The sequence below is a fragment of the Schistocerca nitens genome, chromosome 2 (genome assembly GCF_023898315.1).
Source record: "Schistocerca nitens isolate TAMUIC-IGC-003100 chromosome 2, iqSchNite1.1, whole genome shotgun sequence".
NCBI classification, from domain to species: domain Eukaryota; kingdom Metazoa; phylum Arthropoda; class Insecta; order Orthoptera; family Acrididae; genus Schistocerca; species Schistocerca nitens.
Genome location: NC_064615.1, coordinates 272,108,270 through 272,396,627, shown reverse-complemented (window position 1 = coordinate 272,396,627; position 288,358 = coordinate 272,108,270). Strand labels below are relative to the sequence as shown.

Below are 288,358 nucleotides of genomic sequence, written 5' to 3'. Positions count from 1 at the left end.
AAACATTTTGTCGTAACATAGTACTAGCTTTCCAGTACCATCCTCATAGAAGGTAACCATCTTCCATTTCTCCCAAGCTGATCAGCAGCTTGTTGTCCACGCAAAAATTCTGTCATGTTCATTTGCACGAAGAGATGAAAATCAGAGAGCGCCAAGTCTGTGTTGTATGGTGGTTGAACGAACACTTCCCATAGAAAACGCTGTAGGATCGTTTTCGTTGCCCTGCAGTGTATGGCTGAGAAATGTCACGAAGAAGGAAATGCATGACAGTCACTGTATGTGGGCTGCGTGATATCAGGCGAAATATCTCAGCAGTCACCTCAGACTTGGCAGGGGACGCTATTTTTTTGGTATCTTTATGTCCTCACTGTGCGCTCATAACTGCTAAGTGCGATGTGACGCGACATACAGGTATACTAGAGACACTGCACGGCATATCTATGTAAAGCTTCACTGAATTTTCATGGTGGGTGTAATTTCACAATCAATCGGAGGCTGAAACAAGTAGCCCTAGTACTAGACGAAAAGCTATCAGGATTCACAAACAGCGCAGCACAACTTTTGTTTTAATAGAAATAACAGATGACCTGGAACTTGCTGTGAGTAGAAAAGAGGCGCTACTATCCTCTTCTTAGACTTCAGAAAAGCCTCTGATACTGTCGACTTCGACATTTTACTTGCAGAACGCCTTTTTTTGTTATTGTTGCTGCAAGTCACCTCGGCGGACAATAATATTTTGGGTAAACATTCCCCCTCTCTTGCCCTACCCGTTTCGAATGTAGCCACTGATGACGACTAACCAATAGCAGTAGCAGGCATTTCAACCAATAACCCTTCTCCAGCATGTGTGTGAAATAGAGCCTTTCTATCCAATGACGATGGACCGCCAATGGTATCCACAGGAGATGAGCTACCAACGCCCCTTCTTCTGCATCAGAGCGGGAATATTAGCCTATGATTATGGCCCACCAATGGTAGCCATTCGAATTTTAACCAATACTATGACTTCTCCAGCACGTACGCCAGAAAACTCCCCCTTTATAAGCGGACGCGACACTCGTCTCAGACAGTGTTCTAGCAGTAGTGGACACCAAAAATCCTGAAGAGGATCCCAGCAGAGGGGCCGAAATGTGGAAGATTTTAGAAGAAACATGACGCGGCCTAATAACCCAGAAGATTTTAACTTCAGTGACAACGGCCAAAAAAAATGTTCAAATGTGTGTGAAATCTTATGGGACTTAACTGCTAAGGTCATCAGTCCCTTAGCTTACACACAACCTAAATTATCCTAAGGACAAACACACACATCCATGCCCGAGGGAGGACTCGAACCTCCGCCGGGGTCAGCCGCACAGTCCATGACTGCAGCGCCTTAGACCGCTCGGCTAATCCCGCGCGGCACGGCCACGAAAGCCTGCAGACTTACATACATTGATATTGTTGTTGTGGTCTTCAATCGGAAGACTACCTGTCCTGTGCAAGCCTCGTCGTCTCTGAATACTTATTAAAACCTACATTCTTCTAGCTCTGCTGCTGTATTCATCTCTTGGCCTCCCCTTTCGCGCACCTCCCCCCAACATTAAATTGGTGATCCGTTGATGTCTCAAAAAGTGTCCTGTGAAGCAATCCCTTCGTGTAGTCAGGTTGTGCCACAAATATGTTGTCTCCCGAATTGTATCCAGTACCTCCTCATTAGTCACATGATGTACACATCCAATCTTCAGTATTCTTCTGTAGCATCATATTTCAAAAGTTTCTATTCTCTTCTTGTCTAAACTGTTTATGCTTCATGTTTCACTTCCATACATGGCTACACGCAAAACAAATACCTTCAGAAAAGACTTCCTAACACTTAAGTCCATATTCTCTTCCTCAGACACGCCTTTCTTGCCATTGCCAGTCTACATTTCACATACTCTCAGCTTCGACCATCAGTTATTTTGCTGCAAAAATATCAAAACTCATCGCCTGCTGTAAGTGTCTCCTTTTCAAACCTAACTCCCTCAGCATCATCTGATTTGATTCGATTACATTGCATTATCCTTATTTCTCTTTCTCTCTTTTTTAATTGCCGAACTTGTTGTTTTTGTATTTTGACAGAAATGTCATCAAGGAGTGTGACTGAATGAAATTCAAAATCTTTATTTGACACCACAAACGGTCGTCATGCCACAGTATTAAAACAATGAAATTTTTAAAGTGTTACATACCCAGTTTCAGCTTTGAAAATGACAACTCTGAGCGTTGAAACTAGTTAAGTAACCTTTCAAAAAAATTCATTGTTTTAGCGTTGTGGCTTGACGGCCGTTTGTGGTGGCTAGTAAACAATGTAAACTTGTTGTTGTTGTTATTGTGGTCCTCAGTCAGTAGACTGGTTTGATGCAAGTATCCACGCTTCTATATCCTGTGCAAGCTCTTCAGTTTAGAAGGCAACATTTCTCGTCAAGTGCAGTGCACAGGTTTCGCCATCAGTGCCTCATGTCCGACACCATAACGTCACAATGGGGGCAGATAGTATCAGGTGTCCCACAGGGTTTCTTTTCATGTCAATGACGAGTCATCAGTCTTCTCCTACTGTTAGTACCACAGGTATGCTAATGACCTCCAGTTATACCTAAATGCAAAATCAATCAAGTTGAAGACAGCTATCGAGCATTTCAATAATGATACGGATGAACTGTCGAAATAGGTACAGAATGTAGGGTTAAAGCTCAACCCTTCCAAAACCCAAGCGGTCCTAGTTTCTCATTCTAGGTTCCTCTGCCGGAAATACCAGGCATCCCTTATGTCTTTCATCCTAAATGAGGCACAAATATCAACTTCTCTCCCTCAGCAAAGAACTTAGGAGCACTAATAATGAGAAGGTAAATTGGGCTGAGCACGTAGCTGTAATGTGTAAGAAGGCATCAGCATTTCTCCGTGCCCTACAGAAGTATAAAAAACTCTCCAGTTTCCACCTCAGAATAAATTTATACAAGCATGATGTATACTTCCAATGGTTGATTACAACGATATTATCCTGCAGGGTCTTGCTCAAGATAGTTCACGATGCCTGGAACTGGTGATGAACGCCTACGTTCGATATATTTGTGTTGTTCTACTTTTTGGTCATATTTCGCCATCTTACTGGTTTGTTGGCAGAAGAGCCAACACCGTGTTGCTAGAGGAGGCCGAAATGCACGCGTTTAAGCTCACGCAGACTGGCGTGAGGTCTGGAACAAGGTAAAGTAGTTGAATCTACTAAATAAAGTACGGAGTTGCTTGAATACTTAACTTTAATCCATAATTGGTGTACATCGCTCTTGACGGTACTCTAATAACAATCTCAATATAAACTGGTAATGGCGCCTTGCTAGGTCGTAGCAAATGACATAGCTGAAGGCTATGCTAACTATCGTCTCGGCAAATGAGAGCGTATTTGTCATTGATCCATCGCTAGCAAAGTCTGCTGTACAACTGGGGCGAGTGCTAGGAAGTCTCTCTAGACCTGCCGTGTGGCGGCGCTCGGTCTGCAATCACTGACAGTGGCGACACGCGGGTCCGACGTATACTACCGGACCGCGGCCGATTTAAAGACTACCACCTAGCAAGTGTGGTGTCTGGCGGTGACACCACACTTACACTTACAAAGGTGACCGTACACCCCGTCTTCTCTACCGTCTTATTAACGTAAACCGTCCCCCATATATCTCTTCGACCTTAACACTTGTGCCTGAACAAGATGGCACAAACATCCGTTCCGATCAGAGCCATATTCTTTCTGCCCACTCCATCGCTCAGCCGCTTCCTCAAATTCTTTTCATTGTCAGGAGCCAAACGCTGGAATGACCTCCCTCATTATATCAGATAAGGGACTAACATCTCCAGCTGCGAAAGCCAGTTACTGACAAACCTACTGAAGTAACAATTACGTCTACCTTTGTCCCTGCACCCACTCGTAACCCAATTACTTCCTTCTGTCCAACCAGATCTTCCCCATTTCCCAATACCCTTAGATGGTGCAGTCTACCAAAATTACTCTCCATCAGAACTCGTTCTGTCAGAAAATATCACTACATTTTGTATCTGCCGCTAACACCACTAACACTGTTATTATTATTATTATTATTATTATTATTATTATTAATGCAGCAGCAGCAGCTGTAGTAGCAGTAGTAGTAGTAGTAGTAGTAAAAGTAATAGCATTGCTAGTATTAAGTTCATTAGTTCTTAGTATTATCCATTCATATTGTCTGTACATAAATTAAAATCATTATTAATTCTATATTACTATCATTGGTCATATTGAAATTATTATTATTTCTTAGGCAACTATAATGTGAAAAATACTGAACCTGTCAAATTCGATGAAAGACAGGACTTAGAGGCCCTAATCTTATCTGGTTAAATCCGTACATAGTATAGAAATTGAGGTTGGGCGCCTTGCCACGGTTCGCGCACCTCCCCCCGTCGGAGGTTCGAGTCCTCCCTCGGGCATGGGTGTGTGGGTGTTGTCCTTAGCGTAAGTTAGTTTAAGTTAGATTAAGTAGTGTGTAGGCCTAGGGATCGATGACCTCGGCGGTTTGGTCCCATAGCCATTTACCACCACATACCATTATAGAAATTGATGTATGCGTGCGTGTATATATATTCCTAAGCCGCTGGATCAATTTCAACCAAACTTTTTACATAGCTCCCTTATTGTCAGGCACCAATTGCTGTGGGGTTAAGTGTCACCTACCTAACACAGTTCAGGAGATATGACGTCATAAATACTGAGCTGCGTGAAAAACTGCCTCATTGTGCATGACGTTTAAATTTATAACTTCTGTGCCACTAACTCTACTCGCAATACATTTTGCAGACATTATGCCACTGAATGTACATACAATATTGAATCATTGTACGACACGTAGTTCAAGAGATATGACGTCAAACGCTGAGATGAATGAAAAAATGTCACATCATGCACGAAGCCTTAAAACATTTCTTCTTAATTACTAAGACACACCAACAGCCGAGTCAACTTTAGGAAATCCCTGACACCTAACAGCGCTTTTGACAGCTCTCAACTATGAAGCGTAAACTGCTGTGCAAAAACATTAGCCCTCTATAGGGCTAGGAAGAAGCAGTCCATAGAAATGTTTAAAAAATCGCCCAATAGGCTTGCGAAACGACTGCGCTCAGCGTACAGAAACGGTTTCATAATTTCAAGCACGTTTTCACGAATATATGTAAATGAAATTCTCCGATATTACTCTACAAACACAGTAATTTTTTAGTTTAGCTTCCAACAGAAAAATGGCAAAGTGAATACTACGGCAATACCGGGTTTATCAGTCAATAAACAAATAAACGTAAAATATTTTTCCTTTTACAGTGATTATTCTGTGAGCTACATGGTGTTTCTTTGACCAGTATATGAAACCCCGTGACATAAATATGTAGCAAAGCAACAACTTCTGCATCTACGCCTGCAACGCTTTTGCTCCTATCTGGCGTTCTCGAATAAAATATTTTTTTTTTTAACGGCAGTGGGACGCAGTACACGGATAAGTATTTAATGCTTATGGCTAATCTGTGTCAAATGGGTTCCCGTGCAGCCTCGCATTCTTTTCCTGAAAATATTGTTAATCGAAAACACCTGAGAATATTTCTAAATAAGTCTGATGAAAGGCTGATTTCAGATTACAGTAGTGAACAGACACCTGAATTAAACTTCACTTAATTATCTATCACTCTCAGGCATATGTATATAGTGCAGCGAATCGTAAGACCAGTCGGACTTAACCGAGTGACTCAAGTTAAATTCTGTCAAACCCTTCAAAGACACTGAAGCACCGACTAATGTAAGTCCCAACTGCTTTTAGCATATGGAGCTACACCCCTTCAAAAGTTAAAGTATCGCGAATTGCTCATCACGCACCAAACACCAGGTCCCTCCAAAAGTTCATGTTCTGAATTTAGAAATCCTGACTAGAAATGCTTTATCAACGTGGCTAAGCTGCCACCTAAACCGACACAGTACCTCAGACAAACGCTTATCGTACTATAGTCCTTCACCACATTCGAGTCTCGGAATTTATACCCTTTACCCCCAGCATGGGTCTCCAACTACCACTGTCCAGATTCACCAGACTCAAAAAGTACATACTCTTGAATAACACATGATATTTAAAAAAATATGATATGCGTGTTTAATTTCTAAACAAATCGACTCTAAACACTGCATATCTAGTTTAAATGCTCTGTGAGTTACCGTGATTTGTAGCATTTGTACAGCTAAGACTGTGTGAATAGTGAAAATACGTCTTAATTTAATGCTGACACATAAGTAGCGCATCTTCCCTACGGAAAAAATCCCTCTCTTCCCATTTATGGACTCAGAATGGATGCAACTCTTCTGGTTCTCGCGTAACTGATGATATTAATAACACGCATTTAGCGTGATCTTACTTTGTTCCTTATTTTACATAAAGCAAAGACATTTATATTCATTGTAATAACTGTGCATTCATAATAGCGCATTCTGTTTTGTGTAACATTCTGTTAATTGCGTAGCTTCAAAAACGTAATTAAATTTGGTAGTTAGTGACGGGTCCCTCCTCACCCAAGTAAACATATTGTCTCAGAACAATCTGAGTAGTACCGTGGTGTAGTTGTTATTATAGTAAACTGTTGCATGGAGAGTCGTGAGTTCAAAGCTCACCTGGACTGTACAATTTTAATTTCTATTTTCGGTTCGAGTACATTCTAGAAGTACCCACAAATGTCAAGAACCATTATACTGGAATGTTCTGTAGCTGTATATTGCTGTATGTGATCTGGCCGGAGGCAGTTCGCTCCGCGCTCTTGTATGTGCTAGTGCTGCATAAACCTTCGTTAAGTGAATTTAGTGTTTGTCATTCATCTAATTACACCTTTGTCTGTAAGTGGAGTTATTTGTAGATAACTCTCACCAACATCTGTCTGTTGACACTTCGCCGACGGTTACATCAGTTTTATTAACAGAGTTAAATAATTTCAAAGCGTGATGCTGAAAAATAGTCTTTAATTAACAATAGTTTCTGGAACTACTTGTGGTGTTAGGGACCTCTGCAAACCCGTAATTCCATTTTACCATTATCCTTAATTTGACGTTTTGTGCTCACGCATAACAATATGTCGCCAGGCAAGTGTTTCACCTAATTACATTACGCGACATGAGTAACAACTAAACTCTGCGAACAACTATGGAGTGCATGGTATAGGGTACTTCCCACTGTGCACATAGCAAGGTTTCTTCCTCTGGAACACGAGAAGAAAGACTGCTTGAAAACCTCTGTGCGACTCAGAGTAGTCTGATTTCGATCTCTTTGTCTCAACAGAATTGATTCCTTGGGGGCTGTTTAATACATCTACATTCATCACTTTCCAAGTATACTTCCGCACGATAAATATCGTTTATCTACAAGTGACTGCTGGTTCAGACTTTTGAGTATTATCGTTCATCTCTCTCGTGAGTCTCGAAATTACGGATAATTTAACAGTGCAACACAGTGTTCATCCATCCACTTCCCAGAAGAAGTGCTCAACAAGAATTTAGAAATGTCATTTCAAAATCTTCTGGAAGAATGATGCGGTACCAATGCCACAGCACCATTAACATCATCACCCGCCATTGAATACGAGATTGCTGACACACTCCTGAGAGGTGGCGGTCGACTCACGTTACGGTTCTAATCACGTTATGGTGCGACTGAACTCGTATTGAAGAGGACGATGTTTCAAATCACCTTCTGGCAACCCGGCTTTTGTTTTCCAGTGATTTCCCAAAGTCGCATTGCCGGGATGTTCCTCTGAAGGGGCACCGCCCATTGAAAACTTACTTTTCGCTTTTTAATACCCATTGTGGTAGGAAAACTGAACTGAAAGAACTTCTGTTAAGTATCTAACGTGTTTAAAATAAATTCTAGTGGGGCAGGCTGAAGGGAATGATAAACATCTGCGTTCACCTCCAGTCCAATTTCCTTCCATGCTGCCTTAGAAATTAGAATGAACTATTAAATCTCGGCGCAGTTGTTAATAGTTGAAAATGGTGAACGGAAACAATTTTAATTGTTAAGTGCCGGAAGGTCGCTTGGAGGAGACTAGCGGTTTGCTTCAGCATCAGTGAGCGGAGATTCGCCTGTGTCACAAATAATCTTTATTTCGTAAGACGTGATCAACTAGACAAAACACGTGATCAGCTAAACCAAGATCACAAACAATGAATGATTACCAAAACGCTACAAGGCAAAGTATGGTCCCCCCAACACAATGGCTCTTCGCGATAGTTAGTTTCTCATACAATCCGAGAGGGTAAAAGCTCGTTAGATCTTAAAATTCCAATCGTCGCAAGGCTTACAACTTTGCATCCCTCTGTCTCTTTCACCACTGGCCGTCTTCGCCGTCCCTATAACTGCTCTCGTTCGCAGGTAGAGGGGGGGGGGGGGTGGAGAGGTATCCGGTGTAAGTGAAACACTCCAATCATTGGCCGCGCAAGGCTATGCATTTTTCTGTCCCTTTTCCGTCCTGCATTTTTATCTCATGTCCAGATCTGGCTCTCTCTGTTGAGTGATAGGGAGAACTTTTCGTTGGAGTTTAAACACGCCTGTGGTTCAGTCACCTCCCTCACGCAAGCACCTCTCTGTCACGTGTGAAGTAACACACTCTTTAAAGTGATGGGGAGAAACTTACGTTAAAGATTACTATCTTCCTCACACAAGGTATGCCTCTGTCGCACTCAAAGGAACGTGTTCTTCCGAGCTGGAACAGGTTTTGTTACCAGTCAAGAAACCCAAATTAACTACTCACCCGTCCTGGATATTCCCTTCCCCTACCACGATGATTGGTTATGTCCAACTAGGCACCCAATCTCCCAACTACTGTCGCACATAGAATAAGGAATGAGGGAACTTAAATGAATTAAAATTCTTAATTCGGTCCGTCTTCCTTCCAGCAGGCCATAGATCAGATTTTTCAAGGTAATTTTAGCACGTCAAACTCTATACGGCGCCACCAACATGACGGACTGTGGACAAATTTCATCAATATTTAAACGACAGGCACCAACTTCTTAACTGATCCGAGTTTTTGCTTCGTCTTCGTCATCGGGGTAGGGGGGATGTTACACTATAATTTTCATCCCTTTTTTTACTAATCCTAGTGGTGGAAGGAAGATTCGCGGTCAGTATTTTCATTGCCCCAGACTAATGGATTAAATTTCAAACCTCTCCGCAGTTTCCTAGAGTGAGCTCGTGTGACAGTTGTGACATGATGGTGATGATTTTTCTGTCAGATGGGATTATTAAGCTCAACAGTCTCCTTGGTGTTATTGTAGAGGAAGAGATTTTGTGCCAAATCGAGTATCACCCTCTCGTTCATTATTACATGACACTATACACGCACTACACTGAAGGGGTAGTACCTAAGACACAACTTTCACAGAGTGCTAGGAAAACGGCCACTGTGCGCTGGCAAAGAAAAACTTTTCCCTTTTTGTGGCTCAGTCTACCTCTTGGGGTCTCCCAGCCAACAATAATGCACCACTCCTTCCTTTAACATCATGGAGTACACTCCTGAAAGTCTGCGTCTTTCAAAATGTTGGACGCCTTAGTTAACTGCACGTGGTGTTTTTTGGTACATGTGCAGAAGGAGATGAGCATCAGAAAATTGAGACGGATGGCCTCTGACTCTTGATCAGCTTTTGATAGTGTCATTTCGCTTGTGTTGGACAGTGCGTGATCTGCGTGAACGCCAAGGCGACGATGCAGACATCGCCATGTGGGCACCGGGTGGTGTGCCGCAAGTGCTTCGTCAAGACCATCCAGATGGCGGTCTCGCAGCGCCTGCTGCCGCTGCGCTGCGTCATCTGCAGGGCCAAGATCCTGCGCCTCAAGCAGAGCGGCGGTGGTGGCGGGGGCGGCGCCGGCTCGCTGCACCACCATCACCACCACCACCCGCACCACCCCCATCAGCAGCCGCAGCAGCAGCACCCCGCGGCCTACGGCGCCGGCCTGCCCTGGGGCGTCATGCCCAGCTCCGCGTCACAGTACTCCGTCGGCAGCTCCGTGCCCAACTCCGAGTCGCTCTACTCCATGACATCGGGCTCGTCTTCCCTCTCAGGTGAGTGGTCGTTCTGCCCTCTCCCGTACTCTTCTGACTGCTTCTGCAAGGCCCCAGTCAGGAGAAAAATTATGTAGTCCCAGTCCTGTCTTATAAGCTGGGCGCCAGACCACTGGAAATACAGGATACGAGGGAAATCGGAAAGTAACGCACAATAATTTTTTTTCTCATTTGGAATTGCAGCTGGCATGTTGAAATTTCACGAAGATATGCAGATGATAAGCGGGTATTCATTGGACAAATATATTATACTAGAACTGACATGTGATTAGATTTTCACACAAATTGGGTGCATAGATCCTGAGAAATCAGTACCCAGAACAACCACCTCTGGCCGTAATAGCGGCCTTGAGTCAAACAGAGCTTGGATGGCGTGTACAGGTACAGCTGCCCATGCAGCTTCAACACGATACCACAGTTCATCAAGAGTAGTGACTGGCGTATTGTGACGAGCCAGTTGCTCGGCCACCATTGACCAGACGTTTTCAATTGGTGAGAGATCTAGAGAGGGCAGCAGTCGAACATGTTCTGTATCCAGAAAGGCCCGTACAGGACCTGAAACATGCGGTCGTGCTTTATCCTGCTGAGATGTAGGGTTTCGCAGGGATCGAATGAAGGGTAGAGCCACAGGTCGTAACACATCTGAAATGTAAGGTCCACTGTTCAAAGCGCCGTCAATGCGAACAATAGGTGAGCGAGACGTGTAACCAAAGGCACCGCATACCATCACGCCGGGTGATACGCCAGTATGGCGATGACGAATACACGATTCCAATGTGCGTTCATCGCGATGTCGCCAAAAACGGATGCGACCATCATGATGCTGTAAACAGAACCTGGATTCATCCGAAAAAATGACGTTTTGCCATTCGTGCACCCAGGTTCGTCGTTGAATACACCATCACAGGCGCTCCTGTCTGTGATGCAGCGTCAAGGGTAACCGCAGCCACGGTCTCCAAGCTGATAGTCCATGCTGCTGCAAACGTCGTCGAACTGTTCGTGCAGATGGTTGTTGTCTTGCAAACGTCCCCATCTGTTGACTCAGGGATCGAGACGTGGCTGCACGATCCGTTACAGCCATGTGGATAAGATGCCTGTCATCTCGACTGCTAGTGATACGAGGCCGTTGGGATCCAGCACGGCGTTCCGTATTACCGTCCCGAACCCACCGATTCCATATTCTGCTAACAGTCATTGGATCTCGACCAACGCGAGCAGCAATGTCGCGATACGATAAACCGCAATCGCGATAGGCTACAATCCGACCTTTATCAAAGTCGGAAACGCGATGGTAAGCATTTCTCCTCCTTACACGAGGCATCACAACAACGTTTCACCAGGCAACGCCGGTCAACTGCTGTTTGTGTATGAGAAATCGGTTGGAAACTTTCCTCGTGTCAGCACGTTGTAGGTGTCGCCACCGGCGCCAATCTTGTGTGAATGCTCTGAAAAGCTTATCATTTGCATATCACAGCATATTCGTCCTGTCGGTTAAATTTCGCGTCTGTAGCACGTCATCTTCGTGGTGTAGCAATTTTAATGGCCAGTAGTTTAGTACGACGTTTGCGCTACAGGGAGTATTTTGTTTTCACGTACAGCTCTACTGAAAGAAACTTTAGCTGTCAGGGTGCACATGTTAGTGTCGTCAAATTCTGAAGATCAGCGAGGTGTAGTTCGATATTTTTCGGCCAAAGGGTATAAACCAAGTGCAATTCACAGGTCATGCGTGGCGTGTATAGAGACGACTGTATGGAGTGTAGTAGTGTCCAGGTGGTGTGCATTCTTCCAAGTCGGCAGTGTTAATATTACCAATTTGTTGTGAATTAATGGCGAGAGACAAGGGGACTCACAGAAATCAAGCACTCCTATGGTGAGAGACAAGAGGACTTACCGAAATCAATCACTTTAAAGGCTTTGGTGTGAGCTAGAACGTCGACTTCGCTCCAGACCCTAGCGTTCAACTGAAACTACCTTCTCTTGTTTCGGTTTTTGAGGAAGAAAGGACTGCCATTCCTCGAAACATTTAAATATCTCACTGAAAGGGTCCCCAGAACAACCGGTCGGTGTGGCCGTGCGGTTACAGGCGCTTCAGTCTGGAACCGCGTGATCGCTACGGTCGCAGGTTCGAATCCTGCCTCGGGCATGGATGTGTGTGATGTCCTTAGGTTAGTTAGGTTTAAGTAGTTCTAAGTTCTAGGGGACTGATCACCACAGATGTTAAGTCCCATAGTGCTCAGAGCCATTTCACCCTCCCCGGAACAGTTCAATACATCTTAAAAGCGAAGGGTGGTCGTATCCGGCATGATTGTCCACTAATAGGTGTCCAGATGCTTCTGACCAGATAGTGTCTATTATTCTTGTAACAGTTATGTGTACAGATATAATATGAGACAGTTAGTTGACTTGCGTGATCTAACACATACAAATTTCCTCTAACAGTGAAGTATTTAATGAATCATTTTATTTCACGAAATTCTGCTGTAATACATTCAGGAAAATCCTGACCACTTATCCGAACTGAGGTGTTGGCGTAGCCACGTCAGCCGGACGCGTGAAGTCACACTCAAACGAGAATTCCTAGTGCAGTATCATGAAACTAATAAGTAAACTGCCAACGCCACGATCCCAGAATCAGTACAAGCAAGAATCTGTCAAATATATACATATTTTAATTCAAGAGAGAAGCAAAATCCAATAATACGTGCTACCAATACCAAGTAAAATAATGATTAGGTAGAATCCAGTAGAGATAACAAATTTATATGAAAATCTGTGATATTGAGTAAAAAATTTCCTCACAAATTTTCTCATTGTTTATCCGCTTTGCCCTTCCAGTTTATTGTGCTGAATGTAAGGTTACTGATACATCATCATAATCAGAATCATCATCAGCCATACATGGTTGAACGCCTCCTCTACATCTAACTTTTAGTAGTCAAAACTGATAACACAAACTTAGCAAAAATTACCCGTTTAAGACACACTGGAATTTTCGTTTGAAAATTCCATTTATTTTATACAAAGAATGCGAGACACTTTTACCCTAGTCATCAAATCGTTAGATAAGTTCAGTATTAAGTTGCTGCAGTTTTCTTTTTATGTGTAAATTATATTTTACAGTAGTTTTGTGTAACAGATTTTCTAGTCTGCTTCAATTTTTCTCAAAGAAGTTCATCTATTCATTGTTGAAGTTTACCTGTAGTAGAAGCAGACAATAGAACGTCTTCATCAAAACGAAATTAATACACGTATGTTCCATTATCACGTAATTCTTCTTCATTTTCCCAGGTTAAGGATCTGAATCTTACTGAGCACAATTTCAGTGATACGGAATCTTCTTCACTCTCCTCTTTGTGTTCAGAATTTCACTGCAGTCGTATGACTAATGTAAGCTGTAGAATTGAAGTACGAGTATCTTCAATATATTAACATAGCTCAAATCAATATTCCTTTAAATTAAGGACTGTCGGTATAGACTGTTTTCATATTCAATCAAAAACTTTCTCTGAGAATCCCAGACGATATGTAATTCATACGCATTGCTCCATTCTGCTATTTCTAAAGCCAACTTTTTTCGTTACCTGATCAAAACTGAAAGCCTTTTCTTTGTTCTTGATAGTACTTGTAGTGAATACCTTGTACATTACGAAGAGGACGCTGATAACTCTATAGACTTCATGTCTTGTTTTTGTTGCTTTTGTGTAAAGTAGTCTGATTACAGCAATGTTTCGCTTTTGGGTAACTGTTCTCCTTCATAGATGTTTTGTAAGTAATAAATTTTTTATTTTATTCAAACAAAAACCAAACAAACATCTCTTGAGGTTCAAGGCACTTAACTGACGAAGAGGCAGGTATGACGTGACATCTACTACGAAGTCATTCGAAACGGAGCACCATGTTAGTTTGGACATGTAGGGGAGAGAAGGAAATCGACCATCTCCTTTCAAAGGCACCATTCGATCAATTGCCTTAGGAGTTATATCAAAACTTAAAGAAACTGTATTTGTCGGCCAATAATAGCTCTTCTGTTGATAAAAACGAGGCCTCTTAGTAGAGAACCAATTTAATATATTTAATCTTCGAATACCTCTTGGTAAATTTGTTGCAAATTCCCTTTGCAAAATATAAAATCGTTTGCAAAAATTCATTAATACATTTTGTAAAAATTAATCACTCAACTGTGCTATATGGTTTTGTAGTTAATTTTGTGGAGAAGATAAGCTTTATGTAGCTAACTAGTTGATTAGGGCAGTTACATCACAACTAGTTGACTATTTTTTTTTTCTGTTTATGGTAGTTGGAGGTAATGAATGGATGTTCAGCAAAAGATACAAAAAGCATGTAAAAATTGAGAGGAATGCTTTCGTAATCTAAATAGGATTTCCAGCCTGAAGATCCTGCTCTATCTGAAACGAAAGTCTGCAGTGTTCACTACCAGTTTTGCCTTAGAGAGTGAGAAATGGAATTTTAACGCAGAAACCACTTAGAAACTCATCATTGTTAATCGTAGATGATGTACATATGGTGTGTTTTTCGGCAGGTGTGTCTTCCGTGAGCTCTGCGACGACGAGTAGCGCAGGCAGCAGCGGCAGTGGCGGCGGAGGCCTGGGGAAGACCGGCAAGGCGGGGGCGGCGGGGGCGGCGGGGGCAGTGGCGGCGGCGGCGCGCGTGGGGCTCGGCTTCCCGCGGCAGCCCACCGGATCCTTGCGGCGCTCGCAGGCGCACTCCATGAAGGTTAGTAACGGCTAGTCCACCCACCGTATGTACGCTGTAGTACAGCCTATCTTTAGTATGTACGATGATGAGGTCACTGTGGGTAGCCCATTCAGTGTGTGGTAGAGATTCGTGTGGCCAGTGCATCTCCTGTATATACAAAGTGTATATAACTCTGGCTGGTCCATCCCCTGTATGTATGATGATGGATGAGAGGGATAAACCTCTGCTCCTCACACCCAATTGTCACAGATATCGATAAATTGTTTTCGCAATTTTGATACAGGAATTCGCAGTAATGTAAGTCAAGTGTCTACTTCATTGGCATAATAGTTACTGTATTCCTATTGGCGATTTTCCGTCTTCTTTAAATTTGAAGTAATTTGTTGTCTGTACCGTTAACTAGTTTTCAAGCCACTGGAGGCTCATCGTCAGATGGAAGTGTAGTCATGGATGGAGGTGTGGTATGGCAAATTCTTGTGGTTATGTACATTTTGCAGATCGTACACACATGCATACGCGGTATTTAGTTTGTCTACCGTGAGTGAATGTGAAACCAATGACTTGAAAACTAGCTAATGGTGCAGAATGAATCGTATCAAAAATTCAGAACAGTGACTGGTTATGCCCAAATAAATATCCAATTTCAATCGCAGTCGCCGTTCACCATCCACAATGGATACAGCAATAGTTTCCTGTTTTGGCCGGTTCATACACATAAGAAAGATAGATTCCTCCTAAACATAGCAGATGATTTTAATAAACCAGAAACTGAGTTTTGGACATCAACAACATACAACTGTTTTTCTCACTAACAAAAAGATACGTAAATACGGTAAACTAGAGGTAAAGAGGCCTAAGTCCATTTTCTGCAATTTGTAATTGCGATGCACTGCTTCGTTTTTGGAAGAAGAGCAACAGTCCTGCTCCAGCCCACGACTAATTCATGCAGTGTTGAAAGGACGCTTGTTCATTAACTATTCCGTGGTTGATAGGACACATATGTCCCACTAACGAAATATGAAGTTTCGGGCGTTGGAACTTCTATATCTCAGTATCTATCTAGTACTAGCATATAGTGAAATACCATGGACTATGCGGTTGATGCCTAGAAGGCTGTGAGCGAACAAATGGGGCAGTGTGTATTTATAGTGTATGTGTTTCACGAAAATCATATTAGATCACCATCTTCTCTATTCCGATAACGTCTGAAGTAACTAATGGTGTGTTCTTACACATTATAGACATTATTTTGAAACGTTACTACACACCTTAGTGTTTCTACTGACCTGAATGTAATTTGTATGTAGTGCGACATACGTGCCCCAGAAAACATCATAGAACGTAGAGAACACTGATGTGTGATATGTCAAAGCCAACTTCAAATGTTATGTTGAAAACTTGTGTACGACATTTCACGTTTTTCATTGTCAGGAGAATAGATGTGTTTTGGTACTGATTTGTTATACTTTTTTCCATAATCTCCATCCTTATAAAATCATTCCAAAATGAAATATTTAACTCTGAAATCCGAGGTGCTCTGCTCCCATGCAACCCACTTCGCCGATTTTCAAAAGTGGTCGGCTTAAAATATTTTTTATAGTGAAAGTGTATTTTTATCACAGAGGAAGACAGTTTTTGACCTTTTATTTTTCAAATATGTGCTAAATAAATTTTAACCATGTTCATGGTTAAACACCGCCTATACAGACCACAGGCTGGAACATAGCTGCTAACGATGCAACGGCTCTCTTTCTTCTTATGTTTTTCTTTGCTTGTAGGTTCAGTGACCATTCTTATACAAGGCAGTTAGTTCAGAAAAAAATTAGTAATGATTTCTTTTCGTAACTGTAATATAAAATTTATTCAAGCTATTTTTGCTGATATATTTATACGAGTTGCTCATTTCCAAAACATCTTTTACCCATTTTTTGTGGAAACTGAGTTATTGTTACCATAGCATTCATCAATTTTTTTTTCATCATATTAAATTATGGTTTTCGTTCAAAACGTCCTTCAAACCATTACAATTTAATAATAAAATCCTGAAATATGCCTATTTAGTTTCAGAATGTCCCTTATACAATCCAACATGACCGACTCATCTACCGTTAATTTTTGTAACAAAATGACCTATATCCTTTGCCTTTTTCTAAGCAGGTTGTCAGCTTTTTCAAAAGTGACTCTTACACACACCATTTTAAGGAATAGGGTATTTTTCCAGTGAAACTTGTTGTGGTAGACCTGGCGGTCGGCTGAAACTAAGTTTTGTTTCCTGTTGACGATAGGCTATGATTTTTGTTTATTGTGAAATTGGTGCTTGTTTTGTGTGTTCACCATGGCGTTTTTGCTAGTTTTGGTGTCAAAATTCTTACCAGTAATTGAAATTAGGCTGTTTCTAGGTGTTCTTCTGCGTTTAAAGTGATCTTCTTGTTTCGAAAGAGTACTGTACAGGCAGTGCTATAGGCCTACAAATTGATAAACTTTGTGGTTAACCAATGGAGGAACTACAGCCTCAAATTACTGAGCAACAGGTTAGCCAGAAGAACAAAGGAAGAAACGTATAAAGTATCCAGATAAATGGAAAAAGACAATAGAGAATTGGAAGCTCTAAACGTCAAAGACTTTGCCAAGACTAAGACTGCCTTCAATCTATCAAGTTTTTAAGTGTAATCAACTTACGATGCAAGATGTTCGTACGTTTCATGGAGGCTTTTCTTCTTCTAAGAATAAAATTGCTCAGGATAACTATATGCTTAAATATGCTGTGAGTGAAACACCTAACCGGAGGAAAACTAATGAAGATGAACGGAAACAATTCACTGAATACTGGAATCGCTATCTAATCTCACATAGGTACCAAATCTGGAAACACTTCTTTGGTTCGGTTAAGTAAGAAATCCTTTTGTGGCATACTTGTGTTAGTGAGAAAAGAGCTCAGCGAGTTTGTAAGAGACATTTCCACTCCAGAAATCTAGCTGTAGAGAATAGAGGAGGAGACCATAAGTCTAAGCTGTTTGAGGCTGAAAGGCATTCCGTAAATTCATTCATAGAGAACCTCTGCCCACTTGAAAATCATTATTGCAGAAACACCAGAATTACAAGACAGTATTTTTGGGCCATCTTTCAATAAGTAAGTTTCACAAGGCTTGCAATTCAAGAGTAGAAAGTGATCTTCAAGTTCCATATTCATATTGTCCGCCCCCGGTGAGTGCTCAGCGCGACAGAATGTCAATCCTAAGGGCCCAGGATCGATTCCCGGCTGGGTCGGAGATTTTCTCCGCTCAGGGACTGGGTATTGTGTTGTCCTAATCATCATCATTTCATCCCCATCGACGCGCAAGTCGCGGAAGTGGCATAAGATCGTAAGACTTGCACCTGGCGAACGGTCTACCCTACGGGAGGCCCTAGTCACACGACACTTTATATTCATATTTTTATGAAATGTTTGTCAAAGATTATAACTTAAGCTTTGGCTCTCCTGCTGCGGACAAGTGTTCCAAATGCATCCAGGTCAGTTGAAATTAGACTTGAAATTAGACAGCAAGGACGCATCAGTTGAAACTGATTTCAATCTCCACAAAAAGAGGGCAGAAGCGTTCTTTAATTTACTGAAAACTGAAAATGAAATCACCCTATCCTTTGGCTGCCAAAAGAATTTGGTTTTACCTAAAATCCCTGACCAGGCAGCCTGCTGTAGTCGACAGTTTTATTTATTTAACTATACTATCTGCCAAGGTACATCTTAAGATAATCAGACAAAAGACAGTGTTTTTATATATCACTGGACAGAATCGGACTTCAAAAAAGGTTCGAATGAAATTGCTTCAGCAATTTTTCATTGGCTACAAAATACTTGCTTGGAAGGCTTTTTGCGGATGGTTGTGGAGAAAAAAAACCGGAACAGTTAAATGATGATTACGCTTCAATACTGGTTGGTAATGAAGCGCCGCCAAATATTAAAGACATTGTTTTAGTATTCCCAGTACCAGGTCATTGGTATAAGCCACCTGATCGTGTATTTGGCAGAACTGAGAAAGAAATTCAAAATTATGAGACTATTATTAAGCCTGAGAAATACATTGAAATCTTTAAGGAATGTGGAAGGAACTGTTTTCAGTATGACTGAGAGCGGAAATATTTTTGACTGGAAGAAGGTATGTGAAAATTATCAAAAGAAGGCTGGAAACGGCGTTTTGAATTTTCAACTGCTGAAAGATTTATTGTAACACCAGGCAATATGTCAACCTGTGAAGTACTTGTTGCAGGTGAACCCTGGTATAACACCAATCTCGGAAAGGCGAAAAAAGTACTCAAACCTGGATTTAAAGTTCAAAACTTTGAACTACCGTTAGATCTACCTGGAGTAACAGTAAAAAAGCTGAAAGTGTAAGATGTCAACAAGCTTTTGACTCTTCACTTTGGGAAAACAGTACAGAATAGACCTGAATAACAATCTGATGATGAAAACACCGGTGGACACATGGACGATGAAAATGGCTTTTAATTACTTCACAGCAATTAATAGGACAAATCCAGATTTAAATAAGTAAATGACTACCCTTAAGTCACTTTAAAATTATGGTTTCTATAATGTGTGTAGGTTTAATGTAATGCTATTTTTTAATATCTACCTGGTAAATGTATGTTTCTATCTGTGTCCCTAACTGAATCAGAAATTATTTCAGCTGTTTTAAAAATACCTACAGACATGGTTTCCACAAAAAATTATATACATTTTCTAAACAAACGCTGTTTATAATTTTCTCCTATTTTCTTTTTCAACTGGCTCTTATCCAAAGTTTTTATTTTCAAAATGTCTCTTCTCCATATTTTGGTTCTAAAACGTCCCTTATCCAAGAGTTTTTATTTATAACGAAATTTTGAAATAAGTTATTTTTATGCTGTTTTTTTAATAATAAAAATAGATAATTAAAAAACATGTGGAAAAATTTCAACTTCATAGATACAACAGAAATTGGTAAGTAGGTTTTTTACTAATTACCGAAATTTATGCCGATTGGATGAAGGACATTTTGGAACTAAGCGACTCATATGTCACCTTTTGATACCTCTTCCAGTCAGTACAGAATAACAACTAACAATAATTATTGCTAAAAAACAAAACAGCGTCTGCACAGCATCGTAGAGCTTATCCATTCAATATCTTTGGCCTGCACAGCAGATGTGACAGAGGTCAGCCTGGGTTACACATGCTCAGCTGTGGCGCTGGCTCCCCTCACATGAAATAAAAAGTAAAAAAATAAAAAAAGCAAGAACCAAATTCTTGCGAAAGAAAACATTAAATATATTACACAACAGACCAAGAAACTGAGTGTAATCAAATTAGACATTAATTGCGTGCAGGAGTGGCTGGAGTAAGAAGACTAGTGGCAACAATTTTCTGACATTATACTGTGCCTCGCAAGAAAAAAGGGAAACTCCTGCACAATTTATTTATGCGTTTGGTACAGCAAGTAAATATCGGGTCATCATGTCCTCTCTTACATCTAAGCAGACAGTCTTAACGAGCCAACATTTCAATTTGTATGGTTCACGAGCAATGTATAATCATCATAATGATAATAATGCTTCTGACAATAAATACAGAAATGAATACATGCCATTTAAGAAATGTTGGTCTTATTAACACTGTCCCAAACAATTTCTTTTTTATGTTCTCATTGAATTGTTAGTATCATCTAATAGATATTCATCGCATCAGTGCAAATGGAATCAGTCTGTAGAAGTTGACATTTCACACGAATAGTGAGAAGTAACTGGGTAAGGTTAGAAATGTCAGAAATTCATAAATGATGTTCCAAATGTGTTCCAATTGCTTCTTTTTGTTTTAAACCCAAAAAAAGTGAAGAACCCCAAAGACATGTTTGGATGACAATGTAATGTCGTAAACGTATAAAACTTCGGCGGTTATGTAAATGATAAGAGGAGTAATCCTCTGTCATAAGAAGAACAGCCACCAGAGCGTACTAGTGTTTTTTCTGTTTAGTGTCGTTGCCAGGCTTAGTATGGTATGGTATATAAGGGGTGTGAACAGCGTCAGATGTTCAGTGGTCACGGAGAAGGGCACGAAGATGCCGCATACTCGTGTAAGACATGGTTATCAGTACATGACAGAGTTTGAAAAGGGACGCGTTTTGGGTCTCAATTTGGTCAGCTTCTCTAATCGTGTAATATTCCATTTCTGGGGCATTTGAGTGTCACAGTGGCCAGTGTTGGACTGTCAACGTGAGAACAGGGATACTCGACGCCAAGGTTCTCCTGCAATATTCTGTGTCATTCCGTGCCACGGGTCAGATAGTAGAAGCAGAACTAGGAAATTATCGTCCCACGCATAGGTTGCCGTCAACACTACAACACAAACGGCTGCAGTTGGAGTGATGTCGTGGCCTGGAAGCACTGACCACTGGTGTCACACTGATTGCTAATGAATCGTGGTTATGCACTATCCCGGATGACCATTGGCAGTGAGTGACCTATGGATAGGACCCAACACCCGAAAGTTCTGGAGAAGCATAATGGTGTTGCTCCTAAAGACATGGTGCAAGAAGCATTCAAGTTCACGGCTGGTGGTAATTTTGGGAATGACAGCACAATGGTCTGCCATGAACATCCTGTGACGTTATCGTTTAGCTCCGTACGATAGTATCGTGATGCCATTTCGAACAGGACAACGTTGATCCACACCTGGCCCTTGCCTCTAAGAACTGTCTGTCTGATCCTGAGGTACTGCCGAGGCCAGCAGGGTCCCCAGATGCGTACTCTGTAGAACTTACACTGAAAAGGCAAAGAAACTGGTACACCTGCCTAATATCGTGTAGGGCCCCCTCGAGCACGTAGAAGTGCCACAAAACGACGTGACATGGAGTCGAATAATGTCTGAAGTGGAGGCGGAGGGAACTGATATCATGGATCCTGCAGGGATATCCAGAAATCCGTAAGACTCCGAGGGGCTGGAGATCTCGTCACAACAGCACGTCGCAAGGCATCCCAGACGTCTGGGGAGTCTGGTGGCCAGCCGCAGTTTTTGAACTCAGAAGAGTCTTCCTGGAGCCACTCTGTAGCAATTCCGAATGTGTGGGATGTCACATCGTCCTACTGGAATAGCCCAATCCGTCAATGGACGTGAATGGATGCAGGTAAACAGACAGGACACTTATGTACGTGTCACCTGTCAGAATCGTATCTACACGTATCAGGGGTCCCATATCATTCCAACCGTACAAGTCCCGCACCATTACAGAGCGTCCACCAGCTTGAACATTCCCCTGCTGACTTGCAGGGTCCATGGATTCATGAAGTTGTTTGCATACCCGTATACGTCATAGCGCTCGATACAATCTGAAACGAGACTCGTCCGACCAGGCAACATGCTTCCAATCATCAACAGTGTAATGTCCGTGTTGACGGGCCCACATGTGACGTATAGCTTTGTGGCGTACAGTCATCAACGGTACACAACTGGGCCTTCAGCACCGAAAGTCCATATCGATGATGTTTCGTTGAACGCTTCGCATACTGACACTTGCTGAAGGCCCTGCATTGAAATCTACAGCAATTTGCGGAAGGGTTGCACTTCTGTCACGTTGTACGATTCTCTTCAGTCGTCGTTGGTCCCGTTCTTGCAGGATCTTTTTGCGGCAGCAGCTATGTCGGAGATTTGATGTTTTACCGAATTCCTGATATTCACGGTACACTCTTGAAATGGTCGAACGGGAAAATCGGCACTTCATCTATGCCTCGGAGATGCTGTGTCCCATCGCTCGTGCGCCATGACACAACGTTGATACTCATTTAAATCTTGATAACCTGCTATTGTAGCAGCAGTGACCGATCTAACAACAGCGCCAGACACTTGTTGTCTTACGCAGGCGTTGCCGATTGCAGCGCCACATTCTCCCTCTTTACATATCTCTGTTTTTGAATGCGCGTGGCTATACCAGTTTCTTTGGCGCTTCAGTGTATGTGGGACCACCTGGGACGTCAACCACGCTCCAGTGCCAGTATCCAATATACTGAGTACGAGTTCCAACAGTTGCGGTTCAGCTTGCCTCAGGGGATGATTCAAGCGAATCACTGGATGCATGCAAGCCAGAACGAGCGCAACTTCATACATAGAAATGGGCTCATGTTGCTTAGGACTTTTTGAAGTTGCTTCCATTTTGTGAACAATGCACTAACATCACATACTGTCTCAAGTCGTGAAGTTTCATTTTTTTCCCTCCTCTCCTTCTGGGTGCTTCAATTTCTTTTATTCATTTATTTATTTATTTTGTGAGGCAGTGTGCATCTTTGTAGAACGCAACTGTGACTGACTACAGCCACTTCTCATCATTTTACAGGTGTTGTTGTTGTTGTGGTCTTCAGTCCTGAGACTGGTTTGATGCAGCTCTCCGTGACACACTATCCTGTACAAGCTTCTTCATCTCCCAGTACTTACTGCAACATACATCCTTCTGAATCTGCTTAGTGTATTCATCTCTTGGTCTCCCTCTATGATTTTTACCCTCCACGCTGCCCTCCAATGCTAAATTTGTGATCCCTTGATGCCTCAGAACCTGGCCTACCAACCGATCCCTTCTTCTTGAAAAGTTGTGCCACAAACTCCTCTTCTCCCCAATTCTATTCAATACCTCCTCATTAGTTACGTGATCTACCCATCTAATCTTAAGCATTTTTCTGTAGCACCACATTTCGAAAGCTTCTATTCTCTTCTTGTCCAAACTATTTATCGTCCACGTTTCACTTCCATAAATGGCTACACTACATACAAATACTTTCAGAAACGACTTCCTGACACTTAAATCTATACTCCATGATAACAAATTCCTCTTCTTCAGAAACGCTTTCCTTGGCATTGCCAGTCTACATTTTATATCCTCTCTACTTCGACCATCATCAGTTATTTTGCTCCCCAAATAGCAAAACTCATTTACTACTATAAGTGTCTCATTTCCTAATCTAATTCCCTCGGCATCACCCGATTTAATTCGACTACATTCCATTATCCTCGTTTTGCTTTTGCTGATGTTCATCTTATATCCTCCTTTCAAGACACTGTCCATTCCGTTCAACTGCTCTTCCAAGTCCTTCGCTGTCTCTGACAGAATTACAATGTCATCGCGCGAACCTCAAAGTTTTTGTTTCTTCGCCATGGATTTTAATACCTACTCCCAATTTTTCTTTTGTTTCCTTTACTGCTTGCACAATATACAGATTGAATAACATCGGGGAGAGGCTACAACCCTGTCTCACTCCCTTCCCAAGCACTGCTTCCCTTTCATGTCCCTCGACTCTTATAATTGCCATCTAATTTCTGTACAAATTGTAAATAGCCTTTCGCTCCCTGGCTCTCAGCACTATGGGACTCAACTGCTGTGGTTATCAGTCCCCTAGAACTTAGAACTACTTAAACCTAACTAACCTAAGGACATCACACACATCCATGCCCGAGGCAGGATTCGAACCTGCGACCGTAGCAGTCGCACGGTTCCGGACTGCGCGCCTAGAACCGCGAGACCACCGCGGCCGGCCTTTCGCTCCCTGTATTTTACCCCTGCCACTTGAAAGAGAGTATTCCGGTCAACATTGTCAAAAGCTTTCTCTAAGTCTACAAATGCTAGAAACGTAGGTTTGCCTTTCCTTAATCGTTCTTCTAAGATAAGGCGTAAGGTCAGTATTGCCTCACGTGTACCAACATTTCTACGGAATCCAAACTGATCTTCCCCGATGTCGACTTCTACCAGTTTTTCCATTCGTCTGTAAAGAATTCGCGTTAGTATTTTGCAGCTGTGGCTAATGAAACTGATAGTTCGGTAATTTTCACATCTGTCAGCTCCTGCTTTGTTTGGGATCGGAATTACTAAAATGGCTCTGAGCACTATGCGACTTAAATTCTGAGGTCATCAGTCGCCTAGAACTTAGAACTAATTAAACCTAACTAACCTAAGTTCATCACACACATCCATGCCCGAGGCAGGATTCGAACCTGCGACCGTAGCGGTCGCTCGGCTCCAGACTGTAGCGCCTAGAACCGCACGGTCACTCCTGCCGGCCAGGAATTACTATATTCTTCTTGAAGTCTGAGGGTATTTCACCTGTCTCATACATCTTGCTCACCAGATGGTAGAGTTTTGTCGTGACTGGCTCTCCCAAGGCCGTCAGTAGTTCTAATGGAAGGTTGTCTACTCCCGGGGCCTTGTTTCGACTCGTGCAAGAAGTAACCAGTGTATTGTACTGACTGCCCCTTGTGTGTTCCAGCTGCGACTGCAGGATTACAAAGAGCCCGCGGCGCGCCCGGTCCGTGAGCCCGAGCACCGCCTGCCGCCCATCAAGGAGTTCCAGCGGGAGTTCCGCGCCTGCAAGGAGCGCACCGCCTCCTCCTCCTCAACCAGGATACGGTCAGTACAGCCCTCCACCACGCCCACACAAACCTGGTTACGCTCAGTACAGCTCTCCACCACACCCACACACAGCTGGTTACGGTCGGCACAGGCACTGCTCACTCACACCACAGAATGATAGTCAGTACACACACACACCTTAGGCCGGTATTACACTATCATGTTTCTTTGACAAAGAAATGTGACCAAAAATTCGTCAAATTTCTTTGACAAAGATATTTGACATGGCGCTAAAAAGGAGTATTTCACTGTCATCATATGTTTCGTCAGAGTTCAAGATGGCGCACAACAACAACTTGTTAGTATGGTGCATCTGGAAGAGAAGCGGCGAAAACAAAACGAAACATATTTGGGTGAAACTATGGGTTTTACGTCCATATAATAAAAGCATTCAGCAAAATTTTTTTCACGCGACGTCGAGTTTTACATAAATTACTTACGAATGGATGAGAGTGCTTTTCAGTATTTGCTCAGTAAAGTGGCTCCTCGTATTACAAAACAGAATGCTCAGTTCAGAAATGCTATATGTGGGCAAGACAGGCTCACCATTACACTGCTATTTCTTGCTACAGGAGAGAGCTATTCTAGCTTACAATACAGCTTTCCAGTAGCACAGAGCACGTTAACCAAAATAATTCAAGAAACGTGTGAAGTGATTTATAAAACAATAAAGGACGAATATCTGAAAGTAAATGAAATGGTTCAAATGGCTCCGAGCACTATGGGACTTAACATCTGAGGTCATCAGTCCCCTAGAACTTAGAACTACTTAAACCTAACTAACCTAAGGACATCACACACATCCATGCCCGAGGCAGGATTCGAACCTGCGACCGTAGCGGTCCTGCGGTTCCAGACTGAAGCGCCTAGAACCGCTTGGCCACACCGGCCGGCGAAAGTAAATGAATATTTAGTACACACAATACGGGTAATAAGAACTACTTTCATTTTTCGATAATTTAATTAATAGAGCTAGTGTTCCAACAACTATGAACTTAATAAAAAGAACGAAACAGATTAAGCACTTTTTAACTAGTGCCGGCCGGTGTGGCCGTGCGGTTCTAGGCATTTCAGTCTGGAACCGCGTGACCGCTACGGTCGCAGGTTCGAATCCTGCCTCGGGCATGGATGTGTGTGATGTCCTTAGGTTAGTTAGGTTTAACTAGTTCTAAATTCTAGGGGACTGATGACCTCAGAAGTTAAGTCCCATAGTGCTCAGAGCCATTTGAACCATTTTTTAACTAGTGACATGCAGAGTTCAGAAACAGACGAAGTAGAATAGATAGCTATTATTTCTTCATTTTAGAGCGTTTCCTTCTCTTCTATTCCGGCTTGCTGAAAAGCTGCTTGGATGAAACTTCCTGGCAGATTACAATCTATGTGCCGGACCGAGACTCGAACTCGGGATCTTTGCCTTTCGCGGGCAAGTGCTGTACCATATTTTTTTCGATTTTTTTCGATATAGTTCGTTGCGTTTGGTCTGGGCGGACGTCACAAGACGGTTCAAGTTGATCATTGATTCCTTGACTCAGTTTTTTTTTTCTTTTTTTTATTTTATTAGAGTGGGCACGCAGCCCTCTGACCGGACATGCTGACCCACCGTCCCGGCAAAATGCGTGCCTTGACCGGGACTCAATCTGAGCTACACAAGCATGACTCATGACCTGTTTTCACAGCTTTAATTTCGGAAATATCTCGTCTCCTACCCTCCAAACTTCACAGAAGCTCTCCTTCTGACCACACAGAGCTAGCGCTCCTGGAAGAAAAGATATTGCGGAAACATGGCTTAGCCACAGCTTGGGGGATGTTTCCAGAATTAAATTTTCACTCTGTAGCGGAGTGTGCACAAGATATGAAAACTCCTGGCAGCTGTGAGGACAGGTCGTGACTCCTGCTTGGGTAGCTCAGATGGTAGAACACTTGTCTGCAAAAGGCAAAAGTCCCTATTTCTAGTCTCCGTCCCGCACACAGTTTTAATCTGCCAGGAAGTTTCATATCCGCGCACTCTCCGGTGCAGAGTGAAAATTTCGTTCTGGAAGCTGCCTGGGTGTTTCCAGATGTAGAAATAGATGGCTGTGGTTGTGATTGTGGATTGGAAGGCGCCTCCAGAATATTCCACAAGTCCGTACAGTCAGGATGTAAAATGGTTCAAATGGTTCTGAGCACTATGGGACTTAACTGCTGAGGTCATCAGTCCCCTAGAGCTCAGAACTACTTAAGCCTAACTAACTTAAGGACAACACACACATACATGCCCGAGGCAGGATTCCAACCTGCGACCGTAGCGGTTGCGCGGTTCCAGACTGTAGCGCGTAGAACCGCTCGGCTACTCCAGCCGGCGTCAGGATGTACTATCGTTATTACTTTGACTAGAATTCCCAGTGATGAAGTGAAATTTATTATTATAGCTTTACAATGGGATAGTAAGACATAGTCCTTACTCCTACTATAACTGAATACGGTCAACTTAAACGTTCATCATCCCTTCTACCACAGAGCAGTCAACGTCCGAATTCCACATTTCCTCTTCGATTAAATCATTCTGGGTGTTGGGCTACGTCATTACGAAACACTAAAACAATTGTACCATCGACGTTCCAATCACGTTCCAGAGACCGCTACAAAGACTGTCGAAACCTAAGTGGTATAGTTCTTTACTGTTCTGCAATGACGCGGCTCAACACCCAGAATAATTTTGTAATCTTCGTGTCCTCTTTTGTGTCAGTACTAACACTCTTTACTTTTCCTCTTGCAGGGTGTATTCAGTACACACACTATTTACTCGTTCTGCAACAAAGTGCAATCCGGACACACTGTCCTCACTCAATCTATTCCTAGATAAAAGAAAAAACTGTTCTCACTAAGAATACTAAAGAATAAAGTGTGTATGCACACCTGTTATTCCCTCATAAGAAACTGCTGTCAGAATATACACTCCTGACGACTTATATGCACAACACGGTGCAGTTAAAACCCGTTCTCCTACTTCTTCCTACCAAGCTCCATATGAACACTCCTTACTTCTCCTGCTCTAGGCTGCATTTGAAGTAGGTACTCCTTAGACAACGGGATACAATCACAATCCACATTCCTCACTTCTCCCATACCAGGATAGTCATGAGTTAAATTACTTACTCCCTTTAAAACAGAATACAGGTATTTCGTTACTTCTCCTACACAAGTCAGTCCTTGCGATGCACAATGCTTACTCCTCTTACTCTACGACAGAGTCAGTTCATGTACCCTTTATTCCTTCTACAACATTATGCCGTTAGACCACGCAATCCTAGCACATCCTACTCTAGGATACGCGAGGAAAAATAATCCTTACTCCTCATATTCCAAGCTAAGTCTTCATGCTCACTCCTTATTCCTTTTGCAACAGGCTACAGTCAAAACACATACAAGTTACATCTCTTACTCAAGCATATTTTTAGTATGTATATTATTTATTCCTACTTTAGCACGATGTAGACAGTGCTATGGGCTTGATGAATTCTCCTTTCTCTTTATGGATCAGGATTCCGTCACGACACACACATCTTAGTCCTATTACGCTAGAATACATCAGAAATAAACACACTTTATTCTTCGTAAACCAGGCTATGTCCATGATATTTTCTCCTTTCAGTTTCTACACCAGGATGCGGTCAGGACATTCACTCTTAGCTCTCCTGTTCCAGGATGGAGCCAGATGCACCATATTCCTCCTACACAGGGTACCCCATACGTTATTTCTCCTATTACAGGCTACAGTCGTGTTTCGCACTACTTACTCCTCCTACCTGACAATAAGACACATTGTTAGTACTTTCCATACCCGAATACGGTACGACACACAGCCCTTTGGTCATCTGTGCCAGGATATGTTACAGATGCTCATACTTTACTGCTGCTAACCTAGGATACAATCAGACAGACACACACTTCTTAACCCTGTTTATCCAGAGTACCGACAGGATGCTCGCTCCTTAAGTCTCCTATTCCAGGATTAGTTCAGATAGCACATTCAGTGCACCTCCGATATGCGACTGTAACCAGTACGCACCCACTTTACTACTCGTTATTTCTCTGCAGCTTGTGGAAGGAACTAGGTAGGTGGAGAAAGGATGCCATATCTTCGATGTACTCTTTCTATGAAAAAAATGTTAAAAAAAACATTGGAACATTGTGTTCCATCATTCTCCGTCTAGTAAATAATATATCAACAGCAGTTTTCTGTAACAGAAGTAATTATTTCATTAGTAAAGATCCACTTAATGTGATAACAATGACCAGTATACACAATACGTATTGCACTTGTTGCGAGGGCGTGCTCAAAAGTAATGCCTTGGTTGGTGGGTTGGTTGGTTGATTTTGGGGAGGGGGACCAAACTGCGTTGTCATCTGTCCCTTCGGATTAGGGAAGCGTGGGGAAGGAAGTTTGCCATGTACTTTCAAAGGAACCACGCCGGCATTTGCCTGAAGCGGTTTAGGGAAATCAGGGAAATCCTAAACCAGGATAGCCGGACGCGGGTCTGAACCATCGTCCTCCCGAAAAGTAATGCCTCCGAATTCTTATGTGAAAATTCTTAAAGATTTTTAAATAAAACAACCTTATTGACATTGTACATCTTTATTCTTCATGTTTACATACTTGAAGACCTTTGCCTCTAGAGAGTTCCGAATTGTAGCGTGAAGCTTGGCAGTGTGTAACGTAACTATGACGGTGCATCAGAATGAGTGCGCTGTAATCGAACTTCGAATCAGAAGAGTTAGTCCACACACAGAGCACCCTCTCCTTCAGCATGTCAATGCTAGACCGCACACGAGGGCTGCGATATCTGCAACAATCCTACGTTTTGGGTTCAGTGTCATCGATCAAGTTCCATAAAGCCTCGACTTGACCCCATCCGATTTTTATCTGTTTCCAAAACTTAAAGAGCATCTTCTAGTACTTCACTTTGATAGTGATCAAGCGGTGCAAGTAGAGGTGAGGTTGTAGCTCCGCCATCAAAGACAAATACTCTACAGTGACATATCAACACACTAGTCTGTCGTTAGGAGAAATGTGTTCGTCGCCAGGGTGAGTACGTTGAGAAATAAATATGTACGCAAGAAGAATAAAGATGCAGAATGTTGCGTTTCTTGTTTTATTTAAAAAGGTTCAAGTATTTTCACAACAAAATTTTGAGACATTGCTTTTCAGCACGCCTTCGTACATTATGCATGCGCTGTTCAAAATGGCTCTGAGCACTATGCGACTTAAATTCTGAGGTCATCAGTCGCCTATAACTTAGAACTAATTAAACCTAACTAACCTAAGGACATCACACACATCCATGCCCGAGGCAGGATTCGAACCTGCGACCGTAGCGGTCGCTCGGGTTCCAGACTGTAGCGCCTAGAACCGCACGGCCACTCCGGCCGCGTGCGCTGTCATTTGCTATTGATTTTCTGCAGTCCTGTAACAGCAACTGATACGCTACTCAAAGAAAATTATATTGCTGTCCTATACAGCAGAGATATTTTATTTATTTATTTCTGTAGCCGAAGAACAGTGTGTCTCTGGACATAAATTCTTACTTAACTCATTACTTTGGCACTACGTTCTACACATTCCCCAGTTCTGAAGCAGAAATTTCGTGACACAGTATCCAAAGTACTATTTTAAATATGGATCAGTACTCTACAAACCACTGTATAGTGCGTGGCAGAGCCTGACATTCCACTTGCGTTCGGAGGGTGGGAGGAATTACTATTTAAATGCCTCTGTGCACACTGTAATTAGTGTAATCTCGTCTTCGAGGTCACTACGGAGGCAGATGGCTCTACAATATTCCTAGATCCTTCACCTAACGAAGGACAGCTCGCAGCCGTCTTCAAGCGACGGCCAATCCGGGTTTTACAGCATTAACTTGACTCTCTTCCATGGCTCAGACAAACGTGTGACAATCGGTTCTGCCCTTCAATGCATACGTTCAACAATCCCGTGTTATTCCTACACTACTGGCAATTAAAATTTCTACACCAAGAAGAAATTCAGATGATAAGCGGGTATTAATTGGAAAAATATATTATACAAGAACTGACATGTGATTACATTTTCAAGCAATTTGGGTGCATAGATCCTGAGAAATCAGTACCCAGAACAACCACATCTGGCCGAAATAACGGCCTTGATACACCTGGGCATTGAGTCAAACAGAGCTTGGGTGGCATGTACAGGTACACCTGCTCATGCAGCTTCAACATGATACCACAGTTCATCAAGAGTAGTGACTGGTGTATTGTGACGAGCCAGTTGCTCGGCCACCATTGACCAGACGTTTTCAGTTGGTGAGAGATCTGGAGAATGTGCAGGCCAGGGCAGCAGTCGAACATTTTCTATATCCAGAAAGGCCCGTACAGGACTTGCAACATGCGGTCGTGCATTATCCTGCTGAAATGTAGGGTTTCGCAGGGATCGAATGAAGGGTTGAGCCACGGGTCGTAACACATCTGAAATGTAACGTTCACTGTTCAAAGTGCCGTCAATGCGACAAGAGATGACCGGGACGTGTAACCAATGGCACCCTATACCATCACGCCTGGTGATACGCCAATATGGCGATGACGAATACACGCTTCCAATGTGCGTTCACCGCGATGTCGCCAAACACGAATGCGACCATCATGATGCTGTAAAAAGAACCTGGATACCGGGTGACACGCCAATATGGTGATGACGAATACACGCATCCAATGTGCGTTCACCGCGATGTCACCAAACACGGATGCGACCGTCATGATGCTATAAACAGAACCTGGATTCATCCGAAAAAAACGACGTTTTGCCATTCGTGCTCTTAAGTACGTCGTTTAATACACCATCGCAGGCGCTCCTGTCTGTGATGCAGCGTCAAGGGTAACCGCAGCAATGGTCTCCGAGCTAATAGTACATGCTGCTGCAAACGTCGTCGAATTGTTCGTGCAGATGGTTGTTGTCTTGCAAACGTCCCCTTCTGTTGACTCAGGGATCGAGACGTGGCTGCACGATCCGTTACAGCCATGCGGATAAGATGCCTGTCATCTCGACTGCTAGTGATACGAGGCCGTTGGGATTCAGCAAGGCGTTCCGTATTACCCTCCTGAACCCACCGATTCCATATTCTGCTAACGGTCATTGGATATCGACCAACGCGAGCAGCAATGTCGCAATACGATAAACCGAAATCGGGATAGGCTACAATCCGAACTTTATCAAAGTCGGAAACGTGATGGTAAGCATTTGTCCTCCTTACACGAGGCATCACAACAACGTTTCACCAGGTAACGCCGGTCAACTGCTGTTTGTGTATGAGAAATCGGTTGGAAACTTTCCTCATGTCAGCACTTTGTAGGTGTCGCCACCGGCGCCAACCTCGTGTGAATGCTCTGAAAAGCAAATCATTTGCATATCACAGCATCTTCTTCCTGTCGGTTAAATTTCGCGTCTGTAGCACATCTTCGTGATGTAGCAATTTTAATGGCCAGTAGTGTATTTGGTACTGGTCTCACAAACTTGAGCAAATTTTGGATTGGGCAACTGCACAGTTTCGAAGCAGTTTCCTTTCTAGGCTAACCGCATTATAATAGTATCCTGCCAATGAACCTGAGACAGTTATTTGCTTGACCTATGACTATGCGGCGACTATTTCTTAAGGGCTCCATGATTAATATATTCATAGTGGATCGACCACCAGCCCCTATAAGCTAATGATCAATGTATTTGGAATGGGTTGACAGTCGGACGGCGAACAGTCCGACGGTTTAAAGGCAGGCAGTGGAGGCGTGAGGAAGAGTGCGTGTATTTCGAGATGGATGGGGACAGTGCGTTGTGTTAGGGCTGCTTAGGATAGCGTCCGCAAGAAGCGAGGAAGGTATACGAGTAGAACTGCTGTGCGTGTGGTACTAGTATTTTTGTTTGGTTATGAATGAGAATGTTTCAAAGTGTGTCCTAGTGACCAACTGATATGTTAGTTTCCTGTTTAAAATGAATGGCCTAAATAGTGTAAACAATATTTTAACTACTGGCAGTTAAAAAACGTACTTTTCAGAAAAAGTTGGAACTAAAAAGGTCAGGACCGCCAAGACCCGATGTAAACATTGTACAGACTCAAAATGCGTGCAAAGGCAAAAACAGTTTTACCAGAAACCTACACTTTATCTGAACCTGCGGACTGGCTGGGCGGATGTGAAATAAGAAATGTTTTCTTCTGTTACATGCATCTGATAATGAATGCTGCGGAACGTGCTTGGACCACAGATGGGGTAACGGACATTCAACACTTAGCTGACAAAGTTAAAAACCATGAATTGAGTGAACTACACATAAACAATTGCATCGAGTTTGCTATGCTTGGCGAAGTCGATGTAATATGTCAACTGGATACAGATTACAGAACGGGGATTAAGAAGATTAATGAAGATGTTTCTAAGACTCGTTACTTCCTTAGCAAGTTTATCGACTGTGTAAAGTTCTGTCGAAGGGGACATGATGAAATGGATACTTTAGAGAATCCTGGTATTTTTCGAGGTTTTGTCAGTCTGATGGCAGAACCTGAGTCCACGTGAAGGAACATATTAAAAAAAAAAACAATAATAGTATATTTTTGGGGCTCCCAAAAATAAATCAGAACGATCTGCTGGACTCTATATGTTGTTTGCTGTCAATTGATTTCTCAAGTAATATCGCAAACGGATAACGTGGCAATTGAAGTTGAAACGACAGACTGTGCAATCTTGTGTCAACTCGTATTTATTGTTCAGTATGAATTGTAAGTGGAAGTATTTGAGAGATTCATAAATTTCATAACGGCCAAAGACCATACAGTTGCGGGAATAAATGGTGAAGACTTCATTGAACTTAAAAAGCTAAAGATCGGCTTCAGTTATTAGCGTCAGGCACAGTGGGGTGCGGGAAAGAGTGAAAGCAGTATATGAAAGAGCAAATTTTTTACAGTGTTACGCCCACCAACTCAGTCACATAGTAGCGCACAACACAACACAGCAATTTACAGAGATTCTCTATTTTGCTCTCAAAGTCAGTGAAAAGAACTGCCGTACTGCATAATGTTGTGAAGAAACGTATTCCAAGAAACGCTGACACAATACGGAATTTCAAAACGCGATATGTGAATACTGCACTTAGGTATAAGATAAAAACAGTTGACTGCCTTGGAATCTTTGAGGATGATTATAGCAAAGATTATCCAACAACCAGGAAAGCAACTGGACTTCGGAAACTTCCCAACAACGACCAAGATTTTCTCTCTCGGTTTGAGATTTTCAGTAAGGTCCTGCCTCACCGAAACGTTTTGTTTAATCAGCTGCAACGTAGAGATGTTGATAGTGTGAAAGCTTTTAAGAACGTCTCTGATTTCAAGTCAGGGATTCAACTGACGAGAAAGTCTCTTGATTTCTATTATCATTGGGCAAAGGGAATGGAAATGTAGAGATCGCCGGCCCAAAACGTTTCAGTTTTGTAGACTCACGTAAAACTGTTGCAAAGAAAGTGTGTGACCTTGTTATAGCTAACACTAAAGAGCTTTTCGCACTTAGCAATCACTTGTCAGCAGCTATATTTTTCCAGCCCAGTTTGTTTTCAAAACACTAGCCGTTATTCCCTGGCAAAGAATTTCAGACTATAGTTAAATTATTTGACTTGAATGAAAATGAATTGCGGCAGGAATTGATCGTCGTATTGAGTAGAAATGATTTACAAACTGCAAGTTGAGCTTTAGCATTTATGAATTGTACATAAGAGAATAATTTAGAAACTGTTTCACTGTAATCAGTGAAACTTCTTCGAATTATTTGTATAATACCAATGTCAACAGTGGAAAGCGAGAGGTGTTTCTCCACAATGAAAAGAATAGACTTTCAGTAGAAACGAAGTGAAAGAAGAGAGACTGAGTGTATTAGCTATGTGATCTAGAGAAAAAAAACACTTCTGAATGTGCATAATTTCAATGAGTTTGTAATTCACCACATTGCTGAAGGAAAGAAGATGAGAGTCGACTTCGTCTACAAACCTAATAATTTAGGTAAGAACGTCGTTTGAATTTTATTCCATAAACTACTGCCTTGCCTGCAGAAATTATTAAAAACCATATACTTTTGCACAGATTTTTATATTTTAATATCAACAAATTGTGCTAGGTGTAAAGGTTTACAGTAGGTCACTTGCTAATACACTGCTATATTTTCGCGTTCAAGAAATGTTCTGAAGAGGAAAATGTTCCACCCGTCCGTTTCAACAGACCTGCCTCCCCTCTTAGTTTACGGCACACAAGTTGCCACTGGACTAACGCTTCGTAATCGTTCTATTTCGGATCCCCACAAATTGTTACTCTCAGGTATTTATATGGGTTGAGTAAAAAAATTGTGACTCATTGATACTGTACACGTTAATTGCGTGAAGTGCACGACTTATAGCAAGTTGCCATCCTTCATACCACTATGGAACCTTAACAAGATCTGCAGAGCTTCGTGCTGTTTTATGTCAACATTTATTCATTATAGATAGCTGCAGCATAGTGTACATGACTTCCAGCGGAATGTGGGTAGGATGCTGCAGGGGGATATGAAATACTCCTATGGGAGTCAGAAATACAATCAATGTTTGAGTTATATCGAGTACCACTTTCATGAGCAACATAGATGAGTGACAAATTTAAAAAGATATTCCAAGAACAGCGACTTTTCCAGGGTGAATGCGGAAAGACAGGGGTGAAGAAAGACAATCTGAGGCCTTCTACGCTGTAGCCGAACTAAAACACAAGAGAGAACAACGGCTGGTGGCCTAAACCACCTGTCCTAGAGCAAAGACAAGACAGGATGAGCAAGGTGGCCCAAGCTACCTGCTCTTTCCCAGAGGCAAATTACAGGAGAACGACATTCTCAAGCATTTCTCTTTAGGGAGACCGTGGCGGTAGTCATACGACCTCCTGATTGGTTACTGTATGAATGCGAGGTTATTCTGTGTCTTCGTTACAGTCTCTATACTGCACTTGCACTTCAGTGGTCACAGAACAGAAAAATCTTAACAAGAAACGTACACTGCCTGACAAGGTGAAGCATCCAGAAGACATGGCCAGGTGCCAGTCTAAATTTCGTATATCACACGCCACCGGGACCACCAGAGTGCGTTAGTATTGTCTGTGTATAGTGTTGTTATTAGGCATGGTAGGGGTTATGAGGGCCGTGAACTGCACCGAATGTTGAATGATCACGGTGAAGAACACGGAGAAATTGTGTACTCGACTGAGACAGAGTTATCAGCACCTGCCAGAGTTTGAAAGAGGGCCTCATTGTGTTTCTCCATGTGTGCGGCTAGTCTAATTGCAAAATTTCTACATTTGTGGAGCACTCTGATGCCACAATGGCCCAGTCTGGGACTGCAAGCGAACATGAGGACAGGCATCAAGGTTCCAACCGACAGCCTGATTAGGGAAAGTAATTTCACGTAAATATACGGCTAACATAGTAATCTAACAAACAACAGATACTCCAGGTAGGAATATCAACAATGTAGAAAAAGACAGATTGCCACTTACGGTAAAGAAGACACGTTAAGTTGCAGACGGGCACAATTAAAAGTTTTCGGCCACAGCGTTCGTCAGCAAAAGTGAAACACATACCATTCATACACACAAGCGAGCACACCTCACGCACACATGACCGCCAACTCCAGCATCTCGGGCCGGAATGCCTGTCTGCAACTTAAAGTGTCTCCTTGAGGGTAAGTAGTAATCTGTCTTTTCTTAAATTGTTAAAGTAATCTAATAATTGTTTTAAACTTTACTTGAAATTGAAATTTGTTTTTTAAATCGGCCATGGAAACAACAGCACACTCATCTACTGGTAAAGTAGCTAACCATTCCGCAGCTCGTGGTCTAGTGGCTAGAGTAGCTGGCTTTGGATCGCGGGGTCACGGGTTCGATTCCCGTCCGGGTTGGGAATTTTCCCTGTCTGGGGAGTGGGTATTTGTGTTGTCCTCATCATATCATCATCATCATTCGTGAAAGTGGCTAGTTTGGGCTGTGTAAAGATTGGGTAGCAGATGACACAGTTGAGCGACCCACAAGCCAAACATCATCAAACAACACAGATAAAAGTTTTAAATGTATTGGTAACAAACTATCTCCCGCTAACCTACACTGCCTGTTTTAAAGTGTGGAAGATAATGGTCATTACGAAGTACTACTTAGTAAGAGAGAAGCACTGATATAATTGATATGAGGTGGCTGTAATATTTCACTATTGAAAAATAGTGATATTGAAACGGTTGCCAGTTCGTTATTTTAACCAAAATGAACACTATTGATTTTCATGGGAACCATGTAAGCTTTTGTGTTATACAGAGCATGTGGAATGTATGGGAACCCTGAATCTGTTACAGTTGTTTCCAGTTATGACGTTAACTGTACAAAGGTTTCTAGAATAACTTCTGAACTTTTCACTGTCAAGTTTACTAAACTACTAGCTCACCATAAGATGGGGGACCTAAGCAGCCTGTTCTGTTTATTGACTTCGTTTTGAGTTAACACTTTAACAAGGTACCGTAATTATGCACACGCAAACATAAATACATGAAAAAAGCATTATTACAAGCCTGTATACTAAATAAGAATTATGTGGGCTTTTGAACTGTTATGGCCTGTACTTGGTTTTTGTAATCAGATTCCTATTTTATTGCTTTTAGTATTGAGCAAATCTTTAATAAGATTTAAAAATGGTTATTGCAGTGAAGCCTTTTTCCTTGCACTCATTCTTTTGAAATACTTTAACTATTCACTTTAGTGACTACGTGGAACATTTCATACAGATCACTAAATACTTGAGAAAATTCTTACTCCACGAACGTTAATAAACGGAACAGTAATGATTCTGCCCCCTCCCCCCCCCCCCCCATGAACCATGGACCTTCCCATTGGTGGGGAGGCTTGTGTGCCTCAACGATACAGATAGCCGTACCGTAGGTGAACCACAACGGAGGGGTATCTGTTGAGAGGCCAGACAAACGTGTGGTTCCTGAAGAGGGACAGTAGCCTTTTCAGTAGTTGCAGGGGCAACAGTCTGGATGATTGACTGATCTGGCCATGTAACACTAAGCAAAATGGCCTTGCTGTTCTGGTACTGCGAACGGCTGAAAGTAAGGGGAAACTACAGCCGCAATTTTTCCCAGGGCATGCAGCTTTACTGTATGGTTAAATGATGATGGCGTCCTCTTGGGTAAAATATTCCGGAGGTAAAATAGTCCCCCATTCGGATCTACGGGTGGGGACTTCTCAGGAGGACGTTGTTATCAGGAGAAAGAAAACTGGCGTTCTACGGATCGGAGCGTGGAATATCAGGTCCCTTAATCGGGCAGGTAGGTTAGAAAATTCAAAAAGGGAAATGGATAGGTTACAGTTAGATGTAGTGGGAATTAGTGAAGTTCGGTGGCAGGAGCAACAAGACTTTTGGTCAGGTGAATACAGGGATATAAATACAAAATCAAATAGGGGTAATGCAGGAGTAGGTTTAATAATGAATAAAAAAATAGGAGTGCGGGTTAGCTACTACAAACAGCATAGTGAACGCATTATTGTGGCCAAGGTTGACACGAAGCCAACGCCTACTACAGTAGTACAAGTTTATATGCCAACTAGCTCTGCAGATGACGAACAAATTGATAAAATGTATGATGAGATAAAAGAAATTATTCAGGTAGTGAGGGATACGAAAATTAAATAGTCATGGGTGACTGGAATTCGAGAGTAGGAAAAGGGAGAGAAGGAAACATAGTAGGTGAATATGGATTGGGGCTAAGAAATGAAAAAGGAAGCCGCCTGGTAGAATTTTGCACAGAGCATAACTTAATCATAGCTAACACTTGGTTCAAGAATCATGAAAGACGGTTGTATACCCTGGAGATACTAAAAGGTATCAGATATATTGTATAATGGTAAGACAGAGATTTAGGAACCAGGTTTTAAATTGCAAGACATTTCCAGAGGCAGATGTGGACTCTGACCACAATCTATTGGTTATGAACCGTAGATTAAAACTGAAGAAACTGCAAAAAGGTGGGAATTTAAGGAGATGGGACCTGGATAAACTGAAAGAACCAGAGGTTGTACAGAGTTTCAGGGAGAGCATAAGGGAACAATTGACAGGAATGGGGGAAGGAAATACAGTAGAAGAAGAATGGGTAGCTTTGAGGGATAAAGTAGTGAAGGCAGCAGAGGATGAAGTAGGTAAAAAGACGAGGGCTAGTAGAAATCCTTGGGTAACAGAAGAAATTTTGAATTCAATTGATGAAAGGAGAAAATATAAAAATTCAGTAAATGAAGCAGGCAAAAAGAAATACAAATGTCTCAAAAATGATATCGACAGGAAGTGCAAAATGTCTAAGCAGGGATGGCTAGAGGACAAATGTAAGGATGTAGAGGCTTATCTTACTAGGGGTAAGATAGATACTGCATACAGGTAAATTAAAGAGACCTTTGGAGATAAGAGAACCAGTTGTATGAATTCAAGAGCTTTGATGGAAACCCAGTTCTAAGCAAAGAAGGGAAAGCAGAAAGGTGGAAGGAGTATATAGAGGGTCTATACAAGGGCAATGTACTGGAGGACAATATTATGGAAATGGAAGAGGATGTAGATGAAGACGAAATGGGAGATATGATACTGCGTGAAGAGTTTGACAGAGAACTGAAAGATCTGAGTCGAAAGAAGGCCCCGGGAGTAGACAACATTCCATTAGAACTACTGACGGCCTTGGGAGAGCCAGACATGACTCAACTCTACCATATAGTGAGCAAGATGTATGAGACAGGGGAAATACCCTCAGCCTTCAAGAAGAATATAATAATTCCAATCCCAAAGAAAGCAGGTGTTGACAGATCTGAAAATTACCGAACTATCAGTTCAATAAGTCACAGCTGCAAAATACTAACGCGAATTCTTTACAGACGAATGGAAAAACTGGTAGAAGCCGACCTCGGGGAAGATCAGTTTGGAGTCTGTTGAAATGTTGGACCACGTGAGGCAATACTCACGACTTATCTTAGATTAAGTTTAAGGGAAGGCAAACCTACGTTTCTAGCATTTGTAGACTTAGAGAAAGCCTTTGACAATGTTGACTGGAATACCATCTTTCAAATTCTAAAAGTGGCAGGGGTAAAATACAGGGAGCGAAAGGCTATTTACAATTTGTGCAGAAATCAGATGGCAATTATAAGAGTCGAGGTGTATGACAGAGAAGCAGTGGTTGCGAAGGGAGTGATGTTATTCAATCTGTATATTGAGCAAGCAATAAAGGAAACAAAAGAAAAGTTCGGAGTAGGTATTGAAATCTATGGAGAAAAATTTAAAAACTTTGAGGTTCGCGGAAGACGTAATTCCGTCAGAGACAGCAAAGGACTTGGAAGAGCAGTTGAACGGAATGGACAGTGTCTTGAAAGGTGGATATAAGATGAACATCAACAAAAGCAAAACGAGGATAATAGAATGTAGTCGAATTAAGTCGGGTGATGCTGAGGGAATAAGATTAGGAAATGAGACACTTAAAGTAGTAATGGAGTTTTGCTATTTGGGGAGCAGAATAACTCATGATGGTCGAGGTAGAGAGGATATAAAATGTAGACTGGTAATGGCAAGGAAAGCATCTCTGAAGAGAGAAATTGAACATCGAATATAGATTTAAGTGGAAGGAAGTCGTTTCTGGAAGTACTTGTATGGTGTGTAGCCATGTATGGAAGTGAAACGTGGACGATAAATAGTTTAGACAAGAACAGAATAGAAGCTTTCGAAATGTGGTGCTACAGAAGAATTCTGATGATTAGATGGGTAGATCACATAACTAATGAGGAGGTATTGAATAGAATTGGGGAGGAGAGGAGCTTGTGGCACAACTTGACTAGAAGAAGGGATCGGTTGGTAGGACATGTTCTGAGACATCGAGGGATCGCCAATTTAGTATTGGAGGGCAGCGTAGAGGGTAAAAATCGTAGAGGGAGACCAAGAGTTGAATACACTAAGAAGATTCAGAAGGATGTAGGCTGCAGTTGGTACTCGGAGATGAAGAAGCTTGCACAGGATAGAGTAGCATGGAGAGCTGCATCAAACCAGTCTCAGGACTGAAGACCACAACAACAACAATGATTCTGCAGTTCATTAGAATGGATAACACTCGGAATACTTGCGCACTAGGAATACGAACCTGTTCAGGTAAATGATTAATGAGAGATCGATGTTCTTGACACGAAATTATGAATGGTACAGTTATTATTTAAATATTCAACAAATTATTTGTCCATGCAATGGCTATTGTGAGCTTTTGCAGGCAACGAATAAGGATGTCGGGGTATGACCATGGCTCTTAATCTGAAATTCTCTATAAATTATGGCCTTGGCGCCGGAATTTCACGATTCGGTGCAAACCAATAAATACCATGACATAATAACCAATATCCATCCACGTCCAAGGCATAATTAATCTTCTCTAGCTACAGTTCCTGCATCATTAAGGACTCAGGCCATTATCTTGCTGGATGCTCGACACTGATTCTCTCTGCCACAAAGACCTCTTGCGCTGCTTTGCGCCAAACCATCTTTTACACTCCTGCTTAAAGCTTTCCATAGTGGAGATACTTACCTCCATCTTTTAAGTTTCATACAATCCTACGCTCCCTATGCGCGGAGCATTTATACATAAAAGACTCTAACACATATGCATTACGAAAGAATATAGTTTTAATTATACATTCACACATTAATTCCTGTAAAATAATTTTATGGAAATAAGAATAATTACTCCCAGAAGTGTTGAGCCAAAGAACATTATAACACAAATATTATAGTATTCGTAGGAAACATCAAATTTACATACAAGAGATGCAATGGATATTGTATGTAAGTGTTACTAACTACCCTGGAGAACCATCGTCAGCAAATATGACAGCAACCTGAGGAGGGCTAATATTTTTTTTCAATATTCTGGGGAGACACACGATTGTAGCTCCTGCCATTATGATGTGCGGAGCAATCGGATATGACTTCAGATCACGGCTGGTGGTGTGGGAGGACGTTACATCATGGGCATCCTGCGTCCTCTTGTATTACCTTTCATGTGATAAAATCGACGAGACATTCTGAAACAAGACAATTCTCGTCCACACGCGGCTTGTGCCTCTGTGAAATGTCATCCTGTCAGTTTGTTAGTTACATGATCCATGGATCATTTTGCACAATAGATCTTAGTGATGTGGAATGAGTTATTTTCCATTCATATAGCAAATTTGTACATATGTTTACATTCTGGACATTTCTAAGGCTTTTTTTACAAAAAGAAAAAAAGATATGCAGATTGAGTTAGTAATTCCTTGTAATTACTTCCTACCACCCTTTTATATATTTCAGTAATAGAAATTCTTCTGCAGAACAGGAGTTCTCAGTTCATTATCAAATTTTTCTTTTCTGTCTGTGAGACATTTCATATCACTGGATAAGTGATGAGAAATTTTTGTTGCAGCATTGTCCACCCCATTTTGTGCTAAAGACAGCCTTAATGTGGAGTGATGAATGTCATTTTTCCTTCTGGTACTGCATTTATGTACGTCACTGTTTCTTTTGAACGGCAGTGGACTACTTACAACGACCTTCACAGGTAGTGAAGTAGTAGTCAGAATGCCCAAGTCCTTAAACAGATGTCTACAAGATGATCATGAGTGAGCACCACATATTATTCATACAGCACGTTTTTATGTAGTGAAGACTTTATTTCTTTAATGATTCGTATAAAACATTATTCTATATAACATTATTGAATGAAAATATGCAAAATATGTCAGCTTACTGATTTGCCTCTTCCCAAGATTTGCAATTATTCTCAGTACAAATGTGGGTGAACTAAGTTCTTTTAGGAGTTAAAAATGTGTTTCTTCCAATTTGATTTCTCATCAGCATGGACTCCTACGAATTTTGAAGTTTTGACCCTATTTTCCCCACCTTGTGTTACACTTATCATTGGTATAGTACCTCTAGATGTGCAGAACTGAATTTGTTGTGTGTTTGTAGAATCGAGGGTGAAACCATTCGCAGTAAATCAGTCAATGATACATTTAAGAACTTTGTTTACCATTTCTTCCATTTATGCATGTATGCTTTGATTAATTACCCTATACGTGATTTCTCCCCCATCAGAATTATACCCCAGGACTAAGTACAATTTTCTGCATTTTATTGGTGAGTTATACCATTATCTATTGGCTGGCGATACCATTGGTTCCACAAAACATCAATTTGTCTATGAGTATATTGTGATTCACACAGTCAAAGGAATTAGAGAGATGGCAGAAAATACCAACTGGTGCCATGTTGTTATATAATGTTTGTAAAATCAGGTGAGTGAACATGTAAATGGCATTCTCAGTAGAGCAACCCTCCTGAAAAACAAACTGTGATTTGCTAATGATACTATTGTTGCTAAGGTGAGATACTATTCCACAATACATCACCTTCTCCAACATTTTCAAGTGTGAATTTAGCAGTGAAACGGGTCGGTAGTTACTGACATCTCTGTTATTACCTCTCTTAAAGAAGTGCTTGGTAGTTACTGAGATCTCTCCTATCATTTTTCTTAAAGAGATGTTTAACAACTGCATAATTGAGTCTCTTTGGAAAAACGCTTAGAGTTAGTGATACGTTATATATTTCTTATAAGACTTGGCTCATTATGTGGGAAAAAATCTTTAGTACTGTAGTGAAAACACCGTCAAAACCAGATGAGCTTTTATCTTTGAGAGGATGTGTAATTTTCTTAATTTTAGAAGTAGAAGTTGGTGATACATTCAAATGACTGAATTTTATGAAAGTTACATTTTCAACATACTGCTGTGATTTTGCTCTTGAACTGCTTGTCCCTATGTTATTACTATATTTAAGAAATGATTATTAAATACATTTGTTATCTGTGATTCATCATTTGAAGTCCCTTCATTTAGTTCAGTAATGATGTTATCCTATTATACAGCTGGTTGTCCTGTCTGTTGTTTCACTACAGTCTGCATTGCCTTAAGTCTATTGTCTAAGTGCTAATTTTTGAGATTATGTGCATGTTCCTTGATTTTTAATAACCTGATGATATTATTTGATAATACAATACTGAGGAACTCCCAAGGCCAGCAAGGTTTTCAGATCTGCCACAGAGAGAATATCTGTGGTACCAGCTCGGACATCCGCTGCATTCCAGTGGCAGTATCCATGATATCAAGGAGCAGTTACCAACAGTTATAGCCAGATTGCCGCACACTACTTTATGACGCCCTTCAAATCAGTGCATGCATCCTGGCCAGCGGGCTGCTATGTTATACTGAGAAGTGGGCTCATACACTAAGTTCTTTGTAAATTTGAATCTGTATTGTAATACCTGTAATAACATCACATACTCACTCAACAGGTACAGGAGGAAACCTTAATGATTGCTGCAGTGGGACATACCCTCTGCCATGTACTTCACGGTGCTTTCCGGAGTATAGATTATGATGTTGATTTAGATTTAAGTGCTACAAACGTCGTTGCCACTGGTAGTAATGCATGCGATTCTGTGCTAGGAAAATACTTTTCAGTCGCAATTTGAACTAATGTAAAGATGATGTGGAAACCACAACTCAGAAAAAAATCCTGAATATGTTCCAGAACGCAAGTGGCTCCGCTAATGTTATTGTTAAGCCTAAAAATGTGAAAAATTATTTAAATAAGTAAGCAATGTTAAGTGTTGCCAACAGTTAAAGTAAGCTCCCCACCAGTTTCAAGTGCAAAAACCACCAGAAAACCATTAACAAAATGCTCCTACAATCATTATCGCTAAAATTTCCACTAAATTTTTTATTATTATGAAAGAAAAGACAAGTACATTAGTAATTAGTTTCCTTTATTATTAAGTAGTAAAATATTCACAATCATTAAATGAACATACAATAAATAAATTAGCAAGTCAAGGTCAGGAACATTCAAAAAGTTCTATAACAACAACAACTGATTATATAAACGAATTCGTCTTCTTCACATGAATCATTTTTGTCTGCATCATCATCATCATCATCGATTTCAGATTGGTATGATTCTTTGGTACCGATTTGTTTTACAACATATAATGGAATTTCATATTCTTTGCAGCATTTTCCTTCCATTCTCAACTCACAGCATATTCTTAATATAGCAGTTAAAGATTTAACCTCATTCTATTCCTCTGTTTGGTTTTTATTAATTTATACTGCTAAATAATCTCTCAACTCTGGCATTGGATTGAGGCAGTATTAAGAGAATAATCGCACAAGTCGCTAATTCCTCAAATCTGGATTCCCCCTGAGCATGCTTGAAATGCAATAGTTTATTCCAAAATGTTTTGTATCTTTGGTCTTGTTCCAGTTCAACAAATGAATTTGTTGCCATTGATCATCCGCTCTTGCTATAAATTCTACACTTTTATTGAACTGATCCATTATATCAATTAGATTTTCTTTGTTGTGATTAAGTGCTTGTTCGACACATATTCTGTAAGTTTTTTGATAAACGTCAAATTTTCAAGTAACCTGTTTTTTATTTCTTCATTCAGACTTAATATAAATGTTATGCACCGATTACGCAACATTTCTTCGTCTTCCCATGGTAATCCTTTTCCTCTCATTTCAAGCAATTGCTTTTAAAAGCGGCATCCCAGATAACATATTCGATCGAAGAAATCACGAATATTTTGAGTAAAAATATTAACTTCATTTGCAGGTAACGCAACTTTGTTGACAAGACTATCTATCAGGTCGGTCAAAGAGTTTGGTGTGATCTACATCTTTCGACTTGAACATTTTATTGACTCTGTTTATTTCATTAACATTGGATATCAAAATGAAATATATGCATAATTAATCTAGTTCGCATACATAGCGTGCAATAACTCTGCCACATGAAACCTTTCGAGCACTTTACCTACAGAAAAACCTGCTTTTAGCTCTGAGCATTGCTTGTACATTCTTCACACCACAGATTCTATTGATAACCACCTTTTCTGGCACGCTCGAACTATTTTTAACGGTTTCTGTCCATCGTTGATGGTTTTGTATAGCTCCTTATAAAGAGATTGTCTGGAAGTGGAGAGACTAAACCAATCATACACTCCTGGAAATGGAAAAAAGAACACATTGACACCGGTGTGTCAGACCCACCATACTTGCTCCGGACACTGCGAGAGGGCTGTACGAGCAATGATCACACGCACGGCACAGCGGACACACCAGGAACCGCGGTGTTGGCCGTCGAATGGCGCTAGCTGCGCAGCATTTGTGCACCGCCGCCGTCAGTGTCAGCCAGTTTGCCGTGGCATACGGAGCTCCATCGCAGTCTTTAACACTGGTAGCATGCCGCGACAGCGTGGACGTGAACCGTATGTGCAGTTGACGGACTTTGAGCGAGGGCATATAGTGGGCATGCGGGAGGCCGGGTGGACGTATCGCCGAATTGCTCAACACGTGGGGCGTGAGGTCTCCACAGTACATCGATGTTGTCGCCAGTGGTCGGCGGAAGGTGCACGTGCCCGTCGACCTGGGAACCTGGGACCGGACCGCAGCGACGCACGGATGCACGCCAAGACCGTAGGGTCCTACGCAGTGCCGTAGGGGACCGCACCGCCACTTCCCAGCAAATTAGGGACACTGTTGCTCCTGGGGTATCGGCGAGGACCATTCGCAACCGTCTCCATGAAGCTGGGCTACGGTCCCGCACACCGTTAGGCCGTCTTCCGCTCACGCCCCAACATCGTGCAGCCCGCCTCCAGTGGTGTCGCGACAGGCGTGAATGGAGGGACGAATGGAGACGTGTCGTCTTCAGCGATGAGAGTCGCTTCTGCCTTGGTGCCAATGATGGTCGTATGCGTGTTTGGCGCCGTGCAGGTGAGCGCCACAATCAGGACTGCATACGACCGAGGCACACAGGGCCAACACCCGGCATCATGGTGTGGGGAGCGATCTCCTACACTGGCCGTACACCACTGGTGATCGTCGAGGGGACACTGAATAGTGCACGGTACATCCAAACCGTCATCGAACCCATCGTTCTACCATTCCTAGACCGGCAAGGGAACTTGCTGTTCCAACAGGACAATGCACGTCCGCATGTATCCCGTGCCACCCAACGTGCTCTAGAAGGTGTAAGTCAACTACCCTGGCCAGCAAGATCTCCGGATCTGTCCCCCATTGAGCATGTTTGGGACTGGATGAAGCGTCGTCTCACGCGGTCTGCACGTCCAGCACGAACGCTGGTCCAACTGAGGCGCCAGGTGGAAATGGCATGGCAAGCCGTTCCACAGGACTACATCCAGCATCTCTACGATCGTCTCCATGGGAGAATAGCAGCCTGCATTGCTGCGAAAGGTGGATATACACTGTACTAGTGCCGACATTGTGCATGCTCTGTTGCCTGTGTCTATGTGCCTGTGGTTCTGTCAGTGTGATCATGTGATGTATCTGACCCCAGGAATGTGTCAATAAAGTTTCCCCTTCCTGGGACAATGAATTCACGGTGTTCTTATTTCAATTTCCAGGAGTGTATGTCTCTTTAATTAAAAACTCCAAATTACTCGGTAAAAATTCTTCTGCAGCAGCTGAACCAGCCAGTTGCAAAGAATGGCACAAGCAACATACTAAAATCAGGTGTGGTACCTCTTCTTTCAATTTCGTAAATACTCCACTATTTATTCCAACCACGACAGAGGCATTATGTATACCAGTGCTCATTAAATTTTCAAGTTGCAAATTGAATCTTTGAAGTGTCTTCTTTATAGCAGAGACTATAGCTTCAGTATTACACTCGTGCAGTTCAGCACAGTAAAGGTATGTAGATATTTTTTTTGGTGTAATTTGTTGTAATAAACTATAATCAATCCCAAGTATTTACGTCCAGCAATATCAGTGGATTCATCAATTAATAAGCTAAATGGTTGATCTTTGCAATCTTGTTTTAGAACATCAGTGAAATGCGGTGCTAACACGCTTTTTATAAGTGAAGTGCACTTATTTTGGTGCAGCTGAACTTTTTGAATATCTTTGTCATGACTGTCTTAATATCTCTCCCAAATGGTCGACTTCACATTACTAATAAGCATGGTTGTGAATAATGCAAGTCTTGCTTCTTTCTGTTTTCATTCCCAATGGGCTGTGATATAAAAACAATTTTAGGCTGCATAGTTACAATGTCCAACAATTTACTTAGCCAAATAGTGGTTGAAGATGTAAAACCGAGCAATGAATGACAACCAGTTTTAAAAAAAGGTTGCTTACCTTTTTATTTTGTACATACTTCTGTGACATCCCATGAGAGGATCTTCATAGTGACTCCTTAAAACTGTACACAAAATTTGCACTTCACTACCTGCCCATACTACTTTCAATAATTTGAAGACAATCTTGGGGGTCTTGAAGCCAAGAATCCTGAAACTTATGCATATATTGTAGTTTCTGTATAGTTGTACACGTATGTAGTCGTGAAATAATACCACACACTGAGAATCACGATTGTATATTGCACACCACGAACGACGACAGTAGAGTTACGTTTTCTTCGCATCTGATGTGTGCACCCTGCATGAGCCAACAAGCGCTCAGTGGCTATTCGCAGCTCGTGAAATGAACTATAGCTAGGTGCTACTAAATGATGTCCATTCTGCAGGGAATCCTGCATGTAGTCTGTCGAGTGTGATGGTTTGTTTGATGTCACATTGTAATGAATGATTGTGGTCTTCACAGTAGAAGTTAAATACTCCTGAAATCAAATGAAGTAGAAATAACATATTTCGAAACATATAAATAGCTTAGTGGCCGAGAGATCGCATTTTCAGTATCTGTAACTGAATTCTATTAAATTACTATAAAATCCACCAGTGTCTAGAAGCTATATGTCGCCACTAAAGGGGGGTAGAAACCACCAGTTTTAGTGGAAAATCCTCTGAGTTGGCAACACTATGTTAAATGATGTCCCTTACCAGAGTTTGCGTTAGTTTACATGACAGAGTGAAGATAGAAATATTTACGGCCATCTTGATCACTGTTGAGTAAGATGTTTGCTAAAATGAATTTTTATGTTGTATTGAATCAAAGATTAATTTTTGAACCTGTTATATTTTGTTATTGCAAACTGTAAAAAACTCAAATAACTAGGACCTTTTAAATTGGTTTTCCTTAGAGATTTCGCTATAATGTTTCGTTAATTTATCCAGCAAGTAAAGAATGGTAAGTCAATGCTAACTCCCATTAAGTGCACTCAGTTTGCAAGTAAACAACGTTAAGTACCCACTGACGAATATTTAAGAATAAAATGTCACGTAAAATTTACCATTTTAAAAATATGCTGTTACTCTAAACGAATTTGAAAACTTTTACCTGAATAAAAACTCACATTGCATGTACTTGAAATATTTTAATTATGAGGTATTATTGAAACATTACTGTACAATTTCTGAAAACAACCAACTCATCCTTCATCGTTAGCAGCCAAAGACATCAGTTAAGGAGACACAGGAACTACTCACCAAATCAAGAAATCAGTAATTTGCTTGAGATTGGCCGCAGTATATATGTAGATGTAAATGTAGAAATGGCCAGCTTATATATATCTGTAATTATGTTTAAACTCTAACTTGTGGTACTTCACCAACAGCCCTCTTGCACAGTGGCTGAAAATATATATAGATATAGAAGTGAAACAAAGAAGAGATTATCTTTAAATACTTTTACACAGATAGCGTGTATCCTGTGCACTCACATATACAAGGTTATGTCATATTCTTTATTGTATACAGATCCAATTACATAATTATTATTTCAGTTGGTTCTGAAAGGTTTGTTAATTCAGTCACTAATTCCACTTCCATTCATTCTATTTCCAGATGCGCACAAAAAATTGTCACTCAGTTGGAGACTACACCTGTGAATAGAACCTCAAAGTCTAGTTATTTCCGTTCACCTCTGAAACCTGCAAATAAGGAGGACAAAAGGAGAAGTGAAAAGTGGAAAGATGAAAGGAAAAAAGAAGACCGAAAAGACAATGAAGAAAATTTGGAAAACAAGAAGAAGGAAGAAAAGATGAATAAGAAGGCAGAGAAGAAAGAAGCAAAGCTGGAGAAGAAAGCAGATAAGAAAGAGGAGAAAAAAGAAGCTAAAGCTGAGAAGAAGGAAAAGACAGAAAAGAAAGAAAATAAAAAGGAAGCTAAGGCTGAAGCAAAGGAAAGCAAGAAGGCAGCAAAGGCAGAAAAGAAGAAAGAAAAATCCAAGGCAGAGAAAAAAGAAAAAGATTAGTTACAAAATAGATTAAAGAAAGACTTTTGAATTTTAGAGATAGATATTCGAGTGAGTAATTTACTTGTATATGAATTTTTACATCTAGTTTTATTTTTAATGACTAATGCTCATATGTATTGAAAAACCTCCTTATCAGTCTAAATCCCATAGACGAAACAGCATCAGGAAAGATTTACTTCAATATAAGGTCATTTTATAATAGTCAGGAAACAATTTTATCAGAAGTTTTGCACAAGTGAAGACTAAAATTTCAATAATTAGTGTTTAAAAATTGATTTCTCCCATTTATAACAGAAATTAGAAATTTTTTGATTTATATTGTCCCTGAAATCATATAACTGTGCCGTTCAGTCATCTATAAGATGTTATTTATCAAGTATTTTACTTCCCATAGTCTTTTTTATGTGATTCACAAGTTAAAAACGGAGCCAACTAAGGAATACAAGAACAATTTTGCTGCAGAAGAAAAAATGATTATGATGCATATCATTACGTCTCTCTTTCTACTGAATGTAGGTACATACTAGAAATGTTTAGGTATTATTCGTTGTTAATGTAACACATAATGTAAAGTAAATTGGATTCAGATTTATAACAGTTGAATGCAGATATTCTAAAATGAAAGTGACGGCCTCTTCATATAAAGAAAGTGAGATACGTTACAGAAGTAGAAAACAATTAAACAAGGAAAACAACAGAGAAACAACAGTTTTTTGTAGAAAGCTCTAAGACATCTAAGTTAGAGAAATGGTAATGAGAGAGCGAGTGAGAAAGAGAGAAAGAGAGAGAGAGAGAGAGAGTGTAGATACGTATGTGTGTGTGTGTGTGTGTGTGTGTGTGTGTGTGTGTGTGTGTGTGGGTGGGTGGGTGGGTGTGTGTGTCTGTGTCTGTGTCTGTGTCTGTGTGTGTGTCTGTGTCTGTGTGCATGTGTGTGTGTGTGTGTGTGTGTGTTTGAGAGAGTGTGTTTTTCTCTCTATATGACTATAGGGATTCATTCGCAATTTATAGCTTTGCAATCAACCTCTTTTTATCCTGTGAGACATATGGTTACCATGATAGACCCCAAACTAATATATATGTGGTGTTGTTTATATCCATCTTTAGTACTGGATTTTGAATGAAGAACATATCTGTTATGATGCTGGAAGCAGTTATTTGTGAACTTATGATGCTACAGTTGTGTTAATATACAGTGTAATTATAGTACCTGGCCTACTAAATGATGTAAACTATGGGAAGGAAAGTTGCAAATACTTTAGGCATTGTTCTTAATTAATGTTTTATTATTTTTATTTTTGTGTATTCCTTGTACAGATGAAGTTGTGTGATTTTTTCCTATTTCCAAACTTTTCTAAAATCTTCCATCACAAGGCAGTAGCGCTTTCATCCTCAGTAATTGCACAAGCAATTGTAATACTGTTTTCACTGTTTCGTTTATTCTCTCTCATTTTACTTTCTCATGATGTATCAAGTGTTATCTTCGAAATTAAGATTCTTTCATCTGCCAGCATATTTCTTCAGCTGATTTCTTCTTAATATTTCGAAACTGGACACAAAAATTCAAGTTACAATCAACACAATATTAGATATGTGGAAGGGCTGCATCTGCATATTTAATTCATTTGGTGCTTACACCATATTCAGTTGTCTAGCAGCATTTACATTCAATCATTTCACTTTTCTCCCCTCTAACTCCAGTTTCTCTTCCATCTGTATAAGCAACTATCTGCATCATGTGCTGAAACGTCTTTTTCTCGTTTTCACTCTATAATAGAGGATTCTAATTATGTCTGCTTAATTTATACCTCCATTTTTTTCCTTAGCTTATTACTTCTGTTCATCCTCCAATAGTTCCTTTGCTTAATTATCTTCATCTTAAATTGTACATTTCTGTAGCTATTTATTTTTCAGAAGTTTTATGTTCACCCTCTTTCATCAGATAATAAGTTAAAACAAAATGTGATGTGTCAGGTATTCAGTTTATCTACATGTGTTGCTTTCTTTTTCTACACGTGTATTTGTATCCTGCTGGCCACTTTATGGTGTGTGGTGGAGGTTACTACAGGTAGCTCTGCTATGTCTCACTCCTCCTTTTCCAGTCAGAAATTATTATTGCAATGGTTGTCATCCTGTAGATCGATATCTATATCCCAGTTTGTAGGTAATGTTTCTTCCTATTTACTAAATTACCATGAGATATCTGTTCATCATCGTCAACCTTCTCTTCCTCTCATCAGTCTCACTTAGTTTTCATATATCTATGGAACCAGCGATTTTAAAATTGAGCTGTTAACCACTTTAACTTATATTGGATGTAACAATACTGCATCATAACGGTATCATATATGGAAAAACGTGTTCCTATAGTTCATCAGAAAATTTCTTTTGTTAACAGTCGATGCCATTTGTCAAGTAAATCTGAATAATTACGAATAAAATAACTGACAAAGCAGGTAAATTCTCTCAGTAAATATTTCAGTCATTTCTTAATAAGTAAATACGATTTTTTATGTTTAGGTGGAATTTGTGATAGTAAAATGAACTATGGGATGTTTTGACAATGGATAAAAGAGAGTGAAATAATATTATTCTTCATGAGTATAATGTCATCCATACTGAGCTAATCATCACATATGTTCCTGAAGTAACATTCATGTGCAGTGTGGATGACATCATCATTATCATCAATAGTAGCAAGTACTACATGTAAAGTACTTAGCTACAATGAAGTGTTGTTTCGTCTATGGGACTTCACACATTTTGTTTCAGTTCTTTAACAGAAATATCAACCTACACTACAAACGTTTTGACACACAGGTGATCCACTTCAGACACACTAGTGGTTTGCACGCCTTCTGCAGTTCTGTGTCAGCACCAATAAAAGAGATAACTTAAAATTTTGTATGACAGGTTATTACATGTCAAATATGTTTCATGATATTGCCTTTTTTAGTCTTATATGATTTTCTGACCTGTTTGCTTCATTTTTTAAGTATCACAGGTACTATGGTGTTCACAGCAGAAATAAATAAATTATACTTAATATTTCTGCAATCCATAGAACTGTAAAGTTTGTGTGCCTGGAATGGATTAATAAGTGGAAAGCATGTGACATAAGTGTCTCATTTATTTGTTATTGTTGTATTTCGATTAAAAGAATTAGTTGAAGCTGTACTATAACTTAAATAGTTTTTATAGAGGAGATTTCCTTAAAATAACGAAAAGAACAGTATTTCTCTGACACACTGAAAAATGTTTCCAGATATCCAGTGTTGGTGCTTCAAGCAAAGGGTATCTAAAACTGTGATATTGAAATACAATAAGCAAGCTTGTCTCCTGTAGTACAGGTGGAAACCACTTTATGTTTAATGATTAAAACTTAATAATGCAGTAATCACTCTATACAGTCATGAGTAATTGGTAGAGTAATTAATTTGCAGGAAAGATAAGGCTTAAAAAAAGAAAGCTATTTTTGAAAAGAAGGCTTATTTTAATAGCCAGCGTTTTTTTAAATAATAGCTCCCTGTAGAAAATTTTAATGTATTTTTACAATCATGATTTGTGTATTATTTCCATATGAAATGCACGTTATCATAGTGTTTCAAAGTCATGACCAAATGCTGTCTGCATTGATTTATTGATAACTAAAGACATTTATTCTGAGAATAGGCCTACTCAATTTCACTGTGCGTTGTCCACATTTCATCTACACAACAAGAATTCTGTGGCTCATCAACTAAACTGCTTCAAATTCTAATGTTGAAACTCCAGCAAAGCCTACCCATGAATTCTCAGCTCACTTCACCAATTAATGTCAGCTACTCATGATTACCATTATTCCAATTTTCGATAAACAAACCAACTTGTGTTTAAAATGCTACAATGTGGAGATCTTGTTAGATAAATAAGAAATCACTCATATTTTGACACTGATGTATGAGAGCCATCTGAAGAATGTACCATGCTTCTTACCTGCAAGAGTTACGAAGTTTTACTGAAACTCTTGATTTCGCAAACTTAAAAAAGGTGTTGTAGTACAAAGAAAGTTTTAGAAATGTTAGTGAAATGAGATAATGCTGTAACATGTTATTTGTAAGTAAAATATAATGTGCTATTTGGTATTATGTGAATAGTGGTAATAAGTATTCCATGTATCAAACCTATATCTGTGATTTGAAGAGGAAAAAGAACCAAACATACGAAACAGGTCTGTGCATTGATGAAGGTTTACTATAGTTGCTGACACGAAAATAGGCGGGTGAAGGTCATTCCATCTCTGTACAGTCTGGTAGGGGTTCATAAAATTTTCAGGTTCCCATCTAATAACACTAACAAAGATATGGAAAACAACTTGATAAAATGCTCCAATTGATGTACTTATAAACGACGAAACTTACTTGGTTATTCCAACAAACAATAAAAACTATCTCACGTTACAATTCTGATAAAACATTACTTTTTACTTCAACCAGGAAAAACATCATAATGCCTCGTGAAATCAAGTTGAAAAAATTAAGAATCTTACTGAAGGTTGCTTTTTACCGACAGTAGTTAAGAAATATACAAAAGATATAAAATATGTCGTAAAAACATAATATAAAGTTTTTGTCATATGTTGGTTAAATTGTCGCTGACTGACTTACATTCGTGATACCCAAGGAAAAACATACAGCGAGATAGATTCTCCAAAAACACAGAAAATATTTTTGGAAGCACAAAAGGCGTGCTACTATATTAGCCATAACTGATGTTTAATTTTCTTCAGTTTTGCCCATGCACATGCTTTAGATAATGTGGTACATATGCTTTGTTAGGTTTCATAAATACGCAAAGCACTTCCAGTCATGACAAGATCCAGCACTCAAAGCATAAAAAAAGAGAGAAAAATTTCGAAGGCACAGGCAATGCAGTCAGGTGAAATATGAATGTGAATAAATTCGAAACAAGTTTCTAGGAATATCCGCAGAACCGAAAATTTTATTTTAAATGATAATTGTCATATGTAAGCAAATGTTGGGTTAAGCGCCAAAAGTCTGATTTGGAGATAATCAACAAAATGTGTGTAGCCGTTGTACAAAAGCAGTACAAAAGTTGGGGATCGCAAGATAGGCACAAACATTATACAGGTGTCACGTCATATATGTGTTTTTATGGTAGCTAGTAGGTTTAAGAACAAAATTGTACAAAATTTTAAGAAAATGAAACTTCCTATATTCAATGACTTTAACATAGTCAACGATACAAGTGTCATCATATACACTTTCTCTCATTTGACAATGATCTCATGAAACTACTTATTCTGCTCTTTTACAAATGGATCCATTTTAGCTAAATCCCCTCTCTTTTCTTCAGCCAGTTGGGATTAAGAAAGTAGTGTTTCCAGCTGCACATCAGAAGGCTTCAGCCTCCTTTTTCTTGACCTGCTCAACTGGATTGATATCTTACCAAACGTATAGTACACGTATCCATTCAGCAGTCTCATCAAACATGATTTCGAAGTCCGTGAAATTCATATTTTTCAGCAGCTGACTTAAGGTAGTAAAACTCTTTTTCTAGCGTAACCAGCGATGAAATCTTTCGGAATTACACACACAATTAGCCTCTTTGGTTTCTCAATGCATGTAAAATGCATGTAAAATCACCATAAACTCCTGTTCATGTTTGTGCAAAGTAAACCTTTGCTGTTAGGTAAGTAAATGGTCCCATGCAAGTAGTTAACTGTAATCTCATAATAAGAACGATCATTGTTGTCGAAACGAAAGTCGTTCCTGTAATAAATTAAAGGCATTAAAATACTTTAACATTACTTACATTGATTCCAAGGTGAATAATAAACTTTAAAACGACAGTCAAGGTCTACCTGGTGCTTGGGAGCCTCTTTAGGTGAACCACAATATTACCTTTTCGATCATATTCCTTTCCTTCACTGCACAGTTCCTTCCTATCACTTTATGCACTAACTTCTCCTCTCTTCCTCCATTTTGGTGCAGTTTTCGTTTCCATTTTGCAATATTCTGTATTATTTAGATGTAAGTATTTCAGCATTGCCCTTTTCTGCAAACAAAGCACAGACCTACTTCATTTGTCAGCAGTTCAGACAAGTGCAAGCGAAGACATTAACAAAGAGCTGGTGCATGACACTTTATTTGAACATCGATGTTGGTCTTTGACATGAGTGTCATCTTTAGACCACTGTAAACACTGTTTCCCACTGTTCTCGCGCTTGTTTCAGAATATATGTTATTGGTCTTAGCTTTTACAGCGGAATTTCACCAGTAACTCAAATTTTCCTTCCATGGCGCTTGACCCGCTATTTACTTACATGCCACAATTACTGACCAGTAGGCTAACTTCCAACACTTGTGATAGGTTTGTCACATATCTAATGGGAACACTCATTCGCACTGTGCCCGCCTTAACTAAAGTAAAAATAAAAATTTAAATCAAATAAGCTCTTTACATAGCCTTGACTTGCCTAAACTAGAATACACTCTGGTTGTGTGCCTACAGGTTCTCTGTCGCTTGTTTCGGACAGATGTACAGTAATAAGTCACCCTATACTGTCTCTTAGGTCTTGGCCAAATAATCAACTTCTACATGTCTTATGCACATCACCCAGTCCTGCCAAGTAACTTTTCCAGAACATCAAGTGTTACTTGCTCCACATCAGCAAGTTTAAAAGCAGACACTTCTCGTTATCCTAGGCCCATATCAGTTCAATAGGAGTACATTGGCAGTGATGAAGCGCCATATGTATAACTTGGTGTTCCATTTAGTTTTCCAGTTGACTAATTAAATATTGAATAATGCAACACACCTTCAAATGATGTGATTCAAATACAAATTTAAAATAGAAACACTATATTATTGTTTGTATTAAGTTAAAATGTGATGGAATATGTCTTTTGGGAAGGAAAGGACTAACAAATATCATTCAAACTGTCAAATATGGATTATAACAGACGAAAACACCAAAACAGAAAGAAATATCAAACCTTTTGAATCTTTGTCTTTCATACATATTTAATTCATTATGCAAAGTAAGAATTAAACATGAAGAAGATGTTTGTAGCTCAGACACAACGGAGGGGAAATGATATTTGGGTATTAAGAGCCAAAAATGTCAACAAATATAGAAATGGCATCTGAGGTTTTAATCTGAAATGTTTCACCCAGCTATCTGAAGTGTAATGAGAAGTGTCAAAACTGTGAAAATTCTAACAGGTTGTCATCACAGTTCTGATGAGAAGAAAGCACAACAAACCATGGAAGAAATTGTAAAGAATGCAAATAGTAGAGACAGAAAGAGGTAGGAATGAGATAAGCTATGTGGAGCTGAACAAGGAAGTAATGAAATTTAAAACACAGAGGAAAGAAGAGTCCTGACAGTGGAGTAATAAGAGGTGCAGCATATTCTATAAAATAAAATTTAATGATTTTTGAATAGTTTGTAGAGTGCTCTTACTTTAATGTCATACTTCAGTTTTCTACTCTTCTCAAGTTTTCCTGTCGGTATGGGCTCTCATTTATTGAAGGGTTATTGACTGCCTTGCTTCCTCTTTCCACATTTCTAAGGTTTCTGTTCATGTGTTTACAAAAATTCTTGCTTTCAAAAGAGCTTTAGATTAACTGCTTATCTTAAAATGAATCTATTTTGGAAAGAATAATTTACACAGCAAATTCTTCATAAACAAGTGTTCATGAAGCTGTCAGAGTACTGCAAAATCATTACACAACATCTCCTACAAAAATAGAAAACGTTTGTTTCTAAAATAATCAACATTATATTCTGTGGTTAATTTGAGTAGTCTGATTGTGTACTGTCACAAAAAAAACTGTTAGATTATGGTTTTATCATTCACATTCCCTTTGTCTATACACAGCCTGAATCAGTTATATTATCATCAAAGCAGTATAACTTAATTATATGATTCTATACAAGGGCGGAAGTTATAGGAGTATCAATCTTCGCATTGCATGCAAATGTGAAACAGTTACATGAGCGATAGCAAAGGTGTTTCCCTCCACATTATTAACAGTATTAAAAGTCGTCTCATTCATGAATTGTAGTTGAGATTTAGTCATGAATTAAACCTGTGGCCTAAACTGCAAATAATTCAGAGGTTTTAATTGTCAGATTTACACCTTGCAAAATAAATTCTGTTCCCATTCAGAATAAAATATGCTACATTTAAATAGCACATGCCATTGATGCGTTTTTTGTGCCTCAATTATTATTCATTTAATTTTTATTGTAAAATGTGGATCTTTCCAAGGAACATTATTCTGTCAAACTTTCATGTCATTTTAAAGGAATTTATTCACTAAAAGGAGCAATACTTAATGAAATTTCCTTTTATCATCTATTATTCATTCATTAAGAAATTCAGGGATGTATTGACTGTCATCAGTCTTTATGATGTTAAATGAAGAGATGTTCGAAATTGTACTTAATATTTGCAGCAGAAGGAAGTTCATATAGTTTGTTATTTAAAACATATTCAACATTCTAGTAGTTTCTTTTTGTGGTAGGACTTCGTATTCATGGCCACAGTATTCTTTCTAACATCAATAAATATCTTAGACAGTAGTGTTCATTGAGATAGTTGTAAACACATAACGTCCAGCTAATAATATAGTTGACTTTAGCCTTTAACATGTTGGCAATAATTTGTCTAAAGTAATGAACACTTACAAATTATAAATTTTCAAAATAACTTCACAGTATTTGAAACTTCTTTTTTAATCGTAAATTAGAAAGTAAACTAAACTGGTATAAAATTAAATGTAATTACATTACATTTTGTTAGACACGTAATGTATGTTTGTTGAATGTGTGTAAAGAGATGCACAGTTAGTTGTAGTGACTGTGCAAAGTGAAATATCCTAAATTTATTTTTGACAATAAAAATTTTACCTTTAATTCCATAAATATTACTCAGCATTAATTTGTATTCACCATCAATAATGTTTGCTGATGCAAATGACTATGTAGATTCTTCACTTTATTTGCATTTTGTTTGATTAAAGTACTACCATTAGTAAAATCTATACTTTTTTAAATTGACTTTCACTCTTTGATTTGTAATGTACCATAACAGAAAAAAGCAAACCAATAAAAATGAGTGTGGGCAGTAATTTTACACAAAAAACATAGTATATCACTTGGAAGCAGCTAAATTACTTATCATACTAATTGATGTGTCGCACTATCACAGGTTTTCAGGCTTTCCTTTTTTGATAAACGCTTACTGAATAACATTCGATCACATGAATTGCCATTTGCTGTAACCACTACTTGCTTAAAACCTCTTGCCCTTAAATATTAATGCCAGTGGCATCACAAAACTTTTCCTCCTAAAAGGAGAGGTACCTTCTTTAAGATTACACATGTATTAGCTTTATTTATCGACTCGAATTTCAGTGTATTGTACTGACTCCCTTACATCAAAGAATGTATGTACAGCCACTGCGACAACTTTGACCTTACTGGTAGGCATAGACCATGAATAAGTGGCTGACTGGTTTATTTGCCATACAAATAGTGAAGGATAAAAAGTATTCAGTCCTACATCATATGCAAAACTTGGTGATGTATTTGATCTGCCTTCTTACAGATAATCATTTCCAGTCCTTCCATCAGACAATATATATTATATAAGAAAACTGTGAATACTTACTGAATGTTGAGTAAGAGTGGTTTTGTGACCTATACACAGTTGTTGCATGTGGTTTATTTGGTTGTTTCATTTAAAAAGTATGACATGATTGCACATGCAGATATATATCCTTACTCAATCTTTTTAAAGTGCCTTTAAGAAAAGGAAAACATAGATCTGTCAGTGATGGTAAACTGTGATGGAACAATAATATTACGGTATACTGAGAAAATTCAGGCCTGGAATTGGCTTGTCAGAAACATATACATTAACAGTTCAGTGTTAACTACTTTCTTCTTTACAAGACAATAAGTGAATGCTGGTTTGATATGCCACTTCTGTTTGAATATGTGTTGCAGTTAAAGGAAAAATAGCATATGAAGTACACATGAAATAACATGTGAAGTACAGTTCACTGAAAATGATGTGTTGTAAAATGGAGTTTCCAAAAATTGATATATCTTGTTTGTCATATCATAGGGCAAAAGTATAATTGCTTCTGTAACACTCACCTTTTTTACTTCACTTGAATGTAAACCAAATTTTGTTTATTCTCTAGACAAAAACAAGTGCAAATCTCTACCTTTTGATTGACTTCACCATGTCACAGAAATTCTATATTGAGGAAAACTGTGATACTGCAGTTGACAACAGTCTTCATACAGAGTGTAGTGTTAACTAAACATTTAACTTGCTTTTACGTGATTGGTAACAAACAAAAAGAAAATTATGCGAGAGCTGCACACAGTACATTGAATGTTTCATGCCCTGGCATGTATGGTAAGGTGAATAGCTGACCTCTTTTAAGTATCTTATATTCATAAGCCAATGAGTGTTAATTCCTAGTAGCATACTATTATTCTAAGCTCTCTTTGTACCAATAATTGATTTTCATATTTCTCTTTTTTCCAGTCTTGTACACACATTTCAAAATGATCTTGTATTTCATTAGTGTTTTTTAAGTGTACACTGAAAAATTTATTTTCAAAATATAACCTGTTGCTCATTTTCAAAGTAGCTCTAACTTTAAATTTATGTTTTTTGGCCTAATACTGTCAATACCTTGTGCAACTGAGGCCTTAGAGTTAAAGATAGTTCCACAGTGCGATGTTTAAAGAGAAAAGAATATACAATACTTCATACATATTAGTCAATTTTCTGTGTGATCTTGACAGCAGCATTCTGTTCATAATTCAACAGATATACTCTGACTAATTCTAAATCATATTGCATTGATCTGTAAAACCACAACAGTTTCTGTGTTTCTCCTACATTGCTAGAACCAAGCAGCATTGATAACACAATGATTCAAAATCACAGCTTCTTTCCTTTACACTTATCTTCACTTTCAACCATTTATCATGTGATTTGTGATGTCCACTTTGAGTTTATAAAAGCAGTGTTTCCTAACGAGTTGGCAACTTTCTTATAAGTTCATTATTAGATGTAACCAACTTTTGTCACTCTCATTTGATGAAGTCAGATGAATTGTTGGGCACTACAATAATGATTTCTCTTCTCTCAGTAAGAATTGGAATTCAACTCATGTAAAACAGAAGCAAGTGATAACATTTATTGCACTAGAGTAGTTTTGCCTTATAGAGAAGTTCCTGAAACATAAAGTATAAGAACATGGGAAACCGATATGAAAACTGAAATAAAACTTGCTGAACACTGAAGTTTTGGCATTTTATAAATATTTTAGGCAGTGTGAGACAAAAAATAGATACTGAATATAAAAGATGAGAAATAGCATAGGTAAAGCAAAATACCATTATTTCCAAACTGTGTGTGAAGTATTGCTTATATCTGCTTTATTCTTCTGATCAAGCATAGACTGACACATTGTTACAAAAGAATATTTGGCTATTTCACATAATGTGTGTGTTAGTCCTCTGCAACCTTCCACGTTTAGGTCGCAAACTTCCATAAGCATTCTCACACAAAGACACTTGTAAAATCTATGATTTATGTTCGCTATTAATCAAATCTTCACAAGATTTCTATCAAATCAAAGAAAATGTCGTTTGCCATGTTACAAGAATATAGCCCATCGTAATTCTGCCACTTAATGATGGATGCCAAATCAGATTTGCACTGTATGTCTCTTCATACATGTAAGACTTTATGAATTTTTAACCAACGAAATTTCCTTGCAATGTAAATTATAAAGGACGATAAATAAAGTTGAGATAAAAACTGTCAAAACTCGGAAAACGTTTATCAATTATAAAAGCTGTTTGCTCTAATCCTCTACATTCAGAAAGACATTTCTTGCTGCTAAATTTGTTTGATTAGCGCTACATCAAGTATACCTTCTTTAAGATGAACTTCATTTAATTTATTAAAAACAGAAATACTTCTTTTAAGCAGATGTTTGCTAAATCCTTTGTAGAGCAAAGTAACCTCAACAGACACCCCCATCATGGTGCTTTCCGAATGTATATGCACTTTTAAAACGTTTTGAAGTCTAGAAAGCCTGTCAGGCAAGCTCATTACTAGATGTGAGGTGTACAGAACAGAAAATTTGTCATTAATTGTTTTTACCCTTAACCTATTGACAATAATTTACAAATTGTCAGTAAACATTAACTATAATCTTTTTGTAGTTATAAAGTGCCAATATTTCCCACTTCATCATGTGTTTATGTATTATTCATGGTTTCATTTTTAAAGTAAAAACTACCCTAACCCTTTTAATATGGTCTTACATTTACTTAACAGCATGCTTATGATATTTTCTTGTTACTGCTACTTTCATTTGACATCTATATTTTGTAAATACATAGATAGTGCAGCTAAAAACTTGAGACCCTTGGAGGAGCATGTTAACAGTGAACAAGATATTTTCCTCAACTATGAGGATGTTAACTGTTGTAGACCTATGGACAACTGTCTGAAAGATTTCTTCATGAATGACATTTTCTTTAATTCAGTAGTTTTTGTTATATTATGTTCCCAGTAGTCATAGAATTTTATTTTAATTTTTGTATAACATTTTCTGCCAACTAATTCACCATCTCAATATTTTTCCACTCCAGCTCGCCACTCTATCTCTCTCTCTCTCTCTCTCTCTGTCTGTGTGTGTGTGTGTGTGTGTGTGTGTGTGTGTGTGTGTGTGTGTGTGTGTGTGTGTGTCTTGTTCACTTCTCACTCCCCTCTCTTCCTCCTCCTCACTCTCCTTCTTCTACTTTTTCTGATGTCTTTCATTCATATAGTTGATAATTATTTTCAGTTCCTCTGGCTGATTAATATGTGAGCTTCCCCTTTTTGTGAATGATTGGTTTATCTTTCTACATGAACCGAGAATTTTTCCTTGCTCTCTTCACAGACACATATGGACATCATAGTTTTCCACAAATTCTGCTTTGAAGGTGGCCTGTAACTGTGGCACAATAAGTTCTAATTCTAAATTAGGGGATTGAAGTAGCTACTACAAATATTAACTTCTCATCAGCATGTATGATCAAAAAATTTCCATTTCTTAGTGTAGTGTGTACACCTTATTTTCCTGGTTTCAAATCTGTTACCTCCATGATGTTGTCAATTATAATAAACAAGTACACTATACCCCATGTGTTGTCTTTTATATCTTTAGTACGTAAGTGTTAAACAAGAAATTTGTTTAGCATTTCCTTTTCATTATCTCAATCATAAAGAAAGTACCATAATAAATAATGTGTTTTGGATGCAAACTCATAGATATAAAATAGAGTTTTCTTCAGTAACTGCATAGAGTGATCTACCATTTTAAGATGATAACTACTGGGTTATTGCTGAATTGTATTGAAAGTAGTTTGGTAATTCTGTTACAAGCTAAACTGGACAGAACTTTTAAGAAAGTCCTAAAGTCTATTTCAGGTGATAGGGAAAAGCAATAAAAATGTAATGGGCAAGAGATTAAGGGAAATTATAATTAAGAAAATAGCCTTCAAAAATTGGGGTATGTATTATTTCATTACATACAGGAACTTAGTTTTTCCTGAGACACCCAGTGGTATTTCAGAGCATACAGCTGTTTAGTTCTTTTTAGGTTCACTCTGCTACCTAATTTGAGCCAACAGTTATTAGTATAGTTTCACGAGTATGCCTCTGTCATAAAAAGATATTTTTAAGTGGCATTGTAGAAAGGTCGTCATCAAAAATTTTATTCACTAATATTTGGCAAAACATATATATAAGATGAACGTGAGAGACTTTAAACCATCTATCCTCTTGCTTAACTCTATTGCATAGAGCTAAGAGTAACTTTTTCTTCATAACATTCATACCTCTTTACACACATCCTTTTCTCTCTTCTCACTTTCTGCTATAGAACACAGACACTAGTTGTTAGAAGCTTACAATTATTGGATCCATGTCAGCTGTTGCTTTTTATTTGTTTTTCTTTTCATGTAAATATAACATTTATTTTGTAAATTCAGTAAATCTACTCTTCTTTTTCTTTTTTTACTTCCCAGTTACATATGTTTGGTGCACTTGCAGATGAAATGTGAAAATATGCAGTTTGGCATATTATTAGCTTTGGTTTCACATAACATTATACTAGTTTTTTACTAGTGAGGCAATTTTGAATATTTGAATTATGAATCAGAGTTGCTGCTGTTGTGGAATTTAGAGTAAGAAGAAAATATCAGTAGTGTAGGTCATGCGTACAAACCCTGACGTGAGTAACTCAGTATGATTTAGGTATGGTCAGATCTGTAAGGAATAGCTTGAGATGGTATCCCATGTTTTATTAAATCAAGTTCTAGGCTGATTTCCATCAGTTCATGTTCAGAAGATTATTGCAGTATTGATAATTTATGAAGTGCTGTATTTTTTGAAGTAGTAATGATTTTAGTAGATTTCCAACTGTGCAGGTATGCAATCCCTAGTGTGCCAAAATAGAATAAAATTGTGGATATAAGCAGGGCCTTCCATACATCATGGCTGGCTGTTTGTTTTAAACTAGATTTTATTTTTCGCTTATCCATAATTTTTATGTCTGAAATTTTAGCGATGTTCCCATAATGTATTAGGTATTTTTTCCCTGTCTTTGGTTTAAAATATGATGGAATGTTAAAGTAATAAAGTATGATACATAGAATAAACCTGTATTTTATTATCAAATAGATATTTTCTTTCATCTTATCAATTTTAAGCCTCAGTAGCAAAATCGATTCTTACAATAACTGTCACACAGCGGCCTACAAAAATTAGCTATAGCCATGTTTGTATACACATTTCAGAAAACCTTATCATCCCAATATACGTAACATTCACATAAGTTTTTTCCAATTTACATATGAATTCTCACACATTCAGTATCTATTTACATCCTTTTGATATATCTCTAAATGGTTTCTTTATTTACTCTTTTCGCATTGAATGTATTTTCCTTGTTAATATTTTGTTTTCCTTTACAGAAGTCTTTTGAATTATCAGTCTACCTCTTTGCTTATCTAATTTCTCTTCAGCTATTTCATAACTATGAGCTTTCCAGTTTCTGTAACTCTTATCTATTTTGCTACATCGATGTGTGACCATAGTGCATCACAACTGCACCTCAGTGCTTCTTCTAATATTCCTCATAACCAAAGGCGAACATTCACTTACATTTAATTCAATAAAACAGAGAATAATAGAAATTTTAACAATAATTTCATAAGGCATTTGCCAGATTTCGGAAATGATCGTATTTCTGCTGTGGGAGTTGCACTAGAGTCAAAAATTAAAACTGAGTTAAATGATTCTTAGAAGTAAAAAAAAAAGTCGTGTAACTGTTTCCTCCCGTTGGGTAGACCGTTCGCTCAGAAGTTAATTTCTGCATTAACTTTAACTTTCATGGATGCACATCCATTTCACCATGAGAAAAACAAATTCTTTGCTCTCAAAAAAAAAACATCATGGTCCTTATTTCCCTACAATTTTCTGATCAACACAAAGAGGAATACACTGTATAAGTGTGTGGGATCTGTAACAGGCAAGACTAACAGGGACAGAGAGTGTATACATAGCAATGAGAGCTGTGTGTTCTTAGGCTTGTCTCACTGGGGAGAGAGTATAAGAGATGTGTAAAAACATCTCAAAGAATGCGCCGGAATAAACCCGATAAAAATCTCCAGAAAATGTCACGAACAAGCTTACAGGTAGAAACTACGATTATTGTTCGATCTCCTTCATATCCACTCTGTAGAGACCATAAACATAAAGTTAGACTAATAAAATACCTACATAGAGGCGAACTTAAAAATCCAAAATATGGTATGATTAAAAGTGACCTCTGTCACACCTTTTAAGCGCACAACTTAGAATATAAATAAATGTAGTTGTAGATGTACTTGGGAGAGAGTAATTTTCTCTAAGACATATTAGGTCTACAACTTTGCTTCCGCCGTTTTGCAGTAGACGGCATTAGCGGCAAGTGGGGTTCGGGTGGTTGGTCACAGGTGTAATACAATAAGCAAAGGCATCTGTAAACATAATGCCATAAAAATATTACACGATTTATGATTGCATCATAAGGTCATTCTCGATAAAGTACGTCAACTTACGTAACCCATTTCTCGCCATTTGCGGGAAGTTTCAATTTTCTGCTTTAATATGAACAAATCTGCGGCTGTAGCTCTTAAAATGCTGAAAAGACCAATGATGAGGGAACTATTAGTGGAAGAACATGCAGAGAATGTTTTCAAAGCCTTAAGGACGGTGATTTTGATGTCGAAGACCGGCATGGCGGTGGAAGACAGAACGTTTTCGTAGCTACTGAAACAGGCGAAGACAGTCACAGGACATCATTATCGAAAGGAATCGATGCGTTCGAGCCCAGCACAGACACAGAAACGGCCACAATACTGCGATAGACACGTAAAGGTAATTTTGCAGCAGGACAGTGCTCGACGCCCTTTCGCAAAACCCGTCGAAATACACATGGAAACGTTGAAACGAGAAGTCCTATCCCTCCCACTGTATTCTCCATACGTCGATCTCTCTCTCCGAATACCACCTTTTTTGATCAATGGCATACAGTCTGGCTCACCAGCACTTCCGATCATATGAACAAGTGCAAAATTGAATCGATTCATGGATCCCCACAAAGGACGCCCAGTTCTTCTGCCACGGGATTCGTATGCTATCTGAAATATGGGAGACTGTAGTGGCCAGCGATGTATGACGTCTACATTTACATCTACAGATTGTAAATAGGAACGTCGCTCAGTGCACGAGTGGTTACACAAACTTCAAAATGAATTCTTTTGTGGAGCAATTCACACACACTGTAAATGCTGATGACCTGGCACTGAAATTGGTGATGATACTTAGTTACTTACTTACTTACATCCTCTTCCAGGATTCGGCTGTTTCCTGCCTTCTCTTCACGTGTCGACCAACGCCTCTTCTTCTGGTAGAGGGATATCTAAGGGCAAGCTTCAGAATTCAATTGACCTCCATTCTAAAAATGTGGTTGCCATTCAACTACACTGTGTTTAAGTTGTGAGGTATTCTTTCATTGGGATTTTTGTCCTTTAGGGTGTACCCTTCCACTGACCTGAGGAACTATATTTCAGACGATTGCATTTTCTTCCGATAATTTGTTTTATTCACTCATTTTTCGGTTCCATGTATCAATCTTGGCACAGCTATAACCTTCCAGAATTTAAGTTGAATCTGTTATCTTACGCTTCTATGCTGGCCGAATTGTTCCTCACACATAGTGAGATCGATGAAGCTTTTTCTTCACTTCGTCGTCATTCTTGAGATATGAATCACAACCAACGCACATAAAACTTGATACTTGTCCTACTGGTTCACCGTCAATTATTGTCTTGCCTCTAACTACCAATTTTCATTGTCTTGCCATAACTATTGTTTTTGTCCTGGATATCTGAACATCATTACTTTTATAAAAGATATTTATCACATGTAATCATTTCCGAAAATTATCTTCTTCGTCCTGTAGAAAAGCATAGTATTTACAAGCGCCAGTCAAAAGGAGACGAGAAGATGAAAAAAAAGTATGTAAATTATTTATTTTATTTCAGAAGTAATCAGCATAACTGTTAACGTATTTATCCACTGTGAAATTGTCAATGCCACCATAGAAAGATGTTTGTGGCTGCTACAGAACAATGATTGTACCTGAGCGTGCATCTCTTCATGTGAAGGAAATCGACGGCCATGAATATCTTACTTCAAGGCTCCAAAAATAGGGAAATGACATGAGGAGTGTGTGTGTGTACTGCTGTGCGTTGCGCACTGTGTCCCAGAAAGTCAATGAGCAGCAGGTTGATGGACGGCATCATTCTGCTGCAGGATATTACCCGCCCGCATGTTGCCAAGGTTGTTTCGCCTATGCTGCAGATGTTTCGCTGGAAAGCCCTTACACATCCTCCATACAGTCCCGATATGTCTCCAGATTTCCATATTTTTGGAGCCCTGAAGAAGGAAATTTGTGGCCGTCCATTTGTTCCAGACAAAGAGACGCACACCTGGATACATTCATGATTTTGTACGAAACCGCATACATTTTTCTATAAAGGCACTGCCCGTTTTGGTTTACAGTCGGATAAATGTATTAACAGCTACGGCGATTACTTTTTAAATAATAAACATTGTACTTACTTTCTTCCATCTGTGGCATTTTCATTTGACTGCCCCTTATATGCACATACTGTTACACCTTTTTGGTGGTATTTCTACCTACAGTAAATGTTGTTTTTATCTAGATGTGTACAGTAAATAAAATTTCAAAAATATTCATTTCACTGTCCCTCCATGAACATGTGACTATGAGCCACATGAAAATGATTAGGCAATAACGAAGATCGTTTCATACTACGAAAAACTGGACTGACGGATTCGTTTCTCTACACTTTTATATTTGTGGACACGTAAATCGGGGACAAGAGAATCAATGTTCACAAACTCATAATTTTATTCAATATTTCTAGAAATGTAAGGAATCTAATCTGCGAAAAGTAGATGAGATGGCTGTCAATCAGTTGTGAGATACCTCATCTCCAGTTTGTCTGCTTTAAATTCAGTTATCCAGTGTCAGTTAAATTCAGTTATCCAGTGTCAGTTAGACCGTCAGCGAGAGCGCATCGCTAGCTCCTGCTACTACTAAGGCGAGTACACCGTTTGCTTCTTACATATTTTACAAACAGCAGCGACTTATTTTCAGTTATCTGTGTAATTACTAGTTTATTTTTGTAATTTCTTGCGTGTTCGAGTGCTTACTAGGTAGAACCTTTTATTTCAATAACAGTGTAGTGTACAGTACCGCCATTGCTATCGACCGTTGTATCGACTCTCGTATCGTGCAGGCTTGTATGTTTGGTTAGAGCAGCTCAGTCAGTGTCAGTTAGACCGTCAGCGAGAGCGCATCGCTAGCTCCTGCTACTACTAAGGCGAGTACACCGTTTGCTTCTTACATATTTTACAAACAGCAGCGACTTATTTTCAGTTATCTGTGTAATTACTAGTTTATTTTTGTAATTTCTTGCGTGTTCGAGTGCTTACTAGGTAGAACCTTTTATTTCAATAACAGTGTAGTGTACAGTACCGCCATTGCTATCGACCGTTGTATCGACTCTCGTATCGTGCAGGCTTGTATGTTTGGTTAGAGCAGCTCAGTCAGTGTCAGTTAGACCGTCAGCGAGAGCGCATCGCTAGCTCCTGCTACTACTAAGGCGAGTACACCGTTTGCTTCTTACATATTTTACAAACAGCAGCGACTTACTTTCAGTTATCTGTGTAATTACTAGTTTATTTTTGTAATTTCTTGCGTGTTCGAGTGCTTACTAGGTAGAACCTTTTATTTCAATAACAGTGTTTTTGTACTTATTTGCTGCGCTTAGCTTTTAAATAGTTTTTCTGGGAAAACCTAGCGTAGTTTTCGCGTCTCGTATTTCAGTGAGTGTTTCTTGATTATCAGAGTAGCTCATCAGAAGATTATCTTGGGAATTTGTCACCGTATAGAGTAGGGTAAACATAGTCATGTGTAGGGACTGTGGTTGTTGTGAGCGGACGCAAGGAGAATTGGCCACTCTTCGGGGACAGGTGGAGGCTTTGTCTGTTAGGCTCAACGAGCTCGAGGCGCAGGCGTCGGCTCGTAGTGGCGTTGGGGCAACTGTGGTGAGACCTATGCCTACTTCGGTGGCCTTGGAATCACATGGAACCCCTGATGTCGCTGCGTCTTCCGGCAGTGAGCATCTTACCGGTCAGCCATCACTCCAGGGTGAATGGCGGACAGTGGTGGGCTCGCGCGTGCCTGGCCGAAAGGCGAAGGTGGGATCTGGCCGCGTGGCGGCTGCCTTACCCCTTTCCAACAGGTACGGGGTGCTTCCTAGTGGTGATGACATCGTTTCCGAGCCACCACAGGATGCCTCGCCTGTTGGGCCAGTGGCCGATTCTCCGGCAAGGTCCCGACAGTCACAGAGGGCGGGCCTATTAGTTATAGGGAGCTCCAACGTTAGGCGGGTTATGGAGCCCCTCAGGAAAATAGCGGGTAGGTCGGGGAAGAATGCCAGTGTGCACTCGGTGTGCTTGCCGGGGGGTCTCGTCCGTAATGTGGAGGAGGCCCTTCCGGCAGCTATTGAACGCACTGGGTGTGACCGGCTGCAGATAGTAGCACATGTCGGAACGAATGACGCCTGCCGCTTGGGTTCTGAGGCCATCCTTGGTTCCTTCCGGCGGCTGGCTGATTTGGTGAAGACAACCAGCATCGCACGCGGAGTGCAAGCTGAGCTTAATATCTGCAGCATAGTGCCCAGAGTCGATCGCGGTCCTCTGGTTTGGAGCCGTGTGGAGGGTCTAAACCAGAGGCTCAGACGACTCTGCGACTATAATGGTTGCAAATTCATCGACCTCCGTTATTGGGTGGAGAACTGTAGGGCCCCCCTAGACAGGTCAGGCGTGCACTACACACCGGAAGCAGCTACTAGGGTAGCAGAGTACGTGTGGCGTGCACACGGGGGTTTTTTAGGTTAGAGGGACCCCCCCTTGGGCGAAACGATAAAATACCTAACGGCTTACCAGAGAGAACATTATCATCGTTGATAAAGAACGTCCGTCCTCAGAGACCAAAAACAGGAAAAGTTAACGTAATATTGGTAAACTGCAGGAGTATCCAGGGCAAGGTTCCTGAATTAGTATCTCTTATTGAAGGAAATAGTGCGCATATAGTATTAGGAACGGAAAGTTGGTTAAAACCGGAAGTGAACAGTAACGAAATCCTAGACACAGAATGGAATATATACCGCAAGGATAGGATAAACGCCAATGGTGGAGGAGTATTTATAGCAGTAAAGAATTCAATAATATCCAGTGAAGTTATTAGCGAATGCGAATGTGAAATAATCTGGGTTAAGTTAAGTATCAAAGGTGGGTCAGATATGATAGTCGGATGCTTCTATAGGCCACCTGCATCAGCAACCGTAGTAGTTGAGCGCCTCAGAGAGAACCTGCAGAACGTCGTGAAGAAGTTTCGTGATCATACTATTGTAATAGGGGGAGACTTCAATCTACCAGGTATAGAATGGGATAGTCACACAATCAGAACTGGAGCCAGGGACAGAGACTCTTGTGACATTATCCTGACTGCCTTGTCCGAGAATTACTTCGAGCAGATAGTTAGAGAACCAACTCGTGAAGCTAACGTTTTAGACCTCATAGCAACAAATAGACCGGAACTTTTCGACTCCGTGAATGTAGAAGAGGGTATCAGTGATCATAAGTCAGTGGTTGCATCAATGACTACAAGTGTAATAAGAAATGCCAAGAAAGGAAGGAAAATCTATTTGCTTAACAAGAGTGATAGGGCACAAATCGCAGAATATCTGAGTGACCACCATCAAACGTTCATTTCTGAGGAAGAGGATGTGGAACAAAAATGGAAAAAATTCAGAAACATCGTCCAGTACGCCTTAGATAAGTTCGTACCGACTAAGGTCCAAAGCGAGGGGAAAGATCCACCGTGGTATAACAATCATGTACGAAAGGTACTACGGAAACAAAGAAAGCTTCACCATAGGTTTAAGAGTAGTCGAATCATAGCTGATAAGGAAAAGCTGAACGAAGCGAAAAAGAGCGTAAAGAGAGCAATGAGAGAAGCATTCAACGAATTCGAACATAAAACATTGGCAAACAATCTAAACAAGAACCCTAAAAAGTTTTGGTCATATGTAAAATCGGTAAGCGGATCTAAATCCCCTATTCAGTCACTCGTTGACCACGATGGCACCGAAACAGAGGACGACCGAAGAAAGGCAGAAATACTGAATTCAGTGTTCCGAAACTGTTTCACTGCGGAAAATCGTAACACGGTCCCTGACTTCAGCCGTCGCACGGACGCCCAAATGGAAAATATTGAAATAAACGATATCGGAATTGAAAAACAACTGCTATCACTTAGTAGCGGAAAAGCATCCGGACCAGACGAGATACCCTTAAGATTCTACAGTGATTATGCTAAAGAACTTGCCCCCTTTCTATCAGCAATTTATCGTAGATCTCTGGAAGAACGTAAAGTACCTAGCGACTGGAAGAAAGCACAGGTCGTTCCCATTTTCAAGAAGGGTCATAAATCAGATGCGAATAATTATAGGCCTATTTCACTTACGTCAATCTGTTGTAGAATAATGGAACATGTTTTGTGTTCTCGTATTATGACGTTCTTAGATAATACAAATCTCCTTCATCATAACCAACATGGATTCCGCAAACAGAGATCATGTGAAACCCAGCTCGCCCTATTTGCCCAAGAAATTCACAGTGCCGTAGACACTGGCGAGCAGATTGATGCCGTATTCCTGGACTTCAGGAAGGCATTTGATACGGTTCCGCACTTACGTTTAGTGAAAAAAATACGTGCTTACGGAATATCGGACCAGGTTTGTGATTGGATTCAGGATTTCCTAGAAGAAAGAACACAACATGTCATTCTTAACGGTTCAAAATCTGCAGATGTAGAGGTAATTTCGGGAGTACCGCAAGGAAGCGTGATAGGACCTTTATTGTTTACAATATACATAAATGACTTAGTTGACAACATCGGTAGCTCCGTGAGGCTATTTGCAGATGACACGGTTGTCTACAAGAAAGTAGCAACATCAGAAGACTCGTACGTACTCCAGGAAGACCTGCAGAGGATTAATGAATGGTGCGACAGCTGGCAGCTTTCCCTAAACGTAGATAAATGTAATATAATGCGCATACATAGGGGCAGAAATCCATTCCAGTACGATTATGCCATAGGTGGTAAATCATTGGAAGCGGTAACGACCGTAAAATACTTAGGAGTTACTATCCGGAGCGATCTGAAGTGGAATGATCACATAAAACAAATAGTGGGAAAAGCAGGCGCCAGGTTGAGATTCATAGGAAGAATTCTAAGAAAATGTGACTCATCGACGAAAGAAGTAGCTTACAAAACGCTTGTTCGTCCGATTCTTGAGTATTGCTCATCAGTATGGGACCCTTACCAGGTTGGATTAATAGAAGAGATAGACATGATCCAGCGAAAAGCAGCGCGATTCGTCATGGGGACATTTAGTCAGCGCGAGAGCGTTACGGAGATGCTGAACAAGCTCCAGTGGCGGACACTTCAAGAAAGGCGTTACGCAATACGGAGAGGTTTATTATCGAAATTACGAGAGAGCACATTCCGGGAAGAGATGGGCAACATATTACTACCGCCCACATATATCTCGCGTAATGATCACAACGAAAAGATCCGAGAAATTAGAGCAAATACGGAGACTTACAAGCAGTCGTTCTTCCCACGCACAATTCGTGAATGGAACAGGGAAGGGGGGATCAGATAGTGGTACAATAAGTACCCTCCGCCACACACCGTAAGGTGGCTCGCGGAGTATAGATGTAGATGTAGATAGATACGTAAATCTTTGGTATACATCTACTGTCATATGTTAATACTTGCTGATATAGTTGTAAGTCACATTCCATACATTTGAACGTTGATCTGTAATAAGTTTCGATCCACTGCAAAAGAAACAAATGGCTTTGAATCTCTCATAGTTTTAAATAGTGTAGGTAATGAACGAGGACATGGTGCATTCTGGTCACTTGAAGAACTATTTCTTTCCCTTGTCTGAAGTCTGACGCTTCAGCACGCGCGACACACGGCAGTACTAGTTGTTGCTGTGGACGGCGTTCAGTATCTGCTGATGGAGACAGAACTGTTGGCCCCCTCACTGGAGAAGCTGGCCGAGGCGGACACAGCGGCATGCTCCTTGACTGGTGGGGCCACAGCTGCTGTAGCGGTGGTGGTGGTGGTGGTGGTGGACGAGGACCGGCCCTGCGAGCTCCTGGCCGCCATCTTGTCAAGGTAGCAAGTGTCTGCAGGCAGCCACGACTGGAAGGTAGCCCACCACTTGGCGCGCAGCTGTGGTTCCCCGAGCACGAAGAACAGGAACAACACCAGCCTGCAGGCAAGGCGCGGTATCACGTCAGTACCGCACAAAAGAGTGTACCATGTACTACACCAAGTGTCTTTTACACGAGCAGAGCCATGCCGACGGTATGGCAAAATATTCCAGAGCACAGACACAGAGGGGGTGTAAATAACAATAAAACAAAGAGAGACAGCAACTGCGACATAATCGCGTGTACAAACAGTGATCAAATATTGTAAAATGATTTTTTATTCCAGTTGATATCATCAGTTCCTTTCCTTTCTCCTCACAGCAGTGAATTCTGCTTGGTGTCCGTTCGGACACGGCTGAAGGAGGAGATGCCACACATTCGTATACTGAAGAGCCAAATAAACTGGTACACCTGCATAATCTTGTGTAGGGCACCCGTGAGCACGGAGAAGTGCTGCAACACGATGTGGCGTCGACTCGACTAAAGTCTGAAGTAGTGTTGGAGGGAATGGCCACCATGAATCCTGCAGGGCTGTCCAAAAATCCGAAAGAGTACGAAGTGGTGAAGATCTCTTCCGAACAGCACGTTGCAAGGCATACAAGATATGCTCAATAATGTTCATGTCTGGGGAGTCTGGTGGCCAGCGGAAGTGTTTAAACTCGGAAGAGTCTTCCTGCAGCCCCTCGGTAGCAATTCTGGACGTTGTGCTACTGGAACTGCTCAATCCGTCGAAATGCGCAATGGACATGAATGGATGTAGGTGTCATCTGTCAGAGTCGTATCTAGACATTTCAGAGGTTCCATATCACTCCAACTGCACACGCCCCATACATAACAGAGCCACCAGCTTGAACAGTTCCCTGCTGACATGAAGAGTCCATGGATTCATGAGGTCTCCATACGCGTACACGTCCACCCGCTCGATACAATTTGAAACGACACTCGTCTGACCAGGCAACATGTTTCCAGTCATCAACAGTCCAATGTCACTGTTGATGGGCCCACGTGAGGCGTAAAGCTTGGTGTCATGCAGTCATCAGCCTTGGCACCGAAAGCCCACATCGATGATGTTTCATTGAATGGTTCACACGCTGAGACTTGTTGATGGCCCAGCACTGAAATCTGCAATTTGCGGAAGGGTTGCACTTCTGTAACCTTGAACGATTCTCTTTAGTCATCTTTGGTCTCATTCTTGCAGGATCTTTTTCCGGGTGGAGATGTGATGTTTTACCGGATTCCTGATAGTCACGGTACACTCGTGAAATAGTCGTACGGGGAAAGCCCCAGTTCATTGCTACCTCGGAGATGCTGTGTCCCATCGCTCGTGCACTGACTGCTAACACCACGTTCAAACTCACTTAAATCTTGATGACCTGCCATTGCAGGAGCAGTAACCGATCCCACAACTGCGACAGATACGTGTTTTATATAGGCGTTGCCGACCACAGCGCCGTCTTCTGCCTGTTTACATATCTCTGTATTTGAATACCCATGTAAACCATTTTCTTTGGCACTTAAGTGTATAACTACTGTACTTGTAGCAAATTACAATGTGACAGTTGTGTCTGTTCATAGTTACGGAATGAGGGAAAGGCTTCGTCTCCGAGTCAGAAGACAGGAACACAACGGGTAGGAGAACCCACATTCATCATTCTGGTAACCGTTAAACTGTCTCTCTTTAAAATGCTTTTTTATTCCAGTCTCTGATCACAAATGAATTCTTTAAACGATGACCGGTTTCAGTCTGTAATGACCATCTTCAGATCTAAAATATATAAATATATACATCTAGTGAGCAGTGTGTCTTTTAACATAAAACAGCAATATGTATCATAATATACTGTCATACACCAGGGAAATGTACAGATAAAATATGGTATAACGTACCTTTTTTACACCATGTCCTGAAGTGATACAGCCATAATGGCATCGTCAAAACATATAAATAAAATCAGCATAGCATCGTCAGATAGATTTAAAATATGGTGTAGAACAGGCCACATAGTACACATAGTGATTATTGCCAACTAGCTACTGAGGTACAGTAGCATCCAGAAATCTGTTTGCCTACAGCCTTCCTAGATGTCGCTACTGTGGGCTTGCTTATATGCAATCATCATTTACGCAAAAACATAATCTGATAAAAGCACATTAGATAAAATGCATGTAGCAGACTTATTAAAATTGATGACTATCATAGAAACCAATTGTGATACATTAAAAGATGAATGCAGTTACCCATGTAAAATTATTAAAAGACTCTGTGATGGTGTGGAGCGTGTATCTCAAGATACGACTCTGACAGGTGACACGTACGGAAGCATCCTGTCTGATCACCTACAAAAATGGTTCAAATGGGTATAAGCACTATGGGACTTAACATCTGAGGTCATCAGTCCCCTAGACTTAGAACTACTTAAACCTAACTAACCTAAGGACGTTCATGCCCGAGGCAGGATTCGAACCTGCGACCGTAGCAGCAGCGCAGTTCCGGACTGAAGCACCTAGAACCGCTCGGTCACAGCGGCCGGCGATCACCTACATCCATTCGTGTCCATTGTGCATTTCGACGGATTGAGCAATTCCAGTAGCACAATGTGACACCTCACACGCCCAGAATTGCTACAAAGGGGCTCCAGGAACACTCTTCCGAATTTAAACACTTCCGCTGGCCACCAGACTCTCCAGACAGGAACATTATTGAACATATCTTGGATGCCTTGCAACGTGCTGTTCGGAAGAGATCTCCACCACTTCGTACTCTTTCGGACCTATGGAGAGCCCAGCAGGATTCATGGTGTCGCTTCCCTTCAACACTACTTCAGACTTGAGTCGAGTCCACGCCACATCGCGTTGCGACACTTCTCCCTGCTGACTGGGCCCTACACGAGATTAGGCAAGTGTACCAGTTTCTTTGCCTCTTCAGTGTACGAATGCGTGGTATCCACTCCTTCAGTCGTGTCCGAACGGACACCACGCAGAATTCACAGCTGTGAGGAGAAAGAAAAGGAAAGGAAAAGAAAGGAAAGGAAAGGAAAGGAAAGGAAAGGAAAGGAAAGGAAAGGAAAGGAAAGGGAAGGAAAGGAAAAGAAAGGGGAAAGGAAAGTAACTGACGATGGTTCAAAAGGCTCTGAGCACTATGGGACTGAACTTCTGAGGACATCAGTCCCTTGGACTTAGAACTACTTAAACATAACTAACCTAAGGACATCACACACATCCATGCCCGAGGCAGTATTAGGAACTGATGATATCAATGCAGCAAAACTTGGTGCGGAATCAACAGCGAAGAGTGAAAATACGTGCTGGACCAGGACTGGGAAATGTGATGCCCTGCTTACTAAGCAGTTGTATTAACCACTGCTCCACATGGACACAGTGTTTATCGCAAGTGTGTGGACTACCTCGACATGCTCCCCAGTCAACTCATATTCCCACTTAGCGCCACCTATTCACAATCTCTGTCCATTTCCTCCATGCTCGCTAATTTTAGATTGCCGCTGGAGGCCGAATGTAGATGTGCATGCACACTGAATGTTGTTTATTCATTGCCCATCAAGAGGAATCAGTTAGATGAATGTGTGGTGTCTGGTTTCACGTAACTGATTCGCATCGATGGGCTATGAATCCTCAACCTTCAGTGCAGGTGGACATTTACGAGTACGTTCGACCTCCAGCGGAAATCTAAAAATAGCGAGCGTGGAGGACATTGACAGGGGCTGCAGATAGGTGGCACTGCTGCCGTACCAGACTTTATAGCAATAGACATACAAACATTAAAAAAATGCACACTTGTCGCCTTCACAGGTCACTCAGGTTCAACATTGGATTTCTTTCTGCTACTTTACTGCTGCATTGCAGGACCTCAAATGTCGGCGAGCGGATACTAAAGTAAATATGCTATTTTTCTGAAGGCTCCCGATTTCCACAGTGTGAGAGCTGGAGTAAGACGCTATGGTAAAAGAAGGAAGCAAAAAGATGAAGTTGATATGTAATTATTTGTCTCTCAGTTAGTGCATTTACTGTTAGGAACTTTCGGTTGATACGATCTGCTGCGTAAATAAAAAGAACTCATGACTAAGTCTTCTGCGGCCAGTAATAATATTAGAGAATGTAGCCATAATTAATTTTCACTTTGCAGCGGAGTGTGCTGATATGAAACTTCCTGGCAGATTAAAACTGTCTGCCGAACCGAGAGTCGAACTCTGGACCTTTGCCTTTCAATGGCAAGTGCTCATTCTTGGGGATGTCTACAGAACGAATTTTTCTCTCTTCAGCTTAATTATTACAACAATCGCCCTCGAAATGCAAAGAGCCCGAGTTCGATTCTCGGTCTGACACATAGTTTTAGTCTGCCAGGAAGTTTAATATAACAGGAGATAGTCGTTGTCCTGATAGACAGCTATACTCTGTTCGTCCATATTAAAATTTCCTATAAACAAAAGTACGCCTCAAGATCACTGCATAACTGTACGCTCTGCCTTTCGTCGTCGGCTGCATTCCTCAAGCATCTGGCGTCGTAATACCACTGCGAGTGGGTCTTAACTCTGCGTTAACTATTCTGTCGTCACTCTAATATGAAAGGAACTCTAACATATACGAATACATCGAAAGTCTTATTATTCTCTGCTAATCACTTTGCTAAATGTTTAACTCAGGTAAGGTTGGTTGGTTGGTTGTTTTGGGGAAGGAGACCAGACAGCGTGGTCATCGGTCTCATCGGATTAGGGAAGGAAGTCGGCCGTGCCCTTTGAAAGGAACCATCCCGGCATTTTCCTGGAGCGATGTCGTCCTCCCGAATGCGAGTCCAGTGTCTAACCACTGCGTCACCTCTAACTCAGGTAAGAATTACATAAAACCTCACTGGTCAATCGGTTTCGCTGCGCTTCTCATTTATTAAACCTGTTGTTGTTGTAGTCTTCAGTCCTGAGACTGGTTTGATGCAGCTCTCCATGCTACCCTATCCTGTGCAAGCTTCTTCATCTCCCTGTACCTACTGCAGCCTACATCCTTCTGAATCTGCTAAGTGTATTCATCTCTTGGTCTCCCTCTACGATTTTTACCCTCCACGCTGCCCCTCAATGCTAAATTTGTGATCCCTTGATGCCTCAGAACATGTCCTACCAACCGGTCCCATCTTCTTGTCAAGTTGTGCCACAAACTCATCTTTTCCCCAATTCTATTCAATGCCTCCTCATTAGTTATGTGATCTACCCATCTAATCTTCAGCATTCTTCTATAGCACCACATTTCGAAAGCTTCTATTCTCTTCTTCTTTATCGTCCATGTTTCACTTCCATACATGGCTACACTCCATACAAATACTTTCAGAAACGACTTCCTGACACTTAAATCTATACTCAATGTTAACAAATTTCTCTTCTTCAGAAACGCTTTCCTTGCCATTGCCAGTCTACATTTTATATCATCTCTACTTCGACCATCATCAGTTATTTTGCTCCCCAAATATCAAAATTCCTTTACTACTTTAAGTGTCTCATTACCTAATCTAATCCCCGCAGCATCACCCGACTTAATTCGACTACATTCCATAATCCTCGTTTTGCTTTTGTTGAAGTTCATCTTATATCCTCCTTTCAAGACACTGTCCATTCCGTTCAACTGCTCTTCCAAGTCCTTTGCTGTCTCTGACAGAATTACAAAATCATCGGTGAATCTCAAAGTTGTTATTTCTTCTCCATGGATTTTAATACCTACTCCGAATTTTTCTTTTGTTTCCTTTACTGCTTGCTCAATATACAGATTGAATAACATCGGGGAGAGGCTACTCCCTTCGCAACCACTGCTTCTCTGTCATACACCTCGATTCTTATAATTGCCATCTGCTTTCTGTACAAATTGTAAATAGCCTTTCGCTCCCTGTATTTTACCCCTGCCACTTTTAGAATTTGAAAGATGGTATTCCAGTCAACATTGTCAAAGGCTTTCTCTAAGTCTACAAATGCTACAAACGTAGGTTTGCCTTTCCTTAATCTTAATCTAAGATAAGTCGTGAGTATTGCCTCACGTGGTCCAACATTTCTACAGACTCCAAACTGATCTTCCCCGAGGTCGGCTTCTACCAGTTTTTCCATTCGTCTGTAAGGAATTCGCGTTAGTATTTTGCAGCTGTGACTTATTAAACTGATAGTTCGGTAATTTTCAGATCTGTCAACACCTACTTTCTTTGGGATTGGAATTATTATATTCTTCTTGAAGGCTGAGGGTATTTCCCCTGTCTCATACATCTTGCTCACTATATGGTAGAGTTGAGTCATGTCTGGCTCTCCCAAGGCCGTCAGTAGTTCTAATGGAATGTTGTCTACTCCCGGGGCCTTGTTTCGACTCAGATCTTTCAGTGCTCTGTCAAACTCTTCACGCAGTATCATATCTCCCATTTCGTCTTCATCTACATCCTCTTCCATTTCCATAATATTGTCCTCCAGTACATTGCACTTGTATAGACCCTCTATATACTCCTTCCACCTTTCTGCTTTCCCTTCTTTGCTTAGAACTGGGTTTCCATCAAAGCTCTTGAATGCATACAACTGGTTCTCTTATCTCCAAAGGTCTCTTTAATTTACCTGTATGCAGTATCTATCTTACCCCTAGTGAGATATGCCTCTACATCCTTACATTTGTCCTCTAGTCATCCCTGCTTAGACATTTTGCACTTCCTGTCGATCTCATTTTTGAAACGGTTGTATTTCTTTTTGCCTGCTTCATTTACTGAATTTTTATATTTTCTCCTTTCATCAATTGAATTCAAAATTTCTTCTGTTACCCAAGGATTTCTACTATCCCTCGTCTTTTTACCTACTTGATCCTCTGCTGCCTTCACTACTTTATCCCTCAGAGCTACCCATTCTTCTTCTATTGTATTTCTTTCCCCATTCTTGTCAATTGTTCCCTTATGCTCTCCCTGAAACTCTGTACAACCTCTGGTTCTTTCAGTTTATCCAGGTCCCATCTCCTTACATTCCCACCTTTCTGCAGTTTCTTCAGTTTTAATCTACAGTTCATGACCAATAGAGTGTGGTCAGAGTCCACATCTGCCCCTGGAAATGTCTTACAATTTAAAACCTGGTTCCTAAATCTCTGTCTTACCATTATATAATCTATCTGATACCTTTTACTATCTCCAGGATTCTTCCAGGTGTACAATCTTCTTTTATGATTCTTGAACCAAGTGTTAGCTATGATTAAGTTATGCTCTGTGCAATATTCTACCAGACGGCTTCCTCTTTCATTTGTTACCCCCAATCCATATTCACCTACTATGTTTCCTTCTCTCCCTTTCCCTACTCTCGAATTCCAGTCACCCATGACTATTAAATTTTCGTCTCCCTTCACTACCTGAATAATTTCTTTTATCTCATCATACATTTCTTTAATTTCTTCATCATCTGCAGAGCTAGTTGGCATATAAACTTGTACTACTGTAGTAGGCGTTGGCTTCGTGTCTATCTTGGCCACAATAATGCGTTCACTATGCTGTTTGTAGTAGTTTACCCGCAATCCTATTTTTTTATTCATTATTAAACCTACTCCTGCATTACCCCTATTTGATTTTGTATTTATAACCCTGTATTCACCTGACCTAAAGTCTTGTTCCTCCTGCCACCGAACTTCACAAATTCCTACTGTTAAACCTATTTTCAAAAATTAATCGAAACTTTTTAAACATGCGATAGCTTTTCGGTGGGGGAGGGAGGCGAGGGGAGGAAGCGCAGTTTTGGCGTGTCTGCAAGGGCGCAGGGTCTTCTCGGTACTGTTGTGAACGTGGGCGAATTTCTTGTTTCAGTCGTCTCCGTGCAGGCAGCGAGTCTACTGCAGCTCCGCTGGAGAACCATTCAGGCACTGAGACTCACTTGCCACGAGTGGCCATTTGTTTCTTCGTGTGACACCGCCAAAATCACGTGTCTGCATAGAGGCGTCTGGTGGGCAATTTGGCGTCAGTACATACACTGAAGGTCGGTTCACAATAGGGGTCGAGAGAATGCTACAAACCCGAAAGGAACGTCACCGTCAAATGGTGGTGTGTTCACTCTCGATGAAATGTGAATATAATTTCACTTCCTTTGTCCAGTACTGAATGCTATGGGGTCGCCTGTTTCAAAAATTTGAGACCATAGTAACAGAATTACGGTCGTCACAATGACACTAGAGTTCATTAATGACCTAAGCAAAGTTTATAATTGGGGTCTTGCATTAGGTCATGTGGTAAATCATCCAAATTACTAAGTAGTGAAAGAATAAGCAAAGTGTCACCCAAACGTTTCACAACATCAACATATGATTGGTTGAGAAGACATATATTTCACCTTTTTACGTCCATTATTTTGTTCTGTTTTCTATTTAAATTCCAAAGGACGTTAATATTTACAGCACGCCAGCAACAGAGAACACACAAGGCCCACAAGATGAAGAAATCATAAAAAGTAAGAAAACATGGCACACCTAACATTTGACAACAAACATAATAGGCAACATCATGAGAAAAGAATGTAAACACGTAGCGTGCAAAACAACCAACACACCAAAGAAAAGATTAAAAATACCCAACACCACCATAGATAAATTCAAGAAAGCAGGCATACACCAGCTAAGGTGTAAAGACTGTGATTCTATGTGCATTGGACAGACGTGTATAAATTTCAGGATTAAGCACTCAGAATATGTACAGCAATGAAAAGTGACTGCTCTTTTGTGAACGCTTTGCCTTGCAGCGCTACGCCGTGCAGTTCCGTCGCCGCGTAGAGCGTTCTGTGTCATACGATTTCATGTAAACAACACTGAATCGCCAAAGAAACTTCTATAGACATAAATATTTAAATACAGAGGTATGTAAACGGACGGAATATGGCGCTGCGGTCGGCAACGCCTATATAAGACAAGTATCTGTCGCAGTTGTTAGGTCGGTTACTGGTGCTATAATGGCAACTGATCAAGATTTAAGTGAGTCTGAACGTGGAGTAACAGTTGGCGAACGAGCGATGGGACACTGCATCTCTGAGATAGCGATGAAGTGGGGATTTTCCCGTACGACCACATCAGGAATCCGGTAAAACATCAAATATCCGATATCACTGCTCCCGGAGAAAGGTCCTGCAAAAACAGGACCAACGACGACTGAAGAGAATCGTTCAAGTTTACAGAAGTGCAAACCTTCCGCAAATTGCAGCAGATTTCAATGCTGGGCCATCAACAAGCTTCAGCGTACGAACCATTTAGCGAAACATCATCGATATGAGCTTTCGGAGCCGAAGGCCCACTTATGTAACCTTGATGAAGGCACGGTACAAAGGTTTACGGCCCGCCTGGGCCTGTCACACCGACATTGGACTGTTGATGAATGGAAAGATGTTGCCTGGTCGGACGAGACTCGTCTCAAATTGTATGGAATGGATGGACGTGTACGGGTATGGAGATAACCTCAGGAACCCATGGACCCTGCATATCAGTGGGGGACTGTTCAAGCTAGTGGAGGCTCTGTAATGGTGTGGGGCGTGTGCAGCTGCAGTAATATGGGACTCCTGATACCTCTAGATACGACTCTGACAGGTGACACGTACATAAGCATCCTGCCTGATCACTTGCATCCATTCATGTCCATTGTTCATTATAACATACTTGGGCAATTCCAGCAGGACAATGAGACACAGCCCACGTCCAGAACTGCTACAGAATTGCTCCAGGAAGACTCTTCTGAGTTGAAACACCTCCGCTGGCAACCACACTCTCCAGACGTGAGCATTAATGAGCAATTCTGGGATCGCTTGCAACGTGCTGTTCAGAAGAGATCTCCACCTGCTCTCACTCTTACGAATTTACGGACAGCCCTGCAGGATTCACGGTGTCAATTCCTTCCAGCACTACTTCAGACTTTAGTCGAGTCCACACCACGTCGTGTTGCGGCATTTCTCCGTGCTCACGGAGATTAGGCAGGTGTACCAGTTTGTTTGGCTCTTCAGTGTGTATTTGGTTGCGTCGCGCCGCGCTGCTCTTCTATAGTGCAGTTCCTCTCAGTCTGAGTTAATCTTTAGGGCTGAGCCGCAATACCGAAGGCCCGGTATAACAACATTAGGGAACAACCTTGCACCTTGTGACGTAGTTGCGTAGATAGAGAGTGGGGACTCTCCAGCTCGTTCTTCACTTTACCGACGGAGTGTATGTACGTGGTGCAGTGGGCCGCCTGTGTCGGTAAGCATACTCACCCGTGCGGCGTGGCGGTGATGCAGAAGAGGTAGGCGAGCCACAAGGTTCTAGCGGGAGGTCCGAGCGCCCACGGCACGCCCAGCAGGAAGAACAGCATCACCGCCGTCATCAGCCGGCGCCGCAGCATCGACGGCCCGTGTCTGCGCACACACCCGTACACGTGAGAGCTTCACATGACCTACAGCCACTGGACTTACACATAGCTGCATAGCACTTCGTCAACAGTCCATTAGCCTCAGCAAAACGTAAACGACATGGACGTTGTGAAAATTAAAAGCTCTCCTGGTGTAGAGATTGTTCCGTGAAAAATTTGGAAATCTGTGGTAAGTTCCTATGGGACCAGATTGCTGAGGTCATCGGTCACTAGACTTACACACTACTTAATCTAAATAAACTAACTTACGCTATGGTCAGTACACACGTCCATGCCCGAGGGAGGACTCAAACGTCCGGTGAAAGGAGCCGCGCGAACCGTGGCAACGCCCAAAGACCGCGCGTCTAGATTGTTCCGTGAAATTTTGAGTGAACTGCAGGATGTCTGTATCTGGCTGCACGATATTTTTTCGCACAGTCTTATTGCCATCTTCAGGTGTACGAGATGTGTTGAAAAAAAAAGTACTGTCTCAGCTTCATTGCTTCTTGTACTACATTTTAAGCACTGTCCCCTTCAAAACAGTCCCCTCGTAACGAGTCATCCTCCTCTACCATTACCTTTTTATAGAAATAACCGATACCATGTCTACTATCGATTCTTGCATAGGCTGAAATTATCTCAGCTGTTTCACTAAAAGAATTCATACGATTTTGTATACAATATATTATATTTCAGGCTAAAATGGATAAAAAGAAATTAACGTGTTACAATCGATATGCACTCAGTTAAAATTACTCTTCTTTTGAAAATATTTGAAATTACGAAAATATCTGGTATATTTAAAATCCATGTTATTAATTACACAATCTAACGGAAATTATTAAAGTCATTTCTAGATTAATTCATAAAATGATGATGAATTTCGTCGATGATTCATCTTTTTTTGTAAACTCTTTTGCTTTGTAAACTCTATGAAACTGTGAGTACCGCAGAATGTAAGTACTAATGGGCGATGGAAACGCACATATTTTCCTAAACTTGTCAACAACAATGTAATTTGTGATTTGATAGAAGTGAAATTTGTTAAGTCGGTCTGATTTAGAAGAATGGGATAAAATAAAATTCAAGAATAATAAAGACAAATCTTCAACAGTTATTTAGTCATCAAGAACCTAAGAAATCGAAATTTCAGCTGCAAGAATATACCCCTAGACAAGACTTTGAGCCACCGACAACAACAACGAGATAATGAAGATAAGTAAAAAGTTATTATTTTGTGTATCTTAGATCTCTCGAAGCTTTTGGAAATAGTGAAGATACTAAGACAGTGACTTTAATAGTGATGTGTGGGCGGGTAAGATTACACCGTCTACTGGCAATACACCGTTCCCACCGTTTCTTCCAGTTTTGGAACGCCTCCTTGAACACATTTTGTGGGATGGCGCGCAGGTTTCTCGTCACATTGTCCTGTATCTCCTCTGTTGTTTGGAAACGACGTCCTTTCAACTTGTTTTTCAGTTTGGAAAACAGGAAAAAAGTCTGCCGGAGCTGGGTCTGGAAAATAAGGGGCACAACGGGAATGTGGTGTTTTGCTAGACAGCTGCAGACAAGGAGCGACGCGTGAGCTGGCGCATTGTCATGATGCAACATCCAACTACGGTTTTCCCATAATTGACGCCTCTTCCTGCTCACAGCATTCCTCATGCGCACTAGGATTCCCTGGTAGACATCCTTGTTTAACATCTGGCCACGAGGCACAAATTCGTGATGGATAACGCCTTTGTAGTCAAAAGACGCAACCAAGATCACCTCGATCTTTGAGCGACTAATGCGTGCTTTTTTTGCACGAGGTGACCTTTCGCCCACCCACTGCGACGAATGCCTCTTCGTTTCAGCATCATAGCCGTACACGCAGTAACGATGCTCTTAAGAAAGTTTTCACTGTCATCAACAGCGGCATGCAGTTCCTCTCACATTTCAGCACGGGTTTCTTTCTGATCTTCAGTCAGCAAATGTGGTAAGAATTTTGCGCTGAGACGAAGCACCTCAAGTTTTTCGCTCAAAATATGATGGCATGATCCTACACCGATGCTCATGTCCTCAGCAATTTTCCGAACAATTAAACGACGATTTCCGCGAATCACACCACGAACGCTATCCCCATGGATTTCCAGACTTGGAATAGTCACAGACCGACATTCTGCTCTGCTGAAAATGTTTAAACCACTCTTAGAACTACGTGCGACACATACACTACTCTTCGTATGCTTGGCTAAGCATTTGAAAAGTCTCTGTGAAAGCTTTGCCAAGTTTGTAGCAGAATTTCACACACACATGTTGTTCTTCGAGCTCCTTCGTTGCAATAATCCGACGAGCAGGCTGTACGCGTGCTTACTTCAGTGACTGTGGTTCCAAGCGATACGAGGCAAATCTCAGTTTGTTGGCTAATAAAGGTACGTCGTCCAAGACGCGACGCACACTAGCGACTGCGACGGGTCGCTACGTGACGTCAGAAGTTGGCTGCTGGCGCATGCGCAGTTCGAGTTTGGGATGCGACGCGCGACTGTTGCGGCACCAGTGTTGCGACGGAAGTCGGACGACACAAAGACGTACGGCTGCCAGAAATATGTTGAGCCAGTCAAGGAAAACTGAAATGAGCCACCCACAGGATGTGATGCGCTGTGAGCTGTCCTCGCAACATCCTTGCCTTTACGATTTGAAGAACCCTAAATATAGGGACACTTTGTTCAGAGACAGAATTTGGGAAGAAATTGGTGCACAGTTGAAACTGGCAGGTGAGTGAAATATATATTATTTTCCCATTAATGCAAATTTTTCAATCCTGTTATGAAAATCATTATAATCCATGCAGATGTAGAATTAGAATGATAAAAATGAACTTGCAGGTCAATTTTCGCATTACTCTTTTTTTTACGATAAAAATTGAAAACGGCAAGTACATTACAAAATGAAAAATCTAAAGTACAACGAGAAAGTTACATTTTACAATACCTTTACTTTGAAAGTAAACGGTAGATTGGTGTCTTGATATGAAACTAATTTGAACGTTTTTCCGCTCTATTGAAAAGCGTAAATTTTTGACATTTGTTGGTTTTGTTAGGACGTCTGCTTCTACTTAGATATCCTCGTCCAGGTTCAGAAGAAAATACTAGAGGTGAGTAATTTATCCTCTTCCCAAGAATGAGAAGAAAATATATTGAAGGCAGCATGTCTTTACTTTTAAGAAACCTACATTTCGTGGCATTTTAAATGAAATTGTCAAGAGCATATGGAGAAATATTAGTAACTCATACCGGAGAAATATATGACATAAAATGGTTTCATTAGGTGCAAATGTGTCAGCGAAACAAAACAAATGCATTCTCTATCGTGTGATGACCACATGATTCACGTTGCGCGTCGACAGAACTGGCCGCTGGTCGCGACGCTCCCGGAGATATATGAGCCCAAATCAAGGAAACGGAGATCGATATCATTCTGATCTCAACTTTAAAAATAATTTCGATATGTTAGCTTCTTTTCATCGGCAACGATGTATGACCTAACGTGAACCATACGCAAAGTAGCCAGCGACAACATTTTTCACTGTACACAATTCAAATTTTATGCAGTAGGTTACTTGTAAATTAAGTACCGCAATAACTGTGACGAATATCGGAAAAATATACGCCTTATTATCAAGCAGTGATGTGAAACTATAAGATACGCAAACATCAATTTTTTGTACCTTTTACTTTCCTCACAATCGATAGAGAAGTAATATACAGCGAAAAAACGCGCAAAACCGGAAGAGAAACTTTTCAATTTTTTAAAGTAGAAGGAGAATCTGTATCGAAAAACTAACTCTGGGAGCCGATGTAACTTTGGTCCATTAACATACAGTACTTTTTTACAACAAGAAAATCGGAATTCTTATTTTTCTTATGTATTTGAATCCGCCGCCGACCAGAGCTTGGGAAACAGCGACGACTCCTGTCGTGTTGCGGCCTTGTCGCCGTCTGCCAGGGTGGGAAAAGAGGAGGGGCAGCGTCGTAGTCGCAGCCAACTGTCGCGTCTTGGACAACGTAGCTTAAACCCACCGCTAGGTGCCCTCAGTAGCCGCAGCGCGCTCTATCTGCTGGTTGGCGCACTATTTCAAACGTTCGGTTTCTGTTCGAACACACCTCGTACACTGTCGAAAATAAACTGAGCTTCCTTATTGAAAACCCCGCCGGCCTGTGCGTGATACAGTCAGCTGTCACTGCTCGAGCGCATACACTTCCACTGCAGGTCTATGGGCTACTCCGAGTCCGCTTCGTGGTGAAAAATCGCCCCATCGATGGTAGATCGATTGTCTTCACACAATAAAATCGCAGAAAGACGCCGTCTGCTACGCAGCGAACCCAGTTACTCTAGTGCAGGATTTCGTGCAGTAACTGATGTGGGCTTCGGACAGTCTTCTTTCTACTAATCTTCTCTACGTATATAGCCTGCATTCCGTTGTTCGCTTCTTTCTGTATATTCAGGCTAATCTCAGAAGTTACTGCCGTGATTTTGAACCCCTAGAGGGGGTTCCGTACCTCATGCGGTAAAAACGGACTTTTTTGACCGTCTATCTATCTCTCTGTCTGTCCGAATGTTCAAAACCCTTATTCTCAGGAATTGGTACACATATAGAGCTGAAATTTATACCTAGACATTAAGGTCTAGGTCAGTGCAATCAAAAGATACTGCCATTTATGTGACATATTACGATATTCGGAAACTCACTCATTAGAACCTACACGGTACTTCCTGTTGACCTAGAATCATGAAATTTGGCAAGAAGCAAGGCTTTACAGTAAAATCAAAATAAATAATCCTAAAATTTTTAATTATATCAGACGGAAAAAATCCTCATTTGTCGTCAGACTGTCTGTCTCTCCGTTTGTTAAGACACGATTTCCTCAGGAATGGGTAGACGTATCAAACTGAAATTTATGTCACATACTAATGTCTATGCTCCTTTGGCTACATAATAAGCGTTTGCTTATGCAAGCAAAGGATACTGCCATTTAAGTCACATATTTTGATACTCGCAAGCTCCCTCATTAAAACTGATAGGGTACGTCCCCTTGACGTAGAATCATGAAATTTGGCAAGAAGAAAACTTCGACAGTGCAACTAAAGGAAAAAAATTAGAAAATTGCTAATTTACAATTATATCACGTGAAAAACATATTTCTTTTGTCGTTTGTTATTTAGCTTTAAACTTGGAATTAAAACATTTACGAAAGGCTTGGAATCCCTGGGACTGATCTCTTGCCAGTATCAATGTCGATAACAGACAAAAATCGTCGAGATTCTTGATTCCCAGATTGGATGAGCTATTTATATATACAATTAAGTTTGTACAGAATCCTCAGTGTGTACGTCCAATTCGTCCTGACCAATTTTTAAGAATAAGTAGGCCAGTTTAAGAGGGAGGTTTGTGTATATAAATTAGAAACATATCGTGCAGACTGCATGAACTACATGATCAGTTAATCAACGGCTGTCGTAAAAAGGATGCCATTGCCATCTAGCGGTAGACAGCAGAACTACGTGGACCCACAGGTCGGCTTGGCGCGATACAGCCAAGGCCAAACAGCACCTGCGAGCGCCTCATTTTGTTTGACGTACCAACAACAATTTCTGGCGCAGTGCCGTCAGTTTGGACGCGACTTAAAATATTCAGGTCTTATTATTTTGTCCATTTGAAATTGCTACATTTCATTCGCTGTAAGGAATAACCTGAAATGTACAAACCGAAAACTACCAGCATTCCACAGAAATGTTGGTGGGTTGGTAGTATCTTAAAGAAATACAAGTGAGGGTACTATCCTCTTCACACCTTAAAAATAGAGAAGATTTAGACTTTTACAGTAGGTTGAGGGAGAATTTAGAAAAAAGGCAACAATTCCAGACAGTCAGTTCCTGCTTCTCTCAGATTTGCAACCGCCATTCGCAACTACAGTTCCGTGTACATTCTTTTATCAACAGGCAGCGATTTACTTAACATCGAAGTGTCGTCAGCAGTCGTTTGAAAAAAATCTGCATAGCGAAAAAACACGTGAACCCAAAGTCTGTGATTTTTAATTTGTTATGAAAAAATTAAAAACTTTTTCGAAAAGCTACCTCAGCAAGGGTTGCAGCAGCACAGAAGATGACAGCATTTACATTTCTGCTTCCCTTGACTCAAACTCAGATGTGGACACGATACTTAGCGAGGCAGGGCGAATAAGTCTAGCGCAAAGGTTCTGCAACAGAGAATTGCGGCAGTGTGCGTGAACAATGAATCAGTGCATACTATGATTTACAAGTGGAACGCTGTCACAGACTACGCATCTATATATGGTACGTTTTTTTCTGTTTCACTTCCTCTTATTTTTGGCCCTTCGGCATGACCCACTCAGACAGCCTCCAATACACAGTACGCTACAAATTCAAAGGCATAACAAACCACGCACACATATACTCTTGATTCCCATAGAATATTTACAATGGCTGTGAACGTATTAATTAAACCGTGATGTTCTCCCAGCATCGCCACAAGATGTCACTCGACACCCCAGTTAACTATGACAGGTTGCTCCTAAGAAGTTTCCTGGGGTGCGCTGCTTAGATCGTTTCACTTATGTGAAACTGATGATATTCACTTCTCTGAATTTTATGCGTTACTGCACGAAGAGGCCCGTAAGGAGAACTCGGCCAGCCATGGATTCCTAGTGGTATCCGTGCGAAGCTGGGGCGGATAGATAGTTCATTGAAAATTTAGTCCCAGAAGTTTGAATTATGGCCGAATTTTTGCTTCATTGTATTTCATCGAACTACCCGTAGAAATACAGCGTTCTGCGACAGTGGATATGCTGGCTTGGAAGAGGCGAGTATGCCGCTGGTGTTCAAAATGGTTCAAATGGCTCTGAGCACTATGGGAGTTAACAGCTGTGGTCATCAGTCCCATAGAACTTAGAACTACTTAAACCTAACTAACCTAAGGACACCACACGCATCCATGCCCGAGGCAGGATTCGAACCTCCGACCTAGCAGTCGCGCGGTTCCGGACTGCGCGCCTAGAACCGCTGGTGTTCTACGATGCGCTCCTGAATATTTCGATTCTTTTTCCCCACATATGATTTGTACTCGCACGAAACCTTAAAAATATCTGCCTTGCGGAGCACTAAATGGTCCCCACCGATCCCAAAGAAGCAGAGATTTTCGATTGTACACGGAAATCAATTTAACATTATGCTATCGAGGAAACATTTGCAACATGTGGCCTATAAGCTGTCGCGTTGATAGCCTCGTCATCTTCCTTATTATGCAATTTGTACTTTTATAGCACTCTCTGTATCTGCCGAGACGTACACTCATTGTTTAGGAACACAGTTTGTAGGTGTTCAAGTTCCTTTTTCTGGTTATAGGCATCTGAGGCGGTATGGGGTCGGTGGATCAAGGTCTTCAGAACGTTCATTGTTTGGGATGGGTTGGGTTGTTTGGGGAAGAGACCAAACAGCGAGGTCATCGGTCTCATCGGATTAGGAAAGGACAGGAAGGAAGTCGGCCGTGCCATTTCACAGGAACCATCCCTACATTTGCCTGGAGCGATTTAGGAAAATCACGGAAAACCTAATCACGGTGGCCGGACGCGGGATTGAACCGATGTCTTCCCGAATGCGAGTCCAGTATGCTAACCACTGCGCCACCTCGCTCGGTCGTCCATTGTTTCTGCCGAATGATGGCAACCTGTAACCTGGAAGTACAGGTCAGTCTGAATGAACTTTGGACATGCCGAATGTCATTGCGTTCAAGCCTGTCATCACATCGAATGCAGGGTGACAACTGGATACGCTACGCGTTCGCTATTGGGGCCTTAAATAGGGGAACACAGTGTATTTTCGAAAGTACAGCTGATAATGGCCAGAAGAATCTCCGTTGAAATATCGCCTGACATTTCATGGAACGGCACGAACGGTATAACCTGCGTGGCCAAGTATCCCGAGTTAGGTGTGATTGTCCGATTTTCCTGTAGAAAACCCGACTCACGAGAAAACTTGTCAGGATACGTAAAAATTCCAGTCACAAAGATAATACGTCACTTAATATAGTTTGCTCATTGTGCTAGCATTAAATTCGACTTGTGAAGGCTGCTCAAATAAAAAAAACTTTTAGTCTACAGGGAGGTAATGGCAACAAAAATGGATTCTACTAGCATTCAGTAGCGAGTCAGAAGTCGACCAAAACAATTTCTTGTTGTTACTTTGCATTTTATAGTTCGCGAAACATTTCTACAAATGGACTTGTCGCCAGATAGTGGAATTAATAAACTGCCAGTGCTGAAAAAAAGAAACATTAAATTAAAAACCATAACTAAGAATGGCTTAATAATCATAAATATGATTATAATGGTCACGTTTTGGTACGTCTCAAGCGGTGAAAATGAAGTAAAAAACACGAAAGTTATGCATCACACAGAAGCTCCGTTCACTGGTGGGCCCCGAAAAAGCAAATGGAAGTAAGTTCTTTTTTACGACTCATGGAAAAATAAAGCAAGAAAAAATGATGGCTATGAAAGCATCGTTTGTGTTTCATGCAGGTAGTCATAGTCCAATCACAGTCACAGCAGAAGTCACAGCAGTTTATCCTATTGATTCAAAAATGCGATGCATGATATTCATACGGATGCACAACTCCGACGAAAATGATTTCGCCAGTGGTATGTCCGTCTCAAAAGCAGCTGAACGACTGTGTATCATTGTGTTTCTTTGATGCCGCCAAAGAAAGTTTGATTAAAACTTTTTTCGCTCATGTCGTACCAACAGTTTAACGATTTAAAATAATGAAACACTAATGGTAGGACATATATTTGAATTTTAGACTAGTATGTTTTAATTCTAGCTTCAGAGATGCCTATTCCGAAAAACTCTGGACTTTATTACATTTAGAAGTATCAGGCTCGTAAAAGATCCCGACTTTGTTGAGAAAAACAACCAAATCCCTGATGAGTGGCACAAGTTTTGTAGCAGACGTCAACTGGCAGAAATCGTTTACCATCAGAGTGAGAAACACGGAGAAAGCATTTTCTCTTCGAGCGCCCGGTCAGTCGAGGACGACTGTCTATCTGCCCTAATTAACACTTATACTGTGATCCTTGACCACGTGTCTGCAGCCATCCGCAACCTATCCAGTAGTGTAGCCAAGACGAGATATTTTTTATCGGGTGATTTGCGTCACCATGATCCGGTGGCAGCCTATAGCCGGAAATTTTCATTTGTGAGGAGTAAAAAAAAAAGGAAAAAAATCGTATTCCAGACGGAAAATTGCAACAGAAGTGAAAATTATTTGTGTCTCATGTCATATTTTATATTCTGTTTTGATAGAGTTTGTTTAAATTATCTGGTTGGAACAAAATACAGTTCGAAACTGGAAAGTGTTAAACAATGAGGCAGCAATCCAATACGTGTGTCAGACCCTGTGGAGATGTTCATCATATAACAGGTATTAATTTATTAAACTTTAATTCCATTCGTAGACACATTGTGTCATTTAATAAAGACTGCTGACTGGAAGATGCTATGAAAGTATACATCTTCGCATCACATCCCAAATAAACACTACAGGTAATGAATCAGAGGACAAGGCAAGCCAGTCAAGCATCTCTGCATTCCTCAACGCATTTGCTGTTTGAACTGCAGTGTGGGGCCTTGTATTACGCTGCTGGAATAAGCCATTCAGTAGCCTGATCATGAAGGGCACGAAAGCCATGTTGAACAATCTTACCATGCACTGACGAAAATTTGGTGTCCCTTCAACAAAACCAAATCACTCCAATTGTCAAGTGTAAAAGCTCCCCGCAACCATGAGGCTTAAATGTCAGTTTGATGGTGAATGGTCAATGTGTTCACGATATAACAGTTTCACATTCCATCTGCGTATGAAACTTTGATCGGTTTTACTATAGGAGAATCATACACACTGCTTAGAAGCACTCCCAACCAGTTCTTAACAGACAATTGTTTTTATAGCATGTAACAGCTCATAGCTGCAGGACTGTGATGTTACAGCAATGATTAAAAATGTTGAGTAATTAAAGAAGTACTTAACTTTATGCTTATAACAGCCTTACTGTATAAAATTATATATACTTCTGTGGAGTAAGTATGTAAATCTCAATTAAATTTTACTTGATAATCTACGGCAAAAGACTAATGCTTTCTGTAACATATGTACCTGTACTGAAACAAAACACATTTCTCTGTCTTACAAACAGACAATTATAATTTTGTGTATGACGTAATATTGGATAGTCTGAGTAAAGTTGCAACATTTCCTTTATAACTTTGTACAGGAAAATGGACAAAATCATTATAAATGTTATGCCACAGAGTAGAAAAACGGGAAGAAATTAAAATTTTTCTTAAGGTCGCACTAGCGCAGTTACAGGCGACACCAAGCAGAGGTGGTGACATAGCTACGCTACAGAAAGAAACAATTAACACTGTAAGTCAGTCGTGGATGTGAACACACGTTGGTATATCGGCACCAATTGCCTGGCACAAGTTACACATTCAGTGGAACGCCCACTGAGAGAGACTGAGATATATTCATTAGCTCTTGTAATGTGGAGCAACAAGCGATACCTTAGCTGCAATAACACCTATCAGTGATGTGACAGTGCAGTTAACAGCCTGTAACAAATGGTTACACAAACACAGCGCAATGAGGATTGCTGACCATCAGTGAAGAAGTATTCCGTGGTTTCAGAATACCTTCTCAGTTTTTTGGATACAAATAAGTTATGTATAAAAAGAGGTAATTGTTTTTTTATTCTTGTGACAAATGTGAGATGTGGCACTTAGAAAATCTGCCATTTCCACTCTTCAGTTATTCAATGAGTGCAAAAGCTCTTGATGTCAAACATCAGAGTCCTATTTCAGAAACTACTGTTGACAGACAATATACCCAAAAAGTGTCCATACTGGACAAATAAAAGTTAAAGTTCAGACAGTGGTTTTAATGCTTGAGGTATTCTAAACAGTCTCCCTCCCGCCACCCTCCCCTCCACCCCAATCAACTCACCCACATCAAATTTGAGACCAATGTACAGAACACTAATACAACCATCTGAAACTGTCAGAAATGTCCTTTTTTGGAAGGTTCTTCATACTACATGTCACATTCTTCAGTACTGGCAAATCATTAGAGGCTCATTTTTCACTTTTTCGTTGTGTGGTAGATTCATACTGATAACACCAAGTCTCATGCCTCACGATGATTTTTTTCCAGACCACAACTTACTTGTTTTTTATTTCAAGCAAGGAAGTGTTCTTGCATCATTCTTTGGTTTTGGAGTCGAGGTGCGTGGGAAAAACTGTAACACTTTTCTCTTCTTCAAAACATTCTAGAGAATGTCTTGTACATTTGATTTAAAGATATTCAGTTTGTTCGTCCATTGCTATTTGTGACACGACAGTACTGACACACTACGAACTCGTGTCCACTACTTAATGTTGCTTGCTCGCAACTGATTGGTCGAATGCAAACCTGTTGTTTACTGTTGTTAGTGCAAAGTTGCCACCATAGTTGCTACATGGACATTGCTTATATGCTAGGAATAAAATCAATCTCGGGACTTTTTGAATGGATAGTATATATGTGAACATGGTTGAGCGTCACCAGCATACCTGGAGGCAGCAGCAACCGATTTTGCCCGCCCAAAGGGGAAGAGAACGACGAAGAGCAGCCAGAAGAAGGCTGTGGCGCTGGCGAGGCAGCAGAGCGTGGAGGGCACCAGAACGGCCGTATAGAAGGCGGCGCCCTGAGGGAAGCAGAGCGCTCCAGCCGCAGAGTCCTCGCGCAGCTGGTAGCCCTCCGGCCCAAGTGCAGCCAGCGCCCCCAGCACCGGCACCAGCGGCATCAGCCATGCTGTCAGCGCACACACCAGCACCGTGTGAGGGTAAGCCTGCACAAAGGTCTAAGAGTTAACTTACCTCAGGGCTGTATACTGGGTCCTAAATTATTCGAATTATGTTTCTGTATTTCTGAAAGAGAGGTAAGCAGTTACTGCCACACTGACAGTGCACACGCTAGCATAATGTCGGAGTATGCCTACATAAAGGGGACAAGTTATATTACCATTATCTCATCGAAAAGTAACCTAGTTAGCTTTTCTATGTTTATAGGCGCTTGTCTCCATTCATGATGGACTTCAGAATCGTCACTCCACAGTATCATCATCGTAATGGCACATCCCCATTGATAAAGTGGAGATGGTACTGTTGTACTGCGTAGAGATACATTAATCAATATAAAGAATCCAGAAGGCCTTATGAAATGCAGAACTGAGCACTAGATGTTATGAGAGGCGTACACGCCAGTGTGAAAGTAGAAGGGCAGTAACGGCAGAATGCGTCGGTCATGAGAGCTCAGTGATTTCGAACGTGGCCAAGTCATTGGGTGCCATCTGAGTAACACACCTATGAGGGAAATTTCAACCCTTCTAAAGCTGCTGAACCCAACTGTTGGTGATGCATTTCTGAAGCGGAAACGCGAGGGAACAACCGCAGCTAAACCAAGACAAGCCACACCTCACGTACTGATGGACAGGGACGGTCGAGCATTATGGAGGGTAGCTGAAGAAAATACACTACCGGCCATTAAAATTCCTACACCAAGAAGAAATGCAGATGATAAACGGGTATTCATTGGACAAATAATTAATACTAGAACTGACATGTGGATTACATTTTCACACAATGTGGGTGCATAGATACTGAGAAATCAGTACCCAGAACAACCACCTCTGGCCGTAATAACGGCCTTGATACGCCTGAGCATTGAGTCAAACAGAGCTTGGATGGCGTGTACAGGTACAGCTGCCTAAGCAGCTTCAACACGATACCACAGTTCATCAAGAGTAGTGACTGGCGTATTGTGACGAGCCAGTTGCTCGGTCACCATTGACCAGACGTTTTCAATTGGTGAGAGATCTGGAGAATGTGCTGGCCAGGGCAGCAGTCGAACATTTTATGTATCCTGAAAGGCCCGTACAGGACCCGCAACATGCGGTCGTGCATTATCCTGCTGAGATGTAGGGTTTCGCAGGAATCGAATGAAGGGTAGAGCCACGGGTCGTAACACATCTGAAATGTAACGTCCACTGTTCAAAGTGCCGTCAATGCGAACAATAGGTGAGCGAGACGTGTAACAAATGGCACCCCATACCATCACGCCGGGTGATACCCCAGTATGGCGATGACGAATACACGCTTCCAATGTGCGTTCACCGTGATGTCGACAAACACGGATGCGACCATCATGATGCTGTAAACAGAACCTGGATTCATCCGAAAAAATGACGTTTTGCCATTCGTGCACCCAGGTTCGTCGTTGTATACATCATCGCATGCGCTCCTGTCTGTGATGCAGCGTCAAGGGTAGCCGCAGCTATGATCTCCGAGCTGAAAGTCCATGCGCCTGCTAAAGTCGTCGAACTGTTCGTGCAGTTGGTTGTTGTCTTGCAAACGTCCCGCTCTGTTGACTCGACTGCTCGTGATCTCGACTGCTAGTGATACGAGGCCGTTGGGATCCAGCACGGCGTTCCGTATTACCCTCCTGAACCCACCGATTCCATATTCTACTAACTGTCATTGGATCTCGACCGACGCGAGCAGCAATGTCGCGATACGATAAACCGCAATCGCGATAGGCTACAATCCGACCTTTATCAAAGTCGGAAACATGATGGTACGCATTACTCCTCCTCACACGAGGCATCACAACAACGTTTCACCAGGCAACACAGGTCAACTGCTGTTTATGTATGAGAAATCGGTTGAAACGTTCCTCATGTCAGCACGTTGTAGGTGTCGCCCCCGGCGCCAACCTTGTGTGCATGCTCTGAAAAGCTAATCATTTGCATATGACAGCATCTTCTTCATGTCGGTTAAATTTCGCGTCTGTAGCACGTCATCTTCGCTGTGTAGCAATTTTAATGGCCAGTAGTGTATGAAATCAGCCGAAGGAATAATTCGTGAGTTCTTAAGCGGGACCAACAGTCGAGCTAGCACAATGACTGTACAGTAAACGAGCAGCTACTCATACGTCGCATTTTTCTTAGCCAATGATGAGAAACACTTGAGATGCTGTAAAAAGTGACGCTGCTACAGTGTACGATGTGAGCCAGGCGATCATAGGTAAGACTGTGTGACCTCCCCCTTACTAATCGGCCTACCCTGCTTGCGATATAAAATATGACCGTGGATCGCGTGTATACCTAATGCAATTTTCCTAATTGGATAAGGTTATCTTTTCCAAAAAAGTAATACCGATAAGTAGGGGGAAAGTGTACAACTGGTCTTTCTGATAGAAAAGTCTACTAAAAATAAAAAAGTAATTAAACCGAACAGGGCTACAATTTGGAAAAATGAAAGTTATTTTGTGCATTCACTCACGAACAACACTGGACAGAAAAGGGGTACCATTGATCATGAATCCAAAAGTTACACTAATAAACGAAAAGGAAATAATTACGGTCGCCAGCCCACTAGGGCAATTCACATCCAAAATCCTGTACAAGATGATCGGAAAAAAAACATTTATTATTAAACACTGACGTGCCAACTGAAGGTGAGTATGTAATGTTAAAGAAAACTGAGACGTCTCTTTTACGTTAAGTTTGTCATTAATTTTGAAAAGGGCAATCGAGTTATGATTTGAAAATATCCACTTAAACTGTAATTAGTACTGAACTTCGTTACGCGAACAATGACTTTCAGAGACCTCAACATAATGTCATCAAAAAAATTTAGAGAAAGGCAAGCACTTTTTACTTTGCAGTTACTTAATTTTCAAATTGGATTTCACATTATTGTCTGAACAACTGAGCCTTTTTTACTGACTTGGACAGAATTAAATACTAGAATACGTACCAAACCAAACAGCCACGTGCACCAAGCTACACTCCTGGAAATGGAAAAAAGAACACATTGACACCGGTGTGTCAGACCCACCATACTTGCTCCGGACACTGCGAGAGGGCTGTACAAGCAATGATCACACGCACGGCACAGCGGACACACCAGGAACCGCGCTGTTGGCCGTCGAATGGCGCTAGCTGCGCAGCATTTGTGCACCGCCGCCGTCAGTGTCAGCCAGTTTGCCGTGGCATACGGAGCTCCATCGCAGTCTTTAACACTGGTAGCATGCCGCGACAGCGTGGACGTGAACCGTATGTGCAGTTGACGGACTTTGAGCGAGGGCGTATAGTGGGCATGCGGGAGGCCGGGTGGACGTACCGCCGAATTGCTCAACACGTGGGGCGTGAGGTCTCCACAGTACATCGATGTTGTCGCCAGTGGTCGGCGGAAGGTGCACGTGCCCGTCGACCTGGGACCGGACCGCAGCGACGCACGGATGCACGCCAAGACCGTAGGATCCTACGCAGTGCCGTAGGGGACTGCACCGCCACTTCCCAGCAAATTAGGGACACTGTTGCTCCTGGGGTATCGGCGAGGACCATTCGCAACCGTCTCCATGAAGCTGGGCTACGGTCCCGCACACCGTTAGGCCGTCTTCCGCTCACGCCCCAACATCGTGCAGCCCGCCTCCAGTGGTGTCGCGACAGGCGTGAATGGAGGGACGAATGGAGACGTGTCGTCTTCAGCGATGAGAGTCGCTTCTGCCTTGGTGCCAATGATGGTCGTATGCGTGTTTGGCGCCGTGCAGGTGAGCGCCACAATCAGGACTGCATACGACCGAGGCACACAGGGCCAACACCCGGCATCATGGTGTGGGGAGCGATCTCCTACACTGGCCGTACACCACTGGTGATCGTCGAGGGGACACTGAATAGTGCACGGTACATCCAAACCGTCATCGAACCCATCGTTCTACCATTCCTAGACCGGCAAGGGAACTTGCTGTTCCAACAGGACAATGCACGTCCGCATGTATCCCGTGCCACCCAACGTGCTCTAGAAGGTGTAAGTCAACTACCCTGGCCAGCAAGATCTCCCGATCTGTCCCCCATTGAGCATGTTTGGGACTGGATGAAGCGTCGTCTCACGCGGTCTGCACGTCCAGCACGAACGCTGGTCCAACTGAGGCGCCAGGTGCAAATGGCATGGCAAGCCGTTCCACAGGACTACATCCAGCATCTCTACGATCGTCTCCATGGGAGAATAACAGCCTGCATTGCTGCGAAAGGTGGATATACACTGTACTAGTGCCGACATTGTGCATGCTCTGTTGCCTGTGTCTATGTGCCTGTGGTTCTGTCAGTGTGATCATGTGATGTATCTGACCCCAGGAATGTGTCAATAAAGTTTCCCCTTCCTGGGACAATGAATTCACGGTGTTCTTATTTCAATTTCCAGGAGTGTATATGTAAAATAAATAAAACTCCCGCACTCTTAATTTGTGCATTTTCTTTAGATTTTAATTTTTTCTAGTGATAGATTCTCGAACTTCGGTTAGCATATAAGGAAAAAAAAAAGGAACAAGGACCCTGCTTGGTAACAATATCTGGGGGCAATGAGGACACAATCGCCCTGAATGTAATTGATTATTATTTAAATAAAGTTCATTAATCAAATCACATTCAGTTGTGCTGCTGGGTTAGCCGTTAATACTTTCTACCGATGAACAGTCTTACTTCAGTGCTGTGCGTGAGACGAAACTCGGAGCCGACGACGGATCTGTGTTTCTGGAACTGCTGCTGTTGTTGAAGACAGTAGCATCTTGTGGGGCCACGGCTAATTACAGGAACGGAAATCATAATTAATACAGCCTCTTCCGCCCGTCCACTGTCCTTCCTCCTGCTACTAGTCATCTGGCCGGCGCTCGTACATGATGCCGCCGAAATTGTACTCTCTACTGCGAGAGCGTTAACACCACATTTCCGCACACCACAAGCGCTGTAACCCGTCTCTCTCTCTCTCTCTCTCTGCGCAACAACCCCCTACCCAAAGATTTTACAACGCACAAGCACTGCTATTATCGTTGCTAGTCGATGCAAATAACAATTCCTTTGGCTTTTTCCCAGAACTTATAAGTTTCACAGCAAATGAAACGTCAACAGACTTTTACCTAAATGTACACATACAGTGAAGCAATGTCCTTGCTTATTAAAAGAAAGCATTTAAATTACAAATATTTACATAAAATTTAAAAAAATGTATATATCGGTAGCAGGTGCCATGCATCCTGCATTTTCGGTGTTACAACTGAGGGAGAGTGAGTGCAGTTTTATCTTTTTGTTTCTTTGTCTCTTTTCTCCCATTTCCTCAGTTTTAACCACTTTCATTTCTAATAACTTCGTATCGGCGCTGAACCTCGTCGTTGGGCACCCCTAACCCATAAACAAATGCCACTGGACAGCGAATGACTGGAAATGTGGAATGATGAATCACGCTATATCCTATGGCAGTCTGATGGAAGAGTTTGTGTTTGGTGAATGCCAGTAGAACGTTAGTTGCCGTAAAATGTGTGCCAAAAGTGAAGTAAGGACTATACAGGGTTACAGTATGTCGGTTTTTCTCGTGATTAGAATGTGGTCTCGTTATTGTACATAATAAAACACTAAATGCTGAAGGATATGAACACATTTTGCAGAACTGTATACTGCGTATAATACAGGAACGTTTCGGGTACGATCCTTGTTCGTATTAGCATGACAGTGCATCCTATCACAAGCAGCTGTGGGAGACAATAGTTAGTGTACAGCACTGCCCTGAGTCCATGCACATACGCAATGCAGCACCTTTGGGATTCGTCAGAACGTCGACTTCGCCTCAGAACAGAGCTTCCAACATCACTACATTGTATGCTTTCGGCTTTTGAGAAAGAATAGGCTGCTGGTCCTCCACAAACATTCAAACACATCACTGGAAGTGTCCACAGCAGGCTTCAAATCGTCATAAAGGTGAAGTGTGGACACACTCCATATTGACGTCCACTAATAGGAGGACAGATACTTTGGGTGACTGCTCGATACCAATGGTAATATTACCGATGACAGTGTCACTACAGCAGAGCTACTAAAGACGGTTTACCGAAATTTCTTCAGAGTTTATGACGAAGTAAATAATGCAGAATTCGAACCAAGAACTACTGCCAACATGAGTAAATTAGAAGTAGATATCCTCGTTATAGCGAATGTACTTAAATCATTTAATAAAGGCACGTTTCTGCTCCATATTGAATACCGATTCGGTTTCTCCCAGAGTGTGCTGATACAACAGCTAAGTGAATTGCAGACCAAATCATTGACGTCCATTTTCAATAAAATTAAGAACTTATACTCTATTTGAACAACGGCAGAGAAAACTACTTACACGTAGTCAGCACGGATTCAAAAAATACCATTCTTGTGAAACTCAACTACCTCTTTATTCTTGCAAAGTTCAAAATGGTTCAAATGGCTGTGAGCACTATGGGACTTAACTTCTGAGGTGATCAGTCCCCTAGAACTTAAAACTACTTAAACTTAACTAAGGATAGCACACACATCCATGCCCGCGGCAGGATTCGAACCTGCGACCGTAGCGGTCGCGCGGTTCCAGACTGTAGCGCCTAGAACCGCTCTGCCACCCCGGCCGGCTTGCAAAGTAATGAGTGCTATTTACAGGGTATCTCAAACTGATTCCATATTTCTACACTTCCAGAAGACTTTTGACACCATTCCTCACAAGCGATTTCTAATCAAATTGCGGGCCTATGGAGTATCATCTCAGTTGTGCGTCTTGATTCGTGAGTTCCTCTCAGAAAGATAACAGTTCATAGTAAATGATGGAAAATTATCTACTAAAACAGAAGTAATATCTTGCGTTCCCCAAAGAACTGTTATAGGCCCTCTGATGTACCTGATCTACATAAACGTCACAGGAGACACTCTGAGCAGCCCTCTTGGACCATTTGCAGATGTTACAGTGATTTATCGTCTTGTAAAGTCATCAGATGATCAAACTCAATTGCTAAATGATTCAGAGGTGGATTTAGATGGTGAAAAAAATAACAGCTATCTCTAAATTATGAAGGGTGTGAAGTTATCCACGTGAGTATTAAAATGAATCGGCTAAATTTCGGTCACACAATGAATCACACAAATCTAGGGGCTGTCAGTTCAACTAAATATGCAGTAATTACAATTACGAAAAAATAAAAGTGGATAGATAATGTTGTGGGGAAAGTAGAGCAAAGACTGCGATTTATTGGCAGATTGGCACAACATTTAGAAAATGCAACAGGTCTACTAAAGAGACTACTTACACTACAATTGTCCGCCCTCTTCTGGAGTATTTCTGTGTAATGTGGGATTCGCATCAGATGGGAATGACGGAGGACATCGAAACAGTTCAAAGAAGTGCAGCTCGTTTTGTATTATCGCGAAACAGGGAAGAGAATGCCACTTATATGTCATGTGAATTGGGGTGACAACATTTAAAGCAAAGACGGTTTTCGTTGTGGCGGAATCTTCTCATGAAGTTTCAGTCACCAACTTTCTCTTCCGAATGAGAAAATATTTTGTTTGTGTCCACCTACATAGAGAGAAATGATCATCATAATAAAATCAGAAAAATAGGAGCTCACACAGAAACATTTAAGCATTCGTTTTTCTCATGTGCTGTTCAAGAGTGGGTTGGTGGAGAAAGAATGTGAAGGTGGTTCGACGAATCCTCTGTCAGGCACTTACGTAGGACTGCAGTCTAGTCACGTAGATGCAGATAGTGAGTTTAGCGCTTGGAGATGAACGGGGTCCAAAAGACCCGCCAGGGTAGCCGAGAGCGCTAACGCGCTGCTTCCTGGACTCGGGTAGGCGCGCTGGCCCCGGATCGAATCCGCCCGGCGGATTAACGAGGAGGGCCGCTGTGCCGGCCAACCTGGATGTGATTTTAGGCGGTTTTCCGCATCCCGCTGGGTGAATACCGAGCTGGTCCCCACATTCAGCCTCGGTTACACGCGTCGCAGATATTTGCAACACATCCACACTATTTCACGATTTACACTAGACGCACACAGTTGGGGTACACTGATTCCATCCTGGTGGGTATGGGGTGGCGGCGGGAAGGGGATCCGGCCATCCCTAAAACTATCATTGCCAAATCCGTTGTAACGACACCGACTCTGCGATCGCTGCGGGATTATGGCGTAAGCGAAAGAAAGAAAGAAAGACGAACGGGGTCCAAAAGGTAAGAATGTAGAGAGGAGTGTGTCTTTGTGTATGTGTATGTGTGTGTGTGAGAGAGAGAGAGAGAGAGAGAAAAGAGACAGAGACAGAGGGAGGGAGAAAGTGAGAGAGAGAAGGAGACAGAGAGAGAGAGGAGAGGGAGAGAGAGAGGGGGGTGGGGGGGGTGGGATAGGGGGAGACAGACAGGAGAGGGAGAGAGAGAGAGCAAATGGCACGGTTGTACCTGGGCGCCGGCGATGGTCGCAAAGCGGAGGACCTGTAGCGCCGCGGCGGCGGTGGCCCAGCAGGCGGCGGCCAGCAGGCTATAGTGCAGCGCAACGCCCACGACGACGCAGAGCGCCCCCGGATCGGACTGCGCGTACGGCTCTGCACCGGGGGCGGCGCCGGAGCCGAGGCCGGAGGCGGCGGCGGCGAAGCAGGCGTCGCGCAGCGCCGTGGCCAGCACGAGCTGCAGCAGCGCGCGCGAGCCGGCGCGCCGCCGCCACTCGCCCGCCACCAGCGCGGTGCCCGCGAAGCCGAGAGCGCCCAGAAGCGACAGCGACACGCCCGCCACCGACAGCGCCGTCAGCGTGCCCTCGTGCCCCAGCCACGCCACGTCCGCGTCCGTCACCAGCTGAGCGAAGTGCGTCAGGTGCCGGCAGCGGCACACGTCGCTCACCTGTAACCGGCCACCGCAGCTCTCTGAACCATGTATCGTGCTACATACTGGAGGGCAGCTTCTGTTGCAACTGTCTAGTCATACGTACTGTAGAGATGTTAACAGTGCTACTGTTCCGTCGTACACACAGGAGAGAAACTTGCAGAGCCACAGCACAGACATACGTACTAGAGACAAGCTCAAGTGCTACTGTCCAATAATTACACCTGCCAGCACCAGCAAATGTGTCACACTTGCAAGTGGTTGGATGGTTGGTTTGGAGTATAAAGGGACCAAACTACAGGGTCATCAGTCCCTTTTTCCTCATGTAAACAAGGCTCCAAATTCCCAAAAGGTTCTTGATGCAATAATTTACCAACAGCCGTATGATTTGTAGAAGTTTATTTTATTTAATGAACTTCAATGTGCTGCTACCAGTTTCGGTATTACATTGATGCCATCTTCACGCCCCATTCGTCATAGTCGTAAAATCGCTATACACAGAAGGAGCCATATAACTGGATCCGCGGTTCAAATGGCTCTGAGCACTATGGGACTTAACATCTGACGTCATCAGTCCCTTACAACTTAGAACTACATTAACCTAAGGACGACACACACATCCATGCCCGAGGCAGGATTCGAACCTGCGACCGTAGCGGTCGCGTGGTTCCAGACTGAAGCGCCTAGAACCGCTCGGCCACTCCGGCCGGCTTTTGATCCGTGAATCAATCGTCCTGCAGCATATAGAAGTTCATAAAATAAAATAAACTTCTGCAAATCACACGGCTGTTGGTAAATTATTGCATCAAGAAGTTCATGCCAGCTGTCGTAACACGATCCATGATGGATCAACGAAGATTAAAATTCCAAAAAGGGGTCGCAGAATGGCAAAGGACGGAAAACTAACGGGGAACCACACTGAAAGAGAAAACGAAAGAAAATAACCAAAAGGGAAAAACGTACGTTAAAAGGAAAAGTAATGGAACGTATTAAAATAATATAGAAGATATCCAAGACTGGCTGATTACAAGAATAAATAACGGTGAGAAAGTCACTCTGCAAGACACTAAAATCTCCATCCTAAAAGAGAAGGTGAGATGAACAAACATAGAAATTCTAAAGGAAGCAGGTGTCGACAGGTGTGAAAATTATCGAACTATCACTTTAATAGATCATGGCTGCAAAATACTAACATGAATTCTTTACAGACCAATCGAAAAACTAGTAGAAGCCGAACTCGGGGAAGCTCAGTTTCGATTCCTTCGAAATGTTGGAACACGTGATTCAATGCTGACCCTACAACGTATCTTAGAAGACAGATTAAAGAAAGGCAAACCTACGTTTCTAGCATTTGTAGACTTAGAGAAAGCTTTTGACAATGTTGACTGGAATACTCAAATTAAAATTCTGAAGGTGGCAGGGGTAAAATAAGGGAGCGAAAGGCTATTTACAATTTACACAGAAACCAGATGGCAGTTATAAGAGTAGAGGGGCATGAAAGGAAAGCAGTGGTTGATTAGGGAGTGAGACAGGGTTGTAGCCTATCCCCGATGTTATTCAATCTGTGTGTAGAGCAAGCAGTGAAAGAAATAAAAGAAAAATTTGGATCAGGGATTAAAATCCATGGGGAAGAAATAAAAACTTTGAGATTTGCCAATGATATTGTAATTCTGTCAGACACAGCAGAGAACCTGGAAGAGCAGTTGAACGGAATGGACCGTGTCTTGAAAGGAGGATACAAGATGAACATCGACAAAAGCGAAACGACGATATTGGAATGAAGTCGAAGGAAGCCAGTTGATGCTGAGGGGATTAGATTAGGAAATGAGACACTTAAAGTAGTAGATGAGTTTTGCTATTTGGGGAACAAAATAACTGATTATGGTCGGAGTAGAGAGGTATAAAATGTAGACTGGCAATGGCAAGGAAAAAGTTTCTGAAGAAGAGAAATTTGTTAACATCGAGTATAGAGTTTAGTGTCAGACAGTCTTTTCTGAAAGTATTTGTATGGATTGCAGCCATGTATGGATGTGAAACGTGGACAGTAAATAGTTCAGACAAGAAGAGAATAGAAGCTTCCAAAATATGGTGCAATGGAGTAATGCTGAAGATTAAATGGGTAGATCACATAAGTAATGAGGAGGTACTGAATAGAATTGGGGAGAAGAGGAAATTGTGACACAACCCGCCTAAAAAAGGGACCGGTTGGCAGAACACGTTCTGAGGCATCAAGGGATCACCAGTTTGGTATTGGAGAGTATCGTGGAGGGTAAAAATAGTAGAGGTAGACCAAGAGATGAATACACTAAGCAGACCCAGAAAGATGTAGGTTGCAGTTGTTACTCAGAGATGAAGAAGCTTGCACAGGATAGAGAAGCATGGAGAGCTGCATGAAACCACTCTCTGGACTGAAAACCACAACAACAACAACAACGAAAAAACGTAAAACGACACCAGCCATTGAGGCATAGTCGCCCAACACCGAAGGCAAGGTGCTGTGAAGGTTAAAATTGCGTGTCAGAACGGCTCAAATAGGGCAGTACAACAAGATGTGGACTACAGTCATATGGGAGCCACAGTGACACATAGGTGGGTCCTCGCGATGGAGAAGGGGACCCTGTGTTAGCTAAGTATGGCTGATGCAGAGTCAGCAGAGGACAACAGAGTCCCTGGGAGTGGCTTACATGGACGACTGCCACACATTCGTTGTCTTCTTTATAACACATAGTTTATATGGTGTACTGAGAGTGCACCGTTCACTATCCCAGATTAGGGAAACTTTGCAGTGGAAGACGGATCGAAGATCAGTCTCTGCCAGGCCAGTCTCCAGATTTGGTTTACTGGCAGCCTGTTTGACCAGGTGGTCAACAAGTTCATTGCCCAGGTCCTCGGTCAAAATGAAGGTCACTGAACGTCCACTGGTGCCGAAGGCATAAAGAGACTCCTAGATAGTCGGTACCAAAGAATGGCCAGGGAAGCACTGGTCCAGAGCTTGTAGGCTGCTTAAGGAGGCACTACAGGTGACGAAGAACTCCCCAATACAGGAGCTGATATGCTCAAGAGCACGATTGATGGCTACCAACTCTGCAGTAAAAACGCTGCAGCCAGCCAACAAGGAGCCCTGTTCAGTATGTCCAACGTGAGTGTAAGCGAAATCAAGAAGATCGTTGACCATTGATCCATCAGTGTAGACTATTTCTGAGCCCTGGAACTCGCCAAGAATAGAGAAAAATTGCCAGCAGAGGGCCTCAGGTGGAACAGCCTTTTGGGTCTTGCGATAGGTCCAGACGACTTTGTGGCCAAGGCATGGACCATGAAAGTCTTTGTAAGTGGACCCGCAGGAAATGTTGGAGAGGAAAAGTGTCGAGTTCAATAATAGGCGACTGGACATGGACTGCAAGGAGATGCCCTGTTCTGGGCCACCATTGAGTGAGATGGATCACCTTGTTAGGAAAAAGGAGACGGTAATTCGGATGGTGAGGTAAACTATGAATATAGGCAGTATAATTTGCAAGCAGTGGTTTCCACTGGAGCCGCATTGGAGGAATGCCAGCTTCCACGAGGAGGCTGTTCACTGGGCTCATTCAGAGAGCTGCTGTCAAAAGCCAATCTCAACAGCGGTGGATGGGGTCTAGCAGCCACAGTGCAGAGGGCGCATGACAACTCAGTATACGAGGAACCTTGTCATAAACTGTGGAGCTGCTTGCGTCATAATACCTCAGCAACTACAAGTAGTGTGTCATGTCCTGGCAGCGACACCTGTGACATACCTGCAATAGGACACAATGCATTAGCCAAGATACGATGGTACATACTAGAAAACATCTTGCAATTTGTCATATCTGCTCTGTAGCTGTGCGAAGTCAGTCATTTTCTGGCAGCAGCATACATCACACAAATGTATGTGGAAATCGCAACTCTAAAGGCAAGATACCTACATACATAATGGAGAGAGGCATGCAGTGCTGCTGCTTGACAACCACACGTGCCACCACCAGCATATGTGGTCACATTTATATGTGACCACAATGGCTCTGTAGATATGGAACTGTATATTGCACCACAGAAAACAGTTCTGTCTGAAAGTAAAATTTTTAAAGTTCATTCACTGGCAAGTGCAGCGCCGAGCCAAGACATGCCTGTGTGCAATGGCACAATGAGAATGTGAGCTGTGTAGCACACAACTGGGGCACAGATACACCACACTCGACCACAGGGTTCAGAGTGTGACTGCAGAAGAATGACCACATCGTAACGTCATTCCAACAGCAGTGCAAGGTACTGTACCAACACACAAGTCATATGCAAGAGCGACTTTCAACCGTTGACATGGGAGGAAGCAGTGCGACAGTTGTTTGAGTTACAGCGAATCCATATCAAGGCTGTTCCTTGAAGTGCTGCCTAATATTCGTCTTGCGACTTCAACTGTCAGACCTCAGCCAGCCTGATACAATCCAATTCCTTATAATGCCGCTGCTGCCTACTCTACTGCCACTGAGAGTCCTCGACCAGCAAACCTCTGGGGCTCACTCAAAGGTGACCTTTATCTGACAGCCACACACGTTGCCTGATAGATGTGTACTAGTGCTGTGCTTCTGCGTGTACATGAGCAATGGCCAGAGTATTCGCTGTCTCTTGTTGGGAGGCAGGGCGTTCTTCTGCATGGCTACCGTCATTCTGTGTGGCGCTGGTGGCCCCTGACCTGAGTGTGAACTCTGATGTCTTCAAGAGCGCCCCGTAAAACAGTGTGCCCCGACGCCAGCGTTCCAGCTGGGCGGACAACTCCTGCAGACCTCTGGGTCGGCAATCTGCAAGATGCAACCCTTGTTGAAAGTGTAGTTTCCAACCTCTAACATTAAATGGAGACACCACTGAGGTGGACAAGTCAGCAACTATTGACCACTTTCGCCACTCTGGCGCCTTTGTTCAGTGACATGGAGAACCTATTTTCATTCTACGAATCCTGAAAAGAAATGTATTCACAGCCAATACTGTATCACTGATACCCTTGGGCGTTCCACTGGATAACACTCCTGCATGCTGAGCTTGGCATCCCGTGCCCAAGGAGAGCACAGTTCCTTGGTCTCCACACTTATTACGTATTGGGTATCTACTTGCATTATAATTCCACATCAGCACCACACCAACACAACTGACACACCTGCAGTCAGACAGAATGCATTAGCCAAGCCACACTCGTACATACTAGAGAACATCTTGCATTACAGTAGTTCACTACTGCTCAGTAGTTGTGTGAAGCGCGAAATGTCCCAACACCATCATATGTCACACACCTGCTAGTGGACACTACGACTCACTTGCTGTGACGTCTTGATACACACTACAATGAATGTTGTGCAGGAGTACCTCGCATTACAAGCTGGCTAGTGAGCTGTTCACTACCACTGATCAGCTCAACAACCTGTCTCAGGTCCCAGCACTGGAACATTTCACTCACCTGTAAGTTCACGCTGCAACTCTAGACACTACATCCTTACACATACTGAGGAGAATGTTTGTCAACAGCCTGTGTCACAACTGGTGAGAAATGCTCAGCAAGAGTGTGAAGTGCATCTGGGGCCAGCACTGGCCAACATCTAGCATCTGCAAGTGGCCATTGCAACTGATTAGACAAGGTGTCATGGATACATATTGCCTAATATTCAGTGGGTATATACATAAATGAAAGAAAATGGTGAGCCTCTAAGACTTCATTGAAAGCAAGTAGCAACTGCTCCAGAATCTCATTCGGGCAGCACATCAGCAAATTTATCTTTGTCTCTTTTTCCAGAAGTACAGCGCAGGAACTAAATTTATGTATGTGAACAGAGGTTGAGTTTGAGAAGGTGAGACAGATGGAGGCCCGTACGCAGAACTGTGTGACCTCCCCTTACTGCATGCAGGGTCACGACATTAAGTCTACATTCTTTCTGTAGTAGCTTCATGTCCCGAATTAATCCTTCACTTCTCAGCGGAGTGCGTTAAGCTTTCAAACGTCTTGGCAGAGTAAAACTAGAGTTCCTGACAGGAACTCCAAGTTGGAATCCTGTCTTCCCGGAAATTCCTGGATAACTCAATTGGTAAGGTCACTGCCCACGAAAGGCAAGGTCCCAGACGGCCACACAATCAACCAGACACTTTGAAGATAGTGCTAAATTTCTATTGGAGAATTCTCATCCCAAATCACCAAGCAGTTTGTCAGTTCAGGAATATCAAAGGTTTTTATTTCAGTAATTTCTTATTTGTGACTAGTTTTCAATCAATGATCATGAGGTTGACATAGCTTTATAAATATAATATGGAATGGTAGTCCATTAGCATCAGTTATGCAACTGCGATTAAAGAGCCCACTATTTGAGCCTCGCCGGCCGGAGTGGCCAAGCGGTTCTAGGCGCTACAGTGCGGAACCGCGCGACCGCTACGGTCGCGGGTTCGAATCCTGCCTCGGGCATGGATGTGTGTGATGTCCTTAGGTTAGTTAGGTTTAAGTAGTTCTAAGTTCTGGGGGACTTATGACCTCAGCAGTTGAGTCCCATAGTGCTCAGAGCCATTTGAACCATTTTTTATTTGAGCCTCGTGGCTCTATGAACAGTTGAGTTTGTTAATATCAGATGTACAAACAAGTTATGACTGCCACTGTGTTGGTACAAAACAATAGCAAATTGGAAAGTTCTCACACAGTAGCTCAATAATTTGGGAACTATCGAGCTATGAATGTCACAAGTTTCATTATTCATTTTGTAGAATAAAGACAACGCATATGGTATGGACATAGGAAAAAGATATCAGAGAAGAGAAAGGAAGAAAACAGGGAGACCAAGGGCGAGATGGATATAAGGAGTTCACACATTAATTAGAAGAAGAAATATTGAAGAAAAGCTGTGCCCAGATTTGGGCAACTGGAGAATGAAAACTAAATTTGACGAGTTATGTTGTCATAGGTCAGCGAGGCCCAGAGATGAGACGGCGGTGTTCTTACCTTCCCCCTGGAGATGAGCCTGCAGTTGTCGAAGTCCCAGGTGGAGGTGTTGAGGTTCCAGTAGCCGCAGCGCCGCCTGCGGATGGCCACGTTGCTATTCTTCAGCACGATGTCCACCTCTCCAGAGCCGTTCAGCACCGCCTGTGCGACACAGGGAGCGTCCAGGTAAGTATGGAACGTCTCTCACAAAATCCGCCGAGTAGCGAAATAGGTGATATAACATATTGAAGCTGAAGTGTGGGAGGTTATTTCAAATAGATACCCAGATATCCCGTGGGAGTTAAAGCATCTTGACAACAGACTGTCTATATGACGTTAGGGACTACTTTCTCTTACAATGCCGACTAAAAATGTCAAATTTCTTCGAAATGTGTCAGAAATGATACTTGGACTGGAAATCATTAAAAGAAAGGCCTTATTCGTTGCGACGGAATCTTCTCACGAAATTCCAATCACCAACTTTCTCCTCCGAATGCGAAAATATTTTGTTGACACCGACCTACATAGGGAGGAACGATAACCACGATAAAATAAGGGAAATCAGAGCTCGTACGGAAAGATATAGGTGTTCATTCTTCCCGCGCGCTATACGAGATTGGAATATTAGAGAATTGTGAAGGTGGTTCGATGAACCCTCTGCCAGGCACTTAAATGTGATTTGCAGAGTATCCATGTAGATGTAGATGTAGAAATGTATTGCGGGATTAGCATTTCAGCGAAACTGCACGAAGTAGGCAGCATGCAGCTGATTTCTCATTCAGAAATCACGTTTGAATGTTGGTTGTTCGTGAGAAGATCGTGTTATGCCTCGTGTAAGGAGAACCAGTGCGTTTCAGAATTACACAGTGGCGGGTTCGTAGGGTATCGAGACATCGATTTATCGTTCTGCGTTGTTGCTACTGGCAGTGGTCGAAACCCCACCACCGTCATGTGACTATCGAGTCGATGGGTTCAGTTGGTTGACACTCAACGCCATGCTAGATTTCAACGGTCACACGTGACTAGCACCAGAGCTGGGAGAGATGTATTGTTTGCTAGGCCGTGTACGGTCATGCAGCAGCAAATGGGCTTATTAGCAGCAAAACGAGTGTCCACACGGACGACGTCTTGAGCAGGTCTGAATGTCAGCACGGTTACCATTGTTGCACTTCCACTTCACGCGCAGTAGAGAGAGGCGCGCCGACGGTGGTACGTTCAGTCGCAAGTCCCGTTTCCGCACACAGCACCATCAGGTGCGTAACCGCTTATGGAGGCTAGACTATATCTCTCATCGTCACACAGGCCATTTGGTACACAACACGATCACCTCTGGTTTGCAAAGTCTGTAATTTAGACAGCAGATCTCCATGACATTAATAATAAGATAACGCAAGATCACAGGTTGCCTGTATTACTCAAACCGATCTCCTTACAGAGGGCGTGCGACTGTTCCTCTGACCAATAAGTTCTCCAGATCTCTCAACATTTTAAAATATCTAGGCATGGTTTGCCAAGACACTCACGCCCCAACGTCACCACTCGCCAGTCACTACGAATTATGAACTCTGGCGCACAGTTGAAGAAGCGTGGGATGAGGTATCCGTATCTGTCATTCAAGCCCAGTTCGACTCGACAACCACGAAGTGCGGCACTGTTGTTCCTGACAGAAGTGGCAGCTCTCTGTAATAAATTTCGCATCCTGTATGGCCTCAAAACACATACAGTTTTCATGTATATTTACTCTGTACTGTATAAACACATGAAGTAAATTTTCTTAGTCGCTGTATGAATAAACAGCAGCTTGGTTTCCAGTATAGTTGTAAAATAACTGAAAGAATTCCAGCGAAGCTTAGTAAACGTTAAACTTACTGTCTATTAAAAAAAGTGTGAGACGAGTACACCCCTTGCACTCCTAGGGATGGAAATGGGTGTAGAGAAGTGGGAGGAGTGACATGCAAGTAAATCTTTGAACGCCTGGAGAAACTGAAATCAAAATTGGTATATTTATGATTCACCATATGACAAAATATACACTATGTGACCAAAAGTATCCGGACACCCCCAAAAACATATGTTTTTCAAATTAGGTGCACTATGCTGCCACCTATAGCCAGGTACTCCATATCAGCGACCTCAGTGGAGAGAGCAGAATGGGGCGATCCGCGAGACTCACGGACTTCGTACGTGGCCAGGTGATTGGATGTCACTTGTGTAATACGTCTGTACGCGATATTTCCACACTCCTATACATCCCTAGGTCCACTGTTTCCGATGTGATTGTGAAGTGGAAACGTGAAGGGACACGTAAAGCACAAAAGCGTACAGGCCGACCTCGTCTGTTGACTGACAGAGACTACCGACAGTCAAAGAGGGTCGTAATGTGTAATAGGCGGACATCTATCCCGACCACCACACAGGAATTCCAAACTGCATCAGGATGCACTGCAAATACTATGACAGTTAGGTGGGAGGTGAGAAGACTTGGATTTCATGGTCGAGCGGCTACTCATAAGCCACACATAACGCCAGTAAGTGCCACACGACGCCTCGCTTGGCGTAAGGAGAGTAAACGTTGGAAGATTGAACAGTGGAAAAATGTTGTGTGGGGTGACAAATCACGGTACACAATGTGGCTATCCGATGGCAAGGTGTGGCTATGGCGAATGCCCGGTAAACGTCATCTGCCAGCGCGCGTAGTGCCAACAGTAAAATTCGGAGGCAGTGATGTTATGGTGTGGTCGTGCTTTTCATGGAGGGGGCTTGCATATCTTGTTGTTTTGCGTGACACTACCACAGCACAGACCTACACTGATGTTTTAAGCACCTTCTTGCTTCCCACTGTTGAAGAGCAATTCGGGGATGGTGACTGCATCTTTCAACACAATCGAGCACCTGTTCGTAATGCACGACCTGTGGCGGAGTGATTACACGACAATAACATCCCTGTAATGGACTGGTCTGCACAGAGTCCTGACCTGAATACTATAGAACACCTTTAGGATGTTTTGGAACGCCGACTTCGTGCCAGGCCTCACCGACCGACATCAATACCTCTCCTCAGTGTAGCACTCCGTGAAGAATGGGCTGCCATCCTCCAAGAAACCTTCCAGCACGTGACTGAACGAATACTTGGGAAAGTGGAAGCTGTCATCAAGGCTAAGAGTGGGCCAACACCATATTGAATTCCAGCATTACGGATGGAGGTCGCCACGAACTTGTAAGTTATTTTCAGCCAGGTGTTCGGATACTTTTGATCACATAGTGGACTTTGCACGTAAGACATCCGTAGCACGGATATTAGTAGTGTGGGAGTATGAATGGCATGACTTGTGAAAAACTAAAAAGAATTGTATTAGAGACGGATTTATAGTTGTCAGTGATTCTGCGTGATTGATGACAGTTCTAATTGCATTTCTCTAGGGGTAATGGTAGTGGTAAGAAGGGGTGACACAGGGAGCATAATTTTTTAACTCTTGGAACAATTTCCACGAAACTAGGTAGACATATGGATTACTAACTGGGACGAAATACTAAGGGGGAAGGCACCCTTAGCACCGCCACGTATGGTTGTAGCAGAGTGAGAGAAGGAGATGATATATTTATTTACCCCTTCAACTCGAGGTTAAAATGCAAATCTGGTTTTGAAATTGTGCAACAGCCACAAGTTGCATTTAATTTTCCTTTATTGACACGTTTCACTCTTCAGACGCGAGCATCTTAAGAAATTCAGTAGCCAAGGGCCACACCTTAAATATTTCTGACTGTGCACTAGATGTGTGGCCCTTGGCTAATTAAGGAGACATTGTATGTCCTATGCCGCCAGTGTTAAATTTTCGAATTTTGTGACCCATTATCTCGGAAAATTTTTAAGACACCAACCTATAATTTTCTATAATTATTGAATGCACCTTTCTAGATACGCTGAACTGTAATTACTACTGAAATTGTATTGTGGGACAATTTATCTTTTTTTTTCAATTTTGTAGATAAATGAACATAAAAACAAAACAACTCAGGATGTTTTAATTATTCTAGTTCCATATGTGTGGAATCTTACATTTGGCATGCTGTGAAAATTTCATGTCTCTACCATCATTACGTTTTTAGAGAACGGGTTATTTATCATAAAAATGCATTTAAGAGATATTGAGGTTTAAAACTTTTTTGTTACAAATTCTTATACAGACTTAAATTTCTGCGTCTTTGATGCACTAGAATTGCCCCTGTTTTCTTCAGTGTCACAACAGCCTAGTGCTTGCCTCCTCCTTTTCTTTCTTGCTTCTTTTGTCATTTGCTGAGCAGCTAACTCTGCTTCACGTACACAAAGCTCATCCAGTTCCCGCAGTCCTTTAGCTGTGTTCTGTCCAAATCTTACCCCTAACTTCTCCAGACCCTTAAGTCTTTCATAGTTCCCACCATTAAAAGTTATTACAGCATCAGACACTGCTAACTTTAGAGAGATAAGGCCAACAAATACATTTTTAGGCACACGGCACCACACAACATTATTGAAGGACTCATTCACATTCTGGGTCTACCCATGTAAATACACTCCTGGAAATTGAAATAAGAACACCGTGAATTCATTGTCCCAGGAAGTGGAAACTTTATTGACACATTCCTGGGGTCAGATACATCACATGATCACACTGACAGAACCACAGGCACATAGACACAGGCAACAGAGCATGCACAATGTCGGCACTAGTACAGTGTATATCCACCTTTCGCAGCAATGCAGGCTGCTATTCTCCCATGGAGACGATCGTAGAGATGCTGGATGTAGTCCTGTGGAACGGCTTGCCATGCCATTTCCACCTGGCGCCTCAGTTGGACCAGCGTTCGTGCTGGACGTGCAGACCGCGTGAGACGACGCTTCATCCAGTCCCAAACATGCTCAATGGGGGACAGATCCGAAGATCTTGCTGGCCAGGGTAGTTGACTTACACCTTCTAGAGCACGTTGGGTGGCACGGGATACATGCGGACGTGCATTGTCCTGTTGGAACAGCAAGTTCCCTTGCCGGTCTAGGAATGGTAGAACGATGGGTTCGATGACGGTTTGGATGTACCGTGCACTATTCAGTGTCCCCTCGACGATCACCAGTGGTGTACGGCCAGTGTAGGAGATCGCTCCCCACACCATGATGCCGGGTGTTGGCCCTGTGTGCCTCGGTCGTATGCAGTCCTGATTGTGGCGCTCACCTGCACGGCGCCAAACACGCATACGACCATCATTGGCACCAAGGCAGAAGCGACTCTCATCGCTGAAGACGACACGTCTCCATTCGTCCCTCCATTCACGCCTGTCGCGACACCACTGGAGGCGGGCTGCACGATGTTGGGGCGTGAGCGGAAGACGGCCTAACGGTGTGCGGGACCGTAGCCCAGCTTCATGGAGACGGTTGCGAATGGTCCTCGCCGATACCCCAGGAGCAACAGTGTCCCTAATTTGCTGGGAAGTGGCGGTGCGGTCCCCTGCGGCACTGCGTAGGATCCTACGGTCTTCGCGTGCATCCGTGCGTCGCTGCGGTCCGGTCCCAGGTCGACGGGCACGTGCACCTTCCGCCGACCACTGGCGACAACATCGATGTACTGTGGAGACCTCACGCCCCACGTGTTGAGCAATTCGGCGGTACGTCCACCCGGCCTCCCGCATGCCCACTATACGCCCTCGCTCAAAGTCCGTCAACTGCACATACGGTTCACGTCCACGCTGTCGCGGCATGCTACCAGTGTTAAAGACTGCGATGGAGCTCCGTATGCCACGGCAAACTGGCTGACACTGACGGCGGCGGTGCACAAGTGCTGCGCAGCTAGCGCCATTCGACGGCCAACACCGCGGTTCCTGGTGTGTCCGCTGTGCCGTGCGTGTGATCATTGCTTGTACAGCCCTCTCGCAGTGTCCGGAGCAAGTATGGTGGGTCTGACACACCGGTGTCAATGTGTTCTTTTTTCCATTTCCAGGAGTGTACTTCTTTAGTAATTTAGGATTTGCAAAATCTCCGTAAATAGGTTTGATCGTCTCCATTACTGCCAAAGGAAAACGGGTAAATTCATGCAGGGTGCCAAAAATTTCAGCTTGCCTACATTTACACCAAGTGTTTGGTGGAGGTGGACACAAAGTATGACATGGCTTTTCATCGGTTGATATTCGATGAAAGAAAGTGCTCCACACATCTCTTTTCATCTTGCCTAAATTGTCACAGTATCTCTAATGGCCTTCCCATAATATTCCTGTAATTCATCAATTACTTGGTCCGTTAGTCCTTGTAGACTGTGTAGTTCCCTATATGTGGCTGCTCAACTGTGGCAGTGTATGCGTAGCCGCGATATTTGACAGTCACACGTCAACATTCGAAATATTATTTGAAGGTCTCACAATTGTCTGATTTTAATGTATTGTATACCAAAATGTTCAGGAAAGTCCAAAGTAAATTAAGGAGTAGAAAACAGCAGATGTCAAATTTAGTGTCCCCTTAAGTTCTGAAGATGCTCGAGTCTGTCGAGTGAAAAGTTTCAGTAAAGGAAAGTTATAGACGATTTGTGGCTGCTCTACAATTTTAATTTCTAATGATAGCTATTCCACCTGCAGATGATGCCTGAGCTCGTTACAGATGTTGTGTTATAATCACGTATTGCGTAAAGTTGAATTTACAAAAAAAAAAAAATTGTAAAGTATTTTACTTTGTAATCTGTATACTGGACATATGCTTCTAAAAACATGAACTAAATTTGCTGTTTTATTTCTACGCTGACACGATTACAGTTCACATTTGATTGGCGGGAATTTCACATACCCGCTTTCAGCTTATTCCTTGACCGTTCTGCTCTTGAACAGCATGTGAGAAATATTAACACATTAATCTTGGAATGCGATATCTGATTTCTCCTCTTTTATGACGATGGTCATTTCTTCCTAAGTAGGTAGGAGTTAAAAAAATTTTTTGGCTTCGTAGGTGAAATTTGGTGACTGTAATTTCATGATTAGATCTCAACGCAAAGTAAAACGCCTTAGTTTTAATGTTTACCACCCCAGCTATCGTATCATTTCCGGGACACGCTGTCAGAGACTTTCCATTCACATTTCTGACCATTGTATGAGTAACCAGGCTGGAGATGATAATGAGGCAGTGCTCCACAGTGGAGCCCATCCCTGCTGTCTCTGACATTATCCTATTTCCGATTTTCTTGTGTCACCAGTCAGACAATGCCTTAAAAAGCTGTTTTGGTCACCATGACGTAAGCGAGGTTGGAGATATTCGGAGCGCTCTGTAGCATCACTTCGGCAACCTGACATCACTTCCGTCATTTGCGATAACACGTAGCGGAAACAGCTTCCCACTTAGCTTTGTGACGCGTGCAAGGTGTTTCAGGACGACACTGACAAAATATAAAGAACCACAAGTCGTACACGATCTTTTATTTGTTAAGGATCGTTTACCTTTGCACCCTTCGTTTGTAGGTTATGCACGGAAGTTCTGCGAATAAATAAAAACTGTTGTGTATCATTTGTTCATACAGTATTTCCCATGTTACTGAAAGAGCATTTAACGTTTAAGAACAGTGTTTACTTCAGTTGGTGTTCACGTAAATTCCTTAGTAGCTAGAGCGGATTTTCCTGAGAATACTTTACCAATAGCCTATAAATTTTTACTTAGACGGTGGCTTCGTCAGAGCACTCTGCATTAGGATCGTCCCAGACGACGCACAAGTCATACACTTCAAATACGCTACGTGTAACTTCATGTACAACTATAACCTTGACATTGACGACCGACTTCGATTCTCTTTAAAATTTGTGATACAATTAGTAGGATGCCGAGAAGATTCACCAGAAAGAAAGAAAATTCTATAAAGCAATGGTTTTTTCAGCCCTGTTGTACAGGAGTGAGACATGGGCGGGAAAACGCAGTGATGGATCCCAGATCAGGCCTGCAGAAATGAGATTCTTGCACGCAGTTAACGCTGCTCCGAAAGGACCACACCAGAAAACGTCCAGCCATCCACAGTGTAGCAACAGAAATAGTATCAAAATAAATTGTTCCAATATGAGCTGAGAGAGGTCAATAGGCTACAAAAATTATCTCCACGTGATGCCCCTCAGGAAGAAGTAGTGTCAGGCGCCCCAGAAAGAGGTAGGCTGTTATATCTCCATCTATGTCAATATTCCGCAAACGACTGTGAAGTGTGTGATAGAGCGAACTTCCCATTGTACCTGTTATTAGGCTTTCTTCCCAATCCATTCATATATGGAGAGCTGGATCCCTATGTGAGCGATAAGGAGAGGTTTTCAGTATATTCCTAGAGTCATCACTTAAAGGTGGTTCTACAAAGTTTGTAAACAGGCTTGGATAGTTTACGTCTATCTTCAAGTGATTGCCAGTTCAGTTTCTTCAACATTACTGTGACTCTCTCGCACAGGTCAAACAACTCTGCGACCATCTGTACTGCCCTTCTCAATATACGTTCAGTATTCCCTGTTCGTCTTACTTGGTATCGGTCCCACAAAATATTCTGGGATGGGCCGGAACAGTAATTTTTAAGCAACCTCCTTTGTAGACTGATTGCATTTCCCAAATATTCTATCAACGAACCGAAGTCTGTAACCAACTTCACCTGCGACTGAACATCTGAGAAGGTTCCATTTCACATCATTACAAAGTGATACGCTCAATTATTTATGGGGGTTTGTCGATTCCAGTTGCGAAACACTGATATTTTAGTCATAGGATACTTCCGTTTTGTGAAGTGCGCAATTTTACATTTATGAACTTTCAAGCAAGTTGAAAATCTTTGCACAACTTTGAATTTTCTTCAAGATCTGATTGAATATTTGTGCAGCTTTTTTTCAGACAGCACTTCAATGCAGATAACGGCATCATCTGAATAAGCACTGTCTGTAAGGTCATGAACATACAACATGAATACTAAGGGTCACAACACACTTCACTGGGACACACTCTCGGTCCAAGATAACATGACGCCTCCTCCCTCCCTACCAAGGAACACTTCCCAATTCAGTCACAAATTGGCTTTGTACCCCACAGGAAAGTACTTCAGATAACAAGCATAAGTGCAGCAATGTGACAAATGTCTTTCGGAAATCGAGAAATACTGCATCTATCTAACTGCCTGGTAGAATGTCATGTCTACCTACATCTACATACATACTACGCAATCCACCATACGGTGCGTGACGGAGGGTACCTCGTACCACAACTAGCATCTTCTCTCCCTGTTCATTTTCCAAACAGAACGAGGGAAAAATGACTGCCTATATGCCTCTGTACGAGCCCTAATATCTCTTATCTTATCTTTGTGGTCTTTCCACGAAACGTAAGTTGGCGGCAGTAAAATTGTACTGCAGTCAGCCTCAAATACTGGTTCTCTAAATTTCCTCAGTAGCGATTCACGAAAAGAACGCCTCCTTTCCTCTAGAGACTCCCACCCGAGTTCCTGAAGCATTTTCGTAACACTCGCGTGATGATCAAACCTACCAGTAACAAATATAGCAGCCCACCTCTGAATTGCTTCTATGTCCTCCCTCAATCCGACCTGATAGGGATCCCAAACACTCGAGTAGTACTCAAGAATAGGTCGTATTAGTGTTTCATAAGCGATCTCCTTTACAGATGAACCACATCTTCCCAAAATTCTACCAATGAACCGAAGACGACTATCCGCCTTCCCCACAAATGCCATTACATGCTTGTCCCACTTCATATCGCTCTGCAATGTTACACCCAAATATTTAATCAACGTGACTGTGTCAAGCGCTACACTACTAATGGAGTATTCAAACATTACAGGATTCTTTTTCCTATTCATCTGCATTAATTTACATTTATCTACATTTAGAGTTAGCTTCCATTCTTTACACCAATCAAAAATCCTGTCCAAGTCATCTTGTATCCTCCTACAGTCACTCAACGACGACACCTTCCCGTACACCACAGCATTATCAGCAAAGAGCCGCACATTGCTATCCACCCTATCCAAAAGATCATTTATGTAGATAGAAAACAACAGCGGACCTACCACACTTCCCTGGAGCACTCCAGATGATACCCTCACCTCCGATGAACACTCACCATCGAGGACAACGTACTGGGTTCTATTACTTAAGAAGTCTTCAAGCCACTCACATACTTGGGAACCAATCCCATATGCTCGTACCTTAGTTAGGAGTTTGCAGTGGGGCACCGAGTCAAACGCTTTCCGGAAGTCAAGGAATATGGCATCCGTCTGATACCCTTCATCGCAAGATATCATGTGAAAAAAGGGAGAGTTGCGTTTCGCAGGAGTGATGCTTTCTAAAGCCGTGCTGACGCATGGACAGCAACTTCTCTGTCTCAAGGAAATTCATTATATTCGAACTGAGAATATGTTCGAGAATCCTGCAACAAACCGGTGTTAAGGACATTGGTATGTAATTTTGAGGATCCGTCCTTCTACCCATCTTATATACAGGCGTCACCTGCGCTTTTTTCCAGTCGCTCGGGACTTTACATTGGGCTTCACCTGACTGACGTTTCGGATCTATGCTGCATGGTATGGTTGATGTCGTTAAGTTACAGATACCTCACTACATGCGAAATCAGAACATATTCTAAGATTCTACAACAAATGGATGTCAGGGATATTGAAAAGTAGTTTCGTGGATCACGCCTGCTATCCTTCTCGTTAACTGGAGTGACCTGTGCTTTGTATTAACTACTGGGCATGAACTTTTGTTCAACAGATCAGCGGTATAGTATTGTTTGAAGAGGAGCGAACTCAGCCCCAAATTCAGTATAGAATATAATTTAGATTCCATCGGGTCCTGGAGTTTTATTCAATTTACAAATTTTGCAATATCGGAACAGGTCACATGGCCTAGCCCGTAAAGAAGATTATGCTGTTATTTAGGGACTTAACACTCTCGTAGGTGATTCAGTGTAAATTTTGAATGAGAAGAAAGTGGGGAAACGAAATTTCTGGTTTTTTTTTTAGTGATTTCGCCATTAAAAGGACGACAAACAATCTGTCTTCTATTCGAAAATAATGAGTGTATACAGTTCCCGCTCTGGGTGGTAGGTTGCACCTGGAACACCCGTCTCTAACTTTGTGTCACTGTGCTGGTTACATTCTGTACAACGATAGAAATATCGTATTTCTGTAACTGTGCCATATTTGGCGTCCGGTGAGTGCCCTGAAGAGCTGCTTTTGGGACCATGACTTAATTGACACAGGAGATAGCAGGAGATATCTGTTGTGTCAGCCTGACATCAGTTCCGCTCCTTGCGGAAGCGCCTCTCCCACTGGGCCGTGGTGAGTCAGATGACACACATGCGGGTTGAGCGGCCGTGCGAGAAGTAAACAGTCCGCCAACGCCCAGTCGACGATGCGTCACATAAGGGATAGCTCTAGGCGGGTCTCCGCGTAGGAAGCCGTTCAGGAAACCGCGCAGTGCTGTTTCAGGCGAGGAGTGACGTAGTAGGCGCCGCTGCCTCCGCCACAGAAACTGTAACCAGTAGCGAGTTAGACAGTCCCGAGTAACTTTGTGAAGGAACCGGATATAAGGATGGTACCGACGGACGCAAGGTACGTCTAACGGAGACCTGTGTTCAAGGATAATAGATGTTCTCCACATCAGAACAAGATAGCTTTAAGGAGGAAGAAACGTGACCACTCACCAGATCACGAGGAGAAGGAGCTATTCAAGTCCAGGACGTTCCTCCCATTGTCGGCAATATTTCTTCGAAATTAGACAGAACCCGTAAGAAATATTATGTTAGAGTAATTTCTCAACCACTTGTTAGACTCTTGAAGACGGACGGAAACTATCAGACAAGGTATACTAGTGAACTTTCAAGAACCAGCTTTAAATGATGACTCTAGGAATATGCTACAAACTCCTACATATCGCTCCAGTAGGTACAGTAGTGGAAATCAATATAAAGGCAGCGTTCCTAAGAAAATAATAATACAAAATCTGTAGCATACATGTATCGAATTTATTATGAGAGTAGTAGATGCCCATAAGAAATAAACCATCATGACGGAATTACATAGTTTCTTTCATAACACGAGTAACAAAATAAGGCTGTGACATTTCCTAGATGGAAACTGGTATAAAGACAATTACTGTCCTGTTGAGTTATTTGTTGTTAGTTCTTCGTTCAACCTCCATTCTTAGTAATTACCTCAAAAATTCCCTTCGGCATTGATGTTTGTAAGTCTTGCAGTGAAGTTGCCGCCGACTCTTCTCTTTCCAGCTCACATACGAGCTCAAGTTACCCTCCATTGCGACAAACACATCTTGCAAGTATTCCCCAAAGGTTTTCCACGGGGTTCAAATCCAGGCTACGTGTAGCCCATGGCAACCACCTTTCTGCTGTAGCAGAAACATGCACAGAGACATTATCTTGTTGAAACATTAGACTTTCGATCAATAGGTGTTCATTCTGTCTCTAGCTTCTCGGTGTACATGTTACAGTTCATTCCAGTATTCAGCCAAGCAATGCGTGATTCACCATTAGCGCAGAAGGCTGCCCAAATCATAACACTTCCACAACCAGAATTTCTGCTCATTTTCACTAGCTGCTCTGTTCTCAGATTATGCCAATAATACTGAAATCCAACCGGCCCTTCTGACATAAACTTCTGCTCGTCTCTGGAGTTCACTTTATACCAGTTTGAATTCCATGACATATGATTTTCAGTAAGCTCCTGTCTAGCCTTTATATGTTTGGGTGTTAGAGCAGGGTTCTGCAGTCGTTTCTTGAATGGAAGATGTTTGTCATGTGACAAAATGTGGCACGCTTGGCAGTTACTGGAAACCGTAAATATGCAACAACTTGTGAAGAATAATGGTTTGTGGACGTCACTTTGTGCGAAAGTAACCGTTTCGATACGTCAGAAAATTTTCTACTTTTCCCAATTTTCAGTTCTGCCCATATCGTGTGTCCCCTCTAAAGAAATTACCAATCACTGTACTTGAACTGTTCAACATCTTGGCGATTTCATCTCGTGATAATTGTTTTCCGGGTGGCATTATCATAATCTTAGTTTGTGTACACAACACGCACTGTCACTAATGGTGTCTGGTTCCTTCCTACAGTGAAGGCGCCAACGCGCAAAACTAGCACCGCACACGGCCTACTGTCTTTGTACCGAGTTCCACCCTCTACCACCTGAATCGATAATGTCTTGTTTTAGGCTGTACTAGTGACATCACATGCTATACCATTTGACTGCATTTGTTGGCATACGGGATATCATACTATTGCTTATACACTGTGCAGAACTATTCTAACAGACAATGTCAATTTTCTAGAATGAAATTTTCACTCTACAGTGGAGTGTGCGCTGATATGAAACTTCCTGGCAGATTAAAACTGTGTGCCGAACCGAGACTCGAACTCGGGACCTTTGCCTTTCGCGGGCAAGTGCTCTAGCTACTGAGCTACCCAAGCACGACTCACGCCCCGTCCTCATAGCTTTAATTCCGCCAGTACCTCGTCTCCTACCTTCCAAACTTCACAGAAGCTCTCCTGCGAATCTTGCAGAACTAGCACTCCTGGAAGAAAGGATCTGCGGAGACATGGCTTAGCCACAGCCTGGGGGATGTTTCTTCCAGGAGTGCTGGTTCTGCAAGGTTCACAGGAGAGCTTATGTGAAGTTTGGAAGGTAGGAGACGAGGCACTGGCGGGATTAAATCTGTGAGGACGGGGTATGAGTCGTGCTTGGGTAGCTCAGTTGCTAGAGCACTTGCCCGCGAAAGGCAAAGGACCCGAGTTCGTTGTTTCTGCAACAGTGTTCTGATCCTTTTTGTGTACCAAGGAGGTTCAGCTCCGTCGTTTCTTAATTTATTTGGTATGAATCTTTTAATTGCTGTCGATACTATTTCTCTGAGTTCAGGCCACTTCTTTTCTACACATACTACGTTAATCTGGAAGGAGTGGAGGTTGTCTCTCAGGAAGGCGTCAAGTGAACTTTTATCTGCTTTCTTGCATAGGTTTATTTTTGGAGGATTTGGGGGTTACAATATTCAGTTTCGCTACGACGGCACTGTGTTCACTAACCCCTATATACACCTTGTTTCTCGTTCTTAGCTCAGGATTATTTGTTGCTAGGAGGTCAAATGTGTTTACACGACCGTTTATTGTTCGCGTGGGCTCATGAGCTAACTGCTCGAGATAATTATCAGAGAATGCGTTTAGCACAATTTCGGATGATGTTTCATGTGTAACTCCGCAATTAAACATGTATTTTCGCCAACATATCAAGGGTAAACTAAAGTCACCATCAACTATAATCTTATGAGTCGGGTACGTGTTTGAAATTAAGCTCAAATTTCCTTTGAACTTTTTAGCAATTGTATCATCTGAGTTGGGAGATCGGCAAAATGATCCAATTATTATTTTATTCCGGCTGCCAACAATGACCTCTGCCCATACTAACTATCTAATTCAGTCTCGCGACAGATAAACTACATCTAACAGCAACAAACACGGTACTACCAACCGTGTTTAGCCTATCCTTTCGGCACATCGTTAGGTTCTTAGGAAAAACTTCGGTTGAACTTGTCTCAAGCTTTAGACAGCTTTCAGTACCTACAACGATTTGAGCATCAGTGCTTTCTATTAGCGCTTGGAGCTCTGGTACTTCCCCAACACAGCTACGACAGTTTAGAACTCTTATACCGATGTTCCTGTACCTACGTTCTTCCTGTGTTCGATCTGCACCCTTTGAGACTGAAGCCCTTTTTGTGTTTTCCCGAGACCCTCTAACCTAAAAGACCGCCCAGTCCACGCCACACAGCCCCTGCTACCCGTGCAGCTACCTCCTGCTTCTACATCTACATCTGCATGACTACTCTGCAATTCACATTTAAGTACTTGGCAGAGGGTTCATCGAACCACAATCATAATATCTCTCTACCATTCCACTCCCGAACAGCACGCGGGAAAAACGAACACCTAAACCTTTCTGTTCGAGCTCTGATTTCTCTTATTTTATTTTGATGATCATTCCTACCTATGTAGGTTGGGTTCAACAAAATATTTTCGCATTCGGAAGAGAAAGTTGCTGACTGAAATTTCGTAAACAGATCTCGCCGTGACGAAAAACGTCTTTGCTTTAATGACTTCCATCCCAACTCGCGTATCATATCTGCCACACTCTCTCCCCTATTACGTGATAATACAAAACGAGCTGCCCTTTTTTTGCACCCTTTCGATGTCCTCCGTCAATCCCACCTGGTAATGATCCCACATCGCGCAGCAATATTCTAACAGAGGACGAACGAGTGTAGTGTAAGCTGTCTCTTTAGTGGACTTGTTGCATCTTCTAAGTGTCCTGCCAATGAAATGCAACCTTTGGCTCGCCTTCCCCACAGTCTAGTGGAGTCCTGACCTATTCAACGGAACCCGAAACCCGACCACCCTATGGCGCTGGTCATCTGCCGTCTACACGGTCGTGGAACCGTCTGAGCCTCCGAGTCAGATCCTCCATTCGGGTCTGTACCAGAGGTCCGCAATCGGTCCTGTTGACTATGCTGCAAATGGCAGGCTCTGTTTTCATCTCCTAAGCAAGACTGGCAGCCTTTACCACTTCTGTTTGCCACTCGAAACGAGAGAGCAGCTCTTCCGAGCCAAAGCGACACACATCGTTGGTTCCGACGTGAGCCACCACCAGCAGTTGGCTGCACTCTGTGCTCTTCATGGAATACTCACTTCGCCGGGCACAAGAATTACGACGTAGGAACTAATGGAAAATCACTGGTTTTGTCGATGGTGACAACCTTCGCTCTAAAAATTGAACAAATTGGGGCAATCGAAACTGCTTACGATATTTGTATGAGGAAGGGGGAGGGGCAGTGCAGTTCCATCTACTGAATTGTTTCAATATCGAGATTCATCAGCAAAACTTGAACGAAGTTTGGCCAATAACACCACCTTTTTAGTTATGCCGACGCTATCTTTCTTAAAGTTATAATAGTGAAATTCGAAGAGCCACAACTAGTATCAGAATGGCATAGAAAATGAATTGTGTAACTGTCCGACTGAATGCAACAAGTAATCGGGACATTAGAAAATGGTTTTGAATAAAAAGTGCATTCTTCTAACAAGTGCGGTAAAAGGCTGTAGGTCTCATTTATTTATTGTGAGGGGTATTATTGATGATGCCTCTTTTGGTTTTCTTCGTCTCTCAAAAGTCAGTAGCGCGTATGTTGAATTCTTCTGAGGTGGAGCCAGAAAGAAATTATTCGGTGTAGGCTGGTGTCCCACGTTACAAAATATCCAGCTCCACGACAATAACAGAAGGAAGGCTAGCGTGTCAGTGATGTACCGGGTGGTAATAATTAAACTATCCCTACTTAATGCGTTATAACACGGAAAGAAATTACCGTACGAGGACCAAACTTGATAGCATTAATGTTAAGGTCATGGGGGGAGAAATAATGCATAATCAATTCAATTGATATAGTTCTAATGTGGTGCTACGGTACACCATACCATTAGATACCGGTACCATTACTGCTACAAAAGGGACTCAATATGGAGCCCATCAGTTCCAGAGGAGTCAGAAAGCGCTGAACTGCTTTCTGCACAGCAGAACGAAGCAATTCCGTAGGTATGCTGGCTAGCTCTCTTGATATATTACGCATCATATCAGTACATGTGGGAATGTTTCCCTCATAAACCCTGTCCTTCAGGTAGCCCCATAACCAGGAATCACAGGGAGATTATCGTGCCGGCCAAGCGTTTGGAAACAATCGGCTGATAATTCGATCGTTTACAAATGTGTTTCGAAGAAGCAGGTGAACCTCACGAGCGATGTGCGGTGAGGCCTCATCTTGCATGAAAACTGAGTACAATGCGTCTCTCTCCTATAGGGCGGGTATGACATACTGGCGAAACATATAGCAGTGACGCTGGCCAGTCACACTGCACGTCTTTCGTTCTTGAGTTCCAACCTGTTCAAAAAAGAATGGGCCAATGACGAACGTAGCCGTGAAGCTAAACCATACGGTGACAAGTCCATCATACAGACGAACTTCATGCACATTGACTGGAAGTGAAGATCCCCATATTCGGTAATTCTGTGCGTTCACCTCGCCAGTCAGAGAAAAATGAGCTTCGTCTGTCCATATGATGGTCCACGACCAGCCCTCGTGAACTTCAATCCTTGCGAGAAAGTGGAGAGCGAAGTCAACAAGTCGTTTTGTGTCTTGTGGTGCAAGCTGCTGTACGATATGGACCTTGTACGGATACCATTTCGGAATGGTTCGAAGCACCTTCCATACAGCGGACCACGGGATGTTCAACTCTCGTGACGCAGCACGTGCACCACCTGACGATCGAGAATTGCGCGCAGCGTTGTCTGCCATACCAGCGGCGATTTCATCAACCACCTATAGTGCACCCGGCCGTCGGCCTCTTTCCCGGAGCGACGCCCAGTTCTCCAGTTGATTCCAACTTCTTCACTGTGCTCCGCACAGCAGGTGGAGAAAGAGGACCCTTCCGTAATCATTTCAGCCGGCGATATTCTTGAAGTGCAGCTGCAGTATTACCGTTATTTTGATGATAGATTTCCACCAATAATTCCCTGCTCCTTTTGTCTCAGCTCATGTTGGCACATCAAAAGCGCACTGCGACTGTTCAGGTGTATGAGACTATGAATCACGATGAATGAACACGGCACCTGGTGGTCATAGTTGGAACTGGACGGTTTCGCTGTGACGCATGGAAATCATGCACCCCATTCTCTGGACGTCAGTGCTACCAAGACCTGGTGGTCATAGTTGGAACTGGACGGTTTCGCTGTGACGCATGGAAATCATGCACCCCATTCTCTGGACGTCAGTGCTACCAAGATTTGTACTCTTACGATAGTTAGTTTCTGTGTTATAACGTGTTAAATAGGGAAAGTTTAATTATAACCATCCGGTATGTTACATAACATTCTATAACCAAGCAAATGAAATTACGTAATACGGCAATTCCTGTGCGCTTTGCTTCTCCTACGTAAACATAGCTGAGAATGAAAAGATGGTTTTATTGTAACCGCCCTCAACAGAGGGAAGCGTGAGCTGGCGCCTGCAGCCAGCCGCTGCTGTGAGTCACGATGCCGTCACTCTACGGCGAGCCTACCCGACTCCATCCATCCCAGGTGACGCGCCGCTTACAGTGAGTGGTTCGCCAGCCAGCCAGCCACTGCGTTAACCTCAGCCCACTTCCCGCGCCGTTCACACCGCATCCCGTGAATGTAGCAAGGTCAGAGACAGCATAAATCTACTAGGAGGACGCCGTAGTTAAGATACGATACCAACAGAGTAAAATACAACTAGCGTGGGAACTGAGCGCAGCTGTTCCACGACGGGCTCTCTCCTACGCACCATGCAGAACAAATGTCCTAGTGAAATACATCAGAAATACGTGAGAAACATAATTCAGTCAGAAACGTGGTGAATGTTCAACAGCAACGAAAGTAACGTTGAGTGTGGCTCAAGTAAGCGTGATAGGACTCTGATGTTCCTAATATAAATAACGATGTATGACGAAGGGGACAAATCACTACTAAAATGTTCGCTGACGGTGCAGTTCCCTGCAGGCAAAGAGGCAGGAAATACATAGATAGGGTGTCGCAACACGTTCTTGAGCGTTCCCTGTGGTGGCACACCCTACTATCAGCCATGATTTAGGAGGTCACTCTGTGGTTGTTCTGAAAGCGAGAGAATTATTTTACGGTTTTGTAAGCTACATAATTGCTGAATTTCTTTTCGGGATCGTACCTGCCGTGTGATAAGAGTATAAATGAACGCACATATCTCGAAGAAAGGTTGAAGATAGGTGTACATATTTTTATACATTCTCTGTAACTAGGCTATGCTTTGCATACATCGATGTGTATGTTTGCTTGTGCAATAAAGCTTGTTTCACCCGATTTCTCCTTGACATATACCTTAGGCCATATGTTATTCCGAGAATTTTGTGACGAATGAGAAACCTGCATCATATCTTGTAACATTTCCGAAACGGGAGGGACATGTCTTAAATTTTTGTTGTGACAGAAAACTTAGCTGTTGGATGGAAGGTAATGAAATAACAACTTTTTCCTATGAGTATTATAAATTAAATTACTCTGTAATGAAATTTTGACTCTGCAGCAGAGTGTGCGCTAATATGAAACTTCTAGGCAGATTAAAACTGTATGCCTGACCGAGACTCGAACTATGGACCTTTGCCTTTCGCGGACAAATTCTCTACCGACTGAGCTACCTAAGCACGACTCAGACCGCGTCCACACAGCTTCAATTCTGCCAGTATCTCGTCTCCTACCTTCCAAACTTACTCTGCTTTTGACAGGTGCAGTAGCCATTACTCCAACAAATGTTTTTTTTTCTGGAAATTTTAAATGGGGTATGCTTACAATTAGAAAGTATGTGTTCTAGACAGAAAGGACTGTGTTTTATGCAAGGAGAATTTTCCAGACTAAGCCTTCTTATTCTGAATACCAAGCAATAAATCATCTGGGACTGAAGTATTTATATGTATGTGTTTAAGCAATTGCTAGAAGACAGTCTATATCAAGTGCTCGTCCTTCATAATCAGTGGTCATTTCGCTTCTATGTCTTCTTATTTTGAATGTCACGCAATAGATCGTCTACGAGTGGACTGTTTGTATGTACGCGTTTCAGTAATTGCTCAAAGACAGTGTGTAGCAAGTGATCGTACGCATAATCAGCGGTAATTTTGCATCTGGCTGTAATGGTTAAACATTAGCTACTGGACGCTATTTCGCAGTTAGTTGACACATTATCTTCCACTATGCACTACCCACTGGTCGCGCTGTTGGCTGTCCGTGGTACCCCATCTCATTGCTTGCAGGTAACCTCATCAACGATCGTAAGAAATGCACGAAGACCAACCAATTTCCACTTCATGTAATGAAGGACAGTTCTCTTTAAATACTGATAAATGCAAGGTAACAAAGAGAAAGGACCGTTTAGTATCCGATTAAAACATCAGTGGTCAATACCTTGAACACGTCATATCGTCTGTCTATATAAGGCTTATACTAAGAAGTGGTATGAAATGGGACGATCTTGTGAATCAGCACTGGGGAAGGTAAATAGGCGACATATATTTTTTTTATTTTTTTTTTAAGGAACCTGGGAACGCGTGAAGCATTCGTAAAGGAAATTGCTCACAAGACTACAGCACGACCGATTCTAGAGCATTGTTTCAGCGCTTAAAGGATGACAACAGACGAACGAGCCCAGAGACGCGCTCGGGGAACGTTCATTGGAGTCTTTGGAGGAAAAATGACTTATTAATCGCGAAACCCTAATTGATTTGATATGGCCCGCCACGAATTCCCGTCCAGTGCCAGCCTCTTCATCTCAGAGTAGCACTTGCAATATACTTCCTCAATTATTTGCTGGGTGTATTCCACTATCTTTCTCTGCAGTTTTTCCCCTTTACACCTACCTCTAATACTATGGAAGTCATTCCCTAATGTCTCAACATATGTGCTACATCCTGTCACTTATTCTTATCAGTGTTTTCCATATATTCCTTTCTTCGTCGATTCTGCGGAAAACCTCCTCATTCCTTACCCTATCACCCCACCTACTTTTCAACATTCTTCTACAGCACCACATGTCAAATGCTTCTATTCTGTTCTGGTTTTCCCACAGTACGTGTCTCACTGCCATACAGTGTTGTGCTCCAGACTTACAGTCTCAACAAGTTCTTCCTCAAATTAAGGTCTGTGTTTGATGTTATCAGACTTCTCTCGGCCAGGAATGCCCTTTTTGCCAGTGCTAATTTGCTTTTTACGTCCTCCGTGCTCCGCACGTCATGGTTTATTTTGCTGCCTAGGTAGCAGAATTCCTTAACTGCATCTACTTCTTGATCACCAACCCTGATGTTAAGTTTCCGCTGTTCTTATTCTGTTACTTCTTATTACTTTCTTCTTTCTACGAGTGACTCTCAGTCCATATTCTGTACTCAATGAACTGTTCAATTCATTCAACAGATCCTGCTGTTTTGCTTCTCCTTCACTGAGGATAGCAATGTCATCAGAGAATTTTATCATTGATATCACTTAACTCCAAATTTTCATCTCACTCTTCAACCTTTGTTTTATTTCCGTCATTCCTTCTTCGATGAAGGGATTGACCAATAGGGACATAAGGCTGCATCCCTGCCTTACATTCTTTTAAAGCCGTTCTTGGTCTTACAGTCTTATTGTTTCCTCTTAGTTGTTTCACATATTGTATGTTACAGATTTTGTGCTATAGCTTACTACTATTTTTCTTAAAAATTTCGAACAACTTGAACAATTTTACATTGCCGAACGCTTTACCAGGTCGACAAATCGTATGAAGGTGTCTTGATTTTTCTTCAGTTTTGCTTCCATTATCAACCGCAACGTCAGAACCGCCTCTCTGATGCCTTTACTCATCCTGCAGGAAAACTGATGGTCGTCTATAGTTGAATTCTTTTATCTTGGCGGCTCGCGCATGCCCGCCCAGACGCGGGAGATTGCTGCGTTGCCAGCTGCACACGACGCACGCGCCAATAGAAACAGCGCCATAGTATAGTATAGTTCGCAAGCTTACGTTTAGGGGGGAGCGCGCAGTTTATGAAGTAAAGCCACCACGGCCGCATTAACCCTTTCGCTGCTACAGAGACGTGCTCCCCGTATTCCGCGCTGTGCGCGATTTTGTCACTGCACTGCTCGCCTGTGCTGACACATGGTGTTTCCGACTGCTTTGACACACTTATCATTCGAGTCCACAAAAACTATTTGGCCCAAAAATTAGATTTTTACACATCTTCTTGACTGATACCTTCCCCCCACTTCCTTTGACTGACTGAAGTGCTTTAAAATAAAACCAAACGCGCCCGGTGTAAATAAAACTTTTATTACAGTCGCGAAAGATGGAATATTTCTCAATATTACATACGACACCTATGTGGTACTTAAATTAAATGAGATATTGTTACACAGTAAATTTTATATCAAATTTAGGCACCTTGTCCACATTTCATTCTCAACATTGTGGCAACTAAAATCGACCATACGGAAAGTATACGCTATGGACTTTTACCTCTGCAAACTCAACAAAATTTCGTGCAATGGTTTACTACATTTAATGCTGCACAATAACTGGGTTGAACATCGAAACAAAATTAAGTCCTTTATGGGGGGACGGTATCAGTCAAGAAGATCTGTAAAAATCTAATTTTTGGGCCAAATAGTTTTTGTGAAATCGAATGATAAGTGTGTCAAAGCAGTGGGAACACCATGTGTCTGCACAGGCGAGCAGTGCAGTGATGACAAATGGCTCTGAGCACTATGGGACTCAACTGCTGAGGTCATTAGTCCCCTAGAACTTAGAACTAGTTAAACCTAACTAACCTAAGGACATCACAAACATCCATGCCCGAGGCAGGATTCGAACCTGCGACCGTAGCGGTCTTGCGGTTCCAGACTGCAGCGCCTTTAACCGCACGGCCACTCCGGCCGGCGCAGTGATGACAAAATCGCGCACAGCGCGGAATGCGGGGAGCACGTGACTGCAGCAGCGAAAGGGTTAATGAAGAGACAAAGCACTAGAAATTTCAAAAAATTGCATCCAAACGAATAAAATTCATGAAGTAAGACACTTCGATATTGTTTTAAAATAAAAAAAATAATTAGCATTGCACAAGGTTTGAACTCTTTACCTATCACTTACTAATCCAACGCCTTAACCATTACGCTAGCGCAGCTCGTCCTGCAGTCCCTCTCCATAAGGACTGTAACACGTCACGCAAAATTGTGACAAACACTGTTGGTATGCCTATGAATTCCTCGCACTTCGTCGAAGTACAATAGGAAATAAACAATTACCACTGTTCTTTATTGCGAAAAAGCGGTTCGTGAAATTGATACAAACACCTTTCCTTGCTATCGCCTGAATTAAGAGTCTTATTGCTTGTTTGGTTTAATTAATTAATAGAAAATGAAGCAATTGGTATAAAGAATGGTTTTTCCAAACTTTCAAAAAACAAAGTTTGCTATCAAGACATTGCTTTTGTTCTATTACTTTGTTTGTGACTGAACGTTTCTAAAACTGAAGACACTCGTCCGTGCTCTGCCCTGTAGTTGAGATCTGGCAACGTCGTTCTCTGTTCATTGGCTGACTGTATTTTTTGACGTCAGATGCGCAGAACGAACCTAAACTCGGCCGCCAACATAAATGACGCGCACTTTAGCACATCCTCAATTTTCTTTTCCATTCTTCTGTATATTATTCTTGTCAGCAACTTGGATACAAGAGCTCATTGTGCGATAATTCTCACATTTATCTTCTCTTGCTATCTTTGGAATAGTGTGGATGATATTTTTCGAAAGTCTGATTGTACGTCGCCAGTCTCACAGATTCAACACATGAACTTAAATAGCCATTTTGTCGCCACTTCTATTAATTATTTTAGAAATTCCGATGGAATGTTATGTATCCTTTCTGCCCCATTTGATCTCAGGTCTTCCAGAGCGCTTTTAAATTCTGACTCCAACATTGATCCCCTATGTCTTCCATATCGAGTTCAATTCCTTCTTCTATTACAACTTCCCCTCACAGAAGCATTCAAAGTAGTCTTTCCATTCATCCACTCTCACCTCTGCGTTTAACAGTGGAATTTCTATCCCACTCTTGGTAATTCTACTGTAGCTTATGTAAACGAAATTCTGAATCATCGCTACACCGTTAAAATCAGTTACGGAAATGTCCTTTCAGCAAGTCTCTGAAGCTACAGGGGTCATTTCACAAGATGGTGGTAGTCCTTTCTTTTATATGGTGCAGAAAATTGCACCCATATTCACTTTCAAGATTATTACACAATTAATGGATGTCCATGCTACTGCATGGACGAGGGACTTCAGCTGATGATATATATGAGAAACAGTACCAACACTGCTGCATCTTGAGACTATCTTTATTGTCTCACACGACTAATTTAGGCGGCACATTACCGCCATCCTCAGACCCCACCACTACCAAAAGAGTATTAGAATTCGTTGGCGCTCGGTGAATTTTGCCGGGTAGAGACCTGTGTTGGTCAGATAATTACTTTCAAGTTTGTGTTACTGAATTTCTTGTTAAGCGCTCCGGCGCCAGCGTCAAATTCTTCAAATTTGGAATTTACTCTTTATTAATTACTAGTTAAGGTGTCAACAATCTGAAGTAATCGTTATTGTACTTTATGTTGACTGTATCGTAAGCTGTTGCCTTGTGTTTCATATTAGGAATGTTTCGGACTTGTGTTAGAACCCATTGATCTCTGCAAAGGGCCGTTCTTTTTTGTGTACTTTCTGTGACAATTAATGTTGTTTCGATTGCTTTATTTGATCATGTCTTAATTTGGAGAGTCTTTAACTGTTGTAGTTTGACTCCAGAATGTAAATTTTACTGTTTCAAACAAATTAACTAAAAGAAATTGGTGAACCGTGGACGCACGTTAAAGTTAAACTGAGATTTATTTTGGCAGCCGTTTATTTATTGAGTAAAAATGTGTGATCTGAAATTTGTGAACCTCTGGGAAGAATTCTTTATATCTCAAACTGTTAGTGAAATCATTGGTAGCGTTACACCTTACCACTCCAAACCTAGCCTCTACAGTCATAAGGATAACAATAGAATCACAAAGATAACATTAGAACCTTTTAAAATTTGATGCTATAGAAGAATACTGAAGATTAGATAGGAGAATCGTAAAGCTAATAAGTTCGTGTCATTAGTAATCACCAGATTACTAACGACACGATGTCGTATATGCATTCAAGTTTCTAGAAGCCCATGCCATGGAAACTTCCACAAAGAGCTGCTACTCTGTCACCATAGCACCTTGTCAACAGCAGCTGCTCAGGTGGTTGTGTATCCCCATATTTGGTCTCACTAATGGCTCTGTGGGATACTAAGTAACTTTTCTACAGTGTTTGTAATATGGTCGCTTCCTTTTCAGCGTCTGGTTTGTCATTAAAAAAATTCGCGTGATATTTCGTCAATTATAAGGCACGCACCGTCATAAGGTAGCGATGTTTCAGTTTTTCCAGCAATTTATGAGTCATGTGCACAAACGTATTTGGAAGATATCGACCTGGGACGATACCATGATCGCAGCTGGCGTCCCCATGCATACTACTTCCTTCGTTTCTTAGCTTTCATTTCGGCCCCTATGTTACCATGACAACGGCGTCCTTTTCAGTACTCACTTCTATCATTTTATTGCGGCCATTTGGCCTTTACCTTTCCTAGACAACGTCGTCGTTTTGAATTCTTACCAGAGGGCATTACCTAATAAATATACAGCGACGTGTATATACAGGGTTATTACAAATGATTGAAGCGATTTCACAGCTCTACAATAACTTTATTATTTGAGAGATTTTCACAATGCTTTGCATACACATACAAAAACTCAAAAAGTTTTTTTTGGGCATTCGTAAATGTTCGATATGTGCCCCTTTAGTGATTCGGCAGACATCAAGCCGATAATCAAGTTCCTCCCACACTCGGTGCAGCATGTCCCCATCAATGAGTTCCAAAGCATCGTTGATGCGAGCTCGCAGCTCTGGCACGTTTCTTGGTAGAGGAGGTTTAAACACTGAATCTTTCACATAACCCCACAGAAAGAAATCGCATGGGGTTAAGTCGGGAGAGCGTGGAGGCCATGACATGAATTGCTGATCATGATCTCCACCACGACCGATCCATCGGTTTTCCAATCTCCTGTTTAAGAAATGCCGAACATCATGATGGAAGTGTGGCGGAGCACCATCCTGTTGAAAGATGAAGTCGGCGCTATCGGTCTCCAGTTCCAGCATGAGCCAATTTTCCAGCATGTCCAGATACACGTGTCCTGTAACGTTTTTTTCGCAGAAGATAAAGGGGCCGTAAACTTTAAACCGTGAGATTGCAAAAAACACGTTAACTTTTGGTGAATTGCGAATTTGCTGCACGAATGCGTGAGGATTCTCTACCGCCCAGATTCGCACATTGTCTCTGTTCACTTCAACATTAAGAAAAAATGTTGCTTCATCACTGAAAACAAGTTTCGCACTGAACGCATCCTCTTCCATGAGCTGTTGCAACCGCGCCGAAAATTCAAAGCGTTTGATTTTGTCATCGGGTGTCAGTGCTTGTAGCAATTGTAAACGGTAAGGTTTCTTCTTTAACCTTTTCCGTAAGATTTTCCAAACCGTCGGCTGTGGTACGTTTAGCTCCCTGCTTGCTTTATTCGTCGACTTCCGCGGGCTACGCGTGAAACTTGCCCGCACGCGTTCAACCGTTTCTTCGCTGACTGCAGGCCGACCCGTTGATTTCCCCTCACAGAGGGATCCAGAAGGTTTAAACTGCGCATACCACCGCCGAATGGAGTTAGCAGTTGGTGGATCTTTGTTGAACTTCGTCCTGAAGTGTCGTTGCACTGTAATGACTGACTGATGTGAGTGCATTTCAAGCACGACATACACTTTCTCGGCTCCTGTCGCCATTTTGTCTCACTGCGCTCTCGAGCGCTCTGGCGGCGGAAACCTGAAGTGCGGCTTCAGCCGAACAAAACTTTATGAGTTTTTCTACGTATCTGTAGTGTGTCGTGACCATATGTCGATGAATGGAGCTACAGTGAATTTATGAAATCGCTTCAATCATTTGTAATAGCCCTGTATTTAATGGTTGTTTCTTTTAACGTAATTTTACCTGTTATTATGTCTTTATGTAATATCTGTGTGCATTTAATTAACACTCTCTAGTTTAGGCGTTTATTAACAGAACATTAATAAGGACGATGTGTTTGTCATTTACACCAGTGCTAACAGATGACACGTTCTCTTCTCTCGTATTGTAAGTTTGTTTATTAATTTTAACATAAATGACTACTGACCTGATGCCTTATACTTTTTAACTTCTTATGTACTCGCACTTGGTATACGAGAACTTACTGTGCACATTTCGTACAGCGACGACATTTCAGTTCTTGTGAAGCATGTGCCACTGGCTGGTCCTGACGTAATCCATAGTCAGCGCGATAATTGCACGTTGTTAACCCGTGTCTCCACGGACATCAGTCACAGTGTACGACCGTGGTATCACGAGGAAAACCGAGGAGCCGCCAGCACCACCACCCTTATGGGCAAACGCTACAGCTTTTCCCAGTTTACTTTTAACGCCATATGTAATAGTATTGTTAGTAACTTTGCTGTTCCCACCCATGCAGGGCCCGAAAAATTCTGTGGCTTCAGCATATGCGGAAACCGGCAATGTTATTGCGATCTTGACTGTTGATTTTGTTGTTGTTAGTGTTGTGGTTTTCAGTCCAAAGACTTGTTTGATGCAGCTCTCCATGCTACTTTATCCTGTGCAAGCCTCTTCATCTCCGAATAACTACTGCAACCTCCATCCTTCTGAATCTTCTTTGTGTATTGATCTCTTGGTCTCCCTCTACTATTTTTGCCCTCCACGACGCCCTCCAGTACTAAATTGGTGATCCCTTGATGCCTCAGAACGTGTCCTACCAACCGATCCCTCTTCTGGTCAAGTTGTGCCGCAAATTCCTCTTCACCCCAAGTCTAGTCAGTACCTTCTCATTAGTTACGTAATCTACCCATCTAATCTTCAGCATTCTTCTGTAGCACCACATTTCGAAAGCTTCTATTCTCTTCTCGTCTAAACTATTTATCGTCCACGTTTCACATCCATACATGGCTACAATCCATACAAATACTTGGAGAAAATACTTCTTGACCCTTAAATCTATACTTGATGTTAAAAAATTTCTCTTCTTCAGAAACGCTTTCCTTGCCATAGCCAGTCTACATTTTAAATCCTCTCTACTTTGACCATCATCAGTTATTTTGCTTCCCAGATAGCAAAATTTATTTACTACTCTAAGTGTCTCGTTTCTTAACCTAATTCCCTTAGCATCATCTGATTTAATTTGACTTCATTCCATTATCCTCGTTTTGCTCTTGAGTTCATCTTATATCCTCCTCTCAAGACACTGTCCATTCCGTTCAACTGCTCTTCCAAGTCCTTTGCTGTCTCTGACAGAAACACAATATCGTCGGCAAACCTCAAAGTTTTTATTACTTCTCCGTGAATTCTGATTTCTATTCCAAATTTTTCTTTTGTTTCCTTCACTGCTTGCTCAGTATACATATTGAGTAACATCGGAGATAGGCCACAACCCTGTCTCACTCCTTTCTCAACCACTACTTCCCTTTCGTGCCCCTCGACTCTTACATTTGCCATCTGGTTTCAGTACAAATTGTAAATAGCCTATCGCTCCCTGTGTTTTACCTCTGCCACGTCCGGAAATTAAAACAGAGTATTCCAGTCAACACTGATTTTAACCACATAAAAAGGTGCTGGATTGAATCGTGCAGATGGTACAATTTGGAGATAAAAAGTGATCAGTTGATAGTCACACCTATAGGCATAAAGGGGCAGAGAATTTGATAACGGAGTGAAGTGTGGGGCTGTAGGGGCAAAACCTGTAGAAGGAGACGAAAGCGTGAATACATAAGCGTGTCAAGTATCTATAAGATACAGCAGTTGTGCAGAGATGAAGAGGCATGCGCAGGGCGTATCGTGCAGAGTTGTTCGGACTGAAGATCACAGCAACGGCATGGCGCAGGTAGAGGGGTGGGTGTGACGGTACCTGGACGCTGAGCACGTTGGTGTTGAGCTGGAGACCCGGCTGGAGGAAGACCTCGTGGACGGCACTCTCCTGGATCAACGCTGTGGCGACCCGCTTGCCCCCAGCCGCCACCCCCGGGGGCAGCACCACCGCCGCCTCCACGGCCTCGTTGTCAGCCATCGCTACAGCGTTCAATCCCGACTCCTGCCAACACGACAGCACCACTCTGAGTCGGATTCAGTGTGTGAGCAAATGGACTGTACTGACGCCGCTAGAGTGAAAGGTGGAATCATTACGTGTAGAGTGAGGGCGCCACATCATACGTCGCTGGAAACCCTTGAAAGCAAATATAGCCTCCGGTCGGCAGCAATCTTCAATACAAGAGCGGTTTTCCAAAGTATTTCATCTACATGAGCATGATTACTCTGCAATTCACACAGAAGTTTTGGGCAGCGGGAGGCAATAGAATCACTTCCAGCATATATCTCGACCATACCCCTCTCGAGTAACACGCGGGAAAACTGAACACCTGAGCTTCGAGTTAATTTATTACGACGGTCAATTCCTCTTATGTAGGTGGAAGTCAACAAAATAATTTTGCATCCGGAAGAGAAAGCTGCCGATTGAAATTTCGTCAAAAGATATCGCCTCTACGAAAAATGCCTTTGTTTTAATACTGCCAGCCCAACTCGCTTATCATATCCATCATATTCTCTGCTCTGTTTCCGATTACATAAAACGATTTGCACTTGTTAGAATTTTACCAGTGTACTTTGTCACTCCGGTCTGGCAAGGAATCTATGCCACGCTAAATTCGCTAAATGATTTCCTAGCAATTGGTATCACATGTGACCCTTCCGACACGAAATCACGAATCCAGTTGCAGTACTGAGGCGACACTCCACAATTTGATTAATAGTCACTTGTGGGGAACGGTGTCGATGGCCTTCTGGAAATCTAGAAATATAGAATTAATCTGAGATTCCTTGTCAATAGCGCCCATTACTTTGACTGACTAAACAGACAGTCATGTCCCACTAGAACGGCATTTTCTTAATGTGTGCTGCTTATGTGTGGAACGATTCTTTTCTTAGAGATATTTCATAATCTTGGAATACAATAAACACTACGTGATCAAAAGTATCCAGGCACCCCAAAAGCCGCGCGGGATTAGCCTAGCGGTCTACGGCGCTGCCGTCATGGACTGTGCGGCTCTTCCCGGCGGAGGTTCGAGCCCTCCCTCGGGCATGGGTGTGTGTGTTTGTCCTTCGGATAATTTAGGTTAAGTAGTGTGTAAACTTAGTGACTGATGACCGTAGCAGCTACGTCCCATAAGATTTCACACACATTTGAACATTTGGACACCCTAAAAAACATACGTTTTTCATATTAGGTGCACTGTGCTGCCACCTACTGCCAGGTTTTCCATATCAGCGACCTCAATAGTCATTAGATACCGTGAGAAAGCAAAATGGGGCGCTCCGCGGAACTCACGGACTTCGAATGTGGTCAGGTGATCGGGTGTCACTTGTGTCACACGTCTGTACGCGAGATTTCAACACTCCTAAACATCCCTAGGTCCACTGTTTCCGATGTGATAGTGAAGTGGAAAAGTGAAGGGACACATACAGCACAAAAGCGTACAGGCCGACCTCGTCTGTTGACTGACAGAGACCGCTGACAGTTGAAGAGGGTCGTAATGTGTAATAGGCAGACATCTGTCCAGGCCACCACACAGAAATTCCATACTGCATAAGGAAGCACTGAAAGTGCTATGACAGTTAGGCTGGAGGTGAGAAAACTTGGATTTCATGGTCGAACAGCTGCTCATAAGCCACACATCACACCGGCGAATGCCAAACGACGCCTCGCTTGGTTAAGGTGCGTAAACATTGGACGATTTAACAGTGGAAAAACGATGTGTGAAGTGACAAATCACGGTACACAATGTGGCGATCCGATGGCAGGGAGTGGGCATGGCGAGAGCCCGTGAACGTCATCTGCCAGTTTGTGTAGTGCCAACAGTAAAATTCGGAGGCGGTGGTGTTATGGTGTGGTCGTGTTTTTCGTGGCACTATCGCAGCACAGGCCTACATTGATGCTTTAAGCACGTTCTTGCTTCCCACTGATGAAGAGCAATTCGGGGATGGCGATTGCATCTTTCAACACGATCGAGCACCTGTTCATAATGCACGGCCTGTGGCGGAGTGGTTACACGACAATAACATCCCTGTAATTAGCCTGGCCTGCACAGAGTCCTGAGCTGAATCCTATAGAATACCTTTGGGATGTTTGGAACGCCGACTTCGTGCCAGGCCTCACCGACCGACATCGCTACCTCTCCTCAGCGCAGCACTCCGTGAAGAATGGGCTGCCACTCCCCAAGGAACATTCCGGCACCTGATTGAACGTATGCCTGCGAGAATGGAAGCTGTCATCAAGGCTAAGGGTGGGCCAAAACCATATTTACTTCCAGCATTGCCGATAGAGGTCCCCAAGAACTAAGTCATTTTCAGCCAGATGTCCGGATACTTTTGATCACATAGAGTACGTTGCAGAATCCTACTACTGTCAGTCATAAGAGTCTATAATTTAGCTGATTACATCCATTCCCTTTCTTGTGGCTTGGCATGACTCTACAACTTTTCAGCCTTTAATTGCCTGTGTGTATATGTGTGTGTGTGTGTGTGTTTGTACACTCACTTTCTTACCATCTCACTAACGGCCAGAAAGTGTGTAAATGTAATCAGGTTTCTGTAAAACTCTGTATTAAAACACAAACAACACAAGAGGAAAGCGAAAAGAATTACGAAGGTATATGTGGCTCTGGCTGATCACTTATAAAATCATGAATAATGAGGCCACCTTGGTAACACATAAAAAGTATCTCCGTAAAACTTTAGGAGAATGCTTTTGTATGTGTTAGCAGTCATTCTTTAAGAAAGTGTAAATGTCGTCAGATTTTGTAAAACTGTGAATTAAAACACATTAATGCAAGAGGAAAAGTAAACGAACTGCTCGGGTATACGTGTCTAGTTGATACCTAAAATTTTACTGAACAAGTCGGATTTTACACAGAACCTTGAAAGTCGTACCACATCCGTGTCATTGTCAGTTGAAATAGAGCGCGAATTGGTAGGTAAATTAGATGCTATCCTGTTGTCTGAATATAAAACATAGTCAAATAGACAACTAAAATATTATCTGTACGCCACAAGCACCACACGTGTGAGGGTTCGCTCCCCAAGGCAGGAAGCAATGTCCCATAGGGCTGTGTCCTTTGTGAAGAGCAGTGAGAAGGATTTCAGCCCTTTTACGCAGCTAACAAGGGGTATGCCATGACCGAGCTGACGTGGTGTAGCTTGTTGCCTGTCAGTTCCAGCCAGTCTTCTACCCACCTACACACACACACACACACACACACACACACACACACACACAAATCTGTATTTCAGCAGTGAGGTGATAGCATGTAGGTAGTTGGCACACTAAATTATTGTATTATCGTGGCACGACTTATTGGGTGCTATATCTGCCCTTTCGTTCCCCGTAATGCCCAGGTGCCCTGGAAACCAGCAGAAAGACACCTCAGGTCCCAGTCTTTATAAGTGGAAAAAGGCGTCCTGTATTTTCTTCATTACTTTATCTAATAGGTAAAAATGTTGTAGAGAGTTAAGGGCACTCAGGAAGTCGAACACACGATGAATATAGCACTCGCAACACATCTAACCTGCTCCAATGCCCTGAGGATGGCGTATAGTTCTGTATCGAACTCAGTGAATTGCTAAGGTGACCAGATTGAGGTGACTGGATCTTGAACACTATCAGGAAAAACAACACAGCAGCCAAGGGAGTTCCGTGGTTTGGACACACCCGTGAATACAAATGTATAGCTGTAGTGTTCATTTAAAATATTGTATTAAAAACAGATGTAGAAGGGCAACCTCTCTCGTACTGGACTAAATACAAAATTACTCTGGACCTCTGCAGTATCCAGGGCGGCAGGCGGTTGACTCTTTACTTGCCCAACAACGAGTGACTCCGGCTCATGCTGCAAACGGATCGCAAACAGCCTTGTTGCTCGTGGACGACTTGAGAAAAGGCATTCCACAACTTGATGGACAACTGGGTGGTATGTTGGTGAAGTGGGAACAGAGAGGCGGAGTTGCTGCCCAATGGTAAGCGGTGGTTTCCCAGTCTCAGCAAAGAGACTAATCCTGTAAGGTACCCGCGGTCAAGCTGATACCCACATAGTGGATAACATCAATGATGGTCAGGTAAGAAGGTGCACCCACACCCATAGTCCCTACAAACCTGGAGCAGAATCGCATTGTCCGTTCCCCAACAGATGTTGCTAAAGGCTTTCTGGGTCCTCGCCTTCACGTCTTTTAAGTACGGTAACCGAATCGAAAAACGAGACCCAATAACCTTACCAAGTGAGGTACATTAAAAATACGAGCGAGCGTTTGTATTTTATTGCTAAAAACTGTAACTACTTCATCAAACTTGTCTTTATTAAGTGACTTAAACAACTTTACTATACCAAGAATATCTACTATCGCATTACTCATATTGGCAGCTGTTTCTGATTCGAATTCTGGAGTATCTATCGTATCTCCTTTGGTGAACGAATTTCGGAAAACCATCTGTAGTAACTTCGCTTTAGTGCTTCTGTCGTCGTCATCATTGTCATAAAGCAGTGAAACTGCCATTGTCTCTTTGTCGTTGGTATACTTTATATACGACCACAAGCTCTTTGGATTATCTGCCAGCGCGCGGAATGGCCGCGCGGTTCGAGGCGCCATGTAACGGATTGCGCGGCCCCTCCGGCCGTAGGTCCTCCCTCGGGCATGGGTGTGCGTGTTGTTCTTAACATAAGTTAGTTTAAGTAGTGTGTAAGTCTAGGGATCGATGACCTCAGAAGTTTGGTCCCTTAGGAATTCACACACATTCGAACATTATCTACCAGATTTCGAGACAATGGAACGCTGTGAAAAATATTAAAAGCACTTCACACTAAAGTCCTCACGAAACGTCGAAATGTGGAACATATGAAGATCATTGCCAATCTTGGAGATTTTGCTTCTTTAAAAAATCTGGCATGCTTTTTCGTTGCTTCTGCAACTTTATCATAATTTTTGTACCATGAGGAATCGCCACTATTAATTCGTATGAATATCTCAATTGTCGTCAACCACATTTTTTTTAAATTTAAGCCACATTTTGTCGACGCTTTCATAGTTAGTACGCAAGGTATGCAGATTGTGTCTTGGGAAGAGGTCAAACGAATTTCAACCATTATTTCGAACACTACTGTGTCGTGAAGTTCAGTTACGAAAAATGAACTGTCATTTTTAGCAGGAGTGGCAGTTGATCTACGTATGTCGAGTAACATTCGCAAAAATAAGGCGAAAGTTGAATTTTACTAATTTGATTTGGTGTGCTTTCCTTGGGAACTGTTGGTATCCACTAAAGAAGTGTGCAGACCTAAATTATGTGCTGCCAGGTGTAGAAGTATGAAACCGGAATTTGGTTGTAATAATTACACTTCTGTTGTTTGAAACTGATAAACAATATTTTATTGAAAATTATCTCCACTGCTGTTTATACATTTCGCCCACCTCTCCGGCAGGCTATGAATGCCACGCCAAAAAAACAGTTCTCCTTTTGAAGCGAACCAGTCAGCGAGCCATTTTCGTACATTTTCATACGAATTGAAGTGTTGTTCAGCGATATCGTGTGCCACTGATGGAAACAGATGATAATCGGAAGGAGACAAGTCTAGAGAATAAGCGCTTGCCCTAGTATTTTCAAACTGAACGGCTCGATCGTTTCCCTGACCCGTTTTGCTGAAAGTGATGGGCGTTATCACGGAGCAATATGACTTTGTGTTGTCTTTTTCCATATTTCGGTCGTTTTTCACTTAATGCTCGATTTATATCATCATTTTCTGTTGGTAGCGATCAGTGTCAACGGTTTCACCAGGTTTTAGCAGCTCCTAATAGATGACACCCTTCTGATCCCGCCAAACACAGAGCAATGTCTTCTATCCAAAGCGATGTGGTCTTGCAGTGGATGTCGACGGTTTTCATGGATTTACGCACGATATGCGACGCTCAGGATTCTCAAAATATATCCATTTTTCATCACCTGTCTCTATTCAATGGAGAAACGACTTTCTTTTGAATCTGGCGAGCAGCATTTCACAACTGGTCTTTGGATTTGCTTGCTGACTTTTATTCAGTTCACGCGGTACCCATTTTCCCACTTTCTGCACCTTTTCCATAGCTTTCAATCGAAGAGAAACGACTTTCTGCGTCACATTCAATTATTCCGCGAGTTCCTGTTGACGTTGAGTATCATTTTCATCCAATAAGGCCTGCAATTCGTTGTCTTCGAACTTTTTCGGTGGTTTCCCACGCTCGTTGTTTCTCACGTCAAAACCACCACTTATGAATTTTTTGAACTACTTGAAATGCTGTGTTTCCCCAATGGCATGCTCACCGAAAGCTTAGACAAGCATTCGAAGCCATTCTGCAGTAGTTATCTGCAAATGATAATGGAAAACCAACGCTGTCTGCAAATCGTAGTTCGTAGGCACAAAACTGCATACGTTTACGGGTTTGAAACAGATACCGATGTATGGAACTTGGGTTACTGTGTGTTGACATTCGTCGTCAGCCGTTACAGGAAGCAGACGGCGCTGCAGACGCCGTCCCACGGGGCCCTACACTGACGACTAGCACCATCTAGAGGGAAATTCCGGTTTCGTACTTCCCCGACTGGTAATTATAAGAAAAAATTTGCTGAAATGGTCTGTAGTTTTAGGGCTGCCTTTGATCAGTTCATTATTTACGCTTAACGAAATTGTCTCTTCCTCCTGACAGATTTATTGTTACGCTCCAAATAGTTCTTATACTTTTGCCGGTGGAACTCATTTTTTCTTGGAAATACATACGTTCTGATGGTCTCATGATGTTGCTTAGAATTTTATGATAAAATTTGTTATGTGATTGAACTCTGTAATCATGCATGTCCCTCGACGTAGTTTGCAATTTACTTTGAGTGTATTTGAAGCTGAGGGCTTAGAAACATTTGATCGACAGAAACATGTTAATTTTTAGGAAAGTAGGCTACGGCTGTCTGAACAAACTCCTTTTGGGCATTAGACCGCATCGTTATGAATCACCAGAAAGCTACAAAACCGATGTTTCGACAGTCTTTGCAGACCGACGTTTCAGCTTTTGACCACCTTCAGGGTGACAAAACTAATGGTTTATGAGCACACTCTTCCCTATATACCGTCACTGGACATTTCACAGGTAAGACGCCAGTGACGGGTGGGTGTACGGTAGGCTATTGCCTACGCTGCCCCAGCCAGCGACTGGCCAAGCCGCAGCGAATCAGGAGCTGGTAACCAGCGGCCACGTTTACCTACATCTAGACGTCGATACAACACGTCAGATTTCTGTGGCCACCTCTTTATACTGTTGATTACGAGACTTGATGAGTAGGTAGGTGGTGAGAAAACGCGGCCCGTTGGATTGGGATCGCCGACAGCTAGGCCGCCGCTAACTTGTAGCCATCCACGCTGTTCATGCTGTTAGGGCGTTTAACTACACTCTTGCTCATAAATTAAGGATAATGCTGATGCATGGTGAAACAATGCTCTGGTGGGCGGTTTGTGGGTTTAAATCATCTCGGGGTATGACCATGCGGTGCATTTGACCTACGGTCGTCGCACGGTGGCGCTGGCAGCAGTCCACACACGCAGAGGTGTGTTGGTGCATGTGAGAGTACGGTGCACCGAGTAAGTGTGCAGACTTTTTCAGACGTGCTAATGGCGACTGTGTGTTCAAAATGGCTCAAAGAACACATACTGATGACGTTATGAGGGGTAGAATACAAGGGTAGAATACAAGGGCTACTGGAGGCTGGTCAAACACAGCAGGTAGTAGCATGGGCCCTCCGTGTGCCACAAAGAGTGACCTCAAGATTATGACAACGATTCCAGCAGACGGGAAACGTGTCCAGGCGCTACAGTACGGGACGTCCACAGTGTACAACACCACAAGAAGACCGATATCTCACCATCAGTGCCCGCAGACGGCCACGGAGTACTGCAGGTAGCCTTGCTCGGGACCTTATCGCAACCACTGGAACAGTTGTCTCCAGACACACAGTCGACTGAAGAGACATGGTTTCTTCGCTTGGAGATCTGCAGGGTGTATTCCACTGACCCCTGGTCACAGGAGAGCCCGTAAAGCCTGGTGTCATGGTCATTGGAACATTGGTCCCAGGTTATGTTCACGGACGAGTCCAGGTGTAGTCCGTACAGTGATTCTCGCCGGGTTTTCATCTGGCGTGTACCAGGAACCAGACACCAACCGCCTAATGTCCTTGAATGGGCCCTGTATGGAGGTCTGGTTTGATGGTGTGGGGTGGGATTATGATTGATGCACGTACACCCCTGCATGTCTTTGACAGAGGAACTGTAACAGGTCAGTTGTATCGGGACGTCATTTGGCACCATTATGTCCGCATTTTCAGGGGTGCAGTGGGTCCCACTTTCCTCTTGATGGATGATAACACACGGCCCCACCGAGCTGCCATCGTGGAGGAGTACCTTGAAACAGAAGATATCAGGCGAATGGAGTGGCCTGCCTGTTCAGACCTAAACCCCATCGAGCACTTCTGGGATGCTCTCGGTCGACGTATCGCTGCACGTATTCAAACCCCTACGACACTGCAGGAGCTGACAGGCACTGGGGAAAGAATGGAAGGCTATATCCTAGCAGCTGCTCGACCACCTGATCCAGAGTATACCAACCCGTTGTGCGTCCTGTGTACGTTTTCATGGTGATCATGTCCCATATTGATGTCGGGGTACATGCGCAGGAAACAGTGGCGTTTTGTAGCACATGTGTTTCGGGCCGGTTTTCTCAACTTATCACCAATACCGTGGACTTACAGATGTTTGTCCTGTGTGTTCCCTATGTGCCTAGGCTATCACCGCCAGTTTTGTGTAGTGCCACGTTGTGTAGCACCACATTCTGCAATTATCCTTAATTTATGAGCATGAGTGTACTTCGACAGCACTTTTGTTTTCCGCTGCTGTATATTTGGTTGCCGGGGCAGTACGCTGGCCTCTTGAAAATTTAGGGGTCGGCCATATTGCAGGTGCTATTCCACTATATCTGGTTTGCTGTGTTGTCGCAGTCACGTGCAACTTTCTTGGTCCTACACGCAGACGCTAACAGCTTTCCCGATACTGCCCACAGAAGTCACCGCAATACACCGCAGCTTAGAGAGCATCCACGCAATCCTTGACGGGCCTCAATAGATCTCGGATCTTGCACCCGATCTGAAATGTAGTCCTGGTTACTGCACCTCTCTTAAGCCGTCGCAAATGAGGTACCCGAACAACAGAGAGCTGAGCTCCTGTTCCTTTATCGGCGTAATCTTCGCTGATCCTCACTGCATGTTTTTACGGCTCTGTGCATGTACTCAGAGTTTGTTTAATTCATGGTAAAGATTAGCAGTGTTGCTTATCCAGTAAGCTTGGGAGTACATGGCACGGCGTAATTTCGTGACAGGTAATGGTGACACGCTGCATGCAAGTATTCTTTGATGTGAGTCGATTTTCTGGGAATAGAGAATAACGGTGATTCACCTTTACTGGAGTATAAGTGACGTAGAACACTCAGCTGCAAAGTGGGACAAGGTATACAGGAAACACTCGCAAACTGCTGCGACCGGGGACTAGTTTGTGGAGACCTTTACGATTTTGCGTACGGAACGAGCTGCCTTTCGGAGAGTTAGTTAAGCTTTAACAAATAATTAGGAGTAATTACTTTCGTTCGAAAATGTTAACACTGGAGGAAAATTTGTTTGACGTAGATGAAGGCGATGATAGAGAGAGTGGAATGTGCGATCAAACCAAGGTAGCGAATACGTTTAGAGAAAAACCTAACAATCACAGCCTCCATGGTGATTTCCATGGGCAATGCTGTCGCGTGATCGAAATCAAGGAAGCAAGAAGACGAGACATTTTTCCTGTCGGCACTGTATTAATAGAGAGCATTGTGAGAATTTCGAAGTCGGAAATGGAGAGTGGGGCGAATAAAATAAAAACTGTAAGTATTCCATTATTCTTCAAAGTTAGTCGCGATTACGCCTCAGGGTACAGTGCTCTAAACAAATTGCAAGTGGCTCACCTTGACAGTGGCTGAAAGGTAATCAGCCGAAATACCTGAACAAGAGTTAATAATACCACAGATACACTCCCGAAAAATGATGCAGTATTCGTCCGCCGGGCAAACTACAAAGTTTGCCGATTATGCTATAATTCACTCACAGACAGCAAATGACTTGGAAGATCAGCTGGTTAATATGAATAGTGTTGCGAAAAGACGAACATCAACACAAGTAGAATAAGGGTAATGGTATGTCGTCGGATTGAAAAAGGTGAAGCTTAGAGAGTTGAATTAGGAAATGAGACGGTGAAAGTTGCAGATTAGTTTTGCTACTTGGGCGCCAAAACAAATGACTGTGGCCGAAGAAAACGGGAAATAAAATGCAGAGTTACAATAACGAGAGAAGGTTTTGTGAAAAAAAGGAATATGTTAACATGTAATACCGATTTAAAAGTTATGAGGTATTTTCTGATAGTATTTGTGTGGAACGTGGCCTTGTAGACAAGCGAAACGTGGAGAATAACACTAAACACAAGAAATGAACAGAAGATTATGAAATGTGGTGCTACAGTAGATCGCTGAAAACTAGATATGTTTCATCGGATTACATATCAATAGGTACCAAATCAAACTGAATAAAATGGATGTACGGTAAAGTTTAACTTAAAGAAGGAGTCGATCGACAGGGAACATCCTGAACCACCAAGGAATAGTCAGTCTGGTTCTGGACGGAATACTGGAGAGCAAAAATTTTCAGGGAAACCAAGTCTTAACTAGAATACTTAGCTCGAATGGAGTACGTTGAAGTAGATATGGAGACATGAAGAACCTTGTACTGGATAGAGCTGCATCAAACCAGTGTTCGGACAAATTAAGTTGGAATTTTGTAGCTCATAGAAAAATGATGAGTTGTGTTTTCTTGCACTTTTGTCGTAGTCGGTTTCTACGTTTTTCATTTGCTGTTGTGGTGTTGAGTCCGAAGACTGGTTTCACGTAGCTCTTCACGATAGTCTGTCCTGAGCAATCCTTTTCATCTCTGAATAATTACTGCAACCTGCTACATCCCTTTATTTTTAGTTTATCGAATACAAATTGTGGTATCCCTTCACAGAACGTGCGGGTACGAAATTTCTTCTCGCCAAAATGCCTTAGATATAAAAAATGTTGTTCTCCACTGTTAGACGCATTCATAACATTACCCTCTCTGTGGGTCTATGTAACGAGCAGTGTATCTAATCAGCTCTCAAACAAATGAGTACTTTTAATTTGATGCGACTGCCATTTAGATACACAGAGCCGTTAACGTACAGTGAAGATTCAAAGACGAATGTTCGGACAAAAATAGCTCATCCTGCTTGCCATCCTATCGTCCGGTTAAAGTGGTTTGCGAAATTTCAGCATCCGCGGGTGCGAATCAGAGACTCGCGGATGCGGTTAAGATGAGGCTCACGGACTCACGGATGTGGTGACCGTTCTCTTATCTACTCAGACCTATAGCTCAGAACACACTGTGAACAATTAATTCCTCTGTGAAACGGCCGGAGAAATCTGCAAACGTAGTTATCTGGTTACGATGACAGTCGTTCCGTTCCTAATGTTTTTTTTTATTTCAAAAGGCCACATACTAGGATTGTTCAATAAGTAATGCCCCACATTTTTTCTCAGAACATATTTATTGTTAAGAGTCAGAATTTGGTGACAATATACATCAACATGTCTTGTCCATGTCCTATTATTCTACATAGTCTCCATCACGTTCTATGGCCGTGCGCCAGCGTTATGGAAGGGCATGTATTCCCTGCTGCTAAAAGCTATTGTCCTGTAGGCGCAGCCATGTTTTCACTGCATGACTGCAATCTCGTCATCTTCAAAGTGTGTTCCCCGTAGAGAATCTTTAAGCGGCCCAAAGAGATGGAAGTCCGAGGGAGCCAGGTCTGGACTGTAGTTTGAATGAGGCAATGATGTTCAGTCAAATTTGGCGATGTGTTCCTGGGTTCTCAGGCTTGTGTGTGAGCGTGCATTGTCGTGTTGCAGCAAGATTTCTGTTAGATTCTTGTATGATCGAACACGTCGGAAACGGTTCTTGAGTTTATTCAGAGCCTTCACGTATGCCTCTGATTTAATGGTTAACCCTCTTGGCGTCACATTCATGAGAATGACGTCATCCAGAAGCCTGCACCACGACTTTTCCGGCAGAGGGGGTTGTCTTCAATTCTTCTTTTGTGGTGAATGAGGATGTTGCCACTCCATGGACTGCCTTTTTGTTTCCGGCGCAAAGTGGTGCACCCAGCTTTCGTCCCCCGAAACGATCCGTGAGAGAAGTGCCTCTCTGTCGGTCTCAAAAGGCTCCAGTCATTCAGATGAAATGGCCTTTCTTTGAACCTTGTGCTCCGCTGTGAGCATTCTTTGAATATCCGAGAGTCTCGGTCACCGCAGACGCACTTACAATGATGACCGATAACTGTAGAACCAATTGTCGAGTTGTGATGCGCCGATCGGCACGAATAATAGCACCCGCACGATTCAGCATATCTGCAGCAGTGGCTGTGACAGGACGTCGCGAGCGTGGCTGATCATGGAGTTCTGTTCCTACATTTCCTGAGGCTGTAACTTTCTTTACACAACGCCCAACTATACTCCTATCAGCTGCAGCATCTGCATAAACTGCACACGAACGTTTATGGATGTTCACCACGGTTTCTTTTTCTGCACACAAGAATTCAATAACAGCACGCTGCTTGTAACGTGAGTCGCATGTAGACGCCATTTTGACTTTGTACTACGGCTGTGCCATCTGCCAGAACGGTTCGAAACTTCATCGGCGCACAAAACAAACATCAAATGTGAACCACCAACAAGGACGATTGTCTATGTGTATTAACGGCTTTTTAAAAAAAACGTGGGGCACTACTTATTGAACAACCCTCGTACAAGTGACAACAAATATGTGTTTAACCAAGTGAATTACTTACTTGACGCCATTTGAAAATGGCCTTGCATGGGGCTGAAACCGCTTTTTAATTAAATACACTGACGGGAAGACGGGAAGTGTTATACAATGATTACATTGACCGAATGCTATGAACTGATACTCCACTATTTGCAGAATTATGAGATATGTTGCTTAAAATTTAAAACTCTAATCGAGATTATTTTATGTAATATATTCACATATGGAGAATTATAGTACCTGATAGCTAGTGGCTATGTCTATCGCTTCTGGGATACGCAAGGCGGATATCGCTGTACAACATTTCGTGAGGACGCGCACGTGGAGCTTACCGCCATTTTTCGGACTTTGAGAAACGTCGAATCACTGGCACGAGGGACACGGGAACATCGTAGCGACAGTTAGCACACACAGATGGTCATAGTGCAGCTCCTGGTGACGAAAAGGACTCAGGACAACATTGTGACAACAAGAGTAGCCACGTCTAACGTAGCAAATTATTCCGTCTATTTGCAGCCCGTAGTGAAGTAAGCGATCGTTGAGTATGTCTAATCATGTATCCGGGAGGAGAGCAGCATTTTTTTTTCCCCCACATCAGCCCAGCAAACGCGGTGGCCGCCGAGGCAGCGCGTTGGCCTCGCATCTGACCGATTTCCTTACGCACACTCCAAATGAATCGAAAGGAATAGTATTATGTTTTATTCGATCATTTTCATACCCCACATGCAGACTTTTATTTGATTCTACAACAGCACTGTAAAAATCCCAGTTCAGCGTTTCCAGTACTTTCGTAGATATAAAATTTTACCGAAAACCCGTAATAAGTTTTCTGGTACTACAAAACAGAGCTAAAGCTTCTAATGTAATCATTTACTATCTCATTTGAAAAATTCAGTTCTTATAAATTTTTTATCTAGAATTTTTTTTGCTTTCGTTGCAATGGCTTGCTTACGTAATGGTAACCACTTCAAGAATTATTATTCCGTTGTTCAAATGGTTCAAATGGCTCTGAGCACTATGGGACTTAACTTCTGAGGTCATCAGTCCCCTAGAACTTAGAGCTACTTAAACCTAACTAACCTAAGGACATCGCACACATCCATGCCCGAGGAAGGATTCGAACCTGCAACCGTAGCGGTAGCCCGGTTCCAGACTGTAGCGCCTAGAACCGCACGGCCACTCCGGCCGGCTATTCAATTGTGTTTTTTGTGTGATTGTAGTGGAGAGACGACATATGTAAAGTGTGGACGTTTTATTTTGTTGATAAATGCGTAAAATGTATGCGTGGAAAAATTCCAGTGCAATTGTGAATGAGGTGACGTGTGTCCAGTATGCATGCTTTTGTATAAAGACAGACATAAGAAAAGTTAGGCATTAAATCGATTAGTGTTTCTTTGTTTTATGTCAGTTAAATTTAGTTTCGGAAATTCAGAGATTCATTTACAAATATGCTTTCTATAATTGTATTGGATGTTTTTGGCATTACCACGAGTATTTGAGGGCTGGAGCTGATCTGATTGGCTGCCTAAATAATCAGCCAATAAAAATTAAGGATTTTCCGCGCTTTGTATTCTGCTTTGCGCTACAGGTCTGTGCCTCCAGGAATCGTTCGGGAACTGTCTTGCTGTGCTAATCAATATGGAATCGTTCGACACAAAGCTTTGTTAAGATGAAGAAAATCTAGCGTTCTGTAGCTTCTCTTGTCGTAATTGTGAAGCGACTAAAGTTTCGAACACTGCAGTGCAGATCTGAGGATTTTAAGTTATATAGTTAGGAAGCTGTTTGCGTGAGAACTTTCTTGTCGAACTCAAAAACTCCACGTGGCGTGTTTCGTGACGATGTTAAGACATTATGGCAAGCATTTCCTTTTAAGGACACAACTTAAAGACTTTATGTAGTAACTAGCGATTAGCTGCGGGTCAGTGACTGCACAGAACGTAAAAATCATTCGGCTCCGACTCGTAAACTTCCGGCTGCTTTCGTGCGAAAACGTGTAGTGAAAACAGTAACCAATTTGCACCAGTAATCGTTTTGGCAGGAAATACGGACTTGATAGGCATTACAACTTGTTTGGAATCAATGAAGCCTAATTAGTTGAACTTTAAAAATTTTCAAAAAAGTGTTCAAATGTGTGTGAAATCTTATGGGACTTAACTGCTAAGGTCATCAGTCCCTAAGCTTACACACTACTTAACATAAATTATCCAAACGACAAACACAGACACCGATGCCCGAGGGAGGACTCGAACCTCCACCGGGACCAGCAAAAATTTTCAAGCGTGCTATTTAGTCTCCCGGAATTTTTACGTACTTGCAGGTTCTGCTTCCAAGCTCGAGCTATGCGGCCTTTGTTTAGTTGGTACTGTCGATGTTTCTTCATCGCCGCATGTCATCGGCAAAGCCAGTGTCTACCAAGTCAGAAAGAGGTGGAAGGACTGCAAGAAGGCCGCCGAGGTAGGTGGACTGTAATGTTAGAGGTACCAGCTGAACGAACAAGCTCCATCGCACACGGGAGGTTCCAGAAGGGCTACAACATGAAAAGATCGGAAGACTTTTAGTACAGCTCTGGAAAATAGACGGATTACAACAGCTGAAATTTGGTCAGAAGGTACATGCAGAGTATCACCATGAAAACTCAGAAACCAGCTACTGGAAGAAGGGTTGAAATCTCTAATTACGATGCGTCGTTAACCGCTAGCACCGTACCACAGACGACCCAGACTTGTAACGTGTAAGCCGTCCGGGATGGCCGAACGGTTCTAGCTGCTATAGTCTAACACCGCGTGACCGCTACGGTCGCAGGTCGAATCCTGCCTCGGGCATGGATGTGTGTGATGTCCTTAGGTTAGTTAGGTTTAAGTAGTTCTAAGTTATAGGGCGAGGCTCAACCGGGACACATTCTGAGGTGTTCAGATGTGCTCTCGCTTCTGTTTGTGGCCATAAGTGTAGACGGCACTGAAAAGGATCTCAGGCAGCAGCTATTCCCGAGGTCCATACCAGTCCATCTCCTGGAATCACTGTGTCAAAAGCAGTTGGATATAATGAGAGACAGGATATCTTCGTAGCAAAATTTTTGTGTCTAGGTCGGAATTTATTTGCTTTAGTTACGCGTTTCGGCATACTGCCTTTATCTGATCAATGACTTTAAGCAGTGGTATTCGATCTACGTGCCGCAGAGTCCTTGTGCACCGTGAATGACCGCCTGGGTCGCCGTCTATTTGTCTCGTAGCTGGTGGCAAAGAAGACAGTTGTCGGAGATTTCATTTCTGGTGTCACTCTGTGTGAACTCACAGCAATTTCATTTCAAATGTTGGCCAGCCTGCCTAAGGAGGTATAACCTCGAAGCTGGACTATCGCGCGCTACACTGTTCACCAACAGTGAATGTTGTTTTTAATCAGTTTCTACACTACTGTCCATTAAAATTGATACACCAAGAAGAAATGCAGATGAAAAACGGGTATTCATTGGACAAATATATTATACTAGAACTGACATGTGATTACATTTTCACGCAATTTGGGGGCATAGATCCTGAGAAATCAGTACCCAGAACAACCACCTCTGGCCATAATAACGGCCTTGATACGCCTGGGCATTGAGTCAAACAGAGCTTGGATGGCGTGTACAGCTACAGCTGCCCATGCAGCTTCAACACGATACCACAGTTCATCAAGAGTAGTGACTGGCGTATTGTGACGAGCTAGTTGCTCGGCCACCATTGACCAGACGTTTTCAATTGGTGAGAGCTGGACAATGTGGAGGGCAGAGCAGCAGTCGAACATTTTCTGTATCCAGAAAGGCCCGTACAGGACCTGCAAATGCGGTCGTGCATTATCCTGCTGAAATGTAGGGTTTCGCAGGAATCGAATGAAGGGTAGAGCCACGGGTCGTAACACATCTGAAATGTAACGTCCACTGTTCAAAGTGCCTTCAGTGCGAACAAGAGGTGACCGAGACGTGTAACCAATGGCACCCCATACCATCACGCCGGGTGATACGCCAGTATGGCGATGACGAATACATGCTTCCAACGTGCGTTCACCGCGACGTCGCCAAACACGGATGCGACCATCATAATGCTGTAAACAGAAGCTGGATTCATCCGATAAAATGACGTTTTGTCATTTGTGCACCCAGGTTCGTCGTTCAGTACACCATCGCAGGCGCTCCTGTCTGTGATGCAGCGTCAAGAGTAACCACAGCCATGGTCTCCGAGCTGATAGTCCATGCTGCTGCAAACGTCGTCGAACTGTTCGTGCAGTTGGTTGTTGTCTTGCAAACGTCCCTATCTGTTGACTCAGGGATCGAGACGTGGCTGCACGATCAGTTACAGCCATGCGGATAAGATGCCTGTCATCTCGACTGCTAGTGATACGAGGCCGTTGGGATCCAGCACGGCGTTCCGTATTACCCTCCTGAACCCACCGATTTCATATTCTGCTAACAGTCATTGGATCTCGGCCAACACGAGCAGCAATGTCGCGATACGATAAACCGCAGTCGCGATAGGCTCCTTTATCAAAGTCGGAAACGTGATGGTAAGCATTTCTCCTCCTTATACGAGGCATCACAACAACCTTTCACCAGGCAACGCCGGTCAACTGCTGTTTGTGTTTGAGAAATCAGGTAGAAACTTTCCTCATGTCAGCACGTTATAGGTGTCGCCACCGGCACCAACCTTTTGTGAATGCTCTGAAACGCTAATCATTTGCATATCACAGCATCGTCTTCCTGTAGGTTAAATTTCGCGTCTGTAGCACGTCATCTTCGCTGTGTAGCAATTTTAATGGCCAGTAGTGTATTATACTGTGACTTTTTTTATTAAGTTGAGAAAGGCGTTAAGGTACAGAAAAGTTTTTAAGTTTCAGGTGGAAGTAAAAAGTGAGAACTTGCTGAGGACAACAAGCAAAGTGGTAATGAAGAGGATCGAAAGCATTTATATAAAACCGTTGGTAGCTACTTAGATTCTGGTTTCATGTACACTGTTGTGAACAATAAAGAACGTTAGAGTGCTTTTGTGTTTCAAAGTAGTTTCTATTGAATGCGTATTATCTAGCAAATTAAATGGTCATTTAAAAACTGTTCATACGAACGATGTGGTCAAACCAAATGAATATTTTTCCAGAAAACTGAGTGAAATGAAAGAACAAAGATCGTAATTTCCTAAGCAAGTTAAAAACTCGAATAAAGCACTTCTACCGTCGTTCACTGTCGCTTACCGAGTAGCAAAATGTTGGCTGAATTTTTATTATGTTTCTATAATTGAAGGACATTTATCTGAAAGTCATTTGGAAAAATACTTTCCTGAAAACTGTGATACGTTTCCGGGGGTTCAAAATGCCCTCAGTAGTGATTCTCTTTCTGAGTTGAATACTGCAGAAGAGAAAGAGTTGACAGAACATTTATCGCATTCTTCGGTAAAAGCGAAGTTTTCATCAAAGAGATTGCCAACATCATGGTACACTGTAAGAAAAGAGTTTCCAAGCTCGAGCGCGAAAGCACTGAAGATACTAATTCCTTTCGTGTCCTCCTATCTTTGAGAGAATGGGCACTCGGCAGTAGCTGTCATTAAAACCAAGTACATATTAAGACTTCATGTGAATAACGAAATGAGGCTAATTGTATCTCATTTGGTGCCAAGATTTGACAAGTTGTGTAACAAGAAGGGAGCTCAAGTGTCGTAATGAGGTGAGCGCTATTTTATTCGTAACTTTTCATAAGATATCCTACTTATGAGACACGGAAGTACCTAAACGGTCAGAGAAGCCATTAACTCAAAAACATTGAAAACCATGTACTTAAAAAATCAGTGCAACGTATTACGTCAAATAGTACATGATTATATCTGTGCATATTCCATTGGATAATGGCAGTCTGCCGCTATGCGTTATTAAAACAAGTTAAGTCCGACCCATACAGTAAAATTTTGTGTATGAGCTATTGGATATGTCGAAAGCACTGACTTGTTCATTGTTGAACAGAGTCTAAAATGCTTGCAGCATGTGACAAAAATGGTAAACGCTATTGTCATGCCCTCATGCTCATGTTCCCATATGTCATATTCCAACAGGATAACGCAAGACCGATTACTGCAGTCCACACCTCGAGCACCTTGATGAATGCACGTATCCGTGGCAAACCCATCCAGTCTCCTGGTTTTCAGTCAGTCTCTCGTCAGATTTAATCCCGTGTCCCTCATTTAAATCTTCTGCCGCCGATTTTTCAGTTGACACACCAACTAGAAATTTTGTTAAGTCGTCTTGTATCCTCCTACAGTCACTCAACGAGAGTCGTCCGACCAGTGATCAACAATACGATGTCGGTGTCGACGGGCCCAGGTAAGGCGTAAAGCTTTGTGTCGTTAAGCCATCAAGGGTACACGAGTGGGCCTTCCGCTCCGAAAGCCCATATCGATGACGTTTCGTTGGATGGTTCGCAAGCTGACACTTCTTGATGGCCCAGCATTGAAATGTGCGGCAAATTGCGGAAGGGTTGCACTTCTGTCACGTTGAACGATCCTCTATAGTCGTCGTTGGTCCCGTTCTTGCAGAATCTTTTTCCGGACGCAACTATGTCGGGTATTTGTTGTTTTACCGGACTGTTGATATTCACGGTATACTCGTGAAATGGTCCTACGGGAAAATCCCCATTTCATCACTACCTCGGAGATGCTGTGTCCCATCGGTCGTGCGGCGACTATAAGACAACGTTCAAACTCACTTAAATCTTGATAACGTGTCATTGTAGCAGCAGTGACCGATCTAACAACTGCGCCAGACACTTGTCTTATATAGTGCCGTATTGTGCCTTTTCACATATCTCTGTATTTGAATACGCATGCCTCTACCAGTTTATTTGGGTTTTCGGCGTAGGACAATGGTCTGTAGCCTTGGCACCAGTTTTTAGTAGGACTCAGCATTGTCCTGAAAATGGCGGACAGATGGATCGCCGAAATACGTTAGTTTTAGGATCCATCAGGGAAACCTGAGGCGCCTACCAATTCTGTTGATGGACTTGCGTTAATTGTCTGCGACGCTGCGCTATTAACTCGGTTTAAATAACGGTACCGATCTCGTTTTAACCCGCGCGACAAACTTAAAATTGTCACTACTCCTAAAACACTAATAAATATCGTATAGCAATGTAACTATTTTCAGAAAGATTCCGACATCTGAGCGCTGGACAGCGAAACATACACCGCCAGCAATCAATGCACCACCTCCGATTGGCTACCAGCCATTCCCGCCAGTATACTCCAGAATATCGAAACCGTAATGGTGTTCAAAATCAATTGGTCGAAATTCACACAAAAGCACCGCACTTCAATCTTTCACAGTAACAAATGGAATTCATTGGCCTGTCTTAAGCCTAGGCAAGTGCATCACTTTTTAGGAACAAAAGGTCTAATTAGCCACTGGCTCCATAACCTGTTACGAGATCTCTGCCTAGGGAGCAAGCACTCGTTCAGTAAATCACAACACTCACCAAGAAAATGAAAGGAGTCAGCATTTCATGCCCCGGAAATCCGGTATAACTTTCTATCGGGTCATGCCAGTTTATGCTTGATAATGGTCATTTGGCAGAAACTAGTAGCAAAGCGAATTGTGCAAAATATAGGACAGCTCAAGGTTCACCATGAATTTTAACAAACACATTTTGCGCTTGTCGTAGGTTTTTCGTATTTGAAACAGAGCATGGTTAGTATCGACTTCAGAAGTACCGGTCGAAACACCACTTCCACCTCAGAAGGCTCGAGACTTACGGTGTCTGAGAAAAGGTGTGCGGAAACATATTACTTGTTTGCTCATCATCCGCCTTTATAACGGCTTGAACTGTGCTGGGGACACCAGTGAGGTGTCTTAAGGTACGTAAAGGAATGGCAGATCACTCTTCCTCATCAACCAAAACCAGAGAAGGTACTGATGGACACTGAGATGTGGCGTCGCCGCTCTAATTCATCAGGAAAGGTATTCCATTAGGTTCAGGTTGGGACTCGAGGCAGGTCAGTCCATTTCAGTGATGTTACGGTCCACAAACCATTGTGTAACAGATTCTGTCATGACACAGTGCATTGTCATACTGACTTAAACAAACATCGTCACCGAATTGTTCCTCTACTAAGCGCAGTACACCTCAATTAGCGGTTTCTTGGTGCAACAAGGAGACCTCACCCAATGACGAAAAACACTTCCATATTGTAACACCAACTCCCCCGTACTTCACTGTTGACACAAGATGTGGTGGCAGGTAACGTTCTCTCGCCAAAACCATACCAGCAGATTGGCACAGCGTATATTGTGACCGGTGGCTTCAGGTTACCAGTACATGGATAAGGCTTCAGGTTACCAGTACATGGATAATCACCCACACACCGCACCCCACCTATCAGCTTCTACACTATGAGAAGTTACGGTTTCTATCTAGGGGAGCGATAAGAGAAAATAGCTCCTACTGCATTCCAGTTCTTCCTTAGCGCTTAAGCTTCCATAGTGGTAAGCGGAAGCTTCTCTTTCTAGTGACGTTGTTTTAGCTCACATTTGCTTCTCTTTCCCCACGTGTTTGTAACAATGGCCCTTTGTAAATAGAACTCAATCTTCTGCAAGCTCAGTTTACGTACATAATTACTCTGTTAGCAAATGTACACTCCTGGAAATGGAAAAAAGAACACATTGACACCGGTGTGTCAGACCCACCATACTTGCTCCGGACACTGCGAGAGGGCTGTACAAGCAATGATCACACGCACGGCACAGCGGACACACCAGGAACCGCGGTGTTGGCCGTCGAATGGCGCTAGCTGTGCAGCATTTGTGCACCGCCGCCGTCAGTGTCAGCCAGTTTGCCGTGGCATACGGAGCTCCATCGCAGTCTTTAACACTGGTAGCATGCCGCGACAGCGTGGACGTGAACCGTATGTGCAGTTGACGGACTTTGAGAGAGGGCGTATAGTGGGCATGCGGGAGGCCGGGTGGACGTACCGCCGAATTGCTCAACACGTGGGGCGTGAGGTCTCCACAGTACATCGATGTTGTCGCCAGTGGTCGGCGGAAGGTGCACGTGCCCGTCGACCTGGGACCGGACCGCAGCGACGCACGGATGCACGCCAAGACCGTAGGATCCTACGCAGTGCCGTAGGGGACCGCACCGCCACTTCCCAGCAAATTAGGGACACTGTTGCTCCTGGGGTATCGGTGAGGACCATTCGCAACCGTCTCCATGAAGCTGGGCTACGGTCCCGCACACCGTTAGGCCGTCTTCCGCTCACGCCCCAACATCGTGCAGCCCGCCTCCAGTGGTGTCGCGACAGGCGTGAATGGAGGGACGAATGGAGACGTGTCGTCTTCAGCGATGAGAGTCGCTTCTGCCTTGGTGCCAATGATGGTCGTATGCGTGTTTGGCGCCGTGCAGGTGAGCGCCACAATCAGGACTGCATACGACCGAGGCACACAGGGCCAACACCCGGCATCATGGTGTGGGGAGCGATCTCCTACACTGGCCGTACACCACTGGTGATCGTCGAGGGGACACTGAATAGTGCACGGTACATCCAAACCGTCATCGAACCCATCGTTCTACCATTCCTAGACCGGCAAGGGAACTTGCTGTTCCAACAGGACAATGCACGTCCGCATGTATCCCGTGCCACCCAACGTGCTCTAGAAGGTGTAAGTCAACTACCCTGGCCAGCAAGATCTCCGGATCTGTCCCCCATTGAGCATGTTTGGGACTGGATGAAGCGTCGTCTCACGCGGTCTGCACGTCCAGCACGAACGCTGGTCCAACTGAGGCGCCAGGTGGAAATGGCATGGCAAGCCGTTCCACAGGACTACATCCAGCATCTCTACGATCGTCTCCATGGGAGAATAGCAGCCTGCATTGCTGCGAAAGGTGGATATACAGTGTACTAGTGCCGACATTGTGCATGCTCTGTTGCCTGTGTCTATGTGCCTGTGGTTCTGTCAGTGTGATCATGTGATGTATCTGACCCCAGGAATGTGTCAATAAAGTTTCCCCTTCCTGGGACAATGAATTCACGGTGTTCTTATTTCAATTTCCAGGAGTGTATTATAAATTTTATACGTAATGTATTCCTGTAAATTTACTGCATTATTAGCAGCCTTGTAGAAGAAATTTTCATTCTTACTTTAATGTAAAATACTGTTACACAACACAAGCAAGGCGTGGTTCTTACGTGCATGTATTTAGCGCCCTCTCTATCCCAATTTTTCCTTATCGCTTGAACCTGTACCTATGAACAGCTGTCCTCGTCTCTGGCGTGATGAATACTTATGTTATGCACATATTTTATTCTTTGGACTCCTGCTGTAGTTTTGTGTAGACAACAGCCTTTACCTGTGGGCGAATACATTTATGAATTTATTGTGACCTACGTTGAATGTAATCTGGCTCCTGTCTTAAGCCACGATATGTGATGTTTCTGGTTTTTATATCAATTTTATATATGACAGGAGCTTCCCAGCTTCAGTTAATGTAATTTACCACCATGTGATGTAACAACTGAGTAAGCTTACCTCACAATTATTTTTCTATTATTAAAATAGTTTGTAAGGGTTTATATACATGTTTTCGGCCCACCCCTTCCGAAGAAGATATTTTTACAAATATAGAAACCTAGGTCAAGGGTTAAATAAACATTTAGTTGGCAACTGGTTGGCTGATTTTTTTTCAACCTCTTCAAATACCAAACTATGAAGAAATTTTTATAAATTTTTAAACAAACCTTTAAAGAAAATGTGGAGAATGTCCGCAACCAGACCGGTCAAAAAATCGTTTAACAATAACAGAAAACCGACTGACTCCTCTTAACTTGAAAAGGCAGCAACACCCCGCGCCAGAACCTGGTAAAGAAGGAAGCAACAGTAGCTGGACAAACGAGGCATCCCTCTACACGGAGTCGACTTCTCAGTAACGCCTAGCACAATGAAATACGCTGAAGTACCAAAGAAACTCGCATGGGAATGCGTATTCAAATTCACAGATATGTGAACAGACAAACACGGCGCTGCGGTCGGCAACGCCTGTATAAGACAACAAGTGCCTGACTCAGTTGTTACATCGGTTACTGCTGCTACAATGGCAGGTTGTCAAGATTTTGAGTTTGAATGTGGTCTTATAGTTGGCGCACGAGCGATGGGACACATCATCTCCAAGGTAGTATTGAAGTGGGGATTTTCCCGTACGACCGCTTCACGAATGTACCGTGAATATCAAGAATCCGGTAAAACATCAAATCTCCGACATAGCTGCGTCCGGAAAAACATCTTGCAACAACAGGACCAACGACGACTGAAGAGAATGGTTGATCGTGTCAGAAGTGCAGCCCCTCCGCAAATTGTTGCAGATTTCAACGCTGAACCATCAACAGGTGTCAGCGTGCGAACCATTCATACATCATCAATATGGGCTTTCGGAGTGAAGGCCCACTCGTGTACCCTTGATGATTGCAGGACATAATGCTTTAAGTCTCTCCTGGGCCCGTCAACACCGACATTGGACTGTTGATGACCGGAAACATGTTGCCTGGTCGGAAGAGTCTGGTTTCAAATTGTATCGAGCAGATGGACCTGTACGGTCATGGAGTGAACCTCGTGAATCCACGGACCATTCATGTCAGCAGGGGACTGTTCAAGCTGGTGGAGGCTCTGTAATGGTGTGGGGCGTGTGAAATTGGAGTCATGTGGGGCCGCTGACACGTCTAGATGTAACTCTGGCAAGTGACACGTACTAAAGCGTCTTGTCTGATGACCTGCATCCATTCATGTCAGTTGTGCGTTCCGACGGACTTGGGCAATTCCAGCGGGACAACGCGACACGCCACACATCCAAAATCGCTACAGAGTGGCTGCAGGAACACTCTTCCGAGTTTAAACATTTCCGTTGGCCACCAAACTCCCCAGACATGAACATTATTGTGCATATGTGGGATGCCTTGCAACGTGATGTTCAGATGTGACCCCCATTCCCTCGTACTGTTACGGATTTATGGACAGCCCTGCAGAATTCATGGTGTCAGTTCCCTCCAGCACTACTTCAGACATTAGTCGAGTCCACGCGACGTCGTGTTGCGGCAGTTCTGCTTGATAGCGGGGACCCTACGCGATATTAGGTGCACGAGTTTCTTTGGCTCTTCAGTGTATATGAAGCGTCAAATCATTGCCAGTTCAGATTCTTGGGTTAATTATGTAAGTTCTTAAGGTTACAATGAAAACTTATCAGATTTTTTTTTAAAAAAAGAGTTACATATTATCCACTTTGTAGTGACGTCGCTCTTCACCCCACCTCGAGCATCGTTCAGTATTGATTACAGAAATGTGTGGCTTTTAGGCGCAGCGCGTCCATTGTACCCTGTTCTCTTTAATTCCCTACGAACAGTGACTATGCTAGACGAACTGCTGGTACCACTTTGGAACTCACGAGCGATCTCTTCCTCCGATTTCATACGGTTTCTCACAACCACTGTCCGCAACGCTCAAGAGTCTCTGTCCGCCAATAGCTGTACATGAGTTCGGCCTGTTCTTGGTTTACCTGTCGTTGTTCCTTCGTTTTTCCGCTCTACAGTCGCTAATAGTCGACATGGGCAGTTTAAGAAGGAGTGAAATGTCCGTAATGGATTTGTTGCTAAGGTGACATCCGATGACTAGTGAAAGTCACTGACCTCTCTTGACAGACCTATTCTTCTGTTGCCGTTTCTTTACTGGAAACACAATACTTAGCTGGTGCCCCGCATCTCGTGAAATATAGTCGCCAATTCCGTATTGCATCGGAGTCTCCAGATAGCTGTGATTAGGTTTGTGCCTGACCTTTCGATTTTAGTAGCTTCAAGCAGCTTTCCAAAATTTGTTTTAGCATTCAGCCCTTCCAGGTAATCGTACTCGGGAAGAGAATTCAGACATTTCCATTGGCCATTTCGTGCTCCCACTAACAACATTCTTCAGCAAAGAGCTGCTTCCCGCCAGCGTTGTTCAAAGTTCCTTTCCAACAGGTGCTGGAAACCACGACTGGAAAATCACTGGCCTTCAGCCTACCGTAGCAGGCCCCGACCACGACCACTTAGGAGGATTAATGGAAGATCACTCCATCATTCGAAGTCCCGAGAAAGGCTCATATACTCGTATACCAGAGAACAGCTATAGTATATACAGTATCCGATGTCGCATTTCATCGACGTGGCCAAGAAAATTGTCACAAGGGAACAACAGCCCTAGTATTACAGCATTGATTCCCAACCTGGGGATAATTACCCCCTGAGGGGTAAAATGAAATCACCTCAGGGATAAAAACTAAACGATTCCATTCTGTTTCAGCCTCTAGACTAAATTATTTTCAAAACATCATTAGTCTTATCATAATTTTGCAAGCCTCTAATTCTGTTTGTATAACTTATCAATAAATACTTAGGTACCATTAATGCAGTGGAGGTTACAGGTTCCTCACATAGTCCACCCACTACAAACGTATGTTGTGCTTTGTTCCATCATCGCTGATGATAAAAGTGAGACATGTAGCAAACAAATGCTAAATAGCTCAATAAAATCACCAAATTGTAGATAGTACCAATAGTAGTCCAGATATTGCTTCATTACTTGCTTCGAAACAGATAAATGAACTAAATGACAGCATGACACATGACTACAAAATAGTGCTGGACACAGCATTGGTATTATTATTACTATTATTATTATTGCTATTAGTGACTGTGGTCAGAAACGAAGCTTTAACAGCCATCAAGTGATTTACGAACAGTAACCGTAGTGCATACCTTTTAACCTGGTTGGTTTTAAACAGCGTTGCAGTGTGCAGATCAAGCAAGTGCCACAATAGAGAGGAGTAATTCAGGGAAAGTATGTTTCGTAACAAGAGTCTACCCTCACTGTGGATAGTTAGCTTTCTTTTCAGAATCTGAGAAAGGGTTCTGGGTAGCACTTGGGACGCACCAAGAATTTCTTCGCCATTCATTTTAACAAACATACACATACATACACAAATTGAATGTCATTCATGTTTCATCATTTAAAAAATAAAGTGATCCAAGAAAATTCTTCATTCTACAATTTAGCTAGGTGCTAAAGTTGGTGATAACGTGGGGGAGGGTGGGGGGCAACAGGCGATTGGGGACGGGAGTATTAGCTAATATCTAACTGCATTCAGTGGTAATGGTCTAGGAAAGGCTGTAAACCACTGTACAAGAGGGAGACACAGGAGGTAAGACGAAGATTGAAATACGAAGAACTGGTAATTGGGGACATTGCGTACTACTCTGAGATGAAGTGCCTACCACAGAAGACTGATCACCTAACTAAACACAGAATAAGACGTGATCTCTTTATTTGTCAAATTACGGACAGCAGTTGCTGGAGAACTTCTCCATGGCATTACCAAACTTTTTCAACACGTCTTGATTGCTAGTTACTTCCTGTACAGTGTAAAATATCAAGAAATGACCGATGGTACGGCTATGGGCTCTCCGTTATCACCGGCTATCGTTAACTTCTTCATGGAAGATATGGAAGTACGGTAAGTACATTCTACTACTTTCCACCCAACTCATTTTTATAGGTATGTGGGCTGCAGCTTTTTAATGTGGCATTGGTACTGGGACCAGATGAACTACACAAACCCACACATCAGATTTACTTTGGACGTAGAAACGTAAAGCAAGGTGCCATTTTAGGACGTGCCTGCGGATCGCATACTGGATGCACGATTCGGTCATTCTGTGTCAGAAAGCAGTCTCACGCAGATCTTTATTTAAATAAGAGTAGTTCGTACTATCTAGCTTCAAAGCATTCTGTACCGGGCACTTTATCACACAGAGAGCAGACAGTTCCAGACCGTCATCACTTGGGATATGAACTCAAAGACTTAAAGAATGTGTACACGAAAAACGAATACAGACTATATCGGATTAGAGCTGTATTTGCTGGTAAACAAAGCCGTACGCCCACCCAACCACCGGAAGAAGACATATCCACAGCATTCGTCCCGCTGTGTAAGGTGCTGCAGTCATCAACTGTGCGGCTGGTCCCGGCGGAGGTTCGAGTCCTCCCTAGGGCATGGGTGTGTGTGTTTGTCCTTAGGATAATTTAGGTAAAGTAGTGTGTAAGCTTAGGGACTGATGACCTTAGCAGTTAAGTCCCATAAGATTTCACACACATTTGAACATTTTTTTGAGCATTCGTCTCGTTCTGTGGAGCAATCTCGAGCTAAATTGGGAAGCTCGTATTACATAAATAGGGTATTTGTGGTGTCACCGCCAGACACCACACTTGCTAGGTGGTAGCCTTTAAATCGGCCGCGGTCCGTTAGTATACGTCGGACCCGCGTGTCGCCACTGTCAGTAATTGCAGACCGAGCGCCACCACACGGCAGGTCTAGAGAGACGTCCTGGCACTCGCCCCAGTTGTACAGCAGACTTTGCTAGCGAAGCCACACTGACAAATACGCTCTCATTTGCCGAGACGATAGTTAGCATAGCCTTCAGCTAAGTCATTGGCTACGACCTAGCAAGGCGCCATAGCTTTGATAATTAATAGTTTGAAGCATGTATCATCAAGAGCGATGTTCTACAAATGTGGATTAAAGTTAAGTATTACAGCACCTGCGTCCATTTTCTAAGTTCTCATTTCCTTTTAACTGTTCCAGACCTCACGCCAATCTGCGTGAGCTTAACGCGTGCCTTTCGGCTTCCTCTCGTTGTGACTTGGCTGTCTTGCTAAGTCACAACAGTATTAGACCAGTTTTCCGACTCCGCGGAAAATTGAGGATACGATGCGTCCAGTAAAAGTCAACCTGGGTTTGCGTGTACCTCCTGTGTACAATGTGCCATGTGAATGTCACGAGCATTACTTTTTTTTTGTTTTAGTCTTCTGACTGGTTTGATGCGGCCCGCCACGAATTCCTCTCCTGTGCCAACCTCTTCATCTCAGAGTAGCACTTGCTACCTACGTCCTTAGTTATTTCCTGATGTATTCCAATCTCAGTCTACCTCTACATTTTTTGCCGTCTACAGCTCCCTCTAGTCCTATGGAAGTCATTCGCTCATGTCTTAAAGATGTCCTATCATCGTGTCCCATCATCTTGTCAGTGTTTCCCATATATTGTTTTCCTCTCCGATACTGCGCAGACCTCCTCATTCCTTACCTGATGAGCCCACCAAATCTTCAACATTCGTCTATAGCACCACATCTAAAAGGCTTCGCTTCTCTTCCGGTTTTCCCACAGTCCATGTTTCACTACCACACAATGCTGTGCTCCAGGCGTACAATCACAGTAATTTCGTCCTCAAATTAAGGTCTATGTCTGATACTAGAAGACATCTGTTGGCTAGGAATGCCCTGCTTGCCAGTGCTAGCCTGCCTTTGATGTCCTTCTTGCTCCGTCCGTCAATGGTTATTTTGGTGCCTAGGTAGTAGAATTCCTTAACCTCATCTACTTCGTGGCCATCGACCCTGAAGTTAACTTTCTCTCTGTTCTCATTTCTGCTGCTTCTAATTACTTTCGTCTTTCTTCGATTTAGTTTCAGTTCATATTCTGTACCGATTTGACTGTTCATTCCGTTCAACAGATCATGTAATTCCTCTTCACTTTCACTCAGGACAGCAATGTCATCAGCGAATCGTATCATTGAAATCTTTTCACCTTGAAATTTAATTCCACTCCTGAACCTTCCTTCTTTGATGTACAGATTGAACAGCAGGAGTTAAAGACTACATCCCCGCCTTACACATTTTTAATCCGAGCACTTCGTCCACTCTTATTGTTCCCTCTTGGCTCCCTCATTTTGTATATTACCCATCTCTCCATATAGCTTACCCCTATTTTTCTCAGAATTTCGACCATCTTGCACCATTTGACACTGTCGAACGCTTTTTCCAGATCGTCAAATCCCATCAACGTGTCTTGATTTTTCTTCAGTCTTGCTTCCCTGAACATTTTTGTACTTCCTTCTTTCATCAATTAACTGAAGTATTATTCCGTTACCTATGGTTTCTTTACAGTTGCCTTCTTTGTGCCTGTGTTTTCCTTTCCAACTTCCGTGATTGCCTTTTTCAAAGATGTCCATTCGCCTTCAACTGTCCTGACTACTGAGCTGTTCCTTATTACTTCCGTATCCCACTCCTTTGCGTATTGACTCTTCCTGACTGCTCGCTCACTTCAGCCTACTCTTCATCAGTAGTACAGTGTGATCTGAGTCTATATCTGCTCGTGAGTACATAGGACTTTCAATTCGCACCGTGCAAGCGCACTGCGCTGAACATAAAGGAACATCAGGTATAGAAATATTGAGATATCAACCATAGTGGAACACAGGCTTAGAAGGGCATAAGATCAACTCTGAGGTCCTCTGCCATGCATCGACCTAATGGTATCCATACATAATATAAATAGTGGATCCATGTATGTAGTTCCACATCTTCTCCTAAACCTTTGGATCGATTTCACTCAAGCTTGGTACACTTACCTCTTACTGTCTGGAAGAAACCTCTGCGGGGGCAAAAGAAGCGTAATTCACGACGCCCAGACAGCCAGGCTATATCCATCCAATATTTGAGAATGAGAGTATTTAGTTACTTGCTATCAATTTTAAACATAATTTCAAACCTTTACGAGACATTTTATCGCTGACATCCTCCACAAAAAGGCAGGAAAAAATTATCGCTTACTACATTTCCGCTGTTCATGTAATAAAACTACGCCATCAGGCACGATCTTCTGATTTGTTACTTCTTTACTACTACATGTATTTGCAACACATTTCGCAAACGGTATTTGCATATACCAGCGAATGTACTTGCAAAAATATATCATTTTTCATCACACAGAATAGGATATATGAGAACATAAACACTGAAATGAGTGAAAAATGTCGCATCATGCACGACGTTTTAATATATTACTTGTTTACTTCTGACTCCACTCGCAACACATCCCGCAGACAGTATCGACATATACCACTATATGCGCCTGCAAAAATATATAATTGTGCGACACCTTATTCAGGAGTGTGATGTCACAAACATTGAGATGGGTGAAAACTAAAGTGCAGGGAGATATTCACTAGAGAGACAGGTGACGTATGTGCACAAATATGTGTGAAATATGAGAAATGAGTAGGCAGACAAAGCCAATGGTAAAAAGGTCCTCCTAAACCCCCGTATCGATTTCAACCAAACTTTGTACACATATTACTTTCTATCTGGGAAGAAATAATGCGAGGTGAAGAACTAGCAATCTCGTAATGGGGTGAGGGTATAACGTAGAGAGAAGGGGGGTGCGGGGAGAGATGGACAGACAGAGAGGGGGAAGAAGGAGTTGGATACAGGTAAGTGAGGAGGAAGAGATGAGCAGAGTGAGAGTACAGGAGGACGTGGAATAACAGAATAGTGGATTAAATACACGCCTAGACAATGCAAGGTACTCAGCTAATCCAGTAATAAAAGAAATGGCACAGAAATTCGAATGTGTAGTAACAACTTTAACAGAGGTGGTGGTTATCTGAGAGGTGCCTGGAGGTGAGCACTTGAGACGAAACGCCTTCAAAGAAATGCAGCCAAAAATCGTCACTCTTAAGGGGGACAGCTGGTTCGTGTATCCGCTCCCCGTCCACCTCGCAGTCGTGGCGCTCCGTGGGAAAGAGGACATACTACCGCATTACCAATCTGCTGCTTTTGTGCATATAAATTCCACCCTCCAGATAACTCCACCGCCAAAAGAAGTTAAAATTCCGAGCGATGTCATCTGCCCAATCCCAGGCCTGAACGCTACTGTAAAAGAAGCAGTTTTCGCTCCTAGCCTCTCATCTCTTGATGAAGAAGAAAATGTCGATGTTTGAAAGCTCGAGTCTGAACTCCACTCTGACAAGGTCTGAAGACCGAGACGTTATTACAAAAGAGTGATGTCGAAAATGAGAGCATGTTAAGTGCAGCGGCCGCGTGGAAGCGAGCGAGGCGAGCCCCCTCCTACCTTCGCTGACACGATCTCGATCTGCTTGGCGACGTTGAAGAGCACGGCCCTGACGCCGGCGGCGACGGACACCGAGGCGCGGCTGTCGGTGAGCCGGAGGGTCTGGTTGGGCGGCAGCTTCACCTGCCACGCGTACAGTTCGAGCGCGACCAGCGCCCTCACGACCCGGTCGGCGGGCAGGCGGTCGGCACACGCCAGCACCGTCTCCAGGCTCGACATCACCTTCTCCGGGGCGGTGCGGGCCAGGTCCGGACGATCCGGGTTAAGGATGTTCAGCGCTCCTGACAACACGGACAGCATCTGCGGCTCCGGCTTGCCGTTGTCCTTCTCCTCCGCAGATGTCACTTCACATTCTGTGCACAGAGAGACAGCCTGCCATCGTGTAGCCCCTAATTGCAGCCATTTATGCACACTTTCAGAACCCTGATCCAACCCTCCTAGGTTTCTACTTCCCAAACTTTAATAACCTACTCCAAATCCTTCACTACCGGCCATTAAAATTGCTGCACCAAGAAGAAATGCAGATGATAAACGGGTATTCATTGGACAAATATATTATACTAGAACTGACATGTGATTACATTTTCACGCAATTTGGGTGCATAGATCCTGAGAAATCAGTACCCGGAAAACCACCTCTGGCCGTAATAATGACATTGATACGCCTGGGCATTGCGTCAAACAGAGCTTCGATGGCGTGTACAGGTACAGCTGCCCATACAGCTTCAACACGATACCACAGTTCATCAAGAGTAGTGATTGGCGTATTGTGACGAGCCAGTTGTTCAGCCACCATTGACCAGACGTTTTCAATTGGTGAGAGATCTGGAGAATGTGCTGGCCAGGGCAGCAGTCGAACATTTTCTGTATCCAGAAAGGCCCGTACAGGACCTGCAAATGCGGTCGTGCATTATCCTGCTGAAATGTAGGGTTTCGCAGGAATCGAATGAAGGGTAGAGCCACGAGTCGTAACACATCTGAAATGTAACGTCCACTGTTCAAAGTGCCGTCAATGAGAACAAGAGGTGACCAAGATGTGTAACCAATGGCACCCCATACCATCACGACGAGTGATACGCCAGTACGGCGATGACGAATACACACTTCCAATGTGCGTTCACTGCGATGTCGCCAAACACGGATGTGACCATCGTGATGCTGAAAACAGAACCTGTATTCATCCGATAAAATGACGTTTTGCCATTCGTGCACCCAGGTTCGTCGTTGAGTACACCATCGCAGGCGCTCCTGTCTGTGATGCAGCGTCCAGGGTAACCGCAGCCATGGTCTCCGAGCTGATAGTCCATGCTGCTGCAAACGTCATCGAACTGTTCGTGCAGATGGTTGTTGTCTTGCTAATGTCCCTATCTGTTGACTCAGAGATCGAGACGTGGCTCCACAATCCATTACAGTCATGTGGATAAGATCTCTGTCATCTCGACTGCTAGTGATACGAGGCCGTTGGGATCCAGCACGGCGTTCCGTATTACCCTCCTGAACCCACCGATCCCATATTCTGCTAACAGTCATTGGATCTCCACCAACGCGAGCAGCAATGTCGCGATACGATAAACCGCAATCGTGATAGGCTACAATCCGACCTGTATCATGGTCAGAAACGTGATGGTACGCATTTCTCCCCCTTACACGGGGCATCGCAACAACGTTCAACTGCTGTTTGTGTATGAGAAATCGGTTGGAAACTTTCATCATGTTAGCACGTTGTAGGTGTCGCCACCGGCGCCAACCTCGTGTGAATTCCCTCCTGTCGGTTAAATTCCGAGTCTGTAGCACGTCATCTTCGTGGTGTAGTAATTTTAATGGCCGGTAGTGTACATTACTAAAAAGTTAACCTGGTGCTAAATTCACAATCCCAGCAGCAATTTGCGTGTCTAACGACTTCCGAGGGCAACAATAATTTGCTTCTCAGTACTTCATAAGTTATTGATCGATGATGGAATTTTCTCGCGTTATAAGCCGACTCAAGGCGTCGTTCTACACCAACATTTCAACAAGTATCCTACTCGTAATCTTCAGGTGAAATCGCCTGAAGATGACGAGTAGGAAACTTGTCGAAACTTTGCCACAGAACGAGGCCTTGGTTCAACTTATAACCCGAGAAAACTTCATCATCGAGATTCGCCGAGAAAGTCTGCCTTCCGTACTACTGATCGAATTTACAATTTTAAAATGCTGCCATAATCTACACATCAAAGCTACGATCCGACGTTAAATGTTTAACACCGTAAAGCAAGTATTACAGTTAGTATTTGTCTAGAGGCAGCATGACTCACGGCGTGCAAATTATCCAGATTATAGCCATTCAGTATTTGAGAATGAGCGCACTTAGCGGCTTCCAACAAATTTTTACACATAATTTCAAACCCTAACGAAACTTTTTCTCTCTAACACTCTTCGCAAAATAATAAAAGGAAAAAAACTACATCACTTAATACATTTTCACTGTTTATGCAACAAAATGTGATCATTAGGCACGACGTTTTACTACTTCCTTACTATAAGGTATGCCGAACTGAAAAGGAGACCTTCTCTCTAGTGGCATAGTACGTAATCCTAGTGGGAGAACGTGTCTTCTGACAGATGGCTTGGTGGTATTCCCAGCTGCGCAAGAGAAGTTAATGGCTTTTCAGCAGCTTACTCATTTTTGGAGAGTATTAGTTAAACACAGTCTTGGTTTGCAATTTTTAGATTTTTTATTTTTCAACTACGCGTTTCACCTTATTTAGGCATCTACAGGTTAATCTTAATTTGGCATTCTTAGAACGATCTTTTAGACAGTGTAGCCAAAGGGCATCGTCGAATACATCAGGCCAACATCGCCTTCGTTAAACTCAGTAAAAACTTCCTAGATGGACGTGAGTGACTTCAAGACTCACATAACGTGTTCCTGTTCACATCTCCTGTGAACGGGAGCGCGTTATGCAGGTCTTGGAGTCACTCACGTCGATCTAGGAAGTTTTTACTGAGTTTAACGAATGCGATGTTGGCCTGATGTATTCGACGATGTCCTTTGGCTACACTGTCTAAAGGATCGTTCTAAGAAATACCAAATTAAGATCAACCAGAAGATGCCTAAATAAGGTGAAACGTATAGTTGAAAAATAAAAAACTAAAAATTGCAACCAAGACTGTTTTTAACTAATACTGTTACGTACTGGTTTTGCTGTATGCCACAGATGGATTGGAAGAATTTCATTTCTGGAGAGTTCTTTCTGCAGTTCGTTGCATCGTGCATTCCTGCCGATCAGCACAAAGAGCAGTTACCCAATTTCTTCACACAGAATGGGGTCGTGCTTCCCTAATCCATCGCAGGATGAAAGAGGTGTACGGAGAGCAGTATCCCACACAGTGTGCCATATTTCGGTGCTGTCAGTCTTACGAGGAACGACATTATTACAGGACTGTTTTAACCAAGCAGTCCTATAATTTGCGTAAAACCCGTGAGATTTAGTCAAATTAAATTTAGAGTAAATTAATTCCCACCACCTCACATTCAAGAAAGAGAGTAGGAAGGATTGTAGAAACTATAAGGGAGTCACACTGGTACCACACTGCGTCAAGGCTTATGAAAAGATCCTCAAGAGCGGAATCCGAGAAAGGGTCGAGAGCAAATTGAGACAGGATTCAGACTGGGAGGTTAACTGTTGATGATGCTTGCATTGATGCTTTTTCGGTAAATGTAGCAGCTTGTGAAACTAGAGCCGGTAAATGGAATTCATTATTATTGTACCGTAGACTCAGGTGTTTCGGTCTTTCTGATATCAAGTTATGTGCACCGTTACTAGTCCATTAATAGGAGAAATTATCACTGGGCATTGGGTAGTAATTCTGTGGAAATTTTATTCGTCATGATCAGAATTTGGAAGCTGGGGCCCTTAGTTTGAGCGCTACTCGGAGCAAAGATGGAACTTGAGTACATTTTCGCTTACACCTTTCGACTGAGTCGTTTCCAAACTAGGGTCTCTTACCTCATATTGATGTAATCATCCTTCTGCATCATGCCTGAAGGTTTGTAACCTCATCACTGAATCGCTATGTATAAGAAACATTTCACTAACAATAGGAAATCTTGAATCAAACGTATTATATGCACGCCAAGAAAAGTCGCTGACTGCAGTGGTATGGTCACATGTTGAAATGAAGAGATGTAAACAAGGAAGATTGTAGTTCGGATATGAATACCTGGCAAACAACCGGGCGGAAAACCAAAGTGTTGCAGATATTAAAATCTAGAACTGGGAAGACGTCACAGATGAGAAATTGTGCAACGGCAGGAAGAAACGACCAGCGCTTGTGTGCTACACACAGGAAACTGGAACTGGAAAGTGATTTTCAAGCGCCCTTCAGCCCAGCCCTGTACCGCTAACAAACCGCCACCCCCCCCCTCCCCCGCTCCCCGCGAAATGAGAGGCTGAGGTGTTGCACTGGGAGAGAACACTCAGATAGTTACCCACTCTATCTTGTGACTCTTCCGCAACCGAGCTGTAGTCATTGATGTCGCCGTAAGAGTCTCGGTACACCATCTGGTCACTGATTGTGTTCCACAGCGAGCAGTTGAACCAGTTGATCGCTCTCATCTTCACTTGCTTGATGAACATCATGTCGATCCCCACAAAGTCTCGAATGTCGGCTCGCTCCTGGCCGCATTTCTTCTTGATGTACAGTTTCGGCTTGGGACTCGTCATCATCACGAACTCGTGCCGTGAGTCACTGAGGAAGGAGAAGTCACGATGAAGCAATGTCCATACGTAATGTTTCATAAAAGAATTTCCTGTCTCGATTTCAATTGTACTTACATGAGCTGTGAACTTACCTGTCGTACCCGCCATTAGGATCGGTACTGCAAGTGTAAACAGACTCAGAATCGTCTTCGATAGACAGATCCTGAAAAAGAGAAAAGAACGAAAAATTCTGACAACTCTTCCGCATCTGCAGTAGAGAAAAGAAGAGCAGAGGTTAACGTAGACTGGCAAAACATTAGAGCACTGTTGGGACTGGAAAAGGATATCGGCCGTGGCCTCTTCAAAGGAAAGTGTCATTGTTCGATGACCTAATGGAAATGCAGAGCAATCTGTGCAATATTTTCACACACGGTGCCGAAACGCAGCTATGTTTCAGTGTTGCTGAACCCAGTAAACACAGACGTGATAAAAGTCATAGGATACCTCCCAAAATCGTTTCGGACCTCCTTTTGGCCGGCGCAGTGGGGCACCTCGTCATGGCTGGGACTCATCAAGTCGTCGGAATTCCCCTGCAGAAATAGTGAGTCATGCTGCCACTATATCCATCCATAACTCTCGGTTATGTCTCATAAATGTTCAGTGCCATTCCAGTGTGGCCAAATAATTCGCCCGAATTATCCAGAATGTTCTTGAACCAGTAGTGAACAATTGTGGCCCAGTGACATGGTGCATTGTCATTCACAAAAATTCCACCGTTGTTTGGGAACATAAAGTCGATCAATAGCTCCAAATGGTCTGCAAGTAGCCGAACATAAAATTTCTAGTCAATGATCGGTTCAGTTTGACCAGAGGACCAAGTCCATTCCATGTAAACAAAGCCCACACCACTATGGAGCCACCACTAGCTTACACAGTGCCTTGTTGACAACTTAAGCGCGTGACTTCGTGGGGTCTGCACCTCATTCGAAAGCTATTATCAGCTCTTACCAACTGAAATCGGGACTCATCTCATCAGACCATAGTTTTCCAGTCGTCTATGATCCGACCGATATGGTCACGAGTCCAATGGAGGGCTGCAGGCTGTCGGTTATCTGGTGCCATAGCCTGCTAACGCCAAATTTCGCCGCATTGCTCTAGCGCAGGGGTTCCCAACAAAATTTTCTCGAGGACTCCCTCTTCCAGCATGATTGGTACCTTGTCATATCACCGTATCAAGTACCTAAAAAAGCTAAATTAAGAGTCTTTTTATACATTTTCCATTTTTGGTACTTAGAAAAAACATTATTGAAAAAATATTGAGCGGCCAAAACAAAAAGTCTCTTATCATACGAAATATAGTTAATATATTTTTTATTCTAATAGCATCTTGCGGACCCCTCTGGCATAGCTCGCGGACCCCTGGGGGCCCGCGGATCACCTGTTGGGAACCACTGCTCTAGCGTATTCGCTCGTCGTACGGCCTGCATTGTTTTCTGCGGTTATTTCACGCAGTGTTGCTTGTCTGTTAGCACTGGCAACTCTACGCAAGCACCAATGTTCTCAGTCATTAAGTGAAGGCCGTCGGCAACTTCGCTGTTCGTGCCGAGAGGTACTGCCCAAAATTTTGTATTTTCAGAGCACTCTTGACACTGTGGATCTCGAAATATTTAATTCCCTAACGATTTTCGATGTCCCATGCGTCTAGCTACAACACCCATTCCGTATTCAAAGTATGTTAACTCCTGTCGTGGGGCCATAAACATGCCGGAAACCTTTTCACATGAATCAACTGAGTACAGATGACAACTCCGCCAATGCAAAGCCATTTTATATCTTGTGTATGCGATACTACCGCCGTTTGTATATGTGCATAACGCTATCCCATGACGTAATGTGCATGAGAAAGAGAGAAAACCCAGTAATACCATACATCCTTTTTATGCATTTAGCAGTGACACTGCGAAGTGATCTTTCTCACACAACAGCTGTTTAACCACTTTCATCAATCTTTCTCTGTGTGTCAGTTTAGCTTGGTTTAGTTTAGTTCGTTACATGTCCGAGGAAGCATATTCGCAACAACTCATTGTGATGTTGAACTTCCCAGTAGGTTTACAAATAAGAAACACTTTCTCTGTGAAAACATCGATCCGTGTTACCTCTTCACAGAACTGGTTTTTGAAAAATTTCAATCCACAAAAAATTTGCTGAATCCAATACAAACAATTACTGATACTATCTATTCAGAAATTCACCTGTGGAATACAATAATTGCTTAGTCATGCGCGTGATGTCTCGACAGAGATGCTGCGCCGCATAGAGATAAGTCAGAGGTGATATCTGCTCTGCGAAGATGCCCGCCAGATTTATGTGTTGATCGCAAAGAGAGGTGAGGAGATAGTCATTTGAACTTTCGTGTTGGATGTCAACAGTCGAGTTTTGGTACAGTAGCAGCAAGAGACTCACACCGGAGTTTTTTGGAATTACATTCTGAATCAGTAGAAGACTTATTCCGGAGAAAAAAACGAATTGATTTTTAAATTGATACGATAATATTTGTGAAGAATGGATTACAGGTAATGATTAAGTTTGTTTTATTTGCAGCAGCGGTTCTATAGTGCAGCATTCTTGGTTCACCAGACATCCAGGCCAGGAATCTTTTTTCTTATTTTTTGTTAGGATTTATCTCTCATAGAGAAAGAAATAGAAAGAACAATTAGATTTTGAAATTTTGTCTGAGAGAGATTATACATGTGAAGTGCAACTTTTGTTAAGTTCCGTTTTTGTAATTCTTGGATTGTTGTTACGTGATTTTAGAGAAAACTTATATGTTTCTCAAGTTTCATTAAATTTTATTAAGTCTAAGGAAATGAAATTGGAATTGAGTTCATTTAAACCAGAGAAATTGTCCACATCGCAAGAGTCAACTAATTTTCAATTAGTTAAAAACCATTATCAAAAGGTTATGAATCAGTAATGATAGGAATGCTTTTAGAGTACCCGTTGTATCTCTGTGGTTGGATTTTACAGTTGATTTTTGAGTTTATGGGACATGTTATGGTATCCACTGGTTTTTTTTCTCACTGCTGTGTGTAGTCGTTATTGTGTTCACTGATGGGTGCCACTCCTCAGAGATTGCCTTATTAAGGCTATGCCTGCGGGTAAGAGTGAGGAGGAACCTCCCTGCTTTAGATGTGTACACGTAAAACTGGACCGATTAATTGCATCGTTTATGCTGAAAATAAATTTTGAAGAAACCACTCAGCATTAAAAGCTGAATAGGGTACAATTTGTACGATCCCTGGAAATAGTTTTCAGATATTTCAGCAAGAGATCAACCTACGGGAGTCTGTGGACATGACAGGGTATGCATGTAGGGGATCGTTCCAGAAGGCTCTGTCAAACGAAACTTTGTACACTTTAAGTGGACAGAAACATGCAAAGTCAATTTTCCGAGTGTTTTTGAGAAGGGCATCGAACTGCTTTACTCAACTGATGTCCAGACAGTGATACTGAAATCCCATTAACGCGCAGAAAATCTAAAATGACCACAATAATTTATCCATCTGACTAGCTGTTGAGCCCCATGGCTGTGGATTATATTACTTTAATAAGCAGAGCAATCAGCCACTTGGCAACGTAATTTTATTTGAGCTAATACATGTTTTGAGCTTTCACGTTTCTTCAATTAGAGTACTACATATTCGAGTCTTCAATCAGGACATAGCCACAACATCAAATGCCAGACAGAGCTCGCAACTTACAAATACTCTTCCTGGCCAACAAAGGAAAAAGAATGAACTAATCTGAAGAAAACGAAGTGTAATCTCACAAATGAGCATTCCAAATGACATCCCAAATGGCCAAAGCGATCTAGCAAACAAAATTTTTTCTAAGAAATTTTCATTATCTGCGCATGCAGCCATATACTAAGCACCGCCCTGAACAAAATATAAACCAGTGTGAGCCCATCCAGCGCACCCAGCAGAGTTCTACGTAATGTAAATCTGTTGTTCTGTCTTTACTTTTTATAAGTATCAACCCAACGGTGAAGAGAGGGAGAGGGGAAAGGCAATATTAATTCTTCTAAATAAAATATTTTTGGTAATATATTGCATAACCCAAACAGTCATTAACGCACTTATTTCATACCTATATAGCATACTCAGCACATTTTAGTTAAACAGTTTCAATTCTTTTTAGTCATACAGAAACTGTAAGCCAGGACCTATAAGGAAAACGTAATCTTTGACAAAATGTCTATTTTCGGATGAAAATAAAGGAGTCAGTTGGGAACATGGCGGATAATTGGCTGTTTTTGCGCAAAAATAAGTAAAATAGTGTTTGCACCACATCCATAACGACAAAAATAGGAATAATAACAAGGTGAGTAGACAATAAGTACACCTAAACAGCAACATATCTTAAATGTACATCTCATGAAGTGTAGTACCTAAACAAAATTGTTATTTTGCACAAGGCAGCTGCAGCATCCCATTTGCTGACGATGTCGTAAGAATGTACTGACTGAAGATTCAAATGCACTGAAGTTCCAGAGAAACTGGTATAGAAATGCGTATTCAAATACAGAGATATGTAAACAGGCAGAATACGGCGCTGCGGTCGCCAACGCCTACATAATACAACAAGTGTCCAGCGCAGTTGTTACATCGGTTACTGCTGCTACAATGGTAGCTTATCAAGATACAAGTGTGTTACGTCTGCCACAGACGGCCCCTGCCAGGCAGACTACACTCAAGACACCCCTGTGTACCATATAACATACATAAGCACTTGCAGGCGCAACCAAGAGGAAAACAATTCTTCAAAACAAACAGAACTTGCTAGAGACTAATGCGAACCTTTTTCTGCAGAGGTCGCCTCACAGATACAGGGAAAGTTGGAGTATTCCGCCGGCCTCTGCCGGCTTTATAAGGCCAGCGCAGCAACAGTACAGCCAGTTCCTCACTGAGCTAGGACCAGCTCTGATGGATCTCACTGACGCTCTTGATGAATGGTTGTCTACAAGTTATTTGTTTTTTTGTGTGTATATAGTGATTGTTCGAGAAGTGTAGTTCAGTTTCAATAAACTACATTATACTGAGTGTTCTACAATACTGAATATTCTTCAGTGGCGACGAGTATAGTGGAACGAACCGACGAATGTCATGGTTACAACAGCAGCACCTACGGAATGGCAACAATTCTTTCAAGGACTTCTGCACCAGTTTTTGGAAACTCAGACACAACTGATTGCCGAAATCCGAAGCCTCCACCGCCCCACAACGCCATTGCCGTTCCAAGCATTCAACGATGAAGTTGAAGAATTGGGAAACATACGAACGACGTATCCGACAACACTTCACGATTTATCAAGTCACCCAAGAAGACAGGCAGCCCGCTTTTTTCTTGTGATGGAACCAATCGAAGATGTACGTCCTGCTCACGAAACTACAGCCACTGGACCCCGACTCCCTCACTTTCACCGCCATCTGTGCGACGTTAAATGCCTACTACAAACGCCGGTATCATGTACTCGCAGCCCGCGTCGAGTTCTATCAATACCGGAAGAAACCCGAGCAGACCTATCGCCTGTGGGCTGCCGAACTGCAAGGTCCCAGCATGAAATGTAAGTTTCACACACATCTTTCCAAGGAATCATACGCTGATGACATGGTGCGTGACCACTTGATACAGGCAGCGCCAGACGTCGCCTTCCGCCACGACGCCCTCAAGTTAGAAGACCCGTCCCTCGAGCAGGTCATAGAACTAGCCTATAAGTTCGAAATATCTACAGCCGCCGATCGTCGACTGTAATCCTGGGCAGATGTAGCAGCAATTCGTGATGACGCCATGACGGACACTGAAGACGTCGCAGCAATAAAGGGCTCAACGCCGCGCTCCTACCGCCGCCGCAGTCGGAGACCGCCTCCACAAAAAGACGCCGAGTCGCACCATCCCGGCCGAGGCCAGAAGCCACTGTAGCAACAACACAACCGGCAACGCCGTCGTGGAGATCGTCTCCACCTGCCCTCCTGCCCCACCTGCTGTTCCATACATGATAGAGAAGATTGCCCAGACCGCTGGGCGCAATGCACACACTGCGGCAGGGAAGGCCATTTAGAGTCCGTTTGTCGTGCAACAACAACCACCTCTAGCAACCGCCAGCCCAGGCCATATCCAGACGGCTTGAACAACACCCCAATGGACGTCAACCAGGTAGTCAACTCCTCGACATCAAAAATTTGTATAGACGTCACTATCAATGACAAGCCTCTGCATCTGCAAGTGGACACAGGCGCAGCAGTATAATTGATTAATTACACTTCATATGCCCACATTGGTTCACCACCACTTTCTCCAGCCACTAAGCGCCTACTGGCGTACAATAAGCAAGAGATGGCTCTCCTAGGACAATTCGCGGCTCACGGCAATTACAAATCGGTTCACCGTCCAGTCACGTTTCTGGTTGTCAACAATTCCTCCACAGCAGACTTATTCAGACTGGACGCCTTCCACTTATTCGGATTTTCCGTTGTGGACGATGTTCACCTAGTGTCTCAGCACGTTCCTTTTCCTGAAGTTGATGCACTCTGTAATGAATTCTAGGACCTATTTTCACTGGGCATAGGCTGCGCCCAGGACATTGTGGCCTCCCTCCAACTCCGTCCCGCCTCCCGGCCCCGCTACTTCCGGGTACGCCAGGTACCAGAGGTACTACAACAGTCACTGAAAGAAGAACTCCAACGTCAAGATGAAGGGGTTCGCCTCCCCGTACAGTTCAGCTTGTGTTCCACACCTTTAGTCATCGTGCAGAAGCCAGGCCGCCTCCTTCGCCTCTGCGGTGACTTTAAGTCTACAGTCAACCCTCAGCTTCTCGTTGGCAACTATCCCCTTCCACGACCGGAAGACCTTTTTCGCAAATTGGCGGGGGGCTCCTACTGTACCAAAATCGACCTAGCAGAAGCATATCTCCAAATTCCTCTTGATCTTTCCTCCCGACAATACACTGTTATAAATACTCCTTTCGACCTCTTCCAAATAAACCGACTCATGTTCAGATTAGCCAGTGCTCCTGCAATCTTTCAAAGATACCTTGAACATCTTCTCACTGATATCCCAGGCTGTATAGATTAGACGACATAGTCATCATGGGGTCCTCCTCCAAAGAGCACATAGCCAACCTCCGCCTCCTCTTCCTCCGCCGTCGAACTGCAGTTCTGAAATGTAATATTTCTAAATGTTCATTTCTCCAACAATCTATTTCCTATCTGGGTCACATAATTTCCCAGAATGGCATTTCTCCATCTTTCTCTTATATCGACGCCATTAACAACCTGCCCCGTCCCTGGGACCTTCATCAGTTGAAATCCTTCTTGGGCAAAATTTCGTATTACAGGAAATTCGTTCCTTCTGCAGCTCAAGTGGCAGCACCCCCGCACCACCTCTGCCGCAAAAATGTCCCATTCGGTTGGACCCCAGTCTGCGAGACCGCCTTCCATACCCTCAAACAGCAGCTCCAATCCGCTGCATGTCTCATGCCTTCTGATCCAAATCTTCCTTTGATACTTGCTACGGACACCACTGAGTATGGTGTGGGAGCTGTCCTGTCTCACAATTTGCCGGATGGCACAGAGAGCTCCATAGCATACATACCAAAAGCTCTCTCCACAGCATAAATCAAATATTCCCAAATTGAGAAAGAAGCACTTGCCACGGTTTTTGCCTGTTCCAAGTTCTATCCCTTCCTCTATGGCAAGTCCTTTCACATTATTACTAACCACAAACCGCTCCTCTCTTTATTTGCGCCTTCCACGCGATTACCGACCAAAACATCCCAACGTCTCCAGCGTTGCGCGTTGTTCCTATCCCAATTTCGCTACACCATGCATTTCCATACCACCTCCCAGCACTCCAACGCGGATGCCTTGTCACATCTACCACAAGTTCCGGACCCTGCTTTTGACCAGTTGGACCTCCTCGTTTTTCCGATTGATGATGACGTCCAAGAGGCCCTGAGGCATTTCCCATTACAGCTGTCAAAGTAGCTGCAGCCACCGCAGAAGATTCCCACCTCTGGGTCGTCCGACACCACGTTCTCCATGGTTGGCCATCCTCGCCGCCTCCTCAGGATCAATGCCACCTCTGGTTGTACTATTCCATCTCACACCAGCTTTCTGTGGTGGATGGAGTCCTCTTTTGCTTAGATTCAACAGAACCGAGGGTCATCGTTCCGAGATCCCTGCAGCCGACGATCCTCCACATTCTTCACCAAGGGCATTGGGGGATTGTTCGCACCAAATCCCTCTCAAGAAGGCATGTTTTTTGGATCGGCCTCACGTCTGACAGCACAGAGATGGTGCAGTGCTGTACCGTCTGTGCCCAACAATTGCTCCGTCCCCCCCAAAAATCCTTCGCTGGCCTATGCCGAACGATCCCTGGGAACGCATCCAGCTTGACTTCACGGGACTATTTCTGGGCCACCAATGGCTCCTAGTCACGGATGCATTTTCCCATTTCCCGTACATTGTTCAGTGTTCAGCAATCACCATGCACATTACCTTGTCAGCCCTCCCAAAAATATTTTGCTTGGAAGGATTACCGAAAGCCATAGTCACAGACAATGGATGACAATTTCACAGCCAGGAATTCCTCTCCTTTTGCACTGACAACGGCATCCAGCATTTTCTTACCCAACTCTTCCATCCTCAATCCAATTGGGAAGCGGAATGCCTAGTCAAAAGTTTCAAGACACAAATGCTCAAATATACCAAAGACCACTCCCTTGAATATGCTCTGACGCTATTCCTCAGTTCCTGTCGAGCCACTCCGATGTGGAACAAAAGCCCAGCGGAAGCTCTCCATGGCCCCAACCCAGGACCCTCCTACATCTTCTCTTCCCCTCTCCAAGACTTCAGATTCCTCCTGGACAGTCCCATTTCTTCCCTGGCTCCTTAGTCTGGACCTGAGGTTTTGGCACTAAAGCAGGTTGGCTGCCCTCCATCATCCAGTGTTCCCGGGGTCGCCAACTTTTTGATGACATCTTGGATGGCCATATAGTCCATCGCCATCGAAATCAATTGCGTCCTCGCTACCCTGCGACACCTGCACTACACCCTACGAAACAGACTACCGCCACCTCTACAACCCATTACAGACCACCTACACAGACCCCTTCACTAATGCCATGTACTCATTGCATGGGTGACATTTCAGGGCAATAGTCGCCGCCACCAGCACCACCAACACAGCAGCCACAACAGACGGACCAGCTGCCCGGCCCCTCTTTGGCGCCTCCCCAACAGCCGATGGCCACTGATGAAGACGAACCGATACCACTGGTCCCACCTATGCCACCATCACAGCCAGTACGCAGCTCAGCCCGCATCGCAGGACGCACAGCGCCATATTTTCCAAGGGGCAGCCTCCACAGCCTCCTCCAGGGAGCCACAGCCGCAGATAGCCACGACGTAGCAGCTCCCCCCAGAGGGGAGGTATGTTACGTCTGCCACAGACGGCCCCTGCCAGGCAGACTACACTCAAGACATCCCTGTGTACCATATAACATACACAAGCACTTGCAGGCGCAACCAAGAGGAAAACAATTCTTCATAACAAACAGAACTTGCTAGAGACTAATGCGAACCTTTTTCTGCAGAGGTCGCCTCACAGATACAGGGACTCGCATTCGGGAGGACGACGGTTCAATCCCGTCTCCGGCCATCCTGATTTAGGTTTTCCGTGATTTCCCTAAATCGTTTCAGGCAAATGCCGGGATGGTTCCTTTGAAAGGGCACGGCCGATTTCCTTCCCAATCCTTCCCTAACCCGAGCTTGCGCTCCAATGACATCGTTGTCGACGGGACGTTAAACACTAACCACCACCACCACCACAGATACAGGGAAAGTTGGAGTACTCCGCCGGCCTCTGCCGGCTTTATAAGGCCAGCGCAGCCACAGTACAGCCAGTTCCTCACTGAGCTAGGACCAGCTCTGATGTACCTCACCGACGCTCTTGATGAATGGTCGTCTACAAGTTATTTGTTTTCTTGTGTGTATATAGCGATTGTTCGAGAAGTGTTGATCAGTTTCAATAAACGACATTATACTGAGTGTTCTACAGTACTGAGTATTCTTCAAGTGAGTTTGAACGTGCTGCCATAATCGACGCACGAGCAATGGGACACAGCATCTACAAGATAGCAATGAAGTAGGGGCTTTCCCGTGCGACCATTTCACGACAGTACGTGAATATCAGGAATCAGGTAAAACATCAAATGTCCGACATCGCTGCGACCGGAAAAAGATCTTGAAAGAACGGGACCAACGACGACTGTAGATGATAGTTCAACATTACAGAAGTGCATCCCTGCCGCAAATTGCTGCAAATTTGAGTGCTGGGCCATCAACAAGTGTCAACGTGCAAACCATTCAACGAAACATCGTGGATATGGGCTTTCGGAGCCGAAGGCCCACTCGTGTATCCTTGACGACTGCACTACAAAGAACTTTACTCCTCACCTGGGCCCGTCGACACAGACATTGGACTGTTGATGACTGGAAACATGTTGCCTGGTCGGACGAGTCTGGTTTCAAATTGTATGGACCTGTACGGTTATGGAGAAAACCTCGTCAATCCACAGACGCTCCGTGTCAGCAGGGGACTGTTCAAGCTGATGTGGCTCTGTAATGGTGTGGAAGGGGGAGGGGGGCAGTGCAGTTGGAGTGATACGGGACCCCTGATACGTCTACATACAACTCTGACTGGCGACACGTACGTAAGCTTCCTGTCTGAGTAGCTGTATCCATTCATGTCCATTGTGCATTCTGACGGACTTGGGCAATTCCAGCAGGACAATGCGACATCCCACACGTCCAGAATTGCTAGAGTGTGGCTCCAGGAACACTATTCTGAGCTTAAACACTTCCCTTGGCCACTAAACTCCCCAGACATGAACATTACTGAGCATATCTGCGATGCCTAACAACGTGTTGTTCAGAAGAGATCTCCACCCCCTCGTGCTCTGACGGATTTGTGGGCAGCCCTGCAGGATTCATGGTGTCAACTCCCTCCTGCACTACTTCAGACATTATAGTGCGCTTCATTTACGACGGCGGCCGAGTTTAAGTTCGTTCTGCGCATCTGACGTCAGAAAATTTAGTCAGGCAATGAACAAAGAACGACGTTGCCAGAGGTGGACTGCAGTGCAGAGCACGGACGAGGGTCTCCAGTTTTAGAAACGTTCAGTCATAAATAAAGTAATTGAACAAAAGCAATGTCTTGGTAGCAGACTTTCTTAATAGAAAGTTTGGAAAAAGCATTCTTTATACCAATTGCTTCATATTCTATTAATTAATTAAACCAAACAAGCAATAAGCCTCCTAATTCAGGCGATAGCAAGGAAAGGTGTTTATATCATTCTCACGAACCGCTTATTCGCAATAAAGAACAGGGTAATTTTTTATTTCCTATTGTACTTCGACGAAACTTGAGTAATTCATAGTCATACCAACAGTGTTTGTCGGTATTTTGCGTGATATTTTAGAGTCTTCGAGCATTCCTGTTGAAAGGCGAGCTGCGATAGCGTAGTGGGTAAGGTGTTTGGCTGCTAAGCGAGAAGTTCTGAGTTCAAAACCTTGTTTGGTGCTTAATATTCTATTTATTTAAAAACAGTATCGAAGTGTCTTACTTCATGAATTTTATTCGTTTGAATGTAATTTTTTGAAATTTCTAGTGCTTTGTCTCTTCATTATAATCATAATAAGTTTTCGGTTTTTTCTAATTTTGTCCTCCAATATTTCTTTTCACAGCAATTAAAAACAATGAAAAGGCACACATACAATATTCATGTTATCTATTTTGTTTGTATATCTTCTCTTCCCCAGTCGCTGTTTTACTATTCATATTGAGATATATTCTTTCGCGACAGTATTAAAAGCATAATTTCGGCTCGTACGTTACCGAGCTACTTGATTGTCTGACACAATTCTTTGCTTCGCTCCTTTGGCAAATCATCAACTCAATGTTTTCGTCGACTGATCTATGTTTTGGCAAGTATTTGCTGTCCGTTGTGACAAACACAAATTGTTTTCGCGTTGCGCCTCACTGACAATATATTTTAGTTTCTATGTTTCATTACGTCCACAATTCAGTTTTGTCTACTTCGCCAACTTTGTTTTAATCAGAACCTTTTAGATAAAAAAGCTAAATGACTCTGGTATAAATAAAACTTTTATTACAGTCGCGAAAGACGGAATATTTCTCAATATTACATACGACACCTATGTGGAACTTAAATTAAATGAGATATTGTTATACAGTAAATTTTATATGAAATTTAGGTATCTTGTCCACATTTCATTCTCAACATTGTGGTAACTAAAATCGACCATACGGAAAGTATACGCTATGAACTTTTACCTCTGCAAATTCTTCAAAATTCCGTGCAATGGTTTACTACATTTAATTCTGCACAGTAACTGCGCTGAACATCGAAACAAAATTAAGTCATTTATGGGGGAATGTATCAGTGAAGAAGATGTGTAAAAATCAAATTTTTGGGCCAAATAGTTTTTTTGAAATCGAATGATAAGTGTGTCAAAGCAGTCGGAACACCATGTGTCTGCACAGGCGAGCAGTGCAGTGATGACAAAATCGCGCACAGCGCGGAATGCAGGGAGCACGTCTCTGTAGCAGCGAAAGGGTTAATGCGGACGTGGTGGCTTTATTTCATAAACTGCGCGCTCGCCCCTAAACGTAAGTTTGCGAACTATACTATAGTATACTATGGCGCTGCTTCTATTGGCGCGTGCGTCGTTTGCAAGTGGCAACGTAGCAATCTCCCGCGTCTGGGTGGGCATGCGCGAGCCGTCAAGATAAAACAATTGAACTATAGTCAAGCCCACGCCACATTGTATTGCGGCACTTTGCGTGCTTGCGAGGGCCCTACACGATATTAAGCTCTTCACTCGATACAGGGTGTTACAAAAAGGTACGGCCAAACTTTCAGGAAACATTCCTCACACACAAATAAAGAAAAGCTGTTGTGTGGACATGTGTGCGGAAACGCTTAATTTCCATGTTAGAGTTCATTTTAGTTTCGTCAGTATGTCCTTCCACTTACGCTCAATGGAGCACGTTATCATGATTTCATGTGGGATACTCTATCTGTGCTGCTAGAACGTGTGTCTTTACAAGTACGACACAACATGTGGTTCATGCACGATGGAGCTCCTGCACATTTCAGTCGAAGTGTTCGTACGCTTCTCTACAACAGATTCGGTGACCGATGGATTGGTAGAGGTGGACCAATTCCATGGCCTCCACGCTCTCCTGACCTCAACCCCCTTGACTTTCATTTATGGGGGCATTTGAAAGCTCTCATCTACGCAACCCCGGTACCAAATGTAGAGACTCTTCGTTCTCGTGTTGTGGACGGCTGTGATACAATACGCCATTCTCCAGGGCTGCATCAGCGCATCAGGGATTCTATGCGACGGAGGGTGGATGCACGTATCCTCGCTAACGAAGGACATTTTGAACATTTCCTGTAGCAAAGTGTTTGAAGTCACGCTGGTACGTTCTGTTGCTGTGTCTTTCCATCCCATGATTAATGTGATTTGATGAGAAGTAATAAAATGAGCTCTAACATGGAAAGTAAGCGTTTCCGGACACATGTCCACATAACATATTTTCTTTCTTTGTGTGTGAGGAATGTTCCTGAAAGTTTGGCGGTACCTTTTTGTAACACCCTGTATACTACATTAATTGAAGATAGATGAAATCCGAAAACACTTATTAGCTTAAATAAAAATACATAACAAAGTGGCTTGTTGCTGTATTTATTAAAATAATGATATTACGAGTTTGCAAGTAACGGTCCGTTTGTGTGTGGATTACAGAGTACTATAAGACCTAAGATGAAGCCCTGTGGTACTCACCCTGCTACCGCTACTGCTGCTGTCGCTGTCGCTGTCGCTGTCGCTGTCGCTGTCGCTGCCGCTGTCGCTGCTGCTGCTGCTGCTGCTGCTGCTGTCGGCGTCGAGCCAGAGGCCCCCCACGCCGGTGCTCCGCATCGCGTCCCAGACGCAGACACCCGTTGGGTGGTTGTCGCCCAGGTCTGCGGCCAGCCACTCGAAGGACTGGTGGCAGCGGCTGGGCCGGTCCTCCCAGCGGCCGAGGCACGCCGTGCCGAACGAGAGGCGCCCCAGCGGGCTGGCGACGCGGCAGTGGCGCCAGCTGGAGCGCTCCTCGCGGCCCCGCCCGTGCAGCACGCGCGACACGCCCACCAGCAGCTCGCCCGGCAGCAGCGGCGCCGCGGCGCTGCGAGAGGGGTCCGGCAGGCGCTTCACGAGGACGTCGCGCGCGTCCGCGCAGCGCCGCACCGCCCCCAGCACGTCGTCGACGCCGGGGCGGTAGCGCACCGCGCACCACGCCACCACGCTGTGCAGCGCGCCCAGGTGCGCAGAGCACGACGGCGGCCGCGAGTGCTGCGAGCACCCGCCACCACCCACCAGCACCAGCCCCACTAACAGCACCGCCGTCACCACTCCCAGCTGCATCTCTGCACACACGTTCGTCCACTCATCAACTAACGACAGGTTTGACTCCGTTCTCAATTTCTTCTAATACAGGGCGATTAGGATGTCACAGGGTGACAATCATTTAACTATATGAAAAGAAAATGTAAATTACACTACTGGCCATTAAAATCGGTACACCAAGGAGAAATGAAGATGATAATCGGGTATTCATTGGACAAATATATTACACTAGAACTGACATGCGATTACATTTTCACGCAATTTGGGTGCATAGATCCTGAGAAATCAGTACCCAAAACAACCACCTCTGGCTGTAATAACGGCCTTGATACGCCTGGGCATTGAGTCAAACACAGCTCGGATGGCATGTACAGGTACAGCTGCCCATGCAGCTTCAACACGATACCACAGTTCATCAAGAATAGTGACTGGCGTATTGTGACGAGGCAGTTGCTCGGCCACCATTGGCCAGACGTTTTCAATTCGTGAGAGATCTGGAGAATGTGCTGGCCAGGACCTGCAACATGCGGTCGTGCATTAGCCTGCTGAAATGTAGGCTTTCGCAGGGATCGAATGAAGGGTAGAGCCACGGGTCGTAACACATCTGAAATGTAACGTCCACAGGTGACTGAAACGTGTAACCAATGGCATCCCATACCATACGCCAGTAAGGCGATGACGAATACAGACTTCCAATGTGCGTTCACCGCAGTGTCGCCAAACACGGATCGACCATCACGATGCTGTAAACAGAACCTGGATTCATCCGAAAAAATGACGTTTTGCTATTCGTGCACCCAGGTTCGTCGTTGAGTACACCATCGCAGGCGCTCCTGTCTGTGATGCAGCGTCAAGGGTAACCGCAGCCACGATCTCCGAGCTGATAGTCCATGCTGCTGCAAACGTCGTCGAATTGTTCGTGCAGATGATTGTTGTCTTGCAAACGTCCCCATCTGTTGACTCAGGGATCGAGACGTTGCTGCACGATCCGTTACAGCCATGCGGATAAGATGCCTGTCATCTCGACTGCTAGTGATACGAGGCCGTTGGGATCCAGCACGGCGTTCCGTATTACCCTCCTGAACCCACTGATTCCATATTCTGGTAACAGTCATTGGATCTCGACCAACGCGAGCAGCAATGTCGCGATACGATAAATCGCAATCGCAATAGGCTACAATCTGACCTTTATCAAAGTCGCAAACGTGATGGTACGCATTTCTCCTCCTTACACGAGGCATCACATCAACGTTTCAGCAGGCAACGCCGGTCAACTGCTGTTTGTGTATGAGAAATCTGTTGGAAACTTACCTCGTGTCAGCACGTTGTAGGTGTCGCCCCCGGCGCCAAACTTTTGTGAATGCTCTGAAAAGCTTATCATTTGCATATCACTCATCTTCTTCCTGTCGGTTAAATTTCGCGTCTGTAGCACGGCATCTTCGTAGTGTAGCAATTTTAATGGCCAGTAGTGTAGTTACAAACTACGGCGTGCAGACACTTTATTCAACAAGTAAACGCCACACTGAAGAGCCAAAGAAACTGGTACACCTGCCTAATATCGCGTAGGACCCCAAGAACACGCGGAAGTGCCGCAACACGATTGAGCCGTAGTTGTCTCCGGCTCTTCGAAAAGCACGCCAGGCGGAGTGCTTTCGCTTCGCGTCTACCGTTTACGGTGGCGCTTTAGGTTTGGCGCGCTGTTTGGATCGCTACCGCTCTCTGGCGGAAAGTGGAGCAAGTGTACAGTCGCGTGACGATCGAGGAGTACGTACTGGGCTGTGACCGAGAGAGGTGGTGGCGCAAGCGAGGCCCTGTTGTTGGGATTCGTCAACTGCTCGCCGCGTGCTTTGGCCGACCTCTTGGCTCTCAGGGGCTAAGTCTGCCATACCCGCATGTACGTGGCTTGTGAAGCTTAGAAGCTGTGGTGCAGGAGATCAGCGCGTGGGAACGTATGTCTTCTTATCGGCCTTGAAACCAGTGACAGCGGTTGGCTCTGACGAGCATAAGGAAGTGCAACGAGTTCCCGGCGCTGTGGTGGAGTGTGAGAAGTTGAGTACTGTTTTTATGTAACAGGGATTAAGGGGTTCTTCTAGTGAAGTGTATGAGTTTCTTCACCAGTGGTTTTGTTGGGGACTTCCCACCACAGTTTTCGTTTGCCTGTCCGCGGCAATGTCGTAACTGCTTCTTGGTCGGGCCGTTTCATTCACACCTTGATTGGGTGCTTTAGGGTCGGTGCGCTGTGTCTCTGTGGTTCAGAGTCTGTACAGGCACCGCCCTTGCTGCATCTTCTGGTTTTGGGTAACTCGGGGAGGTGGTGGCTTGTAATTCAAGATTTGGGGCTGATCTGCTGTAGCCCTGTAGACCACCAATAACTATTCCGACTATTGTGATCTGGGCCCCTTTAGACGTGTCACTCCCTCACCGAGCTAAAGATTTTTTTTGTTTTTTTTTGGGTGTAATACAAGTTATTTAATTGGCAAGAGACAACTATTTTAATTTCAGTACAAACTAACTACTTAAAGGTTTCTTAAGGAATTGTTCTCTTATATATGATAAGTTTAAAATCTTATTATTGGGAAGTTGTTAACGTCATACCTTGCAATATCCTTTACATAAAGAAAATTTGTCAGCTATTGGAAATTGTTTTTGAAATTGTTTACTTAAAAAATGCCACACTTAAAAATTTATTATTGAGAAAGTCTTTTAAAATAAAAAGGTATCTTTAGCAGTGTGTCTTATTTCACCAGCACCTCCTGGCTCCTACTTCCACGGTAACGTTTTTGGAATAACATGTGTACTTAAGTTGTTATTGTGAATCGCCGTAATTGACGGTTCATCGATGTGGTATGGACTCGACTAATGCCAGAAGTAATGCTGGGGGAAATTGACGCCATCAATCCTGCAAGGATTTTCATAAATCTGTAAGAGTATGAAGGGGTGCAGATCTCTTCTGAACAGCACGATACAAGGCATCCCAAACTCTGGGCGCTTTAGTGGCCAGCGGAAGTTTTTAGACTCAGAAGAGAGTTCCTGGAGACGCTCTACAGCAATTCTGGACGTGTGGGGTGTCGCATTGCCCAGCAGGAATTTCACAAGTCCTCCGGAATGCAAGTTGACATCAATGGCTGCAGGTGATAAGGCAGGACGCTTAGGTACGTGTCACCTACCAGAGTCGTATCTAGATGTTCAGGGGTGCCATATCACTCCAACTGCATACGCCCCACACCATTATAGTGCCTCCAACAGCTTGAATAATCCCCTGGTTCAAATGGTTGAAATGGCTCTGAGCACTATGGGACTCAACTTCTGAGGTCATTAGTCCCCTAGAACTTAGAACTAGTTAAACCTAACTAACCTAAGGACATCACAAACATCCATGCCCGAGGCAGGATTCGAACCTGCGACCGTAGCGGTCCTGCGGTTCCAGACTGCAGCGCCTTTAACCGCACGGCCACTTCGGCCGGCAATAATCCCCTGCTGACATGCAGTATCCACGGATTCATGAGCTTGTCTCCATACCCGTACGTGTCCATCCGCTCGATACAATTTGAAACAAGACTCGTCCTACCAGGCAACATGTTCCCAGTCATCAATAGACCAATGTCGGTGTTAATGGGCCCAGGCGAGGCGTAAAGCTTTGTGTCGTGCAGTCATCCAGGGTGCACGAGTGGTCCTTCGGCTGCGAAAGCCCATATCGATGACGTTTCATTGAGTGGTTCGCACGCTGACGGTTCTTGATGGTCCAGCACTGAAATCTGCAACAATTTGCGGAAGGGTTGCACTTGTGTCACGTTGAACGATTCTCTTCAGTCGTTGTTGGCCTTGCAGGATATTTTCCGGCCGCACAGATGTCGGAGATTTTGTTTTACCCGGTTCCTGATATTCATGGTACACTCGTGAAATGGTCGTACGGGAAAGTCCCCATTTCATCGCTGCCTCCGAGATGCTGTGTCCCATCGCTCGTGCGCTGCATCACGCACAAGCTCACTTAAATCTTGATAACATGCCATTGTAGCAGCAGTAACCGGTGTAAAAACTGCGCCAAACACTTGTCTTATTTAGGCGTTGCCGAGTGCAGCGCCGTATTCTGCCTGTTTACATATCTCTGTATTTGAACATGCATGCCTTTACCAGTTTCTTTGCAGCTTCAGTGTACGTTGTGACATGTTCGATATCCCTGCCATCATTGGCGATGATGTGGCGCAGACGAGCAGCGGTAATTCTGCTTGACGCGATGAAGAGTCGGAACATCGATGCCGTCGATGACATTATGAATGGCTATTTTCAGATCAGAAATGGCTTTGGGATTATTGGTGTACACCTCGTCTTTAATATAGTTCGCAAAAAGGAGTCGTGTATGTTGGGATCCGGAGAACATGGCGGCCAATCGAGGTCTGGGTATTCCAGAGCCAGAATGCGGTCGCCAAAGTGCTACTCGAGGACATCAAACACTCTCCTGCTTCGAAGGGGTGAAGCTCCGTCTTGCATGAACCACATCTTGTCGAAATCAGGGCCACTTTGCATAACGGGGATGAAATCGTCTTCTAAAACCTTCACGTACCATTCAGTAGTCATCTTGCCATCTAGGAATTATTCCGATTATTCCGTGACTAGACATTGCACACTACACAGTCACCGAATGAAGGTGAAGAGACTTCTCGATCGCGAAATGCGACAATTATGCTTACTGACGAGCCCATCCAAATGAAAGTGAGCTTCGTCGCTAAACAAAAGTATGCATGCGCATACTAATTCCCAACATGCCCCCCGGCCAACCGTGCACTTTGGACGTCCTCACTCAAACTGTTCAGAAGTTATGATGATTTTATTTCAAATAGTTCAATAATTGTCACCCTGTATAAAGTTTCAGGGATAATCGAGATGGGTTTATGTATCGATCTGAGGTAATGGGCCTCGATTCGGAAACGACCAAGTCGAAAGTTGTAAGAAAAAATTGTTCTGATACCTCTGACAGTGGAATGAGTGCACCAGTCCTATTGTTCTTAAGACTGTAGCAAAGGCAACTTTCAGAGGTGGTAGTATGGATCGAAAATTCAACTTCAATACTGTGAAACACATCTCATCTACTGAACACATGCTCATAGATCAAGAGGTATGAATTTTAGATCCCATATTTACCAGAGTTTTTTTTTTTTTTTTTTTTTTTTTTTTTTTTTTTTTTTCGCTTATGCTACCACCCCTGTAAGTTGCCTACCTTGCAGTCTTAGCAACAACAGATCTCGTACATGTATTCTACTGTCAGAGGCATCAGAATGATTTTCTCTTATAACTTTCGACTCTTTCGTTTCCGGACCAAGGTACCTTAACTCAAATTGGTACAGTTACCATTCTCTATCATCTCTCAAAGTTTGTAACATCATAACGGAATCACCCTGTACCCATTGCTGTGCAAAGCTTAAATGGCGAAAAAGATAAAGTAACATAATATACTAACAACTCAGTGGAAATGAATGAAAGTGCGGAAGGCTGTTGCTCGAGGTCCCCCATTCGTGCACAGATGCTGGTCATCACACGGCGTGAGGTGACCGTGACTACAGCGCCGAATAAGGCTGGCTCCGCAACACAAGGTAGTTGTGTGTCAATCATCGAGAAGTTAAGTTGCACGGCGGGGATGTTCTTCATTATAACGTGGCCCGAAAACAACACTTGCATTACTTCAGAGAAAAATGATCAGTAAACTGGAAGGAGGACGAAGTGTGACGAATGTGGGCCAGGAGTTTGGTATTGTTTTCGGCATTGTTTCATGTGCTTGGGAAGCATTCCGAAGCAGATGACCTACATTGTGTATCAGGCAACGCGGAAACCACGTCAAACAGCCGATGCAGCTGCAGCCACATATAACAGGTCTGCGTGGCACGCAATACCACGTTCTGCACTGCCAAGGCGACTGCACGAAGGTGGTCTTTTTTCGCAAAGACCATTACACTGTCTGCCGTTGACACCTGTATATCGGCGGCACTATTTACGATGCTGCCAAGAGCATAGAGACTGGACCAATGTGGAGTAGGATCCCGTGCTCTTCTCGAATGACAGCATCTTCAGTCTAAATAGTGATTCTCGATTTACTCTCATATGATAAGCGGTGGGAAAACGTAATGCTCCCAAGAACATTGTCGAACATCACCGTTTACGTGGCCGTAGTGTTTTGTTTTGTCGAGGTGTAAAGTTGCGATATCATACTGACATCCAAATCCTTGAATACGGTACACTGGTTGGTCAGCGTCATTGCGACATTGCGCTCTTTCCCCATGTGCGTCTTTTCAGTGGTGCATTCCGCCCTGACTTCATTTTTATGGACGGTCGCAGGTTCGAATCCCGCCTCGGGCATGGATGTGTGTGTGATGTCCTTAGGTTAGTTGGGTTTAATTAGTTCTAAGTTCTAGGCGACTGATGACCTCAGAAGTTAAGTCGCATAGTGCTCAGAGTCATTTGGACCATTTTTATGGGCGACAATGAGCGGCCACATCGATGATGTTTGGTTTGTGGGGCGCCCAAATGCGCGGTCATCAGCGCCCGTACGAAGTCACAATTTTTACACAGTCCAGTTTTTACACAGTCCAATCCAGCCACTGTCAAGAATGCTGATGATAATAATGAAATGATGAGGACAATACGAACACCCAGTCCACGGGCAGAGAAAATCTTCAACCCGGCCGGGAATTGAACCCGGGACCCTGTGATACCGAGGCAGCAATGCTACGGCCACACTGAACAGCGCAGCTGGAGGATGCCGTGCAACGAGAGGATATTCAGCGAGTGGATTGGCCTGCCCTTCTCCCCGTCTCAAATCTAATGACTATCCAGCAATTTGCGGAAGGGAAGAAAGGAACACGCTCCCACAAGAACCCCTTACCAACGCCGTGTCAGCATGGGAGCTTGTTGCAAAGCATGCATTGCCATACACCCTACTAATAACCGCGTTCCACCTTTTATGGTGTCTAGGAGACCACTATGGATCACGGTGGCTAAAGTGTAACTATTGTCTTTGAGTAAATGTGCCATTCCTATTCGTCTAATTGCGTTTTTCTTTTTACTGTAGCAGTTCTTTCTGTGTATCGTCTAACTTTCATCGAGCTATGTTGCTTCGCAGTGACAATTCATGAGAAAGTTACTTTCGTCCACAAGCTTTTGCACACCAGTGCAAAACGAATATTCGAAAATTGTCGGTTGTTCTGTTATTACAAAAAAAATGAACACACCAAATTATGATTTATCATCCCGAGCACACAGGACGCTAACAGCGGATAACACCACCTCTAGCGTTGATAATGGTATTGATTCGTAGAGGAAGAGATTCCACAAAACTCTCCACATATGCTACACCCACCGGAAGCCACTGATTAATTATTAGAAGCGGTACATCTACCAAATTTTGTGAATGTTAACTGCTACGTTTCAGCCGCTGTTGCATATAGAGGCACAGGCAATTTTATGGGATAAAGATCGGATGATTAAACGAGTCAGTCGAGATGCGGTAGCATATCTGACTGTCCGTCAGACCACAAGGGCGTGGGTGCAGCTCTTTGAATGCAACTTAGAAGAGTGGAGCGTCCACACCATACTCATCATGAAGTAGTAAAAAGTAAAGGGAGGAGAGAGGGGGAGAGAGAAGAGGGGGAGGGAGGGAGGGACAGAGAGAGAGAGAGAGAGAGAGATGGGAGGGGGAGGGAGGAAGCGAGGGAGAGGAGAGTGAGAGAGAAACTGTTTGCCACCGACAATGATGAAATAAACATCTTGGTTGAAGTATCCGGTTACCTGAAAGAGGCTACGCAAAGCGTCATAGAACCACCATCTCTGAGCTGTAATACATCCTTTGGACAATGTATGTTAAACGCCTCATTGATCTGCCGACGCCTTTTGCCATTTAGAAAGAGGCAAAACGGCCACTCTTCGCAGCACACTTCTAGACTGCAGCCAGACACTGCCAAGCTTTTGTGTTGTTTGGCCTGCTGAAGATGTGTAGCTTAGGGGTTGCTGTGAGCATTCACGAAGTACCCAGTTCTAAACGTCCATAGCAAGCGGGTCCCTTCGCAGTTATTGCTCGGAAACTGGTTGACATTGAGCTGCAGTCGCTGAGTAGCAATCCTGTCGGATTTGGAAGCGATGGACACTGATTCGTCTCCAGCACCTGTCTGTTTGGATGTATTCTCTTATTACGCCGTGTCACAAGGTTGTGACAGCAAGTGCTGATACACAAAATACGTCTGCTCAATTCACGATGTGGTCATGGGCAGGTCGGAAGAGGATAGCTCCACACGTTGCTTTGGCCCCCCTGTGTACACTGATTCCGTACCACCGATTGGTACAATCAGACCACGTCACTGGCATGACTTACGTCAGTAGTAGATAGTGAACTGAACCGACTTGAAGTAGTTCTGTACCTCCTCCAGCGCTCCAAACCGACCAGTGTGCTCTTTTAAGGTGGTTCCTAATGTTCCGCCGGTAAGCTTATGTTCTTAATTGGTGGTTTTCAATTTTCCACATAATCGCTGTTCACCTTCAAGCGCTTTCCGAACCGCTGCACTAGCTTCTTCAACCATGGACGTTTCCAGCTTTGAATTGAACCTCGTGACAATAGCGTTCTCGACTTCTTCGTTATTTGCAAGCTGTTGGTGTACGATACGTATGGCTCGTCGCCCGTAACAACGTTGGAAGCAAATCATCCCTACGTTGTCGACAGCAGTCCAAAAATGCTCGTCCGCTTGCCCTTCGTGTTGCCCGTATACACATTTCGTATCCAACTTGCACACACAATTGACGATATCCGAAATTCTTCGGTTGGTTGATTTGGGGGAGGGGACCAAACAGCAAGGTCATCGGTCCCATCGGACTAGGGATGCCATATCGGCATTTGCCTGAAGAGATTCAGGGAAATCAGGAAAACCTAAATTAGGATGGCCCGACGCGGGTTTGATCCGTTGCCCTCCTGAACGCGAGTCCAGTGTGTTAACTTACTCTTAGATATTGTACGGACGTGACCGCTCCCAGTGATTGTTCTGCACTCAGTAATTATACAATAAAAGGTCTTCATGACTTTTTACGTGCATACGTTGCACTTTTTTATGCTGAGGGTCAGCTACCAATCTCTGCATCCGGCGTCGATCCTCAGCAGATATTCAGCATTTCCTTACAAATTTCTAGCGTCTCGACTTCTTTGCATACAACACTATCGTCAGCGAAAAGCAACATGAAACTTCTGGAGTTACCAGTAGGTCATTTATATACAAGGTGAATCGGATAACCCAACGACAAACTCTGAGAGGTTGTTCAGGGACAGCTTCTGCGTCTCCAAAGTTGTTGCATTTGGTTTGGTGGCAATGTATTGGTCCCGGCGTTCCTGCCCTATAGCCAGCTTGGTCACTAGACATGCCACCAACGGACTTCTTCTTCTGGGGCCGCGTAAAGAGCCAAGTTCACGACATTCCTGTCGATAACGCACAGATCCGGATGCTAGGACCATCGCAAGCACGGAAGTAGTACGCCAAATTGCTATTATTCTTGAGCGTGTAGGACAGTCGATGGTGCGTTCGTCGAAATTTTGAACAATACCTGTAAGAGAACGGTTTTTCATTTGTTACGCACTGTGCGAAACACTGACAGAGCAGAATGGACACAGTCTGATAAAAGGGTATGTGTTTCTAGTGAGGGTTGTTGCATTTCTCCGTGTTGTGGGTTAACATTTTGGTTATTGCATAATACAGGTTTTTTCACTATTGTGACTGTACTTTCACGGAAACGACAGTGACTACGTTAACAATCCGAGTAAATCATAATAACATTGTTACTCTGTGAGAGGCTCCCGGATACCGTGCGTCCGTTATACCCAGACACCCAGACGGCATCCCTGAGCAACCTCTGAAAGTTTGTCGCTGAAGTTCTGATTCACCACGTACATTGTAAAAAGTAATGGTCCAGTAACACTCCCATAGAGTACGCCCGAAGTTACTTTTACGTTTCAGTATATCTCTTGGTGACAGTGACATGCTATATTCTATTTTCAACAAATTCTTCAAACCAGTCACACAGCCGGTCTGACAATCTGGAGTCTTATAATATGGTATGATTTACAAAATTCTGTCGCACCTGTGAAATCATCCAAGAACCTTAAGATATTGTGGGATTACACAAAATTCATTGGTGGATCAAAGTGATCCAGAGACTTGTTAGTCATGGTGCCACTGAAATGGAAGCCGACAAAATGAATGCTGCAATCACATGTAAGACTTATAAGACAACTTTGTCATCCGAAATTGCTTCGTCGAAGAAAATCACAAAACGTTCTGTTTTCGGTCGTCATAAGAGTGTGATTTTTATTTTATTTTCACTTCTTGACCTAGAGGTCAGGGCGGGCTGTTTAAAATCCGGCCCATTGTAGAGTTACATCTTTCTCAACCGAACCCCAGTGAGCTGCGTTTGGGAGAGACTAGTTACCACTGGAGAATGTCTGGGAGGGGATTTCCAGTTCTAGCATTTGCGTTTTAATCAGGGAACACTTTCCGAAGACCTCAGTTGGAACCAGGGAACTGGAGCTATTTTTAATAGAAATATGAGTACCGTGCGTGCCTGTGTATATTTTACTTGCTTATATTTTGTTTATTTATCAGGTTCCGTGAGACCACGTGAGCCAAAGCTTTCGGTTACGGAACAAAGCAATACATACTTTACACAACACCGATTAGAAAATTTATAAGCGAAAAAACTAAAGAATTTATAAAACCGGAAAAAATCGTGAAAGGCTGTACCAAGAATAACACATTGCAGACAAAAGTTGAGCACTCAGTTTTGTTTCAGTTCTGCTGTAAGCTTATTGAAAGTGTGACCTGTTGAACATCTTCGCATTCGATATCATAAGACAATCGATAGAGCTCCCCAGCGCCGCCTAATAAACAAAATACGATCGTACTGAATATCAGCTCGCGCGGAATGATATAGGTGTTTGTTTTTTACGCGCATTTGTTCGAGAGTGGGATAATAGAGAATTATTGTGAAGGTGATTCGATGAACCCTCTGCCAGGCACTTGGATTTGCAGAGCATCCATATAGATGTAGATGTAGGTTGTTTATATTTCTCAAGTGAAAGGCGCAGACCTATGTTTTCGATGGATTATTCTTCAGATGATTATTGTCATAGTATTCTGATAGACCTTCGAGGGCTGCAGTCGGTATCATTTCATCTCCTCGAACGTTGTTCGTTGAGCTGCAGACCCTGTGTCGTCGGCGTACTTGGAAGATCTTGTGTCTGTTCCGACAGATTGGTCATTGGTGCGGATGTTGTACAGCAGCGGTGCCAACACACTGCTTCGAGGAAAACCGTTCTTCTGGATTCTCCATCGGCTCTTTTTGTTTTCCAGGTTAACAAAAGACCGCCTGTTTTGTAGTATGGTTTGGACGAACTGTGTCAATCACTAGTGCTTGGTGGCTGTATCAGTCTTCCTTGTGAGTCTGTTATGATTTACCGTGTCACTCGCCGCTGTTAGGTCCATCAATGCAACGAATCTGACCACAACATGATTTTCTGGGACGGAATCCTGGCTGTTGTTTAATAAGTGTCTGGTCTTCATATCCAGAAATGCGGTTCAGAATCATTCTTTGCAAAAGTTTGTGTAGATGACAGAAGCGAGACTCATGGAAAATTCTTGGGGTCTGTTGGATCTTTCCGAGGTTTCAATTGGCACCCACTCTAGCTTTACGCCAGATTTTTGGTATTTGTGACTCCGAGACGCTGCTGTTAATTAGATTTAAAATCAATTTTTCAGTACATGGTCCAAATCTCTTTATTTCCTCAACTGTTAGGTCATCTACAGCTGGAGCATTGCTATTCCTCATGCAGTCCATGGAGTCCTGTAGTTCTGCTATAGTGAAAGGGAAAGCAATAAAGTTATTTTCTTCAGCATATCTTTGTAGCTTTGTTCTCTCAGATAACATTTGGTTTTGCCATTTAGTAGCAGAAGATGAGCTATTTGACCAGGAGCTACAGTGGACATTTCAGTAGAAACTGTAGTGTGTCATCACTAAGGTTTTTCAAGAGTTCGTATTTTCGAGCAGTGTTTTGAAACTGTATCAAGTCCCGGGATATAGGTATGTTTCGCAGGGGTATGTTTCCGTGAGATGGTTTTCACTAAGTTTGACAAACTGATCATACTTTCCTGGGACACGTTCCACATATCCCTCTTTCCTGTCCAGATCTTCTGTGAAATTAAATCGTCTTTTGAATGGGACTTTCTTTGGCACCACAGCTGCTTCCACAATACTGGTGATAGATCGGTGCTGAGAGTGTGGGACTGTTTCCGTAACATCTTTTCTCGTCTGGTGTGCGATATGTTCACTTCCAAAGACGACATCACAGCTATATCCAGAGCGCAACCTCCCACTGCTGAAAGAGGATGTTTTTTTTCGGGTCGCGTATGAGCTTCAGTTCCACGCTTTCGACCAAATCTTCAAGATCTTATCCATTTTTGTCCGTTTCCCTGTAGCCCCATGAAGAGCTGTTGCAATTGATACAACTCATGACTACTTTCTTTGGTTTGGAGCAGAAGTTATTTGCTTCCTTGAAACTGAAATGTGCCTTCGATGGTTTATACACTGACGTTACTGTGCGCGACTGAACTTCAACAGGCAGGATTTCTATGTCTTCTTCTGCCGTTAGGTCCGTGGATAGGACAAGAATGTCCAGTTTGGCAAATATTGTACTTGCATATTGAATGTTTGGTCTTTCAATGATTACTTCCGTGCCATTTATTTACCTTTGGCCTCGGATCAAAGGGGCCTTTATGGGTCTCTTGTATCATGAAAAAGCCACAGTTTGCTTGTTTGCAAATGTCAGATAGCATAGCTTCTTTCTCATATCATGTCCTCTCAATGTTAATGGAGATTACCGTCAGAGCTGGCTTTGATAAAAGCCTTTTGGTCTCATTATTGTTGTCCTGGTGATGGAAGGTTTTGCTGCTAGGATAACATCTAGCATTGCGCAGGGCACTAGCGATCGTCTGCGGTAGCATATGATGAGCGGAACGATTTTCGGGGAGGCATCTTCTTGTACCCAAATAAGTGATGCAACACCTGAATAAAACCGACCTGCTTTCAGGAAAACGGTGTTATAAGAAAAAAAAGCAATGAATTACAATTTTTTTGAAGGTAGGTTAAACCAACTTGCTTTCAGGAAAGAAGTGTTGCAAGGAAAAAAGTAACGAAATACAATTTTTTTGAAGGTAGGTTGGTTGTATCCAGAATTCCAATATGCCATATTTTCCCCACACTTTTGGTCACAAAACCATATTTTTCACCATAATCTCCATTCAATGCGGCGGCTTTACGCCACTTCACTGGAAGGGCTCGTATTCCCGGTATGGTACTACCCTACTGGTCGACGCCGCAGCCAGCGTCTTGCTGTACCAATAACGTTCCCATCATTAACGCACTGCATACTGGGCCAACCAGATGGAAGTCGGAATGTGCGAGATCCGGGCTGTAGGGTGGATGAGAAAGAACAGTCTAATGACGTGTTGCGAGCTCCTCTCGGGTGCAGAGACCTGTGTGAGGCCTTGCGTTGTCGTGGAGAAGTAGAGGTTCGTTTCCATTTTCGTGGCGACGAAGACATTGCAAGAGTCACGTGCCCTAGGCACGCTGGAGATAGAACGAGCTTTTGCGATCTTGTCCCGATCACGACAGAAGTCTCGCCCGTTGACCCACCGTGCTTCTGTTGGCTATCACGTCTCCGTAGACATTCTGCAAGCGTCTATGAATATCTGCGATGCTCTGGTCTTTGCAAGATCCCCTCGCTTCTAAACTGATACTGTTAGCTTAGCCGCGAGTCCGTAGAGGGTGGTATATGTGACGTACAGTATAACTGGTCAGCATTTCCACCCGGAATTTGCGACTGTAAGTCGGACCCTCCTTAATCCGCCTTGGTGGGTCGTGTCGTCGTATTTCCTCCTACCTGTGCGCGGTGCAGCTCCTGTAAATGTCGTCCCGTGCAGATTCTTCATTGGCGCATTGGATGTCTCTGTCGGTGGAGGCACATTATCTGAAATTGCTGTCGATCAACTTTGGGATATCTATTTACTCGAAATTAACATTCAGAATGCCGTAATATCACTTTTATTCCTATTAGATCAATAATGAAACATTCATGTCACAAACTACTCGCAACCGAGAGCATGGCAACCGTCGAACAAGACAGGAAGAGCTCTTAACGCCGACTGCTGTCCTTGGCGCGCAGTCCGTATCTCTTACTAGTTTCGTCACAGTTCGTGGATTTCCGATCCAGTTCGTACCTACTAAGATATGCATTTGTCAATGAACGGGTGTGAATTTTAACGAGGCAAAATTATGATAAATAGTTTTAAACGTCCCGAGGCTCCTCCTAGTATTCATGTTGTCATAAATGACTTTAATTGTTAAATATAAATAAACAAAATCGGTGACTTTGGCGCCAAGATGGCGGTACTTCCCGCCATGTATATTTCCCAGGCTGACGCTTGTTGCTACGGTCCAGCGCCGAGCCCCACCCCACTACGCGCGACATATGGTCGCTTCGTCACCTAGCCAGCCAGCGTGGGAAATGCTCTCCGACTCATGGCCGGCTACGGACTACAGCGCTTCCTAACTATCGTGAATACATCAATAAGAGACAATAATTTATTAAAACTGGTAAAAATGTCTTCCTCACGTAACAGGCACCTTACATCTTCCGTCAAAAGAAACTCAGTGACAGCTCCCTGCTTGGAACGCACCTCAGTTACGCTGCCATCTTGAAGTCTACGTACAGCGCCGTCATATATCGAAACTTCACGAAAATGTAGGGGATGAAGCGCAACATTCCACAATGTCCCACAGTAAATTCCGCATTTTTTCAAATGAACTTCACCGAGAAAAAAAAATGTGTTGCTTTACTTTTTGAACACCCCTTGTACTGTTTTTTTTTTTTTTTTTGGGTGGGGGGTCATGAGTCTTCTGACTGGTTTGATGCGGCCCTCTCTTACTTTATTATGATGATCGTGTCTACCTATGTAGGTCCGTGTCAACGAAATATTTTCACATTCGGAGAGGAAAGTTGGTGATTGAAATTTCGTGAGAAGATCCCGCCGCAACGAGGAACCTCTTGTTTTAGCGATGTCCACCACAAATCCCTTTCCATGTCCGTGGCACTCTCTCGCATATATCTCGATAAGACAAAACGTGCTGGTCTTCTCTGAACTTGCTCGAGTTCTCCGTTAATACTAACTGGTAAAGACCCACACCGCGCGGAGAAGCATAGTGTAGGCAGTCCCTTTAGTAGATCTGTTGCATCATCTAAGTGTTTTTCGTCCGCCTTCCTCACAATATTTTATATATGTTCTTTCCAATTTAAGTTATTCGTAATACTTTCTAGGTAATTGGTTGATTTTACGGTCTTTAGATTTGATTGATTTATCGTACCCTCACGTGAATGACGTCAGACTTTTCATTATTAAGCTAGGAGAAAACTGGAAGTAGCATGAAGGAGAAAGCAACTACAACAATGGAGTAAAGCTCGTCCGCACACATGCTTTTGAAGACAATTGCGAGAACATGAAGCTCAAAATTTCCAGCAGAAATACTATCATACGCAAGCCCACTAACAGCCCATGGGGGACTCAACCAAATGACCTACGTACGTCTAGTCTAGCTCTATGTGTCTCTCCGGTAAAATACGCCGCACAAGTCTGGCAAAACTCCGCACACACCACGCACGCTGGCACCGCTCTTAACGAGGCAAGTCCCTTTATAACTGGTTGCCTACGACCACCTACGTTTGACAGAATCTACCATCTTATAAGCATAGCACCGCCGGATATCAGACGAAGAACAGCTAAAGCGATTGAGAAGAAGAAACAGGAAAATGATTCCAGTCATCACACGTTTGGAAGCGAAGCATCATGTTCTAGTTTGAAGTCGATAAAGAGCTTTCTTCGAACAACTGAAGTCATTACATTATCGCCTTCTGCTTGCCGAATAGAACAAGGCAACTGGAAGTAACTATCGAAACGTAAAGGAAGAACCTGATGTTCATTTCCAACAACCCTACCTGAAGCTGGAGTCTCTGAACAGACTATGAACTGGAGCGACGCGGCGCAAACAAAACTTGAAGCGGTGGGGCTCCATTACTGAAGATGCAATCAGCGTATGTGGAGGACTTCACGATAGTGAACACCGCCTGATGTGCCCGAAGTAGTCAAAAGCCTGCGCGTTGGAGGTCGTGGCTTCAGCAAATATCCCAGCAAGAAAGACTACCGAATTTTGGGCCTCAAAAGCAAATCGATGTGTACAAATTCTAGAGTTATATAGCAGATATTGTATTGCATTGTATTATTTCCAATTTGTAACTAACTCTTCTGCGCTGTTCCGGACATGAAAATAACAATAATTACTTATTGAACGCACCTCGTATCTTATTGTTCGCTAACAGCTCTCCACAATGAATCTGACAATGCACCATCCTGTCGTCATCGAACTGACTCGGCATTGTTTAAAAACCACTGACGGATATTGTGTTTGTGTGGCAGTGCCATATAACCTGACGTCGATCGTTCACGCAATAACAGTTACCATTTTTAATTATTAAGACTAAGGGTAGATGAATACCTTCCTTAGAAGCACCGCTTTCAAGTTCTTGTGCAGAAACTGAATGCTGTTATCTCCGCTATGAGAATAATTTCCGATGTGTCTAATACTGTAACGCGAAGGCTCGTCGGCTATACTTATATTCACTTCACTATCTGCTATGGTGTCAGCTGTTGGTGCAGCTATGTGCCCTCAGCAAATATAGTCTTAGCCCAGAAAATAGCGGTCAGACCAATGTCCCATGTCGGCTCTCGAAGTTCGTGTAGGCCATTGGTCGGCTGTCCCGGAATTCTAACTCTGGCGTCCCTGTACAAATATTGCATGCTCACATTTGTTGTTGACAATATTGACTCATTCGGAAGGGACTGCAACACGCATCCAGTCAACACTGGACGGAAAAACGATTTTCACTTGGCTAACACTTCTTTAATTATTGTACAGAAACATGTTTAGATCTTCATTTACATCTACATATATGTTCCGAAAGCCACCTTGCGGTGTGTGGCGGAGGACAGTTTTTCTATCACTCGCACTTGCCTCCTTTTCTGTTCCAGTCCCGAATGGTTCGCGGGAGGAACAGTTGTCGCTAACTCTCCGTGCGTTCGAATCTCTGTGATTTTACCCTCAAGGTCTTTTAGCGAGAAATGCGTTGGAGGAAGCAACATATTGATTGACTCTTCTAGTAACGTATGCTCTCGTAACATTAACAGTAGACCACACCGTGATGCACAGCGCCTCTCTTGCAGCGTCTGCACCGATCATCTCCAATACGCTTTTGCACTTACCAAAGGAGCCTGTAACGAAGCGTGCTGCTCTCGTCTGGATAAATTCTCTACTTCCTCCTTGAATGCTCTTTGGTACGGATCCGATACTGAGGAGCAGTATTCCAGTATTTATCGGAAGAGTGTTTTGTAAGCTACCTCGTTTCCTGACGATGCTTCGAATGAATCTCAGTCTGGCATGTGCACTATCTGCGATTAGTTCATGCGGTCGTTCCTCTGTAAATCTCTCCGTAAGCATACTCTAGCTAATAGATGTGACTGCTTCCAGTGATTCTTCTGCAGTCATCTACTCATACAACATGCAAGGTGATAGTTCCCATATTTGAATAATTAATCAGGACAGTAATGAGAAGTACCAGCACTGATGTGAGCAAATTTCCACTTCGTCGCGCTATGCTAACAGCTGTGGCTAAGGGACTAGCAATAAGAATGTACTACTCTACTGGCCATTAAAATTGCTACACCACGAAGATGATGTGCTACAGACGCGAAATTTAGCCGACAGGAATAAGATGCTGTGATATGCAAATGATTAGCTTTTCAGGGCATTCACACAAGGTTGGCGCCTGTGGCGACACCTACAACGTCCTGACATGACGAAAGTTTCCAACCGATTTCTCATACACAAACAGCAGTTGACCGACGTTGCCTGGTGAAACGTTGTTGGGATGCCTCGTGTAAGGAGGAGAAATGCGTACCATCACGTTTCCGACATTGATAAAGGTCGGATTGTAGCCTACCGCGATTGCGGTTTATCGTATCGCGACATTGCTGCTCGCGTTGGTCGAGATCCAATGACTGTTAGCAGATTATGGAATGACTGGGTTCAGGAGGGTAATACGGAACGCCATGCTGGATCCCAATGGCCTCGTATCGCTAGCAGTCGAGATGACAGGCATCATCTCCTCATGGCTGTAACGCATTGTGCAGCCACGTCTCGATCCCTGAGTCAATAGATGGGGGGCGTTTGCAAGACAACAACCATCTGCACGAACAGTTCGAAGACGTTTGCAGCAGCGTGGACTCTCAGCTCGGAGACCATGGCTGCGGTTACCCTGGACGCTGGATCACAGACAGGAGCTCCTGCGATGGTGTACTCAAAGACGAACCTGGGTGCACGAATGGCAAAACGTCATTTTTTCTGATGAATCCAGCTTCTGTTTACTGCATCATGATGGTCGCATCCGTGTTTGGCAACATCGCGATGAACGCACATTGGAAGCGTGTATTCGTCATCGCCATACTGGCGTATCACTCGGCGTGATGGTATGGGGTGCCATTGGTTACACGTCTCAGTCACCTCTTGTTCGCATTGACGGCATTTTGAACAGTGGACGTTACATTTCAGATATGTTACGACCCGTGGCTCTACCCGTCATTCGATCCCTGCGAAACCCTACATTTCAGCAGGTCCTGTAAGGGGCCTTTCTGGATACAGAAAATGTTCGACTGCTGCCCTGGCCAGCACATTCACCAGATCTCTCACCAATTGGAAACGTCTGGTCAGTGGTGGCCAAGCAACTGGCTCGTCATAATACGCCAGTCACTACTCTTGATGAACTGTGGCATCGTATTGAAGCTGCATGGGCAGCTGTACCTGTACACGCCATCCAAGCTCTGTTTGACTCAATGCCCAGGCGTATAAAGGCCATTAGAGGCGATTGTTCTGGGTACTGATTCTCAGGATCTATGCACCCAAATTGCGTGAAAATGTAATCACATGTCAGTTCTAGTATAATATATTTGTCCGATGAATACCCGTTTATCAACTGCATTTCTTCTTGGTGTAGCAATTTTAATGGCCAGTAGTGTACACTGCGTTAAGTGCAAATACTTATTGTGGACAGAGTTTCTTGCGGGTTTTTACTCAGAGAGCCAGTGGCGTGAAGCCAGCAGCGTGTTAGCCTGAAGGTCGAATTTTACCTCCTGAAGCGCTCCAGGAGGTTTTGGCACCACCAGGGTGGTCTCCAGTGGCAGGGCTTTGAGACCGCGCGTCAGGCTGGCGGCATTTGCGGCAGAACACTGCGAGACAAGCAGAATGTCTCCCCAAAGTGAATAACGCGTCTCCCACTCGGTCGTGTCGCCCTGGGCTCAGGAAAGCGGTCGCGAGCGACATTGCCGGCGAGGGACGTACTTCCGCGATTCCCCCACTCCATATTTTTTGAGGGTGGGACAGAGGATCGGAAAGTGTCCGTTTAGAAAGTGGCGCCAAGGAAGCGTTTTCCAGACCAGCGGTGACTCCCCAGGCGACCGCGATTGGCCAGACCGATGTGAAGTAAACACTATTTAACACACACGCTGTCAAGCAGGTGTAGCGCTCATTGGTGAAAAAATTTGTTAAAATGTTGCGATTGGGCAACCACAGCAGCAGAGCGGCAAGATGCGCTAGATTTTGGTAGAAATGAGACACTCGCGTTTCAGCGTAGGTCCGGTAAGGGCACAGTACTCTGTACCGCGCGATTCGGAGTAATTGCGGGGTAGTTGCTACCTCATCCCCGAACTCCGGATAATTTCGCGAAATTGTATCGTATGCGCGCGCCGCTGTGGTTTCAGCGACATCACACCTCATCAAAACAACACGACGAGACCTTCTCCTGGAGCAGAAGAGCAGAATAGTTGAAATACGCAGCTACTGCCATAGCACGCTCAGCCTTGCAGTTCATAGAATTTAATCGGGTGGCCATTGGCCCATTGAGCATCGCATCACATTCTCGCGTTATTTCTGTGATTAGATACTAATGCAAAGTATGTGACAAAGAATCTTGTGCTCTCATTCAGTTAAGGGAAATTGTCAATGTTCACTGCTAGGTTTTATAGTTGTAGATTCGTGTTATACTCCATTCTCTTTCAAGATTTTGAACATGGCTGAAACAGCTACGGCTGATATTCTTCACGGTAAATGATAACAGCCAAACAGTTGCAGGATAAAGATTTATTAAAATCCTTGACCACGGTTTCGGTATGTCTAAATATACCTTCATCAGAAGTAAAATACACTAAAATCACATCCTGCAGTGGAGATACGTAAAACAATTGTGCCAAAGGCGTCGTCAGTAGTTAAAACATCATCTCCATTTATGATGTTTTAACTACTGACGATTCCTTTGGCACAATTGTTTTATGTATCTCAACTGCAGGATGTGATTTTAGTGTATTTTACTTCTGACGAACGTATATTTACAGTAGATATACCGAAACTGTGGTCAAGGATTTTAATAAATCTTTATCCTGCAACTGTTTGGCTGTTATCATTTACCGTGAATCCTATCTCTTTATTAAGTTACTAATCTGTCCACATTCAAGAGGCATCGCGACATTAATGCGATTGATGATTATATGTACATTATCAAATGGAATAAATCTGATTATCTTTCTTCACATTTGAGACTACATATTTTGACACACAAGCCTACCCTACCACCTAGCCAAACATTTTGGTGTAGTTAACTTGATGTTAATAATTTACATGCATCACTACTTTCTATAAGGCAAGAGAAAATGGTTCAATTGGCTCTGAGCACTATGGGACTTAACTTCTAAGGTCATCAGTCCCCTAGAACTTAGAACTACATAAACCTAACTAACCTAAGGACATCACACACATCCATGCCCGAGGCAGGATTCGAACCTGCGACCGTAGCGGTCCTGCGGTTCCAGACTGTAGCGCTTAGAACCGCACGGCCACCCCGGCCGGCGAGGCAAGAGACCGCACCCAATCCGTTTCTTCAACAGAAGTCTGTATTGCATAATCAGATGCCATTAAGCGCATTATAATCGCATTGGGGGAATTTATAATACAATTCCGAGTTCAGTAAATAGTTCATTTGCATATCTCCTCATGGCAGCAAAGGAAACTCGGAGGTCGCTTCCTAAATAATGGATCTTTCTGCCTATTTATGTGGAATGCGTTACATTTGTTAATGCTGAGTGCCAACTGACACTCACTGCACAAGCGTAATCCTCTTCAGGTGTTTCTACGTTTCGCTACAATTTTTTTGTATTACGACTTCTCTGAATAAAACAGTATCATCCGCGAAAAGCCTCATGCAATTTCCAATGTCGTCTACTATGTTATTCATACATATTGTGGAAAGTAATGGACCTATAACACTCCTCTGGGGTACGCCCGCAGTTATTTTTACATCTGAGAACTTCTCTCCGTTCAGAACGACATACTGTGTTCTGTTTGCTAGAAATCATCAATCCAGTCACACAGTTGGTCTGACATTCCGTGCGCTCGTACTTTGTTCATTAGGCCGCAGTGGCAAGTCTCGCTTTCAATAAGCCTACAACAGAACTGAGTGGTAAACCTTTCTCTGTAATGTGTTATTCGTTTGTACAGCCTCTCACAATTTTTTCCGTTCTTATAAATTCTTTAGTTTCCCGTTTGTAAATTTCCTAATCGGTTTTATGTAAATAATGTACTGATTGTGAATGTATGCTTTCCCGGCGTATACAGCTGGCGAAGAGTTCTCGGGCTTCCAGCCGGGTGGCGGTGTCTTCAAACTGCGACGTTTCGACGAGTGACATACTCATCATCTTCTGGCGAAGTGTCGAGACTTTGCGGATGCCGGTCCCTTTATACCTGCGGTGTGCCCCCACCACCTGGCCGCGGGAGGCTGGGTCCAGAGGAGCCGGCGGGCGCGGTGGAGGGGGAAGCTGGTGCGCCGTTCGTGTCTCCGTCAGAGCATTCTGATCGCGTCTCGTAAGCTGGACGGTTCTTATTGCGTTCCTGGCGTATTGCGGCTAATGCTGGATTCCAGGCCGTGCTCAGTTGATAGCCTTCGTCCCTGTTCACAAGATTCTCGTGGACCCGTATTTCTATTGATTCTTTAATGACGCTATCCCAATAGCTCCCGGCTCGGCACAGCACTCTGGTGTTTTCTAAATCAAAAGTGTGGTTTTCTTTCATGCTATGTTCAGCTATAGCAGATTTCTCTATCTGTCCAAGTCGAACATGCCTGATGTGTTCCTCGCATCTTTTAGAGATGTAGCGCTGCGTTTGACCAATGTACTGCACACCACATTCGCAGGCAATGCTGTATATACCAGGTGTGTTTAGTTTGAGTAGGTCTTTAGCTGAGCCCAGCAGCTCTTTCGTCTTCGGCGGTGGTCGGAAGACGGTATTTATATTTGATTTTCTTAATAGCCTCCCGATTTTGGCTGATGTGGGCCCCAAATATGAAAGAAAGGAGAGTCTCTTGTTAACTTCCTCTTCCTGAAATTTGTCAGCCTGTCTCCTCTTGAAGGCCCTGCCAATCTGTGTTTCACTGTACCCGTTTTTCCGAAATACCTCTCTTAGGTGGTGTAATTCGTCTGAGAGGCTTTCTCCTCTGGACCCAGCCTCCCGCGGCCAGGTGGTGGGGGGCACACCGCAGGTGTAAAGGGACCGGCATCCGCAAAGTCTCGGCACTTCGCCAGAAGATGACCCAGCCTCCCGCGGCCAGGTGGTGGGGGGCACACCGCAGGTATAAAGGGACCGGCATCCGCAAAGTCTCGGCACTTCGCCAGAAGATGACCCAGCCTCCCGCGGCCAGGTGGTGGGGGGCACACCGCAGGTATAAAGGGACCGGCATCCGCAAAGTCTCGGCACTTCGCCAGAAGATGACCCAGCCTCCCGCGGCCAGGTGGTGGGGGGCACACCGCAGGTATAAAGGGACCGGCATCCGCAAAGTCTCGGCACTTCGCCAGAAGATGACCCAGCCTCCCGCGGCCAGGTGGTGGGGGGCACACCGCAGGTATAAAGGGACCGGCATCCGCAAAGTCTCGACACTTCGCCAGAAGATGACCCAGCCTCCTGCGGCCAGGTGGTGGGGGGCACACCGCAGGTATAAAGGGACCGGCATCCGCAAAGTCTCAGCACTTCGCCAGAAGATGACCCAGCCTCCCGCGGCCAGGTGGTGGGGGGCACACCGCAGGTATAAAGGGACCGGCATCCGCAAAGTCTCGACACTTCGCCAGAAGATGACCCAGCCTCCTGCGGCCAGGTGGTGGGGGGCACACCGCAGGTATAAAGGGACCGGCATCCGCAAAGACTCGGCACTAGAAGACGCAGGCAATGCTGATTACCCGCAGGCTCGGAAGGCGCGAACCTCCTCAACGTCCCCCCCTCCACCTTCACCTAAATGGAATCCAACTCCCCTGGCGCAGAACCGCCAAGTACCTTGGCGTAACCCTGGACTCTCGTCTTACGTGGAAACCCCACATAGACGAGGTCCACAGGAAGGTCTGCGCCAGAATGTCCATCCTATACCCTATCCTGAACACAACCAGCTCCCTTCCTTGCCCAGTAGCAGTAAATGTATACCAGGCCCTGATCCGGCCGGTAATGGAGTATGCGTGCCCTGTCTGGGGGTACGCGGCAAAGCAGCACCTGGACAAACTCCAGAGGCTGCAGAACCGCGCCCTCAGAAGGGCGCTGCGTCTACCTTACGGATTCCCCACGGACGACTTGCACGCCGCAGCCGAAATCCCACTCCTCAGAGAGCGTTTCCAGGATCTGGCTAGGGCCTTCTATGAGGGTACTTCCAGATCCGGTAACGCGCTTATCCACTCCCTAGGTCGGTATGACATGTCCCGCGATAAGCATAAGCGCCCTATGACGATCTTCGACGATTAAGTCGAAGAGAAAATCCCAATATCCAATCCCTAATCCAGTTCCTTCCCACATAACACCAATCTTTTCGCCTACCTCAGGCAAGTACCAGACTCACTCACAACAAACATCACAAGTCACAGACACCAAAAAAAACTATAGAAAAATCACACACACACGTTCACAGGGGAGTAAAAGCCGAAAGGCTACAAACTCCCCCTCACACTTCCCCAAAGAGGGGAAAGTAATAGATGTGAGCAGCAAAGACTCGGCACTTCGCCAGAAGATGATGAGTATGTCACTCGTCGAAACGTCGCAGTTTGAAGACACCGCCACCCGGCTGGAAGCCCGAGAACTCTTAGCCAATGTACTGATTCGTTCCATAACTGATGGCTCTGGCTCACGTGGTCCCACAGAACGTTATAAATTAACAAAATACGAGAACTATCTGGAAAGTGAGGTCCGACAAGCCGTGGAATGGAAAGCACAGTGAAAATCCGATCAAGCTTTGCACAGATATGTTGGGCAGTGTCTCTGATATGACCGTCGATCGCGTCACGTCGCTCTCTTCAGTTCTGAGTGCACAGTGAGCCAGTCAAGATCCATAGAACAATAGTGTCTCCCGCCAACTACAAGTGCCTGTCGAGGGATTTCGCCTCATGTCTTGCCGCTCACATAACATAACTGTCATACGTTTCCTTCTGTATGACAATTCTTGGCCGCACTCTCAAAGAGCAATGAAGATGCTCCCTCCGTACGATGGGAAGTGTTTGATCACTCATAGCAGAGCCCGTAACTGACTCTACCTGAGTTTCATCCCTGCTCACATGAACCGCTGGCTATAAAGGCAATGTTCTGGCACAGACAACGGGCTGGAGACCAGCGTAGAGAATTGGCAGGAACCACAGGCGGCTTGCTTCTTTGATGAGGATATTGGAAAGCTGGTACAACGCTATGACAAATGTCTATATCGGAGCGGCGACTATGTAGAGAAGTAGCTGGAAGGTGTAGCAAACTGTTGCAAATAAACCATTCCTGATTTCCATAATGGTTTCCATTTTGCGACCGATCGGACCTTACTTTCCGAATAGGCCTCGTATAACTAGGTAAGATATAGACATACACACGAGTATTCATATTTCTATTTAAAATAGCTCCAATTCCCTGGCTCCAACTAAGGTCTTCGGAAAGTTTTCCCCGATTAAAACGCAAATGCTAGAACTGGAAATCCCCTCCCGGACATTCTCCAGTGGGGCTAGGCTGAGAAAAACGTAACTCTACAATGGGCTGGATTTTAAACAGCTCGCCCTGACCACTAGGTCAAGAAGTGAAAATAAAATAAAAAACGCACTCTTGAAACGACGGAACTATCTTGTGGTCTTCTTCGACGAAGCAATTTCGGATGACAAAGTTCAGTCTCATAAGTCTTACATGTGATTGCAGCATTCATTACGTCAGCTTCCATTTCAGAGTCACCGTGACCAACAAGTCTCTGGATCACTTTGATCCACAAACTTTTTGTAATCCCACAATTTCTTAAGGTTCTTAGATGACATTTTTTTGTAAATCATACCGGAATACTAGACTTCACCTTGTCAGACCAGCTGTGTGATTGGTTTGAAGAATTTGCTGCAAACAGAATATAGCATGTCACTGGCACCAAGATAAATATTAAAACGTAAAAGTACCTACGGGCGTATCTTAGGGAAGCGTTATTGGACAATTACTTTTCGCAATATACATGGTGAATCAGAACTTCAGCGACAAAGTTTCAGACATTGTTCAGGAGTCTCGTCTGAATATTTGAGTGTAAAGGACGCACGCTCTCCGGCGGCTTGTTACAGAGCAACAGTGCGATTATGATTTACTTGGTTTGTTACCCCAATCACCCTGGTTTCTGTGAAACAGTGAAGAAACCCGTATTACGCCAATAACCAAAACGTCAACTCACAACACAGAGTAATACCACAACTCTCACTAGAACCACGTACGCTTTTATCAGAATGTGTTCATTCTGTTCTGTCAGCGTTTAGTACAGCACGTAACAAATGCATATCTGTATTCTTACAGGTGTTGTTCAAAATTACGAACCATGTAGACGACAGAATATACAGAGACGCTCCATCGACTGTCCTACGCGCTCAAGAATAACAGGGCTTTGGCGTGCTATTTGCAAGGCTGTGATAATGCTAGCAACCAGGTCTGTGCGTTATGGACCGGAATCTCGTGAACTAGACTCTTCACATGGCCCCAGAAGAAAAATCCGTTGGTGTCATGTCTGGTGACCAGTACATTGTCACCAAACCGAATGAAAAAGCTCTGGAGACTCATAAGGTATCCCTAAAATACATCTGAAAGTTTGTCGGTGGAGATCTGGTTCACCCTGTATATAAATGACCTAATGGTAACGTCAGAAGTTCCATGGGGCTTTTCGCGGATGATAGAGTTGTACACAGAGAAGTCATAATGCTCGAAAACTGTAACGAAATCCTGAAGACCTGTTGAGAATCGATGCAGGATGCAGAGATTGGAAATTGACCCTCAGCATAAAAAGTGTATCAGATTGCACATAAATAGTGAGACAGACCTATTATTGTATAATTACATAAGTACAGAACAATCACTCGAAACAGCCACGTCCGTAACATATCTAGGAGTATCCGATACGGAGCGTACTTAATGTGAGAAGACCACATTAAGCTAACTGTAGGTATGGCAGATATCATACTGTGATTCATTGGCAGAATGCCAGAATCCTCAGGCTATGTAGTCCACGACAAGCGAGGTACCATACAAAACACGCGTTCGACCGGTACTTGGATACTTTTCGTCAGTATGGAATCCGTACCAGATAGGGTAGAGAAGATCCAAAGAAGAACAGCACATTTCGTCACAGGCTCATTTAATAAGCGCGAAACCGTCATGGAGATGCTCAGCCACCTCAGGTGGCAGACGCTGCAAGATAGGCATTCTGCATCACTGTGTGGTTTCCAAGAGTGTGCTTTCCTAGAAGAATCAATCAGTATATTGGTTGAAACTTACAGGCAGATTAAAACTGTGTGCCGGGCCAAAACTCGAACTCTGGAGCTTTGCCTTACGTGGACAAGTGCTCTACCGACTGAGCTACCCAGGCACGACTCAAGACCTGTTTCACAGCTTACCTTCCGCCAGTACCTCGTCTCCTACCTTCCAAATTTCACAAAAGCTCTCTTCCAAAACTTGCAAGCACTCCTGGAACGAAAGATATTGCAGAGACGTGGCTTAGCCACAGCCTGGAGAATGTTTCCAGAATGAAATTTTCACTCTGCAGCCGAGTTTATACCGATAAGTAACTTCTTGGCAGATTAAAACCATGTGCGAAACCGAGACTCGAACTCGGAAACCTTTGTCAAAGGTCATCAGCGTACACTCCACTGCGAAGTGAAATTTTCATTCTTAATATGTTGGTATCTTGTATGTATATCTCCGGAAAATATCATGAAGGTAAAATTAGAGGCTCTATCCCACATGGAGACTTACCAGCAATCATTCTAATCGCGAACTGTTCGCGACTGGAATGTGCCCCTCCCCCCAACAGGAGCACACCGTCATGCACTGGGCCTCTCTAGTCACGATGTTACTTGGGTTTTACTGGCACCACTTTACCCCCAAACCGAGCGAGATGGCGCAATTGTTAAGGTAATAGAACGAGCAGAGTCCGGGACCTCGAGAGGTCATCCCTAGGTTTTCCCAAATTTCTTAAGGCATATTTGAGACACGACCGTTTTCCTACAGGTGACCTTCTCCCGTTCCGCCTCGTGCTCCATCTCCAATGACCTCATAATCGACAGGACGTTGAACCATAATCTATTATCTTTAGATGAACGTGCCGACCACCTGAAGCAGAATTTCTGACGCTAAAATTCCTCCATTCATCCTTGGTCCAATCGCTATGTTGCTGACTCCATAATAAAAGGGTCCGCCCACAGCCATACCCTCTGATCCTCCAGTACAAAGTTCCCCAGGAAAGTACAAATCGTTAGGTTACTGTAAACTCCGAAGACAATTGCCTTTCAAGCGTCGCGGAAATTTGTTGGGCAGTTACAACCGGATATGGGACTTCTTGTGGAGTGGTTACTCGTGTACCGAACCACGATGAACATTTCATGTTTCTCGAGACCATGGCAGCCTTGAAGTAACACTCTGTGACACTTTCACCGTCGCTGACAATGCGGTTTGTGTCTTATCTGTTTCAAGGACTCAGATGGCGTTACACTGTAACTTCCACTTAGAGGCCACATTGCAGACACCCTGCTATCAACGTAAGTATATATTCGACTGAGGTATTATAAAACTAACGGAGGGTACTTCGTAATATTCCAATGATGAGCCTATTCTAAACAGGGAATGTCCAATTAATACAAATTCTGCTTTGTTGCGAACGATTGGCAGTTGTTTGCAGTGACTGTTCGCCTCCCCTCTTTCTGTTTTCCTCTTTTCCCATTATGTTTATCTTCGTATCGCTACTGTAGCAGAATTGGGGTGGATGTACATGGGTTGGACAAAAATATGGAAACAGCGTGAGAAGGCCGGCCGGTGTGGCCGAGCGCTTCTAGGCGCTTCAATCTGAAACCGCGTGACCGCTACGGTCACAGGTGCGAATCCTGCCTCGGGCATGGATGTGTGTTATGTCCTTAGGTTAGTTAGGTTTAAGTAGTTCTAAGTCTAGGGGACTGATGACCTCAGATGTTAAGTCCCATAGTGCTCAGAGCCATTGAACCATTGGAACAGCGTGAGAAATTTTCATGTTGAACACAAATGCGGGCAGCGCTGTCGCATTTGTCCAGAAGTGGCACCTGTGCAGTGTCCTCAATACATCGCAAGTGGCAATCGTGGTAAGAACAGTGTATTGTGTTGGAGCTAAGAGATTTGTAATGTAGGTAAATTGTTGGTTTTCGTATGGTGGGTTGTTTTCGTAACTAAAGTATCCGTATGTTTGATGTTTCAAGAGGCACCAAATCGAAGATTTGTGCGGCATATAGGGAAAGAGGAAAAACGTCATCCTTTTAACTCACAACGCGGACGAAGGTGTGCGTTAAGTGATCGCGACAGATGGGCATTGAAGAGGATTGTGAAGAAAAATAAGGGGAAAACCCCTGAAAAAGTCAGTATAGGACTGAATGTCGCACTCGTGAACTCCGTCAGCACCAAAACAACAACGAAGGGAGACCATTTTGGTTGATCACGTCCATCTAATGCTGCAATGTTTGGGCCCCAATCGTGATGCCGTCTTCCAAGACGACACAACTCGCATCGTTCAGGTCTAGTTTTGTGAACACGATGATGAATTATCGCGTCTCATCTGGTCACTAGTCACCGGGTCACATTATTATTGAGACTTTCTGGTGTACTTTTAAGAGAAGGGTGCGTGATCGCTGTCCACGTCCATCGTCAATAACTGAACTTGTCATTATTTCGCAGAAACAATAGTATAAAAGTTCCTTGAAAACCGTGCAGGACCTTTATGCACTCCGAGTGGACTGGAAGGTGATTTGAACGCCAACGGGTTTCCTACACTGTATTAGGCATGGCAATGTGTTGTCTTTTTGGTGTTTCCATTTTTTCCCACACACTGTATTAGTAAGTAATGATGCACAGAAGTAGAAGTTGCTGTACTAATGATAAGAATATTAGTTGCAGTTGTAACAGATGAGAACTGAGGTTGGCAACTGACACAGCACATAATAGTCCTTGCGTCTACTAAATAACAACAATCATAAAAATAATTAGGATTAATTGTGGACGATTTAGCAGTCTTAACTCGTGACATTTCATCGGCCCAAAATCTGATTGAACTCTTGAAAGAAACTGGAGATAATCTCCTGACATCTTCTGAAAATTCAGAATACAAGACCTGCAACAAATAAACACCAAAATTGTGGAGACGATGTACGGCAAAATTAAACTAGTTCCACAATTTAAATAGCTCAGTAAAACCATTCAGGAGAATGGAAACGAAACAAAAGCGAAGAATATAGGTGCCAAAAGATGGAAACTGCATACCGACTTACACAGAATATGTACAAGAATAAATGTGCCTCTAAGCATACAAAACTAAGATATTACAATACAGAAACTAAACCAGAATGTCTCTGCGGATTATAAACACTAATTTTAATAGGAAAACAGATATCCAAAAAAAAGCAAGAAAAAGGAAAGCCAAATTGTAAGAAAAATTCTACGCCCAAAGCTCGTAGAGGAACGTAATCAACTCAGAGACAAATAGGGAGTCAACCAATATACAAGTATTCATAGTGGCATTAACAAACGCAGGTTTTCTATGGTCGTATTAAAAGAATGAACTTAGACTCAGAAAACAAATAGTTGAATTCTTTGACGAAAGGCGTAGAGCCGCAATGGACACAATGGAATGAATCAGTTAGATCAAAACTGATCTAAAACTAGCATGAATGACACTAGAAGACGTCGAAAATTCACAAATGGCAAGTTGGGCACTAGAAGAACCAAACAAGAAGACTAGAACAGAATGGTCTGAAGAAAGAAAGAAGTCCACAGGAAGAGAATGAAAGAAATATGGGTAGCCTACAAAAAGACGGCAAACGCCCGCCTCTGAGTACTCTGCTTCATCCTAATGAGCTTCGTCGCAAATAATTATAATAATAAGATTCATTCATTTCGCTGACTTCATTGCAAGTTCTGTGTGGAAGATTATAATTATTACTCAAGAAAATAGACGTTTAAATAATATTCGGAGTTTGATACGTAAACTCCGTGATACTTACAGAAACAATTTGGCCTGCCTTATGCATAGTAAATAATGTACTATCGCCATAATCGTACTGCGAGAAACTCTATATTCAATCCGTAACCAATCCGTAACCAAGTAGGTACTATGCAATCAAAGTCTCATCTCATAATTTACTCGTAATTTCGTTGTTGTATGTATGAAGACATCGATGTACTTCGAATTTCCAGAATGAAACTTTAGCTAGTCAGCGACACGCACGGTGTTTTTAAACTAGGAAGATTGAAAATGTGTGCCAGACCAGGACTCAAACCCTTCCACATTTCTGTCATGGTCCGGTACACTTTTTTAAACTACCAGGAAATCACAGTGCTTAATTTGTTTAGTGGTGTTGACTCTTTCTTTACGTCTAATAGCGCACCAGAAGAGAGGAATAACATCTTTGGAACAGCAATACGAAAAAGCCTTCTGGAAACAGGAACGCACAGCATGTGGAATTTAAAAAAATTTCGAAACAGATCCCCAAAAAAACGTTTTCTTATATAGTAGTTGAGACTAAAAATACCCGAAAGAGACTAGGAGAAACCTCATGAACAGCTGTACTACAAGCAGGGAGCACAAGAAACGTGGGAGATAGATAACTTAGGAGTAAAAGATGTATCGCAGTTGACTGAATTTGACATGGCACTGGCGAACTCAAGCGCGGCGAAGGCACCAGGAACAAAGGGTGTAAATTTGGTAGCAAATAATATCGAAGGTACGCTCCTAGATTTTATAATATTACACCTTTTCAATCTATGCTTGTGAAGATAAGAAACAACTGATTAATGCAGCACTGTGAAATTCAGTTTGTCCGCAGCTCGTGGTCGTGCGGTAGCGTTCTCGCCTCCCGCGCCCGGGTTCCCGGGTTCGATTCCCGTCGGGGTCAGGGATTTTCTCTGCCTCGTGATGACTGGGTGTTGTGTGCTGTCCTTAGGTTAGTTAGGTTTAAGTAGTTCTAAGTTCTAGGGGACTGATGACCATAGATGTTAAGTCCCATAGTGCTCAGAGCCATTTGAACCATTTTTTGAAAGTCAGTTTGTGAAGTTCCCACAAGTCCACCACTGTCGTAATAAGCTTTTATGAATGCGTAATACTGAACAGTTTTAAATGAAAGATGTTACAATTTTGGCAGCGTTGGAACGGTTATTGTAATGTAAATGACAACCATAGTCAGTTTGACAGTACGTGATGGGGTCAGAGGTCATAGTCGAAATGTGCGCTCGCACGCGGTATATTATATATTTGTTTGGCGCTTTGATGTAGCTTACATTTACATCTACATCTACACAGATATTCCGCAAGCCACCGAACGGTGCGTGGCGGAGGGTGCCCTGTACCACTACTGGTCATTGAATTTTCCTGTCCACGTGTAAATGGAGCGAAGGAAAAATCTACATCTACATCTACATTCATACTCCGCAAGCCACCCAACGGTGTGTGGCGGAGGGCACTTTACGTGCCACTGTCATTACCTCCCTTTCCTGTTCCAGTCGCGTATGGTTCGCGGGAAGAACGACTGTCTGAAAGCCTCCGTGCGCGCTCTAATCTCTCTAATTTTACATTCGTGATCTCCTCGGGAGGTATAAGTAGGGGGAAGCAATATACTCGATACCTCATCCAGAAACGCATCCTCTCGAAACCTGGCGAGCAAGCTACACCGCGATGCAGAGCGCCTCTCTTGCAGAGTCTGCCACTTGAGTTTATTAAACATCTCCGTAACGCTATCACGGTTACCAAATAACCCTGTGACGAAACGCGCCGCTCTTCTTTGACTGTTTATACGCAGCCATATGAGACCTAATTTCTCGTCAGTCAGTTTCACATGCTGAGTCGCAAAATTTTCTCAATAGCGTTTCTGGAAACGAAACTTAGGTTAAATGTCGAATACTGTGGCACCAATTAATTTTTTTTTGTCTTCAGTGACATATCCTGACTGCGTTTCCCTTCTGTTTACTGCGGACCAGAACCAAACGTGGATAAATATTAGTGGTAAATTTATCTACCTCTATATCTACATCATACTTCGCAAGTTACCTAATGCTGTGTGGTGGAGGGTGCTTCTGGTGCCTCTAACTGGTCTCCCCTACACTGTTCCATTTACGAATGGCGCGTGGGATCAATGATTGTCGGTAAACCTCTATATTGAGTCTAATTTCTCGAATTTTCTAGTCTGGACATTACGCGGTATGTTTGTGGGGGGAGTAATATTTGTCCGACGCTTCTCGGAAAGTGCTGCCTCGAAATATCTATTGTAAACCTCTCCGCGATGAACAATGCCTCTAATGTAACGTCTTCCAGTGGAGTTCGTTGGGCATCTCGGAAAATCTCTGGGGCCGACTAAACGATCCCGTAACGAAACGCGCCGCTCTTCATTGGCTCTTCTCTATCTCTTCTATCAGTCCTATATTGGTGAATAATACCCAAGAATCGGTCGAACAACAGCTTATAAGCCACTTTCTTCGTGAAAGAGTTACATTTCTTTAAGATACTACCTAAGAATCTCAGTCTGTCATCTGTTTTTCCCTTCTGTTTGTTACAAATAGTCATTCCATTTAAGATCGCTCTGCATAGCTACACTTGGATATTTTACGGTATACACCGTTTCCAGAAACTTGTCAACAATAGTGTAGTTGTAGTGAAGTGGATTTCTTTACCTATATATGAGCAATACGCTATATTTATTTACGTTCAGGTTGAACTGCCAGAGACATTCATCAGTCCTCTGTGGATCACTGCGCGAATCGATACTTTCTTCCGGCGTTGTTACTTTGTTACAGACAACCGCAACATCTGCGAACAGTCTTAATACGTATCCGGCGTTTTCTTCTAAATAATTTATATACATTGAAAACAATAACGGTCCTATCACAGTTCCTTGGGGTACTCCGGAAATTACTTTTATATATGTTGATTTTGTTCTAATATCAGCCACGTGTTGAGTTCTATCTGCAAGGAAGTCTCTAGTCCAGTCGCAAATCTGATACGATACTCGATAAGCTTGTTTTTTTTTTTTTTTTTAAGTAAACAGCAGTAAGAAATGGTGTCAGACGCTTTCATGCAGTCAAGGAACACGGCATCAACCTGAGCGCCGTTTTTTACAGCACTCTGGATCTCGTGGAGGAACAGAGCGAGCTGAGTTTCACAAGATCTCTCTTTCCGGAATCTATGTTGATTTTTACTGAGGATATTTTCGTTTTCCAAAAGCGTCAAAATTCTGGAGCATAAAAAGTGTTCCATATTTCTACAACAGATGGACGTAACGATATAGATCTATACTTGTGTGCCTCTGACCTGAAACGCTTCTTGAAAACGGGAATGACCTGGGCTTTTTTCCAGTCGCTAGGTACCCTTCGTTTCCCCAGAAATCTACGAACAATAATTTGGTTGCTACACGGGGAACAAATTCTTTCGCATAATCGTTTTAGATTCTTATAGGTAGCTCATCTTTCCACCACTAAGCCATTGTAGTTGCTTTCCTATTCCGCTATCGGTTATCTCAGTACCTGCCATTTCGATGTTCGTACGATAATTGAAAGGATGTGTTATGATATTCCACTGCGGATTCAGTATTTCGGCCTACTGTCTTCTATCTTGCAGTGACAGTATGATCTTTGAGTCAACTGATAGATGCTTTCGAACCGCTTAACGATTTTACAGAATATCAAAATGTATTAAATTTTTTACTCAGATCGGTAAACAAAATTTTACTCTCAAAGTCATTGAACGCCTCTCTCATTCCTCTCCTTAGGCTCATTTTCACGTCGTTCATCTGCTGTTTGACAACTGGTTTTGGACTTCTCTTGATTCTGAGATGAAGTTCTTTTCGTTTACGTAGAAGTTTTCTAATACGTCTATTAAATGACGGTGAGTCTTCTCAATCCCTTAATACCTTGTTCGGAACATACGTGACTTGTCTAAGGCATATTGAAAGATGCTTTTCAATTTTTTTCCATTTGTATTCCACGTCTTGGACTTCACCACATAATATTTCATGCTGACTACTCGGATTCTTTGCATTTTGTACCCTGTCATTCCTGCCAAGCAAAAATGTCTTCCTACCTTTCTTAACATTCCTTGTAAAACTCATAGTCATAGATGCTATCGCAGCTTTGTGATCACTGATACCTTTCTCTTCCTTTGCTCGTTCGATAAGTTCAGGTCTGTTTGTTGCTACGAGATCTAAGACGTTACCTTCATGAATTGGTTGTCTAACTATCTGCTTAAAGTAACTTTCAGACAAGACATTCAGAATAATGTCAAACGAGTCCCCGCTTCTGGCACCAGTTTTGAAGCATGTCTCTCCCAATCTATACTTGGCAAGTTGAAGTCACCCCCCGTTACAACAGCATGATCAGGAAAATTACTAACGACATTCTGTAAGTTCTCTTAGAAGCGCTCTGCCACTACAGTTTCTCAACCAGGCTTCAACCAGCTCTCTGTTTCTGATATTATCTGGGGATTATAATCTTGAATAAGTAACATTCTCCTGCAGTTTACTAATATATTAACCTTTTCTGTATCTGATCTGTGGGGGCAAGCATTCTCTGAGAACATTGTGGCTGATGTAACTTCGGCTTTGGCAGGCAATTCATTTTTGATCCCAATGGTGCGTTTCCCTAACATAAAAATCCCCATGTGCACGCCACACGTACTCTGCTGCCGGAGTAGCCGCTCCTTGCATGTACTGCACGCATTAACCTGTTAAGGGGAACCCTACAATTCTCCACCTGACGGCGGCGGTCCAAACCAGAGCATCGCGGTCGACCCTGAATACGGTGACAGAAATAGACAGCTATTTGCCTGTATTTCATAATTTTAGAAAGTGTAGCCCTTGACCCCGTAGAAATAGTCAATTAATCCCTCTCACATTTGCGCGAAATAGCCGTAAGCAGTACCACAATGTCACAATTTTTCTTTCAGGGAAAACAGAAAAGCTTGTAATAATTACAATGGTACTAGTATTTTTAATACAGCTTATAAAATGTGTATAAAAGTGATAAATGAAAAGCTCTTATATATCTCTGAGTTATTTTGTATTGAGGAAGGATCAGGTTTCCAGAAAAGGATGATTTTAAAATGATAAGATTTTTACAATGAAACACATAATTTATTAAAAGGGGAAATTTAGTCTGAATGCACGTCTACCTTCCACGGGTTTCGAAAACACGTTGGTCCTGTAACCAGGAATAAGTTATGTGAAAAGCAAGGTATCCAAGATACTTAAGCCGAGTGAAATAGAATCCTTATACTATGACTAGCATCATTATAAACACTGAGGCTTGAGGCGATCAGTGGTCGTAAGACTGTGATAGCATCAGTGACTACGGGTGTTGCAAGAAATGTTAGGAAGACAGCAAAATATTTTTGCTTAGCAAGCGTGACAATAGGGCCAATCGCAGAATATCTCAGTTGTCAACTTCAAACATTCAATTTTAAGGACGAAGGTATGAAGCAGAAACGAATAAAATACAAAAGCATCGTTCATTTGCCTTAGATAAGTATTTTCCGAGCAAGCTTTCAAGGCATTAATAATCCCCACCGTGATCCAACAGCTGTGTTATGATATTGCTACGAAAGCAGAGAAAGTTTCATCACAGATTCTAGAGAAGTCAGATGGCTGATGGAGTACTAGTGTAGATATATTGTTAAATGTAGAAATAAACCCATGAGTTAGGCAGGATCAGGTGTGTCTCTGTCGCTCTTTAACATTCACACAGATGACCCGGCGAGAACTTGGAAATAGGACAATACTCCTTGGGAAGTTAAATTAGAAACTCAACTATATATGAACATATTTCTCTGTGCTGACGATGAAATAATTATTCAAGAATTTGCAGACAAATTGTATAGGGCAGCATATAAGCTACATCTTTCGAGCTCTACATATAATATAAAGACTTCAACAACAGAAAATTCTTTGCTAGGAAAGGAGACAATGATATTAAAAATCTCCATCGATGGTGAAAGATTGGAGCAAACGTTTCACTTTCGATATCTTGTCTACGACACAACTTGATAGCAGAATGACGATAAAAAAACCATCCATCGAAAAACATGTGGAACAGTTAAACGAGAACAGTCAAAGAGAAAATAAGGAAATGACACAAATAAAATTTTACATATGGCAGATCTCACCTTCTTGTAAGGAGCATAAAACTGGACTGCAAGGAAAAAAAAATCTTACGCAGCTGGATACATCAGAAACGAAATACTTAAAATCAGTACAAAGCTATAATATAGAGGATAAAATGAGGAACAACATAAAGGCATAATGAGGAGTGAAATCTGTAACAGAAAAAGCTGAAGAAAACAAAAAAGAATGGAAAGAACATTTTCTGCAACTACCGGAGACCAGTATCTCAAAGCAGGCTGTACATTGGAAACTTCTGACGAGAAAAACCATGGTGAGGCCGAAGAGTAGATGGTGAAAGCTAGGCAGATTTCGTAACAGAACATTGGAGAACCAGAGAAAGATAATTATTCAAACGACAAATTCAGATATGACAGAAGAGAATACTACATTAGGACCAAAAATGAACTGGTTAGCCCTTTTTGTAAAGCAAAACAGGACACCTCACCGCAAAATGGAAACTGATCTCATAGGAGACCTGTACGTAGAGTAACAGTACTGGCTGTATATACTTTAGCACAACAGTGCTAGGAGTAGACGAAGTAGAAATTTAAGAACCGTAAATGCATTTGTTTAACGAAGATCGGAAAAATGGGAGTTATGATGGTTTATTATAGTCAACATAACGATAGAGTAATAAAAAACTGAAAAAAATCAAACGATCTGTTACAATTTCAGGTTGGCTGCCTGCGTTAAGTTCGAGTGTGAATTTTCCCGGACATACTGTGACGATCACAAAATTAGGTGCATGGAGAAAGGAGGAATGATTACGGTTTAACGTCTCACGATGACGTCATTAAAGAAGGTGTGGTTTCATCTATGACTAATCACTATCTTGAAAAAAGAAAAGTTCCCGAATGTTGTGATGTGAAATGGTTCGCGGTATTCTTCGATGCTGAGGTAACAAAGCAAAAATAAAAAAATAAATAAAAACAGAGCTATTCGAATTTCTTGAATAAATCATAACACTTTCACCTTGTGTTAGCATTCATACAGGACAAGTGTAAAGAAGTTATTTTTCTCTCTCATTTCGTCTCACTTACTGTCATGTCTGTATAGTAGCTAGTACGTACCGTTAATTATGACAGTACTTGACTTGGTTCCATAACGCTGGATGTCTTTGGAATTATGACGGTAGCAGGGAACTCCAGGGAGAAGAATTTAAAACTTTGAGGTTTGCCGGTATCATTGTTATTCTTTCAGTGAGCAAAGGACTTGGGAGAGCAGTTGAAAGGAATAGATAGTATCATGAAAAGATGAACATCAACTAAAGAAAAACAAGGCTAAAGATATGTAGTCGACCAATATCTGGCGATTGTAGTACAGTTGAATCAGGGAATAAGACACAAAAGGTACACTACTTGCCATTAAAATTGCTACACCACGAAGATGACGTGCTACAGACGCGAAATTTAACCGACAGGAACAAGATGCTGTGATATGCAAATGATTAGCTTTTCAGAGCAATCACACAAGGTTGACGACGGTGGCGACACATACAACGTGCTGACATGAGGAAAGTTTCCAACCGATTTCTCATACACAAACAGCAGTTGACCGACGTTGCCTGGTGAAACGTTGTTGTGATGCCTCGTGTAAGGAGGAGAAATGCGTACCATCACGTTTCCGACTTTGATAAAGGTTGGATCGTAGCCTATCGCGATTGCGGTTTATCGCATCGCGACATTGCTGCTCGCGTTGGTCGAGATCCAATGACTGGTAGCAGAATATGGAATCGGTGGATTCAGGATGGTAATACGGAACGCCGTGCTGGATCCCAACGGCCTCGTATCACTAGCAGTCGAGATGACAGGCATCTTATCCGCATGGCTGTAACGGATCGTGCAGCCACGTCTCGATCCCTGAGTCAACAGATGGAGACGTTTGCAAGACAACAACCATGTCCACGAACAGTTCGACGAAGTTTGCAGCAGCATGGACCATCAGCTCGGAGACCATGGCTGCGGTTACCCTTGACGCTGCATCACAGACAGGAGCGCCTGCGATGGTGTACTCAACGACGAACCTGGGTGCACGAATGGAAGAACGTCATTTTTTCGGATGAATCCAGGTTCTGTTTACTGCATCATGATGGTCGCATCCAAATGTTTGTCAATCGCGGTGAACGCACATTGGAAGCGTGTATTCGTCATCGCCATACTGGCGTATCACCCGGCTTGATGGTATGGGGTGCCATTGGTTACACGTCTCGGTCACCTCTTGTTCGCATTGACGGCACTTTGAACAGTGGACGTTACATTTGAGATATGTTACGACCCGTGGCTCTACCCTTCATTCGATCCCTGCGAAACCCTACATTTCAGCAGGATTATGCACGACCGCATGTTGCAGGTCCTACGGGCCTTTCTGGATACAGAAAATGTTCGACTGCTGCCCTGGCCAGGGCATTCTCCAGTTCTCTCACCAAATGAAAACGTCTGGTCAATGGTGGACAAGCAATTGGCTCGTCACAATACGCCAGTCACTACTATTGATCAACTGTGGCATCGTGTTGAAACTGCATGGGCAGCTGTACCTGTACACGCCATCCAAGCTCTGTTTGACTCAATGCCCAGGCGTATCAAGGTCGTTATTACGGCCAGAGGTGGTTGTTCTGGGTAATGATTTCTCAGGTTCTATGCACCCAAATTGCCTAAAAATGTAATCACATATCAGTTCTAGTATAATATATTTGTCTAATGAATACCCGTTTATCAACTGCATTTCTTCTTGGTGTAGCAATTTTAATGGCCAGTAGTGTAGTAGACGTGTTTTGCTATTTGGGTAGCAAAGTAACTATGACCAAAACAGAGAGTATACAAAATACAGATTGACAATAGGAAGAAAAACTTTTCTGAATAAGGAACTCTTTTCTGAAAGTGTTTGACTGGAGATTAGCCTTGTACGGATCTGAAATGTGAAAAATACACAGTGCAGACAAGAAGTGAACAATAGCTTTTGAAATTTGATGCAACAGTTGAATGTTGAAGTTTGGGTGGGTAAATGGAATAACTAATGCAAAGGCACTGAATCGAATAGATCAGAAACAAATATTGGTAGAATTTGGTTCAAAGATGAGGTCAGTTGGCAGACACATACTAAGACGTCAATGACTGGTCACTTCGTTAATGGAGTTAAACTTTAGCTGTAGACGCTTACTGGATGTAAGTTGCAGTAGATATGCAGAGATGAAGAGTAGAGTAGCGTGGATAGTTGCATAAACCAGTGTTCGGACTGAAGACCACAACAACGACAATGCTGTGTATGGTCTTATCTTTCTGTTATGTGCCTTTATTATTTTCCAGTTCCGTATAAACAATATCTACTATTCAGCCTACACGCTTCTTTTTATTGCTAGACAGTACAAAACTGCTCCTAAACCACAGCAGATCAGAAATGTAACACTACAATGCATCTTGAGTAGGAACAATACTTTCATTGTAGAATCTGTGGGATCCACTGCTGTCAACACTGGTAGCGCAATAAGAATTCAAATAGAATGTAATAAAATAAAGTATTTAAGACGAGATTGCAGTGCAATGAAGAGGAGAGCTATTTATACTTACCAAAGTTCGGGCCGACAGCCGGTTCTATGAGATCTGGGTGGGTCTTGTGGACAGAGCAGCAGTGAATACCATCGCTCAGGTGCAGTCTTCAGATTAACCTGTGAACAAATGTAAAACGGTTCCATTATATACCAGTTGCAGAATTCGATCCAATGATATATTCTTCGGTTCTCCTTTGGTTGCGCTAATTTTCAGTACAGCATGCGCTGAATCTGAAAACAACGAATAGCTTCTACTTGCTCATACTCTAGAGCAAATGACATTTGACAAATCCCAATCACTACACGTGTCTTCCAGTAACAAACATCATTGGAAAATCAAATTATTCTCCAGTGTTTTTAACTGATTTAGTGAAATCTTAGCATTGTAAAGAGGCTCTAACTACAAAAGGTATCTCGTCACATAACACAACTGCAAACGGGATTTTAACACTGTCCACATTTTCAGATCTATCTAAGCATTTGATGCTGTTTACCATAAATGTGTACTAAAGGAACAAGACTCAATAGAAATGACAGTAGTAGTAAATGGGTGGTTTCTAAGAATCTTCAACATACGGAACATAGGTTGAGAGCCATCACGGGTCACCAATGAAGCAAAATGTTTTGTGAAACATTTATTACATCCAGTATAATAATATCTCAGATCGTTACTGATATTCATATACATGAGCCAGTATCCACGCGGTCTTCGAGATAGGGAAAAAGGGTTTTCTCATGGTAGAAATATTGTGGTCACAAATAAAAATAACAGGATTCCTGATAGAGAAAGCAAAGAAAATTGTCGGGAATATTTACCATTTATCAATTTCCAATAAACTAAAATTTAACATAAAGAAATCGTACGGTACGAATTTCAACTTAAAGAGTGACAATAATACTGTCATATTAACCTTAGAAGTGTAAGAACGTAAAATTTCATTGATAACTATTCGTAGACATGATAAAGTTGTTAAAGACAACTGCTAGGCATTTGCTGGTGACGTTGTACAACCAGCTTCATTTCATAAATTTTCTTCACCTTTCACGCTGCTCATCTGTTCATTTCGCGCCAGTTGGCGGTTTCTCATTACAGAAAGCTACAAAACTCACGAAGGATGTTGGAAGCTTCAAATCGCAGATGACGCACCAAATATTTAACTATGAACCCCAATATCATGAAGTGGAGTGATGGATGGCTACAGTTTCTGATAGTGTAACAAATACAGCAATCTGTGCATGGTCGGTGAAAGCCTGCGTCTGTAAAAACAACGTTCTTTATAAAAATAACTTTTCTCTGCTGTAGGCAGCTATCATCGTTTCATTTATACTTGGAACGAAACGTTTCGGGAAATGGTTCCCGTTTTCAAGTTCGTTTTTCGTGCGTTATTTTGGCATTTGTGATGTTTTCGATGTGTGAAGAGCTACACTGTTATGTTGCCTTTATTGTAATATACAATAATTAATGTTTTATCTGTAAATAGCTTCTATTTACGGTTTCCTTACAATCCCCCTGTGCAGAAATTCACACTTATCGTCTATGCACAGTACACAATGAACCCACAGATGACACGAGTCAAACCAACAAATAATTAGATCGTGCATTCTCCATATCGATAGTGGCATATAAAAACCATTATCGCACTCTTAATATAATTCACGGGAATGTTTGGAATAATCTGATGTAAAGGATAAGATATGCAAGATGGAAAAAGTTTATTATCTCGAGGAAAGGGTATATCAAAAAATTTTAACCTAACGACCTTCAAATAAAGTGGTGAAATCGGAATGTTTACCTACAAAGGAATGCCTAGTTTTATCCAAATAAGAAATAATATAACAATTGTGGGGAAAATATATGTGTATTAAAACGACTCCTTTTAAAATACATCGAAACAAGAAAATAATGCACAACAGAAGCAATAACTGGCATGAGACGGTCTTTTGTAGTTTATGCAGAATTGATAACGAATGATTAATGAAGAAGGCCTTCAGATACTATTGGAACTAGAAGTCAACCGGAAACTGGGTCTAAGAAGTGGCAATGACACAAACAACTCCCTTTATCGATAAATAAATTAATTTTCTAAATAATAAATTGTAAAGATGCTTTGAATCACCTTAGTATATGCATTACCTTAGCTTATGCATCGATATCCCCCCCCCATGAACCATGGACCGTGCCGTTGATGGGAAGGCTTGCGTGCTTCAGTGATGCGGATAACCGTACCGTAAGTGAAACCGCAACGGAGAGGTACCTGTTGAAAGACGAGACAAACGTGTGCGAGCAGCCTTTTCAATATTTTCAGGGGCAACAGCCTGGTTGATTTAGTGATCTGGCCTTGTAGCATCAACCACCATGCCGGCCGCGGTGGTCTAGCGGTTCTGGCGCTGCAGTCCGGAACCGCGGGACTGCTACGGTCGCAGGTTCGAATCCTGCCTCGGGCATGAGTGTGTGTGATGTCCTTAGGTTAGTTAGGTTTAAGTAGTTCTAAGTTCTAGGGGACTTATGACGTAAGATGTTGAGTCCCATAGTACTCAGAGCCATTTGAACCATTTTTATTAACCAACATGGCCTTGCTGTGCCAGTACTGCCAACGGCTGAAAACAAGCGGAAACTACAGCCGTAATTTTTCCCGAGGACATACAGCTCTACTGTATGGTTGAATGATGATGGCATTCTCTTGGGTAAAATATTCCGTAGGTAAAACAGTCCCCCATGCGAATCTCCGGGCGGGACTACTTTGGAGGACGTCGTTATCAGGAGAAACAAAACTGGCGTTCTACGGATCGGAGAGTGGAATGTCAGATCCCTTAATCGGACAAGGTAGGTTAGAAAATTTAAAAAGGGAAATGGATAGGTTAAAGTTAGATATAGTGGGAATTAGTGAAGTTCGGTGGCAGGAGGAACAAGACTTCTGGTCAGGTGAATACAGAGCTATAAATGCAAAATCAAGTAGGGGTAATGCAGGAGCACGTGTAATAATGAATAAAAAAAATAGGAACGCGAATAATCTGCTATGAACCACATAGTGAAATCATTATTTTGGCCAGGATAGACACGAAGCCCTAGCCCACCACAGTAGTACAAGTTTATATTCCAACTAGCTCTGCAGATGAAGAGGAGATTGAGGAAACATATGACGAGATAAAAGAAATTATTCAGATACTTCTTTAAATTTAATAGTCATGGTGGACTGGAATTCGATAGTAGGAGAAACAAAAAGAAAAGTAGTAGGTGAATATGGACTGGGGGAAAGGAAGGAAAAAGGAAGTCTACTGGCAAATTCGGCACAGAGGATAATTTAATCATAGCGAACACTTGGTTTAAGAATTACGAAAGAAGGTAGCATACGTGGAAGACACCTGGAGACACCGGAAGGTTTCAGATTGATTATGTAATGGTAAGACAGAGATTTAAGAACCAGGTTTTAAATTGTAAGACATTTCCAGGGGCAGATGTGAGCTCTGACCACAATTTACTGGTTATGACATGCAGATTAAAACTGAAGAAACTGCCAGAAGAAATGATTTTACGGAGATTGGACCTAGATATACCGAAAGAACCAGAGCTTGTAGAGAGTTTCAGAGGTAGCATTAGGGAACGATAGACAAGAACAGCGGAAAGAAATACAATAGAAGAAGAATGGGTAGTTTTGAGAGATGTAGTGAATTCAGCAGAGGTTCCGGTAGGTGAAAAGACGAGGGCTAGCAGAAATCCTTGGGTAACTCAAGAGATACTGAATATAATAGTGAAAGGAGAAAATATAAAAGTGCAGTAAATGAAACAGGTGAAAAGGAACACAAACGACTTAGAAAAGAGGTGGACAGGAAGTGCAAAATGGCTAAGCAAGGTGGCTAGAGGACGAATGTAAGGATGTAGAACCATATATCACTAGGGGTAAGATACAAGGGCAGTTCAATAAGTAATGCAACACATTTTTTTTTCTGAAACAGGGGTTGTTTTATTCAGCATTGAAATACACCAGGTTATTCCCCAATCTTTTAGCCACACAACACTATTTTTCAACGTAATCTCCATTCAATGCTACGGCCTTACGCCACCTTGAAATGAGGGCCTGTATGCCTGCACGGTACCATTCCACTGGTCGATGTCGGAGCCAACGTCGTACTGCATCAATAACTTCTTCATCATCCGCGTAGTGCCTCCCACGGATTGTGTCCTTCATTGGGCCAAACATATGGAAATCCGACGATGCGAGATCGGGGCTGTAGGGTGCATGAGTCCACTGAAGTTTTGTGAGCCCCTCTCGGGTGCGAAGACTTGTGTGAGGTCTTGCGTTGTCATGAAGAAGGAGAAGTTCGTTCAGATTTTTGTACCTACGAACACGCTGAAGTCGTTTCTTCAATTTCTGAAGAGTAGCACAATACACTTCAGAGTTGATCGTTTGACCATGGGAAAGGACATCGAACAGAATAACCCCTTCAGCGTCCCAGAAGACTGTAACCATGACTTTACCGGCTGAGGGTATGGCTTTAAACTTTTTCTTGGTAGGGGAGTGGGTGTGGCGCCACTCCATTGATTGCCGTTTTGTTTCAGGTTCGAAGTGATGAACCCATGTTTCATCGCCTGTAACGATCTTTGACAAGAAATTATCACCCTCAGCCACATGACGAGCAAGCAATTCCGCACAGATGGTTCTCCTTTGCTCTTTATGGTGTTCGGTTAGACAACGAGGGACCCAGCGGGAACAAACCTTTGAATATCCCAACTGGTGAACAATTGTGACAGCACTACCAACAGAGATGTCAAGTTGAGCACTGAGTTGTTTGATGGTGATCCGTCGATCATCTCGAACGAGTTTGTTCGCACGCTCCGCCACTGCAGGAGTCACAGCTGTGCACGGCCGGCCCGCACGCGGGAGATCAGACAGTCTTCCTTGACCTTGCGGCGATGATGACACACGCTTTGCCCAACGACTCACCGTGCTTTTGTCCACTGCCAGATCACCGTAAACATTCTGCAAGCGCCTATGAATATCTGAGATGCCCCGGTTTTCCGCCAAAAGAAACTCGATCACTGCCCGTTGTTTGCAGCGCACATCCGTTACAGACGCCATTTTAACAGCTCCGTACAGCGCTGCCACCTGTCGTAAGTCAATGATACTATACGAGACGAAGCGGGAATGTTTGAAAATATTCCACAAGAAATTTCCGGTTTTTTCAACCAAAACTGGCCGAGAAAAAAAATGTGTTGCATTACTTATTGAACTGCCCTCGTAGATGCTGCCTACAGAGAAATTAAAGAGACCTTCGGACAAAGGAGAACCACCTGTACGAATATCAAGAGCTCAAATGGAAAACCAGTTCTAAGCAAAGAAGGGAAAACAGAAAGGTGGAAGGAGTATACAGACCGTCTATACAATGGAGACGGACTTCCATTATTATGATAATGGAAGAGGACATAGATGAAGATGAGAAAGGAGATATGATACTGCGTGAAGAATTTGACAAAGCACTGAAAGACTCATGTCGAAACAAGGCCCCGGGAGCAGACAACATTCCGTTAGGGCTACTGATAGCAGTGGGAGAGCCAACCATGACAAATCTCTTCAATGTGGTGAGCGAGATTATGAGACAGACGAAAAGCCATCAGACTCCAAGAAGAGTATACTAATTCCAATTCCAAAGAAAGCAGGTGCTGACAGATGAAAAATTGCCAAACTATCAGTTTAATAAGTCACGATTGCAAAATACTAATACGAATCCTTTGCAGCTCCCCATGAACCATGGACCTTGCCGTTGGTGGGGAGGCTTGCGTGCCTCAGCGATACAGGTGGCCGTACCGTAGGTGTTACCACAACGGAGGGGTATCTGTTGAGAGGCCAGACAAACATGTGGTTCCTGAAGAGGGGCAGCAGCCTTTTCAGTAGTTGCAGGGGCAACAGTCTGGATGATTGACTGATCTGGCCTTGTAACATTAACCAAAACGGCCTTGCTGTGCTGGTACTGCGAACGGCTGAAAGCAAGGGGAAACTACAGCCGTAATTTTTCCCGAGGACATGCAGCTTTACTGTATGATTAAATGATGATGGCGTCCTCTTGGGTAAAATATTCCGGAGGTAAAATAGTCCCCCATTCGGATCTCCGGGCGGGGACTACTCAAGAGGACGTCGTTATCAGGAGAAAGAAAACTGGCATTCTACGGATCGGAGCGTGGAATGTCAGATCCCTTAATCGGGCAGGTAGGTTAGAAAATTTAAAAAGGGAAATGGATAGGTTAAAGTTAGATATAGTGGGTATTAGTGAAGTTCGGTGGCAGGAGGAACAAGACTTTTGGTCGGGTGATTACAGGGTTATAAATACAAAATCAAATAGGGGTAATGCAGGAGTAGGTTTAATAATGAATAAAAAAATAGGAGTGCGGGTTAGCTACTACAAACAGCGTAGTGAACGCATTATTGTGGCCAAGATAGACACAAAGCCCATGCCTACTACAGTAGTACAAGTTTATATGCCAACTAGCTCTGCAGATGATGAAGAAATTGATGAAATGTATGACGAGATAAAAGAAATTATTCAGGTAGTGAAGGGAGACGAAAATTTAATAGTCATGGGTGACTGGAATTCGTCAGTAGGAAAAGGGAGAGAAGGAAACATAGTAGGTGAATATGGATTGGGGGGAAGAAATGAAAGAGGAAGCCGCCTTGTAGAATTTTGCACAGAGCATAACTTAATCATAGCTAACACTTGGTTCAAGAATCATAAAAGAAGGTTGTATACCTGGAAGAATCCTGGAGATACTAATAGGTATCAGATAGATTATATAATGGTAAGACAGAGATTTAGGAACCAGGTTTTAAATTGTAAGACATTTCCAGGGGCAGATGTGGATTCTGACCACAATCTATTGGTTATGAACTGCAGATTGAAACTGAAGAAACTGCAAAAAGGTGGGAATTTAAGGAGATGGGACCTGGATAAACTGAAAGAACCAGAGGTTGTACAGAGTTTCAGGGAGAGCATAAGGGAACAATTGACAGGAATGGGGGAAAGAAATACAGTAGAAGAAGAATGGGTAGCTCTGAGGGATGAAGTAGTGAAGGCAGCAGAGGATCAAGTAGGTAAAAAGACGAGGGCTAATAGAAATCCTTGGGTAACAGAAGAAATATTGAATTTAATTGATGAAAGGAGAAAATATAAAAATGCAGTAAATGAAGCAGGCAAAAGGGAATACAAACGTCTCAAAAATGAGATCGACAGAAAGTGCAAAATGGCTAAGCAGGGATGGCTAGAGGACAAATGTAAGGATGTAGAGGCTTGTCTCACTAGGGGTAAGATAGATACTGCCTACAGGAAAATTAAAGAGACCTTTGAAGAGAAGAGAACCACTTGTAAGAATATCAAGAGCTCAGATGGCAACCCAGTTCTAAGCAAAGAAGGGAAGGTAGAAAGGTGGAAGGAGTATATAGAGGGTTTATACAAGGGCGATGTACACTCCTGGAAATTGAAATAAGAACACCGTGAATTCATTGTCCCAGGAAGGGGAAACTTTATTGACACAATCCTGGGGTCAGATACATCACATGATCACACTGACAGAACCACAGGCACATAGACACAGGCAACAGAGCATGCACAATGTCGGCACTAGTACAGTGTATATCCACCTTTCGCAGCAATGCAGGCTGCTATTCTCCCATGGAGACGATCGTAGAGATGCTGGATGTAGTCCTGTGGAACGGCTTGCCATGCCATTTCCACCTGGCGCCTCAGTTGGACCAGCGTTCGTGCTGGACGTGCAGACCGCGTGAGACGACGCTTCATCCAGTCCCAAACATGCTCAATGGGGGACAGATCCGGAGATCTTGCTGGCCAGGGTAGTTGACTTACACCTTCTAGAGCACGTTGGGTGGCACGGGATACATGCGGACGTGCATTGTCCTGTTGGAACAGCAAGTTCCCTTGCCAGTCTAGGAATGGTAGAACGATGGGTTCGATGACGGTTTGGATGTACCGTGCACTATTCAGTGTCCCCTCGACGATCACCAGTGGTGTACGGCCAGTGTAGGAGATCGCTCCCCACACCATGATGCCGGGTGCTGGCCCTGTGTGCCTCGGTCGTATGCAGTCCTGATTGTGGCGCTCACCTGCACGGCGCCAAACACGCATACGACCATCATTGGCACCAAGGCAGAAGCGACTCTCATCGCTGAAGACGACACGTCTCCATTCGTCCCTCCATTCACGCCTGTCGCGACACCACTGGAGGCGGGCTGCACGATGTTGGGGCGTGAGCGGAAGACGGCCTAACGGTGTGCGGGACCGTAGCCCAGCTTCATGGAGACGGTTGCGAATGGTCCTCGCCGATACCCCAGGAGCAACAGTGTCCCTAATTTGCTGGGAAGTGGCGGTGCGGTCCCCTACGGCACTGCGTAGGATCCTACGGTCTTGGCGTGCATCCGTGCGTCGCTGCGGTCCGGTCCCAGGTCGACGGGCACGTGCACCTTCCGCCGACCACTGGCGACAACATCGATGTACTGTGGAGACCTCACGCCCCACGTGTTGAGCAATTCGGCGGTACGTCCGCCCGCCTCCCGCATGCCCACTATACGCCCTCGCTCAAAGTCCGTCAACTGCACATACGGTTCACGTCCACGCTGTCGCGGCATGCTACCAGTGTTAAAGACTGCGATGGAGCTCCGTATGCCACGGCAAACTGGCCGACACTGACGGCGGCGGTGCACAAATGCTGCGCAGCTAGCGCCATTCGACGGCCAACACCGCGGTTCCTGGTGTGTCCGCTGTGCCGTGCGTGTGATCATTGCTTGTACAGCCCTCTCGCAGTGTCCGGAGCAAGTATGGTGGGTCTGACACACCGGTGTCAATGTGTTCTTTTTTCCATTTCCAGGAGTGTACTTGAGGACAATATTATGGAAATGGAAGAGGATGTAGATGAAGATGAAATGGGAGATACGATACTGCGTGAAGAGTTTGACAGAGCACTGAAAGACCTGAGTCGAAACAAGGCCCCGGGAGTAGACAACATTCCATTAGAACTACTGATGGCCTTGGGAGAGCCAGTCCTGACAAAACTCTACCATCTGGTGAGCAAGATGTATGAGACAGGCGAAATACCCACAGACTTCAAGAAGAATATAATAATTCCAATCCCAAAGAAAGCAGGTGTTGACAGATGTGAAAATTACCGAACTATCAGTTTAATAAGTCACAGCTGCAAAATACTAACGCGAATTCTTTACAGACGAATGGAAAAACTGGTAGAAGCGGACCTCGGGGAAGATCAGTTTGGATTCCGTAGAAATGTTGGAACACGTGAGGCAATACTAACCCTACGACTTATCTTAGAAGAAAGATTAAGAAAAGGCAAACATACGTTTCTAGCATTTGTAGACTTAGAGAAAGCTTTTGACAACGTTAACTGGAATACTCTCTTTCAAATTCTGAAGGTGGCAGGGGTAAAATACAGGGAGCGAAAGGCTATTTACAATTTGTACAGAAACCAGATGGCAGTTATAAGAGTGGAGGGGCATGAAAGGGAAGCAGTGGTTGGGAAAGGAGTGAGACAGGGTTGTAGCCTCTCCCCGATGTTATTCAATCTGTATATTGAGCAAGCAGTAAAGGAAACAAAAGAAAAATTCGGAGTAGGTATTAAAATTCATGGAGAAGAAGTAAAAACTTTGAGGTTTGCCGATGACATTGTAATTCTGTCAGAGACAGCAAAGGACTTGGAAGAGCAGCTGAACGGAATGGACAGTGTCTTGAAAGGAGGATATAAGATGAACATCAACAAAAGCAAAACGAGGATAATGGAATGTAGTCTAATTAAATCGGGTGACGCTGAGGAGATTAGATTAGGAAGTGAGACACTTAAAGTAGTAAAGGAGTTTTGCTATTTAGGGAGTAAAATAACTGATGATGGTCGAAGTAGAGAGGATATAAAATGTAGACTGGCAATGGCAAGGAAATCGTTTCTGAAGAAGAGAAATTTGTTAACATCGAGTATAGATTTAAGTGTCAGGAAGTCGTTTCTGAAAGTATTTGTATGGAGTGTAGCCATGTATGGAAGTGAAACATGGACGATAACCAGCTTGGACAAGAAGAGAATAGAAGCTTTCGAAATGTGGTGCTACAGAAGAATGCTGAAGATAAGGTGGGTAGATCACGTAACTAATGAGGAGGTATTGAATAGGATTGGGGAGAAGAGAAGTTTGTGGCACAACTTGACTAGAAGAAGGGATCGGTTGGTAGGACATGTTTTGAGGCATCAAGGGATCACAAATTTAGCATTGGAGGGCAGCGTGGAGGGTAAAAATCGTAGAGGGAGACCAAGAGATCAATACACTAAGCAGATTCAGAAGGATGTAGGTTGCAGTAGGTACTGGGAGATGAAGAAGCTTGCACAGGGTAGAGTAGCATGGAGAGCTGCATCAAACCAGTCTCAGGACTGAAGACTACAACAATCCTTTGCAGAAGAATGGAGAAACTGATAGAAGTCGACCTCGGGGAAAAGTAGTTTGGATTCACGAGAAATGCAGAAACACGCGAGGTAATACTGACGATACGACTTCTCATAGAAGATAGGTTAAGGAAAGGCAAACCTACGTTAATAGCATTTGTAGATTTAGAGAAAGCTCTTGACAATGTTGTCTGGAATATTCTCTTTCAAATACTAAAGGTGGTAGGGGTAAAATAAAGGGAGCGAAAGGCTGTTTACTATTTGTACAGAAACCAGATGGCATTTATAAGAGTCGAGGGGCATGGAGGGGATGCCGTGGTTGAGAAGGGAGAGAGACAGGGTCGTAACCTATGCCTGATGTTACTCAATCAGAATATTGAGCAGACAGTAAAGAAGACAAAAGAAAAATTTGGAGAAGGAATTACAGTCCAGGAAGTAGAAATAAAAATTTTGAGTTTTGCCAATGACGTTATAATTCTGCCAGAGACAGCAAAGCACTTGGAGCAGCAGTTGAACGGAATGGATAATATCTTCAAAAGAGGATATAAGATGAACATCAATAAAAACAAAACGAGATTAAGGGAATGTAGTCGAATTAAATCAGGCGATACTGAGGGAATTAGATTAGAAAACGAGGTAAGCCGGCCGCGGTGGTCGTGCGGTTCTAGGCCCTGCAGTCCGGAACCGCGGGACTGCTACGGTCGCAGGTTCGAATCCTGCCTCGGGCATGGATGTGTGTGCTGTCCTTAGGTTAGTTAGGTTTAAGTAGTTCTAAGTTCTAGGGGACTGATGACCTAAGATGTTAAGTCCCATAGTGCTCAGAGCCATTTTTAGAAAACGAGGCACCTGAAGCAGTATATTAGATCTGCTATTTGTGCAGCAAAATGACTGATGGTGGTCAAAGTAGGGAGGATATGAAATGTAGTCTGAAAATGGCAAGAAAAGCTTTTCTGAAGAAGAGAAATTTATTAACATCGAGTATAGCTCTAAGTGCCAGGAAGTCGTTTCTGAAAGTATTTCTACAAAGTGTAGCCACATATGGAAGTGAAATGTGCACGATAAACAGTTTAGACAAGCTGAAAACAGAAAAATTCGAATGTGGTGCTGCAGAAGAATGCGCAAGATTAGATGAGGAGGTACTGAAAAGAACTGAGGAGACAAGAAGTATGTGGCACAACCTGACTAGAAGTAGGGATCGGTTGGTAGGACACATTTTGAGGCATCAGGGGACTACTAATTTAGTAGGGGGGAAGAGGGGAGAGGAGGGTTAATATCGTAGAGGGAGACCAAGAGATAAATAAAGTAAGCAGATTCAGAAGGATGTAGGTTGCGGTAGTTATTCGGAGATGATGAGGCCTCTACAGGATAGAGTGCCGCGGACAACTGCCTCAAACCAGTCTTTGGACTGAAGACCACAACGGCAACATGCATCGATATACAATCAGAATTAGAAATCAAGTGTCACCTATGAGTGGCGTATAATGCTATCCAACTTCGTGTATAATGTTCACACACAATAATATATTTTTCTGTTGTATGTCGATCGGAAACAGATCAGCTTTGCCCACATGGGTGTTCGACACATATATTCACCACAATTCCTCATCCCCCTCTCTGTGTCTACCGCTTCCTGTCTCTGCCTGTCCACCTCATCCTCCCACCTCTGTTTATCCTCCTCCCACTATCTCTGTCCCTTCACCTCCTCCTCCCCTCTCTTTGTCCGTTTCCTCCATCACACCGCTTTGACCGTATCTTCCTCTCCCATCCCTCCGAGCATGTTCTCCTACCCTTCTCTCTTTCCATCTAACCTCTTCCTTTTCCACCTGCTCAGTACCATTCTAGAACTTCCACCTGCCTCATGCAGCACCCCTCTTCCCTCTCTCTGTCTATTTCCTCGTTCCCTTCTTTCCGTCCACCCTCTCCTGCCCCCAGCCATACCCAAAAATGGTTCAAATGGCTCTGAGCACTATGCGACTTAACTTCTGAGGTCATCAGTCGCCTAGAACTCAGAACTAATTAAACCTAACTAACCTAAGGACATCACACACTTCCATGCCCGAGGCAGGATTCGAACCGGCGACCGTAGCGGTCGCTCGGCTCCAGACTGTAGCGCCTAGAACCGCACGGCCACTCCGGCCGGCCAGCCATACTCATCGGCACGTGTTGAGCCCCTGAAACACAGTTCAACAAAGCTGGCCAATATTATTTCTTTTCTAGGAAAAATGTTTTTATTATAAAACTCATCGGACGCGTTATAAGGTCAATAGGAATTTACAAAGAAACAACTGATAGAGACGATTTTAGAAAAAGAGTGTTCCAGATGAAAGGATCACGAGGCAAGAAATAAAGAAAATTGTTTCAACGTCTGCCGAGGGCAAGAAAAATTAACACAATGAACGGACGGCGGTAAAATGGCTCTGAGCACTATGGGACTTAACTTCTGAGGTCATCAGTCGCCTACAACTTAGAACTACTTAAACCTAACTAACCTAAGGACATTACACACATCCATGCCCGAGGGAGGATTCGAACCTGCGACCGTAGCGGTCGCGCGGTTCCAGATTGTAGCGCCTAGAACCGCTCGGCCACTCCGGCCGGTGGACGGCGGTAAACTTGAGCAAAAGGAAGAGAAAACAACAGAATATGAAATGTTGAATCTACCAGAAAACCACGAAGAGTGATAAAACAAAGAACAGAAGCAGGTAAACACCAAAGAAAACGAGGAAATGGAACGTAAAGAGGCAAAATCGATGCTCTTTTGCGTTCCTGAGACGTATGTGCAGCAAGTCCTTCAGCATGTTGTATGTGTGTGGTTTCCTGCCTAGAACCGTTTGCCGCTGGGAATGAGTCATATTCCTACTGGTACTCACGTTTAACTCAAATTTGCGTTTCTCTACTTGCTCCAGTGATAACGGCCTGTTTACTTGGCGGTGCGACAAAACTTAGTATCGCAAATAGCTTACCGCGATTTACTACACTATGCGCGGAAGATTTCTGTTATCAGTTCCGTGAAACGTCTGCTGTGTACACGGTGCCCACCCTTCTCTGGCAGAAGACTTCAGGCAACTGCAAGGTGCTTCAGCTCTCTCCGTCTCTCGTGTAGGCAGGGCGTCTCTCTGGAAGGCTACAGAAATGATTCAGTTTCAGTCACTCACCTCCATCTCTAGCTGAATTCTAGAACATCTTTCGAACTCAAACATAGTAAGTTACGCTGTACAAAATGACGTAACATGTGCAACCGGTGTCCATTCTGATGACACCAATCGAGCAGAGCCGATCCCTCGCTCTTCACGCATCTTTCTTTATTGGTGTCAGACGTTCCAAAGAAAACGGATATTGAATATAAAGAATATGAAATATACATCTACAAATTAATCAATTTATAATTTATAAAGAAAGAGATTAAAACTGAAGGAAATAAGGTATACTACACAGCACTTAAATGGACATAGCCATATGTTTGCAACATATCCAATATTATTAAAGTTGTGACCAGTGTTTGACTACATTGATGGCATTGCTGTTTGCCAGCGCCAGTTCCAACATCGTGCACGAATCTGGACTAAGGCGGCACTTCATGATATAACTAGAAGTTTGTTATTCCCGACACTCACACAGTAAGTCTCCATCTTGGACGATGCTAGTTTTTTGAGGTTCTCCTTGGGTCTTGTAACGCCTATGCACAGTCTAAGGCCTTTCAGATACATCATCTTTCTTCATGACCAGGTGACAATTCAATTTTGACACGTTTAGAATTATCAGGTTGCATCTTTCCTCATATTTCAGCCCTGTCTACCCCTGAGTGTGACTGAAGTGGTGCAGAAGACTGCAAGAAACTCTTCCTGAGCTTTAGACGAGCTAGTGGTGGCTGATGTTCACGAAGGGATGGACTGAAATGTTAAAAACCGTTTTGCCTTTCTATATTAACAGCCACTGCAGTCTGATATCGGGTGGGGCTATGACTGCAAGTGAATACAATTTAGTGTAGATGTTTGCTTGATGCAGTCTGTGATTGACCTGCAAGGTTTCATTCAGGGTGATATCGACTTTTCTGCGTGAGAAGATATGAACCACTCAGGACTGGCATATTCAGAAGCAAAGTAGCTAAGCGGTAGAAAAGTTGTCCTCAGCGCCTAAGTTTGAGCACCCTGTCCACATCCAGGTGTCTTACATAGCAGAAAGTTACGTGATGAACCCTTTGCCTTGATATTGATGCAACATATCTCGAAGATTAGAGAGTGATCTAAGACAGCTTCAAGATCAACTGCAGTATTACTGTATTACAACTGCATTCTTCTCCATTTCACATGTAGCTACCGTGAGGCTATTCGTTCCTCAGACGAAAGGCGTAGACTTTGGTTTTCACTGAAGTAGGCGTGAGAAGATTTTCCTCGCAGAAGTCTGAAACTATTTTCAGAGAATTGGTGATGTTCCAGTCTCGAAGTCTTTACTCTGGGTTGCCAGGGCCACGTCATCCGCATGTGGGAAACTCTTTGTATGAGGTGAGAGTAGTTGACCATTCTTGTGTATGTTAAACAGCGTTGTTCTCACAACTGAGCCTGGAGTGAATCCTACCTTCCGTGTGCTCCATCTACACCTGACCTTGGAATTCGAAAACGATATGTCGGTTCTGCAGCAGAGGCAATAATTTGTGTAAGCCTGATGTTCACGCTACGCTGGTAGAGCTTTCTTAAAACTATTTGATGTTGTAAAATGGCGTATAGCAAAGACAAATTAGCAACAGCCTCTATAGTAATATCACCGTGGTGAAATCCATCTATGTGCAGTGTCAGATTAAGAATCTGTATATAAAAGGTCTTTCCTAGTCTGAATCTTGTGATACAGAGCTTGAGACCAGAAGGAGATTCAAGCCGCGTTTGGAACACAGCTTTTTATGAAGTCGAAATACGAGCAGTGGGATACACAGGAAAGAAACGACTAGAAGCTTTTGAAACGTGAAGTTACAGGAGACTCTTGAAGATCAGATGGACTGATCGACTAAGGGATTCTGTTCTGTGGCTCTAAGGCACAAAACATGGAGATAATAACTGCTGAATAGGGCTATATAAATAATAACCTCATTGTAAAGAGCTGTTTAAAAAAGTGGAAACCCGTACTGCAGCAACTGAGTACATTTACCAGTCCATTGTGCAGATCTGGGAGAACATTACGAAGTATTTCACTAATACTTCTATACATAACCATGGAACAAGAGCCAGTTTGGACCTACATTTACCTAGCAAAAGCAAACAAAAACTCAAAACAGCATTTTCTATTAGGAAATAACATTCTGCGATAAATTTCTGAATGAGATAAAAAGTTTACTAAAACGCTTCTGTTTAAAAAGGCAGCTAAAACATTCTTGATAAATAATAGATACTGCACAATTAAACATACTTAGAGGACTCTGAAGTTAGAGCTTGAAGGCAGAATAAAGAAAGGGGATAACTACAGCACATTGTCAAAATACGATACATGTTGACAATGTAATTCTTTTACAAGAAAACTACGTGCCAAGATCTATAGTGCATATTAGTAAAGTCTTGTAATTCTCCTGAACTCAAACTTTCACTCATCGTGGTGGGAATCTGGCTCAGTTTTTCAGGCGGACAGAGCGAAGGGCACGACGAAGTGGCATGGGGCGTAGTTGCATATTTACAGGCCTGGAGACAGCTTCTAGAACAAACTGGAATTAGCGCAAGGGAATAAAGTATGTTCGTGGTCCACGAATCAGCAGCGGGTGTGCAGAGATGAAGTGAAAAACTATGTTTTATATTATAAATTGGTACAAACTGTATGTAAACCAAAGAATACTGTACAATATGGACGAACCGAATGAGGTAGTGCAGTTGTTAACCCTTAGGGAGGCGCGTGGGGTGGGGGTCCACTTATGGGCGCCGAGTGTGATTTACGTCCCCATGTACAACACGTACTTTAGCTGCTTTCAGTAACGATAATCTTCACTGTATGGTCTTTGAAATATTCTTCCAGGATGGGGGAAACAAATAACTCATTCAGAAAACAACAAACATGAACGATTTTATTGAATACAGTTGAAAATAACGGCAACAAAAACGTAATATGGTGAATGTATATTAATACTCCTAATACAGTTCATTCTATATCATCGATACACTCTCCATATATTATGTTTGCATGAGCTTTGCAAATAAAGGATTTGCATCATGAGCGTTTCTGCGAAGGTTTTTTGTCTTCTTTTCTGGGGCTCATTTTGCACCTCCCTCGAGAAGGTCCAGGAGCGTCAGAGACCAGACCTGACGATTTTATGTGTGTGTGTGTGTGGTTTGAGGTTTTCACACACACACACACACACACACACACACACACACACATACAATCTACAATCGTAACTTCTGTGACGATTTTATATCCTCTCCCAAATTTAATTTTCTTTATTTTTTTCGTGAGGGCTTGGGATTGTTGTCTATGCATTGCCACATTCTGATGAACTTTTCAAAAAACGATTCTCCCAAGTTCCTCAGAAATGTTCGTCGCAGTAGAAAACTAGTTTTCGGGCCAATGTTATGCAGCAAATGTGTATTTATACCTATTACCTTTGGGGCAGGTGTGGACTCTGACCACAATCTATTGGTTATGACCTGTAGATTAAAACTGAAGAAACTGCAAAAAGGTGGGAATTTAAGGAGATGGGACCTGGATATACTGCCTAAACCAATGTACAGAGTTTCAGGGAGAGCATGCGGGAACAATTGACAGGAATGCGGGAAAGCAATACAGTGGAAGAAGAATTGGTAGCTTTGAGGGATGAAGTAATAGCAGAGGACCAAGTATGTAAAATGACGAGGGCTATAAGAAATCCTTGAGTAACAGAAGAAATATTGAATTTAATCGATGAAAGGAGAAAATATAAAAATGCAGTAAATGAAGCAGGCAAAAATGATATCGACATTAAGTGCAAAATGGCTAAGCAGGGATGGCTAGAGGACAAATGTATGGATGTAGAGACTTATCTCACGAGGGGTAAGACAGATACTGCCTACAGGAAAATTAAAGAGACCTTTGGAGAAAAGAGAACCACTTGTATGACTATCAAGAGCTCAGATGGACACCCAGTTCTAAGCAAAGAAGGGAAAGCAGAAAGGTGGAAGGAGTATATAGAGGGTCTATACAAGGGCGATGTACTTGAGGACAATATTATGGAAATGGAAGAGAATGTAGACAAAGATAAAATGGGAGACACAATACTCCGTGAAGAGTTTGACAGAGCACTGAAAGACCAGAGTCGAAACAAGGCCCCGGGAGTAGACAACATTCCATTAGAACTACTGACGGCCATGGGAGAGCCAATCATGACAAAACTCTACCATCTGGTGAGCAAGATGTATGAGACAGGCGAAATACCCTCAGTCTTCAAGAAGAATATAGTAATTCCAATCCCAAAGAAAGCAGGTGTTGACAGATGTGAAAATTACCGAACTATCAGTTTAATAAGTCACAGCTGCAAAATACTAACGCGAATTCTTTACAGACGAATGGAAAAACTGGTAGAAGCCGACCTCGGGGAAGATCAGTTTGGGTTCCGTACAAATGTTGGAACACATGAGACAATACTGACCTTACGACTTATCTTAGAAGAAAGATTAAGGCAAGGCAAACTTACGTTTCTAGCATTTGTAGACTTAGAGAAAGCTTTTGACAACGTTAACTGGAATACTCTCTTTCAAATTCTGAAGGCGTCAGGGGTAAAATACAGGGAGCGAAAGGCTATTTACAATTTGTACAGAAACCAGATGGCAGTTATAAGAGTCGAGGGGCATGAAAGAAAGCAGTGGTTGGGAAGGGAGTAAGACAGGGTTGTAGCCTATCCCCGATGTTATTCAGTCTCTATATTGAGGAAGCCGTAAAGGAAACAAAAGAAAAATTTGGAGTATGTATTAAAATCCATGGAGAAGAAATAAAAAATTTGAGGTTCGCCGATGACATTATAATTCTGTCATAGACTTGGAAGAGCAGGTGAACGGAATTGACAGTGTCTTGAAAGGAGGATATAAGATGAACGTCAACAAAAGCAAAACGTGGATAATGGAATTTAGTCAAATTAAGTCGGGTGATGCTGAGGGAATTAGATTAGGAAATGAGACACTTAAAGTAGTAAAGGAGTTTTGCTATTTGGGGAGCAAAATAACCTATTATGGTCGAAGTAGAGAGGCTATAAAATGTAGTCTGGCAATGGCAAGGAAAGCATTTCTGAAAAGAGAAATTTGTTAACATCGAGTATAGATTTAAGTATCAGGAAGTCGTTTCTGAAAGTATTTGTATGGAGTGTAGCCATGCATGGAGGTGAAACATGGACGATAAATAGTTTGGACAAGAAGAGAATAGAAGCTTTCGAAATGTGGTGCTACAGAAGAATGCTGAAGATTAGATGGGTGGATCACATAACTAATGAGGAGGTATTGAACAGAATTGGGGAGAAGAGGAGTTTGTGGCACAATTTGACAAGAAGATGGGACCGGTTGGTAGGACATGTCCTGAGGCATCAAGGGATCACAAATATAGCATTGGAAGGCAGCGTGGAGGGTAAAAATCGTAGAGGGAGACCAAGAGATGAATACATTAAGCAGATTCAGAAGGATGTAGGTTGCAGTTGTAAGTAGGCTGTTTAGGTTTTTTTATTGGTAACGCCACCTCTGTATGAAAATCACTGGCTGTGCCGTGTGCAGTCTGTGGCTGCTTTTCATTGTTGTAATACTCGCCATTGTAGTGTTAGGCAGCTGGCTGCGAACAGCGCGTAGCGTTGGGCAGTTGGAGGTGAGCCGCCAGCAGTGGTGGATGTGGGGAGAGAGATGGCGGAGTTTTGTAATTTGTCATGATATCAAGGTAAATACATTGTTTGTTCTCTATTAATATCTTTCATTTGCTAACTATCCCTATCAGTAGTTAGTGCCTTCCATAGTTTGAATCTTTTATTTAGCTGGCAGTAGTGGCGCTCGCTGTATTGCAGTAGCTTGAGCAGCGAAGATTTTTGTGAGGTAAGTGATTTGTGAAAGAGACAGGTTAATGTTAGTCAGGGCCATTCTCTTGTAGAGATTATTTAAAGTCAGATTGCGTTGCGTTAACAAAAATATTGTGTGTTGAAAGTCAGATTGCGTTGCGCTAAAAAAATATTGTGCGTCAGTTTAAGCACAGTCGTATGTATAAATTTGTTCTAAGGGGACGTTTCATATGTCGACCCTTAGCCTAGGATACCTCACTGGAATCTTCTGATTTTTTCTTGTATTTTGTGTAATTAGTGTAGATTTTGTTTATTGCTAGCGCGTAATTGTAGAGAGAATTTCCATTGTAGTTGTAGTTTTTTCATTGTTGTACAGTAAAACAGTTGTGGCATGCATGTAGATTTGCACCAAGTATTTCGCAGCTGCAATTAACTAGATATTATTTTCAGTGTTATGTTAATGTGTTCTCTTATTTTTGCTCTTCAAATTGTGTTTTTCTGTGTTGTCGTGTGAAATACTGTGACAATAATGGCGTGTGAAAAACGTAACACTAGGCTCCAAAGTAAATTGAGAAATGACAGCGAAGACGAAAGCAGTATGTTAGCGCCGCAGAATAATGAATTAACTAATGTTAATAGTAGTAATTTGGTAATTGCGCATAGGGAAATGGAGCGGGTTTCAAACAATGGCGTGGACAGTGAAACAATTAGTGAAGAGGGAAGCATTATCGATCGATCGGTCGGCAATAGCTCGCCTCAGGAAGCCGAAATGACACGACACGATCTCGCAAATATTGTAGACTCAGGTTCTGGGTCATCACCGTTTTCTCAAATGAGTCAAGACACATTTTCTGCTTGTCAAAATGTGAATGTTGCCGGTGAAAATGCACTGCCAAAAAGCATAGAGAAACAGATTCCAGACACTAATACATTATTATTGCAATTAATGCAACAAATGGAACAAAATCAGAGACATATGGAACAAAATCAGAGACAAATTGAACAAAACCAGAGACAAACACAGCAAAAGCTTGAAAAATTAGACATAATGGAACAAAAGCTTCAAAAGTTAGACACAATGGAACAAAATCAGAGACAAACACAGGAAAAGCTTCAAAAGTTAGACACAATGGAACAACACCAGAGACAAACACAGCAACAGTTAGACGCAATGGAACAAAATCTTCACACCACGCTTGAACAAACACGTGAAGATTTAACTACTGAGTTACATAACATCGAATCGAAATGTCAAAAAGTCTGTAACGACGTAAAAACTCAAATTTGTGAGCATTTTCAACCTATTTTTTCGCGGCATGAAAATGCATTACAGAATCACGAAGCAGCCATAAAAGAACTGCAAATTATTGTTCATGAAAATCATGAGACCTTGCAAGCTAAAATTGACTCAGTTGCATCTACCGATTCGGATACGCAACTTTCAAAAACTCAGGAAAACTTGAAGGACACAGTAGATTCGATTTCAACACAAATGGACACTCTGAAACTTGGTTCAGAAAAACACACTGAGGAAATGTGTTCACTATCGGAGAAAGTAGGCGAACTTTCGGATCAGGTCACTAACTTATCTACAAAGGTAGATGATGATCTGAATGACACAAGACCTGTAGCCTTCACTGACACAGAAGAGTATGAACAAATTAGAAAATTCAAACAAAATCAAAATCAAATTAATACGCAACACAAAAGAGAAATCCGCGAAGTACAAGATCAGCTGACACAGGTAATACAAGAATTACGTATTTCAGAGGACACTCGCGCTCCAACATGGGAAGAGGGACATAGAGATACGGAAAAGCCGCAACATAATAACACAGGGCATTTCGGAAGTTATGAAAGAAATTGGCAATGTGCACCTAATTTTGAGATGGAACCGCCGACACGACCTAACAATGACCGATATGCTAGTCGCCGACACAATGATTTTTACTATAAGATGTTAAAAAAAAAAAAAAAGGGGGGGAGGCAGAATAACTTCAGACGCAACAGTTCGGCGCGCAGTTACGATTCCGGGAGAAATTCTCCACCACATGACCGACAAGAAAGAAACTATGGCATCTACCGACATGACGACAGACGATATGATCGTAACGACAGACCTGAATTGCATCAGAACTGGCGGGATTCTAACAGAGCTGGGCCCTCTCGGCAAGGCGAATTTGTAGAAGTTCGGTCTCCTAATCCGAATAACGACGCGCGGCAGCAAAGAAACAGACAATGACTCGCACAGCAGGCAGCCGCGTGCGCCCGCTGGCTCCGAGAAAAATAACACAGACGCTAACCTTGAGAAAAGATTTAGCACTCTTTACCGACGTATACCGCATGATAATTACGTTCAAGTTGAAACTCTGAGTACTAGGAAGAGTAAAGGTTTACACCACATTTCACACGTAAAACCGTTTATTGAGAGATAATGTGCTTTTTTAACTTGAGATTTTAATGCAACATTTTGGTTTACTTGAAAATACATTCTGGATTTAAAGTACTTTCTGTGAGATACCAGACGACACAGTGGTTAGTTTATGTGACAGCTACACGATGTTATCACGACGCTACTAATGAGTGACAGTTTACAATGTTGCTTTTGAGGTGTTTCTGTTTTATATTTGCACAGTTTTCTGAATTCTTTTGGAAAGAAAAACATGTTTTATTAGTAACTTTTGTGGTATAGCAACAATGAGGCAGCCTTTTCCGTAGTACAACAATACGTTACAGCATGGTACTTTCTTCATCACAACAATAAGCGTGATAACTAAGATATCTATACGCAAAGCATTTCACTTTTGTGTATCATGAGGTAAGTACATTGACTTCTGCAGAACTTAGCTTTCGGAGGACGATAACTATGACACTTCCACAGAGATTATCTTACAACAAGACGCACAGTTTAGCGCTACAGGACACGCATTTGAGTGATTAATTTTGTACTTAAAACATTTATTTTTAAAGATTTTTGAATTACAAAGAAAGTTTTCCGAGATACATTTCATTCCATTGATGTAATTTGTAACACCTGAGGGTATAATTACATTTATCCTCAGGGGGGTACACGCTTACTTTGTGTACCATGTGTGTGGCAACCACAAGGAACCCTAGCTAATATGGTATTTGCTTATACAACTTTACACATCGGTACCATATTTCTCTAACACAGAATTACACAGCTATCTGATCATTTAACTGAGACAGACAAACTTTTTACTACATCAGTGACAGATGTTTACGTAATTATACCGTTGGATACCTTCATGTTTACGCAATTACACAGTTGGGTAACTTCACACTTATGAAATTGTATTTTGTCTGTACTTTGTGAACTGTTCATATTTTTTCGGAACCATTGTGATACTATGAGAACTTTGAATGATATATTTGGTAAGGGAGCATGATTTTAAAGTACGTTTGAGGTGGATAACACTTTTGAAATGAGCAGAGAATTTTTTTTAGGTTTTAAAATATTCAGGAAGCTACGACGATTTTGAGATTTGGCTGAGGTTTTATGATGTTATGACGACGATGTGTATTATGCTGCTGAGGTATGTTTATGGTCAAGGAGCTGATGCTATATGAGTTATTTGATTATGTTATGTATTTATTAACAGGAAATATTGAAGAAGCGTCGACGAATTTGTATATGTGTAATAAGGTAAGGAGTAATGAATAGTGATTAGGGCACTCTGATTTGTGGAAAAGGAGGTTGGAAACCAAGAATCGTACTTTAAGAGTTATGAAATGTGTGTAAATGCGTGAATGTATCACAATGACGGAGAAAATTTCTTGGACACTTATATTCATAGGATTTTGTTTCCACAGATTTGCAACGCTAATTCTTGACCTGTGAAATATTTTTATGTGAGACTGTCGTAGCGGAAACTGCTGTCGTAAATATTTCGGTAAGAAAGTTCAGTGACCACCTGCACGTAATGCGTCGTGGGCACGCAGCTGGGCGACAGCCGCCCGAAAAAAAAAAAAAAAAAAGCCATTAGCCTTCCAGCGGCACAGGTAGAAAAATAAAAGGGGGCAGGCCATTGTCCGAGCTATTGACGTTCCTTTGTAGAAAGCATCGCAACAGTTCACGGCTATTGTCGTGCTAGTTGAGAGAAATGCCATATGGCGACAGAAATGCCTAATGAAATGACAGAAATATTTTTACATCTGCACACCTGATTATGACAAGCGTCTTTCTACGAGAGTTGAGAGAATTTCTAACTTATGAAATGTCACATGACTATTGAATGATATTTTTATGCTTTGGTTTGCGTAATTGCTTATTTCATTTAATATCTAGTTTCTAGCTGCACTGCAGCATTGGTAAAAATAAAATTTTATAGATGTATTAATGTAAATATTTTCTGTCTACAGATCGAGTAAATAATAATAAAAAAAAATGAGGGAGCAGAAAAAAAAATCATTTACCTTCACAGGAACTGCATACATAATTTTCTTTTCTAGTACTTAGTAATTTTTTGTAGAATTAGTTTTTGTGGTGCACCACTTTAATTACATAGTCATTAAGATGTGAATATACATTTCCCTTATCTGCATTGTTGTCTTTACTGTAATATTTTTCTGCTTGAGCTATGTCATGTTTAGGTATAAGTTGCTGCTGTTTGCCAGGCATAGTGTTATTGAATTTGACTTTGTATTATTCTGTTAAGCCAGTTTTACTAATGATTTCTTGTTATTATTTGTTGCACATTGCCTTAGATTAGTTGTAATATTACAATTGCTTTGCTAATTTCTTAATGCTGCTTGCTTCGCAAATCTGCGTTTTTTTTGTCATTGCTGTTTGTGTTAATTCGTTATGTGCTGCTGCATTGCCTCGTCCCTTAGTTTAGCATCTGAGCTCAGTAGATTTAAGTTAGCTTAAGAGGGGGTAGACTATATAAGAAACTAACTATGATGAATTGGAACAAATGCATTGAGAAGCCACAAGAAACAGATAGGGCCAAAATGAGTATTGTACAATGAGAAATAATTATTTTGAAAGAAATATGGTTAGAATACAGAAAAGAGGTACAGATAGAACCATTTGGGAATAATGATGAACGAAGGGAGATCTCCAAGAACAAAAAAGGTTTTGTTCACAAAATACTGCAGTACCAAAAGTTACACTGAAAACGAACCCTGTCCTTTCCATTGTGTTATCCCACTATGTGTTTGTGTACCCTTGTGTATTTGTTTTCTTCCTGTCTTTGTGTAGTTTCATAGAATTTTTTCTTCTTCTAATACTAAGCTACATTCACTATGATGAGGAATACTGTGATCCTCAAATATAATTTGCATTAATAATATGTTATTTACTTTGTAAAGATGTTTAGACATTTATCTGTTCTGTGTTAATGCTTAGGTGTGAAGTTGATGTTTCAAAAGTTATTCTGATCTTTTATGTATGAAATTATGTCATAATTCCTGTAACACTGATGTATATGTTTATTTCTATTCTTTTGTAAAGCCCCTATTACCGCAACTGTTATTTGTATTGTTATGTTTTTAATGATGTATTTTGTACCTTTGTAATTGTATTCTTATGTTATAAAATTGTAATTGACACCAGGTCATCAAATTAAGTAACTTGTAAGTTACATTTCACTGCACACGTTTCTATTGGTCATAGTATATGGACAATATGTGAGGAGTAGGGACTGTTAGTGTTTGCACGTGTGTTAATAATTCAGCAAGGGACTGGATAACAGCCTTGCTTGTTCTAAGGACAATTCCAACAACTTTGTGAGTGCACAAGTGGTGGTTATGGACTTGTTATATTATCCGCAAGACTCTTCAATGGTGATTGTGTACCTGCACAGTCACAACAGATGGCTGCTGGCCATCTCTACAAGGACTACAGTGGGTCTGCGCCTCTGGTGGCCCACCAGTACCATTATCTCTACAAGGACTGCAGTGGGTCTGCACCTTTGATGACTCACCAGTACCATTATTTCTACAAGGACTGCAGTGGGTCTGTACCTCTGGTGGCCCACCAATACCGTAATCTCTACCAGGACTACAGTGGGTCTGCTCTGTGATGACCTACCCACCAATACTCTTCAAAACTTCGACTGACTCCGCTGTGGGTTTACTCTGTTGTGGCCCATTACTTGTCTGCATTTCAAGAGTCTGCACTGTCTTTCCGTTGGAAGGACACGACTTCTTCAAGACTGCATGGAAATCCACTACGTCTGTGTGCATTGTCTTTTACTGCTCAGACTTTGAGAAAAACACGGCAATTTTAGTGTGATCAACGATCAGGACTGTCTTTATGGACTGTGAGAAAATTTTAGCTTTTGACCAACATTGTATCAATAAGTGTGTGCATTTGATTTCTTTGTTATTGTAATTATAAAAAAAAATTTTCAAATCTGTATTGGGCACTGCCCAACCCAATTTGTAAAATTTTTTGTGGGGAGCATGGGGGCTATGTAAGTAGGCTGTTTAGGTTTTTTTATTGGTAACGCCACCTCTGTATGAAAATCACTGGCTGTGCCGTGTGCAGTCTGTGGCTGCTTTTCATTGTTGTAATACTCGCCATTGTAGTGTTAGGCAGCTGGCTGCGAACAGCGCGTAGCGTTGGGCAGTTGGAGGTGAGCCGCCAGCAGTGGTGGATGTGGGGAGAGAGATGGCGGAGTTTTGTAATTTGTCATGATATCAAGGTAAATACATTGTTTGTTCTCTATTAATATCTTTCATTTGCTAACTATCCCTATCAGTAGTTAGTGCCTTCCATAGTTTGAATCTTTTATTTAGCTGGCAGTAGTGGCGCTCGCTGTATTGCAGTAGCTTGAGCAGCGAAGATTTTTGTGAGGTAAGTGATTTGTGAAAGAGACAGGTTAATGTTAGTCAGGGCCATTCTCTTGTAGAGATTATTTAAAGTCAGATTGCGTTGCGTTAACAAAAATATTGTGTGTTGAAAGTCAGATTGCGTTGCGCTAAAAAAATATTGTGCGTCAGTTTAAGCACAGTCGTATGTATAAATTATTCAAAGGGGATGTTTCACAGTAAGTACTGGGAGTGAAGAAGCTTGCACAGGATAGAGTAGTTTGGAGAGCTGCATCAAACCAGTCTAAGGACTGAAGACCATAACAACAACAACCTTTGGAAAATGGAAAAATGTGACTAATGACAACCTTCTTGTTCGTCTACCAACATTAAAATTCGCACAAAACTGATAACGTATATCGACCCCACCTTTGGTAGGCCTACAATTATAAAAGGTGATTAGTCCGTGTTTTTCTTAAATCATTTCTGGCAAATGCCAAGATGGTTCCTTCATCGAAGTTACCACAGACTACCTGTCTCGTCCTCATGAAATCATACTTCTGTATTGTATGTGCAGGATTCTTGGGTCTGCTCCCCTACGCTTGATCCCTGTATATTGTACTACTTTTACTCTGATGTATATTTTGAGCTATTTATTTACATTTTATTATGATGATAAATCCTATATCATTGTGATATGATCCCGGTATGAATAATTAAGGGAAGGTTTAATATCTTTTGGTTTAAAAATCGATGTTTTTAAAATTCCATTTTTGGATCCATAAAAGTGTTTAGAATCCACCCCTGAAACTGTTTTTGCCGAACAGGCGGTTGAACAAAAAACTGCACCTGCCTGAAATCGACCTTTTTCACGCACCATTTTTTTCTTTCCGAAGACGAATTAATATTGTACCGGTGCTTGTGAGGAAACACACAAAATTCAAACGAAAATTTTAACGCGTGTGTTTGGAAGTTGGTGTCGAAGCATTTGCAATCTGGTGCGAAGACTGTGGAGATTTCCTAGCAGTGAGCAGCTTCAACGAAGGGTATTGAGCAATTCAGAAGACCATGAAAACGATGTACGTCACCCTGGGACTCTATTCGACGCAGTTCGCCAAGTATTCGGACAACCACCGGATTCAAGCGGACGAAAACCGTTTGTCACCGGCCGTACGAGCGGCTCTGGAGCAGCGCAGGATGGCCCAGATCGAGCAGAACGCCCTCTGTGAGGAGGAGGAAGGACTATTTTATGTACCCGGAATAACAGATTGAACATAAGTTGCATAATATTGCACTCATATGTAGTCAAAACTTCAAACGCGTTTTTCTCGAAATTACATTTTATTTATTTATTTTTTTATCGCGCGGTATGGTAACTTCAAATCTACTGAAACGATTGGCATGATTCTTTGTTTCCGATGAAGCTAACTAAATTGTCTAGGAGTTGTACCACTTTTATTTCGATCCATTAACTAGAAATATTTTTACTTGTCCGACGAAGTCGAAAAATCGATGAAAAGGCCCTATTTTTTTCAAATGGCCTCCATTTTGTTTCCTATGGTCCAAATAACTTAAGCGAGGTACAGCTCCTAAAGAATCTTACATACTTCGCTAACGTCAACTCAATTTTAATTTCAGACGAGCCGGCTAAGCTGTGACATACCGCGCGTGGAGGTCTACATTGAAATTTTGTTTCGTTCCGACGGCACTTCCGCCTTTGCTCTTCGACATTTTCGGTCGAAAAAATTCCAGTTTGTAGAGGAAATATGAATAAACATTTTGAGCAAATTTGACATTGATATCTACATCACATCCCGAGAAAAAAATTATCAAAGAACATGCTTTTTTCGGCCCAAAGATAGTAAACCTCCGCTTAAATAAACGAATAAGAGAATTTACTCCATAAACAGAGATCAGTATGGGTGCGAACATGGACAATTGGAAAAGCGTAAACGAAACTATCAGAAGCCTTAAAAAATGGTGTTACAAGAGAGTGTTGCATATTAGGTTTTCTGATTAAGCTGGTTAAGAAATGGAGACGTCCTTCAGGGAGTGAACGGGAAAGTGTGTTTTAGAGAACAAGTGAAACAAAGAGAAACAATGGTTGAACAGATATTACGACGTGACGTTTCGCTGAAAATTGTAGCTGAAGGGACCGTAGAGGGTACATAAGGCAGGTGGTCGATGGTGTGGATTGCGGCAGCTATGTTGAAATTAGTGAGGACATCTGCTAAACGTGAGGAATAGAAATCTGCACGCACCAGCCTTAGGGTTAGTGACCGAAACGACAAAAGCATGTTGTGGCGATGTTTTCTTGTCCTATGCTGATTTGTAGCGCAGTGAAGGGTTCCACTTTGCAGCTGTTACGTGTTTTCCACTAGGGCTGTAGTAAACGTCATTGATGTTGACGCCATCGTGCAGCCGGCTGAGATTGTTTCACCTTGAAGACATGCGTTGCTACGAGTAGTAAAAAGTCTCAGTTCACGGTGTTGTGCCCGGTACTTAAAAGTGGCCTGAGTACTACACGCTGCCGAGAAGCGGCTGTGGGTAGCAGCTGGGATTATTTGAGTAACAATCCAGCCAAATTACGAAGCTTACATCCGCTCTGAACTTAAAGGTCACCGCCGGAGTGCAGCTGTCTGTTCACTACGAGTGACTAACGCTATTTAGTCACCTCGTCATCTGCTGGCCTGTGGTGGAAACGTCCCACAGTTAACTTTCAGTAGCAGATTGCCTACTGACTGTTCACGAAACACATGAAATACCGAGAATCACCTTCTAGTGAGGCTTTTTTGAGATGTTTACAATTACTTCACTGAAGAGGATTACTACACGGTTTCTTCCTTCTTTGACCGCTATAGGAAGTTCAGAATAATATAGCAAGAAATGAATGTGAAATTTAAAAACACTCCTGCACCTACGTATTTCTCCATTATCAAAGAATCCTTTTAGAATTATAATCTTCTTGATTTATAATTATAAAATATTTCCTGTAGAATACGCAGAAGAGGTTTCCTTTGTCCTAGCGACAGATAGTCGTAGTTCGCTGGAACGAAGATGCGTGATGCGTGACTGGAAACAGGCGGAGGTCGTTCCTGACCATACGAAGGGTAACGGGTCATATGCGTAACGAACACTGTGCTCGTAACGATGAATTTTCTGGAGAAAAAATAAGAACTCACTAGGAGGAGACATGCTTTCCACAAAAAAATCTGGTGTTCAACCCAGTCTGCTCAGTTCGTTCATGACACACGCAAAGTAGTTGGACAGGTGGGTAACGTCTCTCTTAAAATTCAGAAAATCTTCGGTACAGTTCCGTACCTCCGCTTAGTAAACTAAATGCGTGCATACGGAATATCTGAGCGGATATGCCACTGGACTGAATGCCACGTCACAAACAGAGCTCCGAACGTCTTAAGTTGAGCTGCATCTCCAAGATTTATGATTACTGATACAGGTGATTTAAAAGAAACTAGTTGATTCTGACAGTACAGTCAGGATGTTGGAATACAGAAGGGTTGCCATAAGAATTGTATTTGGCGTTAATTCTAGGAGATTCTGTGGGGACCTCTTTATATATGGATATATACGTGCCTGTGTGTGTGGGAGGGGGGGGGGTGTTTTTGTCATTACTTATATCTCTCTTTCCTCCAAAACAGTGAGAAGTGCATTAAATTTCATGTAGAAAATATAGTACTGGTTAAGACTGAATTAAAGAACTTTCTGTTGATAACTCCTTGTGCTCTCCATTGGATCGTACCTTCACAAAAATTAATATTGATAGTAGGGGAGAGAGAAGGAGTTGGGGGAACAAGATTATAAAATTGACATTTTGGCCAGTTTCGAGACATGACACGTTATAAAAACTGAATTTTTTTGGTGACACGAAAACCTTTTTACACCTCAGAGAACTGAGAGTTACACACTTAATATATGAATTATATGAAAAGAAACTCTGTACTCTACATTCCAGGAGAGCAAGTGCTCTCACTTGCCACCCCCTTCCCCCCTCCCCGCCCCCTCCTTTTCAGATGTATATACCCGAACATAATGTTTTACGTTATTTTCTTATTAGAATCACCATTGTAATACTATAATCTTTTGAAACGATAACTCATTTCAATGTACAATACCTACATTGAATGTATATTATTTACCCCTTTCCGAATGATCCATCGATGCACGACGCTTGGAACGTTAATAGTGGCAACTATTTATTTATAGCTCGTGCAAAATAGATACGTGTTTCAAAGTTTTATTGACCTTCAAAGTAGTCACCAGCATTGTGTATAGCCCGTTGCCAGCGATGTGGAAGTCGTAGGACACTCTCAGCAGTGCCAGTTGTGTTGACATTTCAAGCGGCGCGGTCTATTGCCCGACGAATTTGCAACAGTTCAGAAGCGAATTCCGTGAAGTCTTTCCTTCTGTTTAGAAATCGAGTTGAACTTACGAGGGCTTAAGTCAGGGGAGTGCAGTAGGTGGTATAGCACTTAGAAGCCCCATCAGTCAAACAAATCAGTAACGGCTTGCACTGTACGTGCTTGGTCATTGTCCTGCAAAATGCTGGTCAGCTCCTGCAGAAAGTGTCGTCACTTCTGGCTCTATGCTGTTCATTTTTGGAACGCAAGTTACGACCGGCTTAGAGACAGATGCCACTTTCTGCAGGACCTGACCATCATTTTGCAGGACAATGCCCAAGCACGTACAGTGCAAGCCGTTACTGATTTGTTTGACTGATGGGGCTGCTAAGTGCTATACCACCTACTGCACTCCCCTGACTTAAGCCCTCGTAAGTTCAACTCGATTTCTAAATTGGAGGAAATACTTCACGGCACTCGCTTCAAAACTGCTACAAATTCGTCGGGCAATAGACCGCGCCGCTCGAACTGTCAACACAACTGGCACTGCTAAGAGTAGCCTACGACTTCCAAAAATGGTTCAAATGGCTCTGAGTACTATGGGACTTAACAGCTGAGGTCATCAGTCGCCTATAACGTAGAACTACTTAAACTTAACTAACCTAAGGACATCACACACATCCATTCCCGAGGCAGGATTCGAACCTGCAACCGTAGCGATCGCGCAGTTCCAGACTGTAACGCCTACGACTTCCACATCGCTGGCAACGGGTTATACACAATGCTGGTGACTACTTTGAAGGTCAGTAAAACTTTGAAACAAGTATGTATTTTGTACAAGCTGTAAATAAGTAGTTGCCACTATTAAGGTTCCAACCCACGTACCATGACTAGCTGTAATACAATAAGGCATCCGTTAAGATAACGTGACAGGATCGCTGCTGTTCACAACATACACTGTTGTGCAAATCTTGAGGACGAAAGTAACTTTCCCATGATGTGTCACTGCCAACTAATATAGGTCGATAAAACTTGGACCATAACTTGGACTAGAACTGTTACAGTATAGTCTTGTCTTTTACTCAAAGACAATAATTACGCTCAAGTCACCGCGATTCTTGATAGTTCCCTGGACATTAGAAGGTGGCACATGGGCCTTAACGGGGTGCGTGATCACTGCTAATGGCAATGCACGCTTTGCAACGTCGCATTCTTTCCACAAGAGTGGTGGGGAGTTCTTGTAGTACGGCGTTGCATTCCTTCACCAGTGCAGTTGACACGTGCGTGATGGTCTTCTGTGCATGTGAACGTGCTGCAATACGCGTCCCCAAAAGTGGTCAATGGGGTTAATGTCGGGTGAACGGGCAGACCAGTACATCAGCCGAATATTCTCTCGTCCCGAGGTTGCGCATTTTCATACAAAATGAAGTCAGGGCCGAATGCTCCCCCGCAAAGAAGCGTATGAGGAGGGAGCACGGTGTCAGAATTACGTTGACCCGTGAATGCACTGTGTTAAAACATTTGGAGGTCAGTACATCGATGCAACATTACGACTTTCCACACCAAAGCACCTGAAGCACCAAAACGACGATGGTGGACAATGCTAGACATACGTCATATGGTGAGAGATGGGAACACCTAATGCTTCTAGAAACTTGGTCGAACGTGATCATTTGATGGTCCAAGTGTTATGGTTTGGACAGACATGGGTTTGCATGGGTGAACTGACCTCGACATCTCTGAGCACGGTAAATTTAACAGTCAGCGTTCTTTGTGACAGTATACTCCTTCCCCAAGTGAGTCTGTCCAGGCGTGCATTTGGCTCTGATTTCATTTTCCTGGAAGACAATGCGCGACCACATAGAACTGCGTTGGTTGGGGAGCTCTTGAAACGAGAAGATACTCGGCGAATGGACTAGCTGCTCGTTCCCCGACTTAAACCCCATCGAGTACATATGGGATGCTTTGGGCAGACGTATTGCAGCAAGTCTACATGCTCGAACGAGCATCTAGAAGTTGTCGACCGCTCTGATGGAGGAACGGAGCGACCTACCACAAGAACTCGTTACCAGCCTTGTGATCAGCGTGGGAGCACGTTGCAGAGCATGCATTGGCGCCAGTGGTGATAACACACTCTATTAAGGAGCATGTTGGGGTCTAGTTTATCTGGGGGACCAGACAGCGAGGTCATCGGTCTCATCGGATTCGGGTAGGATGGGGAAGGACGTCAGCCGTGCCCTTTCAAAGGAACCATCCCCGCATTTGCCTGAAGCGATTTAGGGAAATCACGGAAAACCTAAATCAGGATGACCGAACGCGGGATTGAACCGTCGTCCTCCCGAATGCGAGTCCACTGTGCTAACCACTGCGGCACCTCGCTCGGTAATGGGCATGTCCCTCCTTGTGTAATATCCAGGGGACCATCGTGAATCGCGGTGGCTTCATTGTACTCGTATTTATTGTCGTTGAATGAAAATGTTATTTATCTTTGTCACACTGCGTATTTCTTTCACTCATCTTCTATACTATACTATACTATACTATACTGGAGCAATTTTGGTCCAAGTTTCATAAAGCTATGTCACCTAGAAGTGGTGCATCATGGGATACTTACTTTCGTTCTTGAGTTTTAAACACTGTTGTTCAGCTCATACAGTCTTTACAAGATGTAGCAACTTAAATCTCAAACTAAAAAAAAGACAGTCACTGTGTCTGTCTCCTGCTGTCTTGTGTCTATTGAAGCCTGAGACTTCCTTGAACTCTGTCCGCCTGCTTATCTGAGGGGTAACATGCTTCCTACCATGCAGTGGGCCCGGGTTCGATTCCCGACCGGGTTGGAGATTTTCTCCGTCCGTGGACTGAGTGTTGTGTTGCCCTCATCATCATCTCATCGTCACCGACACGCAAGTTGGCCAGTGTGGTCTCACCTGAAATAAGACTTGCAACGGGCGGTAGAACTTCCCCGGACGGAGAACAATGCCACACGATCATTCCTTGAGTATTGTATCCCAAAGGTCGCGTGGTTTGTCTTCTAGTCTCCCTCTTTCTCTGGAACTCTACTCTAGCAATGCCTTTGTCCGTCTTCTGTCATTTCTTCGTGCGGTATGCCCAGCCCGTTTCCATCCCATACCCTGTACCCACACCACAGCATACGCATGGATTGGGCAAAAATATGGACACCAAAATAAATGAATGCTTGAACATAAACGCAGATGCTGGCCAGGCCTGCAGATTGCGCTGTTGTATTTGACCACGGACGGCACCTGTTCAGTGTCCTCAGTACATGGCAATTGCTAGTAGGGGTCAGAGCAGTGTTCTGCGCAGTTGCGAGTGCATTATGTCGGAGCAAATTGAACTCGAACGTGGGCGAATTGCTGGTGCCCGCATGGTGGGTGTTCCCGTAACCAAGATAGACAAAGTGTTTGGTTTTTCAAGAGGTACAGTATCGAAGATTTATACCGCATGTAGGAAAGCAGTTCGTCAAAAATGCAGACGTTTTTTGAGTGATCATGACAGACGCTCGTCGGAGAAGATTGTGGCGAAAAATAAAAGGACGACAGCTGCAAAATCCACTGCAGAACCGACTGCGGCGCTCCCGAACACTGTTAGCACCAAAACAACACGAAGGGAGCTCCATAAGCCGCAAACTGCAGGGCGAGCTGGATTTCCAAAACCACTCATCAGAGATGGAAATGCTAGTAACCGGAAAACGAGGTGCCGAAGCCACAAAACCTAGTCTGTGCAGCAACGGAAGACAGTCATTTGGTCAGATGAGTCTCGTTTCACACTTTTTCCAACTTGTGGCCGCATTTACGTCCCAAGAGCGAAAACTGGCGGTGGTTCGAAGATGGTTTTGGTAGCCGCACCGTGGTAATCCATAGACAAAATGGGTACTTTGCAAGCTCGCAATACTGGCAAGAGTTCTGTGATCATTGTGGCGGATCAGGTCCATCCCTTAGCACAGTGATTGTTGTCCAGGGGCGCTGCTGCGTTCCAAGACGACTGACCCACTGTTCACACAGGTCGCATCGTCCTGGACTGGCGTCATGAGCACGAGGATGAGCTATCGCCTCTCCCCTGGCCACCACTGTCACCAGATCTCATTATTATTCCGCCGTTGTAGTCTGCTTTGGAGAGAAGGACGCCTGAACGCTACCTATTTCCATCATCGTTACCTGAACGTGCCCCTATTTTCCTGGGAGAGTGATATCTAGTTTATTTGTAAACCATACAGGACTTGAACGACTATTTACCCACTCCGACACGACTTGAAGCTGGTTTTCACGGCAAAGGTTTTCCTACGCCGTATTGGGTATGGTGATGTTTCGTCTTTTTGATGTTTCCATATCTCTGTCGAATTCCCGTATACATAGAGGGTGTTGACATCGTTAAGAAATCTATACGATAAGCATAGATACTGCAGATAATTAGCGCTTGGTGCAAGTACTGGCAGCTGGGCCTCATCATTAAGGAATATAAAGTAAACATGAAAAGATTTGATATCGTCTGTCTACGCGATCACAAATCGATTACTGTAATAATTCACGGATTTGTCAAGTCTCAAAAACGTCCTTCACGCTTAGGATCACTGAAAGGTTCAAAAACTACAGTGAGAGATAATACAAAAATGATACGATCTAATAGATGTGAGTCGAAAAAATGCTTGCGTAGTAGTAGGGGAGAGGTCGCAATGTACGTCATTCAGTACTCTGCACCTTGAGTAACTCACTTGTGCAGTCCGACTCCATCTGGTTCGAAGTATGTGTATGCTGTACGAAGATGTTTTGTAGCATTACCTTCTAGTAACATAACAATAATTAGCGTAGCTACAAGAGGCGCCCATCAAACGATTGTGCGTTGTGGTGATTTTTATTTCGAGTCTTTTCATTATTTTATTTACAATTCAGTTATTTTATTTACAGTCACCATAAATGTTCTGAATGTTATATTCTGTCATACCAGCCGCAGTTGGTTATATTCAAATTGTTTGCGCTTGTAAACACAAAAGAAATCAACATTTAAAGTCAACCAGTGATGGCCAGTATGGAAGGATACTATCATTCAGAAAAACAGTGGTTTCATCTTATAAACACCATCTCAGACTTGTTACTGAGTCAAGAACAAATAGTGATTATTTGATTTATACAAAATTAAAAACAAAAGAAGCGAAAATTAAATAATGTTCCTGGAGAAAATTTTAAAATTCGTAACCAATGGTCGGAAGAGCGGATCATACAACACAGTGAATCCATGACGGGATACTGCCAAAAACCATTAAGTCATCTAATACGTTTAGAGTCACTATATACTTAAACAAAATGACGAAAGAAGAAGAATGAATTAAATCAAAAAAGCGTTCTGTTTAGATTTCGAACGTGGGCCGCTCATCATTTGTGGCTGCCTTGTTTGGTAGAACTGTATATTAAGGGACAAAAAAGAGATCACTTTAAGGATCCGCGGGAGCGTCTGAACCAGACTTACTTAGTGATAAGGAGGTTCAATGCGTACATAGTTCACTGAAAGTGTATCAGGAAACGGAGATGTAAAAGCAAAGATAAGAGATTTGTAATAGTACAGACACACGCACGCTACAATTTAACTGAAGTCTCTGAGTTCTGTGGCTCTTTTTTGTACCAGATAAAAGAAGTTTGCCACTAGTAAAGACTGCTTCTTATATTTTAAAATGTGATGTTCAGCTATCGTATCATTCATTTCTATTGAAAGCTAACTGAGAAAACAAACACGCAGCTAATTTGATAGCATTCTATACAACAATTAAGGAATTGGTATCCGCATGCAAATCGGTTATCTGTCTTGTGTTCAGTGAGTGAATCTGAATTACTTTCCAATGAACTCATTATTAATAATGAATCTCACGAGTGAGTTATGTAGAATGATAACCCTGACACGAAGTACAGGACACTGTTACTTCACAGTAGGATACTGTAGGAGATAGTAGAGTGACAGTCGCTGTGACAGCGGAGATTTTTCTTCTAGCGAAGAAATCAGCACAGAGTGTCATTATCAGATGTAGCATTACTAAGAAATATTCTCGTCTGACTCTTGTCTTAAGAATTAAAAACGCACGATTTCCCAGACTGTCTGATCATCTTCAAAATCCGATTCAAATTTTCTAGAAAACTTAACTTGTTCTCGTCAAACAAGCTGCCACCAAACATAAATAAAACACAATACACGACATTCTGTAGTGCACAAAGCCTGACCTCAGCAATATCAATAATGCATAAGCGATAAGTGAATCAGAATATTCTGAGTGACTACGTTAATGAGAACTGAATTTGATGTCACATATTGTAGACTTTGTTAAATGTTAAGCTTTGCTACTCGTAAAATTAAGGATGAAAAAAACAAAAAAACTGAATTAATTTTTATTTGACTACCTAATATATCGCTGTGGAGTAAGTCTTCAGCGAGGAAGAAAGTGTTAGCTGCAAAATGCGTATACTAAGAATGTGTTGCCATCACAGCTTGAAAACAAAACCAGCATTCATAAATATAATACCAGAAGAAGAAATTTTTTACAGTATCCACAACTCAGCCTCAATATGGCATAAAAAGGAGTAATCACCACAAAAATCTTTGACCATTTGCCCAGTAACCCAACAGATCTAACAAATCTTTGAACATGTATCCAGTGAAGTACAGACTTTGACATACTCGTATATTAAAATCTGTTTGACAACCCTGTCATGTCCATAAAAATGTCTGAATAAGTACAGTGTGTGTGTGTGTGTGTGTGTGTGTGTGTGTGTGTATGTGTGTGTGTGTGTGTGTGTGTGTGTGAGAGAGAGAGAGAGAGAGAGAGAGAGAGAGAGAGAGAGAGAGGGAGAGGGAGAGAGCGACAGACGGGGAGAGAGAGAGACCACACAGAGTGTAATTCGCCACATATTAAGAAAATTAAGTAGCTTTTGATTAACGTCAAACACAATCATGCAAGCATTGGTATAGTTTCATATTTTTCACTGGCAATTGTATTACATTATTTAACTAATTGAAACGTTCCACAGATCCCAGTTATACTCCAGGGAACATTTAAATAAGTGACTCACTAATCAATAGTCCTGTGAAACGGACATCAGTGATAGACGATTTACGCATCTACATTTTTCTTGAAGTTGCAATTTGTTCTTTGTATACCACGTGCAGATGTTACCGATTACGTGATTTGTTAGTTCTTCGGCGTTGTACTTAGGCGTTTCATTGCGACACATATTATGTCATACACAAACCTGTTACCCGGAGCTCGACAGCTGCAATGAATTTCCTGAAAGTCATGCTGATAAGTGAATCTCTTCATTGTTCTACCTCGTTAGACCTACAAGCTCATCCTCAGGCTACGAAACATCACCTCAGCACATATATGAACTCTCAGTTTCCGTAAGCAGCATCTCGCGCCAAGTTAAAAATATGTAAGATTAATTCAATTTCTAAATTTCTGTTTTTGAAATGTTTGATGCGGACAAAATCATAGGTTAAATAAGTGTGATGGATATCAATAAATTACTTAACGTGAAATTCCAACACCGAAACACTCAGAGATGTGTTAATGCTGTCATTAGAAGTGAGAGTATGTAATGGTGAGCACTGGGGTACTGAGAATTAGGTCTGAATGTAAAGTATATCAAATAAAATCGCAGGTGCCATGGATATTTGACAGTTTCTGATATTTGAGTACAATAGATATGTGTTTGAGTTGATACGCTTTTCAGCTTTTAATACTGTAATTAATGATCTGTGGTAAAAGTTTAATCTAATTATTTTGTCAATGTGGGACAGCATCACGAGTACTAGGACTGATAATGAAGTAGCAGTATGCTAAATATTTTTTGTTTTACTAGACCTCAGAAAGTGAAAATGACCTGTTTAGCACTGTAACTGCTGCTTTGATAAGGCATCTGCACTGCGCACCATCACCAAGAATGTAAACCTGTAATTCTCTACATGAAGATGATGCCATGAACGAACGAAATGGGTAGTCATATAATAGATGGGTGGCTGATGCAGAAAAGTTTTATTTATGATATTTAATCTGTACATTCCTACGGATCTGATATTTAATGATGTAAATTTAAGAGCACAGTGATGCTCCGTGTTTAAAATGTAAGAAATCACGTTCGCTAAGGACTGAAGACGGTCTTTTAGATCGAAGGTGGAAGCATAGTAAAGAGTCACATAGCAGTTGTCCGTGTGTTTTCCAAAACGCCTTTCGTGCTACACTACACAGCTGCGGAACACTGTCTGTCGAAAATATTTCGTGGCGACATGCGAATATGTTAGAAATGTCTGAAGGCCATGAGTTGAAAATTATTTTATCCGCCTTGGATGAGAAAAACCCGTGGTTGCAGGTATTGAGTGCAAGCAGCGACGAGACGTCGGCAGCGGTAGCAAAGTGTCGGCGGACCTACCTGCAAGCCGTCTGCTGAGCGAGCGCAGCCTCGCGCGCGCGTGTGTGCGCCTGCTAGGTAGAACGTGAGCGCGCGCCGGTGGCCGGTGTACGTAGCACTGAGCTGGTGCTCGTGATTCTGGGCGGCTGAGACGCGAGGAAACAAGTGAGGCCCGGCCAGGCAGAGGACGCCGCGCCTGCGGACGTAGATAAGCGCCGCGGTGGCGCTCGGGTCCGCGGGGCGCACCCTGCGGAAGTGGGCGCACCGCACGGATCAGTTCTGGGGCCTCCGTTCTTAGTCGCCCTCACTAATAACTCCTCATTTTACTTCAAGGTAATTCTCATTCACCGTTCCGCCTCAGTCGCACATTTTTAATTAGATTACATGTTTCGATCAATCTGGCTCCTCTTCATATCTAAAATAAAACTAAATATGTACCATATGATATTTTAGAATATGTTGAAAAGAAAAGACTTGTACATAAACTTAGACTTTACCCAATTAGTTGTGTCAGCAATCTGTCTTTTGTCTGCTCAAAAGTACGTATCAGAGTACTGCATTCAATGTTTTAAATAGGTACATGTCAGGGGTAGGGGGCGGAGGGGGGAGGGGAAATGGAGAGAGACTGATTAGGGAGGAGGAAAAGGAAGCAGGAAAGGATGGTGCGTTTGTCATGAATTTAACAAGAGAGATCGTGCTAAAATTGTAGAATGTATAATTATGTAAAAATTCTCGTGGAAACACTAATAGTGTAGAACAACGGGGATGTAAAATGTAAACGGCAAAAAGCTTCTCTTTTTTTTAAGCCATTAATCTTCTGACTTGTCTGTTACAGCCTGCCACAGCATAAAATAGAGCGAATGGGGGGAGGAGGGGGAGGAGGTAGAGAGTGGGCAAAGAGGGCAAGGGAGAGGGGGTGGGGTGTAAGGTGTGAGACTGGCAAGGATGCAGAGGGTTTAACAAGACGGAGTTGTAACGGCACATCGTCCTCAGAAGTAGTTGTCGGTACCAGTATTATTTTTTTCGAATTTTAGACAGGTCAGTATTATCTTAGCTGCTTTTCTGAAAACTTCCACATAATTTTATACACAGTATGTTATATTTCAAGCTAAAATTTATGAAAAGGAATTAATTTATAAAATATTTTAGTTTCGATGTTATAATCGATAAGTACTAGTCCTGAATGTACAGTTAAAATTATTTTTTTAGAAACATTTGAAATTACGATATATTCGCATGCTTAAAGTTTCTGTTATTAATTACACAATCCTGTACAGTGTATGCCCAACTATTGAAATTTCTCCCGCGCCCGGGTTCCCGGGTTCGATTCCCAGCGGGGTCAGGGATTTTCTCTGCCTCGTGATGACTGGGTGTTGTGTGATGTCCTTAGGTTAGTTAGGTTTAAGTAGTTCTAAGTTCTAGGGGACTGATGACCACAGATGTTAAGTCCCATAGTGCTCAGAGCCATTTGAACCGTACTGAAATTTCTCCTTTACATCTGATTATAATATTCTAGCGTTATCAAAGGAAACCTCTGCAGCTCATCGTGTATATTTGCCATATCATTTACGGACCTGACTAACAAGAACAGGCTCGATATCGATCATTGTGGCATACCTGTAGTGCTTCGTTTTTTGGAAGATATAAGGTTAATTGTTGCACAGTCTGATCATAAACTAAAATAACTAAGCCAATCATGTTCTTGAGAGAAGCCTCTTTTGATTCATAGCTGACAGGGTGGGACATAATTACAACAAAACGCAGCACATCTAGGCGTCTTCTCACGAGACTCTCATTGACATTCATATTTTTTTCACAATAGTGTTCCAATTAGTGGAGCAATAAACATCAGTTTCCTGGAAGTAGGAACGTTCACATGAGAAATATATATTCGTGATAGTCTGCAGAACTTGGATTCAGCTACCATAACATATGAAAAAGAAGCAACAGTGAACGACAAGAACGCTAGACCGAGGGAGAAAAATTAGATTAGCGTACGGAGGCTTACCACAGCTCTTCTTCCCAAGTACGCAAATGGAAGAATGAAAAGCGTGGTGAGGGGGGGGGAGGGGGGGGGGCCGGGAAGGGCGTGTGTGATGTACGTCCACGCTCTGCAGATAACTATTAAGTGCTAGGCAGAGGGACTTCCGTTGCATCAGAAATCTGGGTTTCTTGTTGGAACAGTGACTGCTTAAATGGCTATGTCTGCATTGTAACTGGTGCTGGCTTGTCTTTGCTGCCCCTACTGGGATCATACGTAGGGACTGTAGTGCACTGATGGATTTTACATTTGCAACCGGGTCTTGAAACTATGAAAGTGGGATTTCACGATATGTCTAGCATTTGTCTTCAAGTGTCTTCCCATTTCCGTGACGCTCTCCCGCGACTCAAACAAACCTGTGTCTTTTTATTTGTTTTTTTGTTTGTTTGTGTGTGTGGTGTATGTGTATGTGTGTGTGTGTGTGTGTGTGTGTGTGTGTGTGTGTGTCTCATTAGTCTCCTGTTCTCTTGAAGCCCGCCACGAATTACTCTCCAGTGCCAACCTCTTCATCTCAGAGTAGCACTTGCGACCTACGTTCTCAATTATTTGCTGGATGTATTCCAATCTCTGTCTTCCCCTACAGCTTTTGCCCTTTGCAACTCCCTCTAGTGCCATGGCAGTCATTCCTTGACGTCTTAACAGATGTCCTGTCATCCTGTCCCTTCTCCTTATCAGTGTTTTCCACATATTTCTTTCCTCTCCGATTCTGCGCAGATCCTCCTCATTCCTTACTTTATCAGTCCACCAAATATTCAACATTCTTCTGTGGCATCACAACTCAAAGGCTTCGATTCTATTCTGCTACCGTTTTCCCATAGTCCGTGTCTCACTACCATACAATGTTGCTCCAAACGTACATTCTCAGAATATTCACCCTCAAATTAACATCTGTGTTCGGTACAAGTAGTCTTCTCCTGGCCAGGAATGCCCTTTTTGCCACTGCTAGTCTGCTTTTTATGTTCTCCTTGCTCCGTCAAACATGGCTTATTTTGCTGCATAGATAGCAATATTCCTTAACTTCATCCACTTCGTGATCCCCAATTCAAATGTTACGCTTCTCGCTGTTCTCATTTCTGCTCTTTCTCATGTCTTTTGTCTTTCTTCGATTTATGCTCAGCCCATCTTCTGTGCTCATTACACTTTTCATTCTATTCAGCACATCCTGTAATTCTTCTTCACTTTCACTGAAGATAGCAATGTCATCTGTGAATCTTATCGTCGATATCCTTTCACCCTGAATTCAAATCTTGAAACTTCTTTTATTTCCCGGATTGCTTCTTCGATGTATGGACTGAACAGTAGGGGGGAAAGACAACACCCCTACCTTACACCCTTTTCAATCCGAATACTTCGTTCACGGTCTTCTTCTCTTACTGTTCCCTCTTGTTTCTCGTACATATTTCATATTATTCGTCTTCCGCTATAGCTTACCCCTCATGCTTCTCAGAATTTCGAATATCTGACACCATTTTACATTGTCGAAGACTTTTTCCAGGTCGACAGACATTATGAACGTGTCTTGATTTTTCTTTAATCTTGGTTCCATTTTCAGCCCCAACGTCGGAACTGCCTCTACTGTACATTTATCTTTCCTAAAGTCAAAGTCATCGTCATCTAACATATCCTCAAGTTTCTTTTTCTTTCTTCTGTATACACTCCTGGAAATTGAAATAAGAACACCGTGAATTCATTGTCCCAGGAAGGGGAAACTTTATTGACACATTCCTGGGGTCAGATACATCACATGATCACACTGACAGAACCACAGGCACATAGGCACAGGCAACAGAGCATGCACAATGTCGGCACTAGTACAGTGTATATCCACCTTTCGCAGCAATGCAGGCTGCTATTCTCCCATGGAGACGGTTGTAGAGATGCTGGATGTAGTCCTGTGGAACGGCTTGCCATGCCATTTCCACCTGGCGCCTCAGTTGGACCAGCGTTCGTGCTGGACGTGCAGACCGCGTGAGACGACGCTTCATCCAGCCCCAAACATGCTCAATGGGGGACAGATCCAAAGATCTTGCTGGCCAGGGTAGTTGACTTACACCTTCTAGAGCACGTTGGGTGGCACGGGATACATGCGGACGTGCATTGTCCTGTTGGAACAGCAAGTTCCCTTGCCGGTCTAGGAATGGTAGAACGATGGGTTCGATGACAGTTTGGATGTACCGTGCACTATTCAGTGTCCCCTCGACGATCACCAGTGGTGTACGGCCAGTGTAGGAGATCGCTCCCTACACCATGATGCCGGGTGTTGGCCCTGTGTGCCTCGGTCGTATGCAGTCCTGATTGTGGCGCTCACCTGCACGGCGCCAAACACGCATACGACCATCATTGGCACCAAAGCAGAAGCGACTCTCATCGCTGAAGACGACACGTCTCCATTCGTCCCTCCATTCACGCCTGTCGCGACACCACTGGAGGCGGGCTGCACGATGTTGGGGCGTGAGCGGAAGACGGCCTAACGGTGTGCGGGACCGTAGCCCAGCTTCATGGAGACGGTTGCGAATGGTCCTCGGCGATACCCCAGGAGCAACAGTGTCCCTAATTTGCTGGGAAGTGGCGGTGCGGTCCCCTACGGCACTGCGTAGGATCCTACGGCCTTGGCGTGCATCCGTGCGTCGCTGCGGTCCGGTCCCAGGTCGACGGGCACGTGCACCTTCCGCCGACCACTGGCGACAACATCGATGTACTGTGGAGACCTCACGCCCCACGTGTTGAGCAATTCAGCGGTACGTCCACCCGGCATCCCGCATGCCCACTATACGCCCTCGCTCAAAGTCCGTCAACTGCACATACGGTTCACGTCCACGCTGTCGCGGCATGCTACCAGTGTTAAAGACTGCGATGGAGCTCCGTATGCCACGGCAAACTGGCTGACACTGACGGCGGCGGTGCACAAATGCTGCGCAGCTAGCGCCATTCGACGGCCAACACCGCGGTTCCTGGTGTGTCCGCTGTGCCGTGCGTGTGATCATTGCTTGTACAGCCCTCTCGCAGTGTCCGGAGCAAGTATGGTGGGTCTGACACACCGGTGTCAATGTGTTCTTTTTTCCATTTCCAGGAGTGTATTATTCCTTTCAGCGACTTGGATGAATAAGTCGTTAAGCTGATGGCGTGATAGCTCTTGCACTTGTCGGCTCTTGCTACCTTCGAAATTGTGTGGATGGTGTTTTTCCGAAAGTCAGATGGTATATCACCAGACTCAAAAATTCTGCACACAAACGTGAACAGTCGTTTTTCATGCAGCCATTTCGCCTTAGCTCCCCTGCACTTCCTATTTATTTCGTTCCTAAGTGACTTGTATTTCTGTATTCCTGAATTTCCGTGAACATTTTTGTACTTCCTTCTTTCGTCGATCAATTGAAGTATTTCTTCTATTATTCATGCTTTCTTTGCAGTTACATTCCTTGCACCTACGTTTTTCTTCCCAAATGGTTCAAATGGCTCTGAGCACTATGGGACTCAACTGCTGAGGTCATTAGTCCCCTAGAACTTAGAACTAGTTAAACCTAACTAACCTAAGGACATCACAAACATCCATGCCCGAGGCAGGATTCGAACCTGCGACCGTAGCGGTCTTGCGGTTCCAGACTGCAGCGCCTTTAACCGCACGGCCACTTCGGCCGGCTTTCTTCCCAGATTATATGATGTTTATTCCTTCTGCCTTTCTGATGTTAAGTCGTGCAAAGCTCTTTTAAATCCTGGTTTGAATACTAGGTAACATATTGGCGAGGCATTCGTCTTCATTGATGACAATTTGCGCACCCATCGTGCACATCTTGTGAATGACTTCCTTCAAGATAAAGATATCGCTCGAATAGAGTGGCCAGCATGTTCTCCAGACATGAACCCTTCGAACATGCCTGGGATAGATTGAAAAAGGCTGTTTATGGACGACGCGGCCCACAAACCACTCTGAGGGTTCTACGCCGAATCGCCGTTGAGGAGTGGGACAATATGAACCAACAGTGCGTTGATGAACTTATGAATAGTATGCCACGACGAATACAGGTATGCATCAATGCAAGAGGACGTGCTACTGGGTACTAGAGGTACCGGTGTGTACAGCAATCTGGACCCCCACCTCTGAATATCTTGCTGTATGGTAGTACAACATGCAATTTGTGGTTTTCATGAGCAACAACAAGGGCGGAAATGATGATTATGTTAATCTCTATTCCAATTTTCTGTACAGGTTCCGGAACTCTAGGAACCGAGGTGATGCAAAACAATTTTTGATGTTTGTGTAATTATATTAAATAGGAATAAATGCAAAGTCGTACAACCAATACATAGAATACTGTCGAGTCACATTAATATGACCAGAAGTCAAAAGCCTGAACACCCACACTTTGCCGTGCTAGAGAGTCAGTGATGAGTCTGGAAGGTACCGACAGGGATGTGGAGCGATGCCGACTTCAGTGCCGCGGCCATCTGCGCTAAGTTTCTCGATTGAGGATCCATGGCGTCTAAAGCCCGGTCGAGGTGGTCCCACAAATTCAAGACTGGGCTTAAATCCGGAGAGTTTGGTGGCCCGGCTAGTACAGCAAACTCATCGTGCTGCTCTTGGAGCCAAGCACGTACACTGTGAGCTGTGTGACGCGTTGCATTGTCCTGCTGGTAGATGCTGCCGTACCGACGAAAAACGAATCACGTGTAGGGATGGATATGGTCGTCAAGGATAGATGCTTACTTTTGTTGATTCATTGTGCCTTCCAGAATGACGGGATCACCCAGGAATTGCCACGAAAACATTGCCCAGACCAGAAAGCTCCCTCCTGGTTGCAGGGTGATTGCTTTCAGACGTTTCACGCGGTACATCAACGTCCATATGTCTGATGGAGCAAGAACGTGATTCATCTGAAAAGGCCACTTGTCGCCACTCTCTCTCTCTCTCTCTCTCTCTCTCTCTCTCTCTCATACACACACAAGGTATAAACATCATGAAAAGAAGTTAGTGTTAAACATATACTTGGTGAGTTGGCAACAAGTAGGTAAACATGACAATGAGGAAGAAACACATAATGGAGATGCAATATTTATGGTGTGAAAAGCAGTGTCCAACGAAATGGTTGTATCGAGTGGCAAAAGAACAATAGTTCACCACAAAAGGAGGAGAAACATGGTGAACAGTGTGAAGAAGGTCAGAACGCAAAGTTAGGCTTATATGGTAGTAATAAAGTGGTAGTGCGACCTCCAGACCAGATGAGAGAAAACGCAGATCAGCAAATTTAAAGTAATTACTTTTTTACATAAAAAATCGCGACGTGAACTGTTTAATAATCTCAGACGAAACGCGTCTGGGATGAATAAATTAAGTGGCAGCAGGAAAAGGCGGTTTTATTTACAAAACAAGTATTTCTATGCTTGCTGCGGGGAATGGCCACGCAAACAAACTTTTTGTAGTGAAACCCATTTTGGTTTTAGCCTCAGAAATCTTCATTTTACCACTCGGGGGTAATTACCCCCAGGCTGAGAACCATGGGACTACATGGGACTAATGACAACTCAGGCAACTGGTAACTACTACTCACTCCTGGCAGCTGCAACTGCTGCAATTGACGCGGGGGGTAGCCGCGCGGTCTTACGTCCCTTGCCACGGTTCAAGCGGCTCCCCCCGTCGGAGGTTCGTGTCCTCCCTCGGGTATGGGTGTGTGTGTTGTCTTTAGCGTAAGTTAAGTTAGATTAAGTATCGTGTAGGCCTAGGGACCTCAGCAGTTTAGTCCCATATCAAGTTACCACAAAAACTGCGACAATTAGTCGATTGAAGCTTTGCGTCTGCTTCTGTCGGCTGTTGGCACTGGAGACTGGCCCTGCGGTGTGACGTCCCATGTGTAGATGACTATGTACCGGTACTTTTTCATTATTTTTATTTCATCCCCCTCGCCCCATGTGGGCGGGAGGGGAGGGGTGCGCTGTCACCGGTATAATATTCCGCTCTTCATCCAAGTATGAGATAAAGAACATGAGGACTGATTTACTATTTTAAATTTAGAAAGTCATGACGGACATCTACAACACGAATAAACGTAAAGTCGCATAAAGTATGCTACACTGGTGTCCAAAACTCAAGGACGAAAGTAACTTTCGCATGATGCGCCACTGCCAAGTAACATAATTCAGTTAAAGTTGGACAATACACATAAAGAATTACAGTAATGATAGAAGTTGATGAAATGCTTACTAGGCAGGAATGCTAGCCATTACACCACCACAGAACTATACCTAAGAGGGCTGCATGGACTATCCAAGTCAAATACCCTGCCCAACATAATCTTCAATTCATATATTCACCACTATTTGGAAAAGTGCTGTGTGGTCTAATGGCTAGCATTCCTGTCAAATAAGCAACGAGATCTGAGCTCCAGTCCCATCTGCGGCACCAATTTTAATTCATTTCTTCAGCTTGCGTCATTATCGTAGATAAAGATGAGACTCAAATGTCTCGCGGAAAATTTAATTATAACATAAAAAACTGCTCGAGTATAGCACAGAAGCTAACTGAAAGAAATGCGCAGTCAGAAGAACAGAAATTACACTTCCATTCAAAGATAATAATTATACTGAAGTCAGCACGATTTGTGATGGTCTCCTGGACATTGTAAAAGCCGGCTCATGGTTCTTCATAAGGCGTGTGTCCACCACGGAGAGCAATGCTTATTCTGCAACTTACTTCCACGCTGGCCATAAGGTTGGTGAGGAGTTCCTGTGGTGGGGCGTTTCATTGCTTCGCAGTGCCCTTGACAACTGCTGGATGGTCGATGATACATGTGAACTTGCTGGAACTTGTCTTCCCAAAGCATCCCACAGATTCTCGGTGGGATTTAAGGCAGGGTAGCGGACAGGCCAGACCATTCGCCGAATGTACGCTACTTAAGACCTGCTCCACCTGCTTGTTCCATGCGGTTGCTCGTTGTCATCCATAAAAATGGAATCAGAGCCGAAAGCTCCGCTGAAAATACGCACGTGGGGAAGGAGCACAGTGACACAATACCGTTGACCAGCAAATATACCGTGTTCGTAGATTTGGAGGTCAGTAAGGTTCAGAAATGGTTCAAATGGCTCTGAGCACTATGGGATTCAACATCTGCGGTCATAAGTCCCCTAGAACTTAGAACTACTTAAACCTAACTAACCTAAGGACATCACACACATCCATGCCCGAGGCAGGATTCGAACCTGCGACCGTAGGAGGTCAGTAAGGCTGTAGAAATTATGCCTCCCCACATTGTAGCAGCTGGTCCACCGAAACGATGATGTTTGACAACGTTCCTTACTGAGTTACGTTTTTCCATCTCTCGACAAAAAAGCGTGCATTGACAGTCACTACTCGGATTCAACGTGCTGTCGTCTGAGAACATCATTTCTCATTGGTGCCGCCCCTGTGCTGTTGGCACCATTGAAACCCTTGCTGTCGATATGTGAGTGTCAACGGAACACAACACAATTGTCGTCGGACAAAGTGTTCACCCCCACGCAATCGCCGTGGGCTGTGTAGTGTGGGACTGTGTGCCTTGCAGTCCAGTAGAATGTAGCTGCAATTGCACCCGCTGCTTGATGTGAGTCCCTTCTTGCCTGCTGCTCAATATAGCGGTCATTTCCTTCCTTTGTTGACAACGGTCGATCACCTCCTCTCCTTTTAATTGCTCTGTCTGCGATTCCATAACGCTACCCAGGCGCACGAAACTATGTTGTGAGTAGTATCAAACTCCTGGGCTACACTCGTCACGTTTCGTCCTTCTTCCAGTTTCCCGACGATTCTTACCTGTGTAAAGTCATCCAAATGTTTCTCCACGCTCTGTTGTAATAGAGAACACCACCATAGTGCACCTAATTGCTGACTCGCACTAGCCGCCCTTTCCTGTTTTGTTAACTGCCTCGTATTGTGTGGCCAGCCTCATTTGACACTATAGTCAACCAGTGTACACCTTCCCGTGTGTAACTGGGAGACCGCCGGAAAAATGCTTCCTCTCTTTCGTTCATTTCCACCCACTAGTTCATATGTTCTGTTACTTCATCTGTCTCCTCCTAAGTTTTGGAGAGCAGAGTACGTGCTTGAACATGTATAACACTACTATTCAACCAGTTATCCAACTTGCAGAAAATTAAATTGTTTAAATTTTGTCATAATATAACTGTGACATGCAAAGACTATATGATAAATGTGATATATGTGATGTTAGAGTGCTTTTCTAATGTATATTTGTAACTAATGTAAATAATATGCGAAATGTATAAATTACTAAATAATATTTTGTCATGAATTATGAAATGAAAATGTTCGTGTATATAATTTTACATATTTGTCAAAGTTGTCATTTGTATAAAATGGTACGCGCTCAGGGACAATGTGTAGTATATGAGTTATGTAAAAGGTGGAGAGCTTTTGAACTGTACGGAAATTACTGTGGGAAGCGTAAAAGGGCTTGGATTTTTGGCGCTCTACCTGTGGAGCGAGTGGGAACGAGAGGACACAGTCTGCATGCAGCAGTGAAAGAGGCAGCACTCGGGCGGAACAGGCGATGTCTTGCCTGGAAATTGTTACCCAACACCCTCGGATGACGACTGCTGAATTATTACTGCTTTAGTACAAGTTTTTGGGCTATGTTATGGACGATAAAACGAAGCCAAGAAGAATTAATTAGTCCATACTTCAAGAAACGTGTATGCCGTACCATGGTTAGTGCAGCCGTCATTACTGTTCGACACACCCAACGTTTACCGCCAACGGGTTACGAACTGTATTATCACAATTGTAAAAGCGTGAACTATTAGTTGAAAATTAATTTGTTCTTAATAATTATTGTGTTAAACATAACACTCGGTTCACACTCTTATTTTAATCCTAATCACTCACCTATATAGGGTCCTTTCCTGGAGTTTGATTATTCCGAGTAGACCTGTTATAAAAACATTTGAAGTGCTTTATTCAGCATCCACAAGCACTAATTTTCATCTTTCAATAAATGTCTGGAAACAATTGTTGTGTATTAACTTTTAAAGTGCTAGTAAAAGTACTGTATGATTCACACAATAGAACTGCTGAAGTTAAATTTTGCTTAAGTACTGAAGTAGATGTATTCAGACAAATGTAACGATTTTAGTATTCTTACTCTCTTTGTAGCAATAAGTAAAGTGAAGGTAAGTAAATAAGTTTTTAGTAAAGTATAGATAAAACTCTTTCAGATGTAAATGAAATTCGGTAATGAACAAAGAGCTATAAAAAGGAAAATTACTTTTGTAGCTCAGCAGAGCTGAATAAAAAGACTGATTGACTATATAGAGTGACCACACCCAACCTTTGGCTTTTTGACAGACCATTCGTTAAGTAAGGTACAAACAAAGTATCTTAATAAATTTAAATGTGTATATTATGTTATTATAATATTTAAGTATTTAATTTGTTGATTACACAAAATACAAACACAGAAATCCCCCCTGGCCAAATATTTTTTGTCACATAGTAAGCCTTTCTAGATCAAAGCTATATAGGCATGTATGACGGTGTAGTAGTTAAAGACTCCTGTATCTTTCTCAGAACCATATCCTCAAAGTTATATTCACTTGTGAAGTTATGTTAGGGAACAGCAGGAAAGTAGGCGAAATTTACTTCTTCTGCCTTTCTGAAACAACCATTTCTTTGCCTAGATAGCCAGGCTACCGTAAATCCATGAGACGAACCACTTAATGAACTTGGTGTAGAAACGTCCTAGATTCAATATTATTCCATTTTGCTGTGTTTCTTTCTAACAACTAGCAAAATCTTCGGAAAACGAACAAATAGCCTGATTTCAAAATCCATTCGTCATACATCACAGTCATATTCTGCAAAAGGGGTAACATTACACTGTATCCACAATTGGTCGTATGATAGTGTTATACGTGACTTTTTCATTAGTAGAACTATTTGTTGGGTTGGGCTATAGTGCTATATGCAAGTGATTAGTGTTTCAACGGGACCCTTCAAGGTAGGTAGCAGTAATGACATATACTGTATATGGGGAAAGACTACACAACGGGTTTCTCATTGAATGTTGTTTGTCCGTGAGAAAATCGTGTTACGCATGGTATTAGAACAACAAACGGCTACCAGAACGTGTCGGATTTGATCAGCTGCAATATCGTGGCCTGTACAGACTGCGCTTTATGATTTCGCCATGTTGCTGTTCACGTTAACCCCACGACCTTCATTCGGCTATGGAATGGATGTGTTCACAGGAGCCATGTAGAATCTCAACAGCAACAAGCAACTAGTGGCCGAGAGGACTGAAATGTTCGCTCGGCCATTCTGGATCGTACAGCTGTGTTACGTATCTCTGGTTATCAGAAAATATTTTATTAACGCCATGCTACTTAGGGGAAAATGATGATCCTAATAAAATAAGACAAACCATATCTCGCACGGAATCATTTAAGTCGTCATTGTTCCTACGCGCTGTTCGAGAATGGAACGGTAGATAAAGAGTGCGGAAGTGGTTCAGTTAACCCTCTACCAGGTAGTCAAGTTTGAATGGCAGAGTAGCCATGTTAATGTAGATGTGGATGTAGAGGAGTTGTCTTGCCGGAAGGAGAGCGGATTTTGGTTCTCACGCTGGCTACTGCGCCGTGCGAGCGCTGTACATGACTTACGCCGCATGCAAGGCGTTACATATACTCTCTATGAATCTGAGTAGTGGTATTAAACATTAATCGATCTAGAATGAGATTTTCACTCTGCAGCGGAGTGTGCGCTGATATGAAACTTCCTGGCACATTAAAACTGTGTGTCCGACCGAGACACGAACTCGCGGGCAAGTGCTCTACCATCTGAGCTACCGAAGCACGACTCACGCCCGGTCTCACAACTTTACTTCTGCCAGTATCTCGTCTCCTACCTTCCAAACTTTACAGAAGTTCTCCTGCGAACCTTGCAGAACTAGCACTCCTGAAACAAAGGATATTGCGGAGACATGGCTTAGCCACAGCCTGGGGGATGTTTCCAGAATGAGATTTTCACTCTGAAGCGGAGTGTGCGCTGATATGAAACTTCCTGGCAGATTAAAACTGTGTGCCCGACCGAGATGGTAGAGCACTTGCCCGCTTAAGGCTTAGGTCCCGAGTTGGTGTCTCGGTTGGGCACACAGTTTTAATCTGCCAGGAAGTTTCATTAATGGATCTTTTTCATACTTAATATACCTAATTCTATGGATAACACAACCATACCGGTAAAATTTCAAATCAATAACTTCCATGCTTTTGGAGATATAAACTTTTACCTAAAACACATAACAACCTTGCTGGCATTGTGAAACTTTAGTTAGGGATCATAATGCGTTCATCTATAGTATCAATTGCAACTACAATCAAGACGATAGGTTCACATAATCTAACTTTCTGGAATTTTCTTTTGTTTCATTGCCACAAATTTCTGACGTAATTAAAAATACTTTGGAAAATTATTATTTCATCGTGTTTTGGTTGTGTGAGTGTTTCGGAGTGGCTGAGAGACTGAATGGAGGACATACGTAAAGCGGGAATGTAATATTGTATTAAAACCATGTAAATGTATGTGTGAGAAAGTTATTGTGCAATAGGGGAATTTGTGACGTACGTCCGAGTGAGCTTGATTTTGTAAAAGGCAACCAGAAGGGACGTTGAGTGTAAAATTTATTATCGATTGATTTTGTGGATAGGAATCGTAATTTGTTTTCATTAAATTTTATTTAGTTTCGGAATTATGAAATTTGCAGTCTGAATAACTAGTGCTAATGTGACTGACTGACATTAGAAATACCGCGAGTATAGATTTGATTGAGATGATATGATTGGCTACTTAACATACTAGCCAATAGGAACTCAGCATTTTCCGTGCATTTGAGAACTATTTTGTGCCTCAGATATACACTCCTGGAAATTGAAATAAGAACACCGTGAATTCATTGTCCCAGGAAGGGGAAACTTTATTGACACATTCCTGGGGTCAGATACATCACATGATCACACTGACAGAACCACAGGCACATAGACACAGGCAACAGAGCATGCACAATGTCGGCACTAGTACAGTGTATATCCACCTTTCGCAGCAATGCAGGCTGCTATTCTCCCATGGAGACGATCGTAGAGATGCTGGATGTAGTCCTGTGGAACGGCTTGCCATGCCATTTCCACCTGGCGCCTCAGTTGGACCAGCGTTCGTGATGGACGTGCAGACCGCGTGAGACGACGCTTCATCCAGTCCCAAACATGCTCAATGGGGGACAGATCCGGAGATCTTGCTGGCCAGGGTAGTTGACTTAGACCTTCTAGAGCACGTTGGGTGGCACGGGATACATGCGGACGTGCATTGTCCTGTTGGAACAGCAAGTTCCCTTGCCGGTCTAGGAATGGTAGAACGATGGGTTCGATGACGGTTTGGATGTACCGTGCACTATTCAGTGTCCCCTCGACGATCACCAGTGGTGTACGGCCAGTGTAGGAGATCGCTCCCCACACCATGATGCCGGGTCGTATGCAGTCCTGATTGTGGCGCTCACCTGCACGGCGCCAAACACGCATACGACCATCATTGGCAACAAGGCAGAAGCGACTCTCATCGCTGAAGACGACACGTCTCCATTCGTCCCTCCATTCACGCCTGTCGCGACACCACTGGAGGCGGGCTGCACGATGTTGGGGCGTGAGCGGAAGACGGCCTAACGGTGTGCGGGACCGTAGCCCAGCTTCATGGAGACGGTTGCGAATGGTCCTCGCCGATACCCCAGGAGCAACAGTGTCCCTAATTTGCTGGGAAGTGGCGGTGCGGTCCCCTACGGCACTGCGTAGGATCCTACGGTCTTGGCGTTCATCCGTGCGTCGCTGCGGTCCGGTCCCAGGTCGACGGGCACGTGCACCTTCCGCCGACCACTGGCGACAACATCGATGTACTGTGGAGACCTCACGCCCCACGTGTTGAGCAATTCGGCGGTACGTCCACCCGGCCTCCCGCATGCCCACTATACGCCCTCGCTCAAAGTCCGTCAACTGCACATACGGTTCACGTCCACGCTGTCGCGGCATGCTACCAGTGTTAAAGACTGCGATGGAGCTCCATATGCCACGGCAAACTGGCTGACACTGACGGCGGCGGTGCACAAATGCTGCGCAGCTAGCGCCATTCGACGGCCAACACCGCGGTTCCTGGTGTGTCCGCTGTGCCGTGCGTGTGATCATTGCTTGTACAGCCCTCTCGCAGTGTCCGGAGCAAGTATGGTGGGTCTGACACACCGGTGTCAATGTGTTCTTTTTTCCATTTCCAGGAGTGTATGATTCTACATAGTCACTCGGGAGCCGTCTTCTGGTAAACACCTATGTTAAACCGCACTGATCAAACTTGTACCAAAATGAAGAAATTCGCTCGTTTGATCGTTTCTCGTATCACTGACGGAAAGCGACTACAGCGTTGAATGTTTTGTGAATGTTTGAATTTTGTGAGTGGTTTATTAAAGGAGATATTTGTGTGTGCACATTTCATGTCGTGCATAAACTCCGTTTGGCGTGTTTCGTGCATTGTGGCGAGCACTTTTTTGCGAGGAGCCTACTGAACGACTAAATGTGTCAACTCGTGGCTCAGTGACTGTTTAGAACTTTTAAAATATCGGGTCGGACTAAATATCTTCTGCCTGCTTTGGAGAGTAAACTTGTAGCAGAGACAGTCAGTAACATTGCATAATTGACCCCGGATGTAAGATACGGACTTGACAGCCATTTTCCTTGCTTTAAAGACAGTAAACCAACTAAAAGGAATTGTTTCACATTTTTTCAAACGACTCATGCAAGTATCCCGAACGCTGGAAAGTTTAACTAACTTCCGTCGTCTACCCATGGACTGGAGTTATGTGGCCTTTGCATGGTAGGTTATTTAGTCGAATTTTCGTCAACGCTCTTTTTGCCAGCCAATCCAGTATCTACCATCGCAGAGTCAAAAGTCAGACAACTTGAAGCCTATCCTGGCAGGTGGACAGATTATTTAGTGATAGAACAACCCGCCTCGCCGCAACCGCTGTTTTGCATAGCCGGTAACTTGGTCGACAGGCCTTCAAATACCGAAGTATTAACGTCTGAAGGTGTGCCCCATTTTTGTCGTCTCCGTGACGCCATCCTTTAACAAGTT

The 288,358-nt window shown here is 43.0% G+C and overlaps 2 protein-coding genes and 1 long non-coding RNA gene across 3 annotated transcripts; 1 reads left to right on the top strand and 2 right to left on the bottom strand.

Moving 5' to 3' along the window:
• The first annotated feature begins 9,767 nt into the window (after positions 1-9,767).
• LOC126234356 (nucleolar protein 58) lies at positions 9,768-50,832 on the top strand. The gene is made up of 5 exons (XM_049943042.1): positions 9,768-10,125; positions 14,666-14,722; positions 14,777-14,859; positions 25,120-25,259; positions 50,185-50,832. The coding sequence occupies exons 1-5, from the start codon at positions 9,768-9,770 to the stop codon at positions 50,591-50,593; spliced, it is 1,047 nt and encodes a 348-aa protein (XP_049798999.1). The 3' UTR covers positions 50,594-50,832.
• Positions 50,833-74,131: 23,299 nt separating this feature from the next.
• On the bottom strand, positions 74,132-192,501 carry LOC126234980 (adhesion G-protein coupled receptor G2-like). The gene is made up of 10 exons (XM_049943719.1): positions 192,177-192,501; positions 178,392-178,462; positions 178,029-178,288; positions 173,558-173,910; positions 141,448-141,630; positions 112,764-112,904; positions 105,368-105,802; positions 96,641-96,918; positions 84,843-84,983; positions 74,132-74,684 (listed from the first exon to the last, which is right to left on the bottom strand). Exons 1-10 carry the CDS (start codon positions 192,309-192,311, stop codon positions 74,414-74,416), a joined length of 2,268 nt encoding a protein of 755 aa, XP_049799676.1. The 5' UTR covers positions 192,312-192,501; the 3' UTR covers positions 74,132-74,413.
• Positions 192,502-192,673: 172 nt separating this feature from the next.
• On the bottom strand, positions 192,674-272,334 carry LOC126234354 (uncharacterized). Its single transcript, XR_007544714.1, has 3 exons — positions 272,199-272,334; positions 233,242-233,339; positions 192,674-192,799 (listed from the first exon to the last, which is right to left on the bottom strand). It is a non-coding gene; the product is annotated as an uncharacterized LOC126234354 (long non-coding RNA).
• Positions 272,335-288,358: the final 16,024 nt, after the last annotated feature.

Bases quoted from the DNA above. Each gene is read 5' to 3' on its own strand.
- LOC126234356 (XM_049943042.1), top strand. From the start codon at position 9,768: ATGCAGACATCGCCATGTGGGCACCGGGTGGTGTGCCGCAAGTGCTTC. The intron at 10,126-14,665 runs GTGAGTGGTCGT...GTTTTTCGGCAG, and splicing joins GGGCTCGTCTTCCCTCTCAG to GTGTGTCTTCCGTGAGCTCT. The intron at 14,860-25,119 runs GTTAGTAACGGC...TGTGTGTTCCAG, and splicing joins CGCAGGCGCACTCCATGAAG to CTGCGACTGCAGGATTACAA.
- LOC126234980 (XM_049943719.1), bottom strand. From the start codon at position 192,311: ATGCGGAGCACCGGCGTGGGGGGCCTCTGGCTCGACGCCGACAGCAGC. The intron at 178,289-178,391 runs GTAAGTTCACAG...CTCCTTCCTCAG, and splicing joins CCTAATGGCGGGTACGACAG to TGACTCACGGCACGAGTTCG. The intron at 84,984-96,640 runs GTATGCTGGTGA...GTGTGTGCGCAG, and splicing joins TCGGTTGCTGCTGCCTCCAG to ACACGGGCCGTCGATGCTGC.